This window comes from Dermacentor andersoni, chromosome 9, assembly GCF_023375885.2.
Source record: "Dermacentor andersoni chromosome 9, qqDerAnde1_hic_scaffold, whole genome shotgun sequence".
Classification (NCBI taxonomy): domain Eukaryota; kingdom Metazoa; phylum Arthropoda; class Arachnida; order Ixodida; family Ixodidae; genus Dermacentor; species Dermacentor andersoni.
In genome coordinates, this window is record NC_092822.1 from 118,902,904 (window position 1) to 119,191,261 (window position 288,358).

At 49.0% G+C, this 288,358-nt stretch overlaps 1 protein-coding gene and 1 long non-coding RNA gene across 2 annotated transcripts; both read left to right on the forward strand.

The window, feature by feature from the left end:
• The first annotated feature begins 21,949 nt into the window (after positions 1-21,949).
• On the forward strand, positions 21,950-91,207 carry LOC140213258 (uncharacterized). Its single transcript, XR_011890213.1, has 3 exons — positions 21,950-22,590; positions 65,348-65,635; positions 90,990-91,207. It is a non-coding gene; the product is annotated as an uncharacterized lncRNA (long non-coding RNA).
• A 2,739-nt stretch (positions 91,208-93,946) lies between these two features.
• Positions 93,947-150,072, forward strand: LOC126529576 (uncharacterized). Its single transcript, XM_055069876.2, has 6 exons — positions 93,947-94,097; positions 114,290-114,402; positions 114,929-115,061; positions 122,600-122,803; positions 140,179-140,301; positions 149,755-150,072. Exons 1-6 carry the CDS (start codon positions 94,089-94,091, stop codon positions 149,935-149,937), a joined length of 765 nt encoding a protein of 254 aa, XP_054925851.2. The 5' UTR covers positions 93,947-94,088; the 3' UTR covers positions 149,938-150,072.
• The last annotated feature ends 138,286 nt before the right edge of the window (positions 150,073-288,358 follow it).

Here is a 288,358-nt window from a genome sequence, read left to right on the forward strand (position 1 = left end):
GTTGGCTCGTCCTTGAGTTGAAAAATAGCATGGACCCACCGAGGTTGCTTAGTGGCTATGGTGTTGGGATGCTGAGCGCGAGGTAGCGCGACCACAGCGGCCACGTTTCGGTGGGGGCGAAATGCGAAAACACCCGTGTACTTATGTTTAGGTACACGTTAAAGAGACACAGGCGGTCCAAATTTCCGGAGTCGCTCACTACGGCGTGCGCTATAATCAGCTCGTGGTTTTCGCACGTGAAGCCCCATAATTTAAAAATGGCATTTTGCCAAGGAAACTAGCTCATCCGTGCACTCTTGCAGGCGTACTTGTCCCTTTTTAACACTTGTTCGCATCATTTTGCAGTTGAATAAGGAAAACCTAACGTTGGAGCTAATAAAAAGCTTACATGCGGTAAAAAGCGCAATTTTCGGGGGAAGATTCGTTCGGTGCATTTGACAGGGCCTTCTGCATAAGGCATTGATGCGCCTTGACGTGCTCCTGTCGCTGAGGTTTTGAGTCAGCAAGCAAGCAACTGCATCTTTCGACTGAGCAAACTGGTTGGAACTGATATCTTATGTGACGCCTATCTGCCCTAGTGGTTAAGTAGGGACGTTAAACTACCAAGCAGGAGCTTGTGGTACTATTATTGGCCTCTCCTTAGTGTTTTTCTTCCATGTAATGTAAACACCGGCCTGCTTAAGGTGAGTCCGCGTTAAGGAACTCTTTACTGTACAGCAATTTAGCAATTCGCTAAACGGCACCCTCAGTACGGCCAGAACGTGGCAGATCCTCAAGGCCCTCATGGACCCGAGCAAAAACAAATCCGAAGGCAGCAAGTCGATACAGAGGCTAGTCCACCAGTACGAAGGCACGGACGAACAACTCCTTGAGGAAGTCCGGGTCAAATGCTACGGCAAAGACCAGGTCGAGAGCTACAAGGAAGAATACCGCGGCGAAGAAAACCCTACCACGGACCGACCCATCAAGAGAGAAGAGGTCGTCGAGGCGATAAGATCGGCCACCAAGAACACGGCGGCAGGGGCGGACAAAATCCGGAACTCGCTAATCAGAAATGTCGGCGACGAGGCCATCGACCAACTTACGGCCTACCTCAACAAGCTCTGGCAAGAAGGAAGAGTTCCGGCGGAGTGGAAACACGCCGTCGTCGTAATGATTCAGAAGCCAGGGAAGAAACTCCAAATAGAAAATCTCAGGCCGATATCCCTAACGTCGTGCCTGGGTAAGCTGTATGAGAAAGTGATCACGAAGAGAATCCAGTCGCACTTGGAAAACGAGCGATGGTACCTGGATAGCATGTACGGTTTCAGAGCCAACCTCTCAACGCAAGACGTGCTACTTAAACTCAAGGAGGAAGTGCTCGAGACGATGCCGAAAACGGGCGAAAACGTCGTCATGGCCCTCGACATAAAGGGGGCCTTCGACAACGTGAGCCACGCGGCCATCATGGAGGGCATCAACAACACCAACTGCGGGAAGAGAGTGCACGATTACGTCAGGGACTTCCTGAGCAACAGAACGGCAACGGTGGGGCTGGGCGAGCTGAGAAGCAACGTCTTCCCCACGCCGTGCAAGGGCACACCCCAAGGATCCGTCATATCGCCCGTCCTCTTCAACGTGGCAATGATTGGCCTGGCAAGAAAACTTAAGGAGATCCGAGGAATCCAGCACGCGATATACGCCGACGACGTCACGATCTGGGTCACCCAAGGATCCCTCGGAGAGAAGCAAGAGAAACTGCAGGAAGCGGTGACCTGCGTCGAGAACTACACCAGAGAAAGGGGACTGCGATGCTCCACGGAGAAGTCGGAGCACCTCAGGGTCGGCAAGCACCCGATGCAAGCGACACTGGAGGTGACCCTCGAGGGACACAACATCCCGGAGAAGAACATGATTAGGATCCTGGGCATGTGGCTACAAGGCAGCCGGAAGTGTAGCCACACCATTAGCCTGCTGAGCAAGGCGGCGGAACAGGTGGGCCGCATGATCAATAGGGTATCCCAAAAGAGATACGGAATGAAAGAAGACGACACTCTCAAGCTAGTCAACAGCCTGATTGTCAGCCGAGTCACGTACTCCCTGCCGTACCACGTGACGACCAAGGCAGAAAGAGAGCAAGCAGACACCATCCTCAGGAAGGCGTACAAGACGGCTCTGCGTCTACCGAGAAACACGTCGAACGAGAAGTTGCTCCAGCTGGGCATCAGCAACACCTTCAGCGAGCTCGCCGAGGCTCTGCTGGGTACGCAAACCGCGAGACTGAGAGGCACCCCTACGGGACGAGCGCTCCTGAGGAGGTTGGGTCGGGATACGAGCGGTCTGACAGACAGATACGCGGACGTACCGGACCACCTCAGGAAAACCATTAATGTGGGACCACTGCCGAGAAATATGGATCCCAACCTACACGAAAACAGGCGAAAAGCTAGGGCCAAATACGTTGAGAGAACGCTAGCCCAGCTAGACAATACAGTATACACGGACGCCGCCGTATATCTACACGAAAGAGAACGCGTGGCCGCGACGGTAGTGGTTAACAAGGAAGGAAACCCGATCACGTATGCCACGGCAAAAGTCGCTGGCACAGCGGAGGCCGAGGAGATTGCCGTAGCGCTGGCGGCAGCGGAAGGTTATAGAACAGGCCGATCTCTCAACATACTGACGGACTCAAAAGAGGTGTGCAGGAACTATACGAGAGGCAGAATCAACAAAACTGCCCTCAGAATACTCAGCGGAGCCACCTCCGCCGAGAAAGAAAAGCCCAGGCACAAACTAATCTGGATCCCGGGTCACGTAGGCATAGGGGGGAACGAAAGGGCAGACAGCCTAGCTCGAGGCGAAGCGTTCCGAGCTGGGTGGTCGGATGCCCCGGAGACCCACCAACAGGCTTGCGAGGGGGGATACGCAGAGACCCTGAACTTACATAGAGGAACTAGAATTAGATATCCGCCACCACACAAAGACCTCACAAAGGAGGAAGCGACCAGCTGGCGCAGACTACAAACAAACTCCTTCCCCAACTTACACGTGCTCAATAAGATGTTTCCGACACTATACAGGGCCACCTGCCCTTGGTGCCGTGCCAAACCTACACTCTACCACATCACCTGGGAGTGCGAACGCAACAAAGCATTCCACAAACACGAACACCCGAGTGCTTAGCAATGGGAGAGTCGGCTCACCAGCAGCGAGCTCACGGCCCAAAGGACCCTAGTGCAGCACGCGAGCGATGCAGCACGACTCAGTGGAGCCTTGGAATAGGGGCCCACCCTTGCTGAAGAGAAGTCTCAAGTCGCCAGCGCCAAGAAGAAGAAGACGACGGAGACCTCGTAACCGCGAAACTCTTGAAAGACTCGCCGAGGCTCAGTTTTCACTCACTCACTCACTCACTCACTCACTCACTCACTCACTCACTCACTCACTCACTCACTCACTCACTCACTCACTCACTCACTCACTCACTCACTCACTCACTCACTCACTCACTCACTCACTCACTCACTCACTCACTCACTCACTCACTCACTCACTCACTCACTGTATAAGGCAGAACAGCAGCAGCAACTTTGGCACACGGCGTTGGCATATGCGAGATATGGGCCGCTATTTTGTAGCGTTGCCTTATGCCTTATTCTATGCTAAGTTGAGTTGAGTTGAGTTGAGTGGTTGTAGGCTACTGGTGGGATTAGCCTTGCAGTAGCTGCCGGCAATTGCTCCACCGTAGCGACACTTAAAATACATAAATCATATAAATCAGACACAGACCTCACAACTACACTACACATAGTCACACCTAAGGTCACCATGTGGAGGCCAAATCCGTGTCCTGCAGGTAATTTAAAAGAAGGCGAGAAACCTCCTTCCTATCTAACCGGTTCCCGCGCGGGAAAACAATGTCCTGTATAGAACTGTGGGGAATTCCTGTCCTCTTGAGGGACCCGAATAACACGCTCCTTTCCGCGTCATACAGAGTACAGCACATAAGGTAATGTTCTATGTCACCGCACACACCACACGTTGAACATAATGGTGACAACGCCAGGCCAGTCTTACACATCCACGCAGGGGTACGAGCAGAGCCCGTGCGAATGCGGAGCAGTAAAGTGGCTTGGTTTCTTTTGAGACCCTTAGTCACACATGGCTTGTGAGGTGAGCTCCACAAAGAGTGGAAGTGGCACGACACCGCTTCTCTGAAGAGTCTCTTGTCCTCTTGAGGCACTTTTCTCAAAGGATTCCCAGACAGCGCTCTATGGGCAAGGCTGTCCGCCATCTCGTTGCCTATGGTACCTATGTGCGAGGGCACCCATTGGAATCGTATGGAGAAGCCTTTGATAAGGAGAGTGTGCACCGAGCGTAGGGAGCTTAGACATAAAGCATCAGTAGGGAACCCATACTCTAACCTTTGAAGGGCGGATTTCGAATCTGTAAGAATGACTACGGGTTGAGGCGTACAAAGCCGTAGCTTTTTTAGGGCTGCCTCAATGGCAACGCTTTCGGCCGTTGTGGAGGACACGACTGTAGTGAAGCGAACCGACCAATCATACTTTAAAGCGGGAATATGAAAAGCAGCTGCACTAGATCCTCTGACCTTGTCCACAGAGCCATCAGTAAAAATTTGAAGATGACGTGCATATTCAGTTTCAAGATGTTCCAGTACGAGCGAACGTGTTGCCGCCAAAGGAGAACTCCGCTTAGCACGAACGTGAGGAATTGTCAACGAACAATCGAGGCTCGCGAAAGACCAAGGTGGATTCAACCTCTTAGTTCGACCTCTAGCGTCAAGACCCAGGTAACCAATAGTATTAAGGGCCAAGTACGCTCGGGACTCGGATCTCTTTCGAAGGCTCTGTAGAAGGGCTCGACCGGCTATCGTCTGTTTGAGGCGGCCAATTTGCATCAATAGCCTTTGTGAAGCGACTAGGCTAAGAGGTCTCGATAGAGACTCATAAAGTACTGCATTATTAGGAGCAGACTGCGGAACGCCAAGAGCCCTCCTTAGGCCCTTTCTGTGCAAAACCTCAAGTCGTTCCAGCTGTGATAGTGAGGGGGAAATTAAAGGGAGCTGGTACATTATTCGACTCGTCACTAGTGCATCGTGCAGCCTGATCATTGAAATCACTTGCAACTCTACGGATCACATTGAGACGCGGAGATAGTGATGTCACAATAGAGTCCACAGCTCGTCGCCACTGTAGACGGTAGTCAATAATTACGCCCAAAAAGCGTTTGTACTTCAATTGACGAAGGCAAGATTGATCAATGTCTATCTTCAGCCGCGCATACCGTCTTCCTCTACCTGGAAACATGATGAAGCCAGATTTTTCCACCGAGAGAGTCAACCCTACACCTTGAAGGTAATTTTGAACTGAAAGTAAGGCTTGTCGAGCTATCAGAGCTAAACGCTTGTGTTGATATCCGCTTAACCAAATACAAATGTCGTCCGCGTATATCGACATATGGATATGCCTGCAATGTTATTGCACTTCAGCGGGAAGACCAGCCATTACAACATTAAACAGCGTCGGGGAAAGAACACTTCCCTGAGGTACACCTCGCGATACCGCCCTTTCGGTGCTTATGGTACTTCCTAACCGCACTTGGATTTTACGATCACTGATAAGTGAGTGAATGAAGCGCAGAAGATAGCCCTGTACGCCTATGTCCATCAAGCTATTTAGTACTGAACTTTGAAGTACGTTATCATAAGCCTTTGATACGTCTAGGAAAATAGCTAGTGTTGAGAGGCCGAAAGCTCTTTGATGTTCAATGTGGCTTATCAAGTCCAAGACGCTATCTTGCGCGCTTAGACCTGTGCGGAATCCAGTCATGCATGTTGGCAGAGCCCTTCTATCTTCAAGCCACCATGATAAACGCTTACTTGCCAGCTTCTCCATGAGCTTAGCCACACACGACGTCAATGATACAGGTCGATACGAGGCCAAGTCTGTCATTTCTTTGCCGGGTTTCAGCACTGGGACAACACAAGCCACCTTCCATGAAGGAGGGACGTCGCCAGTCTCCCATACTCGATTGAGAAAGCTTAGGAGCATCTTCCGGTGTTCTAGAGGTAGGTTCTGCATCATCTGGTTGGTAATGTCGTCAGGACCTGGTGCACATCGACGCCGCAGGCTGCTGAGTGCTGTCTGTAGCACTCGAAGTGTGAACGGGGCGTCCATAACAGACGTAGATGTTGCAGGCCGAGCGCACTGATGAATTCCTGAGCTTGCACGTACAAATGCATCTGCAAATTCCTCTGCCAAGCAAGCGAGAGGTTTCTGCTTTAGCAGTGCAAGCGCTTCGAAAGGCTTACTAGGACGAGAATCACCAGCAAGGCAGTGCGTTCAACAAAATAAGGAGCTCAAAAATCGGGATCTGTCCGACCTTCTGCGAGTTCTGTTTGAAGTCCTCCGCTCCTATGTTCAAGCGATGCAGGCTGGCACCCTGAAGACCTTTCTACAGCTCGTTCTTTCGTTTGAGTCCATGATTACCGCCTTCGCAGCGAACTTTGCCTTATAATATGGCTAGTTTTCTTCAACCTCGTGCAACCAAAAATCACCGAAAAGTGCCGTTTATTATGCAATGGAACTGCGCTGGGATTCTAAGTCGATTAGCAGAACTGAAATTATTTTTGAAAGAAACTTGTGTTCCAGTATTGGCGCTCTCGGAGGCTGGCCTACCAAGGGGGAGATCTTTGACTGGATATGTTGCGCACAAGAATTGCAGCATAAAGTCATTTCCCACAGGAAGTGCCGCCCTTTACGTACGAAGAGAGATTCCTCATGTGGCTGTGAACGTTACCGATCTTTGCACCGATAGCATTGAGGTAGCGGCTGTGAAGATACGGCTCGGCTTTCGAACTCTTTCAGTTGCATCCGTATACGTGTCTCCGCGGAAGAAGGTAGCAATGGATTTGTTTCTCCAGCAGCTTTGTGACCGTTGCCCAGCGCCCCGAATTATCTGCGGTGACTTCAACGCCCATCACTCGGTCTGGGGTGACAGGAACACAGACTCCCGCGGACGCGAACTGGTAGAAGTTATCGACAGTTTGGACCTGTGCGTGGCCAATGACGGAAGTCCTACTTTCTTCCGGCCTCCCGCCTCAGCCACATCTATAGACCTCACTCTACATTCACCTGACATTCGTGTGAAGTGGTCAACTGCACCTGACCGCATGGGAAGTGATCACTACCCAATTTTTGTGTTTACTGCCGACTTCAATACGCGCGGCACTAAAAGAAGCCATGTTGTTAATTGGGACAAATACAGGGAGCAACTTGCACGTGTTTCTGGAGATGTGATAGAAAAAATGATTTATGGCAAGATGGCAGCTACCACGGCGGTCAAGTTGCCTAATCATTTTCCGACTCCAGATTTAAAACTCAGGAACCTTTGCGCAGCGCGCAGAAGGGCGGAGCGACAAATGATGCGGAAGAAGGACGACAGATCCTTGAAGACGACCTATAACAGGCTTAACTCTGCCATTCGTCGCCATACGAACAAGCTCTGTAGGTCGCAGTGGGCGTCCTTCTGCGCCAGCTTGTCTGTTTTTTCACCAATGACGAGAATTTATTCTATGCTATTCTTATCATCCACCACACAGGGCCGCCTGATCCCGTTGATAATGTGGGCAGACCGTCGCTCTGACCACTGGCCAAGCTCGAAAAGCCGGAAAAAGCATAGAATGGGAAAAGGCATCGCTACGATATACCGGCCATGGTGACCTTATAATCACTTCCCAGAAAAAAAAAAGTGAGAGAACGGCATTTCTGCGTTACCAAAACGTCGTAGCGAGTCTGTATGTATCAAAATGTAGGTCTTAGTGAGACAAAAAACGAGAATTAGTTGAATAGTAGGTAGAATTAGCCGTACGGGCGTAATCACAGTAAACAATTACACACTGCACTATACAACTGTGAAGAGGGCACCACCGCAGATATAGGCATTTGAGGCAAAGTTCGGCATACATTCAGGCAACGGTACGAGTTCACGTGTACAAAGCAGCGCTCGCGCGAGGCAATGGTGCCTGGAAAGTGGCTTCGCCGCGGCGTCCACAAGAAGCGAGAATTAGTTGCTAATATAGCCGAGAATTAGTCACCATAGACTGCATTACCTCCGAGGTCAGCCTACACGGGGGTTATTCTGTAAGAGTCTACCTAGCGGACATGTCCATTTATCCTGCTGTTGAAGCTCTGATTGGCTGCGCTGGGCTGGGCTGCGCATCCGCAGCAATCAGACGCTACAGCCATTCAGCACTTCACCAGAAGACGTTCACTAGGTGAACTCTTACAGAATACCTCTCCTGGTCTCTTGGTCAAAAAAAGAAGAAGAAAACGGAAAGGGCCAATCAAGTGTCGACGCTAAACAAGATGAGGTCGACGTAATTGCGCGTGCAATACGATATGAATAAGATACGAAACGAGTGGATGATGAACGTAAGAGAGAGAATAGAGATATAACTAACATTTAGTCATATATTCATTTAAACAACCACCACGTACGTCGACTTTGTCTTCTCAAGTGTCGACCCTCGATTGGTCTTGTCGTTTCTTTTTTTAACGCGACAGCGTTAAGGAGCTCGTGTCGCAGAAAAGCCGGTGTCGTTGGTGTCAGCGACGGCCGTGAGCGATAACGCCTAGAAGGCACTTCATAAATAAAAAACATCATGCAAGATGGGCTGGTGAGAATCGAACCAGGGTTTCCGGAGTGAGACGGAGACGCTACCATTCAGCGACGAGTTCGTTCGTTCAAAGCAGGACAAAATCGCCTCTAGTAAATGTGGTGTTGCCTTAAAAACGTGCCCTAGAAAGTCATACTGCGGTGTATACCGGTAATTATGACCATGTAACTTACAGAAGTAGCAGTTTCACGAGTAGCGAAGTACGTTTCCGCTACATTTCTTTTGCGCTCTGCGCACACGCAGAGCCATATTGCGGCAAACACAGAAGACCCCCTCCTCGCAATGTACGGCGCTGCCCCGACACGTGGCGCGCCACTCGCCCCATGATCGCGTCCGCCTTCATGGCGCGTCGCGGCCCGGCTATCGGTGCCAATCGCGACGTTTGGCTGGCGTACATCGTTTGAGTAGACGGTGCGAACGGGGTGCGATAACGCTATTGCGTTCCACTCTTAAAGGCGAAGCTTAAGCGTCCTCTAAATTTTTTTTCTAGGAATACTTTGTTTTACTTCTAAACGTAGTTGTTATTCTAGAAGGCGTTCAGTGCGTGGGCCACTTATTTGATTTGATAGTTATTCGACAAGACGCTGCCATACCAGCGTGTCTATCGATAAGAGCGTCACGTGCATGATAAACGCATGATAAGTCAGTGCCTAGTCGAACTTTAAAGGGACCCTGAAACGATTTTGGCGATTTTCTACAAACGTACTGAGTCGTTAGAGTAGGTCCTTCTGATCATTAATTGACACATCTAAGTGCTCTGCGTAAAGCGTGTAATTTATTATAAGGTTTTAAAAATGCACATCGCTGTCGATCGCAGCGCACTGCTCGGCGGAATTTTAAGCCGCCCCTACCCATATGATGCAAATAGCCCATATGACGTCACGTGGGCGAGCTGTCTGATTGGCTGACCAGGGCGCGTGATCGATAATTTTTCCAACTTTATGGTAAACAAATAATCTTCGTAATAGTTGGAATGTTAGTTAATTTGTTTTTATAAAGAGAAAGTAGCAGAAAGAGAATGCACAAGAACAATTTTTCAGTACACTTAAGCACTTCCGGCACACAGCAAGTGTCGTCTGCTTGTGTTACAACGTACTCCATTTTGACGGAGCTTCGCGGTCAGAGCACTATGATTCGACTTTGTTGCCTTGTGGACTGCAAACGTAGTGACTGGCAATATGTCAAGCTGCGACATCGTGTCCCTCTGCAGGGCAGCGTACGAGCGAAGTGGCTGCTGCGCATCGGACTGCCGCTATCCGATCGGCGCCAGGAGTTGCGCGTTTGTGGCCGTCACTTTACACCGGAAGATTACTAACGCACTAGCGTTTCGCGAGTCCCGTATTAGGGCAAACGTAAGCGCAAGGGGACAGGGTCTGGCCGCTTGACTGTGCCGTAACGGGATGAGCCGAGATGAGCAGAAGGACAAATGTGAATGGTCTGCACGGTGCAGCCACCTGGTGGCATAGAGCTCAACCATACACAGTAGCAGCAACGAAGTGTATTCTTTTTTGCTGCTGGTGCGTATTTTTCGCAGGAGTGTAATCATCAACACATTGTTTTTATAGATGTTTAAAATGTTTTACACTTGGTTAGAGCAATATTAGCGCTGTGTTTGGCTGGTTAAGCGCTGCGCCAACAGGTGTCTGGACCGTGCAGACCGATCAGGCCGCTCACGTACGTCTGCGCCAAAGTTCCTTCATCAGCTTGAGTTTATGCCTCCAGTCATTTGCCGATATGGCCAGCTTGCCTGTGGCTAACGGAATACCAGACACGTTCGGCGCTACGACAGAATGCTCGCAACGCACGCTGCTTCGATAGCTCTCGCTTGGGGTCGACAGCCAAGCGGCTAGCGGAGAGGTTTCGCGCGGGCGGGGGCGGGCTTCAAAACAACCGGAAGTGGACGATGTGACGTCGCATCGTGACGCAGAACCAGTGAAGGCGGAGCTTAGCCCCGCTCGTTCGGCGAACGAGTTGAGGAGGAAAAGCATGGCTGGGGAGGAGGGTAACTTCTAATCGCTTGTAGCTCCATTAATACATAACGCTTCACTTAAATTGTGGTGCGAATGTTCTACTTAAGCTGTACCCTACGCGTCTACAAAATTTGTCCGAACCGTTTCAGGGGCCCTTTAAGTATACATTGGCCAGAATGAGCCCTCTTACAAGATGTCTTTATTTTATCTATCTTCGCAGATCACTCCGAAGCTCATGGTAAGTCACATGCAAACCCGTCTTTCGCAGCCACGTATGCCTCCCATGTGATTTTATGCGGGAGCCCGCGCGCTCGCCTCGTAGTGCGGAGTGCAGCCGCAGCCAAAGACAAGGCGCATGGTTGTCGCTGCTGAAGGAAGTGTTTCTCTTTATTGTGGATCTGAAGGTAGCGCCGTTTTTCTATGCGGCCGCTGTCTCGTGGGGCGTCGTAATGAACGAATTGAGCCGATGAGAACGACTTTTATGGCGCGTGTCCCAGCTAACGTTAGGCAAGCTCTTCTAAGAATAAAAAGACGAAAGAAATCAGGCAGGAAGGAGCGATTATAAAACCTGCGGCGTTCCGTTGTCGCAGGTCGTACGACCGATCACCATATAGGCCTCAACATCGTATTTTGCACCATGTTTTTCTTTTTTTACCTTTTAATGGCTTGGCTAACGTTCGTTAGCACACCTTGTATGACAGGCAGTTATTTTAATCCACCGCTGCTCTCAATTAGACGTGCAATGTGAAATGTTACGCGGGGAAGCGTCGGCGTCAACCCGCACAAGTTTTAAAAGGTGTGATGAGTACACTCTCAAGTTAGAATGACGTTACACAAGAGACGAATAAATTTAAATAAATAAATTTGCAGAATACTATGTAGTCGAATTCTCCCGATAAGAGCTATGGGCCAAGCACGCGACGTCAATTTATCTTACGTCACGGTCAGCTCATGTCGGTGCTTAAAGGAGATGTCGCCACTCGTCTTTCGATATTGCGGCTTTCCTGGCGTACCGAGACAACTCTCGCGGTGAGAGCGTTTTCTTTTTAATACGGCGTAACTTTTTTCTCAGACCATCGAGAAGTTTTAAATATCCCCCTAGCCAAAGCAGCGCGATTGTAGTCTTTATGCTTGACGGCTCGAAGCGGTGGACACTACTCGGACGAGAAATTGAAATGCTTAATCGACGAATAAGGAAACATCACCAATTGACTTTTTTCAGTTAATTACTTTACGGTACAGATTGCAGTTCTCGAATTCTAGCTGGTGAACTTACAAGGCACATTCGGTTGGAATGAATTCGGAGGATCGCGCAGGTTTCGAGACGTACGGCGTGAAACTTGCGGTAAAAAATACGCTATTGTTCCTCTCAATTTCTACGCAAGCTGCCGTTTTATGCACTGAAGCACAAAATCACCATTGGGAACGAATATCTCGAAACTGGTGTCGTTCTCAAAATTAATTCCAAGTCGATACGGCTTATGAACTTATCGGCTGCTATTCGTAATTTGCATTATGTGCAGCAAAGTAATGAACTAAAAATTTAAATGATGCATTTTGGTTGATAAGTCAATCATGCATTTCGATTTCTTTGTGCAAAGATTGTCCGCGTCTTTCGGTATACCTGCAGCTCGAGGACTGCAATTATGTTATCTGGCACAGGCAATTTTTAAAAAATTGTGTATTGTCTAAAAAAGAAAAAAAGCACCAGATATTATGGCAGCGTAATTTACCAATACATCTTAAACTATAGTTTGCTTTAAGGTTTCTTTTAAGTGTTTCTTTCAGCGGCACCCATGAGGCCTTTCAAACGACGATCTAGTTTTCTTTACATTCTGTTACCGGAAACGTGCGGAAGATTCAGGCAAGAAGCGCTTGTGCGGTAAAATGGTCCTTATCTGGACTAGAAGCAGCGCCACCAACGGAGCGAAGAAGGGAACAAAGGATGGTTCGCGCTGTTCTCATTACCAGCATAAGCTACGTGACGTCATCGGCGAAACGCACGTTCCACATCCGCCACCACGGCCATGAGTGGAGCTGACCAACACTCCCAGGGTTACGTCTTGTACACATGCATAAATACCCAAGGATATGGACGTGGGAACAGCCGCCGACGTAGCACAATTTTCGGGGCAACGCACGCGTAATGCGGAGGTTGTGGGTTCGGCTTCCACCGACGGCAAGTTTGTTTTCTCGTTTACTTTCACTTCGCTTTAGCTTTATTTCTACACTTCAATTAAGGCTATAAATAACTTTATATAAGCTTTTCTTAGCTTCATTATCGGTTGGCTTGATGTGCTTGATAATAACAAAAATCGGGCGCTTCGTTTCCCTTTCTCGTTCTCGGCTGAATTAGTATTTAATTAGCATTTACTGCGTTGGCGTGCACGTTTTCGCAACGCGGCCTCATGCGACCACACGGTATGACACTGGTACTTAGGCGTAGGCAGCCTACACACAAATGTTTTTTGCACGCCTGCTGTCTGTTACTGGTAGCTACTCACCCACCACGGACGGTGCGTTAAAAAAAGTTTGTGCCATTTGGTGCTTATCTTGTCCCCCCAAAATGATCGTAATCTACCTCGCGTGCTTTTCCTGTCATTAATGATGCGTGTCCGGTACTTCCGTGTCGCTAACGGCATGCGCGACGTCAGCGTGACGTAGCATTCTTGGCAGGAAAGTAGCAAGTACAGACTTTTCGAGAGAGAAGGTGGAAGCAACACAGCTGGCGATTATTGCTTGTCGACAAGATACGCCCCAAGGGGCGTAAACTGCTTGTACGGTGTAGCTGAGTGGCTATGGTGTTGTGCTGGGGCGGAATACTAAGGCTTTTGTGTAAGGTGCGTTGTGTGCGCATTAAAGAACCCCAGGTGGTGTGAAGTGAATTCGGAGAGCCCCCTCACTACGGTGTGCTTCATAATCAGATTGTGGTTTTGGCACGCAATACCCCAGAATTTAATTATTTTAGTGGCTATTCTAAATCGGACGCTTCACTTTCTTTAATCTGTGCATGTGGCAGACTACACGACTCCGTCGGGAGGCAGGTCTAGTTCGTACGAACGAAGCTCAGGTGACCGCAGTCCAGGTGAGTGCACAGGCCCGTCCATCAGACGCTTTCTTTAAAGCATTGTCTATGAAAAGGCAACTACGAAATTTAGCTAGAATTACGATTCAAATGCCATCGTGTCTTAAGGGCCGTTTATAGTCCGACGTAACGTCCGCGCGCGCGCGCGCGCGCGCGCGCACGCTACGTTACGTCGGCGAAAACGACCCCTCTATAGTCGGGCGCACCGGCGCAGCCAACGTAACCGGCGGCTTCCGACGCGCCCCGACGGGCCCGGCGCCGATATGGCTCCGGAGCCATTCGCGCGTTGAAGTCGGCGGAACTCTGGCACCACAATGCATTGCGCGCGAAGAAAAAGGCGCCAACACAACTCCGCAGACGGCTTTTGCGGACGGCGCGCGACTTGGCGAACCTTCTGCGCATGCTCCGAAGATAGCAGCCTACGGCGCGCGCGTTGAAGTATAGAGGGGATGGCATCTCGGCTGGCGCAGCGCAACCGACGTAGCGTGACTGACCGCGAACGACGCTCGCCCGCGCGCCGATAACGTCGGACTATAAACGGGCCTTTACACTCTTCAAAAATATTACACCCTTTGGGGCTTATGTTGTCCCACAACGATAGTCGTCATCTGTCTTGCCCGCGTTTCCTTTGTTTACCGCTGCGAGCCAGGTACTTCCCAGTCACGAACGACTTGCGCGTTGTGAGTGTGACACAGCGTTCTCGACAGGAAAGTAGCGAGCGCAGAGTTTTACAGAAAGGAAACGTAAGCAAGGCAGATCACAATTATTGTTGTGGGCCAAATATACACCCCGAAGGGTGCAACCGTTTTAAGAGTGTATGTCCCACGAGACGACTTTTGACACTAGGGAAATTGCAAATACAGACAACGGACCTGTTTCCTCAATGCCACAATCGAGGAGCTCGGCCACAATACCCACTAAAGTATCGCCAGCGTATAGATCACCTGCGTTCAACCCTCGTTGTCGGCAGCCTCAGTAGATGAAGCTGCATGAGCCTATCTGTGCTTGCCCCTGTGCGCGTTCTAGCCGCAGTTGCCCTTGCAACTACAGCTCGGGTCTGTTATGGCGGCTGCCGTAATAGATAGTTTTAACTCTTACTTATAATTCGCTACGGTCATATTTTACGCTTTGAGGAATTGCACAGAAGTACATGAATTTCGCATCTTTGATGTGTGCGTCTTGTAAGGACACGAGCGGCCGCGCATACAGCTTGACTGCAAAACGAGAAAGAAGCCAAGCGAACACACGCTGGTGGCGTATTGTGGGACGATCACTTGGGCGATATTATCACTTTTGCGTGACGTAGTGCCCTGCCAGCGCATCGTCTCATCCTATTTTGCTCTACCCGCCAATCAGCGCGCGCTTGTTGGGCGAGGCGATACTCTCGCCGAAGATGATCGTAGCAGAGTGAGTCCACGGGACTCGCAGCGCTTTCCACGCTCCGCTACAGAGCCGATTCAGCGGGGTAGCCGCGAGCATTGTGTGCGCGTTGCCGCTGCGCGGTCGCCGTTGTTAAGAACGGCCAGCTGCAGTGCAAGTTGCGACATTGGCCGCAACTTTCCTGGAGCGCCGCCGCCAACCTCTAGCCACGGCGTGACTAAGTCGACTTTGTGTCGGGAACAATACGCGCGTCCTCCACTCTCCGTCGCTTCAGCTAGGATGCGTTTGACGAAGCAGGCTTTGTGCTGAAACCACCACCGCCACGCTCTAGCCTCGTCGCCGTTGTGACTGAGTTCGGCGGGCCAACTATTGTTACCGAACCCACAAACGCGGACCTGATCTGCTATGAGTGGGGGAGTTGCCGCGGAACGTCGTCGGAGACCTCTTCCCACGCGCCGACCAAGACGCAAGACAATGGCTACCCGGGCGCACTGCGAGGGTCCACTCCGAGTTCTACGAAATTCGTGTGATGTCGGTTTCGGACCGAGAACCTGTGTGTGTGTGTGTGCGTGTGTGTGTGTAAACCGTCCCCCGGAGAGGCGGCGTGTCTACGATGACTGGACGAACGTTTCCGCCACCTTGGAATCGGGGGAGGACCGAGTGTTTATAAATTGCTGTTGTGCGGATGCTCGATACACTTTCTTATGCAGTCATGTTAGACTGAGACACTCTCTCAAGCAGTCCTGTTAGACTGACGTACTTTCTCTCGCAGTCATGCTAGACTGATGAACTGCGTGTAAATACTGCAAATAAACCCTTAGTCCTCGTTCTCGATGAGAAGCAGTCCTTCCCTTCATCAACGTCCTCAGCGTGGATAAGTTGGACGACGGCATGGGCCAGCTACCTTCGAATTCATGCCCGACTCCAATCTTGACAACGGATCACGAGCGATGGGATTGAGCCACCAATCCTAACACCGTCTGCTCCGCTCAGACCGATGTATTAGCACGCACCCGTTCGTCGGGAACGTAAGTGCAGATAGATGCCGGAAGGCAGGAACGCTACCATCGCTAATTGACGGAGCCGATTGAGCGGAGCAGCAGGCTGCGTCGGCTTGGTTTATTTCTCGTGTTCTGTATGTGCGCCGAGGGCGTCTCTGGGAGGACGTGTGCGGACAGACGCACGAAAAATTCTTCGCTGATGCGTGCCAATCTGAGCGAATGACACAACAAAGACAGTTAAGCTGTATTAGCTGCTTCTCACAGAAGTGCTATATTTCATCTCGCGAGTCGTTAGCAGCGCTGACAAAGGAACGAGGAGTACGCAGGCGCAACAATACACTTGCGCATCGCGATATGGTTCCGGGCGTGTCTGTGCGATTATTGGCAGGATGAGCGAGCACATCCTTTTCTTTTTTTGCTTAGCTCACGACACATTACGGAGACACGTGACACGCTATAGGGCCCTTGCGCGGATGCACGATCTATAACGCGAATTCAGCAGTCGCTAAGTAGACTATGCGGCGCGGATGGACGCACCTCGAAGGGCATTCGGCCTTCCTATTGGCTAAGGAGTCCTGCAGCTTCCACAGTGCTGCGAACTACTTGCTAGACGGAATATAGGCGCCTGTTTATTGGCGGTTCTTAGTGATGATTAATTAGCGACTCCGCCTGCGTGTCCTCACCGGCGCCCTGGTTCTACGCTTTCTTCGGGGCTACCACTGCTACTATGCAGGCAGCGTCGCTGGACAAGCGGACAGGCGGCGTCTTCAGCTTACACCTCCATTCAGGCGTATACAAACTCCTTAGAACGACAGAAAGCTGAGCTAGTTGGTAAGGATTCATGATGCAAAAAAGAGATGAGGTGTGCAGACAGAACACAAGAGTAGAGAAGTGGACAACATGGCGTTCGTGTTGTCCACTTCTCTACTCTTGTGTCCTGTCTGCACGCCTCACCTCTTTTTTGCATAATACAAACTCCTATAGCTTATCTCCAACGGGGCGCCCGTAAAAGGCGACCGGAGAAACAACGATTGCGGATTAATTACCGGCCAAAAGGAAACCGGCTATATTAGTTGTCTGTTCGCGTGAGATAATCGCAAAATAACTATTAGTTTATATTCATTGAACATTAAGTTTCCAAGTAAATTCAGGGCTCCGACACACGTTGCATTCCATTTACACTTGATATCGACCACGACGTCACACGCCGGCGTTTGCAACACGAAAACCGTTGCGGAACTCTCGTTAACGGGGGCGCGATCCGAGATCTTTGTTCGATACGCGTTCTATTCACTTGCTGCAGCGTCACAAACTGGGCAGTATGGGCAGTATGCAAAATTTGTGAAAGCGGGAGGGAGAGAGCAGCCAATCGGAAAGCGGTGAACTCCCCGTAAGTTTACTTCCCTAGTTTGTCGTCTGCTTGCAGACGACAAACTAGGGAAGTAAACTTACTACAAAATACTACATATACTACAAAATGAAATATTTCTAGTCGTACAATTAATGAAATCCTTATATTAAAAATGAATTTTTCCTTCTCAAGCTTAAAGACGTTCTCAAATAGTAATACGTATGACTACTACAATTTAGAACTATTAGTTCCCCTGCGTGGTCCCTAAGTGGTGTTGCGCACAGCGAGGAAAATAAAAAAAAAAAGCAATGAAACAACCGACGGGAGCAGTGGAGCCCTTTTCAACAGGCAACAACAACATTCCCCTGGCTCGCTGGCGCCCGATGATGGGGTCGATTTTTCCGCACAATTGACGCGCTGTTTGTTTCGAGAAACAAAAGCGACGCCGGAATTCGCTTTCTGTCATTTCTTCGAACGCTTTTCGCCCCTCCAACCGCTTTTCTTCCTCCTCAAACAACGCCAACGCAACAACCGAAGCTCCCATCGCAAGCACCATTTTCTCGAAGTAGACTAGGGATTGGATCCGAACGTGCCATTGAATCCGCTGCCGCAGCCGCCGTTTGGATCCAATCCAGTCCATCAGACGTGCCATGCGAAGCCGGTCTCGTAACGAGCGTACGATCGCTCCAATTGGACACCGCTCGTCGCGTTCGGCTCCTACCAGACGACGTACTCGGTTGCAAGATGATTGGCAAGAGCGTGTCGTAATTTTGACGTCGCCAAAAACGCGGCCGCGCCCCGCGGCTGAGAAAGTCGGCGCGGCCTAGGCCAATCGCGTGCATCGGTAATCGAACGAACGCGGCCAACAATAATCTGCAATGTTATTGTAAACAGAACAGTGCATATTTTGACAGGGACTAGGAGGGAGGCACGACACAAACAAGCGCTGTTTGTGTTTGTGTCAAAATACGCGCTATTCTGTTTAAAATAGCTTACCAACTCGCCCAAACGCCCGTTTTAACGATCTACAATCGCATCCCAGCTTCGCTGTAAAAAAAAAAAAATTTTTTTGCCCCTAACCCAGAGAATTGACGAGATAGTAAAACGATCTTCTAAATGACGCGGTTCCACGCGTCATGGTGCTAGTCTGGTACGCAAAACTATTGAATTGCAGCGAAGGTAGGCGCAGGCTCTGCAGTACTACGTCATAGGACAGGAGCCTCACGCCTTCGCTCGGCCATAAAAAGAATTGCCAATTTGTGGCGCTACACCGTTAGCTGGCAGGACAGACGTTTTTATGCAATTTTGAAACGTTACTTCAATAGGGAAGCCGTTGACCGGTGGCGATGTGTCACTAGCCAACATCAGTATTTGTTTCCAAGAGACGGGATGCACATCTGCATGCTAACGCCATTGAAATCCTCCTGGGCTGTGGGTTGTTTTTATTGTCATTTTGTCCTGTGATATTCGTTGCTTATTTGCGCACTATCTACTTGAGAACGTCTAGCATTTTTTCCTAAAACACACTGCCTAGAGAATCTCTTTGAGACGAATCACGGCCATTGCTGTGAGGCACGCACATTTCGGACTTCAGAACGTTGCTTCCAGCAATTTGTTCGCGGCCTTTCAGGCGAGAAGCCATTGCACGTAGGTTGGAAGTGAACGCGCAGAAAGGGAAGCAAGACGTATTTCGGGAAAATAATGGGCAGTTCAGGTTTCTGAGGAGCCTTTGTGGACGTATAGCGGCAAATGCGTGGTGCACCGGTATGCCGAAGTTGAAAGAAGCCCATACAACCTGTTGCACAACAGCGCACGTGGCCCTCTTTTTTGCGGAAGCGTCATCCGCTCTTCTTTTTACACCGTTGAACGGAAGACGGTACACGTTGATTTTCTCTTGCTCAAAGCGCTGCGGAACAGTTAGCAGCGTGTGCTTTGCTCTTGCATGCTTGGCTGCCTGTGATGCGCTGTTTTTGGCGCCCCCCCCCCCCCTCTCATCCGTCACTCACACGCTCTTGTCGCCCACTGACACTTCATGTTTTGTTTCGTGAACATCTGACATCCCGGAACACGAGCCACGAAACGCCTGATCGGTCAGTGCTACACCTGCACACTCTAATCACGCACAATCACTATTGCCAGTGCAAGTGCTTCGTCGTTGGCATTAGTATACGTGCCTTGAGTACCCAGCCGCGTATTATTCATTTAGATGTGCATCGATAAAATTCTTGATTATTCAGTTATTCGTTTCGGTTTCTTGAACAATCGATGCCCGACTCTATGAGAAATTTGGCATAGGGAGTTGGATCCTGATCTTTGCAACATGAAGCCTTTTTAATAAATTATTTTGAGAACAAAAGCAGAGCAGCAAACATTTTCAGCAAAAAATTACCATTTGAAATTAAATTGTCTCGATTACAAACAAGACTGCCTGCTACGTGCTGCCTGGCTGTGTAGGTTGGCGGTAATGTATGTTTTCGTGGCTTGTGTCAGCAAAACTTACTTTTTTTTCACCTCGTGAAAACGCAGGCTACACTAACGCATATCGGAATCGTTGGCGACACTTGAATGTTTCCGTATCGTGTCGTTGAAGAACAAAGCATAGCTTAGTGTGACTTCAAGAGCGTATCTAAAGTCTAAGCTAAGCGCTTATGTTAAAGGGAAAATTGTCCTACAGCGACAGTCATTGGTAGACTATAAGTAAATTGACATTGTGCCAAGTTCGTATAACTTAAAGAAAATTGCACGAACAAAAACAAAAGAAGCGTAAACACGTGGCTTCTTTCGTTCTTGTTCGTGTGGCATCAGTGTTACTTAACACCGCTGTCACACGGCCACTTTCAATCGTGGTCGAGCCCGCTCAGGAAAAGAATTCTCGACCGCGATTGGCTACCTCTCGCAGCTGGTGCAAAGAAGCCAATCGCGATCGAGAAATTCGATCCCAATCGGCCTTGCTCGCAGGGAAAAGTATACCGTGTGACACCCCATTAAGATGTAACTACAGTAGTTGACGTGGAAATGTTTCCATGAGCTAAAAAGAGGCGAAGCAGATTCGGGATTCCGCAGGCGCCTTCGCTCCAATGGTTTCCTGTGGGTTACGCACGTCTGCGAAATTGAGTGCTTTAGGCATATGCTCGTATACGTGCACGTGTGTACGTATGTGCTGTTATATATGCGTTGTATGTACTGTACGCCTGCGTGCGTCGTGTCCTTAATATAAATGCCTGATGTGGAACACATCACGAAGGCTGAGGTCAAAGCCAGCTTTCAGAGCCCGAAACGAAGAAGCACCGTTCACTTTCTTTTCTTTCCAAGCAATGCTCCTTTCAGCTTACACAGTTACCGAACGTCGTGACTTCGTTGAGATTGTACATTTCCCTACTTTATGCGTCTATGTATACCGTGCCTGTTACTTTGCCGGGTTAACTATGGCCAATATCAAACAGAGCATGCATTATGTCTCGTCGTTCTTTTTTTTTTTTTGAGAAAAGAATGATGAGTCACTGCTTGCTAAGACGAAGGACAACGACGCTGGCTGGTAAAAAAAAAGCTGCTGCTTGATTATCTCGTTTCAGCTTCCAAAGGTGACAACGACCAGTAAGTAACATGCGATAACAAGAACTTACATAAAATGGGAAACGATAAACTAAAAAAAAAACGAAATGTAGCGCAAGCAATAGCACGCATCCAAGAAGACGCAGACAGACATACAATGGCGCCGCGTGTGTGTATTAGTGTCTAGTGTCTGTGTGCTTGCGCTACTGGAGTGCGTCACGATGTACTACGAGCAGGTCCACATTGCGATTCTTTTATGCTTTTCAAAGGAATTTTCGCTTGCGCCTCTGCACTGGAGGCTATGCACGCAGCCCTAAAGAAGCTGAGCTGGTAATTTAGAACAGTAGAGCAAAACCAAGGCACAGTCGGAGAAGGCGAGGCGTGCCGAGGCGCTGACTTTCACGAAATCCTATGCCTTCTCTCGGCCTTCGTATTTTGTGCGATTTCGGGTGCTATGGTCTAGAACGGATGGCACAGAACCGCTTGGAGCATCGCGAGTAACTGCGAGGGAATGTAAAATATTCGAGAACAAGGGAAGAAAACGCCCGAGTTTGCATCAAACACATCGACCAGAATATTTATGTTTATCGGTTCGGGGTTCCTTTATTCATTAAATTTTAGAAAGATTCTCGTCAAGTGACCCAGCGGTGACGCGCGACGCTGTTGAAATTGAGCCCGATCGACACGGTGACGTAGTGAGGGGTAAGATGGGCCTCTCATATTTTGTTGTTGTTTTGCACATAAGATCAATCAATCAATCAATCAATCAATCAATCAATCAATCAATCAATCAATCAATCAATCAATCAATCAATCAATCAATCGTGCGTCGCGATGAAGCTTGTGCTTAGTGCTAAAAAAAGTTTCACGACATAATTTCAGCTTCGCCATTTTCACAGGTGTATGGAAGGAATGCGGAAAGAGCGATGGAACGAAGAGTGCTAGGCATAACTTTAAGAGGCAGAAAGAGAGCGGTTTGGATCAGAGAACAAACGGGTATAGACGATATTCTAATAGACATTAAGAGAAAAGGCGCTGGGCAGGTAGTGTAATGCGCAGATTAGATAACCGCTGGACCATTGGGGTGACAGAATGGGTACTAAGAGAAGGGAAGTGCAGTAGAGGACGGCAGAAGAATAAATGGTGCGACGAAATTAGGAAATTTGCGGATGCTAGTTGGAATCGGTTGGCGCAGGACAGGGGTAATTGGGGATCGCAGGGAGAGGCCTTCGTCCTGCAGTGGACATAAATAGGCTGCTGCTGATGATGATAATGCAAAATGAGCGTATGTTTTTTTTTTTTTTTCCAAAGGAACTATGAGCTAAGCCTCTTTGATTTTGGCTCTTCAGCCAAATGCCTCTCTGCGCGCTTGAATGTATACGTTTTCATGATCCATAAGTTCGACCCTATTAATTCACTAATTATTTCGTCCGCTCTTTCCTTCAATGGTCCCTGCTCGATCGCTTCTTTCGACAGCTCTGAAGCGCGGATGTTCAAGCTGGTCTTCGCAATCGCGCTGACCCTCATGGTCCTCGGAGTGCTTGTAGTGGCCGGCCTCTTCCTGGTGCACGGAGGTACGTGAAGCATTCCTGCCTCCAAGCAGGGGTCGGAAACGTTTTGCGAGCCGTGGAGCGGACCAGTCGGCCACCCTCAAACAGGGGTTGAAAAGGACATTTACACAGTGACTGCGCATAAGAAACCGAGTACTTCTTAGAATAGAAAGTAGAGCTAGAATAGAAAGCAGAGCCAGCCTGTAGTGGAAGTGGAATGGAGCCAGCGCAAACACGGACGCGAGAAAAAAATGAGGACAGAACACAAACGGAAACTAGAATGTCCATGCATTGGCGGGAAGCCTTAGAACCCTTATACTAAATGGGCTACCTTGAGCGTATTTAGAGGAAGGTTGTGAGGTTATGTACTTAACAGATTTGCAGCATTAGACTATGTCCCTAAATTAATGGAACCTAATGACACGCAACTATTAGAAGTACGAAGGCAAACGTTTACGCAAAAATTTTTCTCCCAACTTTACAATAAAGAACTAACTTTGAATTCCTCAATGTATTTAGAACCTTTATCAGCCACCCGACACCACCAATGAAACGCACTCACGCCATATTTCTCACGCACTGACCTGTTTCTTTTTTTTTTCTTCGAAGGATCACACATATGACTGGAATTTCTTCATATTTATTCATTCTTCATTCTTCATATTTCTCACGCACTGACCTGTTTTTTTTTTCCAAGGATCACACATATGACTGGAATTTCTTCAGTAAATCAGATGGTCAGCCTGCGAGGTAACGTTAATGTGCCTACATTGTGGACGTTCGTTTTGTTGTTTATTCCTGTTTTATTTTTCTTTGTAGGGCCCACCCTGCGTGGACCTTGAGTCCGTGGCATGGAAGAAATCATCATCATCATCATCATCAGCCTGATTACGCCCACTGCAGGGCAAAGGCCTCTCCCATACTTCTCCAACTACCCCGGTCATGTACTAATTGTGGCCATGTTGACCCTCCAAACTTCCTAATCTCATCTGCCCACCTAACTTTCTGTCGCCCCCTGCTACGCTTCCCTTCCCTCGGAATCCAGTCCGTAACCCTTAATGACCATCGGTTATCTTCCCTCCTCATTACATGTCCTGCCCATGCCCATTTCTTTTTCTTGATTTCAACTAAGATGTCATTAACGCGCGTTTGTTCCCTCACCCAATCTGCTCTTTTCTTATCCCTTAACGTTACACCTATCATTTTTCTTTCCATAGCTCGTTGCGTCGTCCTCAATTTAAGTAGAACCCTTTTCGTAAGCCTCCAGGTTTCTGCCCCGTACGTGAGTACTGGTAAGACACAGCTGTTATACACTTTTCTCTTGAGGGATAATGGCAACCTGCTGTTCATGATCTGCGAATGCCTGCCAAACGCACCCCAGCCCATTCTTATTCTTCTGATTATTTCACTCTCATGATCTGGATCAGCAGTCACTACCTGTCCTAAGTAGATGTATTCTCTTACCACTTCCAGTGCCTCGCTACCTATCGTAAACTGCTGTTCCCTTCCGAGACTGTTAAACATTACTTTAGTTTTCTGCAGATTCATTTTTAGTCCCACCCTTCTGCTCTGCCTCTCCAGATCAGTGAGCATGCATTGCAGTTGGTCCCCTGAGTTACTAAGCAAGGCAATATCATCAGCGAAGCGCAAGTTACTAAGGTATTCTCCATTTACTCTTATCCCCAATTCTTCCCAATCCAGGTCTCTGAATACCTCCTGTAAACACGCTGTGAATAGCATTGGAGAGATCGTATCTCCCTGCCTGACGCCTTTCTTTATTGGGATTTTGTTGCTTTCTTTATGGAGGAGTACAGTGGCTGTGGAGCCGCTATAGATATCTTTCAGTATTTTTACATACGGCTCGTCTACACCCTGATTCCGCAATGCCTCCATGACTGCTGAGGTTTCGACTGAATCAAACGCTTTCTCGTAATCAATGAAAGCTATATATAATGGTTGGTTATATTCCGCACATTTCTCTATCACCTGATTGATAGTGTGAATATGATCTATTGTTGAGTAGCCTTTACGGAATCCTGCCTGGTCCTTTGGTTGACGGAAGTCTAAGGTGTTCCGGATTCTATTTGCAATTACCTTAGTAAATACTTTGTAGGCAACGGACAGTAAGCTGATCGGTCTATAATTTTTCAAGTCTTTGGCGTCGCCTTTCTTATGGATTAGGATTATGTTAGCGTTCTTCCAAGATTCCGGTACGCTCGAGGTCTTGAGGCATTGCGTATAGAGGCTGGCCAGTTTTTCTAGAACAATCTGCCCACCATCCTTCAGCAAATCTGCTGTTACCTGATCCTCCCCAGCTGCCTTCCCCCTTTGCATAGCTCCCAAGGCTTTCTTTACTTCTTCCGGCGTTACTTCTGGGATATCGAATTCCTCTAGATTATTCTCTCTTCCATTATCATCGTGGGTGCCACTCGTACTGTATAAATCTCTATAGAACTCCTCAGCCACTTGAACTATCTCATCCATATTAATAATGATATTGCCGGCTTTGTCTCTTAGCGCATACATCTGATTCTTGCCAATTCCTAGTTTCTTCTTCACTGCTTTTAGGCTTCCTCCGTTCCTGAGAGCTTGTTCAATTCTATCCATGTTATGCTTCCTTATGTCAGCTGTCTTACGCTTGTTGATTAACTTCGAAAGTTCTGCCAGTTCTATTCTAGCTGTAGGGTTAGAGGCTTTCATACATTGGCGTTTCTTGATCAGATCTTTCGTCTCCTGCGATAGCTTACTGGTATCCTGTCTAACGGAGTTACCACCGACTTCTATTGCACACTCCTTAATGATGCCCACAAGATTGTCGTTCATTGCTTCAACACTAAGATCCTCTTCGTGGCTTAAAGCCGAATACCTGTTCTGTAGCTTGATCTGGAATTCCTCTATTTTCCCTCTTAGCGCTAACTCATTGATCGGCTTCTTATGTACCAGTTTCCTCCGTTCCCTCCTCAGGTCTAGGCTAATTCGAGTTCTTACCATCCTGTGGTCACTGCAGCGCACCTTACCGAGCACGTCCACATCTTGTATGATGCCAGGGTTAGCGCAGAGTATGAAATCTATTTCATTTCTAGTCTCGCCGTTCGGGCTCCTCCATGTCCACTTTCGGTTATTCCGCTTGCGGAAGAAGGTATTCATTATCCTCATATTATTCTGTTCTGCAAACTCTACTAATACCTCCCCCCTGCTATTCCTAGTGCCTATGCCATATTCCCCCACTGCCTTGTCTCCAGCATGCTTCTTGCCTACCTTGGCATTGAAATCGCCCATCAGTATAGTGTATTTTGTTTTCACTCTACCCATCGCCGATTCCACGTCTTCGTAGAAGCTTTCGACTTCCTGGTCATCATGACTGGATGTAGGGGCGTAGACCTGTACAACCTTCATTTTGTACCTCTTATTAAGTTTCACAACAAGACATGCCACCCTCTCGTTAATGCTATAGAATTCCTGTATGTTACCAGCTATATTCTTATTAATCAGGAATCCGACTCCTAGTTCTCGTCTCTCCGCTAAGCCCCGGTAGCACAGGACGTGCCCGCTCCTTAACACTGTATATGCTTCTTTTGGCCTCCTAACTTCGCTGAGCCCTATTATATCCCATTTACTGCCCTCTAATTCTTCCAATAGCACTGCTAGACTCGCCTCACTAGATAATGTTCTTGCGTTAAACGTTGCCAGGTTCATATTCCAATGGCGGCCTGTCCGGAATAAAGAAAATTAAAAAGAAAAACGGAAAGGTCGCACAATGACGGAAAATAAGACAAAAGCTTATCTGCGCATGCTGAAGATAAACAGTGCCAACGTGTCGATCGGGGACGTGTGCGAGCACTGGCGAAAGATCAGGCGCGGCTCCTTTGTGTCCGATAACTGAAGGCTGACTAACGTGCGTACTACCCCTATCGATAATATGCCAGGCCTCGGCCTCGTCCACAAAGCGAATTTCTTCGCTATTATGTTTCGACACAACTGCACTGTCTGCAAAATTTTGAGTACAGTGGTTATCGCGACAGTGCAACTAATGGTAGCCTGTGTTCCACCGGTCAACCAACATTCACGCTCCTGTAGTCTCTCATTAATGAAATAACCTTCGACATAGAAGCTATCGCAAAAAAGCAACAAGCAAAAAAAAAAAAAGAAAGGAAAGGAAGTGTATAAACTACGTCTATTCAAAATTCTGCGAACCACATTTCCCTTACGGGACCCTTATCAGTTCTTTTATGTATTTCTGAACCGGTATTTCTTTTTTTGCTCGAGGACGGCATATTTTCCCACACGTTTTACCAGGTGTAAACATAACGAGGACCCCGTATCGACTCCCGGCTTTCCTAGGCTTATGTGGCAGAGTCAATGTAAGGAATGACCACGATTCTCTACCACGTGCCAACTGGAAAAGAATTTATTTTAGGAGTGTACCTTTAGGAGCCTTCTTAAGCAATCAGAAAGACGAGAAAAACCTGCACCTAATGAACGCGTGTCCTTCACACGAAGCTCATGCGCACCTTGCGCGCGCATGATTTAGCGAGGGCGGATTTAAGGCACGACGTGGCCATTTCGTTCTCTTGCAACTTTAAGATGTGAAGGAAACGTACAGCAGATGTTTTCATGATTTAGGAAGGTATTGCCAACATTAACGATCGTCGGGAAAAGTCAAGGTCATGTCTAATAGTTCGATGCTGCTTTCCAGAGTCAAACCATCAGTAAGCCTCACCTCCCAGTTTTTACTTTGAATTCACCAGTAGCAGAATAAATTACGCTAGACAGTTTTAGCAGAACGCTTTCTGCTCCCCACTCCGCTCGCGCGCATTTACTCCGCCCCAGCTGCTGAGCGAAAAAAAAAGAGAATATGTTTTAGCTGAGCTGGATGAGCGTTCACGCTCTCGGCGGGCGTGCAGTCGCTTACTGTGCCACCTGGTGGGAGAAGATGAAACAACAGCAAAAATTACATAGCATATTCAAGTTGATCAGTGCCTCGCAGGGCTATTTCTTTATAGCGGCAATTTTTTAGATTGATGACGTATTTGTTCTTTTGTTTTTACACGGCTGGGGGCATTGTCACACGAAGGCTGCAAGGCTGCGCCCAGTCACAGGCGCCTGACGTGGCGCTTACGTACTCGCCAACAAATGGTGGCATTCAATAACCTGGCGCCGAGCTTTTTCACCCTCCCCTCGTTTCGTCAGATTGTAACGGTTGGGGTCGGGCATGAAATAGATGATAGCTGGCCCATGCAGTCGTCCAACTTATCCATGCTGAGGACGTTGTTGAAGGGAGAGACTTGTTCTTGTCGAGAATGAGGAATGTGGGATTTATTTACGGTATGTACATGAGGACGTTACAGTTCATCAGTCTAGCATGACTGAAAGAGGAATGCACACTCAGTAGCCGCGCCACGGCTGCTTATAAACACTCTGTCCTCCCTAGATTCCTAGGTGATAGAAAAACGGCCGTTCAACATGCTACCAATTCGGAGCGCTCAAAGTCATCGTAGCCGACCCGGCTTTGAGGGGGAGAGTTGACACACTCACTTCCGCACAGGTTTCACTGACCACACCAAGGTGAGAGGGTTTTTGCAGACACGGGTCTTGCCCCGAGCAGGCGCCTCTTCATCCCAGTGTTGATTCCGCAGACAATAGCCGCTGCGTCTGTCGATGACTTCTAAGCCCCGTGAGACGGCCGCAAGACATGTTCTCCCAGGAGTGCCAACGCTTCAAGCAAGCCGTGACGGTGACGGTGAATCTACTAACAATACTTGGTCCGCCGGCTGCGTCTAGCCATCCCGGCGGCGCTTGCTTGGGAACGCGGCGTATTGTTTTCCCAGAGCGAGTCATCGCAGCGGGCCGGGCGCGTTCCAAGGTCTGGTTCTCAGAATATCGCCATTCCTGCAGCTTCGGCTGGCTGGGAAAATTTTGTAGGTCGGTACACTTGCAGGCCGTTCGTAACAAGGCACGGCCGACCCTCGGCAATAGCGGCGGCCGTTTCCTGTTTTCGTTCGCCTCGCTCGCCGCGGCTGCGCGCTCCGTTCGATGGCTGAGTGCAGCGGGGCGCGTAACGAAACACTGTGAGGACACGGTCACCGAAGGACCTGTTTAACTCACTGTCAACGTTTGCCCAAATATATACCGTGGTAGAAAGAGTCAACCTTTCAATCAATGCAGATCCCAGACTTGTGCAGCACCCCCTCCTCTCATCCGGCTAGCGTCGACATTAAAACACATGGACGATATTTCCAGGAGAGCCATCGTAGACCCATCGCATTTGTCAGGAAGATTGATTCCTGATTTTGTTTATTAATATAACTTTTATACAGACTTCAACAACCCGTCATGTCGCAAAGAGAGTATCCATTCTAAAGGCCGAGCAATTGCCAGGATTCTCTTTTCTCAAATACTGAAACAGGGCAATTGAACTAGATGCGCGGAGTAGATCTGTAAAGCCTCCTGGAGCTAAACAGTTTTGCAGCTAACCAGTAACAAAATATGCTGCCACGTGCATTTCACAGAAAACCCTGGTGGTAACAGCGCAAAACGTAGACAGGACACGAGACGAGAAGACGACACCACGAGCGTTGCAGAACTGTTTAGCAGCACTTGTGGTGTAGTCTTCTTGTCTCGTGTCCAGTATACGTTTTGCGCTGTTAACACCAGGATGGCAAACCAACAAGCCCAAGCTGCTATTTTACAGAAAACCCGCCTTGGTAGCTTAGTGGCTATGCTGCTGGGCTGTTAAGCATGAGGTCGCGCGATCGAATTCGGGCCACGGTGGCCGGATTTCGATGGGGACGAAATATCGAAAACGCCCGTGTACTTAGATTTAGGTGCACGTTAAAGAACCCCAGCTGGTCTAAATTTCCGGACCCCCCACTACGGTGTGCCTCAGATTCGGATAGTGGTTTTGCGCGTGAAACTCCATAATTTATTTTACAGCGAAGTTGTATACGTCTACCTTGAAAGGAAAGTTTCGTGTCGTAAGCAAAAAGCTCCCCGATCGTGCGCCGATACCGAAGCTAGTGCAATGCCGGCAACCCGCGGCGGAGGTGAAGCAGGTGTTAAGCACTCCCCGATCATGGGCCGATCCCAGAGTTAGTGCAATGGCGGCCGACCCGCGGCAGAGGTGAAGCAGGGGTTAAAAGCTCCCCGATTATGGGCCGATCCCGAAGATGGTGCAATGGCGGTGAAACCGCGGTAGAGGTGAAACAGGTGTTAAGCACTCTCCGATAGTGGGCTGATCCCGAAGACAGTGCAATGCCGGCCGACACGCGGCAGAGGTGAAGCAGGTGTTAAGCACTCCCCGATCGTGGGCCGATCCCGAAGCTAGTGCAATGCCGGCAACCCGCGGCGGAGGTGAAGCAGGGGTTAAACACTCCCCGATTATGGGCCGATCCCGAAGATGGTGCAATGGCGGTGGACCCGCGGCAGAGGTGAAGCAGGTGTAAAGCACTCCGCGATAGTGGGCTGATCCCGAAGTTAGTGCAATGCCGGCCGACCCGCGGCAAAGGTGAAGCAGGTGTTAAGCACTCCCCGATCATGGGCCGATCCCGAAGTTAGTGCAATGGCGGCCGAGCCGCGGCCGAGGTGAAGCAGGTGTTAAGCACTCCCCGATCGTGTGGTTATCCCGAAGCGAGTACAATGGCGGTGGACCCGCGGCAGAGGTGAAGCAGGTGTTAAGCACTCCCCGACCGTGGGCCGATCCCGAAGTTAGTGCAATGCAGGCGGACTTGCAGCGGAGGTGAAGCAGGTATTAAGCAGTCCCCGATTGTGGGCTGATCCCAAAGATAGTGCAATGCCGGCCGACCCGCGGCGGAGGTGAAGCAAGTGTTAAGCACTCCCCGATCATGGACCGAAACCGAAGATAGTGCAATGCAGGCGGACCCGCGGCGGAGGTGAAGCAGGTGTTAAGCACTCCCCGATCATGGGCCGATCCCGAAGATAGTGCAATGGCGGGGGACCCGTGGCGGAGGTGAAGCAGGTGTTAAGCACTCCCAGATCGTGGGCCTATACCGAAGTTAGTGCAATGCCGGCCGGCCCGCGGCGGAGGTGAAGCAAGTGTTAAGCACCCCCCATCATGGGCTGATCCTGAAGATGGTTCAGTGGCGGTGCACCGGCGGCAGAGGTGAAGCAGGTGTTAAGCATTCCCCGATAGTGGGCTGATCCCGAAGTTGGTGCAATGCCGGCCGACACGCGGCAGAGGTGAAGCAGGTGTTAAGCACTCCCCGATCATGGGCCGATACCGAAGTTAGTGCAATGGCGGCCAACCCGCGGCCGAGGTGAAGCAGGTGTTAAGCACTCCCCGATCATGGGCCGATCCCGAAGTTAGTGCAATGGCGGCCGACCCGCGGCCGAGGTGAAGCAGGTGTTAAGCACTCCCCGATCGTGTGCTTATCCCGAAGATAGTGCAATGCCGGCCGAGCCGCGGCAGAGGTGAAGCAGGTATTAAGCACTCCCCGATCATGGGCCGATCCCGAAGCTAGTACAATGGCGGTGGACCTGCGGCAGAGGTGAAGCAGGTGTTAAGCACTCCCCGACCGTGGGCCGATCACGAAGTTAGTGCAATGCCGGCCGACCCGCGGCCGAGGTGAAGCAAGTGTTAAGCACTCCCCGATCATGGGCTGATCCCGAAGGTAGAGCAATGCCTGCCGACCCGCTACGGAGCTAAAGCAGGTGTTAAGCACTCTCCGATCGTGGACCGATCCCGAAGCTAGTGCAATGCCGGCAACCCGCGGCGGACATGAAGCAGGGGTTAAACATTCCCCGATTATGGGCCGATCCAGAAGATTGTTCAGTGGCGGTGGACCCGCGGCAGAGGTGAAGCAGGTGTTAAGCATTCCCCGATAGCGGGCTGATCCCGAAGTTGGTGCAATGCCGGCCGACACGCGGCAGAGGTGAAGCAGGTGTTAAGCACTCCCCGATCATGGGCCGATCCCGAAGTTAGTGCAATGGCGGCCAACCCGCGGCCGAGGTGAAGCAGGTGTTAAGCACTTCCCGATCATGGGCCGATCTCAGAGTTAGTGCAATGGCGGCCGACCCGCGGCAGAGGTGAAGCAGGTGTTAAGCACTCCCCGATAGTGGGCTGATCCCGAAGTTAGTGCAATGCCGGCCGCCCCGCGGCAAAGGTGAAGCAGGTGTTAAGCACTCCCCGATAGTGGGCTGATCCCGAAGTTAGTGCAATGCCGGCCGACCCGCGGCAAAGGTGAAGCAGGTGTTAAGCACTCCCCGATCATGGGCCGATACCGAAGTTAGTGCAATGGCGGCCGACCCGCGGCCGAAGTGAAGCAGGTGTTAAGCAATCCCCGATCGTGTGCTTATCCCGAAGATAGTGCAATGCCGGCCGACCCGCGGCAGAGGTGAAGCAGGTATTAAGCACTCCCCGATCATGGGCCGATCCCGAAGCTTGTGCAATGGCGGTGGACCCGCGGCAGAGGTGAAACAGGTGTTAAGCGCTCCCCGACCGTGGGCCGATCCCGAAGTTAGTGCAATGCAGGCGGACTTGCGGCGGAGGTGAAGCAGGTACTAAGCAGTCCCCGATAGTGGGCTGATGCCGAAGATAGTGCAATGCCGGCCGACCCGCGGCGGAGGTGAAGCAAGTGTTAAGCACTCCCCGATCATGGGCCGAAACCGAAGATAGTGCAATGAAGGCGCACCCGCGGCCGAGGTGAAGCAGGTGTTAAGCACTCCCCGATGGTGTGCTGATCCCGAAGATAGTGCAATGCCGGCCGACACGCGGCAGAGGTGAAGCAGGTGTTAAGCACTCCCCGATCGTGGGCCGATCCCGAAGTTAGTGCAATGCCGGCAACCCGCGGCGGAGGTGAAGCAGGGGTTAAACACCCCATATTATGGGCCGATCCCGAAGATGGTGCAGTGGCGGTGGACCCGTGGCAGAGGTGAAGCAGGTGTTAAGCACTCCCCGATAGTGGGCTGATGCCGAAGATAGTGCAATGCCGGCCGACCCGCGGCAAAGGTGAAGCAGGTGTTAAGCACTCCCCGATCATGGGCCGATCCCGAAGATAGTGCAATGCAGGCGGACCCGCGGCGGAGGTGAAGCAGGTGTTAAGCCCTCGCCGATCATGGGCCGATCCCGAAGATAGTGCAATGGCGGGGGACCCGTGGCGGAGGTGAAGCAGGTGTTAAGCACTCCCAGATCGTGGGCCTATACCGAAGTTAGTGCAATGCCGGCCGGCCCGCGGCGGAGGTGAAGCAAGTGTTAAGCACCCCCCATCATGGGCTGATCCTGAAGATGGTTCAGTGGCGGTGGACCCGCGGCAGAGGTGAAGCAGGTGTTAAGCATTCCCCGATAGTGGGCTGATCCCGAAGTTGGTGCAATGCCGGCCGACACGCGGCAGAGGTGAAGCAGGTGTTAAGCACTCCCGGATCATGGGCCGATCCCGAAGTTAGTGCAATGGCGGGCGATCCGCGGCCGAGGTGAAGCAGGTGTTAAGCACTCCCCGATCGTGTGCTTATCCCGAAGATAGTGCAATGCCGGCCGACCCGCGGCAGAGGTGAAGCAGGTATTAAGCACTCCCCGATCATGGGCCGATCCCGAAGCTAGTACAATGGCGGTGGACCCGTGGCAGAGGTGAAGCAGGTGTTAAGCACTCCCCGACCGTGGGCCGATCACGAAGTTAGTGCAATGCCGGCCGACCCGCGGCCGAGGTGAAGCAAGTGTTAAGCACTCCCCGATCATGGGCTGATCCCGAAGGTAGAGCAATGCCTGCCGACTCGCTACGGAGCTAAAGCAGGTGTTAAGCACTCTCCGATCGTGGACCGATCCCGAAGATAGTGCAGTGCCGGCCGACCCGCGGCGGAGGTGAAGCTGGTGTTAAACACTCCCCGATCGTGGGCCGATCCCGAAACTAGTGCAATGCCGGCAACCCGCGGCGGAGGTGAAGCAGGGGTTAAACACTCCCCGATTATGGGCCGATCCAGAAGGTTCAGTGGCGGTGGACCCACGGCAGAGGTGAAGCAGGTGTTAAGCATTCCCCGATTGTGGGCTGATACCGAAGTTGGTGCAATGCCGGCCGACACGCGGCAGAGGTGAAGCAGGTGTTAAGCACTCCCCGATCATGGGCCGATCCCGAAGTTAGTGCAATGGCGGCCGACCCGCGGCCGAGGTGAAGCAGGTGTTAAGCACTCCCCGATCGTGTGCTTATCCCGAAGATAGTGGAATGCCGGCCGAGCCGCGGCAGAGGTGAAGCAGGTATTAAGCACTCCCCGATCATGGGCCGATCCCGAAGCTAGTACAATGGCGGTGGACCCGCGGCAGAGGTGAAGCAGGTGTAAAGCACTCCCCGACCGTGGGCCGATCACGAAGTTAGTGCAATGCCGGCTGACCCGCGGCCGAGGTGAAGCAAGTGTTAAGCACTCCCCGATCATGGGCTGATCCCGAAGGTAGAGCAATGCCTGCCGACTCGCTACGGAGCTAAAGCAGGTGTTAAGCACTCTCCGATCGTGGACCGATCCCGAAGATAGTGCAGTGCCGGCCGACCCGCGGCGGAGGTGAAGCTGGTGTTAAACACTCCCCGATCGTGGGCCGATCCCGAAACTAGTGCAATGCCGGCAACCCGCGGCGGAGGTGAAGCAGGGGTTAAACACTCCCCGATTATGGGCCGATCCAGAAGATGGCTCAGTGGCGGTGGACCCGCGGAAGAGGTGAAGCAGGTGTTAAGCATTCCCCGATAGTGGGCTGATCCCGAAGTTGGTGCAATGCCGGCCGACACGCGGCAGAGGTGAAGCAGGTATTAAGCACTCCCCGATCATGGGCCGATCCCGAAGCTAGTGCAATGGCGGTGGACCCGCGGCAGAGGTGAAACAGGTGTTAAGCGCTCCCCGACCGTGGGCCGATCCCGAAGTTAGTGCAATGCCGGCCGACACGCGGCAGAGGTGAAGCAGGTGTTAAGCACTCCCCGATCGTGGGCCGATCCCGAAGCTTGTGCAATGGCGGTGGACCCGCGGCAGAGGTGAAACAGGTGTTAAGCGCTCCCCGACCGTGGGCCGATCCCGAAGTTAGTGCAATGCAGGCGGACTTGCGGCGGAGGTGAAGCAGGTACTAAGCAGTCCCCGATAGTGGGCTGATGCCGAAGATAGTGCAATGCCGGCCGACCCGCGGCGGAGGTGAAGCAAGTGTTAAGCACTCCCCGATCATGGGCCGAAACCGAAGATAGTGCAATGAAGGCGCACCCGCGGCCGAGGTGAAGCAGGTGTTAAGCACTCCCCGATGGTGTGCTGATCCCGAAGATAGTGCAATGCCGGCCGACACGCGGCAGAGGTGAAGCAGGTGTTAAGCACTCCCCGATCGTGGGCCGATCCCGAAGTTAGTGCAATGCCGGCAACCCGCGGCGGAGGTGAAGCAGGGGTTAAACACCCCATATTATGGGCCGATCCCGAAGATGGTGCAGTGGCGGTGGACCCGTGGCAGAGGTGAAGCAGGTGTTAAGCACTCCCCGATAGTGGGCTGATGCCGAAGATAGTGCAATGCCGGCCGACCTGCGGCAAAGGTGAAGCAGGTGTTAAGCACTCCCCGATCATGGGCCGATCCCGAAGATAGTGCAATGCAGGCGGACCCGCGGCGGAGGTGAAGCAGGTGTTAAGCCCTCGCCGATCATGGGCCGATCCCGAAGATAGTGCAATGGCGGGGGACCCGTGGCGGAGGTGAAGCAGGTGTTAAGCACTCCCAGATCGTGGGCCTATACCGAAGTTAGTGCAATGCCGGCCGGCCCGCGGCGGAGGTGAAGCAAGTGTTAAGCACCCCCCATCATGGGCTGATCCTGAAGATGGTTCAGTGGCGGTGGACCCGCGGCAGAGGTGAAGCAGGTGTTAAGCATTCCCCGATAGTGGGCTGATCCCGAAGTTGGTGCAATGCCGGCCGACACGCGGCAGAGGTGAAGCAGGTGTTAAGCACTCCCGGATCATGGGCCGATCCCGAAGTTAGTGCAATGGCGGGCGATCCGCGGCCGAGGTGAAGCAGGTGTTAAGCACTCCCCGATCGTGTGCTTATCCCGAAGATAGTGGAATGCCGGCCGAGCCGCGGCAGAGGTGAAGCAGGTATTTAGCACTCCCCGATCATGGGCCGATCCCGAAGCTAGTACAATGGCGGTGGACCCGCGGCAGAGGTGAAGCAGGTGTAAAGCACTCCCCGACCGTGGGCCGATCACGAAGTTAGTGCAATGCCGGCTGACCCGCGGCCGAGGTGAAGCAAGTGTTAAGCACTCCCCGATCATGGGCTGATCCCGAAGGTAGAGCAATGCCTGCCGACTCGCTACGGAGCTAAAGCAGGTGTTAAGCACTCTCCGATCGTGGACCGATCCCGAAGATAGTGCAGTGCCGGCCGACCCGCGGCGGAGGTGAAGCTGGTGTTAAACACTCCCCGATCGTGGGCCGATCCCGAAACTAGTGCAATGCCGGCAACCCGCGGCGGAGGTGAAGCAGGGGTTAAACACTCCCCGATTATGGGCCGATCCAGAAGATGGCTCAGTGGCGGTGGACCCGCGGAAGAGGTGAAGCAGGTGTTAAGCATTCCCCGATAGTGGGCTGATCCCGAAGTTGGTGCAATGCCGGCCGACACGCGGCAGAGGTGAAGCAGGTATTAAGCACTCCCCGATCATGGGCCGATCCCGAAGCTAGTGCAATGGCGGTGGACCCGCGGCAGAGGTGAAACAGGTGTTAAGCGCTCCCCGACCGTGGGCCGATCCCGAAGTTAGTGCAATGCCGGCCGACACGCGGCAGAGGTGAAGCAGGTGTTAAGCACTCCCCGATCGTGGGCCGATCCCGAAGCTTGTGCAATGGCGGTGGACCCGCGGCAGAGGTGAAACAGGTGTTAAGCGCTCCCCGACCGTGGGCCGATCCCGAAGTTAGTGCAATGCAGGCGGACTTGCGGCGGAGGTGAAGCAGGTACTAAGCAGTCCCCGATAGTGGGCTGATGCCGAAGATAGTGCAATGCCGGCCGACCCGCGGCGGAGGTGAAGCAAGTGTTAAGCACTCCCCGATCATGGGCCGAAACCGAAGATAGTGCAATGAAGGCGCACCCGCGGCCGAGGTGAAGCAGGTGTTAAGCACTCCCCGATGGTGTGCTGATCCCGAAGTTAGTGCAATGCCGGCAACCCGCGGCGGAGGTGAAGCAGGGGTTAAACACCCCATATTATGGGCCGATCCCGAAGATGGTGCAGTGGCGGTGGACCCGTGGCAGAGGTGAAGCAGGTGTTAAGCACTCCACGATAGTGGGCTGATGCCGAAGATAGTGCAATGCCGGCCGACCTGCGGCAAAGGTGAAGCAGGTGTTAAGCACTCCCCGATCATGGGCCGATCCCGAAGATAGTGCAATGCAGGCGGACCCGCGGCGGAGGTGAAGCAGGTGTTAAGCCCTCGCCGATCATGGGCCGATCCCGAAGATAGTGCAATGGCGGGGGACCCGTGGCGGAGGTGAAGCAGGTGTTAAGCACTCCCAGATCGTGGGCCTATACCGAAGTTAGTGCAATGCCGGCCGGCCCGCGGCGGAGGTGAAGCAAGTGTTAAGCACCCCCCATCATGGGCTGATCCTGAAGATGGTTCAGTGGCGGTGGACCCGCGGCAGAGGTGAAGCAGGTGTTAAGCATTCCCCGATAGTGGGCTGATCCCGAAGTTGGTGCAATGCCGGCCGACACGCGGCAGAGGTGAAGCAGGTGTTAAGCACTCCCCGATCATGGGCCGATCCCGAAGTTAGTGCAATGGCGGCCGACCCGCGGCCGAGGTGAAGCAGGTGTTAAGCACTCCCCGATCGTGTGCTTATCCCGAAGATAGTGGAATGCCGGCCGAGCCGCGGCAGAGGTGAAGCAGGTATTAAGCACTCCCCGATCATGGGCCGATCCCGAAGCTAGTACAATGGCGGTGGACCCGCGGCAGAGGTGAAGCAGGTGTAAAGCACTCCCCGACCGTGGGCCGATCACGAAGTTAGTGCAATGCCGGCTGACCCGCGGCCGAGGTGAAGCAAGTGTTAAGCACTCCCCGATCATGGGCTGATCCCGAAGGTAGAGCAATGCCTGCCGACTCGCTACGGAGCTAAAGCAGGTGTTAAGCACTCTCCGATCGTGGACCGATCCCGAAGATAGTGCAGTGCCGGCCGACCCGCGGCGGAGGTGAAGCTGGTGTTAAACACTCCCCGATCGTGGGCCGATCCCGAAACTAGTGCAATGCCGGCAACCCGCGGCGGAGGTGAAGCAGGGGTTAAACACTCCCCGATTATGGGCCGATCCAGAAGATGGCTCAGTGGCGGTGGACCCGCGGAAGAGGTGAAGCAGGTGTTAAGCATTCCCCGATAGTGGGCTGATCCCGAAGTTGGTGCAATGCCGGCCGACACGCGGCAGAGGTGAAGCAGGTATTAAGCACTCCCCGATCATGGGCCGATCCCGAAGCTAGTGCAATGGCGGTGGACCCGCGGCAGAGGTGAAACAGGTGTTAAGCGCTCCCCGACCGTGGGCCGATCCCGAAGTTAGTGCAATGCCGGCCGACACGCGGCAGAGGTGAAGCAGGTGTTAAGCACTCCCCGATCGTGGGCCGATCCCGAAGCTTGTGCAATGGCGGTGGACCCGCGGCAGAGGTGAAACAGGTGTTAAGCGCTCCCCGACCGTGGGCCGATCCCGAAGTTAGTGCAATGCAGGCGGACTTGCGGCGGAGGTGAAGCAGGTACTAAGCAGTCCCCGATAGTGGGCTGATGCCGAAGATAGTGCAATGCCGGCCGACCCGCGGCGGAGGTGAAGCAAGTGTTAAGCACTCCCCGATCATGGGCCGAAACCGAAGATAGTGCAATGAAGGCGCACCCGCGGCCGAGGTGAAGCAGGTGTTAAGCACTCCCCGATGGTGTGCTGATCCCGAAGATAGTGCAATGCCGGCCGACACGCGGCAGAGGTGAAGCAGGTGTTAAGCACTCCCCGATCGTGGGCCGATCCCGAAGTTAGTGCAATGCCGGCAACCCGCGGCGGAGGTGAAGCAGGGGTTAAACACCCCATATTATGGGCCGATCCCGAAGATGGTGCAGTGGCGGTGGACCCGTGGCAGAGGTGAAGCAGGTGTTAAGCACTCCCCGATAGTGGGCTGATGCCGAAGATAGTGCAATGCCGGCCGACCTGCGGCAAAGGTGAAGCAGGTGTTAAGCACTCCCCGATCATGGGCCGATCCCGAAGATAGTGCAATGCAGGCGGACCCGCGGCGGAGGTGAAGCAGGTGTTAAGCCCTCGCCGATCATGGGCCGATCCCGAAGATAGTGCAATGGCGGGGGACCCGTGGCGGAGGTGAAGCAGGTGTTAAGCACTCCCAGATCGTGGGCCTATACCGAAGTTAGTGCAATGCCGGCCGGCCCGCGGCGGAGGTGAAGCAAGTGTTAAGCACCCCCCATCATGGGCTGATCCTGAAGATGGTTCAGTGGCGGTGGACCCGCGGCAGAGGTGAAGCAGGTGTTAAGCATTCCCCGATAGTGGGCTGATCCCGAAGTTGGTGCAATGCCGGCCGACACGCGGCAGAGGTGAAGCAGGTGTTAAGCACTCCCGGATCATGGGCCGATCCCGAAGTTAGTGCAATGGCGGGCGATCCGCGGCCGAGGTGAAGCAGGTGTTAAGCACTCCCCGATCGTGTGCTTATCCCGAAGATAGTGCAATGCCGGCCGACCCGCGGCAGAGGTGAAGCAGGTATTAAGCACTCCCCGATCATGGGCCGATCCCGAAGCTAGTACAATGGCGGTGGACCCGTGGCAGAGGTGAAGCAGGTGTTAAGCACTCCCCGACCGTGGGCCGATCACGAAGTTAGTGCAATGCCGGCCGACCCGCGGCCGAGGTGAAGCAAGTGTTAAGCACTCCCCGATCATGGGCTGATCCCGAAGGTAGAGCAATGCCTGCCGACTCGCTACGGAGCTAAAGCAGGTGTTAAGCACTCTCCGATCGTGGACCGATCCCGAAGATAGTGCAGTGCCGGCCGACCCGCGGCGGAGGTGAAGCTGGTGTTAAACACTCCCCGATCGTGGGCCGATCCCGAAACTAGTGCAATGCCGGCAACCCGCGGCGGAGGTGAAGCAGGGGTTAAACACTCCCCGATTATGGGCCGATCCAGAAGGTTCAGTGGCGGTGGACCCACGGCAGAGGTGAAGCAGGTGTTAAGCATTCCCCGATTGTGGGCTGATACCGAAGTTGGTGCAATGCCGGCCGACACGCGGCAGAGGTGAAGCAGGTGTTAAGCACTCCCCGATCATGGGCCGATCCCGAAGTTAGTGCAATGGCGGCCGACCCGCGGCCGAGGTGAAGCAGGTGTTAAGCACTCCCCGATCGTGTGCTTATCCCGAAGATAGTGGAATGCCGGCCGAGCCGCGGCAGAGGTGAAGCAGGTATTAAGCACTCCCCGATCATGGGCCGATCCCGAAGCTAGTACAATGGCGGTGGACCCGCGGCAGAGGTGAAGCAGGTGTAAAGCACTCCCCGACCGTGGGCCGATCACGAAGTTAGTGCAATGCCGGCTGACCCGCGGCCGAGGTGAAGCAAGTGTTAAGCACTCCCCGATCATGGGCTGATCCCGAAGGTAGAGCAATGCCTGCCGACTCGCTACGGAGCTAAAGCAGGTGTTAAGCACTCTCCGATCGTGGACCGATCCCGAAGATAGTGCAGTGCCGGCCGACCCGCGGCGGAGGTGAAGCTGGTGTTAAACACTCCCCGATCGTGGGCCGATCCCGAAACTAGTGCAATGCCGGCAACCCGCGGCGGAGGTGAAGCAGGGGTTAAACACTCCCCGATTATGGGCCGATCCAGAAGATGGCTCAGTGGCGGTGGACCCGCGGAAGAGGTGAAGCAGGTGTTAAGCATTCCCCGATAGTGGGCTGATCCCGAAGTTGGTGCAATGCCGGCCGACACGCGGCAGAGGTGAAGCAGGTATTAAGCACTCCCCGATCATGGGCCGATCCCGAAGCTAGTGCAATGGCGGTGGACCCGCGGCAGAGGTGAAACAGGTGTTAAGCGCTCCCCGACCGTGGGCCGATCCCGAAGTTAGTGCAATGCCGGCCGACACGCGGCAGAGGTGAAGCAGGTGTTAAGCACTCCCCGATCGTGGGCCGATCCCGAAGTTAGTGCAATGCCGGCAACCCGCGGCGGAGGTGAAGCAGGGGTCAAACACCCCCCATTATGGGCCGATCCCGAAGATGGTGCAGTGGCGGTGGACCCGCGGCAGAGGTGAAGCAGGTGTTAAGCACTCCCCGATAGTGGGCTGATGCCGAAGAGAGTGCAATGCCGGCCGACCCGCGGCAAAGGTGAAGCAGGTGTTAAGCACTCCCCGATCATGGGCCGATCCGGAAGATAGTGCAATGCCGGCCGACCCGCGGCAAACGTGAAGCAGGTATTAAGCAGTCCCCGATCGTGGGCCGATCCCGAAGTTAGTGCAATGCCGGCAACCCGCGGCGGAGGTGAAGCAGGGGTCAAACACCCCCCATTATGGGCCGATCCCGAAGATGGTGCAGTGGCGGTGGACCCGCGGCAGAGGTGAAGCAGGTGTTAAGCACTCCCCGATCATGGGCCGATCCCGAAGCTAGTACAATGGCGGTGGACCCGCGGCAGAGGTGAAGCAGGTGTTAAGCACTCCCCGACCGTGGGCCGATCCCGAAGTTAGTGCAATGCAGGCGGACTTGCGGCGGAGGTGAAGCAGGTATTAAGCAGTCCCCGATTGTGGGCTGATCCCGAAGATAGTGCAATGCCGGCCGACCCGCGGCGGAGGTGAAGCAAGTGTTAAGCACTCCCCGATCATGGGCCGAAACCGAAGATAGTGCAATGCAGGTGGACCCGCGGCGGAGGTGAAGCAGGTGTTAAGCACTCCCCGATCATGGGCCGATCCCGAAGATAGTGCAATGGCGGGGGACCCGTGGCGGAGGTGAAGCAGGTGTTAAGCACTCCCAGATCGTGGGCCTATACCGAAGTTAGTGCAATGGCGGCCGGCCCGCGGCGGAGGTGAAGCAAGTGTTAAGCACCCCCCATCATGGGCTGATCCTGAAGATGGTTCAGTGGCGGTGGACCCGCGGCAGAGTTGAAGCAGGTGTTAAGCATTCCCCGATAGTGGGCTGATCCCGAAGTTGGTGCAATGCCGGCCGACACGCGGCAGAGGTGAAGCAGGTGTTAAGCACTCCCCGATCATGGGCCGATCCCGAAGCTAGTGCAATGGCGGTGGACCCGCGGCAGAGGTGAAACAGGTGTTAAGCGCTCCCCGACCGTGGGCCGATCCCGAAGTTAGTGCAATGCCGGCCGACACGCGGCAGAGGTGAAGCAGGTGTTAAGCACTCCCCGATCGTGGGCCGATCCCGAAGTTAGTGCAATGCCGGCAACCCGCGGCGGAGGTGAAGCAGGGGTCAAACACCCCCCATTATGGGCCGATCCCGAAGATGGTGCAGTGGCGGTGGACCCGCGGCAGAGGTGAAGCAGGTGTTAAGCACTCCCCGATAGTGGGCTGATGCCGAAGAGAGTGCAATGCCGGCCGACCCGCGGCAAAGGTGAAGCAGGTGTTAAGCACTCCCCGATCATGGGCCGATCCGGAAGATAGTGCAATGCCGGCCGACCCGCGGCAAACGTGAAGCAGGTATTAAGCAGTCCCCGATCGTGGGCCGATCCCGAAGTTAGTGCAATGCCGGCAACCCGCGGCGGAGGTGAAGCAGGGGTCAAACACCCCCCATTATGGGCCGATCCCGAAGATGGTGCAGTGGCGGTGGACCCGCGGCAGAGGTGAAGCAGGTGTTAAGCACTCCCCGATCATGGGCCGATCCCGAAGCTAGTACAATGGCGGTGGACCCGCGGCAGAGGTGAAGCAGGTGTTAAGCACTCCCCGACCGTGGGCCGATCCCGAAGTTAGTGCAATGCAGGCGGACTTGCGGCGGAGGTAAGCAGTCCCCGATTGTGGGCTGATCCCGAAGATAGTGCAATGCCGGCCGACCCGCGGCGGAGGTGAAGCAAGTGTTAAGCACTCCCCGATCATGGGCCGAAACCGAAGATAGTGCAATGCAGGTGGACCCGCGGCGGAGGTGAAGCAGGTGTTAAGCACTCCCCGATCATGGGCCGATCCCGAAGATAGTGCAATGGCGGGGGACCCGTGGCGGAGGTGAAGCAGGTGTTAAGCACTCCCAGATCGTGGGCCTATACCGAAGTTAGTGCAATGGCGGCCGGCCCGCGGCGGAGGTGAAGCAAGTGTTAAGCACCCCCCATCATGGGCTGATCCTGAAGATGGTTCAGTGGCGGTGGACCCGCGGCAGAGTTGAAGCAGGTGTTAAGCATTCCCCGATAGTGGGCTGATCCCGAAGTTGGTGCAATGCCGGCCGACACGCGGCAGAGGTGAAGCAGGTGTTAAGCACTCCCCGATCATGGGCCGATCCCGAAGTTAGTGCAATGGCGGCCGATCCGCGGCCGAGGTGAAGCAGGTGTTAAGCACTCCCCGATCGTGTGCTTATCCCGAAGATAGTGCAATGCCGGCCGACCCGCGGCAGAGGTGAAGCAGGTGTTAAGCACTCCCCGATCATGGGCCGATCCCGAAGCTAGTACAATGGCGGTGGACCCGTGGCAGAGGTGAAGCACGTGTTAAGCACTCCCCGACCGTGGGCCGATCACGAAGTTAGTGCAATGCCGGCCGACCCGCGGCCGAGGTGAAGCAAGTGTTAAGCACTCCCCGATCATGGGCTGATCCCGAAGGTAGAGCAATGCCTCCCGACCCGCTACGGAGCTAAAGCAGGTGTAAAGCACTCTCCGATCGTGGACCGATCCCGAAGCTAGTGCAATGCAGGCGCACCCGCGGCCGAGGTGAAGCAGGTGTTAAACACTCCCCGATCGTGGGCCGATCCCGAAGCTAGTGCAATGCCGGCAACCCGCGGCGGAGGTGACGCAGGGGTTAAACACTCCCCCATTATGGGCCGATCCAGAAGATGGTTCAGTGGCGGTGGACCCGCGGCAGAGGTGAAGCAGGTGTTAAGCATTCCCCGATAGTGGGCTGATGCCGAAGTTGGTGCAATGCCGGCCGACACGCGGCAGAGGTGAAGCAGGTGTTAAGCACTCCCCGATCATGGGCCGATCCCGAAGTTAGTGCAATGGCGGCCGACCCGCGGCCGAGGTGAAGCAGGTGTTAAGCACTCCCCGATCGTGTGCTTATCCCGAAGATAGTGCAATGCCGGCCGAGCCGCGGCAGAGGTGAAGCAGGTATTAAGCACTCCCCGATCATGGGCCGATCCCGAAGCTAGTACAATGGCGGTGGACCCGCGGCAGAGGTGAAGCAGGTGTAAAGCACTCCCCGACCGTGGGCCGATCACGAAGTTAGTGCAATGCCGGCCGACCCGCGGCCGAGGTGAAGCAAGTGTTAAGCACTCCCCGATCATGGGCTGATCCCGAAGGTAGAGCAATGCCTGCCGACCCGCTACGGAGGTAAAGCAGGTGTTAAGCACTCTCCGATCGTGGACCGATCCCGAAGCTAGTGCAATGCAGGCGCACCCGCGGCCGAGGTGAAGCAGGTGTTAAGCACTCCCCGATCATGGGCCGATGCCGAAGTTCGTGCAATGGCGGCCGACCCGCGGCCGAGGTGAAGCAGGTGTTAAGCACTTCCCGATCATGGGCCGATCCCGAAGTTGGTGCAATGCCGGCCGACGCGCGGCAGAGGTGAAGCAGGTGTTAAGCACTCCCCGATCATGGGCCGATCCCGAAGTTAGTGCAATGGCGGCCAACCCGCGGCCGAGGTGAAGCAGGTGTTAAGCACTTCCCGATCATGGGCCGATCTCAGAGTTAGTGCAATGGCGGCCGACCCGCGGCAGAGGTGAAGCAGGTGTTAAGCACTCCCCGATAGTGGGCTTATTCCGAAGTTAGTGCAATGCCGGCCGACCCGCGGCAAAGGTGAAGCAGGTGTTAAGGACTCCTTGATCATGGGCCGATACCGAAGTTAGTGCAATGGCGGCCGACCCGCGGCCGAGGTGAAGCAGGTGTTAAGCACTCCCCGATCGTGTGCTTATCCCGAAGATAGTGCAATGCCGGCCGACCCGCGGCAGAGGTGAAGCAGGTATTAAGCACTCCCCGACCGTGGGCCGATCCCGAAGTTAGTGCAATGCAGGCGGACTTGTGGCGGAGGTGAAGCAGGTATTAAGCAGTCCCCGATAGTGGGCTGATGCCGAAGATAGTGCAATGCCGGCCGACCCGCGGCGGAGGTGAAGCAAGTGTTAAGCACTCCCCGATCATGGGCCGAAACCGAAGATAGTGCAATGCAGGCGCACCCGCGGCCGAGGTGAAGCAGGTGTTAAGCACTCCCCGATCATGGGCCGATGCCGATGTTCGTGCAATGGCGACCGACCCGCGGCCGAGGTGAAGCAGGTGTTAAGCACTTCCCGATCATGGGCCGATCAAAGAGTTAGTGCAATGGCGGCCGACCCGCGGCAGAGGTGAAGCAGGTGTTAAGCACTCCCCGATAGTGGGCTTATCCCGAAGTTAGTGCAATGCCGGCCGACCCGCGGCGGAGGTGAAGCAGGTGTTAAGCACTCCCCGACCGTGGGCCGATACCGAAGTTAGTGCAATGCAGGTGGATTTGCGGTGGAGGTGAAGCAGGTATTAAGCAGTCCCCGATAGTGGGCTGATCCCGAGGATAGTGCAATGCCGGCCGACCCGCGGCGGAGGTGAAGCAAGTGTTAAGCACTCCCCGATCATGGGCCGAACCTGAAGATAGTGCAATGGCGGGGGACCCGTGGCGGAGGTGAAGCAGGTGTTAAGCACTCCCAGATCGTGGGCCTATACCGAAGTTAGTGCAATGCCGGCCGGCCCGCGGCGGAGGTGAAGCAAGTGTTAAGCACCCCCCATCATGGGCTGATCCTGAAGATGGTTCAGTGGCGGTGGACCCGCGGCGGAGGTGAAGCAAGTGTTAAGCACTCCCCGATCATCGGCCAAAAGCGAAGATAGTGCAATGCAGGCGCACCCGCGGCCGAGGTGAAACAGGTGTTAAGCACTCCCCGATGGTGTGCTGATCCCGAAGATGGTGCAATGCCGGCAACCCGCGGCGGAGGTGAAGCAGGGGTTAAACACTCTCCGATCGTGGGCCGATCCCGAAGATAGTGCAATGCCGGCAACCCGCGGCGGAGGTGAAGCAGGGGTTAAACACCCCCCATTATGGGCCGATCCCGAAGATGGTGCAGTGGCGGTGGACCCGCGGCAGAGGTGAAGTAGGTGTTAAGCACTCCCCGTCAGTGGGCTGATGCCGAAGATAGTGCAATGCCGGCCGACCCGCGGCCGAGGTGAAGCAAGTGTTAAGCACTCCCCGACCATGGGCCAAAACCGAAGATAGTGCAATGGCGGTGGACCCGCGGCGGAGGTGAAGCAGGTGTTAAGCACTCCCCGACAGTGGGCTGATCCCGAAGGTTGTGCAATGCCTGCCGACCCGCGGTGGAGGTAAAGCAGGTGTTAAGCACTCCCCGATCGTGGGCCGATCCCGAAGATAGTGCAATGCCGGCCGACCCGGGGCAGAGGTGAAGCAGGTGTTAAGCACTCCCCGATCGTGGGCCGATCCCGAAGATAGTGCAATGCCGGCAACCCGCGGCGGAGGTGAAGCAGGGGTTAAACACTCCCCGATTATGGGCCGATCCCGAAGATGGTGCAATGACGGTGGAACCGCGGCAGAGGTGAAGCAGGTGGTAAGCACTCTCCGATAGTGGGCTGATCCCGAAGATAGTGCAATGCCGGCCGACACGCGGCAGAGGTGAAGCAGGTGTTAAGCACTCCCCGATCGTCGGCCGATACCGAAGCTAGTGCAATGCCGGCCGACACGCGGCAGACGTATAGCAGGTGTTAAGCACTCCCCGATCGTGTGCTTATCCCGAAGATAGTGCAATGCCGGCCGACCCGCGGCAGAGGTGAAGCAGGTATTAAGCACTCCCCGATCATGGGCCGATCCCGAAGCTAGTGCAATGGCGGTGGACCCGCGGCAGAGGTGAAACAGGTGTTAAGCGCTCCCCGACCGTGGGCCGATCCCGAAGTTAGTGCAATGCAGGCGGACTTGCGGCGGAGGTGAAGCAGGTATTAAGCAGTCCCCGATAGTGGGCTGATGCCGAAGATAGTGCAATGCCGGCCGACCCGCGGCGGAGGTGAAGCAAGTGTTAAGCACTCCCCGATCATGGGCCGAAACCGAAGATAGTGCAATGAAGGCGCACCCGCGGCCGAGGTGAAGCAGGTGTTAAGCACTCCCCGATGGTGTGCTGATCCCGAAGATAGTGCAATGCCGGCCGACACGCGGCAGAGGTGAAGCAGGTGTTAAGCACTCCCCGATCGTGGGCCGATCCCGAAGTTAGTGCAATGCCGGCAACCCGCGGCAGAGGTGATGCAGGGGTTAAACACCCCCCATTATGGGCCGATCCCGAAGATGGTGCAGTGGCGGGGGACCCGTGGCAGAGGTGAAGAAGGTGTTAAGCATTCCCCGATAGTGGGCTGATCCCGAAGTTGGTGCAATGCCGGCCGACACGCGGCAGAGGTGAAGCAGGTGTTAAGCACTCCCCGATCATGGGCCGATCCCGAAGTTAGTGCAATGGCGGGCGATCCGCGGCCGAGGTGAAGCAGGTGTTAAGCACTCCCCGATCGTGTGCTTATCCCGAAGATAGTGCAATGCCGGCCGACCCGCGGCAGAGGTGAAGCAGGTATTAAGCACTCCCCGATCATGGGCCGATCCCGAAGCTAGTACAATGGCGGTGGCCCCGTGGCAGAGGTGAAGCAGGTGTTAAGCACTCCCCGACCGTGGGCCGATCACGAAGTTAGTGCAATGCCGGCCGACCCGCGGCCGAGGTGAAGCAAGTGTTAAGCACTCCCCGATCATGGGCTGATCCCGAAGGTAGAGCAATGCCTGCCGACCCGCTACGGAGCTAAAGCAGGTGTTAAGCACTCTCCGATGGTGGACCGATCCCGAAGATAGTGCAGTGCCGGCCGACCCGCGGCGGAGGTGAAGCTGGTGTTAAACACTCCCCGATCGTGGGCCGATCCCGAAGCTAGTGCAATGCCGGCAACCCGCGGCGGAGGTGAAGCAGGGGTTAAACACTCCCCGATTATGGGCCGATCCAGAAGGTTCAGTGGCGGTGGACCCGCGGCAGAGGTGAAGCAGGTGTTAAGCATTCCCCGATAGTGGGCTGATACCGAAGTTGGTGCAATGCCGGCCGACACGCGGCAGAGGTGAAGCAGGTGTTAAGCACTCCCCGATCATGGGCCGATCCCGAAGTTAGTGCAATGGCGGCCGACCCGCGGCCGAGGTGAAGCGGGTGTTAAGCACTCCCCGATCGTGTGCTTATCCCGAATATAGTGCAATGCCGGCCGAGCCGCGGCAGAGGTGAAGCAGGTATTAAGCACTCCCCGATTATGGGCCGATCCAGAAGATGGTTCAGTGGCGGTGGACCCGCGGCAGAGGTGAAGCAGGTGTTAAGCATTCCCCGATAGTGGGCTGATGCCGAAGTTGGTGTAATGCCGGCCGACACGCGGCAGAGGTGAAGCAGGTGTTAAGCACTCCCCGATCATGGGCCGATCCCGAAGTTAGTGCAATTGCGGCCGACCCGCGGCCGAGGTGAAACAGGTGTTAAGCACTCCCCGATCGTGTGCTTGTCCCGAAGATAGTGCAATGCCGGCCGAGCCGCGGCAGAGGTGAAGCAGGTATTAAGCACTCCCCGATCATGGGCCGATCCCGAAGCTAGTACAATGGCGGTGGACCCGCGGCAGAGGTGAAGCAGGTGTAAAGCACTCCCCGACCGTGGGCCGATCACGAAGTTAGTGCAATGCCGGCTGACCCGCGGCCGAGGTGAAGCAAGTGTGAAGCACTCCCCGATCATGGGCTGATCCCGAAGGTAGAGCAATGCCTGCCGACCCGCTACGGAGCTAAAGCAGGTGTTAAGCACTCTCCGATCTTGGACCGATCCCGAAGCTAGTGCAATGCAGGCGCACCCGCGGCCGAGTTGAAGCAGGTGTTAAACACTCCCCGATCGTGGGCCGATCCCGAAGCTAGTGCAATGCCGGCAACCCGCGGCTGAGGTGACGCAGGGGTTAAACACTGCCCGATTATGGGCCGATCCAGAAGATGGTTCAGTGGCGGTGGACCCGCGGCAGAGGTGAAGCAGGTGTTAAGCATTCCCCGATAGTGGGCTGATGCCGAAGTTGGTGCAATGCCGGCCGACACGCGGCAGAGGTGAAGCAGGTGTTAAGCACTCCCCGATCATGGGCCGATCCCGAAGTTAGTGCAATGGCGGCCGACCCGCGGCCGAGGTGAAGCAGGTGTTAAGCACTCCCCGATCGTGTGCTTATCCCGAAGATAGTGCAATGCCGGCCGAGCCGCGGCAGAGGTGAAGCAGGTATTAAGCACTCCCCGATCATGGGCCGATCCCGAAGCTTGTACAATGGCGTTGGACCCGCGGCAGAGGTGAAGCAGGTGTAAAGCACTCCCCGACCGTGGGCCGATCACGAAGTTAGTGCAATGCCGGCCGACCCGCGGCCGAGGTGAAGCAAGTGTTAAGCACTCCCCGATCATGGGCTGATCCCGAAGGTAGAGCAATGCCTGCCGACCCGCTACGGAGCTAAAGCAGGTGTTAAGCACTCTCCGATCGTGGACCGATCCCGAAGCTAGTGCAATGCAGGCGCACCCGCGGCCGAGGTGAAGCAGGTGTTAAGCACTCCCCGATCATGGGCCGATGCCGAAGTTCGTGCAATGGCGGCCGACCCGCGGCCGAGGTGAAGCAGGTGTTAAGCACTTCCCGATCATGGGCCGATCCCGAAGTTGGTGCAATGCCGGCCGACACGCGGCAGAGGTGAAGCAGGTGTTAAGCACTCCCCGATCATGGGCCGATCCCGAAGTTAGTGCAATGGCGGCCAACGCGCGGCCGAGGTGAAGCAGGTGTTAAGCACTTCCCGATCATGGGCCGATCTCAGAGTTAGTGCAATGGCGGCCGACCCGCGGCAGAGGTGAAGCAGGTGTTAAGCACTCCCCGATAGTGGGCTTATCCCGAAGTTAGTGCAATGCCGGCCGACCCGCGGCAAAGGTGAAGCAGGTGTTAAGGACTCCCCGATCATGGGCCGATACCGAAGTTAGTGCAATGGCGGCCGACCCGCGGCCGAGGTGAAGCAGGTGTTAAGCACTCCCCGATCGTGTGCTTATCCCGAAGGTAGTGCAATGCCGGCCGACCCGCGGCAGAGGTGAAGCAGGTATTAAGCACTCCCCGATCATGAGCCGATCCCGAAGCTAGTGCAATGGCGGTGGACCCGCGGCAGAGGTGACGCAGGTGTTAAGCACTCCCCGACCGTGGGCCGATCCCGAAGTTAGTGCAATGCAGGCGGACTTGTGGCGGAGGTGAAGCAGGTATTAAGCAGTCCCCGATAGTGGGCTGATGCCGAAGATAGTGCAATGCCGGCCGACCCGCGGCGGAGGTGAAGCAAGTGTTAAGCACTCCCCGATCATGGGCCGAAACCGAAGATAGTGCAATGCAGGCGCACCCGCGGCCGAGGTGAAGCAGGTGTTAAGCACTCCCCGATCATGGGCCGATGCCGAAGTTCGTGCAATGGCGGCCGACCCGCGGCAGAGGTGAAGCAGGTGTTAAGCACTCCCCGATAGTGGGCTTATCCCGAAGTTAGTGCAATGCCGGCCGACCCGCGGCGGAGGTGAAGCAGGTGTTAAGCACTCCCCGACCGTGGGCCGATACCGAAGTTAGTGCAATGCAGGCGGATTTGCGGTGGAGGTGAAGCAGGTATTAAGCAGTCCCCGATAGTGGGCTGATGCCGAAGATAGTGCAATGCCGGCCGACCCGCGGCGGAGGTGAAGCAAGTGTTAAGCACTCCCCGATCATGGGCCGAACCTGAAGATAGTGCAATGGCGGGGGACCCGTGGCGGAGGTGAAGCAGGTGTTAAGCACTCCCAGATCGTGGGCCTATACCGAAGTTAGTGCAATGCCGGCCGGCCCGCGGCGGAGGTGAAGCAAGTGTTAAGCACCCCCCATCATGGGCCAAAACCGAAGATAGTGCAATGCAGGCGCACCCGCGGCCGAGGTGAAACAGGTGTTAAGCACTCCCCGATGGTGTGCTGATCCCGAAGATGGTGCAATGCCGGCAACCCGCGGCGGAGGTGAAGCAGCGGTTAAACACTCCCCGATCGTGGGCCGATCGCGAAGATAGTGCAATGCCGGCAACCCGCTGCGGAGGTGAAGCAGGGGTTAAACACCCCCCATTATGGGCCGATCCCGAAGATGGTGCAGTGGCGGTGGACCCACGGCAGAGGTGAAGGAGGTGTTAAGCGCTCCCCGACCGTGGGCCGATCCCGAAGTTAGTGCAATGCAGGCGGACTTGCGGCGGAGGTGAAGCAGGTATTAAGCAGTCCCCAATAGTGGGCTGATTCCGAAGATAGTGCAATGCCGGCCGACACGCGGCAGAGGTGAAGCAGGTGTTAAGCACTCCCCGATCGTGGGCCGATCCCGAAGATAGTGCAATGCCGCGAACCCGTGGCGGAGGTGAAGCAGGGGTTAAACACCCCCGATTATGGGCCGATCCCGAAGATGGTGCAGTGGCGGTGGACCCGCGGCAGAGGTGAAGCAGGTGTTAAGCACTCCCCGATAGTGGGCTGATGCCGAAGTTAGTGCAATGCCGGCCGACCCGCGGCAAAGGTGAAGCAGGTGTTAAGCACTCCCCGATCATGGGCCGATCCCGAAGATAGTGCAATGCCGGCCGACCCGCGGCAAAGGTGAAGCAGGTGTTAAGCACTCCCCGATCATGGGCTGATCCCGAAGCTAGTGCAATGGCGGTGGACCCGCGGCGGAGGTGAAGCAGGTGTTAAGCACTCCCCGACCGTGGGCCAAACCTGAAGATAGTGCAATGGCGGGGGACCCGTGGCGGAGGTGAAGCAGGTGTTAAGCACTCCCAGATCGTGGGCCTATACCGAAGTTAGTGCAATGGCGGCCGACCCGCGGCCGAGGTGAAGCAGGTGTTAAGCACTCCCCGATCGTGTGCTTATCCCGAAGTTAATGCAATGCCGGCCGACCCGCGGCAGAGGTGAAGCAGGTATTAAGCACTCCCTGATCATGGGCCGATCCCGAAGCTAGTGCAATGGCGGTGGACCCGCGGCAAAGGTGAAGCAGGTGTTAAGCACTCCCCGATCATGGGCCGATACCGAAGTTAGTGCAATGGCGACCGACCCGCGGCCGAGGTGAAGCAGGTGTTAAGCACTCCCCGATCGTGTGCTTATCCCGAAGATAGTGCAATGCCGGCCACCCGCGGCAGAGGTGAAACAGGTATTAAGCACTCCCCGATCATGGGCTGATCCCGAAGCTAGTACAATGGCGGTGGACCCGCGGCAGAGGTGAAGCAGGTGTTAAGCACTCCCCGACCGTGGGCCGATCACGAAGTTAGTGCAATGCAGGCGGACTTGCGGCGGAGGTGAAGCAGGTATTAAGCAGTCCCCGATAGTGGGCTGATCCCGAAGATAGTGCAATGCCGGCCGACCCGCGGCCGAGGTGAAGCAAGTGTTTAGCACTCCCCGATCATGGGCTGATCCCGAAGGTAGAGCAATGCCTGCCGACCCACTACGGAGCTAAAGCAGGTGTTAAGCACTCTCCGATCGTGGACCGATCCCGAAGATAGTGCAGTGCCGGCCGACCCGCGGCGGAGGTGAAGCAGGTGTTAAACACTTCCCGATCGTGGGCCGATCCTGAAGCTAGTGCAATGCCGGCAACCCGCGGCGGAGGTGAAGCAGGGGTTAAACACTCCCCGATTATGGGCCGATCCCGAAGATGGTTCAGTGGCGGTGGACCCGCGGCAGAGGTGAAGCAGGTGTTAAGCATTCCCCGATAGTGGGCTGATCCCGAAGTTGGTGCAATGCCGGCCGACACGCGGCAGAGGTGAAGCAGGTGTTAAGCACTCCCCGATCATGGGCCGATCCCGAAGTTAGTGCAATGGCGGCCAACCCGCGGCCGAGGTGAAGCAAATGTTAAGCACTCCCCGATCATGGGCCGAAACCGAAGATAGTGCAATGCAGGCCGAACTGCGGCGGAGGTGAAGCAGGTGTTAAGCACTCCCCGATCATGGGCCGATCCCGAAGATAGTGCAATGCCGGCCGACACGCGGCAGAGGTGAAGCAGGTGTTAAGCACTCCCCGATCGTGGGCCGATCCCGAAGATAGTGCAATGCCGGCAACCCGCGGCGGAGGTGAAGCAGGGGTTAAACACTCCCCGATTATGGGCCGATCCCGAAGATGGTGCAATGGGGGTGGAACCGCGGCAGAGGTGAAGCAGGTGTTAAGCACTCTCCGATAGTGGGCTGATCCCGAAGATAGTGCAATGCCGGCCGACACGCGGCAGAGGTGAAGCAGGTGTTAAGCACTCCCCGATCGTCGGCCGATACCGAAGCTAGTGTAATGCCGGCAACCCGCGGCGGAGGTTAAGCAGGGGTTAAACACTCCCCGATTATGGGCCGATCCCGAAGATGGTGCAATGGCGGTGGACCCGCGGCAGAGGTGAAGCAGGTGTTAAGCACTCCCCGATAGTGGGCTGATCCTGAAGTTAGTGCAATGCCGGCCGACCCGCGGCAAAGGTGAAGCAGGTGTTAAGCACTCCCCGATCATGGGCCGATCCCGAAGTTAGTGCAATGGCGGCCGACCCGCGGCCGAGGTGAAGCAGGTGTTAAGCACTCCCCGATCGTGTGCTTATACCGAAGATAGTGCAATGCCGGCCGACCCGCGGCAGAGGTGAAGCAGGTATTAAGCACTCCCTGATCATGGGCCGATCCCGAAGCTAGTGCAATGGCGGTGGACCCGCGGCAGAGGTGAAGCAGGTGTTAAGAGCTCCCCGACCGTGGGCCGATCCCGAAGTTAGTGCAATGCAGGCGGACTTGCGGCGTAGGTGAAGCAGGTATTAAGCAGTCCCCGATAGTGGGCTGATGCCGAAGATAGTGCAATGCCAGCGGACCCGCGGCGGAGGTGAAGCAAGTGTTAAGCACTCCCCGATCATGGGCCGATCCCGAAGATAGTGCAATGGCGGGGGACCCGTGGCGGAGGTGAAGCAGGTGTTAAGCACTCCCCGACCATGGGCCAAAACCGAAGATAGTGCAATGGCGGTGGACCCGCGGCGGAGGTGAAGCAGGTGTTAAGCACTCCCCGATCTTTGGCCGATCCCGAAGATAGTGCAATGCCGGCCGACCCGTGGCGGAGGTGAAGCAGGTATTAAGCACTCCCTGACCGTGGGCCGATCCCGAAGTTAGTGCAATGCAGGCGGACTTGCGGCGGAGGTGAAGCAGGTATTAAGCAGTCCCCGATAGTGGGCTGATCCCGAAGATAGTGCAATGCCGGCCGACCCGCGGCGGAGGTGAAGCAAGTGTTAAGCACTCCCCGATCATGGGCCGAAACCGAAGTTAGTGCAATGCAGGCGCACCCGCGGCCGAGGTGAAGCAGGTGTTAAGCACTCCCCGATCGTGTGCTGATCCCGAAGGTAGTGCAATGCCGGCCGACACGCGGCGGAGGTGAAGCAGGTGTTATGCACTCCCCGATTATGGGCCGATCCCGAAGATGGTGTAGTGGCGGTGGACCCGCGGCAGAGGTGAAGCAGGTGTTAAGCACTCCCCGATAGTGGGCTGATGCCGAAGTTAGTGCAATGCCGGCCGACCCGCGGCAAAGGTGAAGCAGGTGTTAAGCACTCCCCGATCATGGGCCGATCCCGAAGATAGTGCAATGCCGGCCGACCCGCGGCAAAGGTGAAGCAGGTGTTAAGCACTCCCCGATCATGGGCCGATGCCGAAGTTATTGCAATGGCGGCCGACCCGCGGCCGAGGTGAAGCAGGTATTAAGCACTCCCCGATCATGGGCCGATCCCGAAGCTAGTGCAATGGCGGTGGACCCGCGGCGGAGGTGAAGCAGGTGTTAAGCACTCCCCGACCGTGGGCCGATCCCGAAGTTAGTGCAATGCAGGCGGATTTGCGGTGGAGGTGAAGCAGGTATTAAGCACTCCCCGATAGTGGGCTGATACCGAAGATAGTGCAATGCCGGCCGACCCGCGGCGGAGGTGAAGCAAGTGTTAAGCGCTCCCCGATCATGGGCCGAACCTGAAGATAGTGCAATGGCGGGGGACCCGTGGCGGAGGTGAAGCAGGTGTTAAGAACTCCCCGATCGTGGGCCTATACCGAAGTTAGTGCAATGCCGGCCGGCCCGCGGCGGAGGTGAAGCAAGTGTTAAGCACCCCCCATCATGGGCTGATCCTGAAGATAGTGCGATGCCGGCCGACTCGCGGCCGAGGTGAAGCAAGTGTTAAGCACTCCCCGATCATGGGCCGAAACCGAAGATAGTGCAATGGCGGTGGACCCGCGGCGGAGGTGAGGCAGGTGTTAAGCACTCCCCGATCGTTGGCCGTTACCGAAGATAGTGCAATGCAGGCGGGCCCGCGGCGGAGGTGAAGCAGGTATTAAGCACTCCCCGACAGTGGACTGATCCCGAAGGTTGTGCAATGCCTGCCGACCCGCGGCGGAGGTAAAGCAGGTGTTAAGCACTCCCCGATCGTGGGCCGATCCCGAAGCTAGTGCAATGGCGGTGGACCCGCGGCGGAGGTGAAGCAGGTGTTAAGGACTCCCCGACCGTGGGCCGATCCCGAAGTTAGTGCAATGCAGGCGGATTTGCGGTGGAGGTGAAGCAGGTATTAAGCAGTCCCCGATAGTGGGCTGATGCCGAAGATAGTGCAATGCCGGCCGACCCGCGGCGGAGGTGAAGCAAGTTTTAAGCACTCCCCGATCATGGGATGAACCTGAAGATAGTGCAATGGCGGCGGACCCTTGGCGGAGGTGAAGCAGGTGGTAAGGACTCCCCGATCGTGGGCCTATACCGAAGTTAGTGCAATGCCGGCCGGCCCGCGGCGGAGTTGAAGCAAGTGTTAAGCACCCCCCATCATGGGCTGATCCTGAAGATAGTGCAATGCCGGCCGAGTCGCGGCCGAGGTGAAGCATGTGTTAAGCACTCCCGGATCATGGGCCGAAACCGAAGATAGTGCAATGGCGGTGGACCCGCGGCGGAGGTGAAGCAGGTGTTAAGCACTCCCCGATCGTTGGCCGATACCGAAGGTTGTGCAATGCCTGCCGACCCGCGGAGGAGGTAAAGCAGGTGTTAAGCACTCCCCGATCGTGGGCCGATCCCGAAGATAGTGCAATGCCGGCCGACCCGCGGCGGAGGTGAAGCAGGTATTAAGCACTCCCCGATAGTGGGCTGATCCCGAAGGTTGTGCAATGCCTGCCGACCCGCGGCGGAGGTGAAGCAGGTGTTAAGCACTCCCCGATCGTTGGCCGATCCCGAAGATAGTGCAATGCAGGTGGACCCGCGGAGGAGGTGAAGTAGGTGTTAAGCACTCCCCGATCATGGGCCGATCCCGAAGATAGTGCAAGAGCCGGCCAACCCATGGCGGAGGTGAAAGAGGTGTTAAGCACCCCCCATTCATGGGCTGATCCCGAAGATTGTGCAATGCCGGGCGACACGCGGCGGAGGAAGTTGACGTTAAGCACTGGCCACACGTGGGCCGAGCTCGAAGATAGTGAAATGCCGGGCCGACCCTCGGCGGAGGTGCAATTCGCTATTAAGGGGCCCACATACAGAGCCTCGCTGGTCATCCTTTTTCATAGAGTGAAAGGGCACTGAGATTTTTTTCTCGCATTTCTCTGAAACATTTAAATTGATAAGGATCCACTGATTATGAGTTTTAGCCGAAAAAAAAAGAAAGCAATTATAAAGTGAGCGATTTAGGCTTCTCGACAAGCATTTTAAACTTGCAAGAAAAAAAAAAAACCTGATTAGCCACTTCGTGCCTTAAATGCACCCTTGCTAAGTCGTGCGTGCACAGGATAAGTATTGGCTTCAGTATGCAGATTACGCGTTTGTTAGACGCAGGCTTTCGCGTATTACCGTAGGCGCTGTTTCTAAATGCATGTAAAGGCACATCGAGAGTTCCGGTTCGCACATGAATTGCAGAAAGCATTCAGAATACGATGTTTGGAATCGTGGGTATTCCTTAGGTTTACCCTAGCTCTGTCCCATTGAGTTAAAAGAAGGAGAGAAAAAAAGAAAAATAGAGGGGACAACAAGAGGAAAAAAAGAGGAAAAAAAGAAAGGAAAGGGGCGCGGGGGGATGTTGGGGAAGCGAGAGGTTAGGGGGTTAGGGAGCATTCAGGGGTGTCGTTGGCGGTATGGTTCTGTGGCTTTAGAAGAGCCGGTCAGGCGGTCAGTGCGCGATTAACAAAAAAGACCCAAAAATACATCAGTTGAAAGATTGACTTTAGTAGCGTAGCAGCAAATGTGTCGAATAATTTCGAAGGAGTTAACATGTCGATAAGGAGTCTGGAGTGAAATGCATGGGGTAACTGGAAGGCAGCGGCATGGTCTTTCAAGACACGTTAGCCCAGTAGCTCAACGTAGGTGTCGTTACGGCGGTGTACAGAAATGGCGATACCCTGTGTGGCTGAGGCGCCGAAAAATGTCTGCTGGCGTCTGGGACTCTGGGATGTGTTAGTGAGGGTGTTTCAAAAATATTATTACGATATGATCGAGCGATGCTCAAGAAACGAGCCGCCGCGAGAACGACGACGAAGTTCGTCGGTGCGCTTGGCGCGAGCGAGTGTCGGCCTGGCTGCCTGGCTCCACTGTAAATAGCCTGTAAATAGCGTCTTCTTTCTGTGAGATGTCTTCTTCTGGCACCTCCACCAGAATGTTGCGTGTGGAAACACACAGACAAATACTTTATTTACAGGCTATTTACACTGGAGCCAGGTAGCCAGGCCGACACTCGCTCGCGCCATGCGCAGCGACGAACGTCGTCGTCGTCGTCCTCGCGGCGGCTCGTTTCTTGAGCATCGCTCGATAATATCGTAATAATATATATAATTAAAACAGACAAAAAAAGGGGGGGGGGACCGAAATCGGAATAACAAATGGGAAGGTGAGGTGCGCAGAAGCGGCGGGGGCAGGTGTACTTGGTAAAAGGGAGTCGTACAGTTGATATAAACGTAAAAACATGAAAGTGTATATTGAAGTGAGTAGTAGGCAGGAAAAAAGTGTTCGAAATGGAGGAATGGGTAAGTTTAAGGAATTGATGTTAGCTGGTGCCGTAATGTGTTTTGTACCTTGGTTGATGATATGAGAATTTCAGATTTAAGTTACCGCTTTTAAAGACCCTAAGTTGCCACGTGCCAAATTAATTCCCGTCGGGTGTAGGCAATTAAACTTGTGTATGAGGTATGATTACGTATATTTGCTTTCGCGAGGTGAACGGAAATTTGTTTGTAGTATAAAGAGCCTTGCTTTGTCCGATATATTAGCATGCTCATTAATGTGGCTGGCTACTGCTTTAGGTAAATTGTGTTTTGTATCCGCGCGGTGACCGTTAAGTCTTGTATGAATTTGTTGTCCACTCTCACCTATGTATTGTTTGCTACAAGCGGCACATTCTAGACAGTAGACTACGTTGCTTGATGTGCAGGTGAAACCCGAAGTCACCTTGCGTGAGTAATTCGACGCTGTACGTTTTACTGTAGTAGTAGATTGATTGCATGTAGAGCATCTGGGGCGGCCACAGGGACCGGTTCCCAACTTTGTCCTTGTGCTTAGTTTGGCATGCACAAGAATATCTTTAAAATTATTGTTGCGTCTGTAGGCTATTCTGGGCAGGTCGGAAGAATCTTATTGTTTCTGGTTGCCGGGGAGAATTGGGTAGTATTTACTGAGGACGTTGTTCACGTTTGGGAGTGCGTTTGAGAATTTAGTAGTAAGAAGAGGCGTTGTTCTTGTGATCCTCGGGCGGGGCTTGAGGACCTCGGCTCGATCATGTTTGGTTGGAGCGGTGTAGGCTTTTTGAAGGTCACTGTTTGGGTGGTTCCTGTTTGATAGGGTTTCTTTAAGGTGATCGAGTCCATCTATGTAGTCTTGGTTTTCAACGCAAATGCGACGTAGTCGTGTGGCTCGGCCTTAAATATGCCTTGTTTGCAATTTCTGGGATGGTGGCTCGTATATTCTATAGAGGTACTGTTGCTTGTCGAAAGGTCTCCTATACAGCGTTGTCTTTAGTGCCCCATTGTCAATGTATATTGTTGTGTCTAGGAAGTTTATGCGCTCAGTTGAAGATTCTGATGTGAATTTTATTGTTGGGTGAAAAGAGTTTAAAATGCTACATATTTATCTAGACTGTCTTGACCATGTCCCCATATTATGAATATGTCGTCTATGTATCGTAGGTATGTGTGATGCTTGTCAGTGCAGCACCGATAGGAAATCTGTTTCTAGAATCCCCATAAATATATTCGCTTAGGTTTGTGCAAAAGGAGAACACATGCTTGTACCATATTGTCACATGGTGGTGACGTTGAAGAACACAGTAGCAATACTGTGAACGACAAAACTAAATTTTATTGGGCGAACCTGTGCCCACAAAACAAGCTACACTTATGCACAACGATAGCGGCGAACACAGTCGGCGATCGTCGAAACTCTGATCAGCGGGTCAAGCGCGTCGGCTTTTATACAACAGTCGTCGAATGTTCCAGACTAATCGTTGGGACCCGCGTGCCTTCCACAAAGTTCTACACCATTCGCGGCAGGCGATGAAATCAGAGAACATAAGCCTCGGCGACAACAGACAGCGAATAGAAGCATCGATAACTTTCCAGAAACTCCGTATACATGCAGGCGCGTCCCGCGCTGTGCGATAACACTTGTTAGGCGGCGAAACGTGGTCGCCCGATAAAGATAAGTACACGCGTCAATATGTATCTGTAGGTAGTAATTCTCAAATTCGAAGTAGTTATATGTTAGAACTAATTCATGGAGAGACAAGTAGACTTCAGTAGAGTGTTGTGCATTGTGTTTAGACAGCGTTTGTTTTATCGAAAATAGGCCATCAGGGATTGGAATGTCGGTGTACAGGGCCGTGACGTCTAGTGTTGCGAGAATTATGTTGTGGGGTTGTGTGCCTTTAGTATTAATGTCCTCTCAGCAGGTGGGGCGTATCCTGTACAAATGACGGAAGTGCTTTTGGAAAGTCACCAAGGTAGTGGTTAAGGAATGTGGAGAGGCTCTCTGTCGGGGTGTTGTTTGATACTGTAGGGCGACCTCGGATGATAGCGGTGTATAGTTCAGAGGATGGAATTTTATGAATTTTTGGAAGGAGGTAGAAACGCCCGGCAGTTTTGTTGCTTTGCTTAAGAAATTTGCATTTTGACGGTGTTATCAATTCATCAGCCAAAAGTGATTTCAACCTGTTGGTAATTGTCACTGTGTAGGATAATGTCGGATCGTTATCTAGCTTACGGTAATGTTCTGGGTTGTTTAGTTGTCTGTAAGCCTCGTGCTTGTATTTTTCTACTGGCTAAATAACTATACTTCCACCCTTATCTGCTTCCTTAATAACAATGTGATTCCGGCAACTGAGATTTGAAATGATATGACTCTCCGACGCAGTTATGTTCTTAGGTCGCTTAGATGTCTTGGATTGGCTTATAATTTCTTTACTGACAGTTTTAAGGTATATGTCAAGTTCTATGGCTTGTTCTGGTTCGGGAGTCCAAGTGGATTGGGCTCTAAGTGGTGTCGTCCCGGTGTTTGGTGTGTTTGCGAAAAAGTGTCTGATCCGCATTCGTCGGGAAAATTCTGAGAGGTCCTCGTGAAGCTCGAATTCATTTATTGTGTTGTTAGTGGGACAAAAGTTTAGGCCTTTGCTGAGCACGCCTATTTCTTATTTACCTAATGTTTTTGAAATGTCTACAACGTCCGACTGTGGAAGTTTCCATCATGTCTGGTATTTCTAGACTCGAGGTCCCTCTTGTTGACGTGAGGTGGCTGTTTGCCTGGAAGGTTGTTTTTTGATGAAAGTTTGCTTTTTTCCTTTGCTTTTGAACCAATTTTCTAGACTGTTTCTCGTCGTAATGGTCTAAATGTTTCTTCTCATCTGGTGTCAGGGCTATGGTCAGAAGTTTGTGTCTAAAAGTTTCGATTTGTTCCTCGCAGTGTTCCTTGAGGATATTCAAAAGTGAAAGTGAGGCATTGTTCAATGTTGTTTGCCAGTTTGCACGATTGCGTGGTTAGATTGTTCCTAGAGCTGGTACAGCCTTCAGTGTTAGATCTTTAGGGATTATAATTTTCTCTGTGCAGATTGTGTAGGTTTTCAGATGGGAAGTGTAGCTCAGATGCTTTTTGATAAGCTTTCCCGCCTGTAGGAATTCGGTGCTTCATGGCAGAGAATAGTTGTTTGTTTGCGATGGCTGGCATTTACTTGTCTTTTTGTGGGTAGATTTGCGTGGGGTGTATTTTTGTTTGGCAGGTTTAGTACCGCATGCTTGGGTTAATTCGAGCTCGGTTTGTGTTTGACTTCGTCCGTCTGTGTGGGCGTCTGTGTGAAAACTTTGGTGGTGGATTTTCTATTGTTGGTTGTGTCTGTTTGCGCTGTCGTTGATGTCGGTTTTGGAATAGTGTGCGTCATGTGGCTCTGCTGCGATGAATACATAACTGTGGGGATGTGATCCCCGCTGGTACCATGGATAATTCTCAGTCGCAGTTTTGATACAAATTGCATGGGCCGGTATAACGTAAAACGGTATAACGTAACCCATGAAGCAGCGGCTACGCTATTCCAGCAGCATTACAAAGCCACTATAAAGCGCGCATCCCAATATTTTCGGCATACCTCTTCATTGCACATGCAGGTTTATTCAGCAATTATCACCATGTCATTGAAGAAGAAAGGATACCAAAAACAATAAGACAGTTGTCTAACGTATGCAGAGATGCAGAACGCCCAACAGGACAGGTTTTCATTTGTGCACTTCAGAAAGATGCACATAAAATACACAGACTCTTTTGAGAAAGTTATCTGCATTATGTAAACGTGGTCTGCAGGGTGGCCTACTTATTGCACAGAAAGCTGTTTAAGAACCGTCAACTTCGGTCGATGCTGATTAACACTGAAATATTTGCAGTTCTTTTGGTAATAAACATGAATTCTGTCTGCACAGAAACAGCCAACTCAAAATATGTAAAAGAAGAAAACAACCCCTATAGGTAGAAATGAGGGTTCAAAACATTTTTGCTACTTACCATGACGGTCCTGAACATAACCAGTTATTTACGTAAACTTTTGACGAAGTTCATTCATAAGATCGGCTCACACCTGATGTCGTGCTCATACAACCTATCATCGCCCCTAGTGGAGTTAACAAACAAGTATGTTCGACAACTACCACGCCACAGAAAAAAAGCGCTACAGCTGTCTAACCTATTGCAAAGCCCTTCAGAACGCAAGGCCTCACAAGACAGGTATAGTTTTGAACGTTATGCACACTTGAAAAAGACACGCGTAAAATGCACCGAACACACACACAATGCGCTGCCTGTCTCGGTGGAAGCCATCACAGGAGCTCGCACCCGAAGTCGTCTTCATCAGCAGAGATTGTGCCATCACTACTCAATGTGCCCTCTCCGAGCATTGCCACCCCTGGGTCCAGACTGTCAACTACATTGTCAATGATGTGATCCACTTTCTTCATCGAGTCTTCTTCGTCTAGGACGTGCTGTATACGTACTTATTCCACTTCTCAGCACTCGTTGCATCCCCTGCCATAACAGCGGATCTACGTCATGCATCATGAATGTGTTGTTTTCCCCTGGCCGCGAAATCTTTGACGTCACCCTATGCGAGCTCTATCGGCTTCACTTGGCAGTGATAGCGGGGCAAGCATACAACGAAGTGACCTGATGCTACAGTGATACAGTCCACTCGGCATCGGCCTGCACCCGTGTTAGTGTTTTCAGCGAGCTTCATGAGCCCAGCCTTTACCATGTCCTACCCATACGCCCCTTTGCAGAAAACCAGTCCTGTATTTTCTTTTTGAGGCTGCTCATTCCCTGCACCTTTTCGTGCCTCACGGAGTGATAAGGTGCATTGTCCATAACTATAAGACTTTCAGTTGGCAGAAGCGGCAGCAATTTCTCAGTGAAGCACTTTTCGTAGTGATCTTTACGTGATGATCGCGTGAGCTTTTCTTTTGCGCGAAACACTTATCCTGCACTTCTAGCCAGGCAATAATAATACCTTTTCCTCTGGGGTTTTCGAGGCCCGTGGACAGTCCGGATGCAGTGTATCTACAATTTCTTCAACCCACTCTTGACTACTCGTGTGGCGGGCGTTGACCGACATTTCGTCGGTGTAAAAAATGTGCCTACCTTGGCGTCGCAACTCCGCAATTTGGCGCAGGTAACGGCGTGGTGAGACTGCACAACGTGCGTCGCTTCGATGAGCAGTGCATTCCGAGGCCACTTCTGGTATTGGAAGCCAAACTTCAACATCGTGTGCATAGTTGCCTTCGATACGGATGGCAGCATCGCTGTCCTCTTCAAAGTGGCGCATCAGCTAGGCGACAGTAGGGATCTCATTTTTCGGAAAAAAGCTGTGCATGACCGTTCGCAACACCCCCAGGTCAAAGTCTTCTAGGTTTCTTTTGCACTCACGATCTCTTCCGCCAGAACGCTTCTTCGGTGCCAACACTCTGTCCCCTTTTTTCCTTCTCCGACGACCATTCGTAGAGCGTCCGCTGACTTACCTTCGTGCGTTGTGCTGCCCTCTTCACCGAAAATTTTCTTCTTTTTCCCCACACTTATTTCGAAGCGATTCTAAGACATCTAAAGCTAACGTCTTCGCTTCTTTCGGGAAACATTGCACTTTGGAAGAACGGCGTGCACGAGACGCGACTGCATCGGGGGTCGATATATGTTCGCTAATGATGGCGCACTACTTCTCAGGAAGCCTTCGTCTTTTTTGAGTTTACATGCTACGTTCGTTTAACTGCATGCGTAAAGGGTTTCAGTACCTTGTGAACAATAGGCTCGAATCAGGGGTGAAGCTATGGATTGATTCCGGCATATTTACAGCATACTATTCAAGTGTGGAAGGTTCTATTTCTTGAATGGTCTTGATGGAAAGAAAGAAAACTGCAATAATAAAGCTAACACCGGGCTTTACGCTGCCTACTTTCTTCGCGGAGCGATAATAAAGTGGCCCACAGAGCAGCCCGCAAATCCTTAGCCCTTACCGCAGAGTATACTTTGCTATGGGTGAAGGAGTACGTTTACCTAGGTCGATTACTCACAGGGAACGCTGATCCTGAGAAGGAAATTCACAGAAGAATAAAAATGGGTTGAACCGTATACGGCAGACATTGTCAGCTCCTGACTGGAAGCTTACCATTATCATTGAAAGGAAGGTGTACAGTCAGTGCATTTTGCCGGTGCTGACATATGGGACAGAAACTTGGAGACTCACAAAGCAGCTTGACAACAAGTTAAAGACCTCACAAAGAGGGATGAAATGAAGAATGTTAGGCATAACGTTAAGAGACAGAAAAAGGGCGGTTTCGAGCGGGTATAGTCGATATTCTAATTGACTTAAGAGAGAAAATTGGAGTTGGGCGGGTCATGTAGTGCGTTGGTTAGATAACCGGTGGACCATAAGGGTTATAGAATGAGTGCCAAGAGAAAGGAAGCGCAGTCGAGGACGACAGGAAACTAGGTGGGGCGATGAAATGAAGAAATTCGCGGGCGCTAGTTGGAATCGGTTGGCGCGGGACAGGGGTAATTGGAGATCGCAGGGAGAGGCCTTCGTCCTGTAGTGGACGTAAAATAGGCTGCTGCTGGTGCTGATGATGGTGACGTCGCCGTGGCGCATGTTTCCTTAGCTTCGTAACTATTCTTGTTTCTTTTTATATCCGCAAAGGGGTGATAGCTGTTCGGTGGGCTAGTGCATTCTCCCTCTGCGAAGAAAGCAGACGACGGAAAGCAGTGCGCTTCACTCGTACGGCGACGCCCTCTCCACTTTTTTCTTGGGAGCGTCGCTGCAGACATGGCACGGTTTTAGGCTCGGTTGTTGCCACTCGTGTTGAGCGCGCTGGTAAATCCGCGCAACAGAGGGACAAGACAGACACGCGGCCGCTATTGCTATCTCTCTGAGTTCATGCTGTAGTTCCGCTACACCGGAAGGCCTTCACGATGACGTACCAAGAATCGCGATTTTTTAGAATGTTGCGATGACATGAACAGTGACTTGCGTGCCATAAGTCTAGCATTGGGGTGATCATCGATCAGCCATGCAACGAAAAAAAAAAAGTGAAACACCTCTTCTGTGTACGTCAGCAAGTGAACTACACGTTATTGCGGAATGTGATGTGTGGCACTCAAGATCAATCAGCGAAGGCTCTCTTCGTGGTTCTTCAGCGAGGATACGGTTCCATGTCATGGAGAAAAGGCACGTTACAAATTGTGAATGCTCCGAGAACGTTTCTTTCAGTGTTGACACTGTGCGAGCTCCAGGACGATATATAGTGGCCGTGCACGGTGCATTAGAGGTAGAGCGCTTATTACGTTCACTGTTTTACCAATGAGCCCCTCGACAACAAAGCCAAAAACACTATGCGCATATCTGCGTGACATTCAATAGTTACGTTGTTGCTCGCTGCTGACATGAGCTAATTCTGTTCGGTTAAACAGTACGAAAGAAAAGGTTTAAAAAGAGCTCATTTTGGACAAGGATAAAAACAAAGACGACATGGACTCCCTTTTTTCATTTTCCTGCTAAGTACGCTTTTATTTGAATGTGCAAGCATGAAACAACTGAGCAATACGTTGAGTATTGCGTACTATCGTAAAAGCGATATTACAAGGAAGGGGAGGCATGCAGACATGTACGTGTTAGAGACATGAAAACTAACCTGGATGCGTAATAACAGTTCCAGTGTTTGAACCTTTAAACTTATGAAACGATTACGGCTCTTCTTTGCAGTGCTGAGCATTCGAGGGTCCGAATCAACCGAGATGTTGGCCACAGCTAACTTGGAAAGTCTGGAGGACCGAGATTGGAATCCCATCATCATCAGGCACCGGCGCAAGACCGAGGCTACTCCAAAAGTCACACCCGAGGGTGATTCATGGACCATATCCGAGGGTGATTCATCGACCGAATCCGAGGGTGACTCATCGAGCACATTCGAGGGTGATTCATCTACCACCTCGGAGCCTGCTGGTGAAGGAACTTGGCATGGCCACTCTGACACGGTCACGTCGCCACCTGGTAAGTCCGTACCACCACGATCAGCCTCTAAGGGCACGGATCGGCGTTGAAGCATTTAGCGCAACATCCGAGAAGAGCTTTCTATGAATTATGGGTTAGTCTTTCAGTTGACCCATGCACACGCGGCTGTTTATTCCCAACGCCAAGCGATTAAGGAGAGAAAAAACAGTGGACATTCACTAAGGTCATCAGTCCCAGAAGCGCCGTCGCTCGTATTTTCGGAACTGCTGTTTTGTTGTTCGCCAATTGAGCCGATTCCTCCGCATACAGCTGCCGTCTTTCATTGGACACAAGCCACTGAGCTGATTCCAGGAGTTGTAAACAGTTGGTGAAAATTTATGCAAAAGGATTCTGCAGAAAGCTTGGACGAATATTGTTATTGTAAACGAATAGCCGAACAGTTCTAAAAAGTTATTCTCTTTAATAAAGGAATGATCAGCCTAAAGACGTGTGTTTCTTGCGGCGAGGATGTTTAAACGCTTTTGTTGTTTCATTGTGTAATTCCGTAGAGAACACAGCCGCTAACTAGCAGATCTGTAGCAGTAGTATAAGTGCTCCTACATATCTGCCGATTAGTCGTATGTGTGTTGCCTCCAACGGTGCGAGCGCCGGCGTGGAAGGCGACTGCCATCCTCCTTTCCCGCAGCCACCGCAGACAGGCAAGGTGGCGACAGGAGGGCTGTCCTTCCTGAGCGCTCCATCGTAGCATGTCAAATGTCAAACGCCCTCACAGCGCTACAATAGCTCGGCGATGAACACGGTGCGCAACTCGGTTGCCTCAGAGTCCTTTGCATCGACGGTCCGACCGCGTAAACGCGCGAAAAAGCAGAAGAAAGTTAGGTGCTTTAAAAATGTAATCGAACTTGCAGGGTGGCCGAGTGCAAAGACTAAAGAGATAGGCCTGTGAACCGCATGGGGTAGAAGAGCGGGGAAATGAGAAGGAATACTGGAAGAGCAAGCGAGGCGTTTGTAAGCACACTCGGCCGATATATATATATATATATATATATATATATATATATATATATATATATATATATATATATATATATATATGAAGGCAAGGCAGTGTTGTGGCTCCGGCAGTCGCACTCTTCTTGATGAAGATCTGACCCCGGCTAAAGCATTGAAATTATGTTTGTTTTTGCTTTCCTACGTGCGCCTTCACTTGGTTCGGCATATATATATATATATATATATATATATATATATATATATATATATATATATATATATATATATATATATTCACGTGTCTTCAAGAGCAGTTAGTGCAGACAGCTGGCTCCATAACAACGGCGGTGCCTGGGACCTGGCTATCGAGCAGGCGGGGGTAGCATGCGCACTTCTTCCTTCTTGTTCTTCTTCCCTCTTCTCTTGCACTGTGCCCACTACTGCAGGCGGCATTTTTTCATTTCATTTCATTTCATTTATTCAACCTTAAGGGCCCGAAGGCATTACATAAGGGGGGGCGTGCATCAAAGTCGAACAGCTTCATAAGAAAGTTACATAATAAAGTGCACATTGGTTGTAATAGGTACAAGGTAATAGGTAATAGGTACAAAAAAGAAAATATCAAAAAGAAGAAAACGGAACATATACACAGTACCAACAAGGCAATAAATAAATAGATGTGGTGTTCATGTGGTTATGTTGGCATTATCAAAATCGATAAGTTTTTCGCGAAATGTTTTGCGGTCGCTGCACGAGACAATGTCATCCGGGAGTGCGTTCCAAAGTGTTATGGCATGGGGGAAGAATGAGCTGCTCATCGCCGTCGTCCGGCACTTTATCGCCGCCAGGGGGTGAGTGTGAGATAAACGGGATGATGTTCTGAACGGGCGTTTTAAGAGGGCGTGTCCTGAATGGGTGAAGTAAAAGAAAGTGTGAAGAAGGCAAAGACGAGAAGTTACGCGCCGTGAAGCAAGCAGTGGAAGAGACAAAGTTTGTTTTAAGGTGGTTACGCTGATATGTCTTGAATATTGTGACGTAATGAAGCGAGCAGCGCGGTTTTGTATGGCTTCTAAGTCATCGGCGAGATAAGCTTGTGAGGGATGCCAGATGGATGATGCGTACTCAAGTTTGGGTCGCACATACGTTAAATATGCTAGTTTTTTTATTTCAGACGATGCGGATTTTAAGTTACGTCGTAAGTACCCTAGTGTGCGTGAAGCTTCGCAGCGAATTGTTTGAATATGTTTCACCCATGAAAGTGATGGCGTCATATGAACTCCTAGATATTTGTAAGTACACGTGTGGTCAATAGGAACAGAGTTAATGCGATAAGTGTGGTGTACGGTGGTGTGTTTGCGCGTGAAGGATATTACCTTGCATTTAGTGAGGTTAAGAGGCATGTGCCATTTTTCGCACCAAGAAGCGATAGTGTCAAGGTCGTGTTGTAGGGCGATTGTGTCGTTAGATGTATGAAGGGGGTTATAAAGAACGCAATCATCTGCAAAAAGCCGCAGCTTCGTTGATATGTTAGTGGGAAGGTCATTTATGTAAATCAAAAACAATAGAGGAGATAAACCTGCGCCTTGGGGAACCCCGGAAGTTACACTGGTAAGGCTTGACTGAAAATTGTTAGCATACGTAAACTGAACGCGTCTCGTTAAAAAATTTTCCCCCTCCCTCGAAAAGAGAATCGGCTCGATGGTGAAGAAGTGGTCTAAGAAAAAGAGGGGCCAAAGAAACATGGTCAATGCAGATGCTCGCGCAAAGAACACAGTCGCAGCGACAGGAAAGCCACAAGTACAGCAGTGGCGAAGCGTGACATGCAGATTCTCAAAAACCGGAGAGGTAACCGCATTAGCTGCAAATGTGAACACAAATATAAGAAAGGAATAAATGACGAAAAAGTAATAATCACGAACGCGCAACATATGGCTTCATGCGTACGACGTGACCGATGTCAGGGCTAGGTTGTCGACTACGCCGTGTTTGAGCAGCACTGTCCGGAATGACTTCGTAGTTCAGGTCGATAATGCGGCGCAGCACTTGGTATGGGCCAAAATAGCGGCTGAGCAACTTTTCACCAAGGTCACGCGGTGAACGGGAGTCCACACCCACACTTGGTCACCGAGGTTGTAGCACACTTGTCTGTGGCGGATGTTGTAACGCCGTGCATCTGCGTGCCGCTGCTGACCGATGTGCAGCCGCGCAGGCTGGCGAGCTTCCTCAGCGCGCTGAGCAAATTCTTCGGCGTCAGTAGTTATGCGCTCGTCGTCTTGGCGCGGCAGTATAGCGTGTAGCATCGCCTGAACTTCGCGGTCGTAAAGGAGATGAAGCGGTGTAAAGCGCATGGTTTCTTGTACGGCGGTATTGTGCGCGAAGGTCGCGTAAGGCAAAATATGATCCCATGTTTTGTGCTGGACGTCAATATACAATGAGATCACGTCCGTGATGGTCTTGTTTAGTCTCTCCGTAAGTCCGTTGGACTGCGGATGGTAAGCAGTTGTCTTTCGACTCCTAGTGTTGCTGAACTGAAAAATGTGCATGAGTTGTACTGTGAACGCCCTCCCTCTGTCTGTGATTACAGTGGACGGGGCACCATGGCGCAGTACAATGTGGCACATGAGGAACTGCGCGACCTCAGAAGCCGTGGCTCGTGGGCGCGCCTCCCTCTCGGCATAGCGGGTGAAATAGTCAGTCGCGGCAATCACCCACTTGTTGCCGTCGGTCGAGAGAAGAAAAGGTCCAAGAATGTCCAAGCCGACTTGGTCGAATGGCTTATGAGGTGGTTCGATAGGTTGCAATAACCCGGCGGGCTTCATGGGTGGTGACTTTCGCCTCTGACATTCACGACAGCCTTTAATATACTGTTTGACGCTGGCCGAAAGCCCGGGCCAGTAATCGTTCGTGAAGAGCCTAAGTGGCCAGATGTCGGCTCATCATGGCAAGCGAAAAGAATGCCATACCGCAAGTCTTTTGGGTCACAAGGAGGCAGGCTCGGTCATGCGAACGGGCGTTTTTCTTGTAAAGCACGTTGTCACGTATACAGAAAAACGTCAATATGCGACATAGATGGCGTGGAATGGTTGTTGGCCTGCCCTCTAAGTGGTCGATGATAGGTGGAATTTCAGCGTCATCACGCTGCCGTCTTATCAAGTCTGATGCAGTAATGGCGCCCAGGAAGCCTTCATCGTCCTCTGACTCTCGATTGAGAGATTCGGCCCGTGCGCGGGACAGTACGTCAGCGCCTTCGTGCTTGAGGCCAGACTTGTAAACGATAGTGATGTCAAATTCCTGTAGCCACAAGCTCCAGCTTGCCAGTCGTCCTGAACGATCGCGTATTTTGCCAACCAACACAGGGCATGGTGGTCTGTCACCACTTTGAAAGGACGGCGGTAGACATAAGGCGAAACTTCGTGATCGCCCACACACCGCGAGACACACTTTTTCTGTGGGAGAATAGTTCGCCTCAGCACGGGACAGGAGTGGCTAGCATAAGTTAATACTCTTTCAATGTCGTCTTGACGTTGGACGAGTACTGCGCCAAGACCGATGTTACTGGCGTCAGTATGCACCTCGGTGTCAGTGTCGTTGTCAAAATGTGCCAGGACGGGTGCTGACTGCATGCGTTGACGTAGTTCTGCGAAGGCCGTTTATTGCTCACTCGTCCAGGAAAATGGCGTGTCAGCTGTTGTAAGGCGAGTCAGGGGTTCGCTAACTGAGAGGTTTTCAATGAAAACGCTATAATACGCACACAAGCATAGGAAACGCCGCACGGCCTTCTTGTCGGTGGGAGGAGGAATTGCTGCTACCACGCAAAGCTTGTCGGGATCGGGTCGAACTCCTCTGGCGCTTACAACGTGTCTGAGAAACTTGAACTCTTCATAACCTGAGTGGAACTTTTCTGGTTTAAGCGTGAGATCAGCCGAACGGATCGCTTCTAGCACATTCCGCAAGTGATTTAGATGTTGCTCAAATGTTTAGAAAAGACTACTACGTCATCAAGGTACGCGAGACAAGTCTGCCACTTCAATCCAGCAAGTACGGTATTCATAATTCGCTTGAAAGTAGCTGAGGATGAACACAAGCCGAAAGGGATGACTGGAAATTCGTAGAAGCCGCCGGGAGTCACAAAGGCAGTTTTATCGCTGTCGCGTTCATCTACCTCAATATGCCAGTACCCGCTTTTCAGATCTAGTGACGAAAAATACTGGGTGCGCCGCAGTCTGTCTAACGAGTCGTCGATACGTGGCAGTGGGTACACGTCCTTTTTAGTTACGTTGTTTAGCTTCCGGTAGTCGACGCAGAAGCGTAGCGTTCCGTCTTTTTTTTTGACAAGAACGACCGGTGACAACCATGAGCTCTTGGAAGGTTCGATAACGTCGTCTTCAAGCGTCTCTTTTACTTGCGTACGAGTCACTTCTCGTTCTTTTGCCGACACGCAGTAGGGCTGCTGGCGTATCGGACGTGCGTCGTCGCATGTGATGATCGTTTGCTTTGTGATTGAAGTCTGACGTACCTTAGATGAACTTGCTAAGCATGCCCTGAATTCAAGCAAGGGCTCGCGCAGTGCTGCCTGGTTGTCTTTCGATAACTCTGAATTAATGTCGATGTTGCCCATTGACTTGTCAGGCATCCCCACGGCTTCATAGGGAATACATTCAGCCATGTTCTCTATTTCGTCGGCAAATGCAACCGAAGTACCACGGAAATGGTGGCGACGCTCTTTGCTGAAGTGGGTGACAAGTAACTGAGAACGGCCACGACTAAGCTGCACCACGCTCCTAACCACACGAACACCTTGCGTCAGTAGATGGGATCAGTTGCTTTCTGCGACCACTTAGCCTTTGCGCATTCCACCGCACATAACTTCTGCTAGGCCACTGGCTCATGGAGTAAGCGTAACGCTTTCGGAGGGAACCCGAAGGGCGTGATTACGTCGGTTGTCGTCGTATCTGTCGATTGCTCGGCCGGCTGAGAATGTGATTGCACGTCCCCGTACGTCAATAACAACGCCGTATTCTTGCAGAAAGTCAACCCCGAGAATGGCGTCACGGGAGCATTCGCGCAGGACAAAGCAGCTTGTCACAAATGTCGATCCTCGAATCCGAACTCTAGCCGTGCAGGTTCCCTGTGGAGCAACGACGTGACCACCAGTCGTCCGAATGTGCGAGCCATGCCAAGGGGTAATTACTTTTTTCAGAAGCGTCGCGATCTTCCCGCTCAAGATAGAAAAGTCCGCACCGGTATCCACTAAAGTGCTAACCACGTAACCATCGGTCACCACCAGTATGTCCAGCGAAAGCCGGTCATTGTGTTCAGCTACAGTTGACGTCGAACCGGTGCCCGTCCTTGTTCGTGTCGATCGGAGGTCTTCAGCGCGTCCACTCCCAGCGGCCTCGCTCCCAAAGGTAGGGTTAGTTTTCCCGGCGGGAACTTGGCGATCTTGCGCTCGAATATCGCTGGGGTGGTGGTGAAAATAGCCCTGGCGATGGCGAGCGTGACTGTCGCCCGGTAGGTGGTGGCGTGTGCTGTTGAGCCAGATAATCTTCAATATTCCGTGGTCGTTGACCAGGTCTGGATGGCGGCGAGTAGGCGGAAAAGCTCCGCAACCTGAGATATCGGTATGGGCATTGATAGAACAAATGAGCTGCCTAACCACAGTGGAAGCACAGAGGACGGCGGTCCGGTATGCGCCAAACTTCCAACTTCCGAGGGGTTATGCGTCGATCGTCGGCGTAATGCACTGGCTGCTCCCGCTGAAGCACAGCAGGAGGACCGGCAGAGGGAGTGGGTGGGTAGTTCTGCGATGTAGTGTACCGGCTGGGCTGGTGAAAGTGCAACCGGGTGAGTGGCGTGAACAAACAACGGGGGTGATGAAGCAGGGAGTCTGAGGGCTTCCGCGTAGCTCGCACGCCGGTGTTCAGTCGGGGCTGGCGCGGTGTTAACAAGAAGAAATGTGGACCGAAGCGCTTGGTGCCCTTCATCTTTTACAACACTCGCAATGGAGCTCACCGCAGCCTGTGACGCACCGTAAACCTTCTGCATTTCTTCGCGCACAACGGTGCGGATGAGTTCTCGGAGGTTGTCATTGCCTCCGGTGGCCGTGAAAATATCGGAACGAGAAGTCGCGTTCACGTGCCGCTCGTAGTAGTACGAGCGCTGCTGAAGCATCTTCTCCATACTGACAGCCTCAAATAAAAATTCGGCGACAGTCTTCGGACGGCTCCGCACAAGACCAGGGAAGAGCTGCTCCTTCACTCGTCGCATCAGGTGACGCAACTTCATGTCAGTGGTCATTCCTGGGTCTGCTCGTCTGAAGAGGCGCGTCATGTCTTCGACGAACGTGGTGACACTTTCGTTGGGAAGCTGGACGCGGGCCTGTATCGCGCGTTCTGCTTGTTCGCGGTGATCAGCACTGGCCTAGGTGTCTAGGAGCTGACGGCGTAACTCAGGCCATGACGTCAGTTGCTCCACACAGTTTTGAAACCACGTACGAGTGCCATCCTCCAAACAAAATTATACCTTTCTAAGTAGTCGTGTCGTCCCATTCGTTGTACTCAGCCACGCGCTCAAAGTCAGCCATCCAGTCTTCGACGCCTTTGAACACGTCGCCATGGAACGACTTTGGAACCCGTGGGTTTTGAAGTGCGTACCTGGTCGTCACCGTGCTATCCATACCAGTTGAGGTGGTTGTAATCACTGTGTTGTCTTCCGGAGGCAGTCCCCTGATACTACGGCTGGCCTGATGGACGGTAGTCTCGTTTGGTACTGGGCTGGTGGTTTCGCTTCCAGGAGGGGTCTGCGGCATCAGTTAGAAATACCCAGCACCTCTACCAATTTGTCACGTGTCTTCAGAGAGGACTCGCAACATTTAGTGCCGACAGCTGGCTCCCGAAAAACATGGCAGTGGGACCTGGCTAACGAGCGGGCGGGGGTAGCACGCACCCTTCTTTCGTCTTATTCTTCTGGCCTCTTCTCTTTCACTGTGCCTACTACTCTGCAGGTGGCAGTATATATATATATATATCGTGAGCATTATTCATACGCTTCATATTCTCACCTTTACATACTCATCATCACCGTTTTAGGGCCTGGTGGTGGGGCTCTCTCTCAAGAGAATAAAGAGGAGACTGGCTGCCTAAACCTCGTCTCACAAGTGGTGGAGAGTGCTGTCCGGTTCCTTCGCCCTCTCGCTCCCGGTCTCTCTCCAGCTTCACCTACGCTACATCCCTGGAGCTCCGCTCGGGTCGCCGCCTCTACCAACTGCACTCAACCATGTCGCAAGACCAGCAGACCAGTACCACGACATCCACCTTGCCTACTCCTGCGGGAACCCCTTCTTGGACAGTCACCACCCCTCAGAAGGATCCACCGGTATTTGCTGGGCTTCCAGGTGACGACGTTGAAGACTGGTTGGAGCTATACGAGCGCGTGAGTGACTTTAACCACTGGAACGAATCAGCAAAACTTGCTCACGTCGCCTTCTACCTAACCGGAGTTGCGAAAACTTGGTTTTACAATCATGAGCGCGATTTGGCCAACTGGAGCATCTTTAAACACCATCTACGCCAGATTTTCGCGAACTCCTCTGTCCGCTCCGATATCGCTAAGAAGAAGCTTGCAGAGCGTGTTCAGCACTCAGGCGAGTCCTACACTTCGTACATAGAGGACGTCCTCGCCCTCTGCCGCCGCGTGAACACCTCGATGGCAGAGAGTGACCGTGTACGCCACCTGCTCAAGGGTATTGGGACTGCGGCATTCAATGCTCTTGTAGTGCTGAATCCCACTACCGTCGCCGACATCATCAGTACGTGTCAGCGTCTCGATGAGCTTCATATGCTCCGCTTACACCCTGACACTTCTGACTTCAAGGCGTCCAACGACAGCGAGCTACGTGCCTTGATTCGCTCCATCATCCGTGAGGAACTGCACGCCCAAGCTTCGTCAAACCCTCCTGAGGTCCATCTGACTCCTCCTGGTGGCGGCCTACGCCATATCGTGAGGGAAGAGATAGCTGCCGTGACCTGCCCGCAAATCACGAGCCCGCACCCTATCCATACGCCAACGTACGCTCAGGTTGCCTCTATAGTGCCACCCTCCCAGCAGCCACCACAACAGGCACCTGCACCGCACATGTCCCTGAATCCTATCACTGCAAGACCATCGCCTGTTCCGTCTTATAACGCATGGAGCCCACCTCGACCGGTTTGTTGCTACTGCGGCATCCGTGGCCACATTTCCAGGTTTTGCCGACGTCGTCAGCAAGATGAAAGACGTGGCTATGACGGCTTTGAAAGGGATCAGTTTTCTGGCCCTGTACCACGACGTCGGCGTTCTGACTACGATTATTATCCACGACGTTCCCCATCTCCACAGGACTTCAACACTGCCAGTTCATTGCGTTTCCCGCGTCGTCGCTCTCCATCACCGATGCGGCGCTCTTCTTCCCCTCTACGACCGGCTACTTCGTCCTCCGATCACCGCCCGGAAAACTAAATGGTGCAGCTTCAGGAGGGAAAGCTGCATCTGTTGCACAACGTGTAACTCCTCCGGAGCGCCCGTCAAATGTACTTTTGGTGTCTGTTGAAGGTGTCCGAATCGAAGCCTTGGTTGACACAGGTGCATCGCTTTCCGTTATTAATGCTGACTTGTGTTCTCGATTGCGAAAAGTGAAGACACCGTACAATGGCCCTCCCCTTCGTTGCGGTAATGCAGTTCTTGTTCAGCCCTCCGGTGTTTGCACTGCTCGCGTTTTCATTGATGGCATCCTCCACCACATTCAGTTCGTCGTGCTGTCTTCGTGCACTTACGCGATGATTTTGGGATGGGACTTCCTGTCCTCCGCCTCAGCTTTTATCTCTTGCCGTCAGCGAACTATTCATATGACGGACACTGAATCTTCGTCCGCTGTCAATGCTCATAGCCTGCGTTTTGTCACGTCTACCGACTGTTTCATTCCCGCGGGCAATGAGCATATTCTGACTCTGACTTCCGACACTATTATTAATGGTGATGTGTTCCTTGCACCGAGCGGTTACTGCATTCCTGGTGGGCTTAGCCTTACTCCTAGCCTAGTACGGTTTCAGGACGGTAGAGCGTTAGTCGCTGTTCATAACCCTACTTCTTCGCCACTTGTGCTCTCCCAGGGCTCTACTGTGACATGCTTTACTGACACCGAACCTCTTTCGCTGGTACCGCTTCACACCGAATCACCACCTTTGTCTACCACAACTGATTATCACACTGCTACCGCTGCTTTAACGGCCGCGATAAATCCCGATTTGACCAGTGCGCAGAAAGAAGACCTTCTGGCACTCCTGCACAAACACACAGCCTTATTTGACGTCCACTCCAAGCTTCTGGGGCGCACTTCCGTCGCAGTACATCACATCGAAACCGAAGGCAGTTCGGTTGTACGCCGCCGCCCGTATCGCGTGTCTTCCGCAGAACGGAAAATCATTGCGGATAACGTTGATGACATGCTCAGAAGAGACATCATTCGGCCATCCTCTAGTTCTTGGTCGTCTCCTGTCGTGCTGGTTCGCAAGAAAGACGGCTCTGTACGATTCTGCGTCGATTATCGAGCCCTTAATAAGATCACGCGCAAAGACGTATATCCGATGCCAAGAATTGACGATGCAATTGACTCCCTCCAGGGTGCAGAATATTTCTCTAGTCTAGACCTCCGATCCGGATACTGGCAAATCCCCATGCACGAAGCGGACAAGGACAAGACAGCGTTTGCAGCACCAGACGGACTTTACGAGTTCAACGTCATGCCATTCGGTTTATGTAATGCCCCTGCAACATTTGAACGCATGATCGACACAGTTTTACGTGGCCTTAAGTGGAAGACCTGTCTGTGCTATTTAGATGACATCGTTATTTTTTCTACAACTTTTCGTCAGCACCTTGAGCGCTTGGACGAAGTTTTCACGTGCATTTCCAACGCTGGACTCCAACTCAACACAAAGAAATGCCATTTTGCCAGAAAGAACATCAAAGTGTTGGGCCATCTTATCAGCAAAGATGGCGTTCGACCAGATCCCGAAAAGGTTGCTGCCGTGCTTCGCTTCCCTCGCCCTGAAAATCAAAAGCAATTAAGAAGTTTCTTGGGCCTGGCATCCTACTTCCGCCGCTTCATCAGTCATTTTGCGGCCGTGGCGTCACCGCTACACAAGTTGCTCACGTCGGGCACAGCTTTCCCTTGGACAGATGACTGCGAACTTTCTTTTCAAGCCCTCAAGCAGGCATTAACCACCGACCCTGTCCTCTGTCACTTCGATGAGAACGCACCAACTTGCTTGCACACCGACGCTAGTGGCCATGGGATCGGCGCTGTACTATTACAGCGTGATACCACCTCACGAGAGAGAGTTGTTGACTATGCCAGTCGCGCACTAACAGCTGCCGAAACGAATTACTCGATTACAGAACAGGAATGTCTCGCAGTAGTTTGGGCGATCCAAAAATTTCGGCCATATCTTTACGGACGCCATTTCACGGTCATAACCGACCACCACGCCTTATGCTGGTTGTCGTCAATCAAAAATTTGTCCGGACGACTTGGTCGCTGGCTGGTACGCTTACAAGAGTACGATTTTGACGTTGTCTACAAGTCTGGGAAAAAGCATCAAGATGCCGACGCTCTCTCTCGCTGCCCGCTGCCACTATTAGCTTCGAGTACATCTATCCATTGCACGCCACTTGATGATGAGACTAAGTCGTCACTCCCGTTATTACCGTTATTACCTCTATCTGTTACCGACACGTTATCTTCCAATCGCGTCACTCACCTCGCTTCGTGTCAACGTTCTGACCCCTACTGCAACAGCATTATCCAACGCCTGTGCGGAACTACATCTGCACCAAATGCCAGATTACGTCGACAACTGCGACTATTTAAGCTTGACAACAATGTGCTGCACCGCTACATATACAACTCCGACGGACACCGCTGGGTACCTATTCTTCCACGTTCGATGCGCACACAAGTCCTTGAAGCCTTGCACGACGACCCATCTGCTGGCCATTTGGGATTCCACAAAACATACCACCGCGTTAGGAGCCGTTTCTTTTGGCCAGGCATGTCTACCTTTGTGGCCAAGTACGTCGCTTCTTGCGTTCAGTGTCAACGGCGGAAACGACCGACTTCGCCTCCTGCTGGGCTTTTACAGCCCATCCCATGTCCCGAGACACCGTTTGCCATCGTTGGGATAGACCTAGTCGGCCCTCTTCCCATTACGCCAGCGGGTCATCGATGGGTCGTGACAGCTGTTGACCAGCTCACACGTTACGCAGAGACCGCTCCTCTACGCTCTAGTTCGGCCTCCGACGTTGCCACCTTCTTTCTAGATGCCATTGTGCTGCGCCATGGTGCACCTCGTGTACTGTTAAGCGACCGCGGCAAGACTTTCATGTCAACAATGCTCACAGAAGTACTCGGAGCTTGTGGCACAGTTCATAAGACGACATCCGCATATCACCCACAAACAAATGGCTTAACCGAGCGATTTCATCGCACACTTATAGAAATGATATCAATGTATATCGGGCCAAACCACGACAATTGGGACAAACTTTTACCTTTCGTGACTTTTGCTCACAACACCGCTATCCAACGAACTACGGGAAACTCACCTTTCTACCTAGTTTACGGCCGTTCACCGACATTCACCATCGACGCCGCTTTCTTCAATGCCCCAACTAACACCTCGGCCAGTATACCCGAACAGTTCGTCTCGAGACTTGAGGAATGCCGTCAACGTGCTCGCTTCAACACAGAAGTCGGTCAGCTAGATCGCAAGCAACGTTACGACATCTCTCGTCGCGACGTCTCCTTTCGTCCTGGAGAGGAAGTGCTCCTTTGGACGCCTATTCGTACACCCGGTTTGTGCGAGAAGTTTGAATCCCGCTTCCTTGGACCCTATATTATTAACGAACAAACATCCCCCGTGAACTATCGCGTTACTCCCGTAGACGTTTCTTCCGACCATCGTTGTCGTGGTTCGGAGATCGTTCACGTTTCGCGCCTAAAACGATTCGTTCGGCGTTCCCCTCCTGGCTAAGTCGCGGCCTGGCAGGCCGCTTGCGCGTGCGGGGAAGTTAGTGTGAGCATTATTCATACGCTTCATATTCTCACCTGTACATACACATCATCACCGTTTTGGGGCCTGGTGGTGGGGCTTTCTCTCAAGAGAATAAAGAGGAGACTGGCTGCCTAAACCTCGTCTCACAATATATATATATAATGTTACGTGTAGCTGAAGCCGCATACTATTTACTAATTATTTACAGGGAAGCTAACGGAGGCCAAAATGGCGACGTTATATCAAGCCGGCACACACGTCGTCTTCGTCCTCCTCAGTGCAGCCACACTGTGGCGGCTGTTCCGTAGCATCACCCCCGGCTATAGAAGCACCGTCCCGGTGCTTAATCTACACATCCGCGGTGAAAGGTGTGTGGTATGGTTTTAGTCTCGCTACGTGAACGATGTCACTTGCAGGTGATGATGACGCTGAGAGGTCGGCGGGGATGATTTCATGCGTCACATCGGTCACTTGTCGCACCACACGGTAAGGGCCATTGTAGCGCGGCAGCAGCTTTTCGGAAAGGCCCACACGTCGAATGGGTGACCAGAGAAGCACCAGAGAACCCGGAGAAAAGTGCACGTCGCGATGGTGGCAATTGTAGAGGCGTCTCTGATGCTCCTGTGAGGCCTCGAGACGGGTGCGGGCGATCTGGCGTGCGTGGTCGACGTGTGCGATCGCGTCGCGGGCGTATTCAGTGGCTGAACGTGTGGCCGAGGGCAGCAAAGTGTCCAAGTGCAACGCGGGTTCTTGGCCATATAGGAGGAATAATGGTAAATAGCCGGCGGTGTCGTGACGCGATGAATTATACGCGAACGTCACATATGGTAAATGAAGATCCCAGTCGTGGTGGTCGGTCGCAACGTACTTCGAAAGCATGTCGATGATGGTCCGGTTGAGGCGCTCCGTGAGGCCGTTGGTCTGTGGGTGGCAGGACGTGCTGAGCTTGTGCTTTGTCGAGCAGGAGCGGAGGATGTCCTCGATGACTGCCGACAGAAAGCTGCGGCCACGGTCAGTGAGTAATTGGCGCGGAGCACCATGTACTAAAACGATGTCATAGAGCAGAAAGTCAGCAACGTCAGTAGCACAACTTGTCGGAAGGGCTCTGGTGATTGCGTACCGCGTAGCATAATCAGTAGCGACGGCGACCCATTTACTTCCGGAGCCCGAGAGAGGAAACGGTCCAATAAGGTCCAGAACAACACGGAAAAAGGGTTCCGGTGGGATGTCGATCGGCTGGAGACAACCAGTTGGAGGTGTGGAAGGTTTCTTCCGGCGCTGACAGGGCTCACAAGCGGCAACGTAGCGCCGCACGGAGCGGGCGAGACCCGGCCAAAAGAATCGACGGCGTACACGGTCGTATGTGCGCGAGACGCCCAAGTGTCCAGCCAAGGGAGCGTCGTGAAGTTGTTGGAGGACAGTCGAACGCAGGTGTGATAGAATTACGAGCAGAAGGTCAAGGCCGTGTGGATCGAGATTGCGGCGGTATAATGTCCCCTCCTTAAGGAGAAACATCCAGGAGAGAGGCGTCGCCAGGCGTTGACTCCAGATGGTCGATGAGGGCTCGTAATGAAGGATCGCGGCGTTGCTCGCTGCCGATTTCAAGCAACTGGGACACAGAGAAAACGCAAGCGATGGCGTTCGCATCAGCCGGTTCGTCGACGGGGTAGCGGGACAAAGAATCGGCATCCTGGTGCAAGCGTCCCGTCTTATATACCACGGAGAAGGTATATTCTCCAGGCGTAACGCCCAGCGAGCGAGTCGTCCCGTGGGGTCCTTGAGCGAGGATAGCCAGCAGAGAGCGTGGCGATCAGTGATGACACAGAAGGGGCGTCCGTACAAGTATGGACGAAACTTTGCAACAGCCCACACAAGAGCGAGGCACTCGCACTCTGTGATTGAATAATTGCGCTCGGCGGGTGATAGAAGTCGGCTGGCATAGGCTATAACGCGATAATGTCCACGCTGGCGTTGTGCTAACACTGCTCCTATGCCGTGACCACTGGCATCAGTTCGAACTTCCGTTGAGGCAGACGGGTCAAAGTGGGCCAAAATTGAAGGCGTGGAAAGGAGAGTAGTCAGCTGCGAAAAAGATGCGGCATGGTCAGGACCCCAAGAAAAAGGGGCGTCTTTCCTCAAGAGGTCGGTAAGGGGACGTGCGATGGTCGCAAAATCCTTCACAAAGCGTCGGAAATAAGAGCACAGCCCTACGAAGCTACGAACGTCCTTGGTAGACTTGGGAACAGGAAAATTCGTAACGGCGCGAATTTTCTCCGGATCGGGTCGCACGCCCCTGGCGTCCACGAGGTGTCCAAGGACGGCGATTTGGCGGCGAGTGAAGTGGCACTTTGACGAGTTCAACTGGAGACCGGCACGGCGGAACACGTCAATAACCGCTGAAAGACGGTCTAGATGCGTGTCCAATGTGGCCGAATAAACGATGACGTCGTCCAGATAGCACAAACAGGTGGACCACTTGAACCCCTGAAGCAAAGAGTCGATCATTCGTTTGAAGGTGGCGGGCGCGTTACAGAGACCGAAAGGCATCACCTTGAGCTGATAAAGGCCGTCAGGGGTAACAAATGCAGTCTTCTCTCGGTCCATGTCGTCGACGGATATCTGCCAGTAGCCGGACCGTAAGTCGATAGAAGAAAAGTAGGTGGCACCGTACAGGCAGTCTAGAGCGTCATCAATACGTGGCGAAGGGTACACGTCCTTCTTTGTGATTTTGTTCAGGTGGCGATAATCTGCACAAAAGCGCCACGTTCCATCCTTCTTCTTGACAAGTACCACGGGAGACGCCCAGAGACTACAGGAAGGCTCGGTAATGTCCTTTTCAAGCATCTTTTTGACTTCCTGTTGGATAACAGCTCGTTCGGACGCAGAAACACGATATGAACGTCGGTGAATAGTGTTCGCATCGCCAGTATTTATGCGATGGGTCACGACGGACGTTTGACCTAAGGCTCGATTGTCAAAGTCAAAAATGTCGTGATAGCCTTCAAGAACGCGGCAGAGCTTCAAATTGAGCAGGTGTAAGGTCAGAGGAAACCATTTTCTCAATGTCGACGTCAGTACCGTGCGATGACGTCGTCACGGTATGGGTCGTCACTTCGAATGGCTCGACCTCATCATCCTGCAAAGCGCTAATTATAGCCAAGGAGATCCCCTGAGGCAGAACTTGCGTGGTTAGCGCGAAATTGACAACGGGAAGGCAGGTGCGGTTGCTAGTAATTTTCAGCACAGTGTGCGGCACGGTAACACCATGTGTAAGCAAAACGGCCGGAATTGGTGCGGCCACGTAATTGCCGTCAGGTACAGCTGGTGAGGACAAGTCGACGTGTGTCACAGAGTGGGGCGGTAGGCGAATGAAATTCATGCAGCTTAAATGGCTTGGAGGCGGGTCCACAGGGTCGGCAAGAAGAGGCAAGTCAAGGTGAAGTGAGCCGGCCGAACAGTCAATGAGGGCAGAATGATTGGCAAGAAAATCCAGACCGAGAATGAGTTCGTGAGGGTGAAGGTGATGACGTGAGGGTGATGACGGTGAAGAGAACGACGGTGTGTGTCTCAGCAATGATGAGTCGGGCAGAACACATGCCAACAATAGCGACAGTCCCTCCGTCGGCGACTTATACAACTCGGTTCGGGGCAGGCGTCAGTACTTTCTTGAGCCGACGGCGAAGAGCAGCACTCATAATTGACACATGCGCCCCGGTGTCAATCAACGCGCACACAGGAACATTGTCGACGAGAACGTCCAAAAGATTCTTTTTCGCGAGTAAGGTGAAGCGAGGATTTCGTGCCAATGTCGTGATAACAGCTTCACCTCCAGAAGCTGCACTGTCTAGTTTTCCGGTCGGGGGTGCGGCGAGTAGGTCAGCGAAGGAGCACGGCGTGACGGGGGCGAGCGAGATTGGCGGCGGAAGGGAGAAGGTGAGCGGGAGTAGCGGGGTCGTGTCAAAGGTGTCGCAGGGTCAGATGATGGGGCGGGCATAGAAGCAGCGAAGGAAAAGGACGCGCTAGAGGGGCGAGGGTGGTAATCAGGAGAATAGCGCGTCGGAGAAGTCCAGCGGCTGCGGCAGTGGCGAGCGACATGTCCAATGCGTCGGCAGTTAAAACAGATCGGCTTGTCGTCCACGGTTCGCCATTCGGAGGGGTTGCGCTGTCCATAAAAGGAGTAAGAAGAGCGGGGTGGTGACGTGCTGGGAGAAAGAGGTTCTGAGCGTACGGAACGAATGGATTGCAGGCGGACGTTGGACAACTCTTGACGGACGACGGCCTGGATCAAGGAGATTGTCACCGGAGAATGATCAGGTAACGGGAATGAAGGGGCCGCCCGTTGTGCCGCTTCGACCTCACGACGAATGATGCGGGTCAAGTTGTCACATCGCGACGGCTGGTGGAAGAGGTCGCCACAGGATGACGTAGCAGCGTGTTGGGATGTCGCGTGATGTGCTGGGACACCCGGCGGCTTTTAGCATGCTCGAGACGGCGGCACTCCTTGAGGATGGTATCGATGCTGGTGACGTTCGTAAACACCAGTAAATTGAACGCGTCGTCAGCAATGCCTTTGAGGACGTGATTAACCTTATCGTCCTCAGGCATGTTCGGGTCAGCCTTGGCACAGACGGCCAAGACGTCGAGAATGTACGACACGTAGGACCCGGTCGACGTCTGTACACGTGTGGCAAGGGCTTCTTTGGCATTGACTTGTCGACCAAACGCATTGCTAAAGAGGTCGCGGAGCTTGTCTTTGAAGAGAGCCCAGCTCGAGATCTCCTCTTCGTGAGTCTGGAACCACGCCAGTGGAGCTCCGTCGACGTAGAAAAGAACGTTGCCAAGCATAATAGTCGGATCCCACCTGTGACTGGTGCTGACACGTTCGTATAAGCGGATCCAGTCGTCAACATCAGGACTGCTGACTCCGTCGAAAACACCAGGATCCCGAGGTGGGGAAACGGCGACGTAGGTCGGGGCTGCAGGTGGAGACGCGTGCGTAGATGAAGTGCCACCAGCAGGAGCCGAAGTTGCATTGTCGCCGTTGCGACCGCTGCGAAGCTCCATGACGGGTACGGGGAACGTCCACCTCCACTAAATAATGTTACGTGTAGCTGAAGCCGAGTACTATTTACAATTTATTTACAGGGAAGCTAACGGAGGCCAAAATGGCGACGATATATCAAGCCGGCACACACGTCGTCTTCGTCCTCCTCAGTGTAGCCACACTGTGGCGGCTGTTCCGTAGCAATATATATATATATATATATATATATATATATATATATATATATATATATAGTCGCAGCACCGCGCAACCGAGGCAGAGAAAGTAGAAGGAGAGTGCGCGCGCGTGATCTCGTGGTACTTTGCACCGGTGGGGCCTTGCCTGTGGCTTCCTCCTGGACCTCGTTTCACCCTGTAAATTAACATATTTCGTAACATCTTTGGTGGAGGTGCTGGGTAAATCCTGGACTACCCTGGACTATCCTGGACGACTCAGCTCTACCGATTGTCCGACAGAGTAGATGCTTGGCCGGTTTACGACAGCAAGCACTACGAAGCAGCTCGATAACGTGGTTCTTTTTTGCTGGAACCGCGCTCCTCTGGTTTGAAAACCACGAGAACGTTCTGACAAGCTGGAGTAATTTTGTAGAAGAATTTGCCAAGTGCATCGGGGACCCAATCTCTAAGAAAAAGAAGGTTGAGCGGACACTTTCCTGACGAGTTCAGTTACCTGGCGAAACTTGTACAATGTACATAGAGGCTGTTTTGAAATTATGTGGAATCGTCAGCGCCACCATGACAGACAAAGACAAAGTAGGACATCTGCTTAAAGGAATCGCTGAAGATGTTTATAACCTTCTTATAACGAAGGAAGGTGTTAGCACTCCGTCTGATTTGAAGAAACACTGCCGGGTGTTTTAAGCGCTGAAAATGAAAGGATTGGACCAAAGTTCGGACGTTTGGACAATGTCACTACTATTGCAAGTGTGTCCGTCCCAGCCCATGACGACATCTCCTCGGTGATTCGGCAAGTGGTTAAAGAAGAGCTTGAGCTCCTTAAAGTTGTTGACGGCGCTCATGTGTGCCATCAGTGTGCATTTGACGATCGCTCTCGTGTGCCACCGGCCACCTGGGCACGTCAGAGTTACCGAGAGCCTAGCAGGACCTATGCTGATCGTCCGGAGAGCAGCAACTTGCCACCGCAACCGACAAGTCTGGGACAACGACAAGATGCACCACAACAATATGTTTCGCGGTCTCTTCCCTTCTAGAACCAGCCTGACAGTTAGTTTCTATCCCTGACACCCTTGTCACCGGTGTCGCCGGCGACAATCCGCGACTCCCGCATTTGCTATAGCTGCGGTGTGCCTGGAGACATTTCTAGGTATTGCCACCGCCGCCAACAGCGTGCTCCACGGTTTAATTCACATACACCCCGCGTGCCCGCTGACGAGCCCTGGCCGTATCCCAGTGCCTTTCAACGGCTGCAGCAGGGACGCGCGAACCGCAGTGACTACCCCCTTTCTGAGCGCAGCCTTACACCACCACCGACACAACAACGACGCTCTCCAACACCTCGTCTTCGCTCATTGTCACCGCCGCCACTGGGAAACTAGCTGGTGTGACCGAGGGGGGTGAGGCCGCAATATATTCATCTTAATCAAGACCCCCTTGTGCAAAATTGTTTAAAAACAAAGTGTGTGTTTCAGATGGCATTGTGAATGCTTTTGCTTTAGTTGATACCGGGGCTGCAGTTTGTTGTGAGCAAGTCCTTCAAAAATCGTCTTGATGTTTTCTTGGGATCGGAACGCTACCTTTCATGGAGTTGATGGGAAGATGTTACGCCCACTTGGGGTCTGTTCTGTTTCAGTTATGCTAGGGGACCAGGCATTTCGAAGTGAATTCACTGTGCTTGCACGTACAACGCATGACATTATTGTAGGGATTGATTTCTTGCGGTAGTGGGGGGCAACATTGGATTGTCGCGCTGGAGCGATTTCTCTTCACCGCGACGCGCGAACTTCAATGGCTGATAACACCAGTGATGCCGCAGACGTTCTCTCCGGGTCGCAAGTTGTGTGTTTACCCCCTGAGACTGCAATCTTTGCACCTGTCAACACTTCTCGCCCTCGTACGGCTTCTTGTTGTGGTTTAGCCGAGCCTGATTATAACAACGCGCTCGAGAAAAATGTGATAGTCGATCGCTCCCTCGCTGTCACCACTGATGGCTGTACTCGCTTGTGGACAGTGAACGTTTCAAGCCAATCCATAACACTGCTGCTAGGAGTTAAGCTGGCAAGTTTTGACAAACGAGCCACAGTCAGCGTCGGAACGGTCGAAATGCCAACTGCCGAAAACAAAAATCCGACCCCGATTGCAGCCATGACAATTCTGCTGACTTTAAGCGCATGATTAACAAGTCGCTGTCTTCTAGTGAGCAGCGTCTGCTTCAAGGAGTGCTCGCTCGCTACGCCACAGTGTTTGATTTTGCTCAAGACCAACGAGCGTCCCATGCACCACCGTCGTCCCGTATGCGACACCGCGTCAATACAGGGCAAGCGACGCCAATTCGTCAGAAGCCTCATCCCGTTTCATATTCAGAGAGAAAAGTAATCGCCGAGCAGGTCGAAGAAATGTTGCGGAAAGGAGTGATCCAGGAATAATGTAGCCCCTGGGCTGCTCCTGTGTACCTAGTCAAGAAAAAAGACAACTCATGGAGATTTTGTGTGGACTATCGCCTCCTAAACACAGTAACAAAGAAAGACGTGTACCCCCTACCACGAATAGACGACGCCTTCGACTGCCTCCACTCCGCGTCGTATTTCTCTTCTGTTGATTTACGGTCAAGATATTGGCAAATTCCCGCGCACCTCTCAGACAAGAAGAAGACAGCCTTCGTGACACCTAACGGTCTATTTGAGTTCAACGTTATGCCCTTTGGCTTATTCAACGCTCCAGCGACACTCGAACGATTCTTTGATACTGTGCTCCGCGGACTCAAATAGAAAATTTGCATGTGCTATTCAGACGACGTCATTATCTACGGCCGGGCATTTCACGAGCACATTCAGCGCCTGTCGGTCATTCTTGACTGTATCCAGCAAGCTGGTCTTATTTCAAACTCGAAGAAATGTCATTTGGATGACTGTCAAGCCCTCATACTAGGCTTTCTGGTCGACAAAGACATACTTGTGAACTGCTGATTGCGAATCGGCGTTTCAACAGCTGAAATATTTGTTGACTTCTGGACCGGTTCTGCGGCATTTTGATCCGGAGGCGTCAACTGAGCTGCATACTGATGCCAGTGGTGTTGGCGCTGTGCTTGTTCAGACCTGCGGTGGCTGTCTGCAAGTCATTGCGTATGCTAGTCGGACACTTGCAAAATCGGAGGAAAACTACACCGTTACTGAACTGAAGTGTCTAGCACTCGTCTTCACCATTCAGAAGTTCCGTCCGTATCTACACGACCGCACATTCACGATAGTGACTGACCATCATTCACTCTGTTGGCTCGTTGGGCTGCGTGACCCGTCTGGCCGGTTGGCCCGTTGGGCTTTCCGCCTTCAAGAGTACAACTTTTTCATCAACTACAAGAGCGGACGATGTCACATAGATGCTGATTAGCCATCCCGTTTCCCTTCGCCGCACACTAGAGCTGACGATGATGACTTCGATGACTACCTATAGTTTCCATCTCTCCCGACTTTCCAGATCTGCTTACTTTCGAGAGCGAGCAACGTTACGACCCTGCCTTGAAATCCCTACGGGCAGCTGCACATGAGCCAGCAGGAACAACACCGTTTACTTATCGTAATGGTTTGCTATACAAAAAAAAAATACTCGGCTGATGGTCCTCCATTGCTTCTAGTTGTGCCCGAAAACCTTGGCCCTGCTGTCCTTCGTTCCATGCATGATGATATCACGTCCGGGCACCTTGGCTTCGCACGCACACTACACCGACTGCGCCAGAGATTTTTGTGGCATTAGCTCTGGAAAACTACGAAACAGTATGTCGCCAGCCGTACTGTTCGCCAGCGCCACAAGCAGACGACTGCGCCTCCAGCAGGCTATTTGCAACCTGTTATGCCACCGCCATTACCCTTTGAAAAAGTCGGCATCGACTTGCTCGGCCCGCTCCCAAAGACGTCAGCTGGCTACCGCTGGATGTGTAGATGCGTAGATGCGCCGGTATACGTAGATTACCTTACTCGCTACACGGAAACGGCGCCACTTCCATCTGCCACTGCAACAAATGTCTCTTCCTTTTTGTTGCATCACGTCATACTCCGTCACAGTGCTCCACGGGTTGTCATTGGTGACCGTAGACGGCAATTCACCGCCGACGTTGTTGAAGAACTTTTACGGCTTTGTGGACCTGCATGTCGTCATTCCACTGCTTACCAACCACAATCCAATGGCTTCACGGAGCGGGCGAATTGAACCCTTACCAACATGTTATCAATGTATGTCGCTGCTGACCTCGAAAATTGGGACGCCGTCTTACCATTTGTAACGTACGCGTACAATAGTGCCAAGCACGAAAATACTGGATATGCGCCGTTCTTTTTTCTGTATGCACGCGCTCCCCAGAGCTTTCTGGACACTATTTTACTTTTGTCATGTGAAGAAGATCCTTCAATCGCCTAAACTCTCTTTCGCGCTGAAGAGGAGCTTTGACTGCCGCATCTTAGGACGCTGTCCTCACAAGGCAACAAGATTCGCTACGATGCGTGGCATATCCCCGTCAGGTTTACTCCCAGTGGCTATGTTTGGTTGTGGACACCTGCTCGTAAGAAAAAAAAAAACGGATTACACTGCAAGTTTCTCGCCACTGAAACTAGAACATTCGTTATATTTACTCGCTTGAGTGATGTGAACTATGTCATCGCCAAAGTGACGGCAAGTAATCGGCGTTCACGTTCGACGCAAGTTTATCACGTGGCCAGACTCGAGCAGTACCATCACAGGTCCCTTTAATTCGCTCAGCGAGCTTTGTCTGCCCCCGGGGAAAATGTCGCAGCACTGCGTGACTGGGAAAGCGAAAGAAGAAGGAGAGTGCGCGCGCGTGATCTCGAGGTACTCTGCGCTGGCTGGGCGTTGCCTGTGGCTTCCTCCTGGACCTAGTTTCAACCTGTAAATAAACATCCCACAACCTTCGCAGGTGGGTTCGTTCCCCATCTGCGGCAAGTTGTTTTTCATCCACTTTCATTTCCATTTCCATTTCCAGCAAGTACTGTCTAAGACAGTACTTGCTGGAATGCATGTCTTAATTCAGCACATTAAGTACGGCTTGCCGCAAGGATCCGTCTTGGGGCCTGTTTTATTTTTACTCTATATTAATGATATTGTCAATATTCAAGGCTGTTCCAATATTATATTATACGCGGATGATACTAACGTGTTCTTCTCAGGAAGGGAAATAGGAAATCTTTTTGAGCAAGCTAACATCTGGTTACAGCAACTAAGCTTGTGGCTAAATGCGAATAAACTCCAATTAAACATAACTAAAACTAAGTATCTAGTGTTTAAATCAAAAGGAACAATAATCCACCCTCAGATAACACTCCAATTTCAGAAGGTCAACCTCGAACAGGCACCAACAGCCAGATTTTTAGGAATTATCTTCCATGAAAATATGTCCTGGTCACCGCACGTAGATGTTCTTAGAAAAAATATTGCTTGTGCTGTCGGTGTGCTAAATAGGTTGCGATATTTGCTACCGATAAATGTGAAGCACAATATTTACAACGCGCTTATACATTCTCGATTAACTTATTGTTTTCTAGTTTGGTCAACCACTACACAAACTAACTTAAAGTCAATTCAAACACTCAAAAACCGCGCACTGCGCGCGATAGGTAACTTAGAACGTACTGATACCACTAAACCATACTATAACAAATATAAAATATTAACAGCATCAAAACTTCACACTTACAAATTATTCCTCGAAATTTCACGGCAATTCTGGGATGACAAATGTTACTTCCAAAGCAAATACCATGGCAGAACGACAAGCTATAACCTCAGAAAAACTCTGATAGGAAAACCACGTTGCAGAACAATATACGGAGATAAAAAACTAGCAGTTCAACTTCCTAACCTTCTAAACGACTACCCCTTGTTATTGGACCTGCTAAATTCTGGAATTTCAAAGCAAAACTTTAAGAAAGCGGTAAAAGAATTGTTACTATCCGAAGACTAATAGAAATGTTCAACTTCATGTATAGAAAATTTTGTACATGTTTCTTGTTGTTTTTAGAAAACTGTCTAAACTTTAACCTTTCAGCTACAGGTATGGAAAATTTCGTACATCCTTTTTCTTTCTTTTTTCCTGTTGTTGTTCTGCTTCAATTGATTAGAAAACTGTATAAACTTTAACCTTATTTCTTACGCGAATTGTGTACTCAAGTGTTGAAAATGTGTACTATAATTTCATGTGTGACCTCCTGAAAGCCTGCCACTGCCACGTTGCTGCCAATGTACGGGTGGCACGGCCTAGTCAGGCAAATGTTTGCCTTTAGCCGTGTCCCCTAAGACAATCTGTTCATTGTCTTAAATAAATCAATAAAGAAAGAAAGAAAGGATGGAGATGTTCATTATAACGGCAACGTAAAAAGGACGGTAACACACAGAGCAAGCGCTGGTCCTGTGTACACACAGGCCCCGTGTGCTGCTTCTCTGTGTGTCGCCATCCCTTTTGCGCTGCCGTTATAACGAACACCAACCAAGTCGCCCAGTTTTACAGCTCAGGATGAAGTTTCTACTCTTAGCCTTGACCATCTCAGGAGCGCTGTAACGTGCACGCAATTAGCAACATATATGTTCACTTTTTCAATTATACATACATCAAAACGCTGCGGTAACTGCTAATAACTAAACGTACCGTCTCGTCCACCACTTCTCACTATTAGGCGAAGCATCGCGTCTGAGCATATGCCAAGATAATGTCAGAAGAGCTTTTACTCACATAGTGCAAAATGTGGAGCATTTTCTTATCACTTGCAATGCTGTAGCCTATTCCGCTCCACTCCTACGCAATTTGACTGCAACGCACGAAGTCGGGAAACCACATCGAGTTTTCAAGATATACATGGCTTTTGTACGTCGAAGCTTGGCACCCATCAGCGTTATGATTTTGCCCTTGGCACAGGACCATACCTACTTGTCCACCAGTTTATTCTTTCCCATATGTTTGGATAGAAACCCCGAGCTTAGGCTTTCTCATAAATATGATCATCTTCAATGTTAAATAGCCTTAGCTGTTCGTTTTTCTTATTGCATCGCTTCTTCTTGCTTCCTTGCAGACGAAAGAACTCTTTCACAGTCTGTGATTTGCACGTTTGGCACGAAGTTAAACTCCGCAACGGTTTTCCCACCTGACGGCCTCTGCGACTGCATATTTTTCGATTCCCTCTACAAGAACGGCACGAACAAGCTGGATGGCGACAGTTCACCGAATTTTATGTACTTCAAGAAAAAAGCGATGGAACACAATGAAACAAATTTCGGCGTTGGTCTTGACTTCGAGTAGGTATCTTTTGTTATTATGTCGTCAAGGGGAAGCCCCAGCTTAAGCCCAACTCTGATGCCCTCTATTCAAATACACATAAAACGCAGAAACAGTTTTCTGAGACAATTAGTTGGCTGATATTAATGAAATATGTTGCCTTTGAGCGAGAAAAGTAAATTTTAGTGATTGTTCGAAGGCAAATTCTGATTTAAAGCTTTAATTCTTTAACAGGAATTTTAAAACATTGGCAAGTGTGAAAAAAATAGAAGGTAGGCACTTAGGAATTTGTTGCTTTGCACCAAGAATATATATTGCACTTCTGTAACCTGCACCCATTAGAGCATCCAAAGCTAACGAATTCGATATATTAATGTATATCTTACTTGAACTTGTTACATTGTCTACAAGGGCTTTTCAAAACTCCTACTCACATATTAGTGGTATACTTGAGAGCCATGTAAAACACATGAAATTTGTCCACTTTAGGTTTAATATTAGATGCAATTTACAGAGCTGTAAACATGATAATATTGTTTTCTGAAAATTCGCGATTTTCCACATGATGACTTAAATCGAAAATTCACTACGGACAGTCAATACATTTTAACTTTTTCTTTTATAAGCGACAGACCTCATCAAATTTGGTGCAGTGGTTTCCGAGAAAAAGATTTATTCTTTCCCATGTATTTAGATTGAAGCCCCCGAGCTAAGGCTTTCTCTTAAATATGATAATCTTGGATGTTAAATAACCTTAGCTGCTTGTTTTTCTTATTCGAAGTGTAATCGCACCCCTTATGTAACACCCCTTTACGGAAATAAAAGTGAACTGAGCTTGCTTACAGAGCCAGTACTCTACCTCAGCAGCTCAGAACAGCGCGGTAGAAGTTGCAGGTCCTGTCCGCTGATCCAGAATAAAAATCGGAAGACAGGCTCGTCCTTCGCGCATGGGCATGCAAGCTGGAGATACTGATGCTTTGGGTGCATTCTTCGCGCGAACATCTGCCGTGTATTGCTATCAACGAATACGCACAAGACACAAGAAGACTTGCTGCGCGACCGCAGGCACATTTGGCTGCACTTCCTATAGGCGATTTGACTGCAGGCTGTGCCGCAAAGTGTTATGACGCCGCGGTTGAGGCCAACTGATCAGTGCATAGCCGCACAGCAGCTTCATAAATATCTGTCGGGAGGAGGTGCACCTAACGTAGGCGGACGCTGGTCAAGCAGACAAAGAGCTCCAAATCATGCAAACACGAGGCAATCAGTGGCGCGGCCTTGCTTAGTAACCAAAGACGTGCACGGCACGCGGGCCAGTCCACGGAACGACTGCGCGACACGTTTCATGGTGGCGCAGGACGTTGATTTAAATGTACGCTCGTCCCTTTCTCACGAGGTGCTCTAGCTACGTGTGGAAAGCGAGTCTAAGCGTGGGGGACTCGGTCCCCGTCGCACGTGGCTCTTGCGGCAGCTGGCGATCTCATGGATGTCGTTTTATTATGGATGGAAAGCGGAGCCAACGAGAGCATACACTAGAGAATGAGTCTATAGAAAAGGCGGAAAATGGGGGTGAATTTCTTGCCTATATCAGAATTTAACGAAATGCGCACACTAACGCGGTTCAGATGGTGGAATGATATCACTATTGCGCACCTTGCCTCCGTAGATTTTACTTCTTTGCAACAAAGAGTCGTACCCGACAACATAACTAGTCAAGTGGAAGAATACAGATACCTGGGCGTGACTTTAACATCTGATCTTAAATGGTAATCCCATATCTCCAACATCTGCTCCTCTGCAAGGAAAAAGCTAGGTTTCTTAAAACATAATTTAGGCAATTCTTCAAGCGTACTTACTTCAAGCGTACAAGTCATTTGTTAGACCTGCTCTTGAATACGCCAGCATAGTATGGGACCCACACACCACAATCAACATAGATAAATTAGAAAAAATCCAGAGATTAGCAGCAAGGTTCATATATAACCGGTATAAGCGAAGGGACTCTCCGTCCGCCATGTTACATCAGGCAGCCCTTGAGCCATTGGCTGAAAGAAGAAACGCTGCCCGGCTGCGCTTTTTTCACTCCTTGTATTTTCAAGAACTAGGCAAGGCATTCAGCCACAGGAGTACTTCGAAAGGGACACAACCAGACCCTCACGACATAAACGTAGTCATAGCATCAAGCCAATATTTGCCCGCACGAATTTCTTGAAATATTCATTTTTCCCGAAGACAGTATCCGACTGGAATTCCCTGCCTCATGACTCACCTCTCCTTTCTTCAACTTTTTGAGAGCGTATATAATCTGACTGTATGGTTAGAAATTATGATTACTTATTACCTATGAATATTGTGCTTCTTTGTCTATGTGCCTGTGTTTGGGGCATGTACTCCCACAAAGTGTATTTACTTTGTAACCTTGTTTAGTTTTGTCATTTTATTTTCTGGTTGTAAGTTGTAACTTCACCATTGTTGCTGATCCTAAGGTATAGTGCTTACTAACAAATGTATGTCTGCTTGGACCGATTCGATCTGCAGTATACTGTAAATAAATAAAAATAAAACATAGCAGCGGCTTTGTTATCACGCTTTCCTTGCGCTACAACGCATCGCTCTAGCGCTCTATAGCCAGCAATGAGGACTTTTGTACCTGCGGAAACAGTAGCGAGACTTTGAAAAGTGTCCGTACTTTGGTCACGTAGGCTCTTATTAGCTTGGTCTTCTTTTCCTCCTTCTTTAAACAACTAGGAGCTACGTGGACGTCGAAGAATTTTTGAATTCTGATCACGCAAGCCCGATTCTTCAGCAGCTGGTAAGAGGCGGCATCCACCATTACGGAGTGATCAACACGCCCGTAACGCCGCTGTGGACCACAGAAGTGAAGAAAGTGCTGAACATGCTCAAGGTAACATCACCCACAAAGTTGGCATTCGAAGCCGAAAGAAGAGACCGGTTGCGAGGGCTCTTATTATAGATATTTACGAGTAGGTGTGACGTGCCATGCATTTAGGGCACTTCGTTTTCAGGTAAAATCTGATTATTTCCGATTTTCGCGCCACATCAAGTTTTATGCAAGTCGGGTTAAACCCGGCTTGTCCCCGAAGTTTGCCCTTTCGTAAAATATAATAATAAATGTAGTTAAAAACTAATCAACGCCGCCTACCTTGTGTGAGCAGGTGGTCAAGGTATATGATGTTAATTAATGTTCTGCATATATTAACGTTGTGTATGCCTCCTTTCATTTAACATTCAAACAAACACCGGTTTGCATATCTGGCGCCTGCCGGCCTTGCGTGACCGAAAGCTCCTTGTTTATTTATGAGCCACGTTCACATTTGTACGGGAGTGGCGCATTGCATCGCGTTTTCCACGCACCTATGTACATGTAAAGGGAGATAATTCGCTAGAAAGCTAACGCCGTGCTTACGCCGATCTACATTGCGCATTGTAGTTGTGATGTTGAGAGGATGTTTACGCAACTACGTTACTTTCAAAAGGTGGCTGGTTCTGCTAGTTGCTATTCCATTAACTGGTTACAAGAGTGCATGACTGCAACCAGTAATGTAGGACGACAACTGAAAAGGACTAAAGCCCAGACAGTTCTAACATGGACAAAGAAATGCTAAAAATATATATGGCAATGTACGTCAACAAGGTGTGCAAGACAAGGAAAAGCATCACGCCTCTTGCGATGTATACCCGTGTGCATTATTTGCGTTTTTTTTCTATTTTGTTAAAAAGTGATGTGGTATATCAGCGACGAACTTTGATAACGCCCCATGCGGCTTTCTTGTGCCGGGCTGATCAGCCATCAGCCTTGCCCAAAAATATGTTCACAAGCAGCTGTCAGTGCCTTGATGCGCTCACTTGAAACCTGACCTTATAGTTGTTGACCGGCAGCCAGACTGCTGCCCGGTTACTTTGCCATGCAATAAAGCCGTGCCATTCGGCGTCCTGATTTCCTGGACGCTGCGTGTATCAAAGGAAGATAAACTGTCAACGAGGATGGAATCCTGGTAGACGGCTTCAGGCTTCACCGGCGGCAAGGATCCACGAGCTAACGAATACTCCAGCGAGGAAGAGCCCGTTCGATACGTCGACGCGCCAGAGCCAGAACAACGCCCCTCATGTCTCTGCAGTTAGGACAAGTTGAAACTTTTGAAGTCTCTTCCGGTGGTTGGCCAAGTTATGAAGAGCGCATTCAGGCTTTCTTGCGAGCTAACAAGGTGGAAGAGAAGGTTAAAGTTGACGTTTTCATTAGCGTGTTAGGGCTGAAGACCTATGCCCTATCGAAATATCTAACTGATCTCGAGTGTCCGTCTGATAAACCGTTCTAAGAACTGCTTACGCAGCTGCGAAGTCACCTGTCGCCTAAGCCTTCCGTTATCGGAGAAAGAGCATAGTTTCACCGCCGCTCTCAACAAGAGCAAGAAATAATTGCACACTATGCTGCTGAACTCGGGCCGCTAGCGCCAACTTGCGAGTTTTGCGCATTTCTGGACGAGGCTCTAAGAGACGTTCAACGTCACTTGTTCTGTGAAGACAAGAAATTAACCTTTCAGCAAGCCGTCGATCGAGCCATAGCCGTAGAAACCGCGCTGACAAATGCATCGGCTACGCAAGGAACTTCAGCGGCAGGGTCCGATGTCTAAACGATACACCCAATTAAGGAAACGCCTGTCTCGTACTTCCGCTGTGGGTCAACAAAGCATGGAGCGAGCTCTTGTCGAGTGCGATATGCTTTCATTGTAACAAAAAGGGACACATTCAGCGCGCATGCTGCCGCCGCCATGGCAAAGAAAATTTGGTCGAAACCAAGACTACAAGTGCAAACCTTAGCCGCGCCGCGTCAGCGATTGCAGAGCGTCAAGGCAATAGAACTAAAGAGCCAATTATGCTCGATGTCACAGTCGAAGGAAACCCCTTAAGCATGGAACTTCATACTGGTGCCGCCGTATCGGTGAGATCTGAGTTGCTGTTTCGTTCACGATTTACGAGTGTTGTTCTGCGCTGAACCAGCCTCACAATGCGAACGTACACGAACGAACCCGTCAAGCCATGTGACGTCGGCTTCGTCACTGTCCAGCACAATGATCAGTGCCAACGTTTGCCTCTCTACGTGCTTCGCCAGAACGGTCCGCCACTTCTCGGACGCAACTGGTTGCAGCACATAAAGCTTGACTGGACTCATGTATGCGGCCTTCAGAATATGCAGCAAGCACAAACGGCCAGCACGGAGCCTTCCGAGCTACAAAGTCTGCTGAACCGCTACTCGGACATGTTCAAGGACGAGCCCATTCAAGGGGAAAAAGCAATTTTTTTTTTTTCAATGATAGCAAGAAACCACGATTTTGTAAAGTAAGGAGCGTTCCATTTGCTTCAAGAGCAGTGGTGGAAGCAGAGTTGTCTAAGCTAGAAGAGCTAGGAATTATTTCCCCAGTTGCCAACAATACGATGCGCCAATATTACAAGTCAGTAAGCGTGATGGTTCAATCCAAATTTGTGGAGATTATAAAGCCACCGTAAATCCCATACTGGACACAGAAAGGTACCCGCTTCCTAAACGTGGTAAGTTATTTGCAGTGCTTGCTGGAGGAGAGAAATTCTCAAAGATTGACTTAAGCCGAGCATACCAGCAAGTAGAATTGGACGAAGAATCCCGACAATACCTCACATTGAATACTCCTAAGGGTCTTTTTTGTAGTTAACTGTCTACTATTCGGTATTACATCAGCGCCAGCGATTTTTCAGCGCATGGACTATGTGCTAAAATGGCCCAAATGCGTGACTTGCTACCTTGACGATATCTTGATCACTGGTCGTAGGCTAGATGAGCGCCTACGTAATCTTGAAGCTGTCTTAAAAAGGCTTTTGGAGCGAGAAATTCGCGTGAAACTATCAAAATGCGATTTTTTTTCAAAATGAGCTGCAATATCTGGGACACGTAATCACCAGCGACGGTGTCCAACCGACGAATAAAAAACTGCCGGTCAAAGCGCCACTTCATCCTTGGGCCTGGCCTACGCGACCTTGGCAGCGTGTGCACGTCGACTTTGCCGGCCCCGTGAAGGGACTTTGGTATTTGATTATTGCAGATGCACATTCGAAGTGCCCTGAAGTGTCCTCAATGAGCACAATTTCAGCGCAAGCCACAATTGCTTGTCTACACGATCTTTTTTGTAGATTTGGGTTCCCAGAGACATTAGTGTCGGACAATGGCACCCAGTTCATATCTGCAGAGTTTCAGCCTTATCTGCAGGGAATCGGCACGAGGCACGTACGAACCGCACCCTAGCTACCACCCAAACAGCAATGGCTTGGCCGAGCGTTTAGTCCAGACTCTGAAGTCAGCGCTTCGAAAGTCAAGCCTACGTATGTCACCGTCGGACCTTGTGGATTTTCTGCTGGCCTATCGCAACACGCCACACGCGACTACAGGCGAAGCGCCTGCCATGCTGCTCGCGGGGAGGCGGCTCCGCACCAGGTTTGACCTGGTCAGGCCATCCACTGAGGAACACGTCACGCAACGCCAAGTACAGCAGTCACGGCGCCGAGGTAGTCGCACGTCAGTGTTTTGGTGAGCGCGATCAAGTACGCGTACGCAGTTTCCGTGCGTGGCCAAAGTGGTCGCATGCAACAGGGCAAGTCCGCATGGGCCCATGTCGTACAGACTTAGTTTTGTGACCACGTGGTGTTCATGAGTGGGTGCGACATCACAACCACGTTGTGCGTGACAGCACAGCGCTGATTGGGCTTCTCGACGTGGACACGTGCCTAGTCAACGCTGCAGCAGCAGCAGCCGCCCACACAACCAAGTGTTCCAACCAGTAACGATGCAACATTTCAAACATCGGTCCACGCTAACGGCCGCATTTCGATGGGGGCGAAATGCGAAAACACCCGTGTGCTTAGATTTAGGTGCACGTTAAAGCACCCCAGGTGGTCGAAATTTCCGGAGTCCTCCACTACGGCGTGCCTCATAATCAGAAAGTGGTTTTGGCACGTAAAACCCCATAATTTAATTTTAGCGCTAACGGCTCAGACACCGATAGTGCTCGTCGATACCCTCTGAGACAACGCCGGCCAGCGGAACGTTACGGGCTGACTGTTTCGCATGCTTACAGCAATCGTAAGTAAGTACGGGAGGATGTGGTATATCAGAGACGAACTTTCATAACGCCTCATGCTGTTTTCTTGTGCCGGGCAGATCAGCCATCACCCTCGTTTCAAAAATGTGTTCATAAGCAGCTGCCACTGCCTTGATGCGCTCACTTGTAACCTGAGCTTATAGTAGTTTACCGGCAGCCAGACTGCTGCCCGGTTACTTTGCCATGCATTAAAGCCATGTCATTCGCCGGTATGACTTCCGGACCACGCGTGTATCAACTGCAACAAGTGCAAATAACCAAAAGCATTTCCAAACACCTCTCTGTCTTGTTTTTTTTTTAATGCCATTTCTTTTAAAAGGCAAGGAGAATATATATTTGATCATCTCATGGTTGGCGAGAAGTTCTATGTTTAATTACTTGTTACTGTGAGTTTTTTGCGCGCGTATGAATACAACGTTTGTGTCGAAAACGAGACCATTTCCCGCGTTATACGTTTTTCCGAGGTTACCGCGAAACTGCGGAACCTTGGGCGTCCCGGCAACAAAAACAGCCACCCGACGTTTCTTTTTATTCGCATGAACATTCCTCCCTCCCTTCCCTACAGCAGGGATAGCTCCGCTGCAACAGCTGTGCCCTACACAACAGCCATTGTGTAGGGCCGCACCAAAGATATCAATATATCCAGGCAAATGATACTCAGCCACGCTACGACAGCGACAATATATATATATATATATATATATATATATATATATTGTCACAGTCGGTAATGTGGAAAGAAGGCGACGGTGATGGTGGTCTTGGAGACGACGAGGAAGCGTTTAGCGGTATCGATGTTCTACGCTTGTTGGCTCAGCCATTAAAAGCCACCTGTAAATAGACGAACGCTTCTTCCTTCCCGTAACATCATTGGTGGACGTGCGGGGTAACCACTTGTGCAAGACGGAGGTCCGCAGCAGACGTAACCTGGCCGCCATGTCATCCGAAGGAGAGAGTTCAACCGCGGCCCCGTCGTCGCCACCGACGGTCATCCTGGCCCAGCCTCGCGACCCCGGCATGTTTTCCGGGATTGACAACGTTGACGTCGATGACTGGTTACAGAATTATGAACGGGTCAGCGCACACAACAGGTGGGATAACAGGCTTATGCTGGCTAATGTAATATTCTACCTCAAGAAAACAGCACGGGTCTGGTTCGAAACACATGAAGAAGAGATTACGAGTTGGGACCAGTGTAAACAGAAGCTTAGAGATTTGTTCGGCAAACCCGTCGGCCGCCAACGTGCTGCAAAGAAGGACCTTGGGACCCGTGTACAGACGTCCACTGAATCTTACGTGGCGTGTATCCAGGACGTCCTCGCTCTTTGCCGCAAAGTAGATAACAATATGGCAGAGGCAGACAAGGTCAGCCACGTCTTAAAGGGCATCGCGGACGACGCGTTTAACCTGCTTGTTTATAAGAACATCACAACGGTCAACGAGATCATTAACTAATGTCGCCGCTTTGAAGACGCGAAGAGTCGCCGCATAGTTCGACAGTTTACTCGTCTACCTAATACCGCAGCTTCGTCGACGTGCGAAGACATTTGTCCACCGCGTGAGTCCACCTCCTGCGAGAACGTCGTACGTATCGTTCTACGAGACATCGAAGCAGTGTCTCCTTCCACGCCAGTCACGCAGTGCTTTGATGGTTCCCGGCCGCTTGTGTCCCTCATTCAGTCGGTCATTCGCCAAGAACTTGGCAATGTAGGTCTTCCATCCATCTGCTCCGCCAGCCGTCCTGACTTTGCTTCGTCTGCTGCCTCTGCCCCTGTTCACCGGAGCCAATACGGGCCATATCCTAGCTATCGCAACCCGGCCGAATGGCGCACATATGACGATAGACCCTTCTGCTTTTACTGTGGACTTGTGGGCCACATCTCTCGCCACTATCGAAGTTCCTGGCCAGCCCACTCTCGACCAAGCTTTCCCGCCTGCCGCCGCTCCCCACTGAATCCTCGCCCGCCATCACTCTCCACCGAGGTTGAAGACGCACCTGACAACGCTCGAGCCACCGCGACCAGCCGATCGCCATCACCACATAGTTGCCGCTCCCGTTCGCCCCAGCTGCGTCGCTCTCCATCCCCAGCTTACCGTCGCCGCTCTCCGACAGGAAACTAACTGGGGCAGCTCCTGGAGGTGACGCTGCTCTAGAACACCGGCCTAAAATTCCTTTGCTGACCCTGCCTACTAATCGGAACCTTCTGGACGTGGACGTGGATGGTTTGCCCGTTACAGCACTCATCGACACTGGAGCCCAAATTTCCATCTTGAATGCGGAGCTTCGAACGCGCTTGAAAAAAGTATTTACTCCTGCTCCGACTCGACCGCTCCAGAACACGGATGGTGGAACTCCGGCTGTGCTTGGAATGTGTACTGCTCGTGTCAGTGTCGCCGGTCGCCACACGTCCGTTTTGTTTAGTGTGCTTGAACGTTGCCCTCACAATGTGATCCTCGGACTCGACTTTTTGTCCGCCCATTCTGCTTTGATTGACTGTTCCGCCGGTGTTGTACAACTTGACCTACCCCTACCTGTTCCCATTGACCTTCCTGCTCAAGCACTAGCTCAGCTTTGTTCCGCGGATTTTGTACGCCTGCCATCCCTTGCAGCAACCTTCATCCCTGTTTTAGCCAGCCCACCTGTACCTGACGGAGACTATGTCCTTACTCCCGCGACGTCAGTCCTGCTTTCTCACAATGCCTCCTTCCCACACAGCGGACAATCAGACATGCCTTGCAATCCTAAATTTCGGACAGTGCCCGCAAGTAGTCCCTCGAGGCATGTCTGTTGCCACGTTGTCACCAACGCACGAGTGCCACATTTCTGCTCTATCTGTTGCGCCGTCTTCGACCGCTGCTCATTCTGCGCCTTCTGCATCAGTCCCGACCGACGAATTTACAAAGATGATTGCACCGGACCTCTCAACCCAACAAGCCGCACAGCTCCGTGGCCTCCTCGAGTCCTACTCCGACATTTTCGATCTGAACGATCGCCCTTTGCGTCAAACTACGGTCGTGACGCATCGGATAAATACCTGCGATGCAGCACCTGTTCGCAGACGCCCATACCGGGTGTCGCCCTCTGAGCGACAAGTTATCCAGAGCGAGGTTGACAAGATGCTTGCCAAAGGGATTATTGAACACTCTTCCAGCCCGTGGGCGTCCCCTGTGGTTCTCGTCAAAAAGAAGGATAACAGCTGGCGATTCTGCGTTGACTATCGTCATCTAAACACGATCACCAAGAAAGATGTATATCCACTTCCCCGCATTGACGATGCTCTAGATTGTCTCCTCGGTGCCACTTATTTTTCATCTATAGACCTTCGCTCTGGATATTGGCAAATTGCCGTGGATGAAATGGACCGTGAGAAGACCGCATACGTCACACCAGACGGCCTAAATCAGTTCCGAGTAATGCCATTTGGCTTGTGCAACGCCCCGGCGACCTTTGAACGGATGATGGACATGCTCTTGCGTGGTTTGAAATGGTCCATCTGTTTGTGTTACTTGGATGACGTCATCGTATTCTCTTCAACTTTTGCGACGCATCTTGAAAGACTTTCATCTGTTCTTTCTGTTTTTCGCACCGCTGGCTTACAGCTCAACTCGTCCAAGTGCCACTTCGGTCACCGCCAAATAACCATGCTCGGACACCTCGTCGATTCGTCAGGCATTCGCCCCAACCCCGCTAAAGTTCATGCTGTGCAGAATTTCCCCGTACCAACTTGTGCCAAAGATGTTCGCAGCTTTATTGGCCTTTGCTCGTACTTCCGCAGGTTTGTGAAAAATTTCGCCCATGTTGCCCGTCCCCTTACTGACCTCCTGAAGAAAAACGTTCGTTTCTGTTGGGGCTCTGAACAAGCGTCTGCTTTCTCGCAGCTCATCACGCTGCTTACCACACCTCCTGTTCTCGCCCATTTTGACCCCTCCGCTCCGACAGAAATCCGCACTGACGCCAGTGGCAACGGCATCGGCGCAGTTTTAGCTCAACGCCAATGTGGGCACGACCGCGTTATCGCCTACGCCAGTCGCCTCCTCTCTCCCGCCGAGCGCAATTACTCGATTACTGAGCGCGAGTGCCTCGCCCTCATTTGGGCGGAGGGCAAGTTCCGACCCTACATATATGGTCGACCATTTAGTTACAACCGACCACCACGCCCTTTGTTGGCTTTCCTCCCTCAAGGATCCCACCGGACGCCTCGGTCACTGGGCCCTATGGCTGCGAGAATACACATACACTGTGGTCTACAAGTCGGGTCGTCTACATCAGGACGCCGACTGCCTGTCTCGTCATCCCGTCGATGTACCGGACGGTTTAGGGGATGTCGCACCGATCTGCGTCCATTCGCTCTCAGCCTTGCAAGACATTGGCGCTGAACAACGACGCGATGAGTCGTTACGCCCCATTATCGAACGCCTGCTCTCTGCTCCGTCTGACCCATCCCTTCACATGTTCGTACTACAAAATGGCATCCTGTATCGCCGCAACACGCACCTCGACGGGCCCGAGATCCTAACCGTCATTCCGTCTCATCTGCAACAGATTGTACTGCAGCAGCTGCACGACGTTCCCACCGCTGGACACCTTGGCGTCACGCGGACCTATGACCGAATTCGGCGGCGGTTTTCCTGGCCCCGTCTCAAGCGCTCCGTCCGGCGCTATGTTGCCGCGTGTGAGTCGTGTCAACGCCGAAAAAGACCAGCTGTGCCTCCTGCCGGACCGCTGCAGCCTTTGGATATACCGGCCGACCCTTTTTTTTCGCGTTGGTCTTGATCTCCTCGGACCATTCCCTATATCCAAGGACGGAAATAGGTGGATTGCCGTCGCTACGGACTATACAACTCGCTATGCCATTACTAGAGCCCTACCGACCAGCTGCACTACAGACGTCGCTGATTTTTTGCTTCACGACGTTATCTTGCACCACGGTGCACCTCGTCAACTTCTCACCGATCGCGGCAGATACTTTCTTGCCAAAGTCATCGACGACCTACTTCGATCATGTACTACTAAACACAAACTTACTACCGCTTACCATCCTCCAACTAACGGTCTTACCGAACGCCTGAACCGCACAATAACTGACATGCTAGCAATGTATGTTTCCTCCGATCATCGCGACTGGGACATTGCTCTTCCATTTGTCACGTTCGCCTACAATTCCTCGCGCCACGACACAGCTGGCTATTCACCCTTCTATCTCCTCTTCGGCCGTGAGCCGACTTTGCCTTTCGAGACGCTCCTTTCGACCACACTCGACTCGCCGACAGAGTACACTCGGGATGTAATAGCCACAGCGACCCAAGCACGCCAGATTGGCCGCATTCGTCTTTCTGCTTCAGAGACACGCCAGAAGTGCCGTTACGACCAGCGCCTCTCGACGTGAACGAGGTACTTTTGTGCGAGTTCGGTATCCAACTCGGCATGTTGGTCTTTCCGAGAAATTCCTCTCGCGATACTATGGCCCTTACCGCATCCTTCGCCAGGTGACCCCTGTCACATATGAAGTGTCTCCGCTGAGTGCCACGGTGCCTTCACCTCTCTCTGACACCATCCACGTCAGCCGTCTCAAACCGTACCTTTCTCAGACCGATGAGCCGCACCAATCAGGTGCTTTTTCCGACGGGGGTGCTGTCACAGTCGGTAATGTGGAAAGAAGACGACGCTGATGGTGGTCTTGGAGACGACGAGGAAGTGTTTAGCAGTATCGATGCTCGACCCTTGTCGGCTCAGCCATTAGAAGCCACCTGTAAATAGACGAACGCTTCTTCCTTGCCGTAACATCATATATATATATATATATATATATATATATATATATATATATATATATATATATATATAGTTTTAGAGGCCGGACTGCGCTACGATCACGCTACGAGCACCGTCCATCTCCTGTAAATAAAACCATTTCTTCGCAACTCTTCATAACAGTTGTGGTGCAAAGTGCGGGGTAAACAACCGAAGACGGAGGCTGAACCCCAAGTTCTTCGACAGAGCCGTCGCCTTGCTGGACTCCCACCGACTCCACCGGAGTTGAATATGTCCCACGATGCAGACGAACAATGGCCCATTCCAAATGCTGCGCCGACCAGTTCCGTTCAATAACTGAGAGATGCGCGTCCCTTTGCCGGAAGATCGGACGAAGACGTCGAGGAATGGCTCATCCATTATCACCGAGCGAGTACCACCAACAAGTGGAACAGCGCTTCTCAGCTTTCGAACGTCCTCTTTTTTCTAACAAATCTGCGTTGGTGTGGTTCGACAATCACGAGGAAACGTTGACAACGTGGGGCAGATTTGTTTCGGAAACCAAAGAACGATTCGGTGACTCCGCGACAAAAAAGAAACGGACAGAACAGACGCTACTGCAACGTGCGCAAGTGCAAGGCGAAACTTGCACGACCTACATTGAGGCAGTAATAAAACTGTGTATTATGGTGGACTCTGGAATGTCTGAGGAAGGCAAAGTTGGGCACGTCCTAAAAGAAATTGCCGAAGATGTTTACAGCTTCCTCATCGCAAAAGATACCCTTGCTTCCGTCGCCAACGTCATTTGACACTGTCGCTCTTTTGAGCAACACGAGGCGCATCACGCCGAGGTTTGGCAGGCTAACCAATGTGACGATAGTTGCAAGCGTAGATAGCGACCAGCCCCTCGATCTCGCATCAACGATCCGACAAATAGTTTGGGAAGAGCTCAGCCTGCACGCGCAAGTGACCACACCCAGGCACTCATAGCTTTCGCCTACCACCAGATTTCGAGCCAAACGTGACATCCTTCTGCCCGTATCCTGCGGCGAGGGCCACTGAGGATTATGAACTCGCGTCCCGATAGCAACCTCGTCTCTACGACAGAGGCCTTACTTATGACGCTCGGTCACAACGAGAGTAGCCGCATTTTTACCCCCGAGGCCCTGTCACTTCTGTCAGGCCGCGACAAGAACAGCACCGACCTTACTACCACGACATGACTTATGACCGATATAACGGATTTCAGCGAGGAGCAGAGACACGTTATCCACTTGGCAACGAACTTTCTCGCCGAGCGCAGCAGCCTAGAATTCGTTGCGAGGAAGATGCTGTGAACCGCGACCTTCCCGTGTTCTACAACTGCGGTTCCACAGGCCATATAGCACGGTATTGTCGCCAAGGCCGTCAATCACGAAGGACACCACCGATGTTCTCGCTCCCCGGAACGCGTACTTCAAATGATTTGCAGACGACCGATTTGCTTCCAATGGACCGCTTCTCGCACGAGACCAGACGCAGCAATTCGCCAGCATCTGAGCGGAGTTTGACGCCGCCATATAACCATCCCCGTCGCTCTCCGTCCCCTCGGCGCCGTTCTTCGTCACCGCCGCCGGGAAACTAGCATCCGCGGCCAATAGAGGTGAGGTCGCCGGACGGTCTTTGCAAGAAATACCTCTGCCTGTCGTGATGCTCAAAAACAAAGTGAATGTGTCGATTGACGGAATATAGACAATCGCGTTATTTGATACTGGGGCGACTGTGTCTGTGATGATCCTCGCTTTCGAAAACCGTCTAGGCCACAAAGTTATGTTTTCTTGGAACGACGGTATTACCTTTCGTGGAGTAGGCGGCGAGTGGATCCATCCCCTTGGTTTTTGTGTGTGTGTGTGTGAAAACATTTATTGTAATGAGGTCTGGAGGCTCGGCTTCTTAAGCCAAGGCGGGCCGCTCCCACGTTGGCACTGTCAGGCCAAGCCTTTCAGCGACATCATGGGCCCTCTGGACGGCCCTCAGTTGGTCCTGAAACAATGGGCTTTGAATCCTTTTTTCCCACTGTGTCCATTCTTCAATGAGGTTGGGGAGAGTCGCAGGACACCCCGCCAGCCTATGTCTGATTCCAATGATGACATTACAATCGTTGCAGTGCATCTCAATCTCCCTCTCTGGATATATTTTATTAATGGTGTACGGTGTGGGATATGTACCTGTTTGCAATAAGCGCAGTGAGACTGCCTGAGCCCTGTTCAGTTTTGAATGTGGCAATGGGAATTGCCTGTGTCCTAAATAGTAGTGTTTGGTAATGTCATTGTGTGTTATTAAATGATCTCTAGATTCCCTGGCTTGATGGCGAATGGCTCGGTTCTGACTGTCACGGTTAGCAAGTCCTCGTGCCAAATCATGAGCAATCTCATTGAGGTTTATCCGAGTCTCGTCCACTTTCCCCATGTGCGCAGGCAACCATCGGATTCCAGTTCTCATAATCCTAATGTTTTCAAAAAGTTTAGTTTGTGCTGTGAGTGTTTTGTTGGCTGGGAAAGTGTTTGTGTCAGAATTCCTTATTCTTTCTCGTTGTTCACACGATTTATTCTTGGTATCAATTTTCTTGAACAATGCGGTGCTTCCGTGCACTGTGGTTGTGGCGAAATATCGTTGAACAAGTTATTTATATCAGCACATTTCGAACAAAGCTCGCGTGGCGAAGACAGGGACACAGCCACTCTCAGTGTCCTTGTTGAAGTGATTGCACCATCGCGGTGCCTGACGCCCGTTCGTGTTTCTGCAACTGCTGTTAACGCTGATTGTGTTGACCTTGTAGTTAGGCTTCTCCGCATAAACTGTGCTAAAAATATACTTGTGCCCTGCTTTGTCATGTGCATGACGAAAGGAGTCGCCACATTGTGGGCGCAGAACTGTTCCACCACGCCGGTTGTCCTTCCTCGCGGTATGAAAATCGCTTTCTTCGATGAAGCCGCATGTAGCTCAATAGCGGCACTAACTTCGGACGCCTCTACAGCTTGCTCTCCTTGCGATAATTGCCATTCTGAAGAGCTAATGCTTGGTATGACCAGCAAGGCTCTCTGTACATCGGAACGGCAAGCACTGGTACAGGTCCTTGCCAGGCACGAGGCTGCATTCGACTTCGCGCATGAAGAAGCACCCCTTCATTTACCGTCGTCCCGCGCTAGTCACAGATTCGATACCGGCTCAGCGCACCCTATCCGCCATAAGCCCTACCAAGTGTCATCCTCCGAGCACAAAGTTATTGCAGAGCAAGTCAAGGAAATGATGAACAAAGGTGTCGTTCAAGCGTCATCTAGTCCATGGGCAGCCCCAGTAATCCTGGTCCGAAAGAAAGATGACTCCTGGAAATTCTGCGCGGATAACAGACGTCTACACGGAGTGACGAAGAAGGATGTCTTTCCGCTACCACGAATCGATGACGTCATTGATTGCTTACGCGCTGCTTCTTACTACTCAACACTTGATTTGCGATCGGGTTGTTGGTTAATACCTATGGAGCCTGCCGACAAGGAAAGGACCGCTTTCGTGACTCCAGATGGCCTATTCAAATGTAGTGTTATGCTTTTTGGCCTTTGCAATGCTCCTGCCACCTTCGAAATATTCATGGACACAGTACTACGTCCTGTAAAGTGGGAGATATGCATGTGTTACCTCGATGATGTTGTAATCTTTGGCCGCAAGCTTGAAGAACATAACGAGCGCCTCAGCCTTGTTCTCGACTGCATCGAGGAAGGTTGACTGGTTCTAGACTAAAAAAAAATGTCAGTTTGGCGAGCGTCAAACACTGGTCCTGGGACACTTAGTCAGCAAGGATGTCGTCAGACCCGATCCTCATAAGATTGAAGTGGTAAGCTCCTTCAAGCCACCGCAGTCAGCACGAGAACTTCGCTCATTCATTGGCCTATGCTCATATTTTCGTCGTTTTGTTCCCCGGTTTGCCGACATCGTTTACCCGCTGACAAGTATTTTGCGACAAGATGCGGCCTTCACTTGGACACTGGAGTGGGACGCATCATTCTCTCAACTGAAGTTTATACTAACGTCAGCATCCCTCTTGCTTCACTTTGAACCATCTTGCCCGACTGAAGTTCACACTAATTCTAGTGGAATCGGAATAGGTGCGGGGCTTGTACAACGTCACAGTGGCGCAGAACATGTTGTCGCGTATGCCAGGCGTTGCCTGAGCAAATCTGAACGCAATTTTACGGTTGCGAAACAGGAATGCCTGGCAGCTGTTTCCGCCGTACAGAAATTTCGGTGTTATCTTTACGGGAGGCTGTTCAAGATTACCACCGACCACCATTCTTTATGCTGGCTGGTCGGTTTGCGTGATCCTTCTGGTCGCTTCGTACGTTGGGTGCTGCGCCTCTAGGAATACGACTTTGTGGTATCGTACAAAAGTGGCCGTCGTCACGCTGATGCAGACTGCCTCTCTCGGATTCCTCTTGCGACTACCGACTGCAATGCTGAGAATTCTGATGACTGTCTCACTGCTGTTACTTCTCCGTTCCCTGACGCGGCAGGCTTTCAGCGAGAACAACGGAGTGATCTGACCCTCGGTCCACTTTTTGTCGCCGCCCGTACTTCTCATGGCACCGGTCGCTTTGCTGTCCCTGATAAGTTACTCTACAAAACTAATTACTCCGGGCATGGAGCGCGTTTTCTGCTTGTTGTCCCCGAGAGTCTCCGCCCCGATGTCCTAAGCGCCATGCATGACGATGCGACATCCGGCCATTTCGGCTACACCATACGCAGGAGCACTTTTACTGGCCCAAGATGCACGAACAACGAAACGCTGTGTCGCTAGTTGTGAAACGTGCCAACGTCACAAGCGACCGACCACCGCACTCCCGGGTCCCCTTCGGCCATTGACACCGCCCAGTACACCGTTCGAGCAAGTAGGCATTGACCTTTTGGGTCCATTACCGTTATCTAACAAGAACCGTTGAATAATTGTCTGCGTAGACCATCTTACACCGTATGCAGAAACTGCAGCCATACCCTCTTCCACCGCTGCTTGCGTGGCGGTCTTCCTGCTGCGTTCGGTGGTCCTTCGTCATGGCCCACTACGTGTCATCATCAACGACCGTGGTCGCCAGTTCACTGCTGATGCCATTGAAGAGTTACTTCGTTTGTGCACTTCACAGTTTGGTCATTCCATGCCGTAACATCCAAAGACCAATGGTCTCGCGGAAAGGACAAACAGAACGCTGACCAACATGCTTGCCATGTACATCTCCTCCAATCATCAGAACTGGGACGACGTGCTGCCTTTCATCACTTACGCATGCAATATGGTGAAACACGAAACCACGAACTATAACCCATTTTATCTCTTGTATGCAAGGTTACCGCGAAGCCCTCTGGACACTTTCTTACCCTTTGTTCTGCAACATGACTCTGTATCGAAGACTTTGTGTCACGCCGAAGAAGCCCATCGAACAGCTCGTTTTCGTACTCTGGCCTCGCAAAGTCGCTCAAGAGCGATACGACGACCGTCACGTACAAGTATCTTTCGGAAAAGGTGACTTGGTCCTTCTTTGGACACCGCAACGCAAGCGTGGATTGTGCCAAAAGCTCTTGTCAGAATATTGGGGCCCATTTGTAGTTGTAGATCGCCTGAGCGAACTCACTTACGTCATAGCTCGCCTCCTGTGCAATGGTCGGCGATCAAGCAGAACTCAGCTGACTCATATTGCTCGCCTGAAGCCTTTCTACCCTGCTTGCCCGTCCTGACTCGCCCCACGGGCTTCGTCTGCTTGAGGGGAAATGTAACGGATACGAAAGGCAGGGACAAAAGAAAGAAGAGTAGACGAAGACAACGAGGAGTTGGAGAGGCCGTACTGCGCTACGATGACGCTACGAGCATCGTCCATTTTTTGACCGCCGACGCAAGCATCGGGCGGTCACCCGCAGGGTTGTCTGAACAGACCAATCAAATGCTCCCCTCGTCCATACGAGGCCACTTTTGTTTGCTTGAAAAACGATTAATATTGCCTGCATTGAGCAGCTTGTCTAATCTAATTGGCTCACAAGAAGTCAGGAGCATGCTCAAGTGGAGAGGGCTTCGATGGGGCCGAGCCACTGCACTGAATATCGATAAGCGGATGAAGAAGGTGGTGCCGGCGTCTGCGATTGGTCCGCTTTCTCTTACTTGGCTGGCGGTGGCTCGTCGACAATCGTGGCAGCATGCAGCGGAAGCTTAAGAATGACGCTAAAATGGATCCTCAGCAAAGAAGAGTTGGCAGAACGAGGTCGTAAACGTGCCGAAAGTTCTCGAAAATGTTACACGGTCACGCAAAAAGCTTTATTACACGCAAATAAACCCATGCTCTCCGGCAGGGGTGAGTAGCCAGTGCCAGAGCGATCGACGGCAGCCATATTTTATTCCTTTCGGAACGGGGCAGCCTGCGGCCATTCAGAAGAAAATTCAATTTTGTTCAGCATATTAATGCATCTTTAACGCGTACGTGTCACTTTGACGCGGTAAGTTTTTGCGGTTTTGTGACGTCGCGCGAGAGGCAAGTGAAGTGGGTAGAAATAACTATTTTTCTTTTGTTCGGTCAAAATATGCATAATCAGTGTGTACACGTCATATCAGATAGGGAGCTATCGCGGTTTTCTTGACGTCACGTGACAGACAGGTGAAGTGGCGGGGGTCCAAAAAAGTTTTTGACCAATCGCGGTGGGCTGCTTGCAGCATTGCAATAGAAAAGTTTGGAATAGTTTTATGTTATAGCGCACCATTTCGTCGCAACTCTTCGTAACAATATATATATATATATATATATATATATATATATATATATATATATATGTACAGGAAAGAGCCGACGAACTTTTTTCCGAAATAATATATATACACACGCAGGCATACCTACTAAATGGACAGAACAATCGCTTTTCACATGAACTTTTCGTTGCAATGAAAATCTAGGCCGCCATCATAATACAACAGAGTTCTTCTTAAAGCAAGGAATATTAAAGGCTAATAAAATATTTATGGTTCGCTACGCATATACGGACAGAAATAGTTAAAAACGAGTCTAGTTTCTTTGAAACATGCATCTCTTGCAATCGTCAATGGAATTTTAGACACAACTATTTTTTCAGTTCTCGCTGCCGGGCAAGCTATGGTACTAAACAACTTTGGTACATAATTCCAAGTTTTGAAAGCCCACATTCAAGCACGCTTGATATTATGAAACCATGGAAATCGCCTTTTGGTTTCGAAAGCATTATGAAATTAATTCTTACATCATGTTCAGAATAAGACTTCGTAGACATATACTGCTTTTTCAATATTTTATCAAATTTCTTGTAAAGTAAGTCTCAGTACCTTTTCGTTTTTCGTTATCTTTGCGTCTGTAGAAATTGCATAATGTCTGCTTTATTGTAATTGTTTTACTTCGAATTCACCAGGCGCATTGTTTACATAATTGTACCATGTCTCATTTTGTTTTGTATATCTCCTGTTATGTACTCGCCGTGTGTCGATTACTATGTGATGTTCTCTCTTTCTGCAATGTCATCTATATATTGAGCAATGTGCGGGTGGCAGGGCCCACGCCAGGCAGAATATTTCTGCCTTTAGCCTTGTCATCGCAGACAGACTTATGTCTAAAACAATTTGAAAAAATAAACATAGCACCTAGTTTCTACTCTCAAATTTAAAAACTATAAAACGTGAGAACGAACAACCCTGCTTCATTTTGGAAGAAGTCATTGATGCGAGAAAGTCTTCCTATCATTCAATAATAAACAAGCGGACGAAGGATTTATTATTTTACAGCGAAGGCAACAGTTGTTAAAATATAACTGGTAAATAAGAAGAGCCTTTAATAGCCCCATTTTTTTTTCTTCACTGAGCTACGAGTCCGTTGTACATAAGTTTTGGGACATTGCAGTAAGAAGTGGGAATTTTACAGATGTTTTTGGACAACATTGATGTATGCTAGAACTATTTTTTGATGAATACTAGCCCATCTACCCAATATATAGAGAAAAAGAACACCCATATTACGTCTGCAACTAAATAAAATATTCCAACATTATTCTGCAGCACAAAATTAGTCTGCATCTTAGACTTCGTATTTAAAGGTTGTGAATTAGATCTCTCCATTTACAGGTAGCCGAAGTTTTTCTTTCCAATATAATATTTATTTTTTAAATTTATATGCACAAATAAACATACTAGTGTGCTATAGAGTGTGCATTTGATGCATTGATTATATGCGCATAGCATGCTCTGAAATGCGCAGTTTATAACACCGTGGAAGTCGGCCTTTTTGCTAGGTTTGAATTTCGTGCAAGCGTTTTCCGAGAAACACTGCAATAAGAAAGGCGTCAGTGTTTTTGCTTGCTCGCGTCTTCTTTCCTATTACCGTTGCGATTCATCACTACGTTTATCATACCAAGTAGTATTATCATGAAGACAACCACGATTAAATCAACGTTCTATGAGTTAGACACTTCAGCAGGTGTTCGCTTTCTTTATCCAAAATAGTTTAGTTCAATTGAAATGCAGCAGCTTCTATGAAATCCATGTAGCAGCAGTGTAATAAAAATATTTCGTAGTTCCCATGTAGAAACGATGAGTCGTATCTGATTGAAGATGACTACATGGTATTCAATTTAACCTTCATTGAAGCTTTTTTAACAATGTACGGTAATTTGGAAAAAGTAAACGAGCATAAGGTCGTTTGTCAATAATGAGCAGAAAATGTGGTTAGGACGCTGGAGCCAATAGTAGATGTACGACCGCCCAGGATACTGCATTTACGTTCTTGAAAGGTCACCTAACAGAAACGTTTGTGGGGCTGTCACATGTACTCTTAGGACGCTTCTGGCACGTACTCTTGGGACATTTCTGGTACGTTTCTCACTCTAGGGGTGCTTTTTATTGCACTTTTGTATTTTTTATATTGAAGTGTAACTTACTAACATAGCTAAAACTATTATTTCTCTTTGCTGTCCCTTTAAATATATGATGGGGAGATTTCCATGTAACGATGAGTTAACTGTAGTGAAAAGCATTAAATATTGCTACAATTACAAGGGCGAAAATGCTATTGCGATGAAAGATTATTGATGGCAGTCGCATTGGTGCACCCAGGGGACCCTTAAATTCACGGAACTTTTCTCCTCGGCAAAACATCTTTTTTAAAGTGTAACAAAAGCAAATGCGCGTTGGAAATTTGTCATTCGAAGGGACACTGAAACGAAACATGTGGCTACATTGGGAGGTTTCACGTCTGCGATTGCGAAAAGAACAATCTTACCTTGAGCCGGACTTTCGTAAAATTAAAAGGAAACAGAAAGAAAGCGCATGTGTGGATTTCGCCTAGTAATTACCGTGCCAGCATCTCGTGACGTCTCAGATTTTCAGATAGCTTTATCGGTACTAGTTCGCTAATAATAAAAATGGGGTGCCAGCGCGTCAAAACTCGGAACTAATCATACGCGGAAAAATTTTTCCACAAAACCAGCTGACATGTTCGTAAGGACCATGATATCGATATTATATCAGACGGACATCACATGCGCACCGCGGTTGGCTATGGGATTCAAGAATGCAAAAGTTTGCTTTAGTTTTGTGATTATATGAGTAACCTCTTTCTGCTAAAGGTGAATACACACTGGGATAAAATAGTCTAAACATATTTACTACTATACTTACTAATTTTATAATACCTACTCGCCGGTACCTGAACAAATATCGCTCGCTTCCGCGGGAATTAATTTGAAATGCGCATAGCATAACACTAGCGACTTTTCTCTCCGCTGCCATATGTTGTCTTGAATTGTTACCACTTTACTAAGTTACCGAATTCCGGAAATACCGAGCCGCCTTTCCTGAAAACTAAATTTCAGATAACGAAGTCAGCTTGCCCCTTAAGGTGTTTGCGTGGGTCGTCTGCGTAGAACTACAGTGGTCAGCGAAACAGATGGCTTTATAAACTTCTGTCACTCGCACCATACCAGCATGCAGAAATTCTGAATGTTGCTCATGTATAAAAGCTGTGTTTTGATGTATTATATATTAATATACAGATTTCAATGACAGGTTCAGACTGTGATTTAGGCCGAGTACTTCCTCATTGTTGCAATTGCTCAAACCATGAAGTTATTTGCATTCGGCTTTATCTAGCATTTACTTTCTTCGCTCTACAGGCATTCGACTCACTAATGGAACAAGAAGAAACGGAGGACATGCCTTTATACACGGCATTCACAGCCTCGATGTACACGAAAACGTTGCTTAACAACTTCACCACGCTATTCAAGTAAGTGGGTAATAGAACATTGTTACAAAACGCTTTCGTAAGTAGTCACTGAAGCGAAAACTTAATCCTAACTGCATCTTTTTGGGCGAGTCGGTCGTACACCGTTAAGCAAGGTGCTACGCTATACAAACATCGACGAGAAGATGACAAGGACCCGCGCGGAACTGTTATGTTTCAGCTGTGATCTGCGCCCGTCCTTGTGCTCTTCGAGCCCGTGTTTGTATCGCGTAGCACCTTGCTTAAGCATAACTGCCGGAAGGTCACGCTGGAAAATGGCGACTAGAAAAGGTCAATTTAATGGGCTAAAATGCCTTTCTTGGAATAAGCTTATGTTTTTTAGGAATATAACTTTTTCATTATGTTTTGAGCAACATTCTGTGTTGCGATGTTCCTGACTGATACTTACGGTTATACTATTGCCATGTGAGATGCCAAGCAGAGACCCTGGCACAAAACATGCCTTGCAGTGTGCTTGCAATCTGCAGGTAATGGTTGACAGGTATAGCGCCACTGCTTGGCTCTGCAGGACGGTGTTCACACCGGATTTCCTGATACTTTACGGGCATTTCTTCGCCGAAGACCAGTCGTGGCCTGACTGCCAGATCGTTCCGCCCACGTTCGACACACCACCGGAATCCGGCGGGTATATTTATTCGCTGGTAAGCACATCAAGATGCCCACTTCAACCGGTAATCGTAACTTTTCAAGGTCTAGAAATACAAAATATAGAAGGGGACTGACAGGCGGCGTAGCACACTGTGGTATCCAAGTTACATTAACAGGTTACATTACCTCTGACATTACTGTTAACAGCTGCATTACATCTGACAGATATGTCCACCTGTTGAGACGTTGGCCAACCTCTGTGAGGCTATTTATCCTGGCCTATGTAGCTTCTACACAACATTGTAGAGGTGTGACCTGCCTGAAGACGCGCAACAGTTTCTTTCGAAAGGCTGTGCATTGATTGTGATATCAAAATAATAAATCTCACGAAGCTAGGTTCGTAGTGTTGTCAGCTATTTTAATTAAAGTACACATTCGCTTACTAACTAAATTAACGAGCAGGGGGTCAGGCACGCACGGGCGAGCACCAAGAGATCTCAGTCGATGACCGCGAACGCTAGCTGTTGTAAAAGCAGGCGTGGTGAACAGCGGCAGCAGTGGCGACCGCATTCCTCTTCGTTTGTGTGCCTCTCGCTTCGACGCGAACTATGTGCGTGAGAACGCATGCGCATGCGAATCCATTGGCCATCTCGGCTCGCCATTTTTTCACCCACAGCACATCACCTCCAAGATAGGACGGGCGCTGCCGCGCCATACGCATGCGGCCGGACTGGAGGAGGAGACATGCGCTATCCCTCTACACCGCGCGTGAAGCCGCCATCTTTCTGCTCGCCCGTACGGTCTCTATCGCATCTGCAGCATACGGCGCGGGGCCGCGACTTTATCGCACTTACACTTTGTACGGAAGCTCACGGCTGCTTCGACGGCGGATATTCGCCCCGAATGGTCCATATTATGCGCATCCCAATAGAAGACAGCACTAATTCGTGCGAACTTCACGAGCTAAATATATATTGTACACATATAACGTCATTCAGCAACAGGCTTCGGCTCGCGGGATTGATTTCCGGTCCCAGAAACACTCGTGCACTGCCATGTACAGGTGTGGACAGAAGCAACTAGAACACGGGATCCGTGGCGGAACTGCACCCGACGGCCCTCTAGCAGCTTCGAAGGCAAGCTGCAAATTGGATCACGCATGCTCGTAGACCAGCGCCCATAGCGAGCTCACATTTCTCGATCTCTTTCCTTGACGGTGGTTTGGAGTGTCGTTCGGAGTTTCTGCGGCTGAACAATCGCTAGCGTTATGTCGCCGACAACATAGCTACAGCCATCTGTCTGGCGGGGGCGTGTCCATCACATGTAAGCTACAGAAGCAGCAACATTGTCAGCACCATCAGGCTCGCGAGCTTTCAGTCGCAGAAGTTGCGAACGACGCTGCCTTCGGCGGGTAAAAAAAATAGATAGACAAGTTTCTACTGGCTACGAGCGCCGACTTCGGCGCATGCACGATCGAATTTGTAACTGGCCCCGAGGCTGTTAGAAGGCACTGCAGGGCGCCCATTTTGGCGAAAGCTCTTATGTTCCAATTACTTTTTTCCACAGCCGCACCTGCGCGTCAAGGAATTCTAGACGGTCAAAGCAAATGAGGAGCTTCCCGCTACTTCCTCTCTCATAGTGCCTGCGTTACTTCGGGACGTTTAACCCGATAATTTGACATTAGAGCGAACCTTCTGTAGTGGTACGAAAATGTCGTGTGATGCTTAGTACACCCACAACATATTTTCCTTGCTCTGCAGGGAGAGCAATTTCGTCTATGGCAGATAGCACAATTTCGTCTCGCCAGTGTTTAGTACTTGATGAGATGTGGACGTCGCTTGCACAAACAGGAGACGAAAGCGTCGAATGGGATAAGGGAATTTCGATTAATTACGATTGTCGTTAATGACGTAATGCAGTAGCCATGTTTCTAAAGCAGTTCAAACTGGTGTGTACTGGAAAATTTTCTTTAAGTAGATCTATTAAGTATAGCACCTGTTATGAGATTTATCGTTGAGTCCTAGCTGAGACATCCATTGGCGGCTCTCTTCGCTCGCGTTTCTACAGTGCCTAAGAAAGACCTTTAAAAGATGGATTGCGGGAAATCGCAATATGCACATGTATATAGACATTCCGAAAGTGTTGTTCTTGCCGCAGTTTTTGCCGCATGGCCGTGGGTTAGGACTGATTGGTTTCCGTACCGTAATTTCATCGTCTGCCGGGTTACTTGAAACAGGCTGATCCTATCAATTGGCCAACTGCGCATTGTTGTTATGCAGTTGCTGCATGTTCAAGCATACCACCTGAAGAGATGAAGTTCCACAATCTCCAAAAGGTGATTCTTTAGGCTATCTGTAACATGTAAAGAAAATAAACAAAACAGTTAGTGCATCATCTACATAACTATCTACGCCACTCATTGTTATGCATCTTCTTGACACGTTCACGTCTCCTATCCCATCTCTGTCTCTCCTTTCTCTTCCACGTCTCCCTTTCCCCAGCGTAGGCTAGCCAACCGGACTTTTGACTGGTTAGCATCCCTGGCTTTCTTATATCCCTCTCTCTATTCTTCACCGGACTGGTGATGGCTTACTGAATATGGTGTTTTCTTTCTGAGCACAATCTCGCTGGTTAGACTCACGGACGTGGCTTCCGTATTTCTGTAAGGGTCCACTGCAATAATGCTCGTCTATCACGATTTCCGTGCATGTTAGAGCACTCGGTGTGACCAGACGTAGGTCCGCTCCATTGCGTTAGTACTTTACACGCCATTATGGAGCAATCTACTGTTATTTTTGATCGATCGCGTAAGAGTACTCCAGCTTACTACAGAAGATGCATGTGGTAGGAAGCAAGTCTTGACTGGAAATAAAGATGAAACATGATTTAACCTAGTGTGCAGCAGTGCTGGCGCACTCTAGAATCAACCGTGCGAAGGTGCCGTTAACAAGAAACAAATAGCAAGTAATGTGTTGCTGCTCGGTCAGTGTATTAATGCGCATTAACTTGAAGTGGGAGGACGCACGCACGCACGCACGCACGCACGCACGCACGCACGCACGCACGCACGCACGCACGCACACACACACACACACACACACACGCACACACACACACACACACACACACACACACACACACACACACACACACACACACACACACACACACACACACACACACACACACACACACATGTTTAAATCGGAAGCCAGGATTGATATAATTTTTTATTGAATAAGCATGTATTATTTAACTTACCCGGGCATTTAAAAGGCAAACTATGGTTCATTGTATATGTTGGCAGGTAATTTTTGTTCTAAGATGTGCTAGTCGTGACAGCTATGATAAGTAAATAATGCATTGCTGAACTGAGCGAAGCTTTGTCATTTAGGTAGCTTAGTGTGGGACCTACGTAGTGAACTTGGATAAATATAATGTGATAAGTGTTAACGAAGCAATGTTCGAAAAACAAACAAAGTGAAAAAGCTCATTTGGAGCAAATTTATTTGCAAAATGAGCTTTAAGTTAAAAAAATATTGCATCAATTTCTTTTGTCCTACTTTGTTGCACACATCTTTATGTCAGGAATGGCTGTGCAAAACTTTTGTTCAATATATATGTATATATTTAGAAAAGGTTATAAAAGTTTGCGTAGCATAAGGTTAAGCAAATCTTGTTTTGAGAAAAACGTAAACAAATGTTTCAAACCATGTGAAACATGGGCTCCCATGAGATGCACCAGTCTCTTTTAGTTTGTGTGGCTGCTTGTCGACAACATAAAATAAAAAAAAGGTATTTTGAATAATATTTATATAAAAAGAAATAATACTCATTTTTGCAACCAATGCAGTGTGGTTTCGGTTTCGCAATACGAGGGCATGAATTAAGAAACTCGGAGTTACTCACAAACTAATTAGAACTTGAAAATATTTTTTTGCAACATGTTTCCGAATTTTTGGGCCTAAATAAAAATGTAAAAAACAAGAACTCAATCTTGTGCGCGAAAATTGACTTGAAATATAGTCTCCCACCTGAATGCACCCTGAGTGTAAATCCATCTTTTACTAGGATATTGTCGCATCGTGTTAAAATCGAACAATACTGCGGTGTGATACATCTGGGAGCGTCCGTGCCACTTACGTATTCACCCGAAATATGATGAGCACAGCCCGCGTTGTTCGTTTCAAGGTCCTCAGCTGCCCTTATCAGTGGTTTAAAAAGCGCCTACAGCGGCTGGGTGCGCTTTGAAGACAAGAATAGAGTAAGGCGCACAGATGAACATTCGGGAGTGCCTTACTCTATCCTTGTCTGCAAACCAGGCCCCAGCACAGTATGCATTTGCAACTCACTTAAGAAGCAGCCCTCCTAAAAAGCGCAATTAACCTCTTTTCAAAGTTCGCATCGTCTCGATTGTCTGCACATGTTTGCAGTGCTGTGAAGTCGATGGAAAAAAGTTATTTTTCATCTTTGTGCAACGTGAAAACTTTTCCGAAAGTTTCGTGCCTCTAGTAGTGATGACTGTACGGGAAGTCGTTGTGGGTGACGTCACTAAGGCGTCGGAAAACTTTGTACGGCCCGAAATAGCGCTTCTGCAGTGTTTCGGAGAGTTACTTAGCGTGGAAGCATGGGCTTGTTGGTGATTCACTGGAAAAAGGACGCAGCGCAAGAAAGACAGCTACACGAGAGACCGACACTGCACAGAGAGGCGTCGACAGCGGACAGGTTTCCTATTCCAAATTCTTTGTCAGCGACTAGTGAGTGTCCCATGGTACGGACTAGTACGAGACTTGGCTTCAATAAGGAAGCTAGTAGCGCTTTCAGTCATATTGCCATGCGCACCGGCTGACTCCCATAAGCTGTTTGAATTCTTTAGCTCCCTGATTGAAGTTTTCTACATGAGTGTCCGTGCCACCTCATTCGTACGGCAGCCATTGTCTTGATTTAACTACCACGGAGAAGACAGAATGGTGTCATCTGTGTCGTCTCTTCCTTATTGCTTGCAAACGGAGCACATAGGGCCGAGATCTTAACACAAGAACTGCAGAACTGCAGTTCTTGTGTTCCACATAAGAGTACGCATAAAACATTTCCGCGAGTGTCCTGTTTAGGCGCTCTGCTAGTCTGCTTTATTTGAAGTGGTACGCCGTTGTTTGCCGGTGAGCGGTGCTACTATGTCACAGCACAGTGTCCCATAGCTCGGCTGGGAATGCAGATTGCCTGTCGATTATCATTAAAAATCGACCGCTGTGACACATACAGGAGCCTTGGTGTCACCGTAGCCAGTGCAGTAGACTGCGGCAACGACACTGCATGTGCCCCGCCCGCAGAAGAAATTGAATAAGGACTTAAAAGATGCATTCCAACTTCAGCGACGGAGTTCCGAGCGTCCAAGTTGAGTGGAGGAGGCCCACTGGCTCGGTGGGGTCCCAGCATCTACCCAGCGGTTTAGCACAAAAGAAATAAACGAGATAATCATCATCGCTATCATAATCAGCCTATCTGTATGTCCATTGCCTGGCGAAAGGCGTATACAAGCAATCTTCAATTACTTCTGTCTTGCGCTGCTGACCTCAAATTACAATTGCCAATTTAATAATTTTATCAGGCCACCTCGTTCTCTCCCGGCACCGTCTGCGCTTCCCTGCTCCTGTCAGTCATTATGCAACTCTAATAGACCACCGGTTATTCGGCTTGCGCATTACGCAGCTTGTCCTACTGAATCCCTTTCTCTTATTAATAAGGGTGTCGCCTATACTTCCGTTTTGCCTCCGATCTTCACCGCTCTCTTCCTGACTCTTAACGTTACGCTTATACTTTTTCGTTCCATCGCTCTTTGCGCATTCCTTCACTTGCTCTCGAGTTACTTTGTTAACCTTCAAATTTCTTCCCCATATGTTATACCAGTAGAACGCAATGATTGTACACTTTTCTGCGATAGCGGCAAGCTCCCGCTCATGATTTGGCAATACCTACCGTATGCACTCCAATCGACTTTCATTCCTCTACGAGCTTCCATCTCATGAGCAAGGTACGCTGCGAATAATCTGCATAGATTAACCTGCTCTTGCATGAGAGAATAAACGAGATCACGGTATGACAATGACCACCGTTTTCATTAGCAGGTGCAGAACATCGTTTTCACCCAAAGGATGAGTGAGTTGCGCACGATCGTTGTCTTCAATTGTCTTGAACAGTTGCTTTACGACTCGACATTAAAATTTTGTAGGGATATGGCGTGCACAACACCCCAAAATTATCTTATTGCTCGCCTCTGGCATGAAAAATAAGATACTTTTTTTTTTTTGCTATTTGGTATCACACGTAAATATCCGCAAAATAAATAAAAAAAGCCGAGGACACCTAAGCACATCTCATGAGTTGTGAATGCGAAAGCAATAATGTCCAATTGAACGTCGCCTAATGGTACTTGGGATTTTTGCTGCGAGCAATGTTAGCGCTAATGCTCGTTCCGCCCGTCGTGTATTGGGGGAGTTGACGACGATTTCGCTGTCCGCCTCTTCGCTCGTTCCTCCGCTCCCTTACTTCCTCTGCGGTGCACTGGCGTGCACGGCCACGTTTCGCTGCTGCCGAGGCTGCGGCTGCCGACGATGCTCGAGACACCGTAGAGGCGCTGCCTGAGCCAGCAAGCGCGAGCCAGAGTCACGGGCGCGCCGCGCGCGCTCCCGGCATGGCGTTGCAGCCCATGGGAAGTCAGGGGTCGTTTCGCTACTACAGACGCCGCCGGCTTTTTCTCTCAATGGATCATTTGACGCTTTCGCATCAACAACAACAACAACAACAACAACAACAACAACCAAACAAACTCGATCGGTAGTCTATGTCGAGCGAAGCTCCGAATCGTGAAACGTGATGCAATTTCTACCTTCCAATCTTTCTACGTTTAAGATAAAATTATGTGGTCTGTAGCAGCGCTCGGATTTATTTGGATCCTTTTTTTACGATCGCTGCGGCCGCCGTCAGTCAAATCGCACGTTAACGTTCCTGCGTGTATTACGCTATCTTGTGTATCAAGTTTTGAGGCGTTGAGAGTTGCCCTAGGTATTCCCTGTTGAACAATTTTTGTTATTTTTTCCTAGCAGAGAGTTACGAAAATTTCTGCGAAGAGGCTGGAAGATTGAACTGTAATATGATTAAATCAAAATTGTGCCTTCTCGAAATATTTATTTCGGTAATGAAAACCACATATATATATATATATATATATATATATATATATATATATATATATATATATATATATATATATATCGGCATGAAAAGCCTTCGTGTTTACATCAGAGAGGCGATGTCGGGGGAAGAAAAGCAGACGAGGTTTGGTGCTTGAATATACCACACCTCTAGTTGAGCATACCGATTCTTGTTTCAGGGTGGCGTAGCTTCGTACTGTCTCAGTTGTTCAATGCGCAACCCCAATCCGTGTCTCGGGGTACTTTATGTATTTTTCCTTATTCGAATGTTTTAGTGGCGCACAAATGTCTGGTGTCATAACGGCAGGTTAGTTTCGACTTGGACAGTGTGGAGGGGGGACACTACGCTCTTTCCCAGCCTCCTGTGTTATTCCATTCAGAAAACGGCGCACAGCAACGCGAAGGAGCTTCAGCGCGTCGACATTCCGGCGCTGACCGTGGCCGTGTCCGTGGCCATATTCGGTCGCTGGTACAAGCCCCGACACGTGAATGAGTCCGGCGCAGCGGGCGAGCCTGGCAGCTACAGCCTGTTCAGCATGTGCGAGCCTACCGGAGACGACGAGCAGCTTGGCAGCGTCACACAGGTTGGTCGTGCGCCTCGCTGTCCGCGATGAATATTGAAACGCATGAGATACACGCTCGAGGACGAGAAATGGCATACAAACATTTCCATTGACGGCACGTGCACGCATTCTCGACGGAAACAGCCCCGTAAGCGTTTTAGGCACTATATCCATAATCATGTATAATTGTGTGAGGGTGTGCAAGCCTCATGTAACTTGAGCCAAACATTAAGATATGCAAATTCCACGTAGCTGGACAGAAACAAGGTGGTGTTTTGTGCCATCGCTTGGAGATACTCAGATTATTCTTCTTATTCTGCCTAATTAATAATTAGTGTTAATTATTCAATCGACTTGTCAAATATTATATTTAGATTGAAAGTGTCAATGAGGAAATTGTAGAGCAACATGAAAAACTCCGGACGAAGCTTTCTGTTGCTCAATACGTGCTACATACAAGCATTTTTCAGAACGTGAAAGAAGCCCGCCAATACACGCAAAGTGCATCGAGCGGCCAGTTGCGCGTTGTCACGGTGCGGCATTAGTCAATTCGGCGAAGCACCGATCAACGCGCACCAAATAGTCGCGGAAATAGGGACCGGCGAGCAAGACGGGTATTGACAGCCACTTGGGCAAGCGGCCGAAAGAAGTCGAAGGCTTGTGTAGAGATTATTGTCTTTTTGTCGTCGGCGCGACCGTGACGCCCCGACACCTTTTCCTAGGGACGCCTCTGTATTCTCTGCCCCGCGAGTGCACTCAGAAGCTAAGTAGGCGGGGGTGCGAATACTCCGAAGTATGTGGTGTCTGTGCAATCCTGTGTCCACGAAGTGCTGCAGTGTATGTGTACTGACAGCGCCATATGGCCCGCTGCCGTCATTTCTCCTATGTTTGCGAACGGGCTATGGAGGCCCGTCACGGACACAAGCGTGTGCGTGTGTGGTGCAATACGAGTGGGCGAACTCTATCAGCAGGGAGGAAGCACCTGTTCCCTCGCCCCTAATTAAAAGGGGCGCGTCCAAGACCTTGGCAGGAGTCAGTATACAATTGGGTGAACTTGATTCGATCGTCACCAAGATATGCCGTCCTCCAACCCAGGGCACTAGGGAAGGGAGAAGTAATTAAGCGCAGGTTTCAGACCGAGCTAGGCAGTCTAGAGTCTAGAAGCTGAGCCTGCAGTCTGCTGAGAAGCGTCAAGGAGCTAGTGCCGTTCAGTATCGCCTGGGCCGCCTAGCCGCGTCTGAACTGCGAGTTACTAGTTGACGTAAGAGGCGACAAACCAACCTCTGCAACGAACCGCACGGTAGTTCCCCTCACATTAGCTCAACCTGCTCGAAGGAAGACGTCATACCTAGACTCCCGGTAAACCCGGCCCAGCAGTCGCATCCACCGCAACGAGATCGGCTTGCCAGCGTTCTTCGGGCAAGCTCTGCCGTCGACTCCACGCTTTATGGACTTGCTGCTGCGGCCCGGCCATGCGTATGCCATCATTTGTTTTCTTTTGAACTCTGTTTAGTTGACCACCGTTAAGTGTGTTTTGTGTAGTGTTAATTTCTGTATTTACTGTTAACTGTTCGTTGTATTTTTGTATTCATAGTTGATCTACATTAAGTGCATATGTGTTAGTGTTCTTGTGTGTTTTGTGTTTCTTTTAATCTTTGTGTCATTGACTGTCAATAAATATATTTTTTGTCTGTCTCCCGACTCTGGCTCCTTCGCTGTGTTCGCTTGAGTACAGAACCACCAACCGGCTTGTATACCCCGTCGACGACTTCGCGCCAACGGCCGAACACGTGGTAACACGTGGTAACAGCCGTGACACGTGGTAATTTTGCGTGTATTTTGCGTGTGCAAACGCGCACACGCACGCACACTCACAAACATGCGGACACACACACTCACAGACATGTCGACAGACTCAGGTACACACAACACAGGTACCCACACGCGCACACACTCACAAACATGTAGACACATTCAGGTACACACACACGTGCGCACACACATGCACACGCACATACAGGTACACACACTCATAAACATATAGACTCACTCAGGTACACACGCGCCGACACACGCACGCACATGCACACACACACATGCATACAGGTACACATTTTCACGTACACATACGGGTACACACTTGCACAAACATGTAGTACACTCAGGTACACACGCGCGCACAAACATGTATACAGGTACTTGCACGTACACACACTCACACATACAGGTACACACAGACACTTACAAACATGTAGACACACTGAGGTACACACGCACGCACATGCACACTTACATACAGCTACACACTTGCACGTACACACACGGACAAACATGTAGACACACTCAGGTACGCACGCGCGCACACGCACACACACACACACATATATACAGGTACACACTTGCACGTACACACACTCACAAGCATGTAGAAACACTCAGGTACACACGCGCATAGACGCACATGCGCGCGCACACACACATACAGGTAGGTACACACAGGTACACACACTGGCAAACATGCAGACACACTCAGGTGTATACACGCATGTATACACACTCGTGTACGCAGGCGCACGCACACACACACACACATACACACAGGTACACACACTGGCAAACATGCAGACACACTCAGGTACACACACGCGTGCACACACACACGTGCACACGCACATACTGGTACACACAGGCACACACTCACAAACATGTAGACTCACTCAGGTACACATGCGAGACGATACACGCACCCACATGCACACACACCTATGCATACAGGTACACATTTTCACGTACACACACGCACACATACAGGTGCACACACATACAGGTACACACTTGCACGTACACACACGCACACGTATAGGCACACACACACACGCTTACAAACATGTACACACACTCAGGTACACACGCGCGCTGACACACGCACGCATGTGCACACATACATACATATACACACAGGCACGAACATGTACACACACTCAGGTACGCACGCGCACACACGCACCTGCACACACACACATACATACAGGTACACACTTTCACGTACACACACTCAAAGCATGTAGAAACACTCAGGTACACATGCGCGCAGACACACATGCGCACAAGCATACACATACACATACAGGTACGCACTTGCACGTACACACACGCACAAACATGTATACACAGTCAGGTACACACGCGCGCACACGCACATGCACACAAACAATTACATACATGTACACACATTCACAAACATGTAGACATGCTCAGGTACACACGCGTGCACACACGCACATGCACACACACACAGGTGCACACACACGCTCATAAATAAGTAGACACACTCAGGTACGCACGCACACACACACTCACAAACATGTACACAGGCTCAGGTACACACGCGTCACACATGCACACATATACAGGTGCACACACACGCTCAAAAACACATAGACACACTCAGGTACAGACGCACACACTCACAAACATGTAGACACGCTCAGGTACACACGCGTGCACACACGCACATGCAGACATACAGGCGCGCACACACGCTCACAAACATGTAGACGCACTCAGGTGCACACGCGTACACACATGCACGCGCATTTACACACTCACATACGCACTTGCACGTGCACACGCATACGCACACAGAAGCACACACACTCACAAATATGTCGACACGCTCAGGTATACACGCGTGCACATACGCACATGCACGCGCATACAGGTGCACACACACGCTCACAAACATGTAGACACACAAAGGTACACACGCGCGCACACACACGCATATGTACACACGCACGCACACATACGGGTACACACAATCACAAACATGTAGGCCACTCTATCGGTCATTCCTTCAACGCGGACGCGACGCCGTCAAGCAGCCCAATTTTCCGTGCGAGAGAACACCCTCACCACTCCAACTTATATGCTTGATGGCTGGAAAGGGCGCCAGCCTATCCCTCGTCACATGCGCGCCGATATCGGCGCGTACTTCCATGTCGACCGCCAACGCGCCAACGCCGCCATCCTAGTAACCTTCACACGGCTACGTCACTGTTATTACCGGCGTAGAATGTACCAGTTTGTCCAGGAGTAAGTTCGATCATGCACCGCCTGCCAACAAAGCAAGGCCCCTCCACAGCGCCCACTACAGTTGCTACCGTGTCCTCCTCGACCGTTTGACCGCGTCAGCATCGACCTCTATGGCCTGTTCCCAAAGAACGGATGTGGAAACCGCTAGATTAGTGTTGCCGTCGATCACCTGACGTGCTACGCCGAGACCGAGGGCTTTCGCACCGCGACCGCGCTTGACGTTGCGATGTTCGCTCTTCGTAACTTCGTCCTTCGCCAAGGTGCTCCTCGAGAACTACTCAGTGATGGGAGTCGTGTCTTGTCAGAAGCAATACAATCCCTCCTTCTCTAGTGCAAGATCTTTCACTGGAAATAGGCCGCGTATCACCCGCAAACGAATGGTCTAACGGAGCGCTTTAACCGAAGACTCGGCGACCTATTGAGGATGCACGTCTGGCCGAACCACACCGTTTGGGACACCTTACTCCCTTTCGTTACGTTCGCAATAGCTCCGCGACGCAAGCGACCACCGGAACTTCAATTGTTTTTTCTCTTGTACGGACGTGAGCACTCGTGTCCACTGGATACTATCGTGCCCTACCGACCTCACGTCTCCGAATGCACTACAATTTCAGAAGTCGCCCGATACGCTTACGATTGCCGCCAGCTGGCTCGTTCGCTGACCAGCGACGAGTAGTGGCGCCAGAAGACAAGACGTGACAGTCATCAGGCCACGTCCACCTTCCCTACCGCTTCCCTTGTGTGGCTATGGATGCGCCTCACACCGCTGGTCTTCCTTCTAAACTACTTGTGTGGTACCACGGTGCGTATCTGATCATCGACGCCACATCACCTGTGAACTATATCGTTGAGTCCGTCACACCATCGCTGGACCTTCGTTGTCGGGGTCGCGAGACAGTGCACGTTAGCCGCCTCAAGTCATATTATGACGCCCTCATCTTGTATGCTCCCTGAAGGCTGCTTCACATGCTGCGACGGGAACGACGAAAATCAATGCAGTAGCACGCGTCGCAATGCGATTTTTAGAGGGCCCATTTCACTTGATTGCGATTTCAACAATGTGACTGGTGCGACGCCCAGGGTTGCTTATTGCCAGGTTTCGTGGCACACGCTGCATAATTATTTTATTGTAATGAATAAAACATTTACATGATAATATTTTTGACTTTTCTTTATTTGGAGCAAACAATATGCGTGTTTTGTAATTTAACAATGTTTTAAGATTTGTTTTGGAGTGCGCAACGGCGGTTTCTGAAGTTCAGTGCGATGAGACGCGGCGCACGTAAACAGCTGTTCGCAGCTGGTTCAGCGCTGTGTGTTGTCTAGTCTGCTTTCTATGACCATTTCTTTCTGCCTGCACTACGACAATCTACAAGATGATCTATGAACAAGTTCATATAGCTACCCTCGCCGCATATCCAGTATTAGGAATTCGGCTGCCACGAAATCATCGTGACAGCCCAACAAGATCGTCGCGCTACCCGTGCTCAGCGTTAGCTTCTGGAGAATGATGTGTGCATATCGCTCGTGATTGCGCATATGCGATGCCTGCTCATAGCCATATTCTTGCACCCAACGCAACAACAAGTACCAGCCCGAAAGCCCCGTCTGCCCCTGAACGAAGCCGCAAATGATCTGTGTGGTTAGGAACGTGCAATAGAAGTTGTGTTGTGAAATTCAACCTTAGCACTAGCCTGGTTCGTCCATCGCGGTGCGTGTGCTGTATATATATATATATATATATATATGTATATGTGTGTGTGTGTGTGTGTGTGTGTGTGTGTGTGTGTCCGCTCTGAATATTTGTAAAGGCGCTAAAGACGCCGCATCAAATTTTTTTAAGCAGTAACTGTCACTTTTGTAGAAACCCGTACATTGTACCATAACATTCTAAAAGAGAAGCTTCTCGTCCACTGTGTTGTCCTGTGTCTCGCGCTAGTAGTATACTCGGAACTTCTAACAAGACCATATCAATACGCGCTATCCATAATGCAGGAACGTAGGCCCACGGCAGGCGCACTTGACATAGGGTTTTTCACCTTTCTGTGCAGCCTCGCACGCCGCGCACGGTTAGCCTATTTTGTGGAAATAAATATTATTATTATATTATTATAGTGATTAGATAATATAGTTCTTTCACTGTAATTTATAGCAATCATCCAGATTTCTTAAGCTAGTCATGCATTTAACATGTATTAGATCGACATTGTTACGACATGCATATGGGAGTCATTTCAAACTAGATTGCTCAGCCAGAAAAAGTACAAACGAAAGCCTCAACGTTTATTCCTATCTTGTATTCCTAAACAAATTATACTTGTAGAATTTTATGCCCGCTTGCATTGCCTGCAATTCAATGCTCAAACTGGAAAAACTTATTCCTTTTCTTGGTGTCGAAAGGCTGCTTCAATGTCAATAGGAAGCTACAATTATTCATTTCGAAAGTGTTAAGTAATCACTATATCTCTAAGCTTATCAATGCGATTTTGTTCCATGAAGACAGTTAAGTTTTCTTTCTCCCTCTCATTAACAGCCATGGAATGAAACTGTTCACTCTCATAAGTATCAGGATGCAAACATTCTGGAGTTTCTACTGAGCATTTTCCGCATCCTATAGTGTGCGTGTTTGTATCAAGTTCTGGTGTTGCAATCGCAGTGATGTACGCATTTTTTAAAATATATTGCAACAAACTAATTTATTGAACGTTGTTTTCTAATCTACAAGATGTGGCCGTGTAGTAACAACCGCATTAATGAGCGCGAAAGCTGCAGATTCAGTGCACGTGTTGGAATCTGTGCGAAGTGAAGTTTTTGTCAAGTGGTCAATTAAATGCTGTTAAAGTAACTGTGATATATAAAATTGGTCTTATTTTCAACAATCCAACGTGTTATGTTTTGCAAGGTTTGTTTATGCACCGCATAGGCCACAACCTTAATATCATGTAATACTTAAAAGGAAGAGGTCTGGACATTATGAAACATTATAACTAATGTCATGTAATGTTTATGCACTACACTGTTCACAAACTATACGAAAATGCAAACGGCAGTTAATGTAGATGCACGCTGCCAGACATCAACACAGTGACGTTTGTTCAGGAAGGGATGGTGCGAGGTTTATGCAGATGAATGAACGACATGTGCTTATGTACTTATTTATATACCTCGCAGGCTGCACGGTTGGAGTATTAGGTGAGGGGGAATGAAAACTTAATTACAAAAGGAAGAATGGCACAACATTAAGAAAAAAAAAACCAGCAATAAAAACGCAGCACCAATACAATGTACCAACTAGCCCAACAACGTGTTTTACTGGCAGAACATTATGCAATACTTAAACAATAACAGAAAAAATTACTGCCCATGCACCCTATACGTATGGTAAAGCAGCGAAGCGTAAATGTGCATTCCTGGTGTTTATCACTGGGTTAATGACAACGGCTTATTAAAGTATTTCTCAATTATTGGTGGTGTCTGTGTTTCTAATGAGGTTACGCACACGTTTGGCTTGGGTTTATCACATGATTTATTTGAAATGCCACACATCGCGCTTGGCATAATCACCATTATGACGGCTGCAATGAGTGGTTGATTGTGCTAATGCAGAGGGTTAATCAAAGTCTTCCTGAATCATCTTGCGCATTTGTGTTTCGTAATGCGTGAATCATAGTATTTATGACTCGGTTATGCACTGTATCACGACGTGACACACTGGGGCTGCAAACTTCATTTAATTAAATAGAGAGACACATTTTTGAACACATTGCGAAGTCGCAGAGAAACTGCTGCACGCGCGCCCTGCTGCGATAGAGAAACGACCTCGCTATCGGTGTAGCCAATGGCCAGCCACACCTTTGCTGCGAGATAATTATGCCATCATGATTTTGTCTTAACCCCGTTCCCCTCTGTGTTTCTTCCTTGCAATAATACGTAGATAAATGCATATGTTTTGAACGCATAGACATTTCTATGCCTACCCAGCGAGAAATTTGTCCGTTTGTCATGTAAGACGAGTGCAATGACTCATACCCCCCTAAACAATGGATCATAACCCCGCAGCAGGGTTTCTGTCGTCGGACCACGAGTGTTTCGCCTAGGCATATACAGCTTCGCTGTAAAAAGAACGAATACCTTTCAGGCTGCATACCAAGACGATCATAAGGTGCACTAAGAAATGAAAGTTTATTGAATATGGCGGGTGAATGTTAGTTGATAAGCAATCAATCAAAGTTACGCAGAAAGGAGAAGGAAAAACTGATGTGTGTCCGTACAGATCGCAACAGGAAACTCTGAAAGTGCACTCTGGACACCTGGGCTTGCATTGTAAAGGAACAGGCTAGCATTCTGTGCAGATATGCTGCCTAGAGAAATTCTGGAAGCTGTAGATCTAAAAACGCTGGGAGAATCTCGTCAGCATGGCCTCCGTTAAAAATGGATGCATTTCCTGTCCGGAAATGCACATTAATTTTTGCTTCTGCTTTGTGTGTATGTTCGGTTTATTGCTTGTCAGCCAGCATTTACTCGGCGTGTACATTCAGTTGTTAGATCATCTCGGCTTTCTTGTTCGTCCTATGTGTTCTCTGGTAGTATTTGAGGCCATGCTATTCTATATTTTTGAGACTGAACCAAGTCACTTCAATGGCCCTTACGATGCTTCTGTGTACCTTAGATAATTTTTTTATTTGGGCAATATCGCGAGAGCGTACAGTGTGACACAGTAAGACCAGGGTACGGTACTTTTAATGAAAAGGTTTATTGTGGAAATGCAGTGATTTATAAAGTTTCCCAGAAAGTAGTACAGCAAGAAAGCCTGATAAAAACCAGTGCCTGATGAAACCAAATAATGAAAAATTGGAAAGAGAAAAAATACAAATAAATATACAAGTCCAGGAAACAAAAAGCTTTGTGATCACCAACTGTGCATGCGACTACCTTCATAAACAAGTTTTTTTCCAATGGCATGGAACTGGAAGATTGTGCTTGCATAAGCACGCTGTCAGTTTGTCTACTGGAAAAAGAACAGTGTTTCTTGAAAGGTGCTGGCATGCATAATTGGCCACTGTAATTATTATTTTTCTGCACTTGGAATTTTCTGTACTTCCTTTCTGTAGCGTTTTTATTTATATTTGTTTGAATCAAGCACTAATTTTAATCTAGCCTTCAAAGCTGTGACTGACTCAGCTCAGTCAACCGAGACACCTACACCCGCCGTTATCCCCGAGCAAAACGCCGACACGCCATTACACCAAGGCACACAATCAATGGTCACAACCGAAGACGGGCCCCAGCAGTATAAGACCACTGACCCAACCCTCAAAAAACGAGCACGCACCTCATCACGACATTACAAGGACCTGACCCAATTGGAAACTCAGCTCGAAGCGAAAATTGAAGCACTCGCCAACACCTTCACCAGCACGGATGCCGTCACCGACCAACGACTGGCGCGGCTGCAGGAGCTGATCACCACGTCCATCCGCACCATACAAGAGCGTTTCGACTTCAGATCCTCAAGCCAGTACGCAGCCCCATCCTTGCCGTGCAATTCGCCAACCACCCATACCTCCAAAACAGATGCAAGCCCCAACTTCGCCACAACCATGTCCCAGTGGAACTGCCACTGTTACGAGGGAGCAGTGCTGCAACAACGTATCGCCACAGTAAACAAGAAACCCGACATCATCCTGCTGCAAGAAACGGCGACGGTGACTCCCACCCTCCCTGGGTATCGCGCTCGCGTTAGCCCGGCGGCGTTTGCGGATGAACGTCTGCACGTTCATCCGCAAAGGGCTCACGCTCATCGAACACCAACTCCAACGCGGCTGCAGCAGGGTGGAATACATCTTCACCAAAATCATCCCAAAGCAAACAAAGGAAAGGCAGTCTGTTCATCGCCAACATCTACAATAACCCCAAGCACCAAACACCGAAATTCAAGACCCTACTGCACACAGCCAGCACCCAAGCCAAAAACAACACGTTGCTGATTTGAGGGGACTTCAACGCCGCCCATCGATCGTGGGGTTACGATAAGGACACGGCCAAGGGATGGGACCTATTACAAAATACCCTGGACCACAACTGTACCCTGATCAGGGACCCCGCTCATCCCACCCGCATCGGCAACTCCGTAGCACGAGACACCACACTAGACCTTGTGTTCATGAAAAATGACCACAGGGTCAAAGTAACATGGCACAACACTGGCGTCGACCTGGGAAGCGGCCATTACATTCTCTAAATTACGATAGCCAACCAATTTCGCGGCAACACCATTACATACAAGTGGATGGACTAGGACGGTTTCCGTAAGGGACGCCCCACTACAGCATAAGACATCACAGACATCGAAATCTGGACGGCAGAGCTTCTTGATACAGTGCACTCGGCCACCAAGACCATCGAAACAGATGAGAACGTCGTCGCCATGAACAGCCGCCTGGCCCATCTGATCGAGGCCAAACGTTCAATACAGGCGCGCTGGAAGCGGCAACGGCTGAATCGCAAATTGAGAAAGAACGTTGCTGACTTGAACAGGGCCATTGAACACCACTGCAATGTCCTGTGCCGTCAGCAGTGGAACAAAAGCAGTGGAACGAAATATGCAGCGAGCATCGAATCAAATATGCATCAAAAAACTGCATCGCGCTTTAATCTGGAATCTATTTTGGCACCACCTGAACGAAAATAAGACCGAGTCACACCAGCGCGACCGCCTGGCCCGCCTCATGCACATTACAACAACAGGGAAAAGACGCTGTTATCAAGAGCCTGGATGCCAAGTATCTGCCGGACGCGCCAACGGAAACCCAACCGCTGTACCAGCGGCTGCTGAACGCGTGGCTCGACCGAGACATTACCATGTCAGAGGTACGGGTAGTGATGCACAAGCTCAACATCCGCTCAGCAGCCGGCCCCGGTCTCGTTATCAACAAGATGCTGTGCAACCTCGACAGTGCATCGATCGAGGCCCTAACCCGTCACTTCAACAAATGCTGGTATTTGGGCAGGCTCCTCCGACAGTGGAAAATGGCAAGAACGATCCTGAACCCGAAACCGGGCAAACCACCGGACATCGGCAACCTGCGTCCCATCTCGCTCACGTCCTGCGTGGGCAAGGTGATGGAGCACGTGGTAGCCAACCGGTGGCAGGAATACCTGCAGATGGAACGCCTCTATACGGACACGATGATCGGCTTCCGGGACAAACTCAGTACACAAGATGCCATGCTGCAACTCGAACAAGAAATCATCGACAACAAGACACAAGACAGCAAAGTAATTCTGGGGCTCGATTTACAAAGCGCATTCGACAAAGTCAAGCACTCAGCCATATTAGCAAAGGTGTCAAGACTCAACATGATGATAACGAGCTACAATTACATCCAAGACTTCTTGACCAACCACGCCATGGAACTGCAGCCGGAGACCTCGAGCTCTCCGAACGCAAGCTCGGGGGCATGGATACCCCGCCGGATTCGTTCATTTTGCCGTTGCTCTTCAACCTCGTCATAATCGAAGTAGCGAGGGCAGTACCGGGGACCGCTGTCCGGCATACGATCTACGCCGACGACATTACCTTGTGGGACGCCGGCAGCACCTACGCCAGCATCGAGCAACAGCTGCAAGTGGCGGTTACAGCCATCGAGCAGCACCTTGACGGCACAGGCCTAATGTGCTCGCCCACCAAATCCGAGCCGTGTGTCCTCACACCGCTACGACCGGTACGGAAACGCGCTTCCCCTCGGGAGTGCGATCACACCAAGGTCGTGACTGCATCGGGGCAGCGCATCCCCGAAGTTACCAAGATCAGGGTCCTGGGCCTGCTGCTAAACAAGAGCGGCCGCAAAGACGAGACCATCAACAAGCTTACCGCCAAGGCCATGGACGCCGTCCCGCTCATACACCGAGGCTTGACACGACGGGTAGGCACGCATGAAGACAGTCTCGTGCGCCGTGTCCAGTCGTTCGTGATCAGTCACATCGCCTACGTTGCGGCCTACCTCAACTGGCAGGTCACTGACAGGACCAAGATCAACACGCTGGTCAGACGGGCTTACAAGATGGCACTTGGCTTAATGCAGACCACGAGTACGGCTCGGCTACTGCAGCTCGGCGTCCATAACACCCTAGAAGAAGTAGCTGAAGTGCAACCCACCGCGCAAATGGAGCTCCTCCCTACCACCAAGACAGGCCGCAGTATACTGACGTCCCTGGGTTAAAACTCCCAAGCTCCCAGCCGGCAACCATGCGACATCAACGACGAGGCGCGGGCCAACATCCACGTGGACGCCATCCCGAAGAACATGCACCCCGAGTACAACCAAGAACGTTGGCAGGCGCGGGCCAAGGCCATCACCGAACAACACGCCCAAGAGCGGCACGCTGGGTACGTGGACGCAGCGGAATACAAGCGGCAGTGGTCGTTGCGGTGGCTACCGGCACCACGACAACGCAGCGAACGTACGGTGCACGGACGTAACAGATGCTGAAGAGGTTGCCATCGCTTTGGCGATCTCTGAGGCCGAGTGTCGCACCGTGCTCGGTGACTCGAGGAACGCCGTGCGCAACTTTTCCAAGGGGCGAGTATGCGCGTCGGCGGCCGCATTCATCGGCAAGCTCAGCTTCAAGACCGCGGCAGCACCATCTGCATGAAGTGGTTCCCGGCGCACGCCGGCAAGTGTGCATCCTCACCAAGCCACAACGAGACGGCCCATTCGGCGGCGCGAGCGCTTACCCTCCGCGCCCCCGAGAGAGACCGTTCCGTGTGGTGGTTCGAAACCAAGGACCGAGTGACCAGTTATGGCGAAGTTACTAAGTGTTACCGCTTAGCTCGACGGTCAATGCAACCTCCCCACCCAGCACTCAGTTGGGAGGAGGCCGTCATCCCAAGGCAGATACAGACCGGGTAACTCCTCACCCCGGCAGTACTACACGTGCTTCACCCAGAACTTTCTTTGTGTTATTGTGCTTTGTGCATGATGTAGTATGAGCATTCATGTATTGACATTTATACATCTGCAGAACCAGCGTGCTGACAAAGTACTTGCTGTGTCTGTTTTATTGGTGTAGTGCTGTGGAACAATACATATTATTGCAATGAATGTTTACACACACTAAGTATCAGAAAAGATGCTTGTTTTACAATTGTGCCGTTTGCTTTCGGTTGGTGTTAGATTTTGCATAAGCATGCCCCCCTATGCAATAGTATTTGGAAGTCTAAGGGTTCAATAAGTAATTATGAACTAAATCTAAGTGCAAGAGCTTTCTTTATCTATGACTCATCGAAATGCGACTGCCATGGCTGGCAATTTAACCCCTCGCCTTGTGTTAGCAGCAGACTGCTATAGCCACAGTGGGAGGTGAATAAATTTTTTTCTTGCCTGCATGTAGACAAAACTTGGAGTAAGCTTGTCATTGCAAAAAAGCAGTTTGTGGTCCTCTAAAGAAACCGTGCATTGTGTATAGTAGAAATGCAGACATTTTTTTTAAAATCCCAGGGTGATATGTTCTTGTAAGTAGCATGGTGTTTCATTACTTATAAAGGTAGTAATCACAGCGTATATCGTTGTATGGGTTCACACCCTAATATATGTAATCACAAACTTATTCGAAACTGTTATTAGAAACATGTAAGGCATTGATGTTTCTGCACACTCGATCAGGTGCGAAGAAGCAAGAACCGCTTGTACTTAACATATTCCAAGATTCACAGGAAGGGGTGCAACTAGCTGACTCCACTGCACAGTTTTGATTTACTTTTTTTAACATGTCATCTTTTGCTATTTTATCTCCACAAGAACAGGTTGTTTGTCTGCTTTTCGCATTGTTGCATGATTTGTACACGACAGTGCAAGAGGGTATGCTGTCACTGTGCCACTATAGCTAGCGAATAATTTACTTAGTTTACTAACTGTAGAGTTAATTACCGTTCAAAGCAAATGTTAATACAGGTGCAGTCAGGATACAAAGTCCGCAACATATTCAATGTTTTCTGGTTTCTGTGCAAGAAAAAAAAAACCTAAGTGAAGAGATGCAACTTAATGTGCATGAAGTGCTCGAAAACAAATTAACGACCCTGTTTATTCAAGCCACGGAGTTAATGCTATCATAGAAAATTCACTGCGATTCTTCTTAATTAAGAAGACGATAAAGCTGGCTTTTTCCTTGCTGGCATGAGGAGTGTGACGTCTGGTCCTTTCAGCCTACGTTTCCTCTGTCAAATTTAATAAGTAAGTGAGGTAAGATAACCTTTCAAGATGCATCGGGAAATCCACGCTTGAAAAGCGACAAGAAAATGCAACTGAACGGTACCGCTTTCAGCACAACGTTAAAATTTTGGGTACTTTGCTGTCTTGTCATTTGCCCTTGCCGAGGTTTAAATTTTGTAAGCTGCTCTGTGCGAGCAATTTTCGTATGGTACTCAACAAAAGAAAACTGTGACGACCCCAATAGGCCATGTCGTCTCGTGGGAGTCGAACACCTCACAGTGTTGACAACTCGCAGAGGTGTACGAAGCAAACGCGAAAATGCACTTCATTTGCTGCGTAGCGTGTCAGTGAATGCATAGAAATGGGAGACTGGAATCTGTGGTACAGTTTTTTATGCTCCCTTTGCGTGCGTACCGAATTCGGCAATCCACGTCTCCGCGCATTGCACTTGTTGAGCTTGACGCCATCTCCTAAAACAAACCGGCAAAATAGCGCTCCGCGGTGATCGTGGCGACGGTGTGACTGCGACTAACCGGTTGGTCGCAGCTCAAAATCGGGGGGTCGGCACTGCGACTGCGATTTTCGTCGCAAAAGACGGAAACCGCAATTTTGGTGCGACGAAAATCGCATCATGTGAAACAGGCTTGAGTCGCCAGGATGGCTCCGTTTCGCACCCGGTGCCAATGTAACGAAGCAGATGCGCCTCGTGTTCTCTGTAGCAGGTCGAAGACGACCACGACGACCCATGCTGTGATTGCAAGAGAGCTCAGGCTGTCAGCTGATGCTAGGCTGATGCTAGACTGAGTATCACCTTTAATTAAATGTCATTACATTACGTAGTTCGATGGCTGATGAAACAAGTCTCGCAAATATGTAGTAAAGAAAAACATGTGGCTTCACCAAGTCTCAGGCTCGACTGCGCGTGCATACGAGTAAAGAACACTGCCGCACGAAGCAGCAGTGCCACGCAATGCCTGATGTCGGTATTCATGTAATAACACTTTTGTTACACGAGGGTGCCTTTAAGAAGCCGAATGAAAGCGAGTACGCAAACGAATTTTCTCAGACTATACAATAAAAACTTGAAAATTGTTCTGTGGGGGAATGACACAATCAAAATCTTTGAACAGGAATAAAATTGTAATTTGGGCGACCTTTTTTTAGTTCCAATGTTTCGCAGCGCTTAAAACCCAAGACGCATGTAGGCAGAACGACTAGTATAGTGCGTGTCTGTAATCCTATGCGTCCTAGTTTTTGTTCACTGGATCGTAACTTGAACTAGATGGCTCGAAGCGGCCGACATTAGTTTCGCTGCATTAGCGCCGATAACGGAGAGTTAGACCAGAACGAACGGGCCGTCAAAGTGCATGACGCCACGCTGAGATGATGCGGGTAACTTCGAGGCGGTGTCGCTATTCGTCTTTCCTTCTTGCGTTTATTCGTGTTATTATTACCCCTGACATACGAGCACTGCGAAGGCCTTTGTATTAGGGGGCATACGCCAGAAAGGCGATCATGCGTGGTGACACGACAAAGGAGCGTTTCCTTCTTTTGTAAGTGTCGCTTGCGGATACGGAGATATACAGCTCCTTCATGGACCTTTTTTTTAGCGAATAGAAAACTTGACAAAACATGCTGCTGTCTCAGTGGTAATTTGAGTACTTGCAGAAACGATTTTGTACCTAAGAGGGAGGCGATTCGTCTGGCTGCAAAATGTTACCGCAGCGATACGTATGCTCTAACCACCTTAGCCCTTGCCACAATGTGTGGTTGCCGCCATTGCGACATATCGGCGTTTGGCAGCTTCGTCACTCGCTGGCCTTGTACGCTTCTGGTTTACGCGGAAAGCGTGACTTGCGTGGTCCTTTAGTTTTGTCAGGATTGGTGTTTAGCTCTTTAGATCGGCCTTCAATGCCCATTCAGACCAACGTCTCCTACCAACTTGCACACAGTTGCACAACTGAAACGATGTTGTACTAGTGCGCTAGTACGACACTCATTCCAGCACTGCAAGGCAGATCGATCAGGACAGAACGCTGTCTTCGCTTCTCTGCCGAGCTGATTAAACCTTTGAAGCCATAGAAGAGTTTCCTACTAACAGTACTGGAGGGAACTGTGACGCTAGTGTCTACTGGAGCGGAGAGCTTGGCGGGTTCCACCAGCATGGCCGATATGTGGATCTGCCTAATCATCGTTCTCCTGGCTTCGAACGGCTGCGATAATGTGCTTGATCATTTTCAAAAAAGCAGTGCATTGCAAGCGCGACGGGTGCCAGTGAGTGTGCATAGTGGTATTCTCTCTTGCGTTCTGAAAAGTAGGATTTCTTCGAACCTTGCGGCAAAGGAAGGAAGCTACAGCGTAGTACACAAAGCCGCAAGGATCATTACAAGCGACAAGTACGAAATCTATGCGCTAACCAACATAGTCATGGCAGCTGAAAGATCGCAGCGCCAGAGTTCCCTCTAGTGAGGTTTCATGTTTGCATCCAAGTGGAACGCAAATTATTGGCTGAGAGTACTCCGGCGCACAAAAAACCGACGGCAGTTATCCTGCCTGAAAAAGCGACATATGAGCGGCGCGCACCTTAAACTGCCTGTTGTCAGGACAAATAGGACAAATTAACTCGTCCTTTTTCTGTTTACTTTGCATTGACAAGGTGCGCTGTCTTTTAAAGTTTTGTAAGTACCAGTTTAAAGAAAGAGCGTCATGTGCTTTGCTGCGTCGGTCACCGAAAGCGTATGAAGAAAGCTGGCCGTAATTTTGCGCAGACGGCGAAACGTATTTTGATAAGGGGTCATTTTGTGTAAAGAAAGAGGATTTTCTTTAATGGGCACTTATTTGCCCCTGTGCCAGTGGTGTAAGTCTTGCTTCGGGTTAACGTTGGCTTTACTGGCGTTGTAAAAAGGTAATTTATTATTACAGCTCAATGTATTTTTTTTTTCATTTCTGTTTCCCTTTAACAGTGGACCGTATTAAACTTCGTTGGTCGTTAGTCGTGCGGCAACGTGTGCTATCTTCCGGTAGCTAGCGCCTAGTGCTTTCTCTTACTACTTTTTTATACTTGCATCTGAAATTTTGGAACGCCAACAGGTGTGCCAGCTGCCCATGTGGTCCAGCAGGGTATATTCGAGGGAGCACCATTCTGAATACTGCTACGACACGAACATGGAAAGGATCTTCACATTCGACACCGCAAGGACATTGCGCGAAAAGGTGGGTTGAAGGTCCTGAAGGCTGTTCTTACAGTGTAGTGTTTTTTTCGGCGTGACGGCACTAACTATAACTTTGATTAAATATACAAGTCACTGTAGTGTTCCTTTGTTACTCATTTATTCCAATTTTTTCGTACAGTTACCATAAACCTTAATGTGAACACACATCAAGCACCTTTTCATTTTTCCTCTGGGTGATGCTTGAGACTCCTGGTTGGAATTTCTTGAATGGGTGCTAGGTTAATGCGTTTTCCTACCAAACCATTCAATGTTTTCTCCTTAGAACCCGGGTTTTTCAAGCACTTCTAAATTTACTTTCATTATTCTGGTCAAGTCTGACAGTGGCTGTATATCAAAAACTGTTTCGTGAAAGGGATGGCTTAGTGCAAAAGGAGCTTACTATGAATGTTAACATGAAAAAGGTGCCTTACTCCACCATCTTAAACTAGACGCCAGGAAAACATTGTTTTAAGTACACAGCAGCAGGTCTTACGACTGAATCTCGCAAAAGGTTTTCCGTTAAGTTCGAAAAACAGCGCGAAAGAAAGGACCGGCTTTCTATATTCAGCATACTTCATTAATTGTCATCTACGATAATAATGTGTGTAATAATAATGATGTGTAATACCTAGTGTTGTGTTCTCATGGCCGCCTTTTGTGTGTTTTAGTCAGTATCGCCTTCTGCAGCGAAGGTGTTAGTGTGACTGGAAGTGCTCGACAACGTCATATGTGTGTTATCACAATGTCCCGAAAAAAGAAAACTGGGCCACTCATCAATTTTATATTGCTGCGTGCTACTGAAAACGATGATGTTGACGTTTAGAGGGACGTGCTCATTAGCTGCCACTGTTGATTTGATATGATTCCATATTGGCCAGTGCTTGCTACACTTGTAAATACACCCTGTAAATAGTTTCACTACTGTGCTTTCACGTAAGATTTATATGGGGGAGTTGCTGGGTACTTCTTCTGACCACGGAGCTTCGCAGCGGACGCCACCTCGAATCTACCGTCATGCCTCCACGTGATGACACGTCGCCGCCAGCTACGGTGAGACCGTTGCCCAGTTTATCGCCCTCGCACAGCCCCTCGATCCCGGGATCTTTCCCGGGCGTGATCGTCGACGTGGATGAATGGCTGAGCATGTACGAGCAAGTCAGCAAACAAAATGGCTCAGATCGAAATATAATACTGGCAAACGCCATATTTTACTTCGAAGACACCCTTCGCGTTTGGTTTCAGACCCGCGAGGACAATCTCACCAAATGGGACACGTTCAAGCAACAGCTACTCGACCTCTTCGGCAACCCATTCGGTCGACAGCCTGCCGCCAAGAAACAAACTGGCGGTACGTACCCAGACGTCAACGGAGTCTGCCTTGTCGTACACACAGGGCCTGCTGGCCTTGTGTCTACAAGGTGACCAGATGATGTCCGAGGCTGACAAGATCACACACATTTTGAAGGGTATCGCTGACGACGCGTTCAGCCAGCTTGTGTTCATCAACTCGAACACCGTTGACAGTGCGATTAGAGTACCGTCGTCTAGAGCAAGCGGAATGCCGACCCACCCCACCTCACTTCGAGCGTCTGCCGAATACCGCTACAAGACCGTGACGTGTAGAATTATCATGTTCAGATGTTTTAGATGGCGACTACTACGTGACACCTCTTACTGACGTCTTGCTCACGCACGGTGTCGCTGCACACTACACGGTCGTCAGCATTGCGGCAAACGGAACCTGCCTTCTACTGGTGAATTTCGGAGGGGGCTTTCCTTAGCCCGCCTTTGTTACTTGCAAGACTTTCAGCTAGCAGCTTTTGCAATCGGTGCTAGATATCCTCCGAAGGGCACTCCGACGCCGAAAACTAGTGGCAGCCGTGAAATTCGCAGCATGATCGTCAATAACCTTCTGCCTGAGCACACTGACACCCTCAGACGTGTTCCCGAGTCGTATCGAGACATTTTCGACTTCGTAATCGGCCTTTGGGCCAGGCGTCCGTTGTCGCGCACCGCATACGCACAGGCCATGCCAGCTATGTTCACTGACGCCCCTATCGATTGTCTGCGTCTGAGCGAAGTGTGATCCAGCAGGAAGTCAACAAGATGCTTCAGCTATCGCTACTTTAACAACATTACGAAGAAAGACGCTTACCTGTTGCCGCGAATTGATGATGCTCTCAATTCTCTGTATGGTGCTGCTTCTATCGGCCTTCGATCTGGATATTGGCAGATTGCTGGGGACCCTATGCAGTGAGAGAAAATGGGTTTTGTAGCTCCTGATGGGTTTTACCAGTCCAAGATCATGCCTTTAGGTCTGTGTAATGCCCCAGTCACATTCGAGCGAATAATTTTTAATTTCTTTATTTGTTTGACAATACTTGATTGCCTTGATGCAGGAGACTAAAAGTGGTGTTAAGGGTCGCCTGATTAGGCCTCTAGCACCAAATTGTACATTCACCACACAGTGACATTAGAAGAAAGGAAAAACAAAAACAAAATAACATTGTAGACAGCTAGTAAGGTAAAGATAAAAATATACAGGAAAGTAGTAGCAACGCAAAAGATAGAAATGGACCACATAAAAAACATATATTAATTGAAAACAGATATACTTTAACAATAAATTAGAGCAAGAATAAATCAAGGTACCGTTGTTACAACGTACACATTAAACGTGAGCATAAGCGAATAGGCACTTGTATGCACACTTGTATACATACGTATGTATTAAAATGAAATAAGTACATCCCAGAAAGTATATTTTTTTATTGTTTTTGAATGACGATACGGAGGGGCTCTGCGCTTCATGAGTTCAAGTACATGCTTGATGTTATTTAGACGATGGAATTGTGTTTTCGCCTACGTTCTATACACATCTCGAACCCCTCCCAGCGATCCTTGACATGTACCGCCGTGCCGAACTTTAGCTGAATTCATCTAAGTGCCGTTTTGCCCGTCGCCGCGTCACGATGTTTGGCCATGCCATGGGCGCCGTAAGCGTACACTCGACCAAGAGAAAATCAAAGCCGTGGCAGGTTTTTCATGTGCCCAAGTCTGCCAAAGACGTGTGTAGCTATGTGGGACTCTGCTCCTATTTTCGTCGGTTTGTGAAGAATTTTGCATGGATTGCGAAACCGCTCACATATATTCTTAAACAAGCCGTCCCTTTTACTTGGGGTCCTGCACGAGCTGCGGCTTCCTTCGAGTTGCCCACACCCACGCTGCTCACTACGCCTCCCATTTTGGCCCACTTCGACCCGTCAGCCAAAACCGGAGTTGACAGTGACGCGTTACGGTATACGTGCTGTCTTGGCCCAGAGTCAACGTGGAGCGAACAGCGTCATACCATCATGCATTGGAGCAAAATTACTCAAAGAAAATGAATGCGTCGCTCTCGTATGGGTAGTTGCAAAATTTCACCCTTATATATTTGGCCAACAGTTCACAGTAGCTCCCGACCACCATGCCCTCTGCTGTATCGCCTCATTGAAGGATCCCACAGGCAGACTCGCACGCTGGGCACTGCGCCTGGAACACCTACGCGGTCGTATACAAAACACAAAGATGCGGATTGTTTGCCCCACTACCACGTGGGCCACTGTAGCTCCTCGTGCCCTGAATCATTCGATTGCGTCCTTTCCGTGAGCCAGTTGATGAAGATCGCTAGCGAACAGCGTCATGATGCCTACTTAAGAGAAATAACCGAGCGCCTGGAATCCTCTCCTAGCGACACTTCTGTGCGCATGTCCACCCTGAAGGACCGGCGTAGAGTGTACCCTGATGTTCCTTATCCTCGTTATATCCATCACGTCTGTGCGCCACAGTACTTCGTGCGCTTCACGATGCCCCAACCACTGGCTGCCTTGGTCTTACTGTTGCTCGGACGCGAACTAATTTTACCGTTGGACACATTTCTTCCTGCCCCTGCAACTTCTACTAGCGAATATGCACGCGACGCCATTACCCGGGCTTATTACGCGCGACAGATAGCCCGCAGTAGACTTACTCCTTCTAAAGACTAAGCACCTTTACGACCACCGGCATCGCGACGAACGTTTTGCTCCGGGTACCCTCGTGCTACTTTGGTCTCCCTCCCGGTGCGTCGAACTATCTGCAAAGCTCCGTATTCGTTACACGGGACCATACCGCGTACTTCGACTAGTGACTGACATAACGTATGAGATTGGGTGAGTCAGTCCCATTGTATCTTCCGTTCCGTTGGCAAGTGACATCGTCCACGTTTCGAGACTCAAGGGTTACCACCCTGTCTCTGCTGTTGGTCCTAAGTGGCGCCGGAGGTCATGCTACGTGCTCCTAGAAGACGATGATGTTGACATTTAATAGGGCGTACCTATAATCTGCCACTGCTGATATGATGATGACGAAGTACTTCGCTTGATCATGACTAGCTTCCATACTGGCCAGTGCTTGCTGCCCTTGTAAGCACGCCATGTAAATAGTTTCTCTACTGTGCTTTCACATAACTATATTAAAAATGGGGAGCATCCTGAGGGTTATATTGACACGTGAACTTGTTTATCTTTTGCGAGTGAGCGCTTTTACCGTCTAAGAAATGTTATCGCTCAGCGCAAGACGCGTCTACATGTATCGGAAGTTTCTAGAATGTTATCGATGCTTCTATCCGCTGTCTGTTGTCGCCGAACCTTGTGTAATCTGATTGCATGCATGCGCGACGCGAATGACGTAGAACTTTGTGGAAGGCACGCGGGTCCCAGCGGTTACTCTGGAACATTCGACGACTGATCTATAAAAGTCGACGCGCTTGACCCGCTGACCAGATTTCCGACGATCGCCGAGTGTGTTCGCCGCCATCGCTGTTCTTTTGAGTGTAGCCTGCTTTTGAGGGCACAAGTTCGCCCAATAAGACGCTAGTTTCTATAATCACAGTTTTGCTGCCTTCTTCACCGTCACTACTACGTGACAATATGCAGGCAATTTTTAAAGTATCTTGGTTAATTAAGTGCTAAATGAAAAAGGCTGAACCGCCGTTTTCTCCCTTTTTAGATGCGTTATGTAAAACGCTTACGGAATTTCCCCGCTGCCGAAGAAGAACCAATAGCAATAGTAATTTTATATTTAAAGAAAGTAAAGGTAATTTTTTGGGCCTTGTGCACCAAATTTTTTTAAGTCTGGAGGGTAATTAGAAATCGTAAATCTAATTTATGAGCACTCAATTTCTCTGTCTTGCTTCATACAACATGCGTAGCTGGTTCTCATGGTCACCTCGATGAGCCAACCGAGTTGGTGCCAGAAAACAAAACTAGCTAAACGAGTCATCTTGTTGATGTCTGCGTGAGGTGCTTGCAATGCGTCAAATATGATCAGAGTTTCGGATTTGTGAGGTAATCACAGGCTTTGCAGAGAAAGGCTTATTGAAGCATTCCAGAGCGTTAGCAGCCTATATTACGGACCACGTAGGAAGTTTGGCGAATGTCATGCAAAAAAAAAAAAAAATTGCGACGGAACCCATCTCACTATGTTAACGAACGAGAAGAAAGGGGGTTAACCGAGGTGTACGATTTTTATTACTCATATCATAAGAAGCCAACAAACATTGACTCCAAGGACAACATAGAGGAAGTTACTTGTGTTTAATAAATGACATAAAGAAACGATAAATAATGGAAATGAAGTGGATGAAAAAGCAACATGCCGCAGATGGGGAACCATCCCACAACCTTCGCCTTTCGCGTGCGATGCTCTACCAATTTAGCTACCGCGGCGCCGTTTCCCCATCCCCTTTCTTTGGTGTTTGATTCCCAGCAGAACCCTGGGAATGTTAGCCAGCGCCACCCACTCACGACTCACACATGCGAAGGTTGTGGGATCGTTTCCCACCTGCGGGAAGTCGTTTTTTCATCCACTTTCATTTCCATTAATTTATCGTTGCTTTATTTCATTTATTAAGCACAAGTAATTTCTACTATGTTGTCATTGCTGTCAGTGTTTGTTGGCTTCTTATGAATTGACTGTCAACGGTAATGCGTTAGCATTGAATCAATGTAGCGACGCGATGTACTGCCACCGATGAAACGAATTCATTATGAGGCGCATACTGCAGCGCCACTGCTTTTTCGCGTGTCCTTAAGAACTCTCCGCGCCATCTAGTGCCGCTGCCACGAAGCCTGCATGTTGCCTCCGAAATGCATGGCACGCCAGCGTATGCGAACGCAGAGAAACGCTTCTTGCGGCCACTGGGTTGCTCTCTTGCGCTTCTTTCTCGACATGCTGCGCCATCTAGTGGCACTGCCGCAAAATCCGACGTGACGTCAGAGACGAGAAGCGTCTCGGCCGCTGCATGCGAACACAGAGAATTGTTCCCTTGCGTGGCCGCACTCATTGATCCAAGTTGGCGAGAGCTTCATTAAAGAGCGGCACATATCCAATGAATAAACAGAGTAAATTCCAGACAATACCCAGACATGAGCTGCAAGCTCTGCAAGCACGAACAAGCAGACATGGCATTCATCTTGTGGAAATGCACAGAGATCAAAGCAATATACGTAGAGGACAACATAGAACCGGACCTTCTCGAGGAGCGATGGCTAAGCACTCTGACTAGCTCGGAACTATACGACCAACTATGGGCAATCCAGCGTCCCCGGCAGCGGCGGAAAGGCTTTGCCTCACGGCACATAATACCCGTGTGGCATGAGACCGGGCTGGCAACCTCGCAGGTGCTTCTCTCAAAAAAGTTTTTCCGTCCGTCCCAAGGAATTCATGGCGCTGCTCGCTAAAACATTCACGTGAAAGGCGCTCATTGAAAAGCGGCACATAGCCAGTGCATCTGTGGCGCAGCCTGCTAATGCGTCGGGTTGCTGTCCTTGTGACGTGTGTTCAAATCTCGTTAGCATCGGAGAAATATGACGTCTTGATTTCGTCGTTGCAGAGCGCCACATTTCCTGCCCAGTAACCCGGGTAGGCGGGAAAACGGTTACATAGAAACATAGTTACCAAGAGACATAGTCCTCGGAAAGTGCGTGAAGTACCTAAATAATGTCAGCTCATTAAAAACGCAACCTCCCACAATTTTGACATGGCGCGTTTTATGCCTGATGAGAGGGGCCAGCTTCAAAAGCGTCGGGCATTTAGGGCACTGCGAAAAGGATTCTTTCTGAAGTGCTCGAAAGCAATATATCGCTGTTATGCGCAATGCTGTCTAGTGCTATAGAATAACTGCGCTTGACACATTTATTGCAAATGGAGGGCGTGTTCAGAAAGAAAATGAGGTGAAAGTTTAGCAGTTTGCTAACTTGGACTGATCGGTACATAATTTGCGAAAGAACAGCCTTCGAAAAATTTATTATAACCCGCTCAAGTTAACACAGCACTCATGTATGTCGTTCTTAAGCACTGTTCCTTCGCAGAAAAATTTTACGTTTGTGTCTTAAATTAGGGTGGTTGGAAATAATAAATGAACGTAGTTTTCGTTCCTGCAGTGTGGAATCCTGCAAGGCGTATTGTTGCATTCATGTTTATAAATTTTGTGCTAGTTCTTTTTGTTAGTATGCGCTAAGACAACCCTCCTCGAAAAAGAAAGACACGACATTTAGTAAGGTGCACAGTAGCATTGTCCAATTAAACGAAATATTTTCTTTATATGTGGGGAAAATATGGAAAACGTTACGGGCGATGTTCGGAAAAAGTGCACCATGTGTGCATTCACTACAGCCTTTGCACTATTTTACTTCTTTGAGTGCTTCGGTGCGTGGTGTGTTTTAAGAACGGCTCAGTGTCTTGTTGTACCAATAAAAGCCACTCAGATCAATGTTGCTAGAAAGGGGGGCAACATTACACCGAATGTGTATGCGTCGTTAAATGTAAGCGCATGAATTACTTCCTGTGCAAAAAAAAAAAAATATTATGCGCTTCAATGTGTTATACAATGGCTATCCGCTATGTTTTCCAGTGACCCTAGAGAATTCTGTGTAGCACGGAGCTCGCGTTTTGTGCGAATGGCGTAAACTGTAAATGTAACACGTGGAAAAACTAACGTCCCTGGCTTGAACATGAGCTTTGCAAATAATTACTAAACATTCGTATCGTCAGCCTTTTCATGCGTTATACGAGGTGACCGCGGTGCCTTCTTATATTTTGGGGCAAATAGGGGAAATCTACGGGTAATATGGTGGCAGTGTTCAGAGAAATAATTACACCTCTTGTAAGCCACTTTTGAACCTCTCCAAAGCGTTATAAGCGTTTTTCACGAAAGGGGTAGAGTATAGCTAGCTCTACTAGAATGGGTATAATGACCTCAAAGATCTGTTTGCCGTAAAAAAAAGGGCGAGGGGTCAATTATGGCAGATGTGCACGCGAGTATAAATTGGTGTGCGAGAAGTACGGCCTTTCCTAAAATAACCTTAAGGAAGCGCTCGAAACTTCGAAACTTGTCTGTGGACAATGTCTCAAACGGGTACCTGATATGCTGGTAACATTTCAAAAGTGGGTGGTTTGATTACAGGCAACTGAATATCTAAATGCCACTGTACTAAGGCAACAGCTTTGTGGGAAATGGCGTGATATTATGAGAGGCCGCACAATGTTGTGTTTCGTTGCACGCCAAATGTATTTTGTCTTGCTTCATTTCTGTACAGAGTACTGGTAGGTTGTAATTAATAAGCGACCTTTTTACACCCACCACGCCCACATTTTCGTCTTTCCTCTCTTCCTGCCTTTGTTTTTCGTTTCTTCTTTACTCTTTGCATATCACTTCGCCATGTTTCCCCCCTGATGCAATCCGTACGCAGTCCAACAGTTCGATATTTTTATCGTACAATTCTTAGTGAAATTGAATGCAGGTTATACGGAATTCACATAGATTTTGTAAGAATTATTTGGAAAATATGTAGAATTATTGAAATGCACATAAAACGTTTCAGAAGAGTTTACTTTTGTTCATCGCTCTGTGCTGCCTATACCTCAAGGCAGGTCAGATATAGGTACTCATGTTCAAGTAGATTCTTGCTACAAACTGTTAAGTCACGAAGAAGACCCCACATTTTGTTTCAATATTCCGGTTAGATGCTGATAATGGCAGTCACCTCTTAATCGTCGCCGTAAGAATTGTTTTTATGATCCTAATACAGACACGAAGGAGTAGCAACGTGTGGTATGTTGGCGTTTTTTTGCTGTATCCTGAACATTCATGTCAACTCGCTGCATTCAAAAGACACTTAAGGAGTGCTTATCGTTTTCTGTGATGACAGAACTGTCCAAACCAAACAGGCGGAAATTTTCGAAAGAAATTGGCGGCAACGATGTGATTAAACCACTTCGACGGAGTTCCGCATTTATCTGCCTTCATATCCGTGAAGAATATGCCACACAATCGCTTCTGACTTCTTTTTTGAAGGGAAATAAAAGCAAGGAACCCGATTGGGTACGCCGGGACTAAGGAATTAGTTGTTCACTCTCTCCTTCTTTTCGACAGCTGTGCTTGCAGAAGGCGCGAGTCGTGTCGGTGGACTACGCCCTCGCCGCCTTCAATCTCGAGTATGCCGATGGCCGTGGCGAGTGCGGTGAGGGTGACTTCAGCGAGCTTCGCGCCCTCAGGCGGCTGCTGGACGAAAACTTCAGCGACGACGACTGCGCCGCCATCCGGCAGCCCTCGTAGCAAATGGCCAGCGACGATGTTGCCAGCACCAGCGCCATGCTGCTGAGCACCTAGTTGCGGTATAGAGGCTAGAAGGTTTCTAGCCTCTATAGTTACGGGGCCGCCGCACTGTCGAAAAATAAACGCTACAGACAGTGCCACAGCCACATAAGATTATATCGTTGTTTCATCACGTCTGGTATGGCCGGTACAACGTCGCTACCGGATTAAAAAGTTACTCGGCTGTGGATATGCTGACGTTAGTCGAGATGACGGTGTTCGTTTCCGGGTGGGACAGTACAGGGGAAATGAATTGCCGCTTGAGAACTGCTATCCTTTAATGATGACGGAGCTCGCGAACACCAACACTAGAGAGCCATGAGCCAATGTAACGTATGGAGAGAGAGAGAGAGAAACAACTTTATTGAGCCGAGCTCGACATCATCTTAAACGCCGTCGATGGAAGTGGTTCCCTCTTCACGGCACCCATATACGGCACCTGACCGCCTGGCCCCTGGAGATCAGGACGAACTGGCATTCCAGGGGGGTGCTGGTTAGCAAGGTCTCCCATTGCTCGGTAAGGGTGGATGAGGAATGGAGTAGCGTAGTGGGGCAGGTAAGAGGTGGGGGGATGGCCTTGATGAAATCGCAGACTCCAATGACGTGTTGGAGCGTGCCTAACTGACTTTTGCAAAAATTACAATCCTCCTCGTACCTTTCCGGGTACATCTTGTTTTGAAGGTAAGGGTGCGGGAAGGATCCTACCTGTAGATCGCTTGCTGTTCTCTGCTAAGCGATTTGTGAGGATCGGGGTAACGGCGCCTCTCCGTCTTAGAATGGTTCGTAATGTCTCTATAACTAATTATGGACTGTGGCTCACCTTCCTCTACCCGGTGTTCCATCTCTCAGGCGAACTGGTGGGCAAGTTCGTTCCCCTCCAGCACAGAGTGAGCCGGTGTCCATATCAACTCAACTTTCCTTTCAGGTACGTCGCGTTTACTCTTGAGAATATCTAGTTCCGCAAGAGACACCCACCCCTTTCTGTAGTTGTTATACGTCTTTTGCTAGTCAGTCACAATTCTTCCCACCTTGGGCTGCGCGAGTGCTATCGCTATCGCGGCCTCTCCTGCCACCTCCGGAAAAGACTTCTCGATGGAGGCGCAGGTTACGAGCACATCCCGCGTCGTAACAGCCAGCGTGGCTTTCGATGAAAACTTGGCTAACGGAGCGTCTGTGAAGAGAGTGACCCCCTCATCCTCTTCTACTATTTGATCCAAAGTCTCCGTCAAGGCCGCTATACGAGCCGCTCTGCGGCCGTCGTTACGACCCGACCCTATGTTTCTAGGCAGTGGCTTACTGTGGATTTTATGTGCCCACAACCTGGGTAACGGCCCCGTTTCCTTCCGCTCTGCCTCTTGCCAGCCTAACTTGGCAAGAACGCGACGTCCCGCCGATGTTTGACTGAGTCGAACTGTTCGATTAGACAGATGAGCTTCTATTAACTCTTTTCTATTAACTCCTCGACGACGTTGTGCTTGGCCATGCCGAGAAGCTTGTCGGTCGAAGAATGCTTCAGAATGCCCAGCGCCATCTTGGTTGCCTTGCGTATAAAGACGTTCAACTGGTCCCTGTCTTTCTTCAGTAACTTGAGGTACGGCGCAGCGTAAACGATGCACAACGTCACGAAGGCCTGGACGAGCGTCAGTGCATCGTCCTCCTTCAATCTCCTTTGTCTGTTTGTGACTCTTCTGATCATGTTCGAACGTATGGAGCCACAGACACAGGGCTCCGGAAAACGGCAAGTTGTCACGGTTGATGACGCGACTGCATGATTTGTCGGAACGACGTCATACGAGCGCTTTTTCAAGGACAGCAGAACGCCAATGCGCTGCCTTAACAAACTAGAAAAAGGGTAAACATTCGGGAGATATTGGCCTCGTTCTCGAAAAGGCGCAGGACATTATGTACCAAATTAGCTTCACCGAATTCCCCACGCCGCATATTGGCGAGATTATAGTCTTCCCGGCAAGAATTCGTGAGCACAAGAATCACCTTCACCACCTAAACAGAGAACGCAGCGGTATAGCAGAATGCTGTGAGCTTTTAATGCGTAAGCATTTTAGGGTGTGAGCATTCTTGGACGAGTACTCCAATTCTGTCACGCGAAAAGTGCCTTGTATCTGCACAAGAATGCGTAATTTGCGAAGTTAAGGCATTTAATCGTTATAATAGTGTAATTGTAGATGGTTGGCAGCTTTATAATCAATAAGGAACAACCTAAACAAAAAACAACAAAGAAACCAAACTGATCAGAGAGAATAGACATAGGAATACATAGGGCTCAATAGAAAATACACGGGAAAGGCTATAGCAGGGGTGGGCCCATTGAAATTTGGGAGTGCATGAACTTAAAATTTGGAGATGGGCCAACTGGAAATTTTGGGGTGGTCCACCTGAAATTTGGCGCTGTGCCAACTTTAAATTCAGAGGTGGACAAATTTGAAATTGTGATGTGGTCTAACCTAAATTTGTGGGTGGGCCAACTTGAAATTTGCAGGTGGGTCAACTTAAATATTGGGGTAGGCCAACTTGAATTTTGCAAGTGGGCCAAATCGAAATCTGGGGGATGGGCCAACTTGAAATTTTGGGGTTGGCCAACTGATTTGAGCCAACATGGAATTTGCAAGTGGGCCAACTGGAAATTTGGATGTGGGCCAACTTATATTTAGGGGCAGGCCAACTTAAATATGTGGGTGGGCCACTTTAAATTTGGGGGTGGGCCAGCTTCACACCTGGGGGTGGGCCAACCTAAATTTGAAAGTGGGCCAACTTTAAATATTCAAAGGACCAACGTGACACTAAGATTATGGGCCAACAGGACATTAGGGCGTTGCGCCAACATGGAATTGGCAAGTGGGCCAACTTGAAATCTGTGGGTGGGCCAACTTGAAATTTGGGAGTTGGCCAACTAGAAATTTGGATGTGGGCCAACATGGAATTTGCAAGTGGGCCCACTTGAAATGTGGATTTGTCCAACTTGAAATTTGGGGGTTGGCCAACTTGATATTTGAACGTGGGCGCCTGTGTCCGTGCGCCTGTCAAAGCGCTAAAACGCATATAAGCACTGCTATGTCTCACGCCATCTCACCACTGAAAAAGGAGCCGGCTCCCAAACGTTGGGTTTCAAAATAAATTTTGGTTGGAGTTTTCCTTCGCTTTTATTCGCACTGAAAGCAGTGTATTTATTCGCATAAGCAACTAAATGGTTGCATGATGAGGCTGTGGCTGTAGACCGACACAGCTAAGGTGGGCTCTTGGCCCTTTTCACGTGCTAACGCTATGATTGCTCGGCATAAAGGAGCAAGATATATTTTTATAGGCCCTCCTTATTGCCATTTGGATATGCGACCCATAAATGAGTACATGCTTTACGTTTACAGCGGCGCACCCGAAGACGTCTCCCAGCTTGCATGGATGGGGGAGGAAAGCGTTCCTCAAATAGCTTGCACGTGACAACACGGACAGAGCTGCTCACTGTGCGGGTACTCCAGCACTGCGGCTAGGCGTTCCCACGGGTAACGTGCTTCTATGTCATGTACGCGGTCGAAACGCTATCGGCGTCGATTATACGCCGCATAAGACGGTAACAGATGCGCCTTTTGACAGTGCTTCTCTCCAACGTGGAGGCTACGATGACGTTGGTGCCTTGTTATTCTCGTAATCAGCCCCAAATACTTGAAGGGTCCAAATAACTGGTATATTAAGAGAGCAGGGGAATATATTATTGAGACAGTCCATATGCTCGCCTAAACGAGACATAAAGGACTTGTCTGAAATATTGGTCCAAATATTCTTGTCAATATTTATGGAGTATTTTTTCGGCAATAAACTTCCATTTGATTGTATTTTCTATCTTCGCATAGAGATGCATGCTGGAAAAAGAGTACAAACCCCAGGCCCCACTGCAGCCAGTGTCAGCAGGCCGGGGATGAAGTGTTACTCTCATTCAGCCGATACCGTTTGGGATCACACAATATAACCGGCTACCAAAATGCACCAATATATTGAGAAATATCAGGACTTTATTACTAACTCCAATCAAATTTTTTCATGGAGGAAAAAAACTGACTACGTTGGAGGGAGCATGTCGCCAGGCATCAGCAATGTAACGTCCTCTGACCCCGCTCCTCCAACACTCTGGAACCCATGCACGCGTTAACTATAGTCGCGTGCAACTTTAGAAAAAAGGGGGCGTGTACTTCTCTAAGGCGGATGCACATGAGCCTCCACCAATGGGCGCGCACTCTAGACTGACGTCATGAGCCGGACAGCCGGCGACCCCGTCGATGGAGAAGATGGCCGCCCCCGCTTCAAACCGGGCCGAGTCGCGTCAGTCGTGTGTGTCTGCCCCTCACCATAATGAATTCCCGAACTGTTTGTGATGGTCTACCAGGCCGGAAATATATATTGCGAGCTTATGATGCACCATTCGTACAGCGCGCATTTATTCTCAGCCGTGATCCGGCGACGAAAGATTGCAAGGAGTATCGCTGACGCTGCACTACGCTTCGTCTGAAAACAGGATCCCGCGGCGACACACCGCTACAATCATTCAGCGTCTTTGTTTTGCTCCCAAGTGAAGTTAAGGGCGAGGAAAGTTTGTCAAGTCTGGCGCCTACTGTTAGGCGCCTACTGTTACGATTTATTTGGATTCCAAGGCCGCTGTCAGGGCCTTTCAGATGGGAATGGTGGCTCCCCAGGCCTTACGTATCATCCAAAGTGCCAAAGACATGAAACATCACTTTTTGGGCTGGTTCCCTGCGCACCTTGGAACCATTGAGGGTGCCTCGATCAACCCCAACGAGGAGGCGCACTCAGCTGCACGAGGTTTGACTGACCGTGCGCTGGGCAACGCGTCCTCTCCTGGGCGACCCGAGCCTCTCTGCTCGTACAACGAAATCTGCAAATATAATTATCTGTCAAGAAGACTGCTACCTTTGCCGCACTCCTCGCTGTGCAGGGCCCAGGCAGTCACTCTCAGACTTCTGCAAACAAGCACTTACCCGAGCCTCGCGGCGCTGCACACTATGTACCCCGAACGGTTCCCAAGCCCGGACTGCTCTCTGTGTGGTGATTATGCGGACTTCGAACATGTCCTGTGGGGCTGCGCCTCTGCCGGTCCCCCTTTCACTCAAGAGGAAATGATGAGGCTAATTAGGGCCCAGGATCAGACCTCTCAAATCCTGGCAGTCCAGAGGGGTCGCGAGAGGGCCGTCAGGTTTCACCTGATGGTCCCCGAGTGGGCCTAGCCAGGTGACGTGGAGTTTGCTTACGTCTATATTGGACCAAATAAAGTTGTTTCACTCACTCACTCACTCACCAACAATATCTTGCTTGTTAGATCGGCCTTAGCCGACATGAGGAATGTAAAATTCTGCCTGTAAGCTTAATAGTCGCTGTGTTGCAGTAAATTCATTTGAGTAGTATGAAGAGATCAAGGAAAATGTGTTCTCATATTGCAGTCTGCAATGTGTGAGTAATTAATTTGGAATTTACCATCTTGGTGAGATTATAGTGCAATAAAAATAATCTTTTGTTGCTCTTAATGGCTTGTTGCCTTTCCAGTTGCTTTGAATTCTGCCTCACAAGGCTCCAAGAACCAGCACTCTTGCCCTGCTTCCAGCATCCATTGTTGATCCATTCCCTTGTACGAAATAAATTTGACCTAGAAGCTCCTGCACCTTGAATCTTTTTCCACTTGCTGATTTGCTGCTACGAAGCAGCTGTTTCGTCTGTGGTATGAATGAATAGTAAAAATAAACTTTGCACAACATGTGTGCATGTCACCATTTGAAATGCGTTTAAATGTACGTGTATGCACCGCATATATGGAAAGCTTGCAGCTGCTGTGAACGACACTGAGTGATAAACGACGCTCTCTTAACGGTCACTGACATAACTGCAGCTACGATAGTTCGCTTGGAGAAGATCATTATTCGACTGGTTTCGGCAGCCAAATTCACATAATTGTCCACCTTACGTGTGTGAAGTTTTCTTTAAACATTCTTCAAAACATTTCTTGCCTTCCGGCCTCGGCGAGAAAACTTCATATGCATGCTGAAAAGCGTTCCACCGCTTTTTGTTGCGAGGTGCTGCGTGTTTGCAGGCAAACGTTGGAGCTGTTCGAGCCACGGGCGTAGTGAGGATTTTATTTTGGGGGATCGAGGGGAGTCCTACTCCGTATACGCACGTTCGTGCGTGTGCATGTATATGCACACACGATCTAAAAATTTCTGGTGGTTGGAGCACTGCTCCCCTCCGGATACACCAATGGTTCGAGCGTAGCCTACATTGAAAAGTGCCATCTTGCTCAGCACTTGCGAACAATGGCTACATGTAGCTCGAGACCAGCAGGCAAAAAAGCAAATGGAACACTGCACGGCATTTGCCTCCTGCTCGCGCGAGGAGTGGCTTCACAGCATAGCTGGAACATAATGCCGGACCTATGCGCAACTCTGCTCCCTGCGGGAGCATATACAGGAACGCGAGTGAGCACACAACGAGCGCACGAAAAATCCCGACCAACTAAAGGCTAACAACTTCGCTGTAATAAGTCAAGTGTAGTAGAAATTAATGGGGTCACTCTGGTTGGTACTGTCGACATTTGGGTCAGTGAAAAGACGCTGCATAGTTCTAAGAAATTTTTCGCCAAGTAAGATTTAGTGTACAGAGTTGGGGGTGGGGTCATCTTTCGACACGATGATAGCACGTTAAAAATCGCCTAATGAAACATTAACGTGTTATAACAAGATAGAACACTGCCGGACAGATCGTCCACAAATGTTTGAACTCAGGAGAGCGATTACAAGGGATCACGATTATTTTCCGGCAAGCTAGCTCTACGACAACCCATACAATCTCGAGATCGGAGGTAACAGAGATACAGTGGGAAGACCAATCCTTATTTATAGCTAGTAAATTGTGGCAAAATATTCGTAAAGCACAACATTAAAGGTGATCTAGGGCATGCCGTCATCTCGGGGTGCATTGCGGTGCCGACGGTAAGCTGAAAATTGAGAGGGCACGGCGGGACCTTCGCGAGCACAACGATGAATCCGTTGCTCCTTTTTGTACAGGTCACGCTGTGGACTGCGTCCATACCAGTTCGTAATTCATCGGATAACACGACAACGATCGTCGACGCTCAAGACCACGTGCTCACCTACGGAAGACGGGCTTTCATGACGAGGTCAGACCGGCCAGACATGACATCAGCGCCGCCACTGGGATATATAAGCCACGCCGACGGGTACCACATCAGAGGGCACGGCGGGACCTTCGCGAGCACAACGATGAATCCGTTGCTCCTTTTTGTACAGGTCACGCTGTGGACTGCGTCCATACCAGTTCGCAATTCATCGGATAACACGACAACGATCGTCGACGCTCAAGACCACGTGCTCACCTACGGAAGACGGGCTTTCATGACGAGGTCAGACCGGCCAGACATGACATCAGCGCCGCCACTGGGATATATAAGCCACGCCGACGGGTACCACATCAGAGGGCACGGCGGGACCTTCGCGAGCACAACGATGAATCCGTTGCTCCTTTTTGTACAGGTTGGTGTGCAACGCTCATCTATATGTCTTCCTAGCGATAATAGGTTCATTATTGTCCTGCGGTGCCCGGCTGTATGTTTGTCACTGATTGATGAAGCGTGGAATGTACTTTTGCTACTGTTGGCTGGGGATGTAGAAGTGAATCCTGGACCTTCTGGTATTGAGCTAATGTTAAAAAACATGCAAGAAACCTTGCAGGCCTCGATAACCAGCGTTTCTGTTTCACAAACATCTCTTGAAAAAACTATGAATGATAGGTTCGATAAACTAAACGACGTACTAACTGTTATTGCAAAACACACAGAACAACTGGCTCAGTTACGGTCAGAGGTCAACTCTTTGAAAGAAACTATACATAATCAACAGAAGAAGTTAAATGACTTGGAAGACCGAAGTCGACGAAGGAACCTTATAATTTTTGGCCTTGAAGAACCAACAAACGAGAGCGCTGGTGACTTAAGAAAGCGGGTTCTTGATGACATATTTTGTGCAAAACTAGGTGTCACCACCAACACAGTCGAACGGATACACAGAATAGGTAGAATCAGCGATAAACCTAGACCTGTGTTGCTTAATTTCTTTGACTACAATGAAAAAGTGTCTGTATTGAAGAATTGCTTTAAGCTCAAGAAAACAGGTATATCGATCTGTCACGATTACTGTAAGGCTACGCTGACTAAGCGTTCTCATCTGTGGCGGTATGGTAAGCAATTTAAAGATGAGGCGCGAAAAATTTCACTGGACTATGACCGGCTACGTGTAGACGACAAGATATACGAATGGGACGAAGTAAGCTCGCAGGTTGTCGCGCTTCACAAATCTCTATCTACAAGGACATCTAACTGACCCGAAACGAAAGAACTGCGAATGATCTTGCTTAATGCAAGAAGTCTTGCCAATAAGTCTAATCAGCTTGAAGACCTTCTTTTTCTTCACAACCCACATATACTTGCCGTAACTGAAACGTGGCTTACACCTAATATTAATGATTACGAAATTATTCCGCCTTCCCACAAAATAATAAGACGCGATCGCGAAGGACGAGGAGGGGGCGTGGCTATAATAACAAAAAATGACGTACAATGTGTCGAGCTTGAGGGCATTCGAAACCATGAAAGTGTCTGGTGTAAAATCAATTACAAAAATATTTCTACCTTGTTTGGCGTGGTTTACCGGCCACCAAAAAGCAATGTGTCATACCTGGAAGCACTGGCCGCTTACCTAGAGCGCATGCTCAAACCAAATCACAAGCTGGTGCTCACTGGCGATTTCAACTTGCCAGGCATAGACTGGAATGTACTCGCTATCTCGGGGCCCGATGATGCAGACAACGCACGCCTACTTCTCGATTCTTCATTTTTTCATGACATGAAACAAATAGTCACTATTCCGACTCGCACCACTGCAACTGTGCAATCGGTTCTCGACCTTGTTTTTCTGAAAAATTTTCCTGAAGATTACTCAGTTATTACTTCTGATGGCATCTCGGACCACAAGATTGTTCAAGTTACCCTAAAAATCAATAGCACAAAAGAACCTCCCTCGGTAGCAATTTTTCACGACTTTTCTGCTGCAGATGATGAATCTGTCCTAGATGCAATGCATTTCTCACTTTTTGATTTTGAGCATGGTGGCGATGTTTCTCATCTTTGGAACGAGTTCAAGAAATTAGTGTCATCATGCATTGACAGGTTTGTTCCTTTGCGTAGAAAGATTACAAAGCGTCGGAACCCATGGATTAGTCGGGACATAATCCATCTAAAGCGGCGTATTAAGCGAAAAAGGAAGGGTAAAACTACGTCAGCATTAACCGCCCTTCAAGAACAGCTGGTTACTAAATTGAAGCTTGCGCGTAGTAAATTTTATGGCCAAACTCTTACAGCTTTCTTGAAGGAATCTCCTGAGAAATTCTGGCGCTACTTGTCAGGTTTCCAACCGCGCGTGAATTATCTAAAGATTAATGGTAACATGTGTACAAACCTTACTCTTGTTGTAAATGAATTTAACACTACTTTTCATCAAGCGTTTACAAGACCAAATGTTCAATATTTACGAACGCAATACTCTGACCCACCGCCCGTTGCAAACTCAATGCCTGACCTAGTTCTTGGTCGCGAAGGAATACTTTCTCTTCTTTTAAATATAAAAACGAAAAAGTCAAGTGGTGCTGACGGCATACCGAATGCCTTCCTTGTACGGTACTCGGAGATTGTGTCCCATTACCTTTATGTTCTGTTTAACGCATCACTCAACCAATGCTCCTTACCCGCAGATTGGCTCACGGCAAGAGTAGTTCCCATATTTAAATCGGGAAACAGGCTAGAAGCTACTAACTACAGACCAATTTCTCTAATAAGCACATGCTGTAAATTGTTGGAGCATGTAATAGCTCACCATATATCGCAGTACCTTGAATCAAAAAAATTCTTCGTTGCGTATCAGCATGGTTTCCGGAGGACTGTCTCAACAACTACACAATTAATTTCGGTTATACATGACTTTGCTTCAGCTCTAGATAATTGTAGGCAGATAGATGCGGTTTTTCTTGACATGTCAAAAGCTTTTGATCGTGTGCCACACACTTTACTCATTGACAGATTAAGAGATGCCGGGCTTCCTGAGAGATTGATATTATGGTTGCAGGCTTATCTGAGTAATCGCTCACAGTTTGTGGAGTGTGCGGGTGTTAGGTCTGCTGATCTGCCGGTATTGTCTGGAGTTCCACAAGGTTCAGTGCTTGGTCCTCTGTTGTTTTTAATTTATATAAACGGCATTGCTTCTAACATCGATAACTCAGTTACAATAAAATTGTTCGCTGATGACTGCGTGATGTATAGTGTCGTCAATAGCTCCTCTTGCCAAACACTACTGAACAATAGCCTCTGTACACTCGCGGACTGGTGCGAACGAAACGGTATGCAAATAAATTTTGATAAAACAGTTGCCATGACAATAACCACAAAGAAAAAGCCACTGTCTCATACGTACCACATTGCTAATAAAGCTATTCAATCGGTAACGTCTGCCAAATACTTAGGACTAACTATCACAAGCAACTTAAAATGGGGCAAGCATTTGAAGACCGTTTGTACAACAGCGTTCAATAAACTTTGCTTTTTGCGCAGGAAACTAAAAGACTCGCCGTCAAGTGTTAAACTCGAGGCATACCGCACTTTGGTTCGACCAGTCCTTGAGTACGCTTCCGCAGTATGGGACCCATACTACGTTAAAGATATCGCACAAGTAGAACGAATTCAGCGCCTGGCTGCCCGATTTATTGTGTCTGACTATCGGTCTACATCATCTGTTACTGACATGTTGCAGCGACTGAATCTGGAACCCCTCTGTGTACGCCGAAAGATTGCGAGACTAAAAATGCTTTATTTGATATATCAGAACAAAATCGGTCTCCCGCGCGAAACTTATCTTTCCCGCTCACAACACAGGTCTTCTAGAATTAATCACTCGAATGTTATCCGCCCGTACTTTGCGAGGACGAAAATGTTTCAGAAGTCCTTTTTTCCGCTCACAATTGAAGAGTGGAATTGTCTGCCAGCGTCTGTTGTTGATTGTGCAAATGTAGATTCCTTTGTGAAATCTTTGTCATTACACTTGATGTAACCCTCTCCTGCTAGGGCAGCATTGCTGCCTGCAGTATTTTGAAATAAATAAATAAATAAATAAATTCGCACGACGTTGCAAATAATTCATGGTCTTTGATTTCCGGTCCAAGCCATGTTTCGGTCAAGGCTGCAATATCAGGTTCATGTGTGTTGATGTCCGATCCTAAAGACGCACGTTTATTGTAAATGCCTCCATTATTGATGAACATAAATGGCGTATTCGTCAGGTTGCGTGCGTTGACCCTGCCTTGTTCATAGCCGGCAGCTAGTGTTGGGTTAGTCAACTGGCTAGTGAGTGCTGTGGCAGATACCTGTACTCTGCACCATCTACTGCATCGCTGTGTGATGGCGGCGGCACGTCTTCTTTCCCACACTCGTTAACCGGGTCGAATATACACTGCTCATTATTCGCGGTAAACCGTTTCCAGCACAAATGGTAGACGGGTGAGCCAGGCTTTTTCTTGGCAAAGAGAATTAGTAAATCCCCATTGTTACGCGTAGCCACACTGAAGTCTTTGCTGACGCCTATGTTACGTTCCTGAAGATTTCCTTTGAGAATGTACCTTTCTTTCTATTGATTTACAGGCCCATAACTTAACGATGATAGACCAGCATTTTTTTTGAGAAATATGAACCATCTCATTTTTAGGTATAGTACCAAGAACGACCAATAAATGGGACGCTATCTTTGACTCAGGTTCTTCCCACGATTCGTGGGAATCATGGATGCCTCCAAATAATGTGAATGCGCTTCCAATGATATTCTCGCTCGCCAGGACGCGATTCTAAACGACCAGTTAAGATGGATGGGAATCTACTGAACTCTCTACATGGCCAACGACTTCCTCCGCTGCATATTTGACTTGGTTATGGCTTCGAGTTCATCAAGGTTCTCGGAATTCATAAGGCCTCGGCTTTCAGCTGGTAAGTAGTTATGTCTTTGAAAAACAATTGCTACTTCGTTGTGAACCTTAGCGGACTGTGTCAAGCAGGTATGTAGGTCTTCGAGGAGGTTAAATGTGGTAGTCAGCTTTACGACGGGATCATTCGGTAATGAATCCATCTTAAGCGAAGCCTTAGCTCAATTTTGAGGTTCCGGATTCTCTACATACCCAGAGAGCAGGAGTACCAACATTATTGGAAAACAATCGCCGAAAATGTCATTTATCACTCCCGGCCATTGACGCATGATGAAATATCAGTTGTCGTTCTTTAACGCACAATGAGGACTTCAAAAGAACCTGAAAAAAAAATGGCTTTCAGGTTCACTAACGAGAGAGTATATATATTATTTTCTTTATAAGAGAGGAAGCACTTGTTACAGATTGTTGTGTAATGAAATAAACAAAACACAAGCAAAGTATATTCAGAAAAAAAGCGGCAGATCCCACGCCCTGTGGGAATCGATGTTGTGCGAAGCAGTATGCGGGGAGCCTACCAAATTAACGAAACAGTTATGAGAGCGCCAAGACGTAAGCAGCTGTTTCATTACCTACATGAAACGCATGTCTTGGCATTCATGTCATGACATATCTTTTATTTTTATCACACACTCCGGTCATACTATGCCAATTTTGGTATATACCAAGTAACTGAAACGACCATGAGAGCACCAAGGCATAGGCGGTTGTTTCATGACCTACATGACACACATGTCATCATATTCATGTCATGACCGATCATTTATGTTCGTCATACGCTCTTGTCCTAATGTGCCAATTTTGGTAGATACCATGTTAACGAAACGACCGTGAGAGCACCAAGACGTAGGCGGCTAGATAGATATATACGGTCAAAGTGGCAGATGTTCGCAAAGAAATGCTTCGCATTTAAAAGGTCACATGTAGGGTAGATTTCGCAGCGATTATATCTACGCAGTACGCTGTCTGTAAAAGGAATCACTGGAGCAGTGCAGGAACTGATCTGTCCCACGGACACAATATTTCTGGAGATTTGCAAGATGAATGGGCGACTAACGCAGTTCAATTGCTTGGAAATATGGATGTACACACCTGTTTTAATTTCCTTGTTGTTGAACGTTTCGGTTCACCACTGTTTCTTTTGCGTAGCTAGTACTGTTTCCGTAGAATGATGTTTTCTGAAACCGAGCTGGGAATTCTGCAGAACTGTATGTTTAGGAAAAAACGATAAAATTCGAGAGCAGATTAGTTTCTCTATTTACGGCCATATGTAGATAGACAAATTATTCTTTTACAGAGAACAGTCATGGTTACCAGTAGTGTTCCTGATTTCGTGTATGTGCGCATGTACTGCTTAGCGATCAACAATGAGCAGCAAGTATGGTATCCCCATGCACAGAATGTTGCCATGAAGCAGCGACGGCGGAGTGTGGTGACCTCCATGAACCATAACCTACTTTGGGATCCTGTGTTACTGCCGCAGCTATATGAGACAAGCACGTTCGCAGTTGGGCTGTCAGTGTAATAATAAATTGATGCTGTGACGGAACCGCGCCTAGTTGGGATGTAATGGCGAAATAAAACGAAGCCCCGACCACAAAAGACCTAATAACTTTAACCTTCCGACTCCCACATGGGAGCCGTGTTCACAAATGAGACTAACAGCGATAAAACAGTCGCTTAAGTATGTCGTACGACGTGTCCGAGACACCTGGCGTACACAGGTGGCGAATTTTCATGGTTTCCATTAACAATGTCTATCATGGTTTTAATATAAAGCGACTCTAGATAAAGACGCATGTTTTGGTCGTTTTCCTTGGCAATCACACATGCTTTATTCCAGGTAATAGAATGCCCTGATTAAACAGAATGTTCAGAACGCCACAGGTTGTTCCTTGACGTCATTTTCATGCTGCTTGAGGCGCCTCTCGAAGTTGCCACTTTTGGCTGACGTGAGCATACGAACAGTATGCGCATATAATACGTTATACCCGGGGAATTCTAACTCCTTAGTTTGTCATCAACGCTCACAAGTTCATGTTGATGAGTTCGGCTTGGTGCATGGGCAATCTGCACGTCGTACGGGAGCAGGACGCGAGCTGTGGCTTCGCTTACGCCTGGGAGGTGTAAGAAATGCAGGAGCGCTTGTTATTTGAGGACGCAGAGGGTTCCATTGGGCGAGTAAGCCTGCGTTCCGCAGAGCCGACGAAATACTCGGGTCAGCCGAAAGACGAAAGCTGTTGTTCACCTGAGTGGATGGGGCGCATACCCACAGCAGGGGATTGGCCATGAATAGGGTGGTTAAATTAGATGCATAAATATAAAAGAATAATTTATTCGCTGGAACCTTGAATGTAAAATTTTCGTGAGAGGAAGAAAGCAAGCGGAAAGAAACCATGAATAAAAAAACTAATATTAGGTTAAATAATTAACAGCTCCAATAATGATTATTAATTATAATCATTTGCCTAATCATTTCATTATTTACTTAATTGTTTATTTAAAGAAAACTGTGGTGGGGAGATAGGACAATCAGTCCTATCGATTAATGTCAATGAGGTAATGTCGGATTGCCAAGCTGACATTTCTATGGCTGAACCCAATAATAGAGGCTCCGAAAGATAGGAGCACAGGCACAGGTAAACCCAGGACAATGTTGTGAAGCGGGATTACCAGTAGTCTTTTTATTATTAGAGAAAAACGCCTACATGACAACAAGAAAAGATCTATTGTCTCCGCTTCGCCACAGTATGAGCAAAATGGTGAGTGGACCAGACTAGACCTGTGTAGATAGAAACGGTGGGCACTTCAATTTTTGAGCTTGGCAAAAATCTGTGATGCCCCCTCAAGGGGAAAGAAGACAGAAGAGGATCTCCCACCCCCTCCCCTTCTCTTGACCTGATCTCGGGCACACGTTGTTCTCTGTGCTAAGGATGTAGGAGATGTCGGTAATCCACAGAGGTAATTACTGTGGAGCCTGACACTGCTTGAATAATGGCACTCCTACGAAATCTAGCAACGGTGACGTGCGTAGTCAAAGGACAGTATGGGAGAATCAGGCCGCTGATCGATGGTTTGGCTAGAGCATCTGCAATTTCATTTATAATTTAGTCCTTTATGGCAAGGCAACCAATGAATGAATGAATGAATGAATGAATGAATGAATGAATGAATGAATGAATGAATGATTAAATGAATGAAGAACTTTTATTTCCCCCGAAAAGGGACTGTCTGAGCCCGGCCCCGGCACGCAGGCCGAGGGGGGATCAGGGACTGCCTTGCAGACCAAGGACTAGTGCAGTTGCTTCTTCATGGCCTGAGCCGCCAGGCGGATGGCTTGCTGCTGGACGCTGGGGTCTTCGCTCTGCAGCCGGACCTCCCAGGCTTCTCTACTATCTATGTTTTGGCTGATCCCTGGGGAACCGGTACATTCCCAGATTAAGTGGTCTAGCGTACCTCTCTCGCCGCAAACTTTGCATTTGGCGCCATCTTCGTCCCCTGTCTGCGTAAGATAAACCAAAATGGGCAGATGTAATTACCGGCTATAGCAATCGCCTCCGTGCACGCGCCTCGTCGTAGGTGGGAGGTTCCTCCTTTGAAGTTTGTAATGTTCAGTGATTTCATGACATGTGATTAAACTATATTTCATTCCCCTGCCTTCGGGCTGTTCCGGAGCCACTTGGTGGTAGAGAGCTCGGGCCAACTCGTGTGCAGCCTCATTGTCTGGGTCAGATTCGTGTGCGGGTACCCATATAATGGATATTTTTCAATTAATTAGGTTACCGAGGAGTATGCGTCTAGCTTCCTCCGATATTCTTCCTTTACAAAAATTCCAAATAGCCGCTTTGCTATCGCTAATGATTATGTTCGCCTGTGTACCAGTTCAAGCGAGCGCTATTGCGACTTCTTCAGCCGTACTTGCATCTCTAGTGCGTGACGAGGCCGTGACTTTGGGTATTCCGTCACCGTATACACCGGCCGAAACTGCAGCCTCATGTCTACCGGACGCTGCGTCGACGTAAGCTATCTCATCAGCTCTTTTATCTTCCGTTCCTCTTATTATGGTTTTAGCTCTGTGCTCCCTGCGTTCTGTGTTGTGTGTGGGGTGCATATTTCTCGCTAACGGCGCAATCAATTGTTTCCTTGTGCGGGAGGAATGTTCGTTTCTTCATGCTGGCCTCTGTCAGTCTGGAGGCCAATCCATCTAAGCATGGTCCTGCCGGTCTCTGACTGGCTGAGTCGTTCTAGCTGCGCTATTCGGACTGCCTCTATTAATTCTGGCCCCGTGTTGTACATATCCATCCTGTGTAGCGCCCTCGTTTAGGTGATTATGGGAAGCCCTAGTGCCCGTTTAGTAAATTTTCTAACTATGGTGTCGAGTTTGTCATGCCCCGCTTTCTTGATGTTGAGAAAGGGGGTTGCGTAAAAGATGCGGCTGATGATATAGGCTTGTGTCATCTTTAGGAGGCTCCTCTCTTTGAGGCTGTGGCTTTTCTGCGACACCTTTCTAAAGATCCCCGTTACCTGTGCGGCATAACTTTCTAGCTTCTTGATTGTGTTCGTGTTCTGTCCGTTCGAGTGAATAAACATGCCTAATATCCTAATATCCTTCTACCACGATTACGAGGTCTGTTTTTGTCAGAGGGGAGTTTTTCTTTCTCTCCTTTGATTTAATAATGAGTAGCTCGTAAAAAGGACATTTATTGGGGTTCGTAGCGACCGCCGGTCCTGGGATGCACCGAGCAGTTCCCGAGCTCGAGCCTCTGCTGCGCGCTTGATGCTGCCGATGCTGCTGACTCTGTGCGCACGTTCGTCATCTTCCTTACAATGGCTCCGCGGAAATAAAGGAGCCATCCTGGCGACTTAGTTTTCTGGAAGAACGGTAGAATGGTGATACGGCTTGAGACGCTGACCGTGAACGACTTCGCGGTTACGACGTCGCATGTCGGACGGCGGCGTTAGCGGCTCAACCAGGTAATTGACGGGTGATGTTCTCTCGAGAACGCGGTATGGCCCGTCATACTTCGGAAGGAGTTTTGAAGCGAGCCCAGGGGTGCGGTGTGGCACTAACCACCAAACGAGAGCGCCCGGGAGAAAAGTGGCAGTCGAGTTCTGTGCATCGTGAACGGCTTTTTGGCGGTTCTGGTCGTCCGAGGTGAATCGGCGGGCCAGCTGGCGACATTCCTCGGCGTGTCTGGCGGCTTCCGAGATCGGCAGGCATTCAGATGGGTCAGGCCGGTAGGGTAGAATGGTGTCAATTGTGTGCGAATGATGACGGCCGTAAAGAAGGTAAAAGGGTGAGAATCTGGTAGTGGCCTGAGTCGCGGTGTTGTAGACGTAGGTGACAAACGGAAGAACTAGGTCCCAATTAGAGTGATCAGGTGAGACACACATGGCGAGCAGTATCACCAAGAGTTCGATTAAAGCGTTCCGTGGTACCGTTAGTCTGTGGGTGGTAAACAGTGCATTTACGATGAACAATGGCGCATTCAGCAAGCAGTCGTTCGATGACTTCAGATAAGAAGGCGCGACCTCTGTCGCTTAAAAGTTCACGTGGACCTCGGTGACGAAGGAGAAAACAACCAAGTATGAAATTGGCAACCTCCTACGCTGTAGCATTTGGTAGAGCAGCAGTCTCCGCATAACGGGTTAAGTGGTCTACCGCAACGATTATCCACCTGTTGCCGGTAGGAGTCAACGGAAGTGGCCCATAGAGATCTATGCCCACGCGATCAAAGGGTCGGGATGGGCATTGTAAAGGCTGGAGTTCACCGGCGGAGTTGTGCGGTGGCGCTTTCCGGCGTTGGCACTCATGACAAGAGCGGACGAACTTTCGAACGAAATTGTACATTCCCCGCCAGTAATAGCGGTGTCGAAATCTTTCGTAGGTCTTGAAGACTCCCGCGTGGCCACACTGAGGGTCGACGTGGAACGAGGAGCAGAGCTCTGATCGCAAGATTCTCGGAATGACGAGTAACCAGGTGCGTCCCTCTAGGGCATAGTTGCGTCGATATAGTAGCTGGTCGCGAATCGCAAAATGAGGAACTTGGCGCCGAAGCGTACGTGACGCCGGAACTTTCGACGTATCCGAGAGAAGGTCTAGCAGAGATGCGGTCCAGGGATCATTACGCTGTGCAGCAGCGATAGTGTCAATGTCCAGAGAGGATAATGTACACTCGTAGGCGGAGTCGTCACTGGCCTTCGGGGGAAGCGGCGATCGGGATAGCGCGTCAGCATCGGAATGCTTTCGCCCGGAACGGTAAACCACGCGGATGTCTTATTCTTGGATTCGCAATGCCCAGCGGGCAAGGCGGCCCGATGGATCTTTGAACGTCAACAGCCAACATAGTGCGTGGTGGTCGGTCACTACGTCAAACGATCGGCCGTTTAAATATGGGCGAAACTTGCCAAGCGCCCACACAATGGCCAAACACTCCTTTTCTGTAACGCTGTAATTCGTCTCCGCCTTGGTTAACGTGCGACTCGCGTATGCGACGACGTATTCTGTGTGGCCAGGTTGACGCTGTGCCAACACAGCGCCAAGGCCCACACCGCTTGCATCGGTATGGATTTCGGTGGGCGCTTGAGGGTTAAAATGGCGAAGAATGGGTGGCGTCGTAAGAAGGCGGTGCAAGCTTTTGAAGGCGTCGTTACACGCTGGAGACCATGATGGGAGATCTCTAGCGCCGCCAAGGAGCTGCGTGAGAGGCGATATAATTGACGCAAAATTTCGAACGAATCGCCGGAAGTAAGTGCAGAGGCCCATAAAACTGCGTAGCTCTTTCATAGTGGTAGGTTTTGGGAACGCAGTAACAGCACGTAGTTTCTCGGGATCCGGGCGAATGCCCTCCTTTGACACGACATGGTCTGAAATTGTGAGCTGACGAACAGCAAATCGACACTTCAGGTTAAGTTGCAACCCGGCGTTGGTCAAGTAAGTGAGTACGTGCTGGAGGCGGAGCAGGTGCGTTGCGAAATCGGGGGCGAACACCACAATGTCGTCAAGATAGGGAAGACAGATTTTCCATTTAAGGCCACGCAGAACATTATCCATCATTCTTTCGAACGTAGCAGGTGCGTTGCAAAGTCCGAAAGGCATGACGGTGAATTCATACAAGCCGTCTGGTGTAACAAAGGCAGTTTTTGGGCTATCGGCCTCTGCCATCGGAACCTTCCAATAGCCTGATCGCAAATCCAGCGAAGAAAAGAACTCGGCTCCCTGCAAACAGTTCAGAGCATCATCGATGCGGGGTAAGGGGTAGACGTCCTTCAGCGTGATCTTGTTCAACCGTCGAAAATCGACACAGAAGCAGATGGAACCGTCGTTTTTGTGACGAGGACCACGGGAGCGGCCCATGGGCTTTAAGAAGGTTGAATGACGCCTCGACGGAGCATGTCATCAACCTGGTCTGCAATGACGCGACGTTCCGTAGCGGACACGCGATAGGGTCTTTGTCGCAGCGGTGAGTGAGAGCCAGTGTCGATGTAATGCTCGACCATCGATGCACGGCCAAGAGAAGTTTGCGCAACGTCGAAAGAATGGCGGAAGTGCGGAAGGACTGCGAGAAGTTGAGATCGCTGCGAGTGCGTCAGATCTTCGGCGATGAATGGGCTGAACACACCAGTCCATGTTGAGTCGGGTACGGAGAGGGCACTCAGTTCATGGTCGGCAGTAGAAGGCACTTCGTCGAGGACGGAGACAATTCGTGTTGAATCGACCGACTCGACGTAACCAAGGTATTCGCGGCGGAGCAGTGATAGTGGCGACGAAAGATGATTGGAAATGGGCATCGTGCTGACACCGGCGGCAAGGTGAAGAGCCGCAAAGGGCAAAGGAAGCGCTTTTCTGGTAACAAAGTTATGAGAGGGCATGAAGAAGACCGTCCCGGCGGATATGGTACTACAAAAGACTGGTACGAATGCTGAAGAGCACGGGGGAATACAGGTGTCTTCTTTCACGAGAATTTTAGCGGCAGGATGAGCATCGACGGAAGCCAGGTCACCAAAGTGGAAAAGTTCAATCTCAGCCCGAGCGCAATTGATGATGGCATTGTGGCGTGAGAGAAAATCCCATCCTAGAATAACGGCGTGGGAGCACGATGAAAGAACTATGAATTCAATCGTGTACAAAACGTCCTGTATGGTCACACGGGCAGTACAAGCAGCGGTAGGGCAAATGGGTTGAGCACTCGCCGTTCGTAGCGACAATCCAGACAGAGACGTCGTCACTTTACGAAGCGAACGGCAAAACCTGGCATCCTTTACTGAAATAGCGGCACCGGTATCGACGAGGGCGACTATGGCGACATTTTCGATAAACACATCAATGACATTGGCAGGTAAAGGAGGAGGACTTCGGCGTGTCGACATTTGCGCAGTTCTTGCTTCAGGAACTGCGTCGTCTAATTTCCCTCTTCGTTAGAGACGGGTCGTCGACGCATAGGGGAAAGTGATCGGCGACGTGGAGAGGGTGAGCGGAGGCGTTCGAAGCGAGGAGGCGACCAGTCTGGGAGCGAGCTGGTGATGGGTCGAAGGGTCCGTAAGGCGCATTTCAATCAGGCGGCACATAGGGCGCTCGGCGATCGTCATCGAACGCCTACGATCGGCGGCGGCAGAACCTTGCGACATGACCGGGACATCTACATGCGAAGCATATAGGGCGATTGTCCGGCGTACGCCACAGGTTAGCGATGGCAGTGGTGTTCTAGGGGTTGGGAGGGGGAGGGCGGTGCACAGGCTGCTGGAAGCGGCGTACGAGCACAGTGCGAGGGGCCATTGCAGCAACTGTAGCATAGGTGACTGGTGCAGTCACGACATCCTGCTGGCGAACAGCCGGCAGCGCTTCTGCGACCTCTTCATGGATCACGTTACGAAGATGAGGCGGTAAAGTGCTAGCAGACTCCTGAGTGACGGACACCAGAGATAGCTGTCGTGCGACTTCTTCGCGGACGAAGTCCTTGATTTGGGTTATCAGGGAGGCTTGTTCTGGGCCGGTGGTCAGGCTGCAGAGTGACGCCACATTTGGTGTGGGATGTCGCCTTGCCAGAGCTCGCTGCTTACGTAATTCATCATAGCTCTGGCACAAGCTGATGACGTCGCCAACAGTGCGCGGGTCCTTGGCCAGAAGCATCTGGAACGCGTCATCATCGATTCCCTTCATGACGTGCTTGATCTTTTCCGCTTCCGTCATGGCAGCGTTCACGTGCCTGCACAAATCTAGCACGTCTTCTATATAGCTGGTGAATGTCGCACCCGTGTCCTGTGCGCGTGTACGCAAACGCTGCTCGGCTCGTAGTTTCCTGACGGCGGGTCGGTCAAAAACTTCCGTAATCGACGTCTTGAACGCCGACCACGTTCGGATATCCTTCTCATGATTTCTGAACCAGAGACTGGCCACGCCCGCGAGGTAGAATGATACGTAAGCCAGTTTGTCCGAGTCATTCCATTTGTTGTGAATGCTCACCCGTTCGTAGGACTACAGCCACTCTTCAACGTCGTTGTCGTCGGTTCCGCTGAAGATAGGAGGCTCCCGCTGGCGAACGGTGCCAGCGCAAGGGGCGGGTGGCGATGGAAGAGTATGCTGGTCGGCGTCCGGCATGGCGGAGGGTAGCGTCCGATAACGGAGTTCCAGGATGGTAGAATGGAACGTTACCCCGCACGGCTCCACCACTTAAGATTTATTGGGGTTCGTAGCGACCGCCAATCCTGGGATGCACCGAGCAGTTCCCGAGCTCGAGCCTCTGCTGCGCGCTTGATGCTGCCGATGCTGCTGACTCTGTGCGCACGTTCGTCATCTTCCTTACACTCAGATTTTTGCAGAGGGGAGGGCACGACAGTCCTCTGCCCACCGCGTATTAGACAACCTCGTTTGCCGCTGTCTGCAGTTTGCGTTCTATTTTCACGCCACTGCCTTTGCTTATCCAGAGATTTGTATCGTCCGCAATTATACTGAACTTTAGGTCCTCGATCTGACTTAATAGGGGGGGGGGGGTGGAAAGTAATCTCATTGCGATGTTGAAAAAAAAGGGAAAAGACTGACCCTTGGGAGGTGCCCTTACTCCCTAGTTTAATTGGGGAGGATGCAATGTCCTGTAATTTCATCCTGACTTCTCTGTTTGTTAGGAGGTTTCTGATGTAGTTATACGTTTTCTCGCCGATCCCGATCTCCTGACGCCTTGCGAGTATGGCTGCGTGTTTGACGTTGCCAAAGGGTTCAGTTAGGTCTTGGCCGAGCATGGGCTTTCAGTCAGTTCTTTGGGAGCTAAGTATGTCGTAGTTGGGCCTGAGCATTACGTCCTGCGTGCTGAGACCTGGCCTAAACCTTACCATCTCGTGTGGCCAAACGTTTTCTGATCCGTGCATGTAGTGAGTCTCGTCTGCACTACGTGCTCCATAAGTTTGCCCACACATGAAGCAAACGATATGGGCCTCAAATTCTCCAGTTTTTGTGAGCTACCCTGTTTGGGCATGAGGACCATGTCCGCTTTCTTCCAGGCTTCTGGGATGCGTCCAGATTCCCATACCTCGCCGATATATCTTGTTAGCGCTGCTGTGGACTCTTCGTCTAGATTCAGGAGGGGCGTGTTTGTTACCCCGTCCAGTCTTGGAGCCGACCTGGTTTTTATATCGATTGAGTCCGAACCACAGCCTCCGTGATAGGCGTGTCCAGCCTCGGGTTGTGACTGCCCGTGTATTCACGTGGTGTCTCCGTATCTATCTGTCCTATGTACAGTTAAATTAATTTCTCAGTCAGCTGTTTGTCAGTTCCTGTGAAGCCGTGTTTCGCATTGAATCGTTCTATGTTTGTCTGCGTCTTTGATTTGCTGGGATCCAGCAGGTGCCTCACAATATTCCATGTTATGGAGAGGCTCATGTCCTTATCCATTTTGTCGCATATGCGACAGGAATTTCGATCGTTTAATTTTATGGCCCATACCTCTGTCTCCTTGTGTCTGGCTAATTCCCTCGGTTTCGGTTCCATCTTTGGGCCTTTAATTTCTTTTTTAGTTATCCTTTTCTTTTACGCATGTTAGCAGTTTACTATCTATCTTCGATGGTGCGTCCTCGTCTTTTATGGCGGTGGATGCGCTATTTTCATAACTTTTCAGCTGTCCCGTCCATTCATCAATGTCGGTTATGCTTCCGGAGGGTTCGGCTTCCCTGATATGTCTGAATTTGTCCCACTCCGTAATTTTGGATTTCTTACCTTGTCTCATCTTGACACTCTTGCCTAGCGTGAGCGAAATGATGTAGTGGTCACTGCCCATGTTATGCTCCGTGTTTCTCCATTTAACTGCTCAAGCGTTCCGGCTAAGAGTCAGATCCGGGGCTGTGTCTCTACTAATACTATTGCCCATTCGGGTCGGCGTGCTGGGGTCTGTGTGAAGTGTAAGGGCGAGCGTTCGTATCTCTTCACATAGCTGTCTGCCTTTGGGATCATGCCTATCATACCCCCACCCCCCCTCCTGATGAGCCACACTGAAGTCCCCTACGAAGAGGATTATTACCGACCGCTTCGAGAGCTTTGCGAAATAAGGGTAAGCATCTGATTTTTCGTTGTTTCGGTGTGCTATAGACATTGAGGAATATCCTTCACCGGTCCTTTCTACTTGTAATAATTTCCGTTAGTATCGCATCACAGTCCCTAGATGTGATTTCGTGGTCTATAGAGGCAATGTTTCTCTTAAAGAACGTGCTTACCATGGATTTTTCTCCTATATCGCTGCCGAAGCTTTGATATCCAGACAGTTTGGCCAGGTTTCTTCTGGTCTCCTGGATCGCTATGGCTAAGGGTTTTTCGACAATTTGGTCTATGTGTTGCTGCAGTAGCGCTTGTTTTCTTCTGTACCCACGGCAGTTCCATTGCCAGATTGTAGAGCATTTTTCTTCCTTACGGTGCCTGTCCATGATTGCTAACGAATCTTTCCTCCAGCTTTATGTGTTTTTGGTTTAGCTCTATAAGAGCGTCATTCACTATCCACATCTGTTCCTGAAAGATTTGTATGATTTCTCATGTGTCTCTTGATTGCGCCTGAATCTGTCCCTGGCCACCTATGAGCTGTTGGATGCTTACTTCCTGAGCATCGATCCGTCCCTCGGTTTTGGCCTGTCGTAGCACGAATCTTTGCTCGTCTCTCCTCTCCAATGCTACCAGAGGATCGGCCTTCGCTACTCTGCGCTTAAATGTGGCGGTTTAGACATTGCTACGTTCATCTCCTCTGGTTTTTCCATCCTCTGTTTGCATGGTGAGGGAGCAGTGGTTTTGGTTTCTACGGGAGGGGTCGGTTGGGTCTATCAGCTGACGCCTTCGGATCGACGGGTTCTCCCCTGAATTCGGCTATTATGTTTTGCATCTGGCGTCTCATTTCTCTAATCGCCTCTCTCAGTGCCACATTTTCTTCCTAAAGTCTGATAATATCTGTCTTTTCAGCCTGGGAAGTTTCGCTAGCGAAGCTTACCATCTTGGTTTCCGCCCTATTCTTCTGCAGGCCCCACGGGTCCTTGGGATCGCTGGATGACAATCCGGGTCCTCATCCCTGGCCAGTCTCCCTGGATCTTGAGTTTTCCCTGGACCTGGAACTGGACCTCGTCTTGGACCACGACATCGTTCTCGACCGGGCTTCGGGTGCCTTTCGACTGCGCCCGCGGGCCTCCCGTTCTGATGACTTTAGGGGGCCCCCTCGCTGTTCCGGACTTGCTGCTACTGTTGTTCGAGCTTCCTTTCCCACATCTTCTTTTTTTAAAGATATGGAATGCGGTAGATTTCGCGGCATTTGTTGTCCCCGAGAAGGTGGTCCTTGCCGCAAAGTCGTCATCTTGGTTCGCATACGTGGCCATTTTCCGGGTTCTCCATATGGCATCCGCGGCACATGATGTCGGTTGGGTCTGGGCATGCGTCGGCCCTGTGTCCTAATTTCCCGTACGTGTGGCAGACCTCATATTTCGTCTTATAAAGAAAGCATCTCACGTTGCCGCCTCGGAAGCGGATCCTCTTCGGTACGTGCCACTCTTCGAAGATGAGTAGCCTTGGATTTTTCGCCAAGTCTTCTTACGCCGGATATCTTCGGGTTGGTCCCGTTCCACTGCAGGCTTTCTATGATTTACTCGTTCGTGAGGCTCAGTGGTGTATCGTGTACGGCGACTTTCCCTGCGCCTTTGGGCATGGCTACGTATACCTTGGCCTCGATCGTGGCCGTCCCTATGTTGATCGCTTCGATGGATGCGTACTTGTCTGATCTCGCCTCGTTCGTCGTGCTCACCAAAATAGACTGCTGCGTGATGTTCGGGGTGATATTATTCCCCAGTGTAGCCGCGAGGTAGAGCCCCGCCGTTTGCGCAATGACGTCGTGGACGTTCACTCTCCCGACGATGTTCAAGATGTTGACTCGGCCGCTGGGGCGGATATTATTTTATCCGCGTTGCGCGGTATCTTCTGCTGTCTCTCGATCAACTTTTCAGCCAGTTTCCTTCCGGGGAAGGGCTTGGGCTTGGATAGGTTGGCCTGCTGGCTGCGGTCTCCGGTGTCTGACTGCCACCATATCGGTTTTTCTTCCTTGTAAACCATCTTGCGCTCGAAATTTTGTCGGCGGAGGTATCGGAACGGTCACCCGTTCGCGCATGCAGAAAATTGTTCTTCACCGCCGAATTTCTTGAAGAAACAGGTAGCGATACCTCGAAGGAGCAAAGGGAGACCAACCTTTCAACGGTAAGCCCACCCTTCCAAATTTTACGAGACTTTGAAGATGTCCGATTCGTGGCTGAACTTTAGGCTTATCTTGACCGCACCAGGTGGTCGACCCGCGTTCCGGCCCGGGCGAAGCCTTGCGGTAGTCGCAGCAAGGCACCCAAATTAAACGTAAGCTCTTGGCATGCGCGATCGTCATCAGCTTTTTCGTCGTAAGCGTTCATGCAGATCTTCTTAGTGCTCGTGAGGAGTGAAGTGACAACGGAGTATTTTTTTTAAGAATAGGATTCACACCCTATTTGAAGAAATGGAGGTGCCGGCCAATAGTGGCTACCTCACAGAAACGCAAAGCCAAGTTGACAGGACTTCACGGACCCCTAGGCTGGCCTCTCATTGGCTCATAACTTGCTTCTTTGATGTATGTTGCCAGCAGACAGGAGAAACCACGTTCACTTAAACCGACACAATGCGACTTCACTTCAGAGGCTATGATCACGACCTTTGTGCTCTCGAGTGGCTCTGCTTTTTGATTGGGTTCTTTCACCCTTTTCCAAGAACATGCTTAATAATGCCATGCTTGGACAACTATGTGGCTTGCAAATTTAGGCTTTCGAAGACGACGGGTACTCAGGTTTTGGTTTTGTTACGCACATGCTGTCAAATATGACAATAAAGAAGTATCCCATTCATTGAAAGCACACGTTCCAAAGTACAGCCGAGATGTGCTCGCTGTTGGCGCCAGCACCAGCTAGACACAACGATGATGTTTCATGCTTATCTGTCGGAGGAAGAGGCCCTGGGACACTAGCCGAGACCGTCCTCAGCACAGAAGGCTTTGAAAGCATTGCTGCGCTTCTTGCGGATTACTGGTCTTAGAGACAGACTAAGCAGTGCCGTATTCTCTTTTCCTTTTTCTCTTTTATTTTGCTATTCCTCCCTTATTTACTTTTTTGTAACATCTCTTCTTTATTATCTCTAATGCTCCTTACCCCTTTTCCCCCAGCACAGGGTAGCTAGCCGGTCTGAGAACTGGCTAACCTCCCTGTCTATTTCTCCTCCTCCTCCTCCTCGTCTTCATGCTTCTCTCAGTCCTCATTGCTTGCTATGTCACACGGCTTGCCAATGTAAAACAATGTCTCGACTACAATTTATGCTGACCGTGTGCCGTCGTTGTCGGAGTTCGCTAAAGCTATCATCAGCAGCAATGGCTCGAGCGTCGTCGTCTTCTTCCACAGCTGGCTCGATGGCGCTTGTCATTTCAGCCTAGAATTTCACTTCCCTTCTGTCGTCGTAAAGGGGAGGCTGCATCTACACAAGGCCAAGGAAATACAAGCTCACACACACAATGAAAAAAAATATGAATCAGATGGTATTCATTTCACGCCAAACCTCGCTCTCATTACTGGCGCGCAAAAATGGGGAGGAGCAATTTGCACGCGAGAAAAATGCGCGGCAAAACACAGATAGAAAAGTTGCGCGCACAAAAAGGAAAATGCTGGGAGAACCAAAAAAAGAATGCACTTCTAAAGCATACGCACTACGAGAAAACCTCAAAAGCAAAAATGAGGTGAAAGAACGGTAGTGTAGTAAGGATGCTCATGTTTGCTTGCGAAGTTTGACTTGCGCGGTGTAGCGCTCGATGTAACTACCACAGCTTCGCTGTTCGACCATCTTCACGGACTGGAAAGCAAGGTGATTTTTGGTCTGAGTGGCTGTTTTGCCATGGTGCAACAGTACGCTTTATACTTCGTCCAACTTCAACAGTTCTTTTATGACTTCTGATGGCAAAACCAAGGCGAGCGAACGCGAGTGGCAAGCATGCGGTAACAACGGGTGGAGCGTTATCGCGGCTATTATTCAAAGGCGATGTTTACTTTCCCCACCGTCCCGGGCTTTTTATTGCGATAGCAATTATATGAGCATACCAGTTCGATTTTCGTTGTCCCCGTTGCCGTGTTGTTACGTATAAACTCCAAGTGCGATAAGGTCACGGCCGCGCACCGTGTGCTGTAGGCGCGAGGGAAAGCATGCGAGGGTGAGCCGGGAAAGATGGCGGCTTGGTGCGGCGTCATCTTCACGCGCTCGTAAGGGGAGGAACGCGGGGACGCTACACGCGCCAGGAAGAGGGGGAGGTTAGTGGGGGGCGGGTGGCACCTCTGAGGTCTGCCCTGCGCGTTCTAACTTGGAGGTAATGTGAGGCGAGTTCGAAGGCAGGCACACCTAAGAAAGCTGACGGCTTCGTGTGCGCTTGTGTTCTGGCCCGTCTAGTTCGCCTCAATGTGAGAGACAGTACGAAGGGGAATTCGCTCGCTGCTGCAGCCGCTCTTCACGCCAGCGTTCAGACCGCGAGTGTCCCCGGTCATCGAGTAAGGGGTGCTCCTGTTTCCTTGCGAGCGTTTGACATCGTGCTTGTAAACTTAATAATTGAATGTTTGTAGCAGGTTATACCCCTCATAAATGTACTAACCTTATATCTTTCTAATCTTTTGATATTGCGAGGCTGCTAAGAACGAGGTCGCGGGATGGAATCCCGGCCACGGAGGCCGCATTTAATTGGGGGCGAAATGCGAAAGTACCCTTGTACTTAGATTTAGGTGCACGTTAAAGAACCCCAGGCGGTCTGAACTTTCGGTGTCCCCCACTACAGCGTGCCTCATAATCAGATCGTGGTTTTGGCACGTCAAACCCCGCATCTTTTTTTTTTTTTTTTTGCTATTGCAATGAATGTTTCGCCTTACGGGCGAAATTGCGACTGTTTCTTAAAGCTTTCTTTCGCTCGAACACATATGAACATTCGAAAGGGTCAAACACATTCGATCACGCATTCTAACATTCGTAATAGTTCTGCGGAAACCCGCAGAACTATTACATGAAACTCTCGCCTTTGCTTCGAGTTGGCAAATTCGACTTCGCCCTGCCATCTGCTAGCCGCCTGGTTAGCTCACATGGTAGAGCGGCTGCCCAGGTAAGGCGAGACTCCAACCCGGTGGTCCCGGGTTGGAGTCTCGGACCAGGACGAATTTTTCTTCAACTATGAGGCTTTTATTTCGAGGAGCCTGTATGGGTTTCCTTTGTAGCAATCGCTACGAACGGGTGGATGTCTGATTTTCCCTTTATTAATTACATTCGACCAATATTTTGATTCTTCGGTCCCTGACCAACTGTTGCATACACGTCGGCTTACCGAATCGCAATTGATGCAACGGTGCACACTTGTAACTCTCGGCAAAAATTGATGGCCCTGAACGCGGACCAAGTTCATAGCGATGCTACCGGTATAACGAAGTATTTTCCGCTTGCCCGGATACTTCGTTAGATTGAGCTTTTATTTACATTCAGTTTCGGCAAAAATCGGCACCTTCTACGCTGCCGAGGACTTCGCTGCCATCGTCTTTAACGATGCGGCTTGGCGTGCTCAGCGTCGACGGCTCCCACGTCTTTCCGTCCTTGAGGCTGGGGACGCTCCTGGAAGTAAACGTAATACAGCAGCACGCTGGAAAGCCTGGCATTGACGCGAGTTTATAGCGGTGGCTTTTCTTAGAACGTTGCTCGGTTTTGTGTCGTCCATTGCCGTCCACAAGGCATACATTGGCAGGTCGCCAGACAGCGCTTCTATTGGTTGAAACTTTAGAAAAGTTCTTTTCCGTTGGTGGAGGCTTGACGGAAATGCCGATTTCGGACGAGATATTCTACCGAGCTTGCTCTTGTTGCGCCAACTGAAACTATAAAGCTTGCCATGACTGATGGTCACTAAGCCAACATGCTTCATTCCATAAGCTTGAATAATTAGGAATAACTCGCCCAGCACTACAGCTCCTATAAAGTTACCTGAAAGACAAAATGCAAGTAATAGGCATTTTATACATTTATTCTAAGACCATTTTCATGAATATTGCTGTGCCACAGAGATCTATACGGGGCTCACAATTTTTTTTATGTCGACAATCTCGCTACCTGTCTTCCTTCTTCTAAATGTAGTAGTCTTGCTGGAGATACTACTATCAACTCTGTCAAATGTCTTACAACTCTAACATCCAAACTCAGTAATGACTTGCACAGCCTGCTGGACTGAGGTAATGCACCCCCTACCCCCCTGCCTCCAACAAGCTGCAAACAGGCCAATCGAAAGCAAAATTTGTCGCAATCATTTCACGCTAACGGACACGTTCCTAGACTCCTACTTTTCTTGGTATCCCTCTTAGCCCTAAAAGTTTTTCTTGTAGAAGCGTTGGCGCAGGGCTTGATTCAGGTTTGGCACTCACTGAACACATAGCTTGAGAGCACATAGCACATTGAACACAACTTGAGAGATTAGGGTATTTCTAAACATACGACAAATATACAGGCTGTCCCAGCTAACTTTCGCCAGAGTTTAATAATATAGGAATGCCACGTAGCTGGACAGAACCACGGTGATGTTATTTGCTGCCGCTTGGAGATACTCACAATATTTTTTTCGTTCCACCTAATTATCTTAATTAATTATTCACCTTCTCAAATGTTATAATTAGTGAAAAGTGTAAAAAAAATCTAGAGCGACGTGAAAAACTCCCGACGCAGCTTTATGTTGCTCAAACGTGCTACATAAAAGTGTTTTTTCCGAGCCTGAAAGAAGCCCGCAAATGAACACAAAACTGCCTCGCAACAAGCCGCTCGAGGCACTTTGCGTGTATTCGCGGGCTTCTTTCACGCTCGGAAGAACACTTACGTAGCTCCCGACTGGATGATGCGGAAGACCGCTGTCGTAGTAATAGTCTACTTTCTTTATTGTTTAAGGGACATCGCCACCGAGTCCGCTGTTCAGTCCGAGCAAGAAATACTGGACATTCTAACTAACATTCTAAGTCTCAGCATAACTAGTGACAGCACATCACACGCACATCCATCGTATTGGTAGATTCACTCCAGGGAAACACCATCCAGTGATAGTAAATTTTGCTGCCTATAAAACCAAAGAAGAAATTTTATCAAACCGTCCCATGCTAAAAGAAATCAGTATCTCTGTTAGTGAAGGTTTCAGTCCCACTACACGTCACGCCAGAAAAACCCTTATCGAGTACGGGAAAAGTCGGAATGTACCATTTAAAATAAGATATAACAAGCTATTAATTGGTAGAAAATGCTATGGATACGACGCCACTGGACAAAAGGTCTATGAAATGAAGCCGCTAAGTAGTACCCCAGATGATGCCGCGGCGTCTGTTCTATCTTAGGATCAGGCCGCAATGTTCCAACAGCGCACCCATGGGATAACGCGAGGGGTAGGGACCTCGATCCTATAATATCAAGACTACCCGTTCTTTTTACTAATAGTCGTAGCTTCTTACCCAAAAAGAGTATCTCTGCAGCCTAATTAATGATCTTGATGCAGACATAATTGCACTAACCGAAACGTGGTTGACGAGTAAAGTAGTAAACTCTGAGTTATTGCACTGTAATAAAAAGTATAATCTTTACCGTAGCGATCGCGCTAACACACTAGGCAGTGGTGTTTTAATTGCTGTTAATGAATGCTTTGACTGTTTCCTTGCAGCCATATCATGCAACATTGAATATGCGTGCTGCTGCATTTCAGTAAATTTAAGAAAGGTTGGCATTAACCCGCCGTGGTTGCTCAGTGGCTGTGGTTTTGGGCTGCTGAGCACGAGGTCGCAGGATTGAATCCAGGCCACGGCGGTCGCATTTCGATGGAGGCGAAATGCGAAAACATTCGTGTACTTATATTTAGGGGCACGTTAAAAAACCCCGGGTGGTCAAAATTTCCGGAGTCCTCCACTACGGTGCGCGTCATAATCAGAAAGTGCTTTTGGCACGTAAAACCCCATAATGTTAGAAAGGTTGTGATCGGTGTTTGTTACCGCCTACCATCATCAGCCCCGATTTTTCGCGATAGCATGTACGATTGTTTATGCCAGATAAGCGTTCGCTTACCCGGAGCGCCAATATTATTTATAGACGATTTTAACTTCCCCAACGGTTCTTGGTCAGGCACGTGTACTTATTATATACAACTTCCGCAGAATCGCAGCGTTTTGTGGAGACGTGTGCTGATTTCAACTTGGTTCAGATTGTTACTTCCCCTACACGTGTCACGAACACCACGCCATCTCTTTTAGATCTTGTTTTAACGTCATCGACAGATATCATACGAAAGGTTACACACTCACCCGGCTTGAGCTATCACGACGTCTTGCATTTTTTCATTAGCCTGGCGATTCTACCGCCCCGAAACAGTATTGAAACCATTCGTGATTATAACAAAGGCAACTTCACCGCTGTCAAATACGAACTTGCTCTTTTTCTTGATAATTTCCTGCCTAATGGGGCTGAGTGCTCACTGGATACTAACTGGAATATATCCAAAGAAAAATATTTCGACCTTGTCAAGTTTATCCCGAAGAGGCGCGTTTTTTCGAATAGCAATGCTTCATGGCATATAAATATTTTAAATGCCTGTCTCACAGAAAAAAAAAAAAACGTCTTTTTCGCACAGCTAAGCGAATGCAAAAGCCAGGCTAAATGGTCTCCTTACAAAGAATCTGCCTCGGCCTACTCATCTGCGATAAAGAATACAATATTTTCTTTTTTCAATAGTACCCTTCCGAACATGCTTATAAATAATCAAAGAAGCTTCTGGAATGTATTAAGGCCTAGTGAATCGAAAACGATATCACTTAGCACGTCTGCCGGTGAGATTATACCTCGACAGCATTGCGCTACGATTCTAAATAATGTGTTGATCAAAGCTTTCGCTCCTTCAGCACATAATAACGAACTTCCAGTGCTATCATGCTGCAATTTTTTACCTGTGGATACCATAACTTTTAATTCCACTGGCAAAAAAAATAGACTCTCTTAAGCTTGCGTCTTCTTGTGGAATAAACAACATCACGGCGAAATTTCTAAATAATACTAGTGAGTACTCCTCTATCATCTTAGGGAGCATTTTTTCACAGTCGTACCTGCCTTCATCCTTGCCTCATGACTGGAAAACGGCAAGGATTATTCCGATCCACAAATCTGGGGAAACTCAGGATCCTTGTAACTACAGGCCCATATCGATTACCTCAGTACCGTGCAAAATAATGGAGCACATTATTATATTTTCGTATCTTGACAGCTTTCTTGAAGAAAATATTTTTTTCTCTAACAGTCAAAATGGCTTTCGCAAATTTTGTTCTTATGAGACTCAGCCGGTAACTTTCACTAATGACTTACATGTATATCTTGATAGCGTTCCTTTTCACTGATTGCATATGTTCGGATTTTTCGAAAGCTTTTGACAAGGTCAAACATGTATTGTTACTACACAAACTAAGCGCACTCAACATTGACCCGGGAGTACTTAGCTGGATCCAATAGTTCCTTTCGTCTCGTTCCCAATTTGTGGTAAATAATGACTCCACATCTAACGCGACTCCAGTAGAATCCGGTGTTCCACAAGGGTATGTCCTTGGTCATTTTTTATTTTTAATATATATTAATAATTTACCTGACATTTCCTCACAAATTTGTTTATTCGCTCACGACTGTGTTATATATCGAAAAATAACTAATGCCTCTGATATAAGTGCCCTTCAATCTGATTTGAATAACATAGTTAATTGGTGCCTCACTTGGTGCGTGGAACTTAACATTAATAAATGCAAATCTATGCGGATTCCTTGTTCTAACACAACTTGCCCTACGTACGCCCTCCATGACTGCCCCCTTCGATCCGTTACATGCTACCGTTATCTTGGCATTCATATAACTAGCGATCCTTCTTGGAAGGAGCATGCACAATACCCAATATCTAAAGATAGCCGCTCCTTAGGATACTTGAAGAGAAATATTACGATTGCGCCTGTTTTATTAAAACGGCTGTTGTACACAACATACGTACGCCCGCAATTAGAATATGCCTCATCCGTTTGGGATACTCATCAGATCACATTAATTAACAAACTCGAATCAGTGCAATATCGCTTTGTTCGTTTCATCTTAGCTAACTACCATCGCACTGCTAGTGTTACTTTAATGAAGAGTACCCTTCATATCCCATTAATATTTCTTCGCAGAAAGGAATCATGCATTTCCCGTTTTCATAAAATGTACTACCACAACGCATCTCTACGCCCTCTTTGGACCCACCCTGCGCCTTATTATTCGGCTCGTCGTGATCACGCACATAAAGTTAACGTACCCCTTCATAACACGGTCGCGTGCTCACAGTCATTCCTTCCTAGGAGTTCAATCGACTGGGACAATCTACCTACATCATTAGTAAGCATCAGTGACCCCACTCTCTTTAAGAATGCACTAATCAACACAGAATAATGTGTGCTGGCAAATAGCATAATGACGAACTTGTTCGTGAACATTGCCAGCTTGGCAAAGTGTGCTCTTCCTGCATTTTCATATTAAGTAAGCCTCTTTTTTGGTTGTTATTAATACATTACTAGTTTTTCATATCTCTTTTGTTCCCTGCACTGGGAATTCCTAGAACTAATCCTGTATTTTTTACTCTTGGAATGCATTCTCGCCCCTCCCCTCTGCAATGTCCAATTATGTACCTTGAGGTTATATAAATAAATAACTAATTAAATAAATAAATAAATAAATAGTATTATCCCTAATGGCGCTTGGCTATACTGTTGCCGCTGCAGGTGCCACTTAATGCCTGAAAAATGCAGTGGAAAGAAAGAGAATATGAATTTACAACTTTCAGATTAGAAGCCCGGTGTTCTACCTCTGTCCCATGCTACCGCACATGTAAAGATACTGTCTATGTACTTCTCACCTATTCATTATCACATTAACTGTTGCAATTTTTTGTTGGAAAAACACATACGTAACTATACACCAAATAAAGTTTCGACTGGGGCTAGTTGATATGCCATCGTTCTGCTTGCTGCGCTACACTGTTGTACAAAGGACAAAATAGCACAGACACACACGTGCGCAAACTTCCAACCATTTATTGTTCGCTATCGCAAGTCAGATATATACGCGAAAAGTGAGTGTAATATAAATATGCAACACAGAATGCAAGACGAGAAAAGGAGCCTAGCTACGCACATCTGATTTAAAAATGACAAGTGTGGCTAATCAAACATTCGTCTATGAATTTAAAAGCTGATTCTGCCAGCGTCACAGAAGGCGTACTAACATGGTTGACCGAGTCATTTATGTACATGAAAAACGCTTCCAAAATTTGCTGTGTGGTTTGGCTTCTTTTTCGTCTTGCAATTTGTGTTATATATTCACATCACAGTCACTTTTCGTGTATACATTCGACGTGCGATAGCGAACAACATACAGTTGAAATATCGCGCACACGTGTCTGCGTTTTTTGTCCTTTGTATGACAGTACAGCGCAGCAAGCAGAACGAAACCTATTTCCGCTCATTGCAGGTTTTGCAGAAGCTGGCTATGAAGGTAATTACAATTATCCCATTCAATCACAACGCCTCACATCTATTACAACCTAAATGCGATCTCTTGTTCGGAAGGCTGGTTAAATATAAACTATGGCTCCACAGAGTGTAGAGCATTGTGTTCTTTTTTACGGCGCGAAAACCCAGACCTCACGCAGAGAACAAGACACGCATGTGTGTCGCGTTCTCTGCGTGTTGTCTGTTCTTTTCGCTCCGTTAAAAAATAAAGTACAGTAAACTTCACCTACTTGCCATTAGTGAAGTTCTTTTTAGAAAGTGTAGAGCGTCGCTTGATTGTAATGGGGAACCCTAGTTAGAAGGCGACCGTCGAACATAAATTTTTCTTATTACTATTGCTGAATAGGTCGAAAACGAAGCCACACAAGAATGCATATCTGCCTATGGAACTGCCTACACCGCAAAGGGGCTGCTATGAGTAAAAGGATGCTTCGTGGAAAAAAAAAACTCTCCTTAAAGAATCTTCTTGAGGTTGATACTGTACGTATATTCTCTATGTGGCTGTCATTTATAAAAAAAAAAGTTTACTGTTTCTTATAGATTATTCATCTTGGGGCAGGGTTTCACCACAGTACTTTTTTGTTTCCAAGCATATCTGACGGCTTGCGACTGTGGCCTAATTTTTTTAGCCTGGCATAAATATAATCAATTGGCCACTCGCAAAACATCGCTGGCGGGGTACTCCAGGTCTTTTAATTGAATGTATGCTGGCGAATCGTATAAGTATAATGAATTCGCGCTACTACTTTACTGCGGGTAGTATTTTCCGATTGCCGAGGTAATTTCAAATAATAAGTACGTAATGCAAGAAGCACGCCTTGCAGCAGCCGTGTCGCGGAAGACCGAATTATCTATACTCCGTCTCGCAAGACATTCGCAGCACAGTGGAAGCTGCAGGACTGCCTTTCCCGTAGGAAGCCCGTACACCCACCGATGTGTGTTCACCCTTGCCGTTCATCCGCTCAGCGGCTGCTGAATTCGCAGTATACGACGTGCATGCGCAAAGTTCCTAGCATGTCACGCATCACCGTAACGTATCACGAACCAAGCAAGCATAAAACTTTCTATTCCCGCCATTCACCAGACGGTTGCACTCGGTATCTCCGATGCGCAAGGATATGCACGCCTCGCAGCTTCGGAAGCGTCGCAAACCACTCGTGGCATGGAGCGCAGTCGGGATCGGTTGCTCCCGCATTATTGCACCTTCTAAGTGAAGTGACTTTAACGTGTACTCGTCTTGTGAACCTTTCTGTGCGTTCGCCGCTCGACCAGCGACGTCGCAGCAGCTGTCTCACCCGTCAGACAGGAACTTGGCGACGTCGGCGGTGCTGAGCAGGGGTTCGAACAGTGGCCGTCCACCGCCGTCGACGACGTAGTGGTAACCTTTGCCTGCGGCCCTCAGGGCAACGCTACGTGTAGCGCAACCGGACAGCACCAAATTCAGGTAGCTCGACATCTGTTCGTCGGTTTTGCCCTTCAGTTTAGACATCACGATACCGAGGGCGAGCTCGTCGCGCCCCACGATGTACGTGATCGTGGATCTGGCCAGTGCTTGGGCCGTCGTCTCGTTGCCGGTCGTCTTCGCGGATGGGCTCACGTACTCTTCGACGAACGCCTTCGTCTGCGAGATTGCGCGAGAAATGAGGCGCGCCCAGTAAGTGCGTGCGGCTCTTTCGTTGGTTTGCCACAAGTGACGTGTTATTCGCGGCAACGCTACACCAAAAGTATACCAAGGGGGTGGCGGTGACTTTTGTTTATTTAACGCAACTACCTCGAACACTTCGCAAACGCTACGCAATGTCAGAGCGTACTTCGCGGTAATTTGTGATAATTAGTTTTTGATATTAAAAACTGTACTGGAATGTAACCGATTTCTAAAGGGTGCCATTAGCATAATTGATAATCATCTTTTCATCCATTCCCTGTATTAATGTTTTCCCCGATAATAGAGCTTTCCTCGACGTATATTGATTGTTTATGTATGCAACGTAGTTCTGCGTATTTCTTAATAAGCTACATTAGTCCATGATGTTCATCTATTTTTTTATATTTTTCTGTTTTGTATAACAATGGATTGTTATTTGTGCTATGTCATATTCCATGTTACCATATCTGACGACACTACTTTACGTGATTCATGTATTATGACGCTCTCAAACATATCACTAATTTGTGAGCGCAACTTTTGTTGAACCCTCGTAAAAATTGGAGTAATTCTTCACTTCACTAGAAAACCGCTCAACCAATTTCAATGAGAATCGTTGCATTTAGGCGAGAACGGTAAATCACAGTGATTGCTGCGATAATAATTTGGATTTAGGTCATGGCATTTTTGACAACAGTTGCCGGAAATCGGTACATCTGAAAAAAAAAAAGAGATAGAAGTACGAAGTTTACAAACCCGTTACTTAGCATCAAAAACTTGTATCGCATCTCTATCAACTGCATCCGTTGGAGCATCTAAATCGGACAAGTTTGACGTATGAATTTACGGCTTATGTGAATGTGTTTCAATGCTTGTAAAGGTTTTGTGAACGCATTTTGCATTTAAGGGTGGCGATGATATCATTTTTGTCACCCGCCGTGGTTGCTTAGTGGCCATGGTGTTGGGCTGCTAAGCACGAGGTCGCGGGATCAAATCCCGGCCACGGCGGCCGCATTTCGATGAGGGCGGAATGCGAAAACACCCGTGTACTTAGAGTTAGGTGCACGTTAAAGAACCCCAGGTGGTCGAAATTTCCGGAGTCCCTCACTACGGCGTGCCTCATAATCAGAAAGTGGTTTTGGCACGTAAAACCCCATAATTTAATTCAATAATTTTTGTCCACATTAGGTTAACTATTTGGTGCGGCTGACACAATTGCGATATAGTTTATAGTTGCAGAGGTACAGAGTTGTAAACTTGAAGTATTGTTCCCTGAATGTTCGCAATTTTTTAAAGAATTTGCGTAAAAGAAGGTGCCAGTGAAATAAGAAATCTTTGCAAATCACATTTTAACTGTTTCTTTTAAGTTCAACATAACTCTTCTTCCGGCGCTGATCTAACTCACAAGAAGCTACGTAGCGGTGGACACATCGGTACACACAGGCCAAAAGAATCGTTGCCGGACACGGTCATACGTACGCATTGCCCGAGATAACCAAAAGTTGGTAGATCGTGCAGTTGGGACAGAACAGCGGTAGGAAGATGCCGGGGAATGAGAAGCAGAATCTCCGTCAAACAAGCTCCGGCAAGATCTCCCATGTTGATGAGCACGTCGATCACTTGCTGCTGTTTTTGGCAACCTGCCCTCTGGTCCTTAGCTGACAGAATTGAGGAAACATTTGACCCAGTGACGCTCTTTGCCAAATTATAATAGCTTAGCCAGTTTATAGTTATCAGGAATTGCAGTGGGCTTGGGCGGGCATTGCAGCCTGATGATTGCTCACAATTCCAAACGTAATTTCACAATTCCCAAAGATCTAGCGTTCCTCTAGGTATCGCACTTCGACCACATTCACGATGTGTACATAATCGCTTAATACAAAACGAGGCTCGAAATGCAACCCGCATACTGCGCAGTCCACGTCCAGTGGCTTGCCAAGTCTGTGCAGGTGTCTCTGCCTCTATTCACCTGCGGGGGCTTTGAAAAGGGACAATTTACGACCCTGTTCCATCCGTACGTAACCAGTCTTGCGCCCTGGCGCGTAGCAGTGATTCAGCCATCGCTTCGGAGGCATCACAGGCGATGGGCAGGTCAGAATAGGTTTTTCAAACGCGAAACGTACCGGGCATCAACTATGACAACTACGTTAGAGTTTACTAAGCTCTAACCACGTTGAACGAGCGAGGCGAGGGGGCGCGGTCGCGAGTGGGCACCATAGAGCACAGGACCAAGCTAACAGGCGCTCTTCAAGTGGGGGCGATGACAGCGCCGCCACAATTTTCAACGCGAGCGAGGGCAGCGGCTAAGTTTGGAACCGGTCTCCGCTGGCTCTACTCAAAAGTTCTAGCACAATCTAGCTGGGTACTGGTGCGAAAAGGAACTCTAGCGCGTAAAATACGCAGTGCTTGGGCGCCGTATACATTTCTTGAACACAGAAAGCAACAGAGAGCGTTTATGTGCAATAGAGAAACGAAAGAAAAGTAAAAAATAAAAATTTTGCTATAGTCGGATACAACTTAAGTCTGCAGTGAAGGCCCGCCCAGCCCTCATAACCGCCAGCCACTGTAGCTCCGCGAGGCTTTAAATAGGACGTACTTGAAACTTTTCCTGTTACGTAAATTAGGCGGTTACGACAAAAATAAAGTTGTAATGACGTGAGTTTAAGCGTTTTCACTCATCTATTACAGTGGAACGGTGAAAGCATAATCCTTTACTCAAGTGAAATAAAACAGTTGCAACGTAAAAACCCGGCGTATGCCACACATATTCACAAGAAGCAAAAGCCAGATTTGGTCACATTCTTGTACAAGATTGAAAATACTGTAACATTTTACAATAAACGTTTATATCCAATAATTCTTATTGCCGTTAGCTGTGTTTAAAAGAATTGTGTGCACAAAGCGGATCGAGTAGACATACTTCAGTTTCCAACATGGAGGTTTCTCCTGCAGAAGCGTTTCTCGCCGAGCACGATTATGCATATGCCGTTCCTGCTTCATCGAGCTCGCATTCATCGACTGCGCCGTCACCAGGTACGCCTCAGGCGTGCCAGGCTGCTCCAAGGACACCGAGCCAGTTGTTAAAGAGAAACAGCAGTGGGAATGCCCTCTGCAGTGGTGCTCACCAAATCTTGCTGAATGCGTATATGAAGTTTCGGAAAGGGCAACCGAATGTTGCGATCATGCAGATCGGCGAGAGGGTGAGCGAACTAACCGGTGTGAGCTTACGCAAAGTTTTTGATGTCAGGCGCACTGCCAAAGACATGGAAGAAGACCTACGGACGCCTCCATAGAAGCGGCCTAGAGGTGAAGGCTGTAGGAGACGCCTACATACTTAAGAGAGCTTGACACTAACGGCATTAAGAATCTGCGTTCACAGCTTTTCCCTCCGCAACGAGATGCGAACGGTGCAGAAGATCGCTGCCGAATTAACGCCCGTGAACACAGATGATCTGCCGACCCTTCAGTCGGGGACCATCCGTCGCCTCCTCCTGGACATCGACTTCAAGAGCGAGAAACGTGGGAGGAACTCCTTGCTAGTCGAGCGCGAAGACTTGTTGCGCTGGGAGCACATCTTTACACGATTGCTCGGTATAGGTAAGAAGGGCGCAAGATATTCTATCTTGATGAAACGTGGGTCACTGCTCGCCACACGGTGAGTAAGGTCTGGTCAGATATGACAGTCACGCGGCGCGTACTAGCGCAGCTTAACAACGGGGCTCAAGCAGCCGTCGGGACAAGGAGATCGGCTAATCATGAGTCATGTTGGTAGTGAGGATGGATTTGTTGATGGTTGTTTTGTCGTGTTCCTGGGAAAGAAAACAGGTGACTACCACGAGGAAAGGGACCGCAGTCGTTACGAGACGTGGTTTAGCTCGGCCGTTGACAGGCTGCCACTGCGAAGCGTTATTGTCATGGACAATGCGTCCTACAACTCCAGACGCGTGGGGGTAATACCGTCGCTGTCATGGCGGAAGGCAGCGATCCATGACTGAACGGCCTCAAAGGTGATCCCGTGCCATGCCACCATGACCAAAAAGCATCTCCTTGACACTGTGGCCACCGTCAAGAATGAAGTTATCAAGTACCAGGTTGATGTGGCTGCTGAATGTGCTGGCTCTGTTGTCTTCAGGCTGCCTGCATATGACTGTGAGTTTAACCCCCTAGAACTCATTTGAGCACAGAAGAAGAATGGAGTAGCAGCAATGAACAATACATTGTAGACCAAAGATGTGTACAGCCTTCTTGGTTATCAGGAATTGCTGTGGGCTTCGGAGGATATTGCAGCCTGACGATTGTTCACAATTCCAAATGTACTTTCACAATTCCGAAAGCTCTAGCGTTCCTCTAGGTATTCGCACTTGGACCCCATTCCGGATGTGTACTAGAACTCATAGAACTCATTTGAGCACAGATGAAGAATGGAGTAGCAGCAATGCACCATAAATTTCAGACCGAGGATGTGCACAGCCTTCTCCTTGCTTAAGTGGACAAAGACATACCAGAGAACTGGGCCAAGGCTGTGCAGCACGTGAAGGGCGCTGAAACATACTTCTGGGAGATTCGAGGTTTAGCGACAAGATGGAGCCAATCATCATCAGCCTGGGAAGTGACAACAGCACGTCTGAATCGGAGCTCTCTAACATTGAGGCATTACAGTGAGCCGGCATACTGCACGATGGCTGACGCACGCTCCCCTGGTGTCCTCACTGCTGCTGCTTGACTGTGCCCGCTACCACGTCTCAGCTCGACTACACGATGGCTGCCGCATGCTCCCCAGGTGTTCTCACTGCTGCTTCTCGACTGTGCCCGCGGCTACGTCTCAACTCGACTGCACGATGGCTGACGCATGCTCCCCAGGTGTTCCCACTGCTGCTGCTTGACTGTGCCCGCTGCCACGTCTCAGCTCGACTACACGATGGCTGACGCGTGCTCTCTAGGTGTTTCCACTGCTGCTGATTGACTGTGCCCGCTGCCAGGTCTCAACTCGACTACACGATGGATGACGCATGCTTGCCAGGTGTACTCACTGTTGTTGCTTGGCTGTGCCCGCTGCCACGTCTCAGCTCGGCTACACGATGGCTGACGCGTGCTCTCTAGGTGTTTCCACTGGTGCTGCTTGACTGTGCCGGCTGCCACGTCTCAGCTCGACTACACGATGGATGAAGCACGCCCGCCAGGTGATCTCACTGCTGCTGCTTGAGTGTGCCCGCTGCCACGTCTCAGCTCGACTACACGATGGATGACGCATGCTCCCCAGGTGTTCTCACTCCTGCTGCGTGAATGTACCCGCTGCCACGTCTCAGCTCTACTACACGATGGCTTACGCACGCTACCCAAGTGTCCTTAGTGCTGCTTCTTGACAGCGCTCACTGGCACGCCTTACATCGACTACAGGATGGCTGACGCACGCTACCCAGGTGTCCTAACTGCTGCTGCTTTACTGTGCCCGCTGCCACGTCTCACATCGGCTATACGATGGCTGACACACTTTCAAAGGTGTCTTCCCTGCTTGCCTTTGTGTCCTCTGCTACATTTCACCTCGAGTATGAGATGGCTGATGCATGCCTTACAAAATGATGTGACTCCTTCCACATGCTCTCCTGTGCCTGTTGAGTGCAGCGTTTTATATAGCCCTTGTGTGTTACGCTGCCCCTTTGAACAATGGCTTTAGCCCTGTCAGTAGGGCTGTTGATCCGGTTAATGTTAGAGTTTGCACAACTGAAGGTCTCTCTGCACACGAGTACGTCAGTCATCGCGCAAGAGCAGTTGTCGCGCCACAAGAGTTCAACTAGAAGATGTGGATCACATATATTTAGTGAATTGAAGCAGTGCTCCACAGACATAAATTATAGCTCGCATTGAATCAACCTAAACTAGGGTTCAGTTCCCTGCATTCAAGTAGTGCATCTTGTCACGGCTGACAGTTTTTGGTGCATATATCTGTCGTATATGCCACTCCTCCTCGACGCCTCAATGAGTCATCGATCCTCAAGTGGCTCAAATGCGCTTTGTGTGGTGAAGCCCATTGTGGCCCTTTTTCTTTAGGAAAGGAGGGGGGCCCAAGAACCAATTTTCGAAGTCTCTAACTCCAGAGAAACCAAGCCCCAGGTCAGGGGATATCTTGCACCCATTGTATCATCGGTGGTTGCCAGCCAGTATTGGGGACCAAGCCCCACACCTCCTTTAGCGTGCCCTGCTTGAGACCCTGCACCTGGTAGTGTAAACATGCTGCCAAGCTTAGCAGTTATGGTTCTTATTAAACTTTAGCGCGCACAAAGACAGGACGTGGAACGAAAAAGCACACACAACATGCGCCATATATTGCGCATATTGTGTGTCGCTTCTTCGTTTCACGTCCTGTCTTTGTGCGCGCAAAAGTTTAATAAGAACCACGTACAGTCAACTCGCCCAAAACGTAACGCAAGAAGTGTCTTCGCATACACAAGATCCTACTTCATCTCGTCCTCGATCTGCAAGTCAATAGTGAGACACGGCCATGAGGGCTCCCCTGATGCCACCTCCTGAGTCTACTTGTGCATCATGAACCGCACTGCAGACTCCTGAAAGCACAAACTCGCTTCACAGTGTTGTCCAGAAAGTTTTGCCCACATTCGTCTTTGCAGATGCACACTGTGCGTTCAGTGGCACCCCTTCGGCAGCTCCTCAGTGCTGCAAGTGATGCAACTGTTGGAGGGCCTGGTGCGCCTCTATTCAGTGATGTGCAATGTTCTGTATTAGTAAGACTACGTTTGCGATCATCTCTGGAACCAGAGAGCTCCTTACGGAGGCACTCACCATGTTCTTTCCGAGGACGTCAACTCAACATCATTCATATCCAGAAGCCAGAGCCAGGCGGAACCATCGCCCGCAAACATGGTCCAAGGACTACATCAAAAATATTTTTTCTATTGTTTCTCAAAGATGCTTTATGAATATACGTGTCTTCTTGAACTAGAAAAGTGCTGTAGAATCTAATTGCAAGGAATTATGTTTTTTATAAAGCGTATGGCTTATATAAAAATAGGCCAAAAATGTTTCTTTTCCCAGAAATTGTAGGAATTAATGTAAGGGTATGTGAAAGGGTTCATTACTCATACTTACATTACTTGTCACTGAAATGTCCAAAACATGTTTTCACTCGAAAGGCTACAAAGTGCACAGTTTCTATTGCGAGCCAGTCAATGAGGAGGTCTGAACTTGAATGTTTGTTAAATGTGAAGTGCTTTCCTCCATGTATACAGTAGCTGAAGAGTACTGTTAAGTACTCTATTCTGTAAGTAAGCACTCCAAAAACATCGGAAGTGTCATACGAGGTGTATTATCTATGGGCTTTTTTTAACTAATGCATGTAAATTAATTTTTTCATCTATCCAGGTCCCTTTCACATGTAAAAGTATTTGAAAGGGTACATTACTCGTGCTCAAGCTACTTGTCACTGAAATGCCGCAAACATGTTTTCATTCAGAACATTAGAAAGTGTTTGACAGGCTCTACGATTACCACAGCTCTGGTGTAGTAGTTTAAGCAACCGCGTCGCATGCAGGAGGTGTGATGTTCCATGCCCAGTGCCATCGGGTACCCATCGGTGATGCAGTGAGTGCAAGCTTTCCGCTGTCCTGGTTCTCGGCTTCTCTGAAGTGACATGTTTGAAAAATGGGTCTTCAACCCCTTCTTGTGCAAATAACACTAATGTGTGGAATAGGGCTCTATGCTCAAAGGCGCCCTTGCGCCATAATATTGAGCATCACCGGGTTAACTAGCCAATGGTCCGGTGTGAAGAATTTGTTATTTATATTTGTACCGGTTTCCTCCTTTACAAAGCCGCACTGTTTTCAAGCGTTTCATAAAATACGACCAAAGCATTGGCCATATGAGTGCTGTTTGTCAAATGTAAAGTGCTTTTTCCCATGTGTATAGTAGTTGAAGACCACCGTTAAGACCTGTATTTTGAAAAACAAAACATTCCATGTGAATTTGATATGTCTTACAAGATGCATTATGTATGGGCTTTTTTCAGTAATGTACGTAAATGAACTCGTTAATCCATGCATAGCATACATGGCTTATGCACACTTCCTTCAATAGCGTCTCTTCTCACGCAGCTGCTCGTAAATATTTTCCTTCGGGCATAATTTTCCGTAGCTGACTACATTGTCTCAGTGGTCTTGGACTAGTGGCAACTGTCGCTACTAGGAACGCCCAGTTACAGAGTCCCTGAGGGTGCCCATTGGGTCAGCTGTTTGTCCAGATACGCAAAGGGACCCGTTTCTCAAATTATTTTCAGTAGCACATAATGAATGTTGGCTTTGCCAGTGTATGACATGACACTGCTCCAGATGTTTTGTCTCACTACAAGGTTGCTCAATTCTTTTGCAATGGTTACAGCTGTAATATTATTTATGTTTACAGTTGTCTCATGATTGTACCATCATAATTGCTCGTAATTATTTTATAATTCAGGATGACAGCAAAAAGCAGCGCTTGAGCGACATCGGTCTCCAGCCACTGTGTGAAAGACTGAGTACTTTAGTCAATATAGTCAATAGGCAGAATTGAGTCAACGTCGATAAATGTATTTTTTGGCTTAAAGCGCCGATTAAATATCAGTGCAGTCGTCATAGGACCAGTCTCCAATGTGTTCCATCCCCATACAGTGTATTAAAGTGTAGTGAGAAATGACATACTTTTTGCACTTGTGTTTCCTCGTCCCTAAACAGTGGACATTGGCAGTGGACAGCAAGTGGATTACATTCAGCCAGAATTTCGCCTTTCCGGACAAATTAAAAGGTGCTCTAACTTCATGTGTTGTCTCGACATGAACTTGCATTTTGTATGGATCAGTGCATTGACAATTGTCTCTGCGGAGTCTGCCCCTTGGGCGATACGGAACCATAGTTCTCACGCATGTTCTGTACCGCCTATGAGCCCTCCCAATGTGCTCCAAGGATGAATGATCAAGTTAACACATGACAGAGGGAGCAAGATGTAAATGTTTTACTGTCAATGCTATGTACGTATGTATGCACATCTGTTCATAGGTGTATGTTGTCCTGGTCTAATGCATGCTCTTTTGTCACACTGAAGCCACTGGGTCTTGGGTCTCTTCGCTCGAGCCGAACACCGCATACTGCTTGAATGGAAAAATAAACAGAACGTCTGCCTGCTAGTCTGAGTCTGACAGATTTCTTGCCTACAATAGGTTAAATGAACAACGGTGAGAAGTTGACCCAGCAACATTGCCTCGTGGACTGCTATACAATGGTACTCTACATAAATTAAATTTGTGACAATATCTTATTAGTTAAATTTTGCCTGTTTATATCATCCAAGTGCTCAATGCGGCTCAACCAAGAACCAATCTTGGGCACAAGAACTTTGCAAATGTCTTGTCACATGCAGCCTGATTTTTTAATGTGCAACAGTACAATTATGTTTGCAGTACTCTGTTTAGGGCAATTGCTAATCAAGGATGCTAGGTCTTTGACATTTGCGCATTCTATGAACGTCTGTGCTTACTGTTATGTATGGTATGGTAATGTGGTGTTTAACCTCTGGAAGGTGTACATGAGCGATCAGAGACGTCATGCACAGCTTCTTAGCTGCGCTGCAATTTACAGTAACATCATGTGTGAGCTTAATTTAAGGAAATGTTTGGCTAGTGCATGAACCAGACATACACGTAAGACATTTGAAACGAATTCTCCACCATTTCATGCTCATGGTTACCAAAACCAATTGCTTTCTCTGTACTACGAGAGTGCATCACACATTTGAGATGCATAATTAAGATGATTACAAAGTTATTAGGGTCATTCTGCTCAAGAATATATAAAGACAGTTTATTTTGGCATAAATAATTGTACAGTGCCCTCAAATCGTCAAACACAGCTCCTGACGTGATCACATTGGATAAGTGCTGAAAGCGACACATTGGTAATGAGGCCACAGTAGAAGCCACAGTGGACGGTTCTCAAATAATTTCTACCGTCTGGGGTTTTTTAACGTGCATTGAAGTCACACAGTATACAGGCACCTTGCGTTCCGCCTCCATCGAAACAAGGCCGCCACGGCTGGGATTGCACCCATCCTCGCGCTCAGCAGCCAAGCCAGCGCGCAACGGCAGCGTTCAGCGTCGTTGCGCGCTTTATACCATTGTACAGCAGTCCACAAGGCAATGTTTCTAGGTCAACTTTTCACCGTTGTTCATTTAACCTATTGTTGTGACAAGAAATCTTTCAGACTACGACTAGCAGACAGACGTTCTGTTTATTTTTCCATTATGTGCCATTGGATAACGCTTGACAATTGCGCTATCTCAAAAGGATGCCAGTGGCCAGTTCGGAAAGCACGCCAGCCTGCCCACAGCGGTTCTTCAGTGGTCTTGTCCCACCATGAAAAATTACAACGACACGTATATACACTGACCTTAATGGCATGGATTTGACGATGTTATGAACGCACGGGTACAAATGAATTTAGGTTGAGACCTCGATCAGTAGCATTTCACGCTAAAAAAATACTTTTGAACGGCTGATACAACACGCGCGATCAATACGGAGAGACCTGTCTTTAAGCTGGAAAGAAACTGCAAGGACGGCGAAAATATTGTCTTGCCTCGATGCAACTATTCATTGTAAAGAAGGGTATTTAGCTGGGCTTTTTTGGTGCATATTAACTTTTGGGTGGACTACGCGAGGATGGGACAAGAAAGGAAAGAAAATCGAGAGCAAACTTGACAATATTTATTGTCAAGTTTCACTTCAGTTTACAGTGAAGTTTCATGAGTAATAAAACGGATTCGGCAATGAAATGAACTGTACCGCGGACTTTTGAAGAGTGAAATGCTCAGCCTCCATACACTTTCTCCATGTTTGTTGCACACCCTATAGCTTCCGCCGATGAAAAGACTTTTCAAGAACACACGCTCCAGAGCTATCAAGTACGACGCCATTCTGAAAAAGTCGCATGACGACAATTTTGTCTGCTTCTGTGATTGGCTGGCGGAGTAACACAACCCCGCGGGGTCCGTGGGCCTTGGTTTCCAACTGCTGTTTTTTTTAAGTTGCATCCTACTATACCAGCATTCGATCCTGTGACCTACACATCCCCAGCCCGGTACTTTACCACTAAGCTCCGTCTTTTTTCAACAGATGGCAAGGTTGGAATAATTTGCTATATCAAGACTCCAGCACAATTTTAGTTATGCAGACGCGTCTCGCACAGACATTGCAGATGCGCAATCCCCCCGCACCTAAAGCTTATGCCTGTATCAGGTAGAAAGCATTGTTGTCCGTATTCAATAGTATGCTTGAAAGTGCCACAACACTGATTTTCTTTTTCGATTGGTATTTTAACTTCGAAAAAAGCCTTAAACGAACCGCCAACATGGGTCGCTGTATTGGCTGTTACTGACGATTCGCACAAGGGATATGCGACATTTTCTTCGTTCAACTTGCCGTTTCAATCGACACGTCTGTCCAGTCGGATATTTTCGTCAGAGAAGCGCAGGCTAGTGCTGGCAGCCTTCGGCTATAGTAAATCCACGCATGTTCATAACGCATCACATCGGCGCTCATCGCTTATTGTGGTGACAGTGTAGACACGAAAAATTAGAGTCTCTTAAGATCTCTGTTAAGAGGTGAACGGCGAAATCCCACTCTTTCTCCTCTTATCATTCGCCTTTTTGTCCTTGCTTCTTCTCTTTCCCTGCTCTATTTTAGTCAGAACTGCTCACTACTAAGCATTTTTAGTCATTTGTGATAAATTGTGGTCATTACAAGCCATCGTTAGACATGTTGGTCATATCATAGTCACTAGTAGTCATTACAAGTCATTTCAGTCATTATTAGTCATTACTGGTCATTAATAAGCACTTTTAGTCATTTCTGATTAATTGTAGTCGTTACAAGTTGTCAGTAGACATACTGGTCATTTCCTAGTCATAACTAGTGATTATAAGTCATTTCAGTCGTTATTGATCATTACTGCTCACTAGTAAGGTTTTTGTCATTTGTGATGAATTGTCATTACAAGCAGTCGTTAGTGTGTTGGCCATATCATAGTCATCAGCAGTCATGATTAGTCATCACTGGTCATTACTAAGCATTTTAGTCATTTGTAATCAAGTGTATTCATTGAAATTGGTCGTTAGACACATTGGTAATTTCGTAGTTATTAGTAGTCACTACTGCTCATTACTAAGAATTCTTAGTCATTTTCTATCAATTGTAGTCGTTACAAGTTGTCGTTAGATATATTGGTCATTTCATAGTCTTTACTAGTCATTACACGTCGATTAAGTCATTATTAGTCATTAGTGCTCACTAGTGAAGAATTTAAGTAATTTGTAATCAATTGTGGTCATTACAAGTTGTCGTTAGGCATATTGGTCATTTCGTATTCATTATTTATATTACAAGTCATTAGTAGTCATTTAAGTCAATACTACTCATTACTAGATATTTATAGTCATTAGTAGTCATTAAAAGTAAGTAGTAGTCATTATAAGTCATTATTAACCTCCACCAATCTCTGTTATAACGTTATTATTCACTAACTCTCACTGACAATCATTTTTCATTCTTTAATCTGTCTGTCTTAATATGGCGTGATGACGCTTCGGCGGAAACTCGGATAGTGAGGTCTGCTGACACAAACTTCACCATGAGCCTAGAAAGGCTTTCGCCTTAAATTGATTTAAGAACACCGATGCGAAAGCTGAAATATAGAGTAATTTAACCTTGTTAGACTTGTTGAATGCTGAGCTCAGAGGGACCGATAGCATGTAGACGGGCCGGGCGGGTACGCTAGGCCTAAGCTTCGGTGGAAGGGAACGATCTTGGCGCGGGTACCGGTCGATTGTTAAAATGTGTGTGTGTGAGCCTCAGACCCTTTCATCTATTATTTTTTGGTACACTGGGGAAAGTGGAAGTGCTCGAATCACCTCAACTTTGTTATCGGTGCGATACATTGGCGTAGCCAGAAATTTCTTCCGGGGAGCGAGGGGGAGGGGGCTAACGTTGCAGCTCGGCCTCCTCGTTGTGGAATTTGTCGAGAGATCAAATACATAAATAATAACTCCATTGCCATTGCTAAATACGCTGCAAACGAATTTGAACGCTACGCTTTGTGAAGGCAAGTAAAATATGTATTTCTTTTATAAAAGAATAGACTCGTACGTCCCAAAAATTGTACCCAATATAACTGACATTGCTTCCATGTTTTTTGTCTATTTAATAAGTCTATTTATTAATATTACACTAACTTTAGAACTATATCAGTTCGAAAACAGCAAAGCAGTACATGCCAATGATATGAAAAATGTAAAGGCCATGAAACGAACAGGTTGCGGACAAATAATTTAGTAAAACTTTGTCATTCAAGAACCTTGTTTACATTTTTGTACAAATGCAACGGCCAAGAAAAAATCTATATGACGCTGTTATTCGTTCAATGTATTGCGCAAGAGCATCTGTCATCGGTCGTGTATTGTGAGTAATTGCAGCGAAATTACAGTCGCAACAGAGAGCACATATAAAAAGCAGGAGTTCTTCAAAATATACGAAGGCGAGTCAAATGAAAGTGAGCCCATGGGAATATATGACAAATGGTGTACTTTATTTAAAAGTAATTTCCATGACCATTTAGATATGGGTCGCACAGAATAATGAGTCGCGTGATGCACGTCTCATAGAAATATTAGGGTTGCTGCCTCAAAAAGCCTGTAAATGAATCTTTAACGTTATAGTCCGACACAACCATGGTTCCCTTGAGCTGTTTTTTTTTAAATGGGCCCAAAATGTGAAAGTCTCAAGGCGACAGGTCTGGGCTGCATGACGGATGTTGCAGCGTTTCCCATTGAACTTTGCCAGTTTAGTGTTAACCACATCAGCGACGTGGACACGGACATTGTCGTGGAGCAAGATGACGCCATTCGTCAAATTTCCAGGTTGTTTGTTCTTGATTGTGATACGCAGCCGATCAGCGTTTTACAATATCGGAAACGATTGATAGGTTCTTCAGGTTTAGCAAATTCGATCAGTAATGGCCCCTGACGATCGAAAAAAAAATGTTAACGCCTTTCTCGCGGAAATGACGGCCTTTGCTTTCTTTGGAGTGGTGAATTCGAATGTTTCCACTGTAAGCTTTGCGGTCGTGTTTCAGGCTCGTAGTGATGGCACTATAAGTCATCCCCGGTCACAATTGCAGACAAGAAGTCTTCACCCTCATTGAGATACCGGATCAGATAAGTCAAGACAGCGCCGAACCTCTCCGTCTTCTGGCGATGGTTCGAAATCTTGGGCATACAGTACATCGCGCACACAAGAGCCGATAATCTAGATTTTCATGAATTATGGTGTGAACCGAACCTTGGCTGATGTTCGCACGCTGTGCCAGTTCATCGATGTTTATCCTCCATTCCTGTCTAATCAGCTCATCAACATCTGGAATTGTGTTGGCGGTGATTGCACGGTGGCTTTGGCCCGGTCTTCGATCGTATTTGCAACTTTCTCTTCCTTGTTTGAACCATTTGCTCCAATGCTTATCAGTGGCCAATGAAATACAATGTTAAACGAACACGGAAGCCATACGGCGACTAATTTCTTTTTTGGAAACACCTTCAGCTGTCAAAGACCTCACGACACCACGCTGTTCAAACCCTGGTGCGTCCATTCTGTCACACAGCCATGTTCGACGCAGTGTATGAGAGCATTAAAGAACATTTATCATCCCACCGGTTTGTAACTTTTGTAAAGGAGAGATGCCTGTGCGCTAGGTGCATGCCTCGCAGATAATGAACAGAACCAACATTGCGCGGGATGGGCTGGCTCACTTTCATTTGACTCGCCCTCGTAGATTAGAAATGCGAAGGTACAATGAAATCTATAAATGTGAAGATACAGCCCGATAAAGGGCAAAAACGTGTCACTGGAAACAATGGTCACTACACGTATACACGAAACCTCGCAAAAGATATTTAAATATACGTAAAGGTATTCAATAAATCTACATATTGTTACGCGCGAAGGAGACCGTTTTTTAACCCTTACGGATGACTATAGGTCGCGAAGGTGAGCGCAAGAGCGGCCAGCTGGTTAATCAACTCAGCGTCGTCCTCTTCTTCCTTCCCCTACTCGGGACCGCAAGCACGTTTACCGGTCTTCGTTTTCTTCATGCGTAACATTCCCCTCGTCACAGACGAAGCCCGCCGGGCGAGTCAATCCATTTGCCTTGGCGTGAACAATTTCAAGCGGGCGACATGGACCACTTGTGTCTTGGCAACTCTTCTACCACTCGCCGTGAGGCGAGCTATGTTATACGTGACTTCCGTCAGTCTGTTAATAATAACAAACGGTCCATCGTAGGTGGCCAAAAGCTTTTGGCATAACCCGCGTTTCCGTACTGGAGTCCACAGCGAGACTAAATCACCAGGGTGATAGGTTACCGGACGGTGGCGAATGTCGTAGCGTTCTTTTGATCTGTCCTGCGATGCCAAAGTGCGCAAACGAGCAATACGACGAGCTTCTTCGGCAAGGGAGAGAGTCTCGGCGACAGTGGGATTTTCATGAATACTGAAAGGGAAAACAGTGACGATTGTGTACCGGGGTGGCCGTGCGTACAGCAGGAAGAAAGGGCTATAGCCCGTAGTCTCGTGCTTGGCGGTGTTGAACGCGTGCGTGATGAAAGGCAGTACGTCATCCCAGTTCTTGTGGTCGGATGAAACATACATACATAGCATGTTTGCAATTGTTCGGTTGGTGCGCTCCGTAAGCCCATTCATTTGTGGATGGTATGGTGTCGAGTGACGCAAGTGGGATTCACACAAACGAAGCAGCTCCTCTACGACGTCCGCTGTGAATTGTTGTCCATGGTCGCTGATGATCACGCAAGGCGGACCATGTCGCAGGATGACATATTGCAGCAGGAATGTTGAAACGTCAGTGGCAGTTGCGGATGGCACGGCCGCCGTCTCGCAGTGCCGCGTGAGGTAGTCGACGCAAACAACTATCCAACGGTTTCCCTTGGCTGATTTTGGAAATGGACCTACGAAGTCAATGCCCACTTGTTGGAAAGGCGTGCTTGAAGGCGGGATCGGCTGCAGGAGACCAGCTGGAGCAGTAGATGGCCGTTTGTGGCGCTGACACTGCATGCAGCTGGCCACATACGTCTGAACAGACTGTCGCATTCCAGGCCAATAAAATCGCTCCTGAATCCGGTAGAGCGTCCTCGCCGAACCTAAATGGCCAGACGTAGGGTCATCGTGCATAGCACTAGGAGGAAACGTGCGCCAGTGCTGGAAAAGTTCTTCTTATACAGGAGTCCATCACGTACACAGAACTGGTTTGCTGTCGTCGAGGCGGTCGCAGCCGTGAAGAGCGGTGTTAATTTATCGCCTTTTCGCTGTTCGGCTTTGAAGCAGTCGAAGTCTGGAAAACGCAGCGACACAGAAGCCACGAGGTGATCGAAGTCATCGGCGTCACAGTCCGTAGTGCTAAGTGGCATACGCGAGAGGCAGTCCGCATCAGCGTGTCGTCGACCGCTCTTATAAGATACGGTGAAGCTGTATTCTTGCAGTCGGAGCGCCCAGCGCGCAAGGCGGCCACAAGGGTCACGAAGATTCACAAGCCAACACAATGAGTGGTGGTCGGTGACCACTGTAAAGGGGCGTCCATACAGGTAAGAACGAAACCGCTGAACCGCAAATATTACTGCGAGGCATTCTTGTTCCGTAACAGTGTAATTCTGCTCGGGCCTACTTAATGAGCGGCTTGCATATGCGATCACGTGTTCGCGATCACCGTAGCGTTGAACCAGGACGGCACCAATACCTATGCCACTGGCATCCGTATGGAGTTCCGTCGGAGCTGGAAGACTGAAGTGTCGAAGAACCGGTCGTGACGTCAGCAGAAACTTCAACTGACGAAAAGAAGAGTCGCACTCCGGAGTCCATTCAAAGGGGGTGTCCTTTCGTAGCAGGCATGTCAGCGGATATGCGACGTCGGCGAATTTAGGAATAAATCGGCGGAAATAGGAACAAAGCCCCAGAAAACTACGGAGCTCCTTGACAGAGCGCGGTGCACTGAACGCTTCAACGGCTGCTGTTTTCTGGGGATCAGGGCGGATGCCATCCTTGTCGACAAGGTGCCCAAGCACAAGGGTTTGGCGTTCACCGAAGTGACATTTCTTAGAGTTTAAAACTAGACCAGCGTTTCTGATGCAGTTCAGGACAATATCCAGACGCGAGTTGTGTTCGCTGAAGGTGCGGCCAAAGATGACTACGTCGTCGAGGTAGCACATGCAGATGTTCCACTTCAAGCCGTGCAGAACAGTGTCCATATATCTCTCGAAAGTTGCCGGAGCGTTGCACAATCCAAATGGCATTACATTAAATTCGAAGAGCCCGTCAGGGGTTACAAAGGCAGTCTTCTCCTTGTCGTCAGGATGCATCGGAATTTGCCAATAGCCAGATCGTAAATCTACTGAGGAAAAGTAAGAGGCGGAATGAAGGCAGTCTATTGCGCCATCAATACGTGGGAGTGGGTACACGTCCTTTTTTGTTACAGCATTCAAACGGCGATAGTCGACGCAAAATCTCCAAGATCCATCTTTTTTTTAACAACAATCACTGGAGCTGCCCACGGACTCGCTGACTCTTGTACGACTCCCTTTTTCATCATTTCGTGCACTTGTTCGTTGATAATCTGGCGCTCTGAAGGTGAAACCCGATATGGCTTTGTCTAATCGGATTTGCGGAACCCGTGTTGATGGTATGGCGCGTTCGAGACGCAGGGATTGCAGGTATTTTGTCCTTCCGCGCAAAGTCGAATACTGAAACGTGCTTCGAAAGCACACGCACTAACGTTCGGCGTTCATTCGTGCTGAGCGATTTATTTACCATCGACAAAAGGGCTGTTTCCGAACTGTGGCCATCAGGTTCTTCCGGCACATCTGTACATTCAGCCACTGATAAGGACGCGTGTTCCCTGGTGAAGGCTAATTTCATGCCGTCTGGTAGTATAACGGGCTCCTTAGAACAGTTTACTGTCCATAAGCCAGTGCGTCCGCCTTTGATCGACACCACACAATGTGGCACCAACACATTCTTCTTCACAAAGGTAAAGTGCATCGGTTCTACGGTAGCTTCGAAGCTGTCGGAATCGGCGCCGCAACAGACAACGGGAACGCAAACAGTAGATGATTCAGGTATGACCGTATCACCACAAACACACAGTGTAGTTTCACGATCTACAGGGTTCTCCAGGAGTCCTGATGGCATCCTGCCACTTCTGAATACGTTCCCCGTGCGGCAGTCGACAGTAGCACCACACTCCCGCAAGAAGTCCATGCCGAGAATAACATCATGGGTCGACCGAGGAATAATTACAAACTCTGTCGTAATAACATGGCCTCCCAAAAACACGTCAGCACTACACACCCCAGTAGGTCGCAACGGCTCGCCACTCACTCCACAGAACTTTGAATCTTCGTCCCATTTAAACAAAACCTTTCGTCCTAACACGTGTTTAAAAGAGGCACTCATAACCGAAATTGTTGCGCCTGTGTCCACCAGAGCCATCACAGGGACATTATCTACAAGAACGCGCACTTTGTTTTTCAGCATCAACACAGGAGGTATTTCTGTCAGTAGCATGTCTCCAGCGACCTCACCTCCATCGGCCGCGCTAGCTAGTTTTCTGGTGACGAAGGGGACGTGGTGCGACGCCGCGGTGAGGGAGAACGGGGAGCACGACGTTGCGGTGGCGGTGTCAAACTCCTGTCAGATGCCGGGGAGCAATTCCGGGAGCTGCTCAGCCAATACTCGTCGCCAGATGATACCTGCGCAGGCCACGGGGCACCGTGTGGCCGTTCGGAGGGCCGACAAAACTCTGAGGGCTGGCCATACCACGTGGTCATACGCTGGTTGCAAAACCGCGATATATGACCCGGTACACCGCAGGAATAACACACCGGGAGAGGTCGAAACCTTGGTTGTTCGTCGATGAAGCGGATATTATCATTTTCCCGCGTGTAGTGGGTTGGTTCGTGGCGTGTGTCACGACGATACATCGGGCGTCGAGGAGGCGTGCGTTGAGCGCGTTGGTCATAGCGCGGAGTCAGAGGGCGTGTTGTCATCCTCGACTGTGGGGCTGCGCTGTACTCTACGGCCGCTGCGGTAACCATCGGTTGCCAAGGGGCCGAATGTGGCGTCGTCATAGCCTCACGTGATGTGTACACGCCATGGTGGTCAGCAGTTGAATGCAACAACTCCTCGCGGCGAGAAAGTTCCTCGCGGACAATCTGTCGGTTGGTGGAAGAGAGGTCGAGGCAAGGACTCGTGTCCACACTGGCAACCGTCGTAACGTTTGCCAACCGACGAAACTTTGGCGCAATCCGACGCATCTTGAGCGTTTCAAAAGTTCTGCAGTGCCGAATGACGTCAGACACAGAACTGAGGCTCTCCTTTCCAATTAGAAAATTGTACACATCCTCAGCCACTCCTTTCAGCAAATGTCAAACATTATCTTCTTCCGACATGCGAGCACTGACCACCTTGCACAGCTTTAACACTGCTTCGATATATGTTGTGCATGTCTCACCTGGTAGCTGCGCCCGTTGCGACACTGTCTGCTCCGCACGCTTCTTTTTGGCGACTGAGTCCCCAAAACACGCCTTTAGCTCGTCAACAAAATGTTCCCACGTCGTAAGCGCGTACTCATGGTTCTCGTACCACACGAGGGCGGTATCGGTCAGGGAGAACACCACATTGGTGAGGTGAGCGGTTGCATCCCACCCGTTGGACTTGCTCACTGGTTTGTAGCGGACGAGCCACTCGTCGGCATCTTCCCCCGCTTTGCCTCTAAAGGTGGGTGGAACTCGGTAGTATGGCAGTGGACTGCTAGGCGCTGTCCTCGGAGCGACTCTTTCTTCTGGCATCTCGAAGACGGTCACGGCTGATGGCGGGAGGCCGGCAAGTCGACGGCTTCGACGAAGCTGCGGCAGTGACGGTTCCGTTGTTGTGAGTGGTACCCCGCACCTCCACCACATTGTTACGCGCGAAGGAGACCGTTTTCTAACCCTTACGGATGAAGGGGACCGTTTACTTTAGGTCGCGAAGGTGAGCACAAGAGCGGCCAGCTAGTTAATCAACTCAGCGTCGTCCTCTTCTTCCTCCTCTACTCGGGACCGCAAGCACGTTTACCGGTCTTCGTTTTCTTCATGCGTAACAATATCTAAGAAAAAGTCACGTGCATAATGCGTCAAACAAGGGAAATAACCACGTTGCGCAATCACAGATTCACAGATAACAAAATCGTAAGGCTTGCCCCCGCCCCCTTTTTGCTACTCTCCCTGACGTACCACGCGCGACGGAAGGCGGTGCGCATCCTCCCCGCAATTCTCCCTTGCGCACAGAAGACTGAGCCACCATCCTCGGCTCACTGCGCGCTGGTACGCGCCGGGATCGACCTATTGGCTATGCGGCATGCCTCATCGCCTTGGCTTCCGCGTAGCTGGTGCGTTGTTGTTGCCAGGAGACGAAAGAGCCTCTACTGACGCTCATACAAACAAGCGAAAAGTGAGTTAACTGGACGGGAGACTTTATTGGCGGAAGAAAAGCAGTGCACCTTCTCCTACAAGAGCAGAAATAAAATTTGCATGTCGAGATGCGCTGAAAAGCTCACTTTCGTCGTCGCACATTGCGGTCTGCTAACGAGCGACAATCTGCAGCGCAAGCAAATTGGAGAATGCCCCACCTGCTTGCATCGACAGTCGCCGTAACTTGCATTTCGAAGCGATCGGGTGACGCAGCCATGTGCTGCCGGAGCGACTTGGACTACCCGTCATTTTAGCGTTTCCTCCTTTGCAACCTGCACGTTTCTTTTTGTTCTTTCGCGTGCCGCTAATGTGTAACTCACACTTGATGCCCCCATTCTCAATATGGCATGGTCGGTTTTGGGGACATCACCATTTTGCAACCACTTTTGCATACCTTTCTACCAATGTGGCTATCAACTTTATACACTTCGGACCATGTAATCATGTGTGCTTGTCTCCCTTCACGCCATATCACCGCCGATGAACGCCTAAACGCATAATTTGCCCACAGATGCAGCAAGAAAGGTCGAAGGAGAAGCATAAATTACGGTGTGTGTAAATTGGGGGTCTTTGTCGCTGCGTGGACTGCAGGAGCAGATGGTTACCTCGAAAGACAATGCAACTGACCAGGTCGCCACATTCAAGAAACATAACTCGGCGACCATAATCAAATGAGACTCAGCATTCAATAACCGCATAAGATTCAGAGAATACACTGTACATTGGCTACGATCCACATGACAACAGTGAGCGTTCAAGCACTACGGGTCGCTTACGGCACATTCTGTTGTAGCCAGGAAGGAAGAGCGAGATGGCCAGACGATACGCACACGTTTATTGGTCTTTCAGACGTGTTCTATCTCAAGAAGAAGAAGAGCACGCGCTGCCAGATCACCGACCACGCGCAGTCACGAGGAACTATGTCTCCCCGCTTTCGCTAGATGGCAGCATGTACATCTCCCTTAAACCCCTTAAACTTCGTAAAGTAGCACCACGCTTTGAAGAATGCCGCCTCCCTCTCGCACGCTCTGGCCGAGGCCGACTCCGCGTCGCTATTGGCCTAATAGCATCACGTGGGCCCTCGCGCCATGAATCAGCGCCATTTTTGCTCGAGAAGCGTCTACTGAGTGGCGAGGAGCGCATGTTGGTGCCGTTGCTACGCTCGAGCAGTGTATAAGGGAGGAGGGGGTGTGAAAGAGGAGAAACAAGGAGGAGTGAAGGCGGAGGAGGATTGTCGCTACTTTACGAATTTTAAGGGGTTTTACATCTCCCCAACAGAGAGAGCGAAGTTCACTGCAGCAGACGGCTTCACGTACCTCTCACTTCTAGTATTCATGTGGGAAGTGTCTTGGCAACACGAACGGGCGTCTGCTGCACCGAAACTGATACAAGCACTTTCTGCGTTGGTTTTAGCAGGTGAATAGCGAACTAGCTTGATCCTGTTCCTGCGTACAGCACCAGTGTCGGTGTTAACCCAGTAGGACGGCTCATCAGCTGGGGCTTGTACTTTCGCTTTGCAATTGAGGTCTGTCAACCAGACGCCGACTCCGTAGAATAGCTCCGACAGGCCACGCACTCCGTGACGTCTGTCTAAGTCTGTCCTTTGACGTTTCCGGTATTCTTCCTCGAACTTCCGAAGGCTCTCTTTATCCGACAGTTGGGGTGTCAGCTTGGTGGAACTAAGAGGAAGCTTGGTTCTTAGCCGATGATCCATCCCTAGTTCCGCAGGGCTATACCCATTCTTCAATGGAGTCGACCTGTAAGCTAGAAGCGTCAAGTAAGCGTATTTCGTCTTTGTCATGGAAGTCTTGATGATTTTAACCGCAGCATCAGCAAGTCCATCGCTCTGAGGATAGTGAGGGCTAGAGGTAATGGGCTTGAAGGCCTAGTGCTGAGAGGAGAGTGAAAACTCAGTCGATGAAAACTGCGGGTCGTTGTCGGAAACCACTTCCTCAGGAATTCCGTGGCGTGCAACAAATGACTTGCAGTGGTTGACAGCTGCTGACGTAAGCTTCTCGAGCCGAGCCAGTTCAGGGTATCTTGAATAATAAACTGTTGTTATCAACCACCGCTGGCTCTTATAGTGAAACAAGTCCATTGCAACGCGTTGCCAGGGTCTTTCTGGAAATTCGGAACTTTTTAGTGGCATTTTCCTGCTACTTGCTGTTTCGACGAATCGATGACATTGCTTCACCAGGGACGGGACATCAGCTCCTATAGTGGGCCACCAGACACAATCTCTGGCTCGAGCAAGTGTCTTTGTTAGGCCGAAGTGTCCTTCATGTAAGAGTCGTACGACTTCGTTTTGGCAAGAGGCAGGGACGACAACTCGAGCAGCGTAGAGGAGTAAATCGTTCTCCGGAGTCAGCTGGTGTCGATGCTCGTAGAAGGGTTTTAGGTCCACTGGTAAACTTCGCCTGCAGGGCCACTCTCTTTTCTTGCTCCACCGGCGAAGTTGTGCCCAAGCAGGGTCTGTTTGTTGGGATGCCTCTAACCACTGAAGGCAGTGCTCCTTTTTCTTGAAAAGAGGTTTTGAAAAAGCATACGAAAGCTTCCACGTTTTCTTCGAGCTCTGTGTCTTCTATATTTTGGGGAGGCGCTTTGGAAAGAGTGTCTGTGGGTAGAAGGTCTTTGCCTGGAAAGTATGCAATCTCGTACTGGTATCGCATCATTCTCATCTTTAACCTCTGTAATCTGGGTGTCAGGTCGTCAAGGCTCTTTGAAATGAAGATGGGAACCAACGGCTTATAGTTCGTCTCCAGCTTGAACAGCTTGCCGACAAGATAATCGCCGAACTTGTCACACGCCCAGACTAAAGCAAGAGCCTTTTTCTCGATTTGAGCGTAACGCTTCTCGGTCTCTGAGAGTAATCGTGAAGCATAAGCGATGACAGAAAACTTGCCATTCGTTTGCTTCTGCCGGATTAATGCACTGCCGATCGTTTCTCTTGAGGGATCGTAAACTCCAAGGACAGGGTGAGACGAGAGCACCGACTTCCATCTGTTGAACGCCTGCTGTTGTGGAGCATCCCAAGCAAACTCTTGATTCTTTGACAGCAAGAGAGTAAGTGGTTGCAGGACTTCAGAGAGATTGGGAACAAATCTGGCGAGGTATGTTGCCATTCCGAGATTTCTCTGCAGCTCGGTCCTGTTTTTTTGGGCTCTCCATTTTAATGATGGCGTCAACTTTCTTTTCGTCAGGTCGTATTCCGTCTTGGTCTAGCCAGTGTCCAAGCAACGTGAGGCGCTGGACATTAAAGAAGCATTTCGTTTATTTCAATGTCACTCCAGCCTTCAGGAGTAGCTGCCGCACATTCCAGAGAGTCTCATTTTGCCCATGCTCATTCGAACCCCAGATAAGGATGTCGTCCATGTGACAGACAACCCTACTGACGCCTTGTAATATGCATGACACCTGTTTATGGAAGTGTTCAGGAGCAGACACAATTCCGAACGGTAACCGGTTGAAATAGAAGCGTCCAAAAGGTAAGATTAGAGTGGTGAGCTTTTTAGAACCTTCACAAAGTGGAATTTGCCAAAATACAGAGTTAGAGTCCTGTTTGGAAAACACTTTAGCTCTATGAAGAAGTCCGAGAGTGTGCTCCACGGAAGGGAGAGGATGCCATTTTCTCAGAACGCGGCGGTTCAGTTCTGTGAAGTCCACGCAGATTCTCACGTCTCCGGAGCGCTTTGGGACGACTACCATTGGTGCACACCACTCAGTCGGCTCATCAACAGGTGATATGACGCCGAATTCCTGCATTCTTTGTAGTTCAAACTTTGTCCATTCGTATAAGGACCTATAGGAATGTGCCTCGGAGAGCTGAGCGCGAAAGCTTTTGCTCCTGGTTGCAGCTCAATTCGGTGTTCCTTGTGCAGCTTGCCGAGTCCCTAGAACAACGCTGGAAAGTCTTCTTTCAGATTCACTTTCTTAGCAATGTCATTGACAAATGTCACCATCCGGAGTTCTTTGATCGCTGGTTTGCCTAGCAACGGAGTGCGGGCCTCATCTAAGACGTGGACATCCTGAGTAGTCGTACGGTCCCGGTAGATGAGCTCATGTTGTGCCACTCCTGCGGCTTGAAGAAGCTTTCCGTCTGGACCATGTAGCTGGCGAGGAGGAGCTGAGAGAAAAGGTCAGTCCTTGAGCGTCTGGAATACTTCCTTCGGGAGGTACGTTTCATCGGCGCAAGGGTCAATTTTGAAATCTACTGGCTGACCTTGAACTAATACTGTTGCCTACCACGTTCCGGCATCCGACGCCTTGATTACTCCGAGGAATCCTGCTCCTAAATTTAATTGTTGTGTTTCGACACAATCGAGGCGCCGCGACATGCATACGGAGACGTAATGACTCTTTTCCCGGCAATTCGTGGAGACTTCCGAGCGTGCTGGGCACAGAGTACGAGAGTGACGCTCTTGACCGCACCAATGGTATGGTTTCTGGATGTTGTTTTTACAGGAGGATGAAGATGGCTTGTTTGCCCCACTTGAATAGCTTCCGCTTTTGTCCTGTTTCGAAATACCTCAAGTGGAATCGGGAGCGTACGCAACTTTGTTCACACATGGCACTTCCTGGCGGAGGTCGACTTGCTGACAGACGATCTCGATCTGGCGGACGGACTCAAGAGCCTTCTGAAGAGTGAGGTCTGCGTCGAGCTGTGGCGTGGTGGATAGCTGCTGATTTTATCCCAACTACGAGGCGGTCGCGAACGAACTTTTCTCGAAGAGCGCCGCACGCAGTCTTTGGAAAGTGTGTGAAGCGCAGTAACGAAATATTCGGCCGACTCATCGTCTTGTTGCACTGTGGTGTTGAATCTGGCTCGTTCAAAGATTACGTTGCATCGCGGGATAAAGTATTTGTCAAACTTCGCCATGACTGCGTCGAATTTCTTGGCGTTCTCGTCAGTGAGAGCAAAAGTGGCGTAGATTTCCTCGGTTCGCTCGCCTATGATGTAGAGTAGCGCGTCTATTTGATGCTTCTGGGGCTTAACGTACAATCTTGAGGTTCGGAAATGTTCAAATCATTGTTTCCACTTCGGCCACTCGTGCGGCGATGAAAAGTTGAAGGCATCCGACGGTTCAATTACGAATGACGCCATGGCCTCGAGCGTAAAGGAGTCGCGTTGCTTGTGCGAATGTGCGTATAAGGAGCAGCTCACCGGCGTTTCGTTGCGGGCATCGTCCTTCGCATCGAGGAGGACTAGGAGCCGATGTCCGCTGGTGGATCCTGTTCTTGTGACACCATGTTGTAGCCAAGAAGGAAGAGCGAGACGGCCAGACGAGGAGTCGCATACGCACACGTTTTAATGGTCTCTCAGACGTGTTCTATCTCAAGAAGAAGAGCACGCGCTGCCAAACCACCGACCACGCGTAGTCACGGGGAACTATGTCTCCCCGCTTTCACTAGATGGCAGCATGTACAACGCATTTAGCTCTTAAACTTCAGGCACAGTGCTTGCCTTCGTCGCACTTGGCGGTCTAGTAACGAGTGACAACCAGCATCGCAACCAGATTGGACAGTGTCCCAGCTGTTTGCATCGACAGGCGCCGTAACCTGCATTGCGATTAAATCGGGTGACGCGGTGATCTGCTGCCATAGCCAACACAGCGACATGAACTACCCGGCATTTTAGTGTTACCTCTTTTCCAACCTGCCCGTTTCTGTTTGTTCTTTTGGTGGCCGCTAACGTGTCACTCACACTTGGTGCCCCGCCTGCTCTCAATATGGACACGGTCTGTTTTATGGGAATCACGATTGTGCAGCCACTTTTGCAGGCCTTTTCATCCATGTGGATATCAACTTCATACACTTCGGACCGCGTAATCACGTATGATAGTCTCCATTGATGCCAAATCATGGCCGAGGAAGGCCACAAGCAAGATTTCCACACGACTGCATCAGGAAAAGAGGGAACGGGGAGCACCAAGCACGGTGCGTGCGAACAAGGAGTCTATGTCGCTGTGCGGACTGCATAAGCAGGTGCTTACATCGAGAGGCTTGTTGTCCAATGCAACTGACCAGGCCGCCACACCCGAGTAATGTAACATGGCAACCTTGACCAAGTGGGACAGCATTGAAACAAGACTCTGCAATCAAATCACTTCAGCATGCCTCTAACATAACGCTCAGGGTATGCATTGGCACTATAGACTATACATTGTCTACGGTCCACATCACAACAGAGAGTATACACGCGCACAAGTCGCTTACGGCACAGTCAGCGTCAGCCGTCCGACTGCAGGCATAGTGCTTGCCTTCGTCGCACATGCTGGTCTGGTAACAAGCGACAACCAGCAGCGCAAGCAGATTGGACAGCGTGTCTCACCTGTTTGTACCGCCAGTCGCCGTTGAAGATGAGCAACATGCATTGCGAAGTTTTCGGGTGACGCAGGCATCTGCTGCCGCAGCCAACACAGCCACACGGAGTACCCGGCATTTCATCGTTACTTCCTTGACAACCTGCACGTTTCTTTTTTTTCTTTCGCGTGCCGCTAATGTGCAACTCACACTTGGTGTCCCACATACTTTAAATATGGGCATGGTCGGTTTTGTGGGTATCACCATTTTTCAGCCACTTTTGCAGCCTTTCCACCCATGTGGATATCAACTTCATACACTTCGGACCATGTAATCACGTATGATAGTCCCCGTTGACGCCAAATCGTGGCCGTGGAAAGCCACAAGCTAAATTTGTCACGGCTGTAGCAGGAAATGACGGAACGGGGAGCACCAATCACAGTGCGTCTAAATTCAGAGTCTATATCACTGGGCGGACTGCAGGAGCAAGTGCTTGCCTTGAGAGACTGTTTCCCAATGCAACTGACCAGGCTCCCACATACGAGAAACGTAACACGGTGACGAGTACCAAGTCAGACAGCAGCGAAAACAGATTCTGCAATCAATCATTTCAATGTAGCTTGCACAAAAACGCAGGCTGTCGAGCAAGAATAGCACTCCTGAACGAGATTAGAAAATAAATATGGGAATGAGAAAGCTTGCATTCAAGAAAGAAGCCACTCAATCTTACAAGCACAGAAAGCCAAAAACATTAAGTTAAATGCTACGCAGCACACTGTGCACAGGTTATTGCAAGACACACGTCAATGCCGCATCAGCTATTACAGGTATGCGCAATCTACGCAATACACAAACTGCCTTGCTTGCGTTTCCTTTCTTGAAAACGCCGCGCCCGCTGCTTTGCTGTCGGGAATGCTATGTCATGATGATAACGCGCATGCCGTTCGTTACTAGGAAGTACCGGGCTTTCAACAGTTGAAGCACCAATAGTGACGGCACACAGGAAGGAACAAAGACAGGAGAAGGTATTAGTATCTAGCGATGAATATTAATACCCTCCGTACTGAAACCAGTGCGGCACAAAGGCAACCAGCGTAGTTTCCAGTGCGAGACAGCGAACTGCAGCGAGAGCCAGCGCGCGTACAGCACAAACCAATGCGCCCCAGCATCATAGCAGTGAAACCAGCCTCATAGCAATAAAACCAGCTTGTCGTCCAGTGTGACCCATCTCTTATGCAATGGTCTCACTGGTGTCCCAGTGACTCCCAGAGAGCGCCAGCGTCCCCAGTGCTCCCCATTGTCAAAAAAACGCACCGGTTTCACGCTGGAGGGCACAGAAAGATGCTGTTTTTTGCAATAGGGATGAAAGCAGTTTCCTCAGAACAGAAGGTGAACATGAAGCCTTGAATAGGTTGAGCACTGAATTTATTTATTCATGCAATACTGCCAGCTGCCCTTTCGAAACCAGTGCGGCACAAAGGCAACCAGCGTAGTTTCCAGTGCGAGACAGTGAACTGCAGCGAGAGCCAGCGCGCGTACAGCACAAACCAATGCGCCCCAGCATCATAGCAGTGAAACCAGCCTCATAGCAATAAAACCAGCTTGTCGTCCAGTGTGACCCATCTCTTATGCAATGGTCTCACTGGTGTCCCAGTGACTCCCAGAGAGCGCCAGCGTCCCCAGTGCTCCCCATTGTCAAAAAAACGCACCGGTTTCACGCTGGAGGGCACTGAAAGATGCTGTTTTTTGCAATAGGGATGAAAGCAGTTTCCTCAGAACAGAAGGTGAACATGAAGCCTTGAATAGGTTGAGCACTGAATTTATTTATTCATGCAATACTGCCAGCTGCCCTTTCGAAACCAGTGCGGCACAAAGGCAACCAGCGTAGTTTCCAGTGCGAGACAGTGAACTGCAGCGAGAGCCAGCGCGCGTACAGCACAAACCAATGCGCCCCAGCATCATAGCAGTGAAACCAGCCTCATAGCAATAAAACCAGCTTGTCGTCCAGTGTGACCCATCTCTTATGAAATGGTCTCACTGGTGTCCCAGTGACTCCCAGAGAGCGCCAGCGTCCCCAGTGCTACCCAGTGTCAAAAAAAACGCGCCGGTTTCACGCTGGAGGTCACTGAAAGATGCTGTTTTTTGCAATAGGGATGAAAGCAGTTTCCTCAGAACAGAAGGTGAACATGAAGCCTTGAATAGGTTGAGCGCTGAATTTATTTATTCATGCAATACTGCCAGCTGCCCTTTCGCAGCAAAGGCCGGAGTAGTTAAAAGTGAAACAATTACTATCATAAGGTGCAGGTGCGCGATTTGGCATAGTACAGGGTGAAAAAAAAATCTAACCCATGCCACAAGATAAAAAGAAATACTTTTAGTTAAGGGTTAAAATAGGAAAAGCAAATTATAAAGACAAGAATGAAGAACCTTTAGAAAGCAACGTAAGCAAATTACTGCACACAATAACCGATTAAATGACGAGATTCGTGAAGAAAAAAAAATTATCAAAAATAGACAAGTACAAGGCCGCTGATCGTGCGTCTGAGATGCGATGCAATTGGCAAAATGGAATTATTTGCATCTTTTCATATTGAAATGCTTTAGCTTTCCTTTCTATGGTGTCCTTTCATTATTGAGAGACTTTGTCGAACACCGGAGATGCAAAAGACTTCAATATCTCACGAGTTATTTGCTGTGCTTGTTCAGGGCAGGCTAGTGCAGGAAAATGAGCCTTAGCGAGAAATTCATCAAAGTTGAGAATGCTGTCCTCATGCAGTCTATTTAAACTGAAAAGTGCGGTGAACTTCAAGGACAGTAATATTAATTCTTAAAGGGCCTGAATGGTACAGCAAGTCTCCATTATTGCAATGCTATGTGAAGGTTGAAGCTTTGTTGTTATCTGCCAGCAACAGCACACATCCCTTACATGAGCTCTTCTTTAAAACCTTCCTTGCGGCATACCCTGCTACATAACATATGAGCTTGTCATGGCTTCTTGCAGTCAAAAGAGCAGTGTGGTGTGACAGAATGCTTCTACGCAAAATACGGCATTCCAGTGGACTTTCCAAACTTTCCCGCATCAATCAATTCGTCCACTATTGCAATCTTCACCTGGGGAACATAAACCAGTGCAGTGATAAGCTCTAGAGCACAGTTTCCTGCGAGTATAGATAACCTCCCTCGCCTTTTTCTCGCAGCCCCTCTCCCTTTAGGATGGGATAAATAAAGTTGTTTCTCTCTCTCCTGATTTAGGTGGGTTCGCAAGGTTATAAAATGCAAGTGAATTGATTATAAGTAAAAGTTGTGCAGAAATAGGGTGATCATTGGTTCCAGAAGATTGCCTGACAATACCAAACAAATGTTTGAGCGTGTCTCGGCCCAAATTTGCATTAACTATGTACTTGAAGCCAATGCGTCCGAGGTATGAAAGCGATTTCAGCGTGCTTTTGATTGTCACTCGGAGGCCCTCAGCGGTACTTGAGCTAAGGAAACCGCCAACTGTTCGTTGCCTTTGCGTGTTCTTCCAATTTCGTCAAATATTCCAGGAACTCCTTCAGAAACGTGTAGTTCGGTGATTGCGTGTACAAACTGGCTCTGAGAATAAGAGCAGTCATTATCCTTATCAGCTTGTTCATTTTTTCAGAAATTGCTCTGTTGACTGAAAAGATCCATAAGCTCTTCCTAAGTACGTAGGAGCGATAAAGCAAGAGCCCCTTGATTACTTCGGCGCCAAATATTTGGGAAGCTGGGGCATCCTTCATTGTTATTTTTCATTTTTTCGAATGAACTGGGATGGGTATGACTGCTGGTAATCGTTGGCATTCATTTAGGTGAAACACTGCTATCCTTTTCCCAAGCTTCTTGAATGGGCCCTATAAGCGCGCGGCCTTCACGTGTGTTGCACCCGGTAGTGACAAATGTGTTTCTAGCACTTTTGACTATATGAGGAAAATCTGACAAGAAGTGCAAATGACGAGCTGTCACCGCTTTTCACATTTGTCTGTGGACATTGCGCTTTGTCAAGTAGACCAGCTAACCACACACACGCAACGTAAAAGCACATTCGCACTGGCGATCACGACCGCACAATGCTCGGTCGAGCGAAGAGCGTAGCATGCTCGCTGCGCCCTCTGCGCTTTCATCCATCAAGCGACCCGTCCGGTCCTACGGTATGACGCACGTGCGGCGTACTAGCCAATATTCTAGACCATGCGCATAGCAGCAACAGAATGTTTGCCACGGAGGAAGGAAACTAAGGAGAGGCCCTACCCCCTCCGCGCGCTAGGAGAAAAGTGTGGCGGAAATGACGTAGTAGGCTCTCATTTTTTTGCTGCTTTTTTATTTTTTTTGTTGTATGGCCACGCCTTTTGGGCCACAATGGCGGCGTTGTTATGGTTTTGAACGCTCACACGTGTTGCTCTGGTAGGTTTCGGGCCGTGGCAAAGGCGCTGAGTGGGCGGGTTTGCGTTAGTCACCTTGTCTTGTTGCGCTGTGTTACCTGCACCGTGCTCTGCCAGATGTTGCGCGAGCGCGCGCGCTCCGCGAGCGCGCGCGCTCCGCGCGCGACACCACGCGCAGCGCGGCGTGGTTTCGCGAAAGATGTAAACAAGAGAGGAGGGTGGCCCAAAAGGCGGAGCATCGCCATGAGCAACGCCAAATTCCGGCTTCACTTTTGCTTCACAAAGAGTGACGTCAGGGCCTCTCCTTAGTTTCCTTCCTCCGTGATGTTTGCTAATGAGTTGTCTTGGCTTGAATACATTTGTAACGATGCACCAGACGGCGCTCTGTCGTTGAAAGTCTTCCTTAAGTTTTCGTTCCCGTACGTTGAACTAAAAGTCTTGAAGGGACAAGACGATAAATCACATTGTAAAACTGACGTAATAGTTCGGCGGAAACCCGCAAGGTGGAGAGAAGTAATTAATAAGGGAAAAATCAGACATCCACCCGTTCGTAGCAATTGCTGCGAACGGGTGGATGTCTGATTTTCCAATTATTATATTCTAAAATTGTCTACTGCCTAAAAATGCTGCTTTGACTACCCTAAACTAAATGGCGAGCCAATCAGCTTTGCAGCTTTGGCTACTTGCATCTAGGTGGCGCGGGGAAGTGTTGCACTTTGTGGCGCATCGTTGTTATTACGCTATACTAAAGCTCTCTTGAACAGCGTCACCCAGAAGTTTTGCTTTCGGAACACGCTAACGCAAGCATCTTGCGCTATATTAAGTCTGTGTATTTATGACCCCAACAGATAGCGTTATTTAGGACTAAATACTAGTATCTACCAATGAAATTGTATCAAGCATTTAATATTCAGCAGCGCCTATACTTCTTGCGTTCTAGAACCAGTGCGGCACAACGGCTACAAGCGCAGTTTCCAGTGCGAGCCCCTGAACTACAGCGAGAAGCAGCGCGTGTACCGCACAAACAAGTGCGTCAGCGTCTTAGTAGTGAAAGCAGCGTCTAGTGCAGTGTGACCCAACTCGTATCCAGCGTTCTCTCCGGTGTCCCAGTGACTCCCAGCGAGCGCCAGCGTCCCCACTGAAATCCAGTGGCAGAAAACGGGCTGGTTTCACGCATACCCAGCTTTTCTGGACACGTATCAACTAGCGCCCCAAGCGGCTCCGGCACGAAGCTAGCGCGTTTTCAGTGGAGCGAGCGGGTTTTTCGCAAATAACAAACTACAGGTTGGTTATTGAAAAAGGCAGGTGACAGACATGTACTGGAAGACAATCCACACGAGTCAAATGCAGTGATCACGCTGTGGCAGGTAAGAATTCTGTTCCCAGAGCGGTTAAAGATTCAGCAATGGAAGCCTATGACGGAAATTTGGCCTCGATCTTCGAGACAAAAACGGCACCGGTGATAAAGCTACAGCGTCTATCGTAAATATAACTGCAGCGTATGCAGTGCGGAGACTCAACTGTTGATTGACGTTTATCTCGACTCTCTACACATCGCGTAACACTGTTCCCAAAGGTTCTGACACTGTTTCTTTCATCGTCACTACAACGTGACAATACGATAGAATGAGCAATACCTTTTTTGATATAGGCACATTGTCCGCCTTCAAGTTTGTGTGTCCGAGAAATTAAACATTTTTGTGTTTATCAGTGATCGGCACACCAAAATTAGAAGTATACCATGTTTCCGTAAAAGCTAAAACATCGAGGGCTTCATAAAGGTCGTTAAGGTATGGGTTAGTCCACCGAATTTCTTTTTTATACTGCAGACATTTAGGTGAAATCGGAAAAACGAACTTTTAGTGGTCTCCCTGTTATCTGAGACACATTAATTGAACGAGTGCGCTTCAAAGCCAGCCAAGATTTACAGAAAGTATGGGGAATAGCAGTGTAGGCAAGCTACCTAATTTCATCAAGATCGTTATCACATTTGACAGCAATAGCTTTATAACCTGATTGGTTTCGCGTAAATTCCTTGCCATTTGAATGCAAAGTGTACTGATAACCAACTTCAGCAGCTCTCTGGCGCTTCAGCCAGAGCAGCCGTTGGTTGCAATACTTTAGGCTATCGTATAAGTGGACGCCTCTTCGCTTTTATCTCAGTTCATTAGATTTAGCTTGCCATTTTACCTTTACTGAGCCACTGACTGAACGCACCATGATAGCCGATTATTCGTGGCGTTTCTCCGGAAGTCTGCGCAGTCCATTGTCATATGTAAGGGGCATGTGGCGCAAAAAAAAAGCAAGAGGACGATGTGCGCAGATCGGTCCGTACAGCACGAGCCCTTGAGGCGCCTGACCCGAGCTGTGATCGGGAGAGAAGCGGCACTGGGCTGGCATTATCGACGTGGCTCTGGGCCAAGAAGGTTGTAGCGTCAGCATCGCACTGGTGACGGGAGCCATGGAGGTTTGGTCAAGCCCGTGACGCTGGCGATCCAGTGTGTGACCGATGACCTCGGCGACGTTCGGGCGAGTCTACTTGGACCTGCTGCAGGCTCTCACGGCAGTGCCGGGCACTTCAGGAAGGATCCCCCTTCAGAGGCAGACCAGTACGCACAATAGACTCCGGGGCGTCTCGTCGGCACTCGAAGTAGCGGCGGAACCCGGCGTTAAGCCTAGCCAGTGATGCCAGAGTTACATGTCACCGACAGAGTTCGGGACACCGGCATCAAAGATGGACGGGTTGACTGAACGACATCAAGGCAGCAACGTCTACGCCGTCAGCGATGAGGAAGATCCGACAGGCATCGGACTCGGAGATATGTGAGACGACAGAAGTTTGTAAGAACACTCCTTTCTGACGGCGTCGCAACCATAGGCTAGGGTTGCCTGACTTTTGCTTAGGAAGCGCTAAGGACAAACGTAGACGGGGATAAGGACATATTTAGGCTATGCAAGTGTTACTATTCCTTAGTGGAGTTCTATTTTTAGTCAATTGAGTTTTGAGCTTTCGATTTTGAGTTTGAGTTAACTAAAATCTGTTTGCTGTGCTGCCCTGCGTCTTCCGACTCCATCTCTTCTAACATCCGCACACCCCCTAGATCAGTGACACGCGACAAAATCGTTACAGTTAGCGAGCCTGCCAGGATCCGTTCCAGGATACGTTTCAGGATTCTATTCCGGCCCTGTCGCTATCTCGGTGGTTTAGAGGTGGAGTGGGAACGTTTAGCGGCGATAGCTAAAGATTTAAAACTCTCAAAGGACGAGACGATGAAGTTCTTCGAGTGTGCTCAACAAGAAAAAGAAAAGCAACACGAACGAACGTGCGAAGAGCACAAAAGAGAAAAATAAATTTTGGAGCTGGAGATAAAGCCAGCAGAGGTGGGCGGTGGCCCTCGTGACGGCACGAGTACACCCGGATCGGTGTCATCCGACTCACCTTCTTCCAGACCAAGACAGATTTGCCCAACGAAATTGATGGCACATTTCGATGAGCGTAGCGATGACCTAGATGGGTATTTGCATCGGTTTGAGAGGAGGGCAGTCGGGCAAGGCTGGGAGAGGAGTGAGTGGGCTAACGCTTTAAGCCTGTGTTATAGTAGACGAGGCTCTGAGTGTGTTTTGGCGTATGCCAGCAGAGGAGTCATTAGACTATGACAAGGTGAAGAAAACTTTGTTGCAAAGACTCAGGTTGACCACAGAAGGGTCCGGGAGAAGTCTAGGTCATGTAAGCCTGAATATTCAGACATAGGCAAGCAGTTCGCGTATCGTCTAACAAATTATTTTCAGAGTTGGGTAGAGCTGAGAAAGACAAAAAGTATGAACGGGCTCGCGACAACGTTGTTGGTGAGGAAATTCTCGCCAGGTGTAGCAGCACTTTGGCGATATTCCTTAAACAAAGAAAACTACAAACTGCGGAGCAGATGGTAGAACAAACAGACCAGTTCGTAGAAGCACGAGGATTGATAAATTTGGGAAAAGGCGACAAAGATGCGCACATGGCAGAAGTAGGAGAGATGAAGAACCAGATGAAGATCAGTAGACAAAGGGAACCCGAGAGATGCTTTCTATGTAACCGGTTAGGTCCTTTAGCGGTGAACTGCCGAGTGAGAGGTAATCGTCGCGAAACATAGGTGGTTTGCCAGTTGTGCCAAAAGAAACGTCACAAGGCAGACGAATGCAGGACTAGATCCGTGGATAAGACGGCCTGTAACATGAGGTCAAGAGAGGATAGGCAGAGAGAGCGGCGCATGCCTGTAACGGAAGGCGAGGTACAAGCACTCAAAGCTAGAGTTTTCAGACACACGGGAGCCAATACCATTTTAGTAAGGAGAAGTCTAGTACCACCAGAAAGCATGAGCGGGTACTTTAAATCAGTAATCTTGGTAGACAAGTCCGTTAAGTGTCTGCCTGAGGCACGGATTCAAATATCTACACCTTTTTATACAGGACTGGTCACAGCTATATGTGTGAAGGACCCCCTTTATGATTTGATTGTGGGAAATGTACCTGGGGTGAGGAAAGCAGACGACCCAGACCCAAGTTCGAGGAGGAAAGGACGTGGAAGAGAAAGAACACTCAGAAGCACAAAAAGAGGGGTTGCAAGAGACAGATGTAGCGGCTGCAGTACAAATACGAGCAAGCAGTGGTGGTACCAAACCTCTGACAGCATTGCAGGTTACAGCCATTAAGAGATTAAATATTACCGCTGCAGAATTTAAATAATTACAGAACATGGATGAGTTAATACGAAAGTGTGAACTAAAGATAGGAGAAGTGGTGCGAAGGAAAAGGAGTAGGACAGTAGCGGAGTTTATAAAGAAGAATCACCTATTTTACCGGAAGTGTCTGTTTAGTTCAGGAAGGGAAGTACTGCAGTTGATGGTCCTGAGGGAACTCAGGGCTACAATACTGAAGATAGAGCACGATAGTGTAATGGCAGGCCACCAAGGAATAAACAACACGTTAGAAAGGATCACAGGAGAGTTCTTTTGGATCGGGGCGCCGAGTGATGTGAAACGGTACGTGAAGTCCTGTGATGTATGCCAAAAGACGGTGGCTAAGGGACGTGTAGGAAAGGCGCCTCTAGGAAAGATGCCCATCGTTGAACTGCCATTTCAATATGCCGATTGATATTTTAGGGCTTATTGGTCCCGTGTCCGGGAAAGGAAATATGTATGTGCTAACGCTAGTGGGCGTAGCTACCAGCCACTATGATGCAGTAGCACTGAAAACTGTAAATACCATTCATGTGGCCGAATCATTGTTGGAGATGTTTGCCCGGTATGGCGTGCTTAGGGAAGCTTTGAGTGACAGGGGCTGGAATTTCACATCGGAGGTTATGAAGGAGTTAAATAGACTGTTGTCCATAGATCAAAAGCTAACCGCTCTATACCATCCGATGGCGAACGATTTGATAGAAAGATTTAATAGAACATTAAACACTATGATAAGGAAGACGTGTCAGGAAAGGCCAAAAGACTGGGATAGGTATCTGCTAGCAGTCATGTTCGCTTACCGAGAAGTGCCACAAGCTAGCTTAGGACTTTCCCCCATTTGAGATGCTATATGGGAGATCAGTTAGACAATTTGACAATGAGGAGAAGGCCACATAAACGTATGTACTAGTCCGAAATCGATTGGAGGTAACCTGCAAAGTGGCCCACGAGAAGTTGGCACAAGTGAAACAGATACAGAAGAAATATTATGACCGCAAAGCAATACGCACTGAAAGTTAGAACCGGGAGAGAAGGTGTTGGTACTACTGCCCGCAGATAACAATAAGATGCTTATGCCATAGAAGGGACCTTTTAGAGTTACCCAAAAGAAAAATGAGTTGGCCTATGAAATCTCAGTTCATAGACAATAAGGTGGTCTTCCACATCAACGTGTTGTAAAGGTATGAAGAAAGAAGGTAGACAGAAATGGGGGAAAACGAGGAGAGGGACTAGAGTTTGCATGGTGATTGCCGAAGAGAAGTACCACGGGGAGATGCACTCTTATATCGATAAGAAGACCACGGGGGTAGAAACTGTTAGGTTGAACCAATCCCTAGCGGCAACACAAGTAGAGAAGTTGAGCGGGTTGATTCAGAAGTTCGAGTGTTTTCAGATCGCCCTGGACGGACAGAAGTAGCGCGGTGCGAGCTACAGTGTTCAACAGAGGAACCAGTGCATGTAAAACAATATCCACTTATCCTTGCAATGCAAGAAGTGATTGAAAGTGAAATAGACGAGATGTTGAGGCGAGGAATCATAGAAAAGGCTAATTCTCCTTATAACGCGCCATTAGTGGTGGTTATAGAAAGCCGACGGTTCTAATAGAGTATGCGTTGGCTTCAGACGGCTGAACAATGTATTGAAAACAGACGCAGAACCAATCCCCAGGATAGACGTGGTAGTAGCAAGAGTGGCAGAGCAGAGATATTTCTCAAAACTAGATTTGTCTGAAGGATACTGGCAGATTCTTATGGATGAAGCACCCAAAGAAAAGACAGCTTTCTCGTGCTCAAAAGGACTATTTCAATTTAAGTATATGCCATTCGGTATAAAGACAGCGGCAGCAGTGTTGACAAGGTTGATGAGACGGGTGCTGCATGGTGTGCAGTACGCTGAACACTATATTGACCACATACTGGTTGCCACTGATACGTCGGATGAACACCTTGAGGCCATAGAAAGCTACTAATGAGAGTAAAGGACGCGGGGTTGACGATAAAGTGAACCAAATGTGAGCTAGGGTACAACACCGGCATCAAAGACCGACGGGTTCACTGATCGACATCAAGGCAGCAATGTCTATGGCGTCGGCGATGAGGAAGATCCTACAGGCATCGGACTCGGAGATACGTGAGACGACATAAGTTTCTAAGAACACTCGTTTCTGATGGCGTCGCAACCATAGGCTGGCGTTGCCTGACTTTCACTTAGGAACCGCTAAGGACGAAAGTAGACGGGGATAAGGACATATTCAGGCTATGCAAATGTTACTATTCTTAAGTGGAGTTTTTTTTTAGTCAATTGAGTTTTGAGTTTTTGATTTTGAGTTTGGGTTAAATAAAATCTGTTTGCTCTGGTGCCCTGCGTCTCCCGACTCCATCTCTCCTAACATCCGCACGCCCCCGAGATCACTGACACGCGACAAATTTGCGACATCCTGGCAGGCTCACCAATTGTTGCGAATGCCATGTCGCGAACTCCGTCGGTGACGTTGCACTCCGGCCTCACTGGCTAGGCCTAAGGTTTGGTTCCGCCGCTACTTCTTCGAGTGCCGACGAGACGCCCCGAGGACTATCGTACGTGCTGGTCTGCCTCTCAAGGGGAATCCTTGCGGGATTGCCCGACACAGCCGTGAGAGGCTGCTGTAGGTCCAAGGAGCCTCGCTCGATTGTCGCCGAGGTCGACGGCCACACCCTGGATCACCAGCGTCATCGGCTTGACCGAGCCTCCATGGCTCCCGTCGCCAGTGCGAAGCTGACGCTACAACTTTCTTGGCCCAGAGCCACGTAGATAATGCCAGCTCAGCGCCGCATCTCTCCCGATCACAGCTCGGGTTACGCACCTTGAGGTCTCGTGCCGTTCGGACCGATACGTACGCATCGTTCTCTTCCTGTTTTCCTGCGCCGCATGCCTCTTACATATTACATTCATGTATGTCCTTTGGGGTGATTTGGTCTAGCTGAAGTTCAGTTGCCATCTCATTCAGACCTGTGAGCAGATTTTCGTTTCCACGACAATATTTGTTTCTGTACAGATTTACGGGTATTGTAAGATGTGAACTCCATGTTTAAATTAGCGGATTGTTGTAACTTTTTAAGGAAATATGGAAACCCGAATTAAAGTTCCGCTTCGCACAGTTGGTGATAATTCGTTTTCGTTGTTTAATGCTGCACGTTTTATTCAACTTGTTTCAACGAGTGGGTTACTATATCCGCGTTTCACTAATATTTGGATACAGAAATCGGAGTTTGCTCCAAGCATTCCCGAGAAGTAACCTTTTCGGGAATGCAGAGCTTTTCGCTATTCGAGCACCGCAGTGCGTTATTTGTGTGCCATGAGCAGCGTGTCACTGTGATTACTGGCGCTGCTACAAAAATAGCAGGGCCAAAGGCTGCCCATTGCTCATTCGAGACGCAGCACAAGCATAAGAAGAGAACAGCCAGTACATTGTTACGGATCAAAATATTCCTCTTGCGTACCTGTGCAACGTCGGTGCCGGCAATGACCTCGTGGATGGTGGGAAGCTTCTTCTTATCAGTGTCGAGTGCAAACATCATCACGTTCCATAGAGGAGTGAAGCGCAAATCCATTCGCGCAGTCGTAGAGAGGATCGCGTCCAATGTGGCGTTCGAGAAGCACGACAACCATGTGCTGCGATCCTTCACGCTGCAGTTTAGCATGCGGGCCAGTTCCTTTGACGGTTCCATTGCGCCCTGCAGTCACACACAGAAACACAAAGACTTCCTCAGTGATGCCATGCCTAAGAAAAATACAGTCGCATTTTTATATATCATCACCGACAATAATGTTCGCTTCGAATGGCATGTTTCCAAGAATACTTCTTTGCGTTAGCTTTACAAGAACATTCTTGCCTCCTTTTTAAATTCTTGCTTTATTGTATACTTATTCTTCGACAGTCTTTCGACTCAGTCTGCAGAGTGTGCTCTCTCTGTGGTAGTTTGTTCGTGCTGCCATAAAACTGTTTACCGACATCTCTATGTTACTGTAAGACAGTGGTCACGTTAACTACATTAGATTAGTCGAAAATGACCTTCCTAGAAAACCTAGCAGCTTCTGACAATATCTGCCGATTAGTCCATGAGCAGCCTAATACCTATTCAACGTGAGTTTATCCTGGGCCGTTCAGCAACCTTTATGTAGCCACACATCCGAAGCGGTCGAGAACAGAAGCCGGCTCGACAACGCTTACAGTGACCGAAGCGAAACGTTTGATGTTTTTATGTATTGAAAAAAGACTGAATCCGGTGTTTCCGCATCAATAATGCCTTTGATGCAAGGCTCTCACCGACTATTCTACGTCACCAACAGTTAGTCTTCAAGCGCGTACATAGCGATCAGTGGAGTGTCATAGTCAGGACAGTACGCCGAAGGGCTGCATTGTGTTATTTACTTGTGCCGTCACAAGAGCAGCACACCTCGAATTAACCACCGGACTGTCAGCAGAAAGTTTTCTGCTCACGTTTCGTCGATTTGTATTACATCGTGGATTGCCTGACGTAACGTACACAGACAACGCGCAGGCTTTCAAGAAAGCGTCAAAGGAAATCGCCTCCTTGGCAACAGTATTGTTTAGTGGCGAGCTACAAGATTACTGCTCTCAAAAAATAGAATGGAAGTTCACCGCAGAGAGAGCTGCATGGTGGGGCGGCTTCTGGGAGAGATTGATAATAACTGTGGAAATCAGCCTGTGGAAGATTCTTGGTAAGACAAAGCTTACGCCAGAAGAATTAACGACGCTATTGTACGAGGTAGAGGCAGTAGTAAACTCCACGCCTCTCACTTTCTTATCAACGTCACCAGCAGAAACGGAAATATTTACTCCGGCTCATTTCTTAACCGGTAAACGACTAACAAGCCTTCCTTACCCCAACGAAGATGTCGATACTTCAGGGCCAAGATCTTTTACGGTCACAAGAAAGTGGCTTCATCGTAATCAGTTACTGTAGCACTTTTGGAGGAGATGGATGAGCAAATATCTTTTAGCATGCGTTCAGCGCACTATGCCAATGCTCAAGCTTCGAACAATCTGAAAGCTGGTGATATTGTGCTTCTTTGCGAAGAAAATGCCCCACGACAACTATAGAAGACGGGAAAAATCCAAGAAGTACATCGACGATGTCATCAAAATATCAGAACCTGTTCGGTGAAGCTTCCAAACGGCTATGTAGTACGCCGACCCGTCCAGATCCTGTACCCAATTTAGCTTTCTTCGCTCTAACAGACTCTAACGGCGCGCCTTTCCGAGGTTCATCATCATAATCATCAGCCTGGTTACGCCCACTGCAGGGCAAAGGCCTCTCCCGTACTTCTCCAACAACCCCGGTCATGTACTAATTGTGGCCATGTCGTCCCTGCAAACTTCTTAATCTCATCCGCCCACCTAACTTTCTGCCGCCCCCTGCTACGCTTCCCTCCCCTTGGAATCCAGTCCGTAACCCTTAATGACCATCGGTTATCTTCCCTCCTCACTACATGTCCTGCCCATGCCCACTTCTTTTTCTTGATTTCAACTAAGATGTCATTAACTCGCGTTTGTTCCCTCACCCAATCTGCTCTTTTCTTATCCCTTAACGTTACACCCATCATTCTTCTTTCCATTGCTCGTTGCGTCGTCCTCAATTTAAGTAGAACCCTTTTGGTAAGCCTCCAGGTTTCTGCCCCGTAAGTGAGTACTGGTAAGACACAGCTATTATACACTTTTCTCTCCGGGGTTCGGAGGATATTCCGGGGCTCGGAGGATATTGAATATTTACTTCTCTTCAAAGAGCTAGAAAAAAAAAATTGGCAGTGGCTTAGCTCGGCTATGCCAGGATATACGTAGCGAAAGCTAAGGCATGGCATGGTTAGCCTTGGTTAATCTTGATTGCAAGTCCAGGTTAGCCTGGTTGTCTAGCTATGTTGCGGCGTTCGGCGCGCTGTTCGTCTGTTTGCTGGGCGATTCGTTTCCTCTTCATCTGGTTCCGATGTCGATTCCAGGCCTCCTCCTGCTTATCAGAATTGTCGCCGTCCATACTGCCACCTCAACTGCGGTTGCGGCGCACGCGTGCTCTCCTTTTCAATCCTCCGACATGTTACCAGGCATGCGACGCAGCTGGCGAAGCGAGCGGAGGACAACGCAACGACGAGGAACGCCGGTTGACGAGGAACAAGGTGTGACGTCATGAGCCTCCTCGGAGCAAGGCCACGGCGAAATCGCAAGTTCGCGGCCAGTAAAGCTTTCGCTTTAAAAGATGCCAACTGCACGGCACGCGACAGCGCGGACGCACGGAGAAGACAAAAAAGTAGAAGACAGCGTGCGTCATGGACTGCATTCGATCTAATCACTGTAAATAATGTAAGTACAGTTGTGTTTCATCATAGGCCGGCAGCATTTATTCTATAGTGCCCGCGGTACAAATTTTGTCTTTTGTCAGCCTAAAAAGAAAAAAGAACGCGCAATTGCAGCAAGGTTTTGTGCTACGAGTATCGGCCAGAAGCAAGGGAAGGGAAACTGCATCGCCAACGCTGTAGTACGAATATTCGATGTCGCAATTTAACGGCGGCGGTGATTCCTAGATTTCACCTTGGGAGCTTTCAAGGCCTGATTTACGGCGTAGTGGGCCCTATAAAAAAACATCTCTCAGCTACAGCGTACGTCGTTCGCAGGCACCGCGGATGTGTACACGGAGCCCTCGATGATGGCCCGCGCGACGGAGAGGTTGAGCCTGCCGGCAGCCTGCACCAGCATGTAGGCGCCAGAGCCGTTGCCCGCCAGCATCAGGGCCGCAGGATCGGCGCCGAAAGAGGCGGCGTTGTCCAACGCCCACCGCATGGCGGCCATCATGTCTTCTTCTGCGACGTCCCGGGTGAATCCGGGTGCCTTCACTGGGTGCAGAAAGCCCAGCACGCCCATGCGCACGTTAGGCGCGATCACCACGGCGCCACCTGGAGGAGCAGTTATGTTTTCTTTATTTATTCAACTACAAACAGCGTCCAATGTGGGCGTTACGTTAGAGTGGAAACAATACGAATATTGGTATTACACTAAACAATACTAAACACTATAGAAAAAACGCTACTATATTCGAGGTCATTTTATTGATTTCACAAAAGCTTTGCGCTGCACTGAGCCTGAATGGTACGTTACATTGCATAAATACACTGAAATAATATTTTTTTAGAAACGCTTTCTCTGTACAGAATACTTGGACAAGCTCTGTAAGTTTTCAGAACCTATTTGAAAAGCAGAAGCCAGGTGGTGTCCATAAGTGACGACCAGTACTTCTTATCTGACATTTCAAAGCGGTGTACTACAAGGCACACAAAGGCGAAAGCATTATATGCCCCACTACGCGAAAATGTGGCGTCGTCGGTGGCGTGACCGAGCGATGGTAACAAAAATCGCCGACGCCGAAAAGAGCAACAACACGTCAAAAAATGCTTGGATAAACGTCAAATTTCTCAGGAGACTCCTGTAAACGAAATAAATTAATGGCTTTGAGAAGAAAATTTGGTGCAACTGATCTGAGTGGGAATCGAAGCCGGCCGCCAGGAGGGTGAGACGAGTCCGCTTCCCCGAGGCCCCGGAAGCTCCGCCGTTATGGCTGACTAAAGATGTGCATAGTGCGTACGTCATTGGTCACGTGACACCGCAGCCAATAGGCAGGAGGTGGCGCCACGTCAAGAGTGTGCAAAATGAATGTGTAAAATAAAAAAAAAACAGTTCACCAAAGGGACTATAGTACCGTATTTCGATACGTAAGCAGTGCTCCTGCCGAAATTTTGTGCCTGTTCTTACTTATTGCTTTAGAAAAAGCTGAACGTGGCTAGTTAGTGCACGTGCATGAATGCGTTGCGTTGAGTTTTAGCGCTGAAAGAAAGAAGAAAGAACACGAGACAAGGACGAAGCCTTTCGTCTTTCGCCTAGTGTTGCTCCTTCCAGCGTTAAAACTCCGCGCAATGCATGATAAAATTATTTTATGTATTCATGAAGGACATTCGGGATACAGACACAGCAGTTAGTTTTGTTTTATACACTGACCATAGCACTGTTTACCCCTGTGGTCAAGATGCCGACGTTTTGGTAGGGAATTACTTAAAAAGCTCTTTTTCTTTAACGGTCAAAGCAAAATAGACTTCGAGTGAACCCGACTAACACAAGAACCATTACGTTCCTTGCAAGAAACAAATCAATGAGGATCAATCGCGCCGTTTGTTATGCCGGACGGGAGATCGAATTCGTCGAGCACCATAAAACACTAGGCGTTACTGTCAATGCTTCTTTCACTTGGTTCGACACTGGTGAACAAATCATGCAGGAAGCTATCTTTAGCGTCTGGACTGGTGGCACGTTGTGAATAGTCTGTAAATATTCAAATATATCGTACGATGTTCAAGGGACAAACAAACAAGAGTGGGAGCGGCAGCGCTGGAGCGACCATGTCGCCTAAATATGCCTGGATTATTTTACAGATATTGCCGCTGATTACAAGTTACGTCAGCACAAGCAACGGAACTGCCTTTTTGCTAGAAACGCCGGCTGACCTTCAAGAGAACAGCGCCACCCCATGGCATCGTCCAACCGCAGGGACGTCACTGACGGCCTGGAATCATATAAAGCCCGTTCCGCAGCCGACAACCTTCAGTGGGAGCGGCAGCGCTGGAGCGACCATGTCGCCTAAATATGCCTGGATTATTTTAGAGATATTGCCGCTGATTACAAGTTACGTCAGCACAAGCAACGGAACTGCCTTTTTGCTGGAAACGCCGGCTGACCTTCAAGAGAACAGCGCCACCCCATGGCATCATCCAACCGCAGGGACGTCACTGACGGCCTGGAATCATATAAAGCCTGTTCCGCAGCCGACAACCTTCAGTGGGAGCGGCAGCGCTGGAGCGACCATGTCGCCTAAATATGCCTGGATTATTTTACAGATATTGCCGCTGATTACAAGTTACGTCAGCACAAGCAACGGAACTGCCTTTTTGCTAGAAACGCCGGCTGACCTTCAAGAGAACAGCGCCACCCCATGGCATCGTCCAACCGCAGGGACGTCACTGACGGCCTGGAATCATATAAAGCCTGTTCCGCAGCCGACAACCTTCAGTGGGAGCGGCAGCGCTGGAGCGACCATGTCGCCTAAATATGCCTGGATTATTTTACAGATATTGCCGCTGATTACAAGTTACGTCAGCACAAGCAACGGAACTGCCTTTTTGCTGGAAACGCCGGCTGACCTTCAAGAGAACAGCGCCACCCCATGGCATCATCCAACCGCAGGGACGTCACTGACGGCCTGGAATCATATAAAGCCTGTTCCGCAGCCGACAACCTTCAGTGGGAGCGGCAGCGCTGGAGCGACCATGTCGCCTAAATATGCCTGGATTATTTTACAGATATTGCCGCTGATTACAAGTTACGTCAGCACAAGCAACGGAACTGCCTTTTTGCTGGAAACGCCGGCTGACCTTCAAGAGAACAGCGCCACCCCATGGCATCATCCAACCGCAGGGACGTCACCGACGGCCTGGAATCATATAAAGCCTGTTCCGCAGCCGACAACCTTCAGTGGGAGCGGCAGCGCTGGAGCGACCATGTCGCCTAAGTATGCCTGGATTATTTTACAGGTTCGTTACTATCCTTGCGTATCATGTTTTCGTTCAGACGATCCTTGTATTATTGTGCTGCCGCTCCCAATGAAGTGTCGTGAAATTTTGAGTAAGTTATGGTTGTACTTTGAAATTTTGCTTGCCGGGGATGTGGAAACTAACCCGGGTCCTATTGTTGAGGAAATGCTTAACGAAATATTAGCCAACCAAACAAAAGCAGAGGCTAAGCTTATAAGCCTTGAAGAAAAGGTCGATAGCCTCAAAGATGTGTGCAATAAGGTGCAAGAACTTGAAAGTACAGTTAGAGATCTTGAGCGGACGATCAGAAACCAACAAGAAAGGATAACTGACTTAGAAGACAGATCAAGGCGGAATAACGTCATAGTTTACGGTGTCAAAGAAAACGCGAAAGAAACAAGTGACGATATTGAACGCAAAGTGTTAAAAGACATTTTTTTGAACCGCCTTGATGTTGACGTGTCGTCAGTAGAGCGAATTCACAGGCTTGGGAAGAAGAAAGACGACCGGGATCGGCCAGTCATCATGAAGCTTTATAACTTCAATGAAAAGGTAGCACTTTTCAAGAACTGCCATAAACTGAAAGGCTCAAAAATAAGCATTTCTGATGATTACTCGCCGGAAACACTCAAAAAGCGAACACGCCTTTGGGAAACGGCTAAGGCCGATAAAAGTCGAGGAGCCAAAGTTAAGCTCGTGCATGATAGGCTTTTTGTGGATGATGAGGCCTACTTGTGGGATGAACAGTCTGGCATGCGGGCAAAGATGCGCGGTAGCAAAGGAAACCCTTCGCTGAACCGTGATTGACAAGAGAAGCAGCATGAAATACGGCTCGTGAATTTGAATGCCCAAAGCATTGTGAATAAGACTGAGTTGCTTGAGGGATTGGCTTTAACGCATGACCCTGACATAATAGCTATTACAGAAACATGGTTGAGAGATGATATTGCGAGTGATGAAGTTTTTCCTTGTTCTTATAATGTCTTGCGAAATGACAGATTAACAAGAGGTGGGGGCGTTGCGCTATTGTTAAAGAAACCACTAAAATACGAGCCCTTACCGTCATTTGAAGGGCATGAAAACGCTTGGTGCCGACTATTTCTTGGTAATACCGTATTGTTAGTGGGCGTCATCTACAGACCTCCTGGCAGCTCTGTGGAATTCTTTGAAAGCCTTGATAATTACCTAACAGCGTTAAGTAAGAAAGCGAGAATAATAATCACTGGTGACTTCAATTTGCCTGGTGTAGATTGGGAAGCAAGAATCCCAAGTTCCACTGATAGGATTCATGCAGACAGTATGTTAGAAACAATGGCTAAGCTCGGTCTTATTCAGGTGGTCTCGTCTCCAACGCGAGTACGTGCGGCAAGTTCGACGACGTTGGACTTATTGTTTCTATCCGAGGGAACGTTTGATTATGAAATTGATGTGGAAGAAGGAATATCCGACCACAAAGCAGTAGTTTCGTCTCTTAAAGTCAGCAATAAACTCTTAATTAAGAAATCGGCTAGTAAAGTATTTGATTTTTTTCGAGCCGATGACACATCAATTCTCGACCGATTGGAAATCGGTGTCGATGAAATGCCACATCATGAAGACGTAAATGGGCTCTGGCGTCATTTCCTAGCAGTCGTAAATGATTGCTTGCTCAAATATGTTCCCCAAAAAACAAAAAGGACAGATAGGCCAAACCCATGGAGAACACGAGATATTATTCATATAAAACGGCGACTGCGCCGTGCACGTCAGAGAATTCAAAGAGACGCGAGAGCTATCAGTAACCTCAGTGCGCAAGTGCGTTGCGAGTTAAAAAAAAGCTAAAAGCTTTTTTCTTTCGAATACGTTAACTAAATATATGCAAGAATCGCCGCAGAAATTTTGGCGATACATGTCAAGGAGCAGAGACACAACCGAAGCCGTTCTTGTAGATGGTATGTCGTGTTCTGAACCCTCCCTCTTAGCTGAAGCATTTAACAAGTACTTCTGCTCTGTATTCACTTCAAAAGATGTTAGTACTGTCATAAAACACTCGGACATAAATCTTTTCAGCAACGACATTGTTATCACGAATAAAGGTATAATTGCTGCCTTGCTAAGACTAGACAACAAAAAATCATCAGGCCCGGATATGATTCCAAACGCTTTTCTTAAACGTTATTCTGAGTGGGTGGCATGCTTTCCCGAAAAGCTTTTTTCGTTATCGCTTCATAGCGGTATTATACCTACTGACTGGCTGATGGCAAGGGTGAAACCAATTTTCAAATCTGGAAGCAAGCTTGCCATTGGGAATTATCGCCCGATTTCTATTACGTGCACAATATGCAAGGTCCTGGAACATATAATTGCTAAGGAGTTAGTTCAGTACATAGAAAATAATAATCTTTTCTACAGTAAGCAGCATGGCTTTCGAAGACATCTTTCAACTGTGACCCAACTGTTTGAAACTATCCACAGCTTTGCTGAGGCAGTCAACTCGAAAGCGCAAGTTGACGTAAGTTCAATTGACATGTCAAAGGCATTCGATAAGGTCTGTCACAGCAAACTGATCAGCAAGCTTTATGACTTTGGAGTCAACGAACAAATCATTAATTGGATTCAGGCGTACTTGACAAATAGGCTGCAATTTGTTGAAATTAATGGCCAACACTCCCAAAGTTTACCCGTTTCTTCTGGTGTACCGCAGGGGTCTGTGTTGGGGCCGATATTATTCTTGATTTACATTAATGATATAGCCGAGCATATAGATACTAGTGTTGAGGTTCGCTTATTTGCGGACGATTGTATATTGTACTGCCCAGTGAAATCAATAGATGATCAAAAATTACTGAATAAATCCTTGGAAGGAATCCACAATTGGTGCTCCAAATGGAACATGGAAATTAATTTTGAAAAGACCGCGTGTATGACTGTCTCGAACAAGAAAATACCACTGTGTTTTAATTACTTTGTAGGCAACAAACAAATAGCCCGCACGACAAAACTAAAGTATCTTGGTGTCACCATCTCAAATAACCTCAATTGGAAGAATCGTGTAAACAACATATGTGGATCTGCTTAGCGAAAACTTGGATTTTTGAAAAAGAAAATTGTCACATGCAACGCCTGCAGTTAAACTTAAGGCATATACAGCTGTTGTACGTCCTTCTTTGGAATATGCTAGTGTTATATGGGATCCTCACCAGCAATATCAGATTAACCAACTTGAACGCATTCAGAGACTTGCAGTACGGTTTATATTTTCAGCGTATCGCAAAACACAGTCCGTGACCGCTCTGCTCGCTAGGGCAAATTTATCGACACTGGCAACACGCAGAAAATTCGCACGACTGAAGTTTTTGTACCAGCTTTCTACTAATAAATTTAACTTAGATCAGCCGCGCTATTTGCTACGTCCTGGCAGAGTCTCCCCCCGTGTGAATCACCCTGATGTTTTTATGCCTTACAATGCCAGAATTGATGTTTTTAAATATTCTCCCCTTGTTAAGACAATTGAAGAGTGGAATGGCCTTGATGTACAGATTTTTGATGACACAATTACTGTACAATCATTTGAACGGAAGCTTGAAATGTACCTCTCGTGATGTATTTATTTTGTTTCATTGCTTGATGTGTTGACAAAATGTGTCAATCCTCCCACCCTGTACCAGCCCGAAAAGGGCTAACAGTATTCGAAATAAATAAATAAATAAAAAAAAACTACTGCAGCCTTGTATGACCAATTACTACTAACGAGAAGAAGGGAAGCCGATGGCCCCATTTTTATTAGTCCTATAAGAAGCCAACAAGGACACCAATGACAGAACAGGGGAAATTAGACGTACTTAATACTTCAATTAAAACAATGATAAGTTAATGAAAATTAAAGTGGATGAAAAAACAACTGGCCGCAGCTCGGACGCGGACCAACGTCTTCGCTTTACGCGTGCTATGTTCTTATTGTTGAGCTATCGCGTCGCAGTTTCGCCATAGACTTTCTGGGCTATTTATGCTTATTTACTATAACTAAACTTGGGAGTGTGATTCAGCGCTACACCTCACGGCCTTGACGGTGGATGTGGAACATGCTTTCTTTTTTGCCGCAGGCGGCATGTGTACGTGATATTTTCGAGTGAACGCAACTGGTTAATAAAACCACACAAGCTACCGCAAGGCATCAATGTTGCCGTATCGAAGCCTCGCTATGTAATGAAAGAGAAGAAAGGAAACCGAGAGCGCGATTTTGATTACTTATATCGTAAGAAGCCAACAAATAAAGGCACCAATGAATTGTTAAGAGCATCGCACGCGTAATGCTAAGACGTGGGTTCGTGCCCCACCTGCGGCCAATTCTTTCTGGCTAGGTTTTCGTTGTTTCTGCGTGAGTAGAAGAGGTTCGCGCAGACCAACAAATCGATATAGCCAAATCCAGCACTCCGACACGCCCAGCGTCGAGTGAAGCTCGCCCACGCGCCGATGACGTCGTACTACAAAAGGCGCGTTTATGGTCCGACGTTATGCGTGCGCCTCTTTGCTGTGACGTCAGCATCACCTAGCAACGTCATCAGCAGTTGCGTTCTGGGCAAGCTATGGGTAGCACGCGCAATGCGCGCGCCGAGGAAGAGCAGCGTGCCCTCCAAGAGCGACGGGCGCGAAGGCGGCGGGAAGCGCGCTGACAGCGCGTTGGCAGACGGGCCTGGACTGTGCGTAGTCGCCTTCGGCGCCGCGATATATCAACTGGTAAAAGCATCGCACGCGTAATGTGAAGACGTGGGTTCGTGCCCAAATTGCGCCCAATTGTTTTTTCTTTCATTCACTTTCACTCGTATTAGCTTATCGTTTCTTTAATTCAATAAGTGCAGGTAATTTCACCTATGCCATTCTTGGTGTCTTTGTTGGCTCTTTACGATACTACTACTAAGGTAGACAATATGAGAACGGACATGCAGCAAAAAGATATTACACATCGACGCTGTGTTTCATACCTGTCATATTATCGCCTATTATGAGATCAATGACTGTCGTACCTTACGCTCGTTCTATTTTTTGACCAGCTAGTTCGTTTTGTGAAATGTACGTACAGCGTGATAACAATCCGCCGTAGATGGCATAAGCACGCGAAACAGAGACATGGGGCTCATACCCCGTTTCCGCAGGAACTACAATTTACAAGCGCTTGAGCACAATTTTTCCAGTATATTAAATAATTACCAATCTACAAACAGCTTCATATTGGAAGAAATAAAGGAATATTTTATGAGTATATACCTTTATAGTACTGGTTATACTCAGGTTGCTAAAACATTTCTATTACCGTGTGCCTAGATGGCAGCTATCCCGACTTTCAAATCTGCATCCTTCAAATCTAGAAAGCTTCTCGCGACCAGTTGCACGGCACTTATATGTTTTTATTTTGCGGGCTTCCTTTCAGCCTAGTAAAAACTTTTACGTAGCACGTATTGAGCACCAGAAAGCTGGATGGAGGATTTCTGAGGCTGGTCTACAACTTTTCCTCTGAATACAATAGTTGAACTATTTTTAACTAGATGTGCAATTAGAAGAAATACAAGAAAGTCTCTGTTTCTCCAAGCGATGACAAGCAACAATATCTTAGTTCTGTTGAGCTATGGGGTAATTACACATATTTATATTTTGGCTATACGAGAGCTACGTGAGTCATCCAGCGTATTACGCAATTATTGGAAAGGTAGCCAAAGTGAAACTTCGTTTCAGTTGCCCGTTACATAGTGGCTGCATTGTTACGGTGACCACCTGCCATGCTTTTCGTATGGATGATGTTCGGCGCGTCCGTTCTGATTTTGGCCGGCTTATCTAATACAGACTGCCCCCACCTCCACCATTTCTTTTTCAGATTGTCTGCGCTTTCGTGCGGTTATCGGAGCTGTGTTCTGGAGTTCATTTTGATTTAAACTATCGTGCATGAGTGTAAGCCAAATGACTGTGCTGCAGTTAGTGTACTATATGCGGATATTGAAGCCGCTTAAAAGAAACAATCCGGGGGAATGACATCGGAGAGAGCATATAGTAAAAGCTTCCAGCGAGAATGTGTCACGTATTTCAAAATTAGCTTTAACAGACGTGCGAGCAGCACATTTCATATACACGGCTAATTAGAATAACGATACTTACAGATAATAATAATAATAATAATAATAATAATAATAATAATAATAGTGGCAAAGACTTTCTGATTCGCCCTCGTACCTTCTATAAATGTAGATTGCAATCCCCCTTGGTGTAATGCGTTATTGGCGATGCAGGAACTGAATACATACAAACAAATAAATAAAACCAAACACAAAAAACAACATTCAAGAGGCTTGTCATGGGAAGAGAAGAACACTGCTAAGACAAAACCATGAAACTAGTCGAGATAATGGCTTCCGTCTTTCACGGGTTATCTAGGTTTGCAATGTGCAAGTGGAGGGCGTCGCGGTTAGGGTGTAAAGTCGGAACTGTTGAAAATGCGGCGACGAAATGCCGCGGAACAGCGGCAACACCACACACTCCCGAGTGGCCGACACGGAATAAGATGTTCGCGGGCACTGGCGCGAGCTGTTGGACGAGGGAGAAAGAACGTTACCCAATCAGGGCGTTGGTACGAAACCAGGGGTAGGAGGAACGCAGAGAAGAGATCGCTCAGAGAGGGGAGACTCGAGGAACCCTAGTGTCGAGGTCGGTGGGGTCCAGGCCCGAACCCGAAAGCCTCGTCAGAACCAGAACGATCCCGGCTGTCCCTGAGGAGATCCGCTGAACGGATCTCCCCAGGGACAGGGCTCGGCTATTCCTTCTGCAGCTGCTGCGGATTTGAAATCTACGGAGAAATACGGTGGTCTGCTGGTAGCATTTTTGTTTCTGGTCCTGAGCCACTGTGCACAGAGCAGAGGTCGCCTGGGGCAACCAGAGACTTGGAGCGACGCTGATGAGAGGCTCCCGGACAGAACCGCGAGCCAAGGAAAAAGTATGGGCGGCGCTCAGCTGTAGCGGTCGCACTTGGACGGCCTCCGACTGCGACAGGCTTGAATTTGGACCTTGGACTCCAGCGTCCGTGGATGCCTCTACCATGTGTCTGCGTCCCTCGTCTACCACTGCCTATCATACCGCTACCGCCGTCAATGGAGGAGCCACTGCTGTCACGCACCGGAACCCAAATAACTAAGACTTCCGCAGTATCTTTTCTTTGTTCTAGACCGAAAGTGATTTGAACTTCTCGCATAGAATAACGCGGCTAACTGTACCGTTATTTTTCTGCGCTTTCTTTGTGCAGTTTTATATTCTGTGATTTTTTTCTTGTAATTAATATTAAGTTTGTTTTGGAGGGGAAATGGCTTCGTCTTCCTGAAATAATGCTCTGCCTCCTTTTAACAACACGCAATTGCGGAACCTGTTGCCACAAGGTCGCTATAGGGTGTCAACATACAAGCATTCACTGCGCTTCTGAAAGTCGACGGTGACCTGCACGTGAGGAAACAACATGGATGGATGGATGTTATGAGCGTCCCCTTTGGAACGGGGCGGTGGGTTGCGCCACCAAGCTCTTGGTACTATACTGCCTAATATCCTACCTAGGTTAAATCTACAATGGCACACCGTATGCCCCGCCTCGTGGCAAGAGTTCAAAAAGCTCTTTCCACGGAAAAGTCAGCCTGCGCCATTAAAACTTCGCATGTATACCGCAGCACTGGCGAAACACAAGGGTCTGGCGAAAGTCGTGGTGAACCACCAGGATCAGAACGTGGAGCTCCCTTTGTACGTTGTACAGAATGTGGAAGCACCACTTCCGGACGGAGAATGGCTGCAATACATCTGACTGAGCAGGGAAAACTTGGCTTACTTGAACCACCTGGTTCCTCTGCGAAACATGTCGAAACGCTGGGAACAGAAAGTGAAAGCCTTGATACAAAAAGCAGCTTTTCAGGGCTAAGCTCAACCTAATCGCAGAACAGCGGGCTGTGCTTGTTCCTTATCGGAGCCGAAGTTCTTCAACGAGAGAAGCATTCTGTTTGCTTGCGAGGTGCAGTGCAGGCTCAACTTAAAGAAATTGAAAAGTCTGTCTTCACAACGCATGTTTCTAGAACTGGAAGGTTTCTGGAACCGGTAAACGAGGATTCAAGCCCAAGGTTCTGTGGCGACCATGTATTTTTTTATGGTGCGAGGAGGAAAGGTCTGGAAACCAACGCACGATGCAACTTTCCTACCTTTTGGCTTGTGCCCGCCGACACAGCTCTACAGAAAAGAGTTGCCATCGCGTGGTCAGAAGCGATTTGGAGGTGTTCTTGACTCGTTCTGGGAAAGGGGATGCCTGCTGAAACTAGGCCACGAGTGAACCATTGTTCAGTCGTTGCTTGCAGCCATATCTAGAGAAAGCGGGAACAATGGGCTGCGCAAGCTTGGGGCGAATGTCAACAGTTATGGGGTGTGTACGGTTTGGAATTATATAGGATGCACCGGTTTCCTCTGGAAAGAGAGCAGTGGCATCTATGGATCGACTTGAACTATTTAGAGTGTCAATAGGAAAAAACTTGGCACCATCTGATCGCCTGGTGTGGAGACTGAGCTACTGTGCTCATGTACGGCCAACTCAATGCAAAACCGAAGCATGTAAACGCCAATAGTGATGAGCATACATGTGTCAGCCACCAGCATAGTTCTAGGGAATTTGAAACATACGGAGAAATACGACGGGCTTTCTGCATGAGGCCTATGGCATGACTCAAAACTGATGTTGCTGAACCAGATATGATAGATACGCTTAGTGCTTCAGCACAGAATGTTGCCTGTAGAGCATACCCAGTGGGAACTGCATAAAAATAATGCGACGGCTTATTGTGATGAGACCGTTCCGGCAAACCGGGTGGGTGCGTCTAGAAGAATAGATTGAATAATAAAATAGGATTTATTGCCTTGCGGCTTGTACGGCATGGTGGTATTACAAACCATAACTATTTTATTCGGAGGCAATAACCATGTTTAGCAAATCAGTAACGCAATAGTCGCGCAAATGATAGCCTGAACGCTTGTCGTAGTAAACAACAGAACGGGCACCCATGTTGTTGCGATCGCGTGGCATGTTTCTCGAACTCATCACGCTAAATTACAACCTAGGATGTTGTTGTAGCCATAGCGCTTAAGCGACGCAGGCGAGTAAGTACAACAACAGTAGGCTAACTTTTAGCTGTCTTGTCGTTCTTTTTCGTCCGCGTCACTTAAACTCTATGGCCAAAGTAACTTAACAAACCAACTAGCCCAAAATTCTGTACTCCTGCACAGTCCAGATGAACTACCGGGTGAACGTTACAATAATGGCATATTGGTAAAACGAATGTACACATAAATAGACATCTGATCTCCCAAGATGACAGCAGTAGGTTAAAACACGAGCGCAAGTATCATATAAGGTGCTCCGGTCGCCTGCCGGCTGCAGAAACCCCAGCTATGTCGATTTAACTACTTCAGTACATCTCCCACTCATTTCCGACGTAGAAGACAGCACACCAGACACATTTGGCCAATCGCCATGCCGAAAACAACCAGCACCAACTGCTGCCGAGCGTTTACCTGAGCGTACAATGGAGATCAATTGATCCAGCCACACATGCAGCGAAATCAGCCTGCTTACAGATGTTGCCACAGTATGCCCCATACGGGAGCGCAGGATAACATTGTCTGGAAAATGACATTCAATCTCTGTCTAGAAGTGAACAGGTAACAGTTGCACCAGATAGATTACCTACTGGCTGCATTTGCGGCAGGAGCGCCCATCAGCACGCCTGCCGACGCTTGCCGACGCTTGGCGATGCGTGCAAGCTCGCGTCTACGCGCCTTGCACCTGGCGCGCCTCGCGAGGAATGAGAAGGTGCATGTGCAAGAGACGCGCGCCAGCGCAGGCAAGCACGCGCTCACTCGTACACCTTGGCAGACATCGTTCCGTACTTCGTTATTGAGAATGCTTGAAAAAGCTTGAATATTTATATACGTAATTGCTTTATATTTAGAGTTGTTAAGTCATCAAAGAAAAAGTAAGCGATTTCTCGCATGACATAATTCAGCCTCAGTGAGAATCGACTGTAACATGCCGAGTAGTGTACGTACAGTTTGGCTTAATGGTTACACCAACAAACCTCTATGCTCAGGGAGCATAGTTCAAAACCGACCATCGGCGAGGAACTGACCAAGCAGAAAGTGATGCGAAAGAGTTGAAGAAAGCTGTCGCCTTGAAAATTAATGCGCTGCATGTGTATTATTTAGCTAGTGCAGCATCCTTTTGAATGCGATTCGGAGTTCTCTTTCGCATTGTTCGAGGGGTGTAGCGCCATTCCCCTTCTCCCCCGGGATCAGCTCGGGCGACGTTACCCTGCGCAGCGAGGTCTGCCCACTGGGGCACGTCGTTGGTGCTGCGTTGGAACCAGTGTCCCGTGGCCGCCAGCACCAGGGGTCTCTTGCCGTTGCTGGGTGCGGTGGGCGCCCACACGTTCAGGTGCAGACAGTCCTCGCTGCCCAACACTTGGCCGTTCGCCCACTGGGCGCAGGGGGGGCGCGGCTGCACGGCGAGCACTGCTTCGCACCTGTTGGGCTCGTTCAGGGGCTCGGGCTTAGCGAATCGAAGTGGGCCGCTGCGGGCGTAGGGCACGCCCTGCCAGTGGTTCACGTTCACGCCGCTGTCCGTCGACACTGTGGTGCCCACCAGTTTACCCATAGGACTGTCTATCTGTCGGTGAGAGAAGCCCGGGGATACACTTTCATTATCTCTAAAGGCACGCTAAGGAGGACCACTGAATAAGTAGGGTCAATCAAGTGTTTTTGAAGAGCTCTATTGTTGTTGATCTCGCGGTAATAGGCTGACGAATGGAAAGGAAAGTGAACCTTAAAATTTCATTATCGAACGTTCCGCCCGAACTCCATAGCCTGTACGTCAGTGTGACGTCACGTATGAGAAAGTACTTTTTCGCATTTCGGCCCTTTTGGGGTTCAGTACAAGTTCTTGAAACATCTGAAGTTTAGTCTTTGGGTCTTTTACTACACATTGCAATTCCTTTTTACCGATAAAACTTTTCATATAGACCCCAGGAGACGGCGTCGAAATAGATGAGATTACGGTTACGTTACGGTTAGTAAATAATTATTTACCTATAGTGTCACTACACCGTATGTCTGTAAGTAGGTTTGGCGTTCCTAAATGAGTATTTCGCTGCATTAAACTCATCACAGCATAAATGATACTTCGAAAATTGATTGTGTTAACAACCATAGCACGCACAACCATTATTATTAGTCACAAAGTATAACTATCTTTACGTGATAAATCGGCTCACTCTAATGCGATCCAACTTGTCCCGCTTTGTTGTCACTTGTTTTGTCTCTGACCTCTACGACTTGCTGCCGGCGCACGTCACAGGCGCATGTCCGACTAATACGCGCGAGGACACGCACTCTTCTAGATCACAGTGACAAAAATGCTTCACGCCTGAAATGGCCTACCCTGCAGTTGTGCCGTTCTTCATTCCAAGTCAGATATGCTGAACCTGAATCCTCCATAGCGAGCGAGACAAAACCGGTTGTGGTATGGAGGCCGCGTTTAGTGAAGCTTCTTTGTGGCGTGAGCAGGTGTAGAAACTGTGGTCTGTGGTACCGCTTTGTTGCGTAGTTCTATTATGCGATTAGCATCGTTAGTCTAGTTGCTCCACTAGAAATTGCAAAAACAAAAGGCGGATGCAGAACAGTGAGTTGGTACATTGCTTGAATGTTAATGACATTAACGTCGACACTCATCATGAGGTGGGTTCTGCCGGAATTTTTTGTCGTCTCAGTCAAGGAGGTCGCTTTCTAAAATCCCATGTAACGCAATGCAATGAAAACATGTTACCCTGCAGTCGTACTGACCACGCACCTTACTTTGGCATGGTTGTGTAGAGGAGAGAAGCCATTACTTGTTCGTGCATTTGTCGCATGCACAGATGGCGCTGCTGTCACGTTGCGAATGACGCAATCGGAGCTAAATTTAACGTCTAGCTTGGCGTTCAGAGAGACGCAGCTCAGCAGTACGTTTGTCGATCCAAGCGGCAGCAGTGGCGTTCGAAAGAAATCATTCTGAGTATATTAGGTATATTCCATCCGACTCATACCTGTGCTCAACAGGAGTTATAAGGCTTGCTGTAATGTGTAATTTACTGCAGAACTTTGACAATTGCTTGGTCACGACGCCCTCGCGTTCGACACGTAGGGTCCATAAATGACGTCAGGAGACTCAGGCGGCAAGATATTGGGATGCAAATCCACACCCACCACGCCTGACCAGAGCGGGCTCTCTACGAATAAGAGTGAGCACGATTGCAAGAGCCGAACATAGGCCAGCAGTAGCTGCAAAGCAAGCTAAGCATGTACGATTATTAATGCGTGAACGAATGGATGGATGGATGGATGGACGGACGGACGGACGGAAGACGGACGGACGGACGGACGGACGGACGGACGGACGGACGGACGGACGGATGGATGGATGGATGGATGGATGGATGGATGGATGGATGGATGGATGGATGGATGGATGGATAGATGGATGGATGGATGGATGGATGGATGGATGGATGGATGGATGGATGGATGGATGGATGGATGGATGGATTTTATGAGCGTCCCCTTTGGAACGGGGCGGTGGGTTGCGCCACCAAGCTCTTGCTATTATACTGCCTAATGTCCTACCTAGGCTAAACAATAAAAAAAGAAGAAAAAAAACACTTTGACCTACCACACCGAAATTTTCTTATTCCCTATTGCGAACTGTGCTTTTGTTCGTCTCCGTCTTTTGTCGTTTCCCTACTTCCACCAATCCTCCAATCGCCTCTTACTAATCCCTATTGCGGACATGTTTACTTTACCACTGACTGCTTGCGCTGAACCCAAGGCCTTCAAGGAGGCCAGTGGTGCCTAAATCGACCGCTGGGTAGACGTCTTCACATCCTAATAAAACATGCTCCATAGTTTCCCTAGCTTTACCGCAGCAAGCACATGCTTCTTCTTCCTTCTTATATCTCGCTTCATAGGTGCGTGTTTTAAGGCATCCCGATTTCACTTCGAAAAGTAATGAGCTTCCCTTTGAGTCATAATAAATGGTTTCTTTACTCATTTCGTTTTTTTCTCTTAAGTAGTTAGTCATGGCAGGTTTCTTTTCCATTGCCGCCACCCATAAGATTATTTCAGCCTCTCTGACTTTCCGCTTGACCTTCTATGTTGCTGTGTTGCCCACCCTACAGGCCGCATAGTTGCTGGTAAACATCCTAGTTGTTTTCCTCCACTCTGAATCAATGTTTTTCCTGTACAGATAGCTGGAAAACTCTCCCAGCCCATTTACTTACTTCCATATTCCTGAACCGTTCTCAATTCTACTGCGAGCTTCCCTTACTTCAAAACTAGTCATAAAACTAGTAACAACGCCGGTAGCGACATCTTATGACACTTTGTTCAACAGCACGTGAAACGTTCTTTTTTTATATTACATCGGCGTTCTTAACAAAGAAATATATAAAAAAGGGCGGATTCTTGTCACTTGCATCGCTGCCGTCACTTTACACTAGGAGATAACTAGAATATTTTTACTTACTACAATAGTATATCTGCGTCCTCTGGAATTAAAACTCTGCCCCCTTGAGGTGACATGCCTAACCCAGCTGTTCAAGTTTAGGCTAATGGTCAGAAGTACTTTCTACTCGCTGTCACTTCGTCAGGTCACCGAAGGTGTAGGTTTTCCCTTGGTGGGAAGCACACGCGAGACGCCGGCAAGCGTTTCTACGTTTCTCGTAGGGTTTTTCCTGTTTCACGTTAGGATATGCCGGGAATTAGCACGCTGAACAGCTAAATACCTGCGCCGCCGCGCTTATTTTGTGTATTGTGGTGCAGCGTCCCGGTTTCGGCGCATTAGATTGGCGGGCTCATCCTTGCCGTAACAGCTGCCGCAGCTGCTTCCAGAGCGTTGATACGCAGCTTCACAGCAATATAAACGCACTATGACGAAGTGTGCTTATCGCAAATACAGCAATGCTGCCATCACGCTACACTGCTGATCCGCTGTAGGTGATTAGTGGAAATCCGTGTCGCAGCATTTCGCAACTACAAAGATGTCTAAGTTAAAATTGCAATCCTCAAATTATCAGAATCGGTTACTAACGAATGTCGAGAAGCACAACTCTTCTCCGCTTCTGAAGTGACGTTCAGTTTTCGTTGGCGACTAGGCGTGAGTGACCGTTGTCATACCGTTTGCTTTATCTCTCAAAGCAGTTCTTTTTTATGCTTATTAGGGAAACCGCTTTAATGCGCGAACGCGCGCGCGCGCGTGTGCGCGTGTGCGTGTGCGTGTGCGTGTGCGTGTGTGTGTGTGTGTGTGTGTGTGTGTGTGTGTGTGTGTGTGTGTGTGTGCGCGCGCGCAAGCGCGATCGAGAATTACATGTTAATGAAACTTCGATGACAATCGGTGTAGACGCGACTGAGGGCTCGCTTTATTAACGAAACCAGCAGTGGCTGCTTGTGTCCAATACGTTGTAGATAACGTACGTAATGCGCTCAATCATTTTTTTAGAAGCGCCGAAACCTGCACAAATCATGCGGTAGAAATCTAAACAATTTGCTGTCAGCTGTAGATATTACAAGTGTAGAACCTGTCGCAAATCGGTCGTTTTGTTAGCGTCTCTAATAGCTACGCTGAGTGCCTGGTGTGAAAATGAATTCGTAAAGTTTTTGTTCATTTGTTTGTTGTTTTTTTTTTTGCTTGCGACAGTTTGCCTGACGTGGCGAAAGCCTTGTCACCCTTCACCTGTGACAAGGCAAGACGACACGAAGCAGTGCATCCCCACTTCTGCCGGGCTCCCACACGTGTCGGGCCATCGGGTCATGTGTTTAAGTAAGCTTCTTGTGCCGTTCTTGCATGCGCATACAGAGCACGTATGATTACAGCAGAGCAAGCGGCGCGTTAGGTCTGGCTGCCGAGCGACCGTGAGGAAGCGTTGCTTGCTGTTATTTGCCATTTCGAGATATAACTCGCGAGCGTGTTTTTGCCACACCAGAAACGCTCCTGACAAAAAAAAAATATAGTGAGAAACGCAAGAAATACGTTTTTACGGGGAATCGCACCATCGACCACAGTGTGACAGGCAGACACATTACTTCATGACCACTGTTGAAACATGCAAAGTGGTCTTTTTAGTTGTATTAACTACTGCCTCAAAATTGTGCCTGCTGCATTGTTTTTGTCGACTTCAGCCATTCGAGGGCCGATTCTCCTACGCTTTACACACATTGTCTTCTAGTCTCCCTTCCTATAACGTAATTAGCCCTTAGAGGCGCTTCTGAACGCCTTTTTCGTTAGAAGCCAGCGCTCCTCTGCGCCAGCACGGATTGTCGTCGAAATGGTCTACGACATGAACTCCTCCGTCTTGTTTGTACATGTTCCTAGGTAGCACATGCGATGACTGGAAGGTATGCGCGTATGATGAGGAGCTCTGCACGTATTCTGACCACCCTCTTCACAAGATACTGCGAAGCTTCGGGGAACGTGTTTGCGGAAGAGCGTTGTGCTGACGGATCCGCCATTACGCCGTATCTTTATTGGGCGACGAACTGGATTCTTCGCCCGTAAGCCCAGCGTACCTTTAAACATTTCGTCTTCAGAAAGGCGACAAGCGTTTAATCTCTAGTTATCGCCATATAGCGATTCTTTCATTCTTCAGCAAAATTGTAGAAATAGTTCTTATAGGACCTTTACGAAATTATCTAACAGGTTCTGCATTCTTTCTAAAATTCAGTTTGGCATTAGACAAGGTTGCTCAAATAAATTGGCAGTAATATCCCTAACAGACGAAATTGAAACTGCCATCGACGCCGCTAACGTCGTGGTACCTTATTTCTGAAAAAATAAGGTACCAATTTCAGAAGCTTTTGAACCCATTATGCACAAGATTCTCTTTCCAAAACTGGAGTCTGTTGGCGTAAACCGGCCCCCATTAACACTGATTCGTAGTTTCTTGCATGAATGACAACAAATTGTATATGTGTGTGGTACCTATTCTAAGTTAAAAAAAAACATCGATGATGCCGTTCTCCATGTGGCCACGTCAGGCTGGCTCTAATTTATAATATACAATAATGATCTGATTCAATCTCGTGTACATTCTACCTGTATGCCATATGCCGAAGATATCACTATTTCAATTGCTGAAAAGAAAGGTTATCTAAACTGTTACCTAAACGTAATGAAGATTGATCGGTGTTGTTGATTGGTTCGGCAACAATTAATTAAATATATGTGCCAGCAGGTCTAACTGTTATCTTTACGCCAGCTAACCGAATGATTCATAATGGTGTATTTGTCTCCATATGCACTATTCGAATTCAGGCCAATTGCATTGTTATGTTCCTCAGGATTGAACTAGCCGAACATCCGAAATTCAATTCGCACGTTGTGTCGCTTACTCGGAAAGTGGCCTATGCTATTAGAACCTTACTAAAAGCTCGCCCTTTCCCTCTCGTTTTGAAATTGTGTTGTCGCTTTATTAGGTTTTATTTCATACCAATATTGAATATTGCATCTCACCATGGAGAAGCACATACATTACTCAGTTATCCGCTATTCAGCACCTTCAAAATTAAGCAATAAGAAGAATAACTTCGAATAGTTTACACCATAATGCATCGGCCTTGCTTTCCGCACGTTGAATTTTATCGGGACAATAAATATATAAATATTTTCTAGGGATTTTCCTACATAAATTTATTAATGCGAGAGTTTATTTCCTTTACCACTCCAAAATCAGTTTCCTCATGTACCATCGACCTGCCTTGCAACGTTAAATAGCTTCTTACTTAAACTGTGGACTAATTACGGCAAATCCGCCGCAAGTTTGTCGCCAGTTTAATTTTTGAATTCTTGGCCTGCAGGTATACGATGAAATCCATCGTAGTATTAAAAAAAGAACCCGAGTTCGTATTTCTTAAACACATGATTATTTCGTATTATTTGTGCATACTTCTTTATCGTCTTTTATGCTGTAATGTACGAGCGTACATATTTAACTTGCACCAACATTTCGTAAAATTTATTTTCTTGCGTTTTCCACTGTTCCCCACGACGTTGTTCACATGTGCATGGTCTAACACGAGGCCCTGCTCTCAGTCTCTCACCCCTGAGACCTCCTTCTGCATTTATGTATATTTTTATGTAGTGTTTCACGTCATCTATTCTGTTAATAAGCAGATCTGAAACCAGAAGTCTATTTGCTCTCTTCAGGAACTTTTGCCACTGTGCGCGAATACGACACTCACCACAACGGCGCCGGCTGGCAGGTTCTGCAGGGGCGGACAGCCGTCGGAGCGCCGCGACACGACCAGGCCGACCCCAACGGCTGCCACGACGAGCAGCAGCACCACGGCGCACGCCACGATGAGCACCACGGCGCTGCAGTCAGATTACGCACGTGACGTCACGTCAGCCATATTGGAGTCTGCTATTCACAGTTTCCATTGAGCTGCTGGAGATAACGAAATCTAGATTACGCATATCTTTTCCCTGTGCCATAGAGTTTCCTACAACTCTGGCGCTGCGATCGTTCAGTCACCATGGAAATGACGGTTAGTGCATGAATTTGTCTGATCGTCGTGCCTGTGGGTATGTTTATTCATCTTGAAGGGGCAGCGCAAAAAGACGATGACAGAAGGCAGGAACACGCAGGACAGCGCTGAACTCACAACTAACTGCCTTTGCGCTGCCCCTTCAAGATGGTCAACCAGTACCAACTCGCCCAAATGTCGATCTTTCTACAGTATGTTTGTTCATCTGCCTTCATTGGCTTACATTTCAAAGAAATCTATAGTTTTCTTAAATGCAGATGGCTCCAAACACGCATAATCGCTACCAATCGCAGTGATTCCGCCTGTCAATTCGTCCATAGCGTATTGGTTTCATTTAAGTGCTACGGCTCCTGTGTTCGAATCCTGCCGCCAGGCCACTTTATTACGGTTTATATGAATATATGTCACGCAGTGCCTTGTCCGCAAATCAGTTTTCAAAGTTACGAAGTGGTTTAAAGCCAGACGGACAAAGTTTAGGGAATCCGTGCACGAACCATGATCACCGTGCTAGCTAAACTGCCCTGTTTGCAGCTCCCGCAGACACAAGTGCCACCGTTCTCTTAGTAATTGTATGAAACTATGCTTTGTGCTGCCTGCACAACGAAATGGTGGCCTCGATGACGTCAGTACAATAACTTATAAACAGCTTCCACTTGATATCATGAACGCAGCTTCTCGCCGTGATGGCTCTCCAATTGGCGCCTAGAATGACGTCAGAGTTTCATATTGACTGCGGGGGGTATGCCTGCTCCCATGGAGGAGGGAGGGCTTAGGGCAGGTCCCTGCCCTACCGCCTACGTTGGAGAGTGTTGGAGCCATGCTAGACGACAAAGGATGGAGCTCTTCACCGTGCTTGTTCACAAATATGGAGACGAGATGACGTCAGTACATATAACCCCGTACTGTATCCCCAGAGTTCAATCGCGACAGCACTACGCTGCGCACCCGTACCGACCTTATTCGTCTCAAGCTAGCGTACCTTGAAGACAGTATATTATTACAAATTCAGCGCATACCAGCACAGTTTGCGCGTTTTACGAGCTAAAGAACGTAAACGTTGCTTTCGTCAAAAAATGATAGGCGACCCTAATCTCTGACTTCGGTGTTTCTTAGTAGCACTCGCACCTCGGCGTTGGTGTTCGTTAGGTCAAGCGAGCGACCATCTTTTTCCTGGCAGGATATGCGAGCGAGAAGCGAGAGAGGGCGAGGAGGAAGCGAGGTGCGGGGAACCTGGCGGGGCGTAGCCATCTAGCGAGCGGCGCACGAAGTGCACCTTACGCGCCCTCTCCCATGCTGACGTCAGAGCATGTAACGAAAGCGCGCGCGCAGCTGTTGCGAGTGAGCGAGCCAGCAGGTGAGCGCCAGGAGAGAAGAAGCGAGAGAGGAGGGAGTGACGTCACACCCGTTCTGCTGGGTAGATGTTCAATCTATGCCAGGCAACATTTTCCATTAATTAGCTGGTTAAATTTCATGCCACTTTCTTGTGTGTGACGTCATTAGTGGCGTGATTATTTGCGTTTTCTACTTCCAGGTTTCCAGGAATTTCGCCAAGGTTCTGCTCACGTGGCAGGTCTCTTAAGCCTACGATTCTGTGCTTTGGTGTGCGGTAATTAGTTATTTCTCATTATAATTATTCCAGACACTTCAGTAACTCAATTTGTAACTCAGCATATGCTCTGATATCATATCTACAATGAAACCCACGAATTTCGTACAGTACTTTCTTTTGTATATTTTTCTGATTTTTTTTTAATATTGTCTGCGGTAGTCTCAGGAGGTAAAACGGAAGTGCTACGCAAGAAATGAAAGTGCCGCTCGATGCTCGTGCCACTAAACTGGAAACAATATGCACTGCGTTTTCTGCTCTTTCTTGAAGTCCTGGGACATGAGTTGGGGCACCCTGTATAATGTAAAAGATGGCCATAGAGGTATTTTGACTCGGCCTTTGTGAGTGTGCGACTCACGTAGGCGACAACATATCGACACGTGTACTTGTTTGTCTTTATCGGGTGACCGCCTTTCGAGGTCTAACAAATGTTATAGCTCAGTGCAGAAAGCGCATGTATATATCTGAATTTTATCGAATGCTATCGATGGTTCTATCCGCTGTGTGTGGTCAACGAACTTTGCATAATCTGACTGCACGCATGCACGACGCGAAATGTGCAGCACTTTCTGGAAGGCACGCGAGCACCAGCGATTACTCTGAACCTTCGATGACGTCTGTATAAAAGCCGACGTCCTTGACCCGCTGATCAGATTTTCGATGATCGTCGACTGTGTCTGTCGCCCTCGTTGCGCTTTGAATCAGCCTTTTTTTGTGGGCACAGGTTCACCCAATAAAGGTTAGTTTCGTAATTCGCACTATTGCTACTGTGTTTTTCACCGTAACTACTACATGACACTATTCTGCTTAGACAGATTTGCGTTGCGCAAGAACTGTACTAAGACCGACATCACTAGCATCTGTACGAACTTCCGTAGGAGCCTGGGGATCATAGTAACGGTGTATCGGAGGAGATAGTTACAGGTGGTCGAGAATGTGGAAGATGACATCACGTAGAAGGGATCAAAGTGATATAGCCGGTGCCAGTGTTCAGAAGTTTCGTCAAAGCTGAAATGATGGTGGCGAAATGGTGGCAAAAAGCGACGGAAGTAGGAACAGAGCCCCATAAAGCTCCGAAGGGTCTTCAGTGACGCCGGTTTCGGGAAGTCCACGGCCGCACGAAGTTTCGCGGGTTGGACACCATCTCTGGATTCAACGTGCCCCAAGACAGTCAATTTACGGGCACTTCTTGGTGCTAATTGGAACCTTCAGGCGCGTTAGCACGTGGTGAAGACGAGTGAGATCAACGAAAAAAATTCGTAGAAAATACGACGATGGTCATCCAGATAGCACAGGCAGACATTCCACTTTAAGGCACAAAAGATACTGTTCATTATGCCTTCAAAAGTGGCAGGCACACTGCAGAGACCAAACGGCACAGCGGTAAGTTAATATAACCCGTCAGGAATGCAATCTTAGGGTGCTCACACGCGGCCACAGGACGCTGACAGTAGCCAGACCGCAGGTCTAACGACGAAAATATTCAGAACCCTGCAATAAACCATCAACACGTGGTAAAGTAACGAGGTAATACATCGTTACTAACTATCTATTTTCGGCATCTGACAATGGTTCTATTATTGACTGTATCTTCTTTGATTTCCAAAAAGCCTTCGACACCGTTTATCACCACTTGCTTTTGCGAAGACTAAGTGTGCTAAATATGAACTTGAATTCATTGCAGTGGGTTAAATGCATCTTACCTAACAGAACCCAGCATGTAACTGCTAACGGCCATAACTCGCGCGCTCCGATTTCACATCCGGTGTACCGCAAGGCTCCGTCCTCGGACTCCGATTGTTTCTAATTTACATTAACGAACTTCCCACAACATTAAATCAACAACCAGGATATTTGCCGATGACTTTATCCTCTAGCGCGTGTCCGGACCTGACGTTGACCAAGAACATAAACAGTGCGATTTGGAAGAATACCGAACAGCACCTGGGAAGCGATCACTTCATCCTCTCTCTGGAGATAAGCACAAACGCGTGCAAACGCAAAATAGGTATCGCAAGAATTACGAACTGGGACAGGTGGAGACAGGCCCGGGCATCTACTGCAAACCCTATTACAAACCTAGAGGAATGGGTTAAGGGTGAGGTGCAAGCTTTGAAAGCCTTTACGAAAGAGGTCTGCACGACAGAAGATTGTCCAGCGGTCGATCCGCACCTTCTACATTTATGGGAAGCAAGACACTCATTGACAAAGAGATGGCGAAGACAGCGGCTTAACCGCAAACTCAGGAAAAAAATAGACGAGATAAACAAAAAGGCAGAATCCTACGCCATATCCTTGGCCAGACAGAACTGGAATACGCTCTGCGATGGTATTCAGGGGAGCTAGGTGTGTCAAAGACTTGGAAGCTCCTGCGTGTCCTAATCGACCCCAGCAGCAGCAAGTCGGCCACTAAAGACAGGCTCACGAAGATTGTACACACCATCCCGGGTACGGACACAGAGTTGATGGAAAAGCTCAAGACCAGGTATCTGTGCACGGACCCAGTAGTGGAACAACCGGAGTATTCCGGGCTGCCGAATGCGAAGCTGGACATCCCACTCACGAAAGAAGAGATCAAAGCAGAAATTGCGGCCATGAGAAAAAATGCAGCTCCAGGTCCAGATCAAATAACAGCAAAGCTCTTATTTAACCTCAGCGATGACACCATCACCTCGCTGGTGGAATGCTTCAACGAGCAGCATTGGGCTACAGGAACGCTACCAATATCCTGGAAGACGGCCGAGGTTCGCTTTATTCCGAAGCCGAACAAACCCCTTAAACTGGATAATCTTAGACCGATATCGCTGACCTCGTGTTTAGGCAAGCTCATAGAGAGGGTCATCAACACGAGACTCAGTAGATACTTAGAAGAGAACAACCTCCTACCTAACACTCAATTCGGCTTTCGCCCTCACCTATCGACCCAGGACGCCCTCTTGTACCTGTACAAGGATCTCCTCGAGACACCCCCCAAGTCACAGACAAGGGCCATCCTGGCACTTGATTTGAAAGGAGCGTTTGACAACGTTCTGCATAAAAATATTCTTCAAAGCCTCGCCGACACCAACTGTGGCGCCAGAACCTACAACTATGTCAAAAACTTCTTATCAGCAAGGCAAGCCACTATAAACTTCGGTGGAATAAAATCAGATCCCATCACTCTAGGCCCGAGAGGAACTCCGCAAGGGGCGGTACTGTCACCCCTTTTGTTCAATTTGGCTATGAAAGATCTCCCAGGCCTTCTCTCCGAAATCCCGGGTATCAAACACACATTGTATGCGGATGATATCACTGTCTGGTGCAACTCGGGGAGTGACGCCGAGATCGAGGAGCGTCTTCAAGCAGCAGCGGACACGGTGGACCAGTACGCCAGGGAAAGAGGCCTCCAGTGTGCGCCGGAAAAGTCCGAGTTGCTCATCCTGAAGAACCCGAGGACACCCCTGGCACAGAACATCACGGTTTATATAGACAACCACTCAGTACCGAAACCCACTGAGATCAAGATCCTAGGGCTGTATATCCCGCAGGGGCGACAGAATACCACCACTATGAAGAAGCTTACAACATCCACCGAGCAAATCCTCCGGATGATGCATCGTATCAGAAATAAGCACCATGGCATGAAGGAAAGGGACGCCATCCGCTTAGTGCAGGCTTTCGTGATTTCTCGGATAATGTACGGGACGGCATTCCTTAACCTCTCCAAGTCGGAAATTGAAAAGTTGGAGACACTGATCCGGAAGGCCTACAAGACGGCACTGGGCCTACCAAACTCCACGCCAACGGCAAAGCTCATGGCTCTAGGAGTACATAATACCCTCAAAGAGATGTGGGAAGCACAATACCTCTCACAACTCAATAGGCTCGCACTCACAAAACCAGGTAGAGATCTGCTAGAAAAGATCCATATTAATCTGCCCTATACGATAGACCAAAGGGAAGAAGTACCACGTGATGTGAGGAGACGCATCAACGTGTACCCCATTCCGCGGAACATGCATCCCGCATATAACATCGAAAGGAGAAAAGCAAGAGGGGAAGCCCTGCAGAAGAAATGGGACGAGCAACCTAACACCCTCTATGTGGACGCCGCAGGGCCAAAGAATGGAGTGATGACTATTGTGGTCTCAACGCCTTCAGGATTGATGGTGAATTGCGCCTCGATCAAAACATCCAACCCCACTCACGCAGAGGAAGCAGCTATTGCATTAGCTATAGCATCTAACCCCAACGCCGATGTGCTCACTGACTCCCAGAACGCCTGTCGCAACTTCAATAACGGATTAATTCACCGGTCAGGGTTGTCATTGCTGACTAAGCATCCACCCAGCCAAGCCTCAGTCATCTGGTTTCCCGGTCACCTGGAACTACCAGGAGGAAACGAAGCCGCTCACAGGCATGCCCGAGCTCTTCTATACCGGGCGTCTCCCCCTGATGACCGTGAAGAATGCTGGGACCTAACTGCTTTAGCAGTGTATGCTGACAACCTCGCACCATACAGAACAGCCAGGAAGGAGTACCCAACACCACATAAATCCCTCAATAAGTTGGAAGAGAACACTCTTAGGAGACTGCAAACTAATACATACCCAACGCCAGCTAAGTTACACCAGTGGTACCCTACACTATACTCCCCGCAATGCCCGCACTGTGGACAGGTAGCTAACCTCTACCACATGGTGTGGGCTTGCCAATTTAATCCCATAGTTGACCCCATTCCAAATCCCTCAAAAGAGCAGTGGGAGGCTATTCTGCTCAGCGATGATCCTGACCGTCAGCACTGGCTGGTGGGGAGGGCCAGCGCAGCAGCAATAACCAGTGGGCTACCGGAATAGGCGGCCCACCCACGAGTTCTACGAATATCCTGAAAATAAAGATGTTTTCAATCAATCAATCAATCGCGCGCTCCGATTTCACATCCGGTGTACCGCAAGGCTCCGTCCTCGGACTCCGATTGTTTCTAATTTACATTAACGAACTTCCCACAACATTAAATCAACAACCAGGATATTTGCCGATGACTTTATCCTCTAGCGCGTAATATCTAACCCTTGTGATTCTTTTCAACTTGAATATCATTTTGACAGCATTATTTCTTGGTGTTCACTCTGGTTCATGAAATTGATTGTTTATAAATGCAGAATAATGAGGATTTCCCGAAGAACTGCTGACTGTACTATCCTTGTTTATTCCATTACTAATTTGCAGTTGCTATCTGTCAATACTTATATATACTTAGGTGTCCACATAGATAATTTATCATGGAATACTCATATTACCTACGTCATTAACGATGCGAATCGCACTTTTCGTTTTTTGCTTTGGCTCCTGCTTCCTTAAAACTTCTTTATAAAACTTTAGTCAGGTCGAAACTCGAATAATCTTCTTCAATCTGGGACCCTCACTCCTCTACACTTGTAAACGCACTAGGTGCCATCCAAGATCGTTCAGCTTGGTTCATTGTTGCTAATTATTCTCGCACCGGCAGTACTACTTTGATAAAGATCTCTCTAGACCTTTTTAACCTTTCTATCGCAAGGAAGCAGGTCCGCCTATGTCTCTTTCATAAAATCTTCTTTACGAATCCTGAACTGAAACACACATTGTTCTCGCTACCTTGTTAACTTTCATCCCGCGTCGACCATAACTTCATAGTTCAAGCGCCGTTCTGCCAGACCATCAAGTACTTCCATTCCTACGTGCCGAAGACATCACCCGAATGGAATCACCTCCCAGCCTCCATCGCCAGCAACCCGGAGCATGCATCATTCAAGACTGCCATTTTGAACATATAACACCACTCCTCTCTGTAACGCCGCAATGGCATTGAGAGTATTTAAATAAATAAATAAAAAAAGGATAGACGTCCATTCGTGTAATTTTGTGGAGACGACGGTAATGGACACTGAATCGAATAGAGCCGTCTATCTTTCGTGCGAGAATAACTGGGGAGGACCACGGACTATGGAACGGCTGAATTACGCCGCGTTCACGCATGTCCTCCACTTGGTCTTTGATAAAGCGTCGTTCTGCTGCTGAGATACGATACGGACGTTGCCGTAGCGGAGGTTGTGATCCAGTGTCGATATTGCGTTTGAAAGTGTCGGTACGGCCCAAGGTCTGCGTGGTACACTCGAAGGAAGTGAAGTGCGGAGCTGGTCAAGTAGAGAAAGAAGCTGCTCGCGGTGTTCTGGGTAAGGTCGACGTTAATACAAGAATAGGCAGCAACTTGTGGGCAGTCGGGCGATGACGTAATGGCGCCGAGTGGGACGTCAGAAGAGGAACCAGGGACTTCCTATGACTAAAGAAGGTCAGTGACATCGACACAACAGAGGGACTCGCCACGAAGCACATCAAGTGGGTAGGCAAACGGATTGTAGACTAGAATCATTGTGGCACCAGATGTTACGATTAGAATGGAAGCGTGTGATATACACGGGGGTCCGTGGGCCCAAGGCTCGACACACAGAGAAAAAGGCATGGAGAACTGACATTGTCTATATCCCTTTTATGCTAGGGTGCGCAGAGCATTTACATGCACAGAAAACACAAAAATACATACAGCACTTAAAAAAGTCTAGAGCACGTTTCGCGGGTCTATTCTAGTCGTCCATGTCTACGCGGCAAAGTTCGCTGTCGTGAAGTGTCCGCTCTCACCCAACGGGCAACTAACTCACGTGCAGAACCACGGCGGTGTCCTCACGGTACACCGAATGCCTGCAGTCATGTCGTCTAGTGGAGCTACCACCCCCCGGCACCGGGAAAAAGCACGCCGCCCATTGGCGGCGAGCTTTCCTGGTTCCTGTCAGCGTTACAGGACCGGAAGCACTGCTGGCGGCCACGCGAAGTGCAGCACGGTTCGGTTTCGGCGGCGGCTCTCAGTCGGGACCACAGGCACGGCCACCAGTGCGGACCGTTAGCCGCCGGAGTCGTTCTCTGTTCCCGTGGAGGTTCGGACGGTTGCCCGAGCGGAACGTTAGCCGCTCGTGCTTGGGCTGCCTGGCTGTACGATCGAGACGGACCGGTAGCCGACTCAATCGCTCCTGGAGCAGGTCCCATCAGGTCATCGCCATCCCGTGACCGTTCTGCCGAGCCGTCCAATTCCCAACCACCGCACACGCACTTCGTTTACTTCATCGCGCTGCTACCGGGTATTGTAATTTTTCCAGTCCACTCGTCACAAGCGGCAGAAGCGTGCTCTGAATAAACAGTGATGACGGTATGGACAGGACAGGAGTTTCGGACACAGGTGGACACGACAAAGCGACGAGTACCGCACTCTCTGGAGGCACGTAGGCATAGGCGGCGACAACAATCTTTTGTGGAGCGGCAACAATGTCTGGCAGAGTGTTGGAGAAGCCATTTAACGTGACTTGGGCACAGGCGCAGTCAATGCAGCATTATAACGCGACAGGAAGTCTCACCCTAGGATTACGTCGTGAGAGCGGGAAGGCAGCACAACAAACTCAACGGTGTAGAGAAGGTTCTCAATAATGTGTCTGGCAGTGCACGCAGCAGATGGTTGGACGTGCTGAGTGCTGGCAGCGCGAAGAACAATGCCAGTAAGAGCCGTGGTGGCCTTCTCGAATTGTCGACAAAGCGTCTCACGTATAACAAACTGTTGCACCCATATCAACTAGTGCAAATGTAACGATTCTTTCGACCTGCACTTGTATAATGTTTTTCGGCGATAGCGGGGGCCTTGCATATTTGGATAAGCGAGCAGCTCTTGTCTCCCGAACTGCAGCACTTAGTTTTCTTCGCTTGAATGAAGGCGGCGACGCAACGGCTATAAGGAGCGGCGACGCGATGACGGAGAACGACGGCTGTTGAAGTTCTGGCGAGCGTTCCAAAAGTTTGGCGGCGGCTTCGGATCGGCATCGCAGTGGGCTTCAGTCATGCGCGGTTCAGTGATGACGTCCGAACGCGGCAGTTGTCGACGACAAAAGCGCTCCACATGCCCCGCGACACCACAGGCGAAGTGCACTGGCTGTTTGTCACGCGTGCGCCGGGATCTTGCGGATGAAAGTATTGAGGCGCGGTGAGTAGGGCCGGACGTGGTGGCGTCGAGTAGGGAAGCGTCGTCTGTCTAGAACACGATGCCACTTCCGCATACATCAGCGGTGCGGTAACCTGAGGTTACCGGTGGACTGGCAGCAGAACCTCTGCAACCTGCTCGCGGGTGGTTTGCTGCAGCGCCAAGGACAAAGTTGACCAAGCTCCTGGGTGAGAGGGAACAGGGAAACTGGTGCGCCACCTCTTCGCGAATGCAGGCTTTGATGTATGGCAACAAAGATCCATCATCATTGTATCCGGAAGGATCCGCCAAGCTCGAAAGGAATGCCACTTGGGGAACAGTCTGGCGGCCGAGCGCTCTTCGCCTGCGTAATTCGTCAAAGTTTTGACAGTAGGTGACTACAGCTGCGATGGTGGTAGGACCCTTGGCCAGGAGCATCTGGAAAGCGTCATCAGCAATGCTCTTTAGTATTTGCGTAATCTTATCTTTCTATGTCATAGTTCGGCATACACGATTGCATAGATTGATTACGTCCTCAATATTCGCGTAGCTCGTCAAATTCTTGCTTGGCTGTTGTGCGCGTTGGCGGAGGAGTTGTTAGCGACATCTGATAGATAACAAATGATGTTGGCGATCTTGGTCGGACGTCCCTTTTGTTGTGGTTGCTCGCCCGTTCGTACGACGAAAGCCAGTCATCGATATCGATGTCGGCAGTGCCACAGACCACAGCCGGGCCACGTAGATGAACGGCACCGCAGGTGACTAGAGCAGTTCATGAAGTGGGTCACTCACTGGCGTCGTCTGGCATGATGGTGGTGGTAGCGGCGGGAAGAGTGCGGCTCTAGAGTTCCAGGGCGAGGCGGTAAGGACCTCAGCACATCCACCAAATGCAGCGGGTTTTACTGACGGTAAGCGGGAAGCCGTGAGTACAGCCACGTCAGGTCGAGAGCAGAGCAACGAAGTAGACCCAGCCAAATGCAAGCGCAAGCTGCAACTCACGCTTTTCAATCGTTTTCTTCCTTCTCAGCAGACAAGCGGCAGGAGCGATGTTCGAGCTCTTGTTCATTGCGTACAATGTGTTCAAAGTATTGGTGTACAAGAGGGTTCTAATCTTGGTCGATTACTATTTCTTTTGTATGGTAATAATTTCCCGTGTGCGCCAGTAATTCTAATGCGATCTTTTACACAAAGGACACTAACATACTATAACCAGTCAGCAATAGAAGCTCTCTCATTCGAAAAGTTAATGACAAACTCCAAAATTTATGTCGGTGGGGCACAACTTATATGACACACTTAAGCTTACGAATACAGTCTTTAATATTTTCACTCTGAAAGATGCAACCATCAAAGCATAATCACGTAACGTTCGACAGCTGCTCAAAAACCTTTCGAATAATACAAAATGTGTAGGAGAAGATATATCTTTTCTCCTATAAATTAATTTGCATGTATGCCGTGTTGTTCAATATGTATCATACGGTTTACAATTCCTGTCAATTATTGGCACTTGTTTCCAATAAAAGTACTCATTACCAACTATTGCGCATTTTTTTATTCAAACGCAAACTGCTGTATTATTATTTGGGCTGCACACGCCTTTACCTAAACGTTTAAAGTGCAATAAAAAGACGAAAGACAGAGGAACGACAATACACACCGCTTCTACTGTTATTCCTCTGTATTACGGTTTTTGATTACGCTTTAAAAAGTTTTGAAAACGAAGCCTAAGCAACTAAATCTCTTATCCGTCTTAAGGCTGCACACACGAAACCAATCTGACGTCTAGGCTAACTATTGACAAAACCGCTCTCCACTTAATAGCTCATAATTATGAATACATCAAACGACAGGTTCGTTGAAATACATCGACATATTATATGTACACAATTAAGTTGTTATATTGCTTCCACACTGTAACTGGTAATCTGAACTAAACGATAGTGTCCCTTTGAAAGTCACGTCGCGCTAGCGAGTATGCTTCCGTTCATTGCTTTTTGCTACCAAACATCAAGAAGTACTTACTGCCGTATAAGTTAACAACTTCAGAAGAGCTATCCCTATAATTTAAAAAAGCCTTCCTGATAATGAATAACTTGCTGAGAGACTTCACAGATTCCAGAAAATTACAAATATTCCTGTTCACAAAATTACGTAGATTGCTTTAAAAAAAGTAAAAAAAGGAAAAAAGGGCCTTATATAACCCAGTAACCAAACTTATCTACAATTTATTATCTGATGCCTTGCTTTGTGAAATGGTCGTGCATGTCCATAGCCTTCTATTTATGAATAACTGTACAAAATATTATTGTTTCACATCCTTGGTGATATTCGATCGGGCCCCTTTAGCAATCATGCTGGGCGCCTATAAGTGCCTGAAGTGTATGTCTAATGAATGTCTACAATAAGCTTGAAACTTCATATCTAATATCCCACCTCTACACTCTTGTTCACTACATCCCACGCTTCTCCATTTCCTCGTCGGGAACTTAATCCGCAATACTGTTTTGCGTTTGTCTTATCACGTTTGTTTGTGAGCAACGGAGACGGGATGACAATTCCTTACTCACCTCCTCGGTCTCCTCTGTTCTTTGGAGGGAACAGCCGGGACCGCGTGCAGTGACGCAGGCTGAACGCGTGCCTACGAAAGTGGCATTGCCAATCAAATGGTAAATTCACAAGATAAAAAAACAAAAACAAGATGTTTGTACGCTTTCTAACCGAGGCACACGTGAACACTTATTTGTTATCCTTAAGAAAGGCGACAACAGAGCGAGTTGCTACGAATCTATTGCTTCCACCGTCGCCTAAAACGGCCGGCACACAAAGAAAAAGCCGCAGTTTCGCCGGAAAGGCGAACTATCGATTGCGATAGCAAGTTAGTGGACAAGTATACTAAGCAAGGATAGTAGTTTTATCGGTCGTGTTAAGTAGTAAACATAGGCATAGTAACTTCACAAACACGGTGTCAAGCGCGCAGAAGCAAACATGAACACATTTCACTCGATGACCGGAAACTCGCTGTCAAAATGCGGGACTGAGTAAGCGTGACAGCAGCAGCGAGCGAATCGACCTTCGTGCTACCGCCCGCTTCAACGCGAACTAAGCGAAAAGCACGGAGCGGACCTTGTCCCGTCGCAGATGGCTTTCCAGATACAGCGGCCTGGCCGGGCGCGCGCAGTCGCCCGGGCCTCCCGGAAAAGAACGCGCTCTGCTCCTTTTCCCGGAGGCGTATTTAGAATTGCTCGTAGGTACAACGGGGCGTGCCACTTTTGACGGAGCTCGACGTTTGTGCGCAGGCGCGAGTAAGAGCGGGCGCGAGAGAGAAGATCTGGGGGCTTTTGCTCCTTGAATATATGACAGCCTAGGCACTACGGAGGAGGTTTCTTAGAGCGCGTTGTATTCGTTTGTCCCCTAGACATGCCGGCATTGCGGAGTTCGGTCGAGTTGGTTTATACGCTCCGCCGCTGGCTGCCCGCGCGGTGAGGCAGTGGGCGCGGACGCCGCTTGGTGATCGCTGTGTCTGAAGGGACAATGTTCTGACTGGTGTTTTATAAGTCGCGGGTCGCTTTTTTCGTCGTGACGATAGATCGGATTTTTTACAAGCACTGCTCCAGGAGGGCACATGTAACCGGCAAACGGAGGCCTCAGGAGAGCACCTGAGGTTATATTAAAGCAGGCGGCGCAGGATCTCCGGGGCACCCAAGCGGTAGCGGGGGGATCAAAGCTGGAAGCTGGGCGGCCCGTGGGTTGGGGCCGCAGAGGCCGAAGCGTGCCTGGGGGTGTTCGCATAAAACATTGGCTGTCCGCGATAGCGGACAGCCGATCTTATACTCCCCTGGCATGCGCAGGCCTCTGCGAGCCCCAACCCACGGACCAGTCCGGCTTCTAGCTTTGATATCCCCGTTGCCGCTTTGGTGTCCTGGAGGCGCCGCCAATAATGCGAAATAATGACACGTTGTTTTCATTAGTAAAAACATGATCGATTAAATATGATTGCTTCGAGCGCCAACTTGCGATGCTATGTTCAGCACAACCGCGCCCCGCGACTTCTGCCGGCACGCCTAGGGACAAGCGCATACACCGCGCGCCAAGAAACTCCTCCGTAGTACCTAGGCAGAGTCGTAATTTCAAGGAGCAAAACTCCCCACATTTCCTCTCTCGCACCCGCTCTCATTCGCGCATGCGCGCAAACGTCCGTCGTCTCCGCAAGTTCCACGCCCCGTTGTACCTACGAGCAGTTGGAAATACGCTTCCCGGAGCCTTGCGCGCGACGGCCGGAAGACGGCGCGCTTGCTCCCTTTCGCGTGCGAGATTGATCCGCGATCGCCGGCTCACCATCGCACGCTTTCACTCGCACGTACAGCATACGGCGCGCGGCGACGGTTTTATCGCCCTTGGAATCTCACGGCGACGCCGACTGCAGAAATGCGCTTGGAGTGTCCAAATAGTTGCTATCGTAATAAAAAACTAATAAACGCACTCTCAGTAAAAAAAGAATGAAGTATCTACGTACCTAAAAACCTTTTCGAGTCGCACCTGAATGCACATGATTTGACTTGGGATAAATATTTGTTGCTAAAAGTGGCATCGAGCCGCTCACGAAAAGTATGCCCATGCCACTTTTTATTTTTATTTTGCAGGTTCGCACTATTATCCAGTTTAAAAAGAAAGCGGATATAGATGCAGCAGTTGTAACATATTACCAGATTTAACCAAACGTTCGCTTCACGAGAAGACATGATGGCACCAATTGCTTTAATGCTGCTCTCAACAGGTTCAGGCATAATTTTATGACATTGAATAAAAAAATATCTCTACGTGGGTGCGGCCAGCGGCCTCAATGGCCTTCCGTCCTGACAGTAGCTGCTCAGGATCAAATAAAATTCGTTGTCTGTCTGACGTCGGCCAAGAAGGCGTTCCCGTTAATGTCCGCATGAGCCTTATTAACTCAAATTTCTGTATAGCAGCTACACAGTAATTTTGGAGGGAGATGCGCACAGGTTTGATTGACCCACTTCCACACCCCTGAACCATTACCCTGGCTACGCCCCTGCAGCCATATGCTTCTTGAATGACTAATACTGCATCGCAAAACTGATACAAATAAATTGCAAAAACACAATCACCAATCTTTGTCGTTATAACAGCAAAACAACAGCGCGAGAACCATTTTTCTTTGCCACGCACGTCGTGACACTCAGGCGTGGCGGTCGCTTCGAGGTTCTCCCTGGGAGGCAATTTGATCGGTGGCTGCTCCTGTTGAATACTTCTGCAACTGTTTTTCGAAGCCTTAACGCAAAAACAATGGGGCCTCACACATATATACCCGCTTTTTGGCGTATTCCCTGCGACGTGTCTTGCTTTCGGGTTTGACCAAACTTGCTTCGAGACAAATGATTAGTACTGCTCCACGACGTCGGTGACATCACACCTGAAGCGCACGAGCAAATACGAAATCAAATATTCGGAACTAGATGAGGCATTTGTATGCTGCAGCAAAAATCCAGAGACCACTCAGCACATCGCCATGGAATGCGAGGGGATTCGCCCAGTGGGAATCGTAGGTAACGTACACCTTCCAGAAGTGCTGGGGGTTGAAGTGGACGGAAGCGTTAATTGGTCAGCAGTCGAGATAAGCAAGAGACGTGGAAAAATAAAAGCAGGGGAGACGTTGACACGACCGGATCTGTTCGAGCCATAGCTAGCGGTACAAGGTAGTATTTTAAGGAGAAAAATTATATTAACGAGATGTATACAAAATTGCTATAAGATAAAAACATGTACAGCATACTCGCTTAACTCAAGCAGGGTAAGTGATTATTTGTCATTGCGCCCTTGCAAAGGGGTTGCCTATAAATCATCATCATCATCATCGTCATCAGGAGGTAGCGTAAGTAACGTACACTTCCAGGAGCGCTTGGAGCTAGAGTGGGCGGAAGTATCAACCGGTGAGCAGTCGAGATAAGCAAGAGACGTTTAGAGTATTCGGGCAAGAAATGAAAAAAAAAAACAGGTAGGAAGTTAGTATGGCCGGATCCGTTACAGGCACACGTAGAGATAGATACAAGGCAGATAGAAAAGCTTTTATGAAGAGAAATAAGATTCAAAGTATGTATACCAACATGCTAAATCGAAAACGTTGTATAGCACAACTGCATTAAGGTGCGCATACCTACCTTCCTGATTAACTAAAGCAGCCTAGATGGCTATTTTTCGCCGCCCCTTTTCCAAGGGGACTCCAGTAAATTGTCCTCATCGCCATCATCAAGGACGGAAGCATCAACCGGTCAGCCGCCGAGGTAAGGAAGAGACGTTCAGAGAATGGTGAAAAAATTAACCGACGATTGCGATACTCCCTAATGTGAAATTTTGAGCGCAGCTGTATGCGTGTTTTCATTTCGTAATATATAGGCTGGCACGGACAATCTACCTCGTGCAGCACGTTGCAAGCGGAACGAAATATGGTGCGGCTGCCTCTCTAATAGGGATATCGTCACAGGCGGTGCGTGGGTGATGCGTGGGCGCGATTCACAGCAGCCCCTCGAAGACTGACCACCGCTCATGCAGCGCTTTGCTTCCATACAGATGATGTGCTCTACTCTGGCGCCATCTCGTAGCCATCGCTACCGCAAGGCCAGTCTTGCGCCGCACTACGCTTTTCTTTTGACGCTTTTGCCATGCCTTCCTCCTCTGCTTTCCGTCTCATGGTTCCGCTGCACTCTCCTCCTCCGTTTTTCGCCTCGCGCTGTCTTCGCTATCGCCGTCTTTTGTCTTCCACTGCGCTCCTCGTTCGCTATCATCCTTCGCTGTGTTCGTTCGCTTGATTACGAGATAACGCCGACGCTAGTCGCAGTAACGGGCACCTAATAGCTGCGCTATAAAAAGCGAGCAAGAGGTTAATACGACCTGAAAAGTTACAGGCATAGGTAGCGGTACATGGTAGATAGATAAGTTTTGAGGAAATGAAAGAAGATTAAAGACATTTACACCAAAGTGCTAGAAGGCAAAGCATGTATAGCATACCTGATTAACTCAAGCAGGCTAGGTGACTTTTCGTCTCCACCCCGGACCAAAAAAGGTGCGAATAAATCATCATCATCATCATATCATGCGCGGAAGCACCATCCGGTGAGCCGCCGACATAAGCAAGAGACGTTTAGAGTACTGGTGAAAAAAAAGCAGGCTAGAGAGTGACATGACTGGGACCGTTATAGGCATAGGTAACCCGTTCAGTTCCGAATTACGATATTCTGCGGGAGAAAACTTAAAACTTCCATGTATTGATGTTTTAGGTGTCAAGAGCGCAAAGGAAAAAGTTTACCTCTCTAGGACAGTTATTATGCGAATTCGGTCGCGTCCCTAATTGGAAGCATCGCGACTCAATACTAATTTTTCTTTCGTAAGTACGCTCAGGCAGCTTACAGGAGGGAAATTATTCATTCATTATTGTAGAAATGGTTCATCAAAGGCTTCACAGGTTGTGATATTGGAAGAAACAGGCCCTATAAGCTGCGATGCGCAGAAAAACATCGCATTTCACGCAGCGGGCCCTGATTTTGGCCCTGCGCTTCGCGTACGTGCACCGCTGCAGAAATGGTGACTGGACTCGCTGAGGCCAGTGGTTTTTCGCATCGTACTTCACGCAAAAATTATCGCAACACGTTTAGAGCCAGGACGGCGACTCAAAATGAGCTGTTTAGGAAGGACATTTAAAAAAAGAAAACAGTGCTAAATTGTAGAACAGACAAAATTCTCAAATATAAAAAAAAAAAACACTCTGGGCCGGCTCTGCTGGTCTACGTCTCCCGAACGAAATTCTATTAACCTGGCATCAAACTAGGAATCAATGATTTCCAGACAGCCACTAGAGGATGCGACTTAATTGCCACACCAACGTCATTCGCTCGGTGGTCCGGCAACGACAGCGTCTACAATGTTCACGATCAAACTGTGCGAGCGGCGATGCTTGTTCCGCGTTTAAAAATTGCCTTCACTCGAAAATATATAGTATACTCAAAAATAAACAAATTAAATTATTCTAAAATAAATTAGATAGCGCAGCAATTCCATAAAAGAGTCGGTAGTTTTCAATTTTGCTGCTGTGCGTATCGGTAGCCGGCATGGTAAACAAAGAGCGAATGAGTCACGGTGTCTCCGCATGGGGACGCAGATAAAAACAGGGTCAAAAATATTCAGTAACAGAACCCTGAGTATGGAGCAGTTGTTTTTCATAAAATGTAGCTCTTTCTTTGCATAAAACATATTATAAGAAGCCAAAAGACACTGACACCAAGGACAACATAGGGGAAATTACTTGTGCTTAATAAGTGAAATAGAGACGATAAATTAATGGAAATGAAAGTTGATGAAAAAACAACTTGCCGCAGGTGGAGAACGATCCCACAACCTTCGTATCGATCGTTCCCCACCTGCGGCAATTTGTTTTTGCATCCACTTCCGTTTCCATTGTTTTATCGTCTCTTTATTTCATTTATTAAGCACAAGTAGTTTCCCCTATGTCGTCCTTGGTGTCAGTGTTTGTTGGCTTCTTATAATATTGACACGTGTACTTATCTTTATCGGGCGACCACGTTTCGCCGCTTAACAACTGTAATCGCACAGCGACGGACGCGCCTGCATGTATCCGACGTTTCTGGAAAGTTATCGATGCTTCTACCCGGCTGTCGTCGCCGAACCTTGTGTTATCTGATTTCATCGCGTAACGCGAATGGTGTAGAACTTTGTGGAAGGCACGCGGGTCCGAACGATTAGTCTGGAACATTCGACGACTGCTCTATAAAAGCCGACGCGCTTGACCCGCTGATTTTCGACGATCGCCGACTGTGCTCGCCGCTTTCGTTGTGCTATAAGTGTAGCCTGTTTTGTGGGCACAGGTTCGCCCAATAAAATCTAGTTTTGCCTTTCACAGTATTGCCACTGTGTTCTTAACGTCACCACCACGTGACATCTGGTGGAGGTGCTAGTGCGTTCATGTACCGAACGCCCCCGCAAAGCCGCGATCCAAGCCCGAAGCCCGAGGACAAAACCAACATCGCACAAGACCAGCGTGCTAGCCGCAGGCTTCAAGGACTGCCCCCAGAGCACGGACTTCTACCTGAGTCGACAAAGAAGATCGTGGTCAAAACAACCCCAATGGCTGCCGCAGCGTTCCCCGTTATCCTACAACAACCTCGGGACCCACCAACCTTCCATGGAGCAGCGACTGAAGACCCGGAATCATGGCTGGAGACCTACGAATGCATCGCGACGTTCAACAACTGGGACTCCGACGACAAGCTGCGGCATGTCTACTTCGCCTTAGAAGACGCCGCCAGAACTTGGTTTGAGAACAGGGAATCGACCTTGACAACGTGGGACCTGTTCCGTAGCGGCTTCCTGCGCACCTTTACAAGCGTCGTGCGCAAGGAAAGGGCTGAAGCTATGCTGGACGCCCGAGTGCTGCTACCAAACGAGAACGTTGCCATCTTTACGGAAGAAATGAGCCGCCTATTCCGCCACGCCGACCCGGAAATGTCCGAGGAAAAGAAAGTCCGGCTACTGATGCGTGGTGTAAAGGAGAAACTTTTCGCCGGTATGGTACGAAGCCCACCGAAGACCGTCGACGAGTTTCTTCGCAAGGCCACTAGCATTGAGAAGACACTCGAGATGCGAAACCGGCAATTCGACCGCCGCACCAGCTCTACAAACTATGCCGGCGTTCAATCGCTGGCCTCCGACGACCTGCGCGAGGCTATCAGGGCAGTCGTACGAGAGGAGCTCTAGAAGATCTTCCCGTCGTCGCAGCCTCAAGTGGCCTCGATCGCTGATATCGTCAAAGATGAGGTTCAGCGGTCGCTTGGGGTTCCGGAGGTGCAACCTCAATTACCGCAACCCCAGCCAGAAGCGATGACCTACGCCACCGTCGCACGCCGTCAAGGTCCTCCTCCGCGACCGCGACAGGGCCCTGTAACGCCGCAATACCGTCGTCTGCCGCCGCCGCCAGCACGCCCACCCGTCGCCCAGCGCAGCTACCCGAGGAAAACAGACGTATGGCGCGCTCCTGACCACCGCCCGCTGTGCTACCACTGCGGAGAAGCGGGTCACGTCTACCGACGATGTCCATACCGGGAGATCGGACTGCGAGGTTTCACCGTCAACGCTCCGCGCCCGCAGCAAGGTGAACGCCCTCGCGATATCGCTGACTACCTCGCGGCTACTCAGTGGAGCTCTCGACGACCGTCGCGTTCGCCATCACCAGGCCGCTACCTGTCGCCGCAGCGCCGACCATTCACTGGCCCAGCCCGGGGCCGGTCAGCGAGCCCATATCCGGAAAACTAAAAGCAGCAACCGATGGAGGTGCGGTTGCTGTCCGTCGAACTGACGAAGACCCTCCGCCGCCGACGAAGACCGAAGAAACTACCTCGACAACAGAACGACACGCCGCCGTCCCGAAGAAATCTGGAAAGAAATAATGCGACGACGAAAGACGACCTGACAACGTTACATACCAGCCACAGGTCAACGCGACGCAGCCGTGATCCGACGCCAAGACCTAACTGCAACGCCAGACAAAGAACCACCGACCTCGAGGTGCTTCTGGACGGCCACGCAGTTACCGCCTTAGTGGACACAGGGGCTGATTACTCCGTAATGAGTGGACACATCGCCGCCCAGTTGAAGAAACTTAAGACCGCATAGGAAGGCCCTCAAATTCGGACCGCTGGAGGACACCTCATCACGCCGACTGGAATCTGCACGGCAAGAATAACCATTCATGACCGGACTTATCCTGCCACCTTCGTTATCCTCCAACAGTGTTCACGAGACGTCATTCTCGGTATGGACTTCCTGGACCAACACGGCGCAATCATCGACCTGAAGTCGAAGTCAATAACGCTGTCGGAAGATAAAGCGATGCCGCCGGAGAGCCCTCGTAGTCACCACGCCTTGAGTGTGCTCGAAGATCAAGTGAGCATCCCGCCGCCCTTCAGCATTATTATTTCCGTCGGCACTGAAACACCCGCTGACGTAGAAGGCGTCATCGAGGGCGACCAACATCTACTGCTCGACCGTGAAATTTGTGTCGCAAGAGGGATCGCTCGACTCCACGGAGGGCAAGTGGAAGTTATGCTAACCAACTTCAGCCAAGAGTTCAAGCACATCAACAAGGGCACGACAATAGCATACATCGAGGAAATTGTGGAAACCAGCAATGCCTTTGTCCTCTCGGATTAAGCCGCATCTACCCCGATGAGCATTGTCCCCGAACCAGACTTCGACGTGAATCCAAGTCTTCCTATGAGTAAACAGCAACAGATCAGAAGTCTTCTCCGACGATACAAAGACTGCTTTTCGACGTCATCGAGGATTCGACAAACATTAGTTGCAAAGCATCGCATAATAACCGAAGAGAGCGCTCGACCACTCCGCCAGAGCCCTTACCGAGTTTCGACACGAGAACGTGAAGCTATTAGGCAACAATTCGACGAAATGCTGCGCGACAACATCATCCAGCCGTCGAAAAGCCCGTGGGCCTCTCCTGTAGTCCTGGTAAAGAAAAAGGACGGAACCCTACGCTTCTGCGTCGATTATTGTCGACTGAACAAGATCACGAAGAAGGATGTGTGCCCCCTTCCACGGATAGACGACGCATTGGATCGGCTCTGCAACGCTAAATACTTCTCGACGATGGACCTCAAGTCTGGCTACTGGAAAATAGAGGTCGACGAGAGAGATCGCGAAAAGGCTGCCTTCATCACGCCAGACGGCCTCTACGAGTTCAAGGTCATGCCATTCGGACTGTGCTCGGCGCCTGCAACGTTTCAGCGTGTCATGGACATGGTGTTAGCCGGACTGAAGTGGCAGACGTGCCTTGTTTACCTGGATGACGTCGCTGTCTTCGCCGGAAATTTCGACGATCACCTTAGGCGGCTTGCGACAGTGTTAGAAGCCATCAAGTCATCAGGGCTCACTCTGAAGCCGGAAAAGTGCCGTTTCGCTTACGATGAGCTTTTGTTCCTAGGCCACGTGATCAGCAAATCAGGAGTACGCCCCGACCTACAGAAGACAGCTGCCATCGCAAAGTTCCCGCAGCCAACCGACAAGAAGGCAGTGCGCAGATTCCTTGGCATGTGTGCCTACTATAGGCGCTTTGTCAAGGACTTTTCACGCATCGCTGAGCCGCTGACAAAGCTAACTAAATGTGACGTCGAGTTCAAGTGGGAAACGCCGCAGGCCGACGCATTTCAAGAACTCAAACGACGCATGCAGTCGCCGCCCGTACTTGCGCACTTCGACGAGCACGCCGATACCGAAATACACACTGACGCCAGTAGCCTAGGCCTCGGTGCCATCCTAGTCCAGAGAAAAGATGCACATGAACACGTGATAGCTTACGCTAGCCGGTCGTTGTCAAAAGCGGAAGGCAATTATTCTACAACCGAAAAGGAATACCTCGCCATCGTTTGGGCTACAGCGAAATTTCGCCCTTACCTCTATGGCAGGCCATTCAAAGTGGTCAGCGACCATCACGCGTTGTGTTGGCTAGCTAACTTAAATGACCCTTCAGGACGGCTGGCGCGGTGGAGCCTCAGACTACAAGAATACGACATCACTGTAACATAAAAGTCCGGAAGAAAACACTCAGATGCCGATTGCCTATCACGCGCCCCCATTGACCCACCACCGCAAGATGACGAGGATGACGACGCCTTCCTTGGCATAATAAGCGCGGAAGACTTGGCCGAACAACAACGAGGGGACCCGGAGCTAAAAGGCCTAGTCGAGTATTTGGAAGGGCTCACCGACGTTGTCCCTAGGGCATTTAAGCGTGGATTATCTTCGTTCACGCTTCAAAACAACCTACTCGTGAAGAAGAACTTCTCACCAGTCCGCGCCAGCTACCTTCTTGTTGTACCGTCAGCGCTGCGTCCAAAGATACTGCACGCCCTACACGACGATCCAACCACTGGGCACCTCGGATTCTCCCGGACGCTGTCGAGAATACAGGAAAGGTATTACTGGCCGCGTCTGACCGCCGACGTCGCCCGTTACGTCAAGACATGCTGAGATTGTCAACGACGCAAGACACCACCGACAAGGCCAGCAGGATTACTACAGCCGATCGAACCTCCTCGCCGACCATTCCAGCAGATTGGGATGGATTTGTTGGGGCCGTTTCCGATGTCAACATCCGGGAATAAGTGGATCGTCGTGGCGACGGACTATCTCACCCGCTTTGCTGAAACTAAAGCTCTACCAAAAGGCAGCGCAGCCGAAGTGGCGAAATTTTTCGTCGAAAACATCCTGCTGCGACATGGTGCCCCAGATGTCCTCATCACCGACAGAGGAACGGCTTTTACAGCAGAGCTCACCCAAGCCATTCTGCAGTACAGCCAGACAAGCGACAGGAGGACAACTGCCTACCATCCGCAGACGAATGGTCTCACGGAGCGCATAACAAGACCCTCGCCGACATGCTAGCAATGTACGTCGACGTCGAACACAATACGTGGGACGCGGTCCTGCCGTACGTAACCTTTGCGTACAACACGGCGGTGCAAGAAACAACATAGATCACGCCGTTCAAGCTGGTCTACGGCAGGAACCCGACGACGACGCTCGACGCCATGCTGCCGCACGTAACTGACGAAGAGAATGTTGACCTCGCTAGCTATCTCCAGCGCGCCGAAGAAGCCCGACAGCTCGCCCGCCTGCGAATCAAGAGCCAGCAGAGGACCGACAGCCGACACTACAACCTCCGACGACGCTTCGTCGAGCACCAGCGTGGCGACCGTGTTTGGGTCTGGACCCCGATACGCCGACGAGGACTCAGTGAGAAACTACTCCGACGCTATTTCGGACCCTACAAGGTCATCCGACGTATTGGCGCTCTATACTATGAGGTCGTGCCAGACGGCATTTCGCATTCACAGCGGCGCCGCGCACGATCTGAAGTGGTCCACGTGGTGCGCCTTAAACCCTTTTACGGGCGCTGACGAACTTCATTTTTGTTTTTTTCTTTGCTACGAGTGCTTTTGTTTATTAACTTCCTTCGTTTGCAGCATCGGGTCGATGCTTTTTAAGAGGGGGGTATTGACACGTGTACTTATCTTTATCGGGCGACCCCGTTTCGCCGCTTAACAACTGTAATCGCACAGCGACGGACGCGCCTGCATTTATCCGACGTTTCTGGAAAGTTATCGATGCTTCTACCCGGCTGTCTGTTGTCGCCGAACCTTGTGTTATCTGATTTCATCGCGTAACGCGAATGGTGTAGAGCTTTGCGGAAGGCACGCGGGTCCGAACGATTAGTCTGGAACATTTGACGACTGCTCTGTAAAAGCCGACGCGCTTGACCCGCTGATTTTCGACGATCGCCGACTGTGCTCGCCGCTTTCGTTGTGCTATTAGTGTAGCCTGTTTTGTGGGCACAGGTTCGCCCAATAAAATCTAGTTTTGCCTTTCACAGTATTGCCACTGTGTTCTTAACGTCACCACCACGTGACAATATGACTAATAAAAATCGGGCCCCTCAGTTAACCCCCTTTCATTCCGTTTTTTACACGAAAGAGTGGTTTTTAGCTGTTGTTAAAGAATAAGGCTGCGATAAAAGAGAAGTTTAAACCAGATCTCCGTTAAAACATGGAGCCGTGCATCTCGAAACAACTTCTAGAATGCAGCTCTTAGGCGCCCCTCCCTGCGGCGAGCATCGGCCTCGGCATCGGCGTAACCGAGCCAACGAGCACAGCGAAAGATGAAAAGGAATGCGGAGCGCAGCGGGGGAGGAAAGCTGCGAGGAGGAAATGATGTGTTACGTTTTATGCCGCAAGGACCAGGTATGGCCAAAGAGCGCCATGACAAATCAGAATGTTTTCGATGAATTGCGGATGGCGGGGGCAATGAATTACTTAGGGTAGATGTCACATGTCTGTAAAAGGGCCTAAAACTGTCGCTGTAAAGGGCGTGTATTATATAGGTACTAAAATAGTGACACCGACTAGTTAGTGATGTGGGCTATAGCAACCTCGTTTGGTCAAAGACATGATACAACGAAACATAACAGTGGCACTAGAGCTTCACGAGAGGCCTTGACTACACGGGCTGTTAATCGCATGCTAAAACTTACCTGGACAAATTACTTTCAGAGTGTCTGTTTCAGCTAAGAACTAATTTCAAGTTAAAAAGCGGTTCATTGCTATGAGAAAATGCCCGGTGAAGAGGTATATTTTCGCCATATGCAGAATGGAAATACTTTTTTCCTGTCTGCTTCTATTGCGGGCGGGGCATTAAATAAGAACATAAGGACTGTGAGAATATTGACGCACTTACTACAAATCGGAGTATTCCCTCCTCCCGCCCCGCACACACACACAGTCAAGAGGTAAGAGTCAGTGCCGTGAGTGTGTCCTATTCTTAATCGGCAAACAAGTACATCATTGCGCCGTGCTGTTTTCTCACTTATCGAGTTCCCTAGTTTTGATTTTATCATGTGTAGCTGATACAATGCTTGCGGTATCGGACTCTCCTTACCAATGATTCCTCAGTTTATGGCGTAGAAAAGACTTTAGGTCTGTGGTAGGGATGGGGATATTTGCATCTGTATCGCTAAAACTCACTGACGCTGCGTTTTCGTCAGCAGCTACGTTGCTTTTTATACCTTTGTAGCCATGTACCCGGCATAAGACAATGACTTGGTTGCACAAATATGCGGAGCACGACAAGCTGTACAGGTCATTCAAAACGGAGTTCTAGTGTTTTCATAGACTAATTATGGTTTTCACGACACCTAATGAGTCTGTGAGGACAATAGCCTTAGTGACATTTGTGAGCCATCTGTGTTGAATAGCCGAGAGTATAGGGTATGCTTCCGCTGTAAAGATACACGTGTGGGAGTTTAGTGCCGCAGATGTTGAAAATGAGGGTCCGAGAACTGCATAAGAAAAGCCAGCGGGGGACTGAAAAGCATCTGTGTAAAATGCATCACAGGAATACTTCTTAAGTTCAAGAAGATGCGAATGTATGTGTGCCTCATGCGCTCGTTTCGATATTTCTAAAAAAGAGATGTCGGCTTCCACCGCCACTACCAAGGCGGTGGAAGCCGAGTAGGAGCCATTAGGACATTCTCTAAAAGAGGGACCCCTGTTTTTTCTGAGTGCTCCTAACCGGAGGGACATAGGAGGCCGGATGGCTGGGCGGTTACGAAACAGCCAGACAGTGGACAAGTCGTGAATAGTAAAATGACATCGATGCTAAATATTTGATTTAGCTTTCAGGGCGTAAGAGAAAGTTAAATATGTCATTTGTAGATGTAGAGACCATTCGTTGGATTCAACGTACAGGCTTTCTACAGGACTACTCCTAAGAGCATCTGCAGCAAGACGGATACCCAAGTGATGAATCGAATCTATCATCTTCAAGGCACTAGGCGTAGCAGAGTTATACACTATGGCTACATAGTCAATGCGTGACCTCATCAGACTTTTAGACAACTCCAAGAGGCACCTTCTGTCACTTCCCCAGAATGTGCGGGGAAGAGCTTCAGTAGATTCATTGTCTTCTTGCACTTCGCTTTCATATAGTTCAAGTGGGGGTAAATGTTAATTTAGAATCTAAAATGAGGCCAAGAACATGGCTCACAGGTAGCTGCTGCCGATTAAGATAAATAGCGGGGTCAGGCAATATACCTCTCTTGTTCAAGAAGAGAACACACGTGTTTTTTGGCGGGTTTAGTTTAAACCCATTTTCGTCAGCCCAATTTGACAATTTCTTGAGCCCAAGCTGTACATGTCGCTCCCATATCGAAGTACCACGATTTAAAACCTATTTGTACGTCACGCACATGCACAGAATAAAGCATCGTACGCGGTATGATAGTATGGAACGAGTTCATTTCTACAACGAATATAGTGCAGCCAAGCACACCACCTTGTGGTACACCCATTTCCTGAGCAAATCGACGAGATAATACATTACCAACTCTAACACGGAACGTGAGGTTAGAGAGGTAACTTTGGATGACATTCAACAAATTGCCTCGGATTCCCATTTCAGCCAGGTCATGGAGAATTCCGAAACGCCACGTGGTGTTATATGCCTTCTCCATATCAATAACTACTGACAAAAAGAACTGATTATGCACAAAAGCATCGCGAATAATCGTCTCGATGAGGACAAGGTGGTCAGTTGTGGATCTACCTTCCCTGAAACCCCACTGTAGGGGGTCTAATAGTTTGTTACTTTCTAGGAAATGAAGAAGACGCCGGTTAACTATTTTCTCAAATAGTTTACATAAGCAACTTGTCAATGCTATAAGCCTATAACTGTTGACCGAAGTTGGGTCCTTGCCGTCTTTTAGTATAGGAGTGATTATGGTTTCTTTTCAGGCGAACAGAATGCAGCCAGCAGATAACACGGAGTTGAAAAGTGACGATAGGGTTTTGTGGATTTCAGGGTGGGGGTGCTTCATCATTTCATACAGAATTCTGTCTCTTCCTGGAGCGGTCTTGTTACAGCCATATAGTGCAGCCTAAAATCCCGCCATATTAAATGGACGGCTGTAAGGTTTATTACTGAATAAAGGGAAAATCAGACATCCACCCGTTCGTAGCAATTGCTACAAAGGAAACTTTGTAGCAATTGCTACGAACGGGTGGATGTCTGATTTTCCCTTTATTCATTACTTCTCTCCACCTTGCGGGTTTCTGCAGAACTACTACGTCAAGGTTTATTACTATTTCGTTTCCGATCCAGAGGTAGTCGCTCCGCTTGTTGCCGGTATCTCAGAAATGTGTCTTAGTAGTGGGACGAAGTACAAATCTTTTCAAAATGTGCCCCTTGAGAATCAGCATGGTCAATAATCGTGTCACCTTGTGTATTTATTATCGGTAGAAGAGGAGTTTCGCTGCCTTTGATTTTGTTTACCCTGCGCCAGGTTTTTCTTTGGTCTGTATATGAATTAATACTAGAGATGTATTTTTGCCAGCTTTCCCTTATGGGACGGCAGCGCGTTCTTCTAGCTTTCGACTTTATTTTCTTGAAGCTTATCAAGTTCTTGGTAGTTGGAGAGCCGTGAAAGCGACTTCAAGTCTTATTTTAAGTTTTGCGAGTTTCCTTACACTTCTCATTCCACCAGGGAATAGTTCGTTTAGAGTGCGATTCATTGGTTTCAGGGATACATATTGACGCAGCTTCAGTTATAAATGTCGTCAAATATGACACTGCATCATCGACTGGGAGAGTAGAGATGTCATCCCAGGTAAAATGCATCAGCTATCTGTATCGTTTCCAGTCAGCCCAATCAACCTTACAACGGGGCAGATCTGGAGAACATTTGTCGCCTTTTGTTAATTTTAAGACAATGGGGAAATGGTCACTCCCATATTTTTTTTATCATGTTCTACTTGAGGTATGATAAGAGTGCACTTATGTGATGCGTAAATCTATAGATCTGAACGTTTTCTTTGTCATGCTGTATTGTCTATTGTCTACTGACCCATCCAAGTTTTGGAAAAGCGTTAAACCAATGAAGGACACTGTAATAACACTTACTGATTCCGATGGCGTGCACTGCGCAACGAAGAATGCTGTTCCATTCTTAACGACGTTTTTTCGCAATGTTTTTCCGATTCACGAGCAATCTCAGTGCCGCAGCTATGCGACAGCAGGTTTTTTCCAATGGATTTTCTCGTGATTGAATTTGAAGGAGTCATTAACTTAATCCGGAATCTTAGGCTATCGTCTGCCTGCGGAACTGATGAGATAAACGCGAAATTTCTGAAAAACACTGTAGTGTACTCTTCCATAATATTGTCACACATTTTCATGCAGTCTCTCCAGTGCTATACTTTGCCGACTGATTGGAAGGTGGGGAAGGTGATTCCCGTCTTTAAATCCGGTAACCAACACTCTGCCTTAAACTACCGACCAATTTCTTTAACAAGTATCCCCTGTAAAATGCTTGAGCATGTAATCTATTCTAACCTTATAACATTTCTTGAAACCAACTCATTCTTCAGCAGGTTCCAACACGGCTTTCGTAAGCACCACTCGTGCGAAACTCAGCTTCTGTCTTTTACGCATGATGTCATCTTAGCACTAGATAATAGAATTCCGGTTGATTGTATGTTTCTAGACTTCGCAAAAGCTTTTGATAAAGTTTCACACCAATTATTACTACTGAAGCTCAGCACGCTGAACATCGACCCCAATATTCTCAAATGGATAGAATGCTTTCTGACTAACCGCACGCAGTAGGTAACCGCTAATGATTGTTCCTCAAATTCCTGCGCAGTTAAATCTGGCGTTCCGCAAGGCTCAGTTTTAGGTCCTTTGCTCTTTTTAATATATATCAATGACCTTCCGCGTAACATCACGTCATCCATAAAACTCTTTGCAGACGACTGTGTCATGTACCGTAGAATAACTAACGAAAACGAGAACTACCTTCTTCAAGCTGATCTTAATCGCGTTTCTGACTGGTGTAATACTTGGCTAATGACCCTTAACGTAAATAAATGTAAATGTATGGCAATCGCGCGTTCTAACACTTCTGAACCTTTTACGTACACCTTGAACGGAGCTAAATTAGAGCAGGTTAGTACTTACAAATATCTTGGTGTTTATATATCGAACGATTTATCATGGCACTCTCACATTAACTACATTACTAACAATGCTTGTCGTACGCTTGGTTACCTTCGCCGAAACTTTCGCCAAGCACCAGCACACCTTAAACTACAGCTATATCAAACATTAATCCGTCCAAAGCTCGAGTACGCTTCAGCCGTCTGGGATCCAGCTCAATCAACGCTAATTGACACGTTAGAATCGGTCCAGAACCGTTCAGCCCGATTTATACTTAATAATTTTGCTCGTACTGCCAGTGTCACCTTGATGAAATCCACTCTTAACTTTCCAGACCTGGTGATGAGAAGAACGATTTCACGCCTCTTGCTTTTTCATAAAATTTTCTTTCATAATCAAGTACTTCGACAGGACCTCATCTCAGAACCTCCTTACTTTTCATCACGTGTTGACCACCCAAATAAAGTAGCCGTCCCTTTGTGCCGCACTAACCTCTCCTTACATTCTTTTCTTCCGAAGACAAGTAGAGTGGAATCACCTTCCCCCCTACATCGCTGCCACTGAGGACCAAGCGTTGGTCAAGTCTGCAGTCACTCAACACTTACTGGTGTAGCTGCAAACTGTTGTTTTTTTCCTGTAAATTCCTTTTATTGTTTTGTTTTGTATTTGCATTGTACCCACCCCCTCTGTAACGCCCTCTGGGTCTTGAGGGTACACTAATAAATAAATAAAAATAAATAAATAATGTGGGCTCCTTCTTGTTTAGTGAGCATGCACTTGTGGAGGAAAGGAAGTTTTCTAATAAGCGCCCTCAAAAAGGGCCCTCAAATCTCAAAGCGAATCTCCCCAGAGGGTGTCATGTGCATTTAAATATTCGACTACAATATAAGGTTCGGGAAGTTGTAAGATAAAGCTCTGGAATTCTGTTCTGTTAAGGTGATGGCTGGGAGGGATGTGCAGAGAGCTAACTGTGACTTGCTTGTTAAACAGCACGGCTCTGATTTCAACTGTCTTAAGGGGCGTTTGCAGCTGTGAATGCTAGCAGGCGGCACCTTTGTCTACTATTGTGGCCACATCGCCCGAAGAGGCGAGAGCATCATTGCGGTCTTTTTGGTAAATGGCATGCTGCAGAAAAAAAGTTTGTGTGTAGAACTGAGGTGTGTTTCTTGCACACACAACACTCTTGGATTAAAATTGTGCAGGAGTTCCTTTATATCATCGAGATTGTGGAGTGGACCTCTTAAATTCCAATGTATTATCTGTGTAGCCATATTTGAAGTGTTTTCTGCTGTGTGTCAAGAAAGATTCCTTAAGTTAGCTCACAAGACCTTTCCAGGCCCCGTGATACGAGATTTTTCTTTTTCCCTGGCGCGATTCACGGAGCTACACTGTTCCTTCGGCCTCTGAGACGCCCGAGTAGTGCTGCTTGCATCCATCACCACTACGGAGGTGCTGGATGACGCCCGCTCGGCGGGCACACAAGAGGTTCTTCCGGGACGGTCTGCACGGCGCTGCGACTGGGGCTTCGAAGACGTGCGATCCACTTTGCTCGTGAAGGAGTAAGGGAAGGTGAGGCTGAGCCCGAAATTCAGGGCATTTGACAAACACGTTTATATTTACGCATTTACAAGAAAATTCAAAGTAATACAGAAAATTTCATGATGAAGTTATAGCAGCCGATGATTCCCGCCGTCCATTGCTCCTTTTCTGCCCTGTGTGGTCACTGTTCTGTCATTTCCCCCATTCCGGTGTCAGGATACCGATGACATAAGGTGCCGCCAATCCGGAGGTTGGTTGCCCTTTCTCTCCGAAGGGAGCTTTGTCGGAAACGCACGCGCATTACTGGGCACAAACAGGGAAAGAGGAAGCGTACGCTGACTCCGATCATACACTGACTCCGTCTCCGGCGTAGTCATGCCAATTTGGGCTGCTGACAGATGATGGCCCTATAATTGCACTGACAGCGTCTCCGGTGTGGACATGCCAGTTTGTGCGGCTGACAAGTGATGGCCGTATCCATGCTAATTGCTCGAACCTCTCCTGAACGAGGTACTCCCGCGCTGGTCATAAATCATCCGTTTTGAGAGCCGTTTTGACGAGGCCGTCGGCCCGTTCCCGACAATGGCGCGAGCCGTGACCAGAGGGCGTCGCGGGGTGAACGGCCGATCACAACAACGGGCAGGGGCCCAGGGACCGGTAGGCCCGGAGGTCTGCTGCTCATTCTTTGCAGGAGTCGGAGCAGAGCTTGCTGCTCCTGCGGGGGGTATGGACTGTGCGGCTTGTGTGACTTGTGACACCGTGTGACTTGTGCGGCTGCCGATGGATGTGGTGCTGCCCCCCAGCACACCACATAGGTGTAGGAAGGACTTGAATGATTGTGGAGAGAGAAACGCTTACGTGCCTCTGCGAAAGATAGATTTAGTTTGATTTTCAGTTCTATGATTTCTATGATTCAGCGCTTGTATTCGTCGTCCTTTTTTGTCCCTCGTCTATGTATGCGCTGTAAGTGACGATTGATACCATGGAATACCAACTAGCCCGTACCCAAACCTTGCTATGATTTCTTTCTCTTTTTTCCACGAGGGGCACGGTCGCGAACAGGCACGGTGATCTCCTTCACAGCACAGCGGGTTGCTGAAGTGCAGATGCCTGAAGCGTGTTCTGTTGAACTGCACTTAGCACAAGTATTGCACCCTCTGCAGCTCTGCAACCCATGCCCAAAATGCAGACACTTGAAGCATCGACGCGGATTTGGGGTGTATGGTCTCACACGAACCTTGCGGTAGCCGGTTTCTATCGATTCAGGTAGGTTGCATGGTCCAAAAGTAATGAATATGTGTTTGGTAGGTATTTAATGTTAAATACATTAAATCGCCTTAATGTTATCCTTTGTACTTTGACTACGTTCTGGTATTCTCATTCAAGTAGTTCACTTTCACTGAGTTCGAGAAGGTCATTCTCCGAGACGACATCGCGCACTGTCTTCATCGACCTGTTTGGGCCCACTGAGACGGAAATTTCCCCCAATGCTGCAAATTTCGAGAGTTTGTCATATTGTAGTTTGTCGCGAAGCTCGAGAAGAAGATCGTGGCTTCCCATCTTCGTTGTTTTATAGCATGGACGAATTGCTTCCGGGAGACATTTCACTACAAGAAATTGTGAGATCATTCTGACTTTTTGGTATCGTACCGACTGTGTACAATATGGTACTTGGACAAATATTGTTTTGTTTGCATGAGGAACGTGAGTGTGTCATCGGTGTGCCATCTCTTCAGGGAGCATATGTTAATGGTGAAAAATTGTTTGCCATATGACGTTGGAAAATTCGGCGGCGATGGTGGCCACCCACCACCGAGCCCAACAAGTGGACGCTACAATGTAGGAAAAATACCTGCAGACGCCAGCCATGCCTCGCCATTATAATCTAATATAAAATACACAAGGTCGGATAATTACACCAGGTTAAGCCTTGCCGCCCAGAATACGGAAGCGAGAAGAAGTGAAAAGAAGACAGGAAAGATGAAAAGGGCGAGATAGAAAGACGTAGATTGGAGAAGAGAACAGGAAAAGGCGACCGCCGATTTCCTCCAGCTGGCTCAGTCTGGAGGTGCCGTCTATGTGAAGCAGAGTCCAAAGAGGTGTGTTGCCTCCACCGGGGGGGGGGCATAAAGGTCCGGACACCCGGCATCGGCTCAACCCCCAGGATCCCCCTTTCCTCCGACACGGCTAAGCTATGCACGGCTACACGCGGGAGGGTCCAATCCTCGCATGCTCGGGCACGTGGTGTCGCAACACACCAAACGCCTGCTTGCGCAGAAGGCCCTGCGGGGCGGCGAGGAGGAAAGCCGAGAGGAGGGTGGAGCGCCATCAGGAAGCGCAATTCGGAGGAGGGTATGGCGAAAAGGGTGAGAGGGAGAGCGGAGTGTCGATGTGACCAGGAATGCGGCCAGCACGAAAACAAAGCGCTGGCGTGGGCTATGGAACCACTGCGCATGCGCCACATCCCCTGCGGTGGCGCCGACGCCGCTGGAGAATGCCCTCCACCATAGAGTTAATATAACCAACTGAAGAGGAACAGCTGGCCCGAAAAAGTGGGAACCGCTAAGGCACCGCCCTGTTGCTACTGGTCAATGTGGCCAGTGCAGTTACCATTGAAAGAGATTAAAACAAGTACAGGTCACCTTATGCTTTGTCACTGAAAAACTCATACCTGACGGCTTTATCAAGCTGATGCGTTAATATTAGGCTTCCAGAAAGCGCTTGCTAAGTGCGTGACTTTTGTTAATCATGATGTACGCATTCATTCAATAAAGCATGGCGTGAATTACGGTTTTGAATCTCTGTGTTTTTGGACGCGTAGTAGTTTCGTACAGTTTAGGTTTGATGTGCGCTCGCGTGACAACATCGGACGCTATGGCACCTTCGTGCATTTTATGCCACACCGAACCCCCGAAGGGCTCTGGCATTTACCTTCACATGTAACTAAGCGAATGTATCTTCTTGTTCAGAACATCACTCGAGTAGACCTGCAGCTCGCGTGATGCATCACAACAGTTTGTGGAGGGTCACATAGAGCATTTTTTTACCTAACGTTCTGTCTGCAAAGCAATAAAGAAAGAAGACAGCGAACATGCGGAGCGGTGTTTTCATGCAGGATTCGCTTCAGTAATAGGAAATTACTGGACAGGTGGATCAGCGCAACCGGAATTCTACTGGCGAATCTACAAGTGATAGAACCTGTTTAATTATTGCACTTTGAACAGTCATTATTCTGCAAAGGCCACAGCAGAAAGACATTGAAGCCTGATGTTGTGCCGAGAATTTCTGTTCCAGGAAGCAATCAATAGGTGAGTGCCTAATACGGACGAAATCAACTGCATGGACCCACATGGATGTGCATGGACGTAAGCGTTTTAGTAACTGTGGAATATTTGCAGCACTTCCTTGCATGCAATTTTATGTGACATATATTTTCTGGTTGCAAATGTATGCAATGAATCTATTTGGATGCTCGACTCTGGGACTGTGGAACCGTTCACTAGCACTTGATGCTGTGTCGTTTACATGTATCCCTAAACTGCAGATATGTACATCAGAGCCCTACGAGCATTTTTAATATTCAGTTATTTTAGACAACACGCACATATTCAATACTGACATTATCACATATAAGCTAAGCAGCTGGGACACAAATATTTGTTGAGTATACTCGCAGGTAAACTAACTAGACCATGTGAAAAGCTCCAGCTCCTTTTCCTTAAATCAGTGCCTTGAAGGGGTATGCAAAAATAATTTTTTCTTCGTGCACCGATTATTCTGCTGTATAATCAAGAGAACCCACCACATTAGTGTAACATATGTTGCATATCATAATATTATGTGGTTTAATTTACCAAGTGAGACGAGTTACTTTTATGGCTCATTCAGTCAAATCACTGCAAGCTGCATTCATCAATATTCTATTGGATTTTGCAAATGTTTAATGAAACATGTTTCCCTGTTATGCAGCTATGCAATGACAAACCCTTCTGTATGTTCCAAAGGCAAAATTTAAGCTATAAATTAAAGAAGACAGTTCTCATCAGAAATAACAAGCAAAAATGATGAATGCATAATATCAGAAGCCCAATGTACAGAGATTATGAGAAGTGTCGAATGATTTTTTAAAGGAAGGAATGTTATTTGAAAATGCAAGCTCTTTAGTGGAGGTCAAGCAAGTCAATACAGGTAGAATACTCTGCAAAATTATGCGCGCAATGGGACAGCAAACAATAGGTCAGGAAATGCGTTGTTTCTCTACAAAACAAAAGCTGATAATTTTCATTACAGGAGTCACTTTAGCATCGTGAGACTGCTGCTTGATAAATTCAGAAACAAACCAAAAAACAAGCCACACAAAAATAAAAAAAACAATTTAATGATGCTCTCTCCACACTGGGATAAATAAAAAGAAACGGATCACATCTAACGTGGACACATCAGACACCTTGTGATACACTAAAGGAAAAATTGAATTTCGAGCTATGGCACTTGCCGCATAAATGTAAAGGGCCTTGCAGCAGTAGTGATAGTTACCACTGCATTTAAAAATTGAAAGCATTCATGCAGACAAGGATGATTCTTTATATTTTCGACTACCACTTCAAATGCCTCCACCAAGTGTTAAAATGCTGCACGCCGTCATACTAAGGATCTCACAGCAACACCTGCAGGTAAAAAGCAAAAGTAGTCAAAGTGCTGGTGTATTCTGGACAATATCTTTGAAAACTTTAAGGCAAGAACAGTGCAAGAAACAGACATAAGATCTACATTTATTTGCATAATTTCACACTTGAACGGCCTTTTCTTTTTGCTTAGACAATGCCTCCGCCTAGCCACTGAAGCTCCCTCATGCAGACTCGGCAAGCGAAGAGGCCTTGGAGGCAAATGCAGGTAAGAGGCAAGAAGTGATAGCACTGGTATTTACATTCATTCAATTTTTTTTTTCTTACGTTAATGCAGCCAGCACCCTCGAACAGCCACCTTGACTGCGGGTGTGTCACCCTAGCCGCCAAGGAAGCATTTGAGGGAAAGCGACAGGCAATGTAAACAGCCACTTCCCCATGTAAACAATACTCTTCCTCTCAGATGACTCATACGCCTCGCCACACCAGCTCACCTGTGCAGACTCCACCAACAAAGATGCCGTGGAGGCACGTGCAGGTCAGAGGCAAGAAGCAGTGGCACTGGTGTTGACATTCACCCAATTTCTTTTACTTACGCTCAGGCAGCCAGCACACCTCGAGCAGACACCTTGACTGCGGGTGTGTCAGCAGATATCTGTTGTACATATGCTGATGGTAAACTTCAATAAACTTGAACTTGATAATAAACTTGATTAGAAACTTCAAGGCAAATGGACATTGATGCCTTGGTTTTTTGAATACTTACTGTACACAAACAATATATGTTATACCTTGTAGTGCTACAGAGCGTATTTGGAAGTTTCCCTCTATATTTTTCACCTTTATAGTTCCGTGTTGTTGTGGGGCCCTCAACGCTGCAGTTCATGTTGTAGCAGCTGCTTTGTCCGTGAAGTACACACTGGATTAAGCTTGTGATATCCACATGTGCAAAAGGCCTATACTTCTTTCACATATACAAAATGAGGTTCTATGGAGTTCTCAGTGTACAATAAAAATCCCATCGTGGAATTGTGTTTATTGCAGTAATTCCTATGACAGTTATTGACAAGTTGACAACTTGAACTGGTCAATTCGTCGCGGGAAGGAATTATATGTATTCATATAAAAAAGGAGTATGTGCGTGTTTGTAAGGGGGGGGGGGTATAGCATTAGGGCGGTACGAAAAAAACGTACCAACACCGTCCTCTAGACCTATTCCTTTAAGGCACCGTAACAAAGCGTATTATGCATAAAGTTCATACAACTAACTCTGATATTATTACATACGCTCGGCGACGCGAGCTACATATGCCATGACTGGCATTCGCGACTGCACCGGATGCCCTCCATTTTATTCCGGTTAATCGTGCTGACTGCACCGAGGCAAAAGAACGATCATGGGCGCAGGTGTCTTTAAAGTATGTCGACCTTGCGAGGCACCGCTGCGCATGCCAGGGGAGCTGTCCGTGCGAACGCTTCCTGGCCTACACCTGCCTCGACGGTCCCAACCTACGCACCGTTCCGCTTCGAGCTTCGATCCCCTCACTGCCCCTTGGGTGCCTTGGAGATCCTACGCCGCCTGCTGTATTATATTCAAAGGCGCTCTCCTGAGACATCCGTTTGTCCGTTACATATGCTTTACAGCTGGATCAGTACTTGTAAAAAAAAGCCTATCTATTGTCGCGACGAGAAAAAGCACCCCGCAATGAAAAAAGCGCCTCGCGGCTTCTGCAATATACCGCGCCCGTGCGAAAAGAGTTACGGAACGCCAACAAAGAATCTGACCACAGCTTCGAGCTCCTAACTCGTAACCTCGTCGAGTGACACTCCTGCAACAGGCGTGACCACTGAAAACCGCATACCACCGGAAACTTCAACAGGATCATCCTTCGGTTGCATAACTGCCACCTGCACGGCCAACATCGACCAAACCCACACCATTCCGCAACGTAGAATAAAGAACCAACTTATGAAATCCAAACTCACGGCTGCGCGCGCACCACATTACCACACTACAAGCGAGACGCTGCTACGTGGGCTACGCAGGCTAGGCTGCTAGCTGCTAGAAGCTACCGGTTGCCAGATTAAAGTGACTACTGTGACCAAATCTAGCAAGCGTCTCAGGAGCTGGCGACCTCAGCGCGTAGCAACATGGCGGTGCTTTTGCGGTTCCCGACTTCAACGCATGGGCCCTATGGGTAGCTTGTCCTCTAGAAGTCAACATAGTAACTTTATGCACTCCGCCCGAGCAACGCGTTTCCGTGTTCATGCTTTCGTTCTGAACAATAAGTGACGCAAGCGGTGGAAATGCTTCGCCTTCCGCTGCTGCTAAGCGAGCTGCCCGAGCAGAGATTCAGTGCCGCCGCCGAGAGTACCTTGTTCTTCAGAATTCAAGATACTGAAACAGCTGCGCTAGAAATTGCCATTAGGGAGTACAGTAATCATCCGTGAAATTTTTTGTTCAATAATATTTAGCCGCTTCAAATCAGATGGCGCTCATTACGTTTACTGTGTTTGGAATGTTAGTCGCACCTTTGTGCAGCATGTCTCCATAAATTTCTGATGAGAAAGGCAGCAAAGAAAGTCGCGTCTCCATCTGGAGACATCGTGATTGAAAGGGTAGATGTATAAGGAAGATAGGGAAGTTTTGACAAAGAAAAAAAATTAAAGAGGTGTAACCAAGATCCAAGAATGAAAAGCATGTATAACATAAGTCATTAACTGAAGCAGACAGAGTGAATATTTGTCACCACTCCGTTCAAACTTGGTGCCAATAAATCATCATGAACGCAAGTAACAACCGGTCAGCCTTCGAGACAAAAACGAAAGGTTAAAGAGTATCGGTGAAAAAAAAAAGCAGCATACCATATGTCCTGGTGGGGTT

Coding starts and splice junctions, on each gene's coding strand:
- LOC126529576 (XM_055069876.2), top strand. Junction 122,804..140,178: donor AGCTTGGCAGCGTCACACAG/GTTGGTCGTGCG, acceptor GAACGCCAACAG/GTGTGCCAGCTGCCCATGTG. Junction 140,302..149,754: donor CAAGGACATTGCGCGAAAAG/GTGGGTTGAAGG, acceptor TCTTTTCGACAG/CTGTGCTTGCAGAAGGCGCG.